Below are 288,358 nucleotides of genomic sequence, written 5' to 3'. Positions count from 1 at the left end.
TATCCCTTTGACACAGTGATTTCCTTTTCTTTGATAAATACCCAGTAGTGGGATTGCTGGATCATATGGTATTTTTAGTTTTTGGAGAAACCTACATACCATCGTCCATAATGGCTATAGTGGTTTAATTGGCGCCAATTGTGTTTAAGAGTTCTCTTTTTTCTGCATCCTTGCCAGCAATTCTTAATTTTTGTCTTTTTGATAATAGCTTGTCTACCTGGGGTGATGTGATGTTATTCATATATATGTTTAGATATAAATATATTGGTAAATGTAAGTAAAGTGTTTCCCTGAGTTTTGTGAGCTACTCTAGCAAATTAATCAAACCCAAAGAGGGGATCATGGGAACCCCAACTTAAACCCAGTTCAAGAGAAGTTCTGGAGGACAAATATATATATATTTGTCCATGGTTTTTGGCTTATAACTCCCATATCCCTTGTTACCATTTTTTGTTGTAATGAAGCAGAATCTTAGGACTGTATTTAATTGTGGGTGATAAGACCCTCATTTAAGACAGGGTCCTGCCCCAAACCCTGGAGTAAGAAATGCTGCTCAGAGAGGCTAAGAAGAATCTGTAAAGACAGGCCTTGCTGGGTTTAGATCATACCTTTTATGTCCAGTCACATTTCTACATGGTTGTCAATCATGCCTATCCAATGAAGTCTCCATAAAAGGTAAAAGAAGACAGGATTTGGGGAGCTTTCTGATAACTGAACACATGAAGATTACCACAGAGTGGTGTATCCAGGAAAGGCATGGGATCTCCATGCTTCTTCCCATATACCTTGCCTTATAATATCTGTATTAGTCTATTCTTGCACTGCTATAAAGGCATACCTGAGACTGGGTAATTTTAAAGGAAAGAGGTTTAATTGGCCCATGGTTCCATGGGCTCATACAGGCTTCTGCTTCTGGGGAGGCCTCAGAAAACTTACAATCATGGCGGAAGGTGAAGGAGAAGCAGACACATCTTCACATGGCCAGCAGGAAAGAGAGAGAACAAACGGGGAGGTGCTACACACTTTCAAACAAACAGATCTCATGAGAACTCTATTATGAGAACAGCAAGCGGGGAGTCTGCCCCCATGATTCAATCACCTCCCACCAGGCCTTTCTTCAAACACTGGGAATTAAAATTTGACATGAGATTTGGGTGGGGACACAGAGCCAAACCATATCAATATCCTTTATAATAAACTGTTAAATGTAAGTAAATGTTTCCCTGAATTTTGTGAGCTACTCTAGAAAATTAATCAAACCCAAATAGGGGGTCATGGGAACCCCAACCTAAATCCCATTCATCAGAAGTTCTGGAGGCCTGGAGTTGCAACTGGTTTCTGAAGGAGGCAGGACAGTTTTTGGGACTGAGCCCACAACCTGTGGGATCTGACATTATCTCCAGGTAGATAGTGTTGGAATTGAATTGCGGGACACCCATCTGATGTCTGCACAGAACTGATTGTGCACTTGGTGAATTGCTCCCCTCCCCACTCCCCACACATCTTGTCACAGAAGTCTCCGTCTGTGTTATGATTGTTGTGGTGTGAAAGCAGAGGAAAAACGTGGTTTTTTTCCAAAGAGATGAGATGGTATCTCACTGTGGTTTTGACTTGCATTTCCCCGGTGATTAGTAATGTTGAGCTTTTAAAAATATATTCTGGATATTTGTTCCTTGTTAAAGAAATAGTTTGCAGATATTTTCTCTCATTCTACAGATTGTGTCTTTGCTTTTTTGTTTTCTTTTGCTGTGCAGAAGCTTTTTAGTTTGTTGTAGTCCCATTTGTTTAATTCTGATTTTGTTGCCTGTGCTTTTGAGGTCTTAGCCATAAAATCTTTGCCTAGACCAATGTCCTGAAGTGTTTACATATGCTTTTTTCTACTAGTTTTAAGTTTTGGGTCTTATATTTAAGCCTTTAATCCATTTTAATGGTGAGGAATAGGGATCTAGTTTTCTTCTTCTGCATATGGATATTCTATTTCCCCAACACCGTTTATTGAAGAGACTGTCCTAATGTATGCTCTTGGAATCTTTGTAAAAAATTAGCTGACTGTAAACACATAAATTTATGTCCGGGGTAATTATACTGTTTCGTTGGTCTATATGTCTGCTTTTACATGTTTTATCATGCTATTTTGGTTGATATGACTTTATAAGGTAATTTCACACTTTGTCAGGTAGTATAATATCTTCAGTTTTGTTCTTTTTGTTTAGCATTCCTTTGTCTATTCATGTTTTTTTTCTTGTGGTTCTACACAAACATTAGGAATGCTTTTCCTATTTCTGACACTGATGTTTTGATAGGAATTGCACTAAATTTGTAGATTCCTTTGGGTAGTGTAATCATTTTAACAATATTAATTATTTCAATTCATGAGTATGGAATGTCTTTACATTTTTGTGTGTGTCCTCTTTAATTTCTTAAATTAGTGTAGTTTTCATTGTAGATATCTTTTACCTCTTTGGTTACATTTATTCCTAGGTATATTAATTTTTGTAGCTATTATAAATGGAATCACTTTCTTGATTTCTGTTTCAGCTAGTTCATTATTGGTGTATAAAAATGCTACTGACTTTTGTATGTTGTTTTTGTATTCTGCAACCTCACTGAATTTGCTTATTAGTTTGAAGAATTTTTTCATGAAGTCTTTAGGTTTTTCTACATATAAGATCATGTTGTGTGCAAAGAACAATTTGACACCCTTTTTATCAATTTGGATTCCCTTAATTTTATTCTCTTGCCTAATTGCTTTGGTTAAAATTTCCAGTATTCTGTTGAATAAAAGTGGTGAAAGTGGACATCCCTTGTTTTGTTCCAGTTCTTAGAGAAGCGTCTTTCAGCTTTTCACCATTCAGTATGATGTTATTTCTGGGTTTGTCATATATGGTCTTTATTGTGTTGAGGTATATTTCTTCTACGCTTAATTTATTGAGAATGTTTATCATGAAAGCATGTTGAATTTTATCAAATGCTTTTTCTTCATTTATTGAGATGATTATATGGTTTATTTCCATTCCATTAATGTAATGTATCACATTTACTGATTTGCATATGTTGAACTATCCTTGCATTACTGGGATAAATCTCACTTGATTGGGTGTATTATGTTTTTGATGCGCTATTGGATTTGGCTTTCTAGTATCTATTGAAGAGCTTTGAAACTATATTCATGAGGGATATTGTTCTGTTTTCTTTTTTTATTGTGTTTTTGTCTGATTTTTGTATCAGGGTAATGCTGGCCTCATAGGATGAGTTGGTTAGAATTCCTTTATCTTCAATTTTTTGGAATAGTTTGAGGAGAATTGGTATTAGTTCATCGTTAAAAATTTGTTAGAATTTCACAGTAATGCCATCTGATCATGGGCTTTCTTTTGCTGGAGGATTTATTATAACTAATTCAATCTCATTATTCATTATTGGTCCATTCAGGTTTTGTATTTCTTCCTGGTTCAATCTTGGTAGGTTATATGTGTCAAGGAATTTATCCATTTTTTCAGGTTTTCTACTTGGTTGGTGTATAGTTGTTCATAATAGTCTCAATGATCCTTTGTGTTTCTCTACTATCAGTTATAAAGTTTCCTTTTTTGTTTCTGATTTTATTTATTTGGGTCTTCTCTCTTTTTTTTCTGAGTTTCATTAATGATTTGTTGATTGTGTTTATCTTTTCAAGAAACCAACTTTTCATTTCATTGACCTTTTGTGCTGTTTTTAGTCTCTGTTCTGCTTAGTTTTGTGCTGGCCTTTATTATTTATTTTCCTCTACTAATTTGGGGTTTGAGTTCTTCTTATTGTTTCAGTTTTTTGAGGTACAGTGCATCATTAGGTTGTTTATTTGAAATCTTTCTACTTTTTTGATGTGGGCATTTATTACTATAAACTTCCCTCTTAGTAATGTTTTTAATTCCATAGCTTTTGGTATGAGGTGTTTCCATTTTTGTCTGTTTCAAAATGTTTTTTTCTTCATTGATCCAAAGATCATTCAGGAGCATATTGTTTAATTTTTATGTATTTGTATGGTTTCCAGTGTTCCTTTTGTTATTGATTTCTAGTTTTATTCCATTGTGGTCTGAGAAGATACTTGATGTGATTTCAAATTTTGTATTTGTTGAAATTTGTTTTGTGGGATAACATATCCTGGAGAATGTTCCATGTACTGATGTGAAGTATGTATTCTGCAGCTGTTGGATGAAATTTTTTGTAAATGGCTGTTAGGTCCATTTGGTCTATAGCACAGTTTGAGTCCAGTGTTTCTTTGTTGGTTTTTTCTCTAGGTGATCTGTTCAATGCTGAAAGTGAGATATGGAAGGCTTCAGCTATTATTGTACTGGAGTTTGTCTCATTCTTAAGCTCTAATAATTTATATTTGGGCAGTATTGGGTGCATATATATTTGCTATTATTTTATTGTCTTGCTGAATAGATCTCTTTATCATAGAATGACTTTCTTTCTTTTCATGTCTTTGACTTAAAGTCTATTTTATGTGATATATGCTTGCTTTTTTCATACTTTTGTGTTTTTTTTCACATAGAATATCATTTTCCATCCTTTCCCTTTCAGTTTGTTTATCTACAGATCAAATGAGTTTCTGTAGGTAGCAGATAGATGGATCTTGTTTTTTTTTTTCTTTTTTTTAAATTCACTCAGTCAGTCTATATCTTTTAAATGGGGAATTCAAATCATTTACCTTCAAGTTTGTCATTTTGTGTGAGGAATTAGTCCTGCTATTTTGTTAGATGGTTTCTGATTGTCTTGCATATAATTTTTTCCTTTCTTCCTCACTTATGATCTTTGCAATTTGGTGGTTTTCTGTGCTAATAATGTTTGATTCTTTTTTATTTCTTATTTGTGCATCTGCCCTATCAGTAAGTTTTATACTTTTGTGTGTTTTAGTGATGATAGATGGTTGATTGTCCTTTTGCTTCTAGAGGTAGAACTCCTTTAAGTGTTTCTTGTAGTACTAGTCTAGTTGTGATGAATTCTCTCAGTTTTTGCCTATCTGGGAAATACTTTGTTTCTCCTCCATTTCTGTGGGACAGCTCTGCTGGATATAGTATTTTTGGCTCACAATTATTTTTTCAGCACTTTGGATATATTATCTCCTTCTCTCCTGGTATGTAAAGTTTCTAATAAGAAATCTGCTGTTAGTCTGATGGAGATTCCCTCATATGTGACTTGGTGATATTTCTTTTGCTGTTTTTAGAATTCTGTCTTTGTCTTTGACTTTTGACAGTTTTCCTATAATGCGCCTCAGAGAGGACCTTTTTGGGTTGAATCTATTTGAAGACCTTTGAGCTTTCTGTATCTAAATGTCTATATGTCTTACAAGACTTGGAATGTTTTCAGCTATTATTTTACTAAATAGGTTTTCCATGTCTTTTCTCATCTCTTCTGCTGGATTCCCAAAATTCAAATATTTGTTTTCCTGATGGTGCCCCATATGTCACACTGAATTTTCATTCTTTTAACTATTTTTTTCTTTGTCTGACTGAGTTATTTCAAAAGACTTGTCTTCAAGTTCAGAAATTATTTGTTCTGCTTGATCTATTATATTGTTGAAGCTTGCAATTATATTTTTATGTCATTCACTGTTTTCTTCAGTTCAGAATTTGTGTTTGGTTTTTTTTATGATATTTATCTTGTTAAATTTCTTATTCAGATCATTATTTGTTTTTTTAATTTCTTCATATTGTCTATCTGTATTATCTTGTATCTCACTGAGATTTCTTAAGATCATTATTTTGAATTCTTTTTAGGCATTGCATAGATTTCCTGTTATTTAGGATTGTTTACTGAAGAATTATTGTGTCCCATTGGGGTGTTGTGTTTCCTTATGTTTTCATGTTTCTTGTGTTTTCATGTCAATATATACCCATCTGGTGTAACAGTCACTGATTACATTTTTTTAAAAATTATACTTTAAGTTCTGGGGTACATGTATGGAACGTTCAGGTTTGTTACATAGGTATACACGTGCCATGGTGGATTGCTGCGCCCATCAACCCATCACCTACGTTAGGTATTTCTCCTAATGCTATCCCTCCCCTAGTCCCCCACTCCCTGACAGGCCTTAGTGTGTGATGTTTCCCTCCCTGTGTCCACGTGTTTTCATTGTTCAACTCCCACTTGTGAGTGAGAACATGTGGTGTTTGGTTTTCTGTTCTTGTGTTAGTTTGCTGAGAATGATGGCTTCCAGCATCATCCATGTCTCTGCAAAGGACATTAACTCATTCTTTTTTATGGCTGCATAGTATTCCATGGTGTATATGTGCCACATTTTCTTTATCCAGTCTATCATTGATGAGCATTTGGGTTGGTTCCAAGTCTTTGCTATTGTGAACAGTGGCACAATAAACATACATGTGCATGTGTCTTTCTAGTAGAATGATTTATAATCCTTTGGATAGATACCCAGTAATGGAATTGCTGGGTCAAATGGTATTTCTAGTTCTAGATCCTTTAGGAATTACCACACTGTTTTCCACAGTGGTTGAACTAATTTACACTCCCACCAACAGTGTAAAAGTGTTCCTATTTCTCCACATCCTCTCCAGCACCTGTTGTTTCCTGACTTTTTAATGATCACCAATTTCATTTTTAAAGACTAGCTTTTACAGGGAAATATCTTTTCCTGTAGATGGATCTATAGTGTCAGTTGGGTAGGGTATTTTGGCTTTGGTTCTGGATGGGTCCTGCAGTGTAGTCTCTGTGTTATTATTTTTTTTCTACTGTAATCAATGCCATCGGTTTCTGGAAGTTCCTCAGTGACTTAGGTTGCAATTGTTTGTAGAGGCTGTGGTGAGGGTCTGCTGGGGAATGGATCACTGGGTGGGCCAGACCTTAGGCCCCTGGGTGGCATGGGTGGGTACTGGCTGTGGTGGTCATGGGCCCTGGATGAGATCCCTAAACCACTTATTGTTGTATATAGGCATGTGCAGTGGTGGCAGAAGCCCCAAATGCACAGTCTTCAGGTTCTCAGGAAATGCTTGCAGTCATTGGTGGTAGTAGCAGCAGGCCTTGGGCAGATGTGTCCAGGGGCTCCAGGTGGGCCATATGGGTGTAGTGGTAGCAGTGGGCCATGTGGACCCCTTTTTTGGGCTCTTGGGTGATACGGACAGGTGTCAATGACAATGGGCTGAGTGATGACAATGGGCTGAGTGCACTGGTCCATGGGACTCTGGGTGGTGTATGTGGGTTCCTGTGGTGGTGTCAATGGCTTGGATGGGCTGGGTTTTATACCCCTGGGTGGCATGCATGGGTGTGTGGTGGCCTTGTTGCTGGAGGCGGCAGGGTCAATATCAGTGGCAGTGGCTCCAGTCAGGTTATGTTCAGGTTCTGGGGATTTCATGCTTACCTATTCCCTGTGGGAAGCCTCCCTGGGGTACTGGACCATTTGCTCCCTGGGATGTAGGGAGCTGTGTGGGTTCAGGTGCTAGGGATACAGTCACACTGCTGGGTTTAGTACATAACACAACACTGAAGCCCTCTGAACTGATGTTGGGGGGGGAATGTCATCATGGCCCACCAGGGATGTGGGGGAATGCAGGAGTTGTTGGACCCCAGAGCAGAAAGTAGTCTGTTGTTGGGTCAGATCTCGAAATGGTGTCATTATACAGCTTCTTGGGTCTCAGGGGACGTGGGTGGGATGTAGAATGAATTCTCTTTCTGAGACAATGTAGTTGTGTAGACTGCAAGAAGCTCCCTGTACCAGCTCAGGGCAAGTGAGGGCTGAGATGTTGTCCTGTAGCTAATATTGCAAGCATTGGTGGTGGAAATGTGAACTGTTGAGGATCTCTTGCTTATCTTTTCCTTGCACTAAAGAGTCACTCCTGGCTCTGAGCCAATCCTTGCCCTAGCTTTTCTTTCCTCTTTATACTGTCATTTTGAGTTTTTATGCGTCAGAGGGTTCCTGTCACTTTCCTGCTGAATTCTAGCATTCTCCTTTGGCACTCTATTCAATGTATTGTTATCTTCTTGCTGTTTTGGTCCTTCTTCGTGGGGGAGGCAAATGTTGGGTGCCTTTAGTCAGCCATCCTGATGGCATCTGTCCCACCCTAAATTTTCAGAAACTTTCCCCATATTCAGGTACCCCATGAAAGTTTGTTTCTAAATTCATCAGTTGTTTAAACAGGTAAATAAAAGGGCTGAAACTTCTTTCCAAGTACATTTCTATCTTGAATCTTGACTTACATTTTGAAAAACATAGTAGAATTTAGTTGAATACTACTACTATTATAATAAACACATATATTTTATAATTATGTGTTTATATATGTATATATGTTTATATACGTATATAAAACACATATATTTTATAATAAATGTTTACCGAACTGGTTTTCATAGCTTTATTTATTTGTTTTTCAATTGTGTAATAGAACTAACTATTCTCAAACAAAACCTCACATGGAAATTAAATATGTAAAAGAGATAAATATAGATTTTCTTTGGTTGAAGTGTGTGTATGTGTGTATGTGTATGTGTGGTGTATTGGGGATGATGAGGTCCAGAGCCTATTCACTCAGTTACCATTTCATTCTTCTGGAGAGTGTTGGCAAACAATAGCCAGTGGACCAAGCCCTAGTACTTACTGTTTTTATAAACAAAGTTTTATTGAACACAACCATGGCCACTTATCTGTATATTTATATATAGCTGCTTTCATGCTAAAACATTGAAGTTGAATAGTTGAGACAGAGAGCGATTTAGAACAAACTTAAATAAAATATTAACTGTTCCTTTACAAAAAATGTTTGCTGACCACTTTTCTAGAGAGAATAGTTTTGAAATGCACACTTCATTGGCCTTGGGGTTTCTTGAACCCTTGCAGGTCATTTGTGTGCACAGTAAGTATTTACTACTCTTTCCAGATTTATTATTTTCTATGTGTTCCATGCCTTGGAAATATAAGAAGACCCTTCATTAGGAGAATGATTCAGCTACTGTAGAGCTGGCCTCGCATCACCTAGTATACTAAGTGATAATAAATGATACACTGCCTTATGGGGGATACTTGGGAATTTTTCTTTCCAGTATTTTTCAGTTTGGTTTGGTTTTATATTTTCTCAAACAAAGATTTTGGTTTGGTTGATTTTTCCCCATTGAAGATTTTACTGACTATGTTTTATGCTATAATAACATCAATGTTTTCCTTTTTTTCTTGCCTTTAGCTACTTGGAGGTGGATTCTCTCCTTCCATCTCCAACCAATGACTAGAGTAATCTGAGATTTGGAGATAAAGGTGATAGAAAACTAATCTCTCTTTCATGTTTATTTTCCTATGTTAAGAACAGGCAGATGAAAATACGTGAATGGTTTCATCAGTAATGGGTCCTAGTGACAAGAAACTACAACTTAGTCATTTATATCTCAGAAGGTTTGTTTTAACCAATCCACATTATATTTCTTTCTTTTTAAAAATTTCAGATTTTACTTTTGATACAAGGGGTACATGTGCAGGATTGTTACATGGGTATATTGCACCTAGGTACTAAGTATAGTACCCAATAGGTAGTTTTTCAACCCATCCCCTTTTAATAGTCCACAGGGTCTATTGTTCCCTTGTTTATCCATGTGTGCTCAATGTGTAGGTCCTACTTATAAGTGAGAACATAAAGTATTTGGTATTCTGTTCCTGCACAAATTCACTTAGGATTATGGCTCCCTCTTTGTTGCTGCAAAGGACATGATTTCATTCCTTTTTATGGCTGTGCAGTATTCTTTTTAAAAATTTATTATTATTATTATACTTTAGGTTTTACGGTACATGTGCGCAATGTGCAGGTAAGTTACATATGTATACATGTGCCATGCTGGTGCGCTGCACCCAATAACTCATCATCTAGCATTAGGTATATCTCCCAGTGCTATCCCTCCCCCCTCCCACCACCCCACAACAGTCCCTGAAGTGTGATGTTCCCCTTCCTGTGTCCATGTGTTCTTATTGTGCAATTCCCACCTATGAGTGAGAATATGGGGTGTTTGGTTTTTTGTTCTTGGGATAGTTTACTGAGAATGATGATTTCCAATTTCATCCATGTCCCTACAAAGGACATGAACTCATCATTTTTAATGGCTGCATAGTATTCCATGGTGTATATGTGCCACATTTTCTTAATCCAGTCTATCATTGTTGGACATTTGGGTTGGTTCCAAGTCTTTGCTATTGTGAATAATGCCACAATAAACATACGTGAGCATGTGTCTTTATAGCAGCATGATTTATAGTCCTTTGGGTATATACCCAGTAATGGGATTGCTGGGTCGAATGGAATTTCTAGTTCTAGATCCCTGAGGAATCGCCACACTGACTTCCCAAGGGTTGAACTAGTTTACAGTCCCACCAACAGTGTAAAAGTGTTCCTATTTCTCCACATCCTCTCCAGCACCTGTTGTTTCCTGACTTTTGAATGATTGCCATTCTAACTGGTGTGAGATGGTATCTCATTGTGGTTTTGATTTGCATTTCTCTGATGGCCAGTGATGGTGAGCATTTTCTCATGTGTTTTTTGGCTGCATAAATGTCTTCTTTTGAGAAGTGTCTGTTCATGTCCTTTGCCCACTCTTTCATGGGGTTGTTTGTTTTTTTCTTGTAAATTTGTTGGAGTTCATTGTAGATTCTGGATATTAGCCCTTTATCAGATGAGTAGGTTTCGAAAATTTTCTCCCATTTTGTAGGTTGCCTGTTCACTCTGATGGTAGTTTCTTTTGCTGTGCAGAAGCTCTTGAGTTTAATTAGATCCCATTTGTCAATTTTGGCTTTTGTTGCCATTGCTTTTGGTGTTTTAGACATGAAGTCCTTGCCCATGCCTATGTCCTGAATGGTAATGCCTAGGTTTTCTTCTAGGGTTTTTATGGTTTTAGGTCTAACATTTAAGTCTTTAATCCATCTTGAATTGATTTTTGTATAAGGTGTAAGGAAGGGATCCAGTTTCAGCTTTCTACATATGGCTAGCCAGTTTTCCCAGCACCATTTATTAAATAGGGAATCCTTTCCCCATTGCTTGTTTTTCTCAGGTTTGTCAAAGATCAGATAGTTGTAGATATGTGGCATTATTTCTGATGGCTCTGTTCTGTTCCATTGATCTATATCTCTGTTTTGGTACCAGTACCATGCTGTTTTGGTTACTGTAGCCTTGTGGTATAGTTTGAAGTCAGGTAGTGTGATGCCTCCAGCTTTGTTCTTTTGGCTTAGGATTGACTTGGCGATGCGGGCTCTTTTTTGGTTCCATATGAACTTTAAAGTAGTTTTTTCCAATTCTGTGAAGAAAGTCATTGGTAGCTTGATGGGGATGGCATTGAATCTGTAAATTACCTTGGGAAGGATGGCCATTTTCATGATATTGATTCTTCCTACCCATGAGCATGGAATGTTCTTCCATTTGTTTGTATCCTCTTTTATTTCCTTGAGCAGTGGTTTGTAGTTCTCCTTGAAGAGGTCCTTCACATCCCTTGTAAGTTGGATTCCTAGGTATTTTATTCTCTTTGAAGCAATTGTGAATGGGAGTTCACTCATGATTTGGCTCTGTTTGTCTGTTATTGGTGTATAACAATGCATGTGATTTTTGCACATTGATTTTGTATCCTGAGACTTTGCTGAAGTTGCTTATCAGCTTAAGGAGATTTTGGGCTGAGACAGTGGGGTTTTCTAGATATACAATCATGTCATCTGCAGACAGGGACAATTTGACTTCCTCTTTTCCTAATTGAATACCCTTTATTTCCTTCTCCTGCCTAATTGCCCTGGCCAGAACTTCCAACACTATGTTGAATAGAAGTGGTGAGAGAGGGCATCCCTGTCTTGTGCCAGTTTTCAAAGGGAATGCTTCCAGTTTTTGCCCATTCAGTATGATATTGGGTGTGGGTTTGTCATAGATAGCTCTTATTATTTTGAGATACGTCCCATCAATACCTAATTTATTGAGAGTTTTTAGCATGAAGGGTTGTTGAATTTTGTCAAAGGCCTTTTCTGTATCTATTGAGATAATCATGTGGTTTTTGTCTTTGGTTCTGTTTATATGCTGGATTACATTTATTGATTTGCGTATATTGAACCAGCCTTGCATCCCAGGGATGAAGCCCACTTGATCATGGTGGATAAGCTTTTTGATGTGCTGCCGGATTCTGTTTGCCAGTATTTTATTGAGGATTTTTGCATCAATGTTCATCAAGGATATTGGTCTAAAATTCTCTTTTTTGGTTGTGTCTCTGCCAGGCTTTGGTATCAGGATGATGCTGGCCTCATCAACTGAGTTAGGGAGGATTCCCTCTTTTTCTATTGATTGGAATAGTTTCAGAAGGAATGGTACCAGTTCCTCCTTGTACCTCTGGTAGAATTCGGCTGTGAACCCATCTGGTCCTGGACTTTTTTTGGTTGGTAAGCAATTGATTATTGCCACAATTTCAGCTCCTGTTATTGGTCTATTCAGAGATTCAACTTCTTCCTGGTTTAGTCTTGGGAGGGTGTATGTGTTGAGGAATTTATCCATTTCTTCTAGATTTTCTAGTTTATTTGCGTAGAGGTGTTTGTAGTATTCTCTGATGGTAGTTTGTATTTCTGTGGGATCGGTGGTGATATCCCCTTTATCATTTTTTATTGCATCTATTTGATTCTTCTCTCTTTTTTTCTTTATTAATCTTACTAGCGGTCTATCAATTTTGTTGATCCTTTCAAAAAACCAGCTCCTGGATTCATTAATTTTTTGAAGGGTTTTTTGTGTCTCTATTTCCTTCAGTTCTGCTCTGATTTTAGTTATTTCTTGCCTTCTGCTAGCTTTTGAATGTGTTTGCTCTTGCTTTTCTAGTTCTTTTAATTGTGATGTTAGGGTGTCAATTTTGGATCTTTCCTGCTTTCTCTTGTGGGCATTTAGTGCTATAAATTTCCCTCTACACACTGCTTTGAATGCATCCCAGAGATTCTGGTATGTTGTGTCTTGGTTCTCGTTGGTTTCAAAGAACATCTTTATTTCTGCCTTCATTTCGTTATGTACCCAGTAGTCATTCAGGAGCAGGTTGTTCAGTTTCCATGTAGTTGAGCGGTTTTGAGTGAGATTCTTAATCCTGAGTTCTAGCTTGATTGCACTGTGATCTGAGAGATAGTTTGTTATAATTTCTGTTCTTTTACATTTATTGAGGAGAGCTTTACTTCCAAGTATGTGGTCAGTTTTGGAATAGGTGTGGTGTGGTGCTGAAAGAAATATATATTCTGTTGATTTGGGGTGGAGAGTTCTATAGATGTCTATTAGGTCCGCTTGGCGCAGAGCTGAGTTCAATTCCTGGGTATCCTTGTTGACTTTCTGTCTCGTTGATCTGTCTAATGTTGACAGTGGTGTGTTAAAGTCTCCCATTATTAATGTGTGGGAGTCTAAGTCTCTTTGTAGGTCACTCAGGACTTGCTTTATGAATCTGGGTGCTCCTGTATTGGGTGCATATATATTTAGGATAGTTAGCCCTTCTTGTTGAATTAATCCCTTTACCATTATGTAATGGCCTTCTTTGTCTCTTTTGATCTTTGTTGGTTTAAAGTCTGTTTTATCAGAGACTAGGATTGCAACCCCTGCCTTTTTTTGTTTTCCATTTGCTTGGTAGATCTTCCTCCATCCTTTTATTCTGAGCCTCTGTGTGTCTCTGCACGTGAGATGGGTTTCCTGAATACAGCACACTGATGTGTCTTGACTCTTTATCCAATTTGCCAGTCTGTGTCTTTTAATTGGAGCATTTAGTCCATTTACATTTAAAGTTAATATTGTTATGTGTGAATTTGATCCTGTCATTATGATGTTAGCTGGTTATTTTGCTCGTTAGTTGATGCAGTCTCTTCCTAGTCTCGATGGTCTTTACATTTTGGCATGATTTTGCAGTGGCTGGTACCGGTTGTGCCTTTCCATGTTTAGCGCTTCCTTCAGGAGCTCTTTTAGGGCAGGCCTGGTGGTGACAAAATCTCTTAGCATTTGCTTGTCTGTAAAGTATTTTATTTCTCCTTCACTTATGAAGCTTAGTTTGGTTGGATATGAAATTGTGGGTTGAAAATTCTTTTCTTTAAGAATGTTGAATATTGGCCCCCACTCTCTTCTGGCTTGTAGGGTTTCTGCCGAGAGATCCGCTGTTAGTCTGATGGGTTTCCCTTTGATGATAACCTGATGTTTCTCTCTGGCTGCGCTTAACATTTTTTCCTTCATTTCAACTTTGGTGAATCTGACAATTATGTGTCTTGGAGTTGCTCTTCTCGAGGAGTATCTTTGTGGTGTTCTCTGTATTTCCTGAATCTGAATGTTGGCCTGCCTTGCTAGATTGGGGAAGTTCTCCTGGATAATATCCTGCAGAGTGTTTTCCAACTTGTTTCCATTCTCCCCGTTACTTTCAGGTACACCAATCAGACGTAGATTTGGTCTTTTCACATAGTCCCACATTTCTTGGAGGCTTTGCTCGTTTCTTTTTATACTTTTTTCTCTAAACTTCCCTTCTCACTTCATTTCACTCATTTCATCTTCCAGGGCTGATACCCTTTCTTCCGTTTGATCGCATCAGCTCCTGAGGCTTCTGCATTCTTCACATAGTTCTCGAGCCTTGGTTTTCAGCTCCATCAGCTCCTTTAAGCACTTCTCTGTATTGGTTATTCTAGTTATACATTCTTCTAAATTTTTTTCAAAGTTTTCAACTTCTTTGCCTTTGGTTTGAATATCCTCCCGTAGCTCGGAGTAATTTGATCGTCTGAAGCCTTCTTCTCTCAGCTCGTCAAAGTCATTCTCCGTCCAGCTTTGTTCCATTGCTGGTGAGAAACTGCGTTCCTTTGGAGGAGGAGAGGTACTCTGGTTTTTAAAGTTTCCAGTTTTCTGCTCTGTTTTTTCCCCATCTTTGTGGTTTTATCTACTTTTGGTCTTTGATGATGGTGATGTACAGATGGGTTTTTGGTATGGATATCCTTTCTGTTAGTTTTCCTTCTAACAGACAGGACCCTCAGCTGCAGGTCTGTTGGAGCACCTGGCCGGCCGTGTGAGGTGTCAGTCTGCCCCTGCTGGGGGGTGCCTCCTAGTTAGGCTGCTCGGGGGTCAGGGGTCAGGGACCCACTTAAGGAGGCAGTCTGCCCATTCTCAGATCTCCAGCTGCATGCTGGGAGAACCACTGCTCTCCTCAAAGCTGTCAGACAGGGACATTTAAGTCTGCAGAGGTTACTGCTGTCTTTTTGTTTGTCTGTGCCCTGCCCCCAGAGGTGGAGCCTACAGAGGCAGGCAGGCCTCCTTGAGCTGTGGTGGGCTCCACCCAGTTCAAGCTTCCTGGCTGCTTAGTTTACCTAAGCGAGCCTGGGCAATGGCGGGTGCCCCTCCCCCAGCCTCGCTGCCGACTTGCTGTTTGATCTCAGACTGCTGTGCTAGCAATCAGTGAGACTCCATGGGCATAGGACCCTCTGAGCCAGGTGCAGGCTATAATCTCCTGGGGCACCGTTTCCTAAGCCCATCGGAAAAGCACAGTATTTGGGTGGGAGTGGCCCAATTTTCCAGGTGCTGTCTGTCACCCCTGGAAAGGGAACTCCCTGACCCCTTGCGCTTCCCGAGTGAGGCAATGCCTCGCCCCTGCTTCGGCTGGCACACGGTGCACTCACCCACTGACCTGTGCCCACTGTCCTGTCTGGCACTCCCTAGTGAGATGAACACGGTACCTCAGATGGAATTGCAGAAATCACCCGTCTTCTGTGTCGCTCACGCTGGGAGCTGTAGACCGGAGCTGTTCCTATTCGCAACATTCACCGGCTGTGCAGTATTCTAAGGCATATATGTATCATGCTTTTTTAAATTCAGTCCACCATTGATAGGCACCTAGGTTGAGTCCATGTCTTTCCTATTGTGAATAGTGTGCAATGAACATGAGTACGTGTGTCTTTTTGATATAATGATCTATTTTCCTTTGGGTATACACCCAGTAATGGGATTACTAGGTCCCATGGTAGTTCTGTTTTAAGTTCTTCAAGAAATCTACAAACGGCTTTCCATAGTGACTGAACTAGTTTGCATATCCCCCAATCATGTATAAGCATTTCCCTTTCTCTGCAGTCTCACCAACGTCTGTTGTTTTTTGACTTTTAAATAATAGCCATTCTGACTGGTATAAGATGATATTTCATTGTGGTTTTGACTTGCATCTTTCTAATGATTAGTAACAATGAGTATTTTTTATGTTTCTTGGCTGCTGGTGTATGTCATCTTTTGACAAGTGTCTGTTCATGTCCTTTGCCCATTTTTAAAATGGGGTTATTTGCTTTTTGCTTGTTGATTTGTTTGAATTCCTTATAGATTCTGAATACTAGACCTCTGTTGGATGCAGAGTTTCAAATATTTTCTTCCATTGTGTAGGTTGACTGTTTACTCTGTTGATGGTTTCTTTTGCTGTGCAGAAGCTCTTTAGTTTAATTAGGCCCCACTTGTCAATTTTCATTTTTGTTGTAATTGTTTTTAGGGACTTAGCCAAAAATTCTTTGCCAAAGCCAATGTCAAGAAGGGTATTTCCTAGGTTTTCTTTTAGAATTTGTATAGTTTGTGGTCTTACATTTAAATATTTAACCTTTCTTGGTTAATTTTTGTATATGGTGAAAAGTAAGGGTCTGGTTACATTCTTCTGCATATGCCTAATAAATTTTCCCATTTATTATGGGGAGTCCTTTCCCCATTCCTTTTTTTTGTTGGTCTTGTAGAAGATCAGATGGCTGTAGGTGTGCAGTTGTATTTCTGAGTTTTCTATTTTGTTCCATATGTCTGTTTATGTACCAGTACTATGCTGTTTTAATTACTGTAGCCTTATACTATACTTTGAATTTGGGTAGTTTGATGCCCCTGGCATTGTTCTATTTGCTTAGAATTTCTTTGGCTATTTAGGCTTTTTTGGTTCCAAAATAATTTAAAATAATTTTAGAATAGTTTTTTTTTCCTAATTCTGTGAAGAATGATGTTGGTGATTTCATAGGAATGGTACTGAGTCTGTATATTGCTTTGGGCAGTATAATCATTTTTATGTTATCAATTCTTCCAATTTTCCATTTATTTGTATCGTCTCTAATTTCTTTCAGCAATGTTTTGTAGTTTCCCTGGCAGAGATCTTTCACCTCCTTACTTAGCTATATCCCTAGGTATTTCATTTTCTTTGTGGCCATTGTGAATAGGATTGTGTCCTTGATTTGATTCTCAGCCTTGATGTTATTGGTGTACAGAAATGCAACTGATTTTTGTAAATGGATTTTGTATTGTGAAATCTCACTAAAGTAATTTATCAGTTTTAGTCACCTTTAGGTGGGGTCTTTAGTGTTTTCAAGGTATGGAATCATATCATCTATGAAGAGACATAGTTTGACTTCTTCTTTTCCTATTTGGATGCCTTTATTTCTTTCTCTTCCTGATTGCTCTGCCCAGCACCCCCAGTACTATATTGAAGAGGAATGGTGAGAACGGGCATCTTTGTCTTGTTCAGTTTCTCAAGAGGAATTCTTCGAGCTTTTGTCCTTTCAGTATGATACTGGCTGCGGGTTTGTCATACATTGCTCTTATTATTTGGAGGTATGTTCCTTCACTGCCTAAGCTGTTGAGGGTTTTTATCATGAAATTATGTTGGATTTTATCAAAAGCTTTTTCTACATCTCTTGAGATGATCATATGGTTTTTGTTTTTAATTCTGTTTATGTGGTGAATCACATTTATTGATTTCTATATGTTGAACCAACCTTGCATGCCAGGAATACAGCTTACTTGATTTTGGTGAATTAATATTTTGATGTGGTACTAGATTTGGTTTGCTAGTATTTTGTTGAGATTTTTGTGTTGATGTTAATCAGGGATATTAGCCTGACGTTTTCTTTGTCATGTCACTTTCAGATTTGGTATTAGGCTGATGCTGGCTTCATAGAATGAATTAGAGAGGAATCCTTCCTCCTCAACTTTTTGGAATAGTTTTAGTAGGACTGATACTAGCTTTTCTTTATACATTTGGTAGAATTTGGCTGTGAATCCATCTGGTCCAGGGCTTTTTTTTAGTTGGTAGGTTTTTTACTACTGATTCAATTGCAGAGTTCAGTATTGGTCTATTCAGAGTTTTAATCTCTTCCTGATTCAATCTTGAGATATTGTGTGTTTCCTGGATTTATCCATTTCCTCTATATTTTCTAATTTGTGTGCATAGAGTTGTTCATAGTATTCTTTGAAGATCTTTTGTATATTTTGTATTTCAGTAGGATGAGTGGTAATGTCATCTTTGTAATTTCTGAGGGTACTTATTTGGATCTTCCCTTTTTTATTTGTTAATCTAGCTAGCAGTTTATTGATCTTGTTTATTTTTTCAAGAAACCAACTCTTGGTTTCACTGATCTTTTGTATAGATTTTTGCATCTTAATTTCATTAAGCTCCTCTCCAATTTTAGTTGTTTGTTTTCTTCTGCTAGCTTTGGGATTTGTTTGTTCTTTTTTTTCCTAGTTACTTTAGGAAAAAGTGTTGATAGTTAATTTGAAATCTTTCTAACTTACTTCTTGATACAAGTGTTTAGGGCTATAAACTTTCCTGTTAACATGCTTTATCTGGATCCCATGTGCAGACGAGAAGAATGAATGTTCTGTGGTTGTTGAATGGAGTGTTCTGTAGATGTCTCTTAGGTCCAGTTGCTCAAGTGTCGAGTTTAAGCCCAGGGTCTTTTGGTTAGTTTTCTGGCTTGATGATCTGTCTAATGTTGTCAATGGGGAGTTGAAGTATCCCACTATTATTATGTGCTTGTCTAAGTCTTTTCATAGGTTAAGAAGAAATTGTTTTATGAACTGGGTGCCCCAGTGTTGGCTGTGTATATATTTAGAAGAGTTAAGTTTCTTGTTGGATTGTACCCTTTATCATTATGTAATATCCTTCATTGCTTTCCTTAATTTTTATTGGTTTAATGACTGTTTTGTCTGATAAAAGAATAGCGACTCCTGCTCTTTTTTGTTTTTTTTTTGTTTGCATGGTAGCTCTTTTTCCATCCTTTTACTTTGAGCCTGTAGGTGTCACTGCATGGGAGATGGCTGTCTTAAAGACAACAGATTGTTGGGTCTTGTGTTTTTATCCAGTTTGCCACTCTGTGACTTTTAAGTGGTTTGTTTAATCCATTTACATTCATGGTTAGTATTGATATGTGTGATTATGATCATGTCATTGCATTGTTAGCTGGTAGTTATATAGACTTGATTGTATAGGTGCTTTATACTGCCTGTGAGCTATGTGCTTAAGCATGTTTTTGTGGTAACAAGTGTCATTCTTTTGATTCCATATAGCAATCCCTTAAGGACCTTTTTGTAAGGCTGGTCTAGTTAAAATGTATTCCCTCTGAATTTGCTCATCTGAGAAGGATTTTACCTCTCCTTCACTTATGAAGTTTAGGAGAAATTCTTGGTTGGAGTTTCTTTTCTTTAAGGATGCTGAAAATAGGCCCTCAATCTCTTCTGACTTATACAAGTTCTGCTTAGATGTCTGCTGCTAGCCTGATAAGGTTATCTCTTTATGTGACTTGACCCTTCTGTCTAGGTGCCTTTAAGCTTTTTTTCTTTTGTATCGACCTTAGTGAATCTTATGAATATGTGCCTTAGGGCTGGCCATCTTGTGTAGTATCTAGTTGGGGTTCTCTGCATTTCTTGGATTTGCCTGTCAATGTGCCTAGTGAGATTAAGGAAATTTTCATGGACTATATCCTCAAATATAGTTTCCAAGTTGCTTATTCTTTCTTCTCTCTCAGGAATGCTAATGAATTGTTGATTTGTTCTCCTTACATAATCTCATATTTCTTGGAGGTTTTATTCATTTTTTAAAAATTCTTTTTTCTTTATTTTCATCTGACTGAATTGATTTAAAGAACCAGTCTTCAAGCTCTGGGATTCTTACCTCAGCTTGGTCTATTCAAGTGGTAATACTTCTATTTGTATTATGAAATTCTTACAGTGAGGTTTTCAAACCTCAAAAATAGCTATTTTAAGAAAGAACCAAAGTAAACTAAAAGTTTTTTTAGTTCAGCTCTTGGATCATTTTACTGGATTCCTTGGATTGGGTTTTAACTTTCTCCTGAATTTTGATGGGCTTCCTTGCCATTGAGTCTGAACTTTATGTCAATCATTCTAGTCATTTTAGACTGGTTAAGAACTATTGCTGGGGAGCTAGTGTACTCATTTGGAAGTAAGAGGACATTCTGGCTTTTTGAATTGCCAGAACTCTTTTCTTCTCATCTGGTGGTCGGGGGGTGGAGTTGGTGTTCTTTTAATTGTGGTTAAAGTTGAGTATAGTCAGTTGGCTTCATTTCTGAATGCTTTTAGAGGGCCAGGGCTCTGTACAGTATCTTTATGTGTGGGTGAATTCTTGAACTTGGTTTCACAGGTGTATGTATTAGCAGGATAATTTTTGTTGTTGTAGTTTGGACTGTGATCCAGTAGATGGCGGTTAAGTGTAATGGCTGGTAGCTAGGTTAATACCCAGCCATGGGACTCTTTTGTATTTCCTTGTCTTTGCGGGGATGCTCTGTTGTTGTTGTGGGGGAGGGAGAGATGGTCCCCTCATCAGATCCACTCCTGGGCCTTGGTGGATCTCCCTCTGAAGACTTACACTGCATGTGCACTTCTTTTGTTAGGTCTCCTGGGCTGTGGGGCCCTGTCAGGTAGAAGCTGCAGCAGGGAGATATGCCATAACCTTTCTGAACCGGCCCTGTGGAGGAGACACACCCTGGGCAAGTTCTCTGCCCTGGCCTGAGAACCTGCACATCTCTCCCCTCTCAGTGGTCTGAGGGTGCAGCCTCCTCCACAGCTCTAGTGCTGGCCACAGATCTTGGCTTCATACTCCCAAGCTGTGCACCACAGTCCTGGGGCACCAGGATGCCTTGTGGCTCACAGTCAGGTTCTAGCTGCACTGGGGGATCCATTGTGCTCCTGTTCACTGGGGAAGTACTCAGGTGCAGCACTGCACTCAGGCTAGGCTTTAGAGGCTGTGCTGTGCACTCACTTCTACAGGGCAGCTAGGCATGAGCCCTGGGAGGAGCTGCCAGGCAGAAGACATCACCGAGCAGATGTCCCAGTCCCCCAGCGAAGCTGGCTCCACTCTTTCCTGGCTTGGAGGACAGTTAGGTCATGTGCCTGCTGGAGAGGGATGAGAAGCCCTGGGTGATGGGTGTCTATGGCCACTCTCTGCTGGAGCTGTCTGATGCACAAAAGCTCCCAGGCTCCACACTGTCTGAAGACCTATTTCTGCCTGTACCCCAGGGAGATTTCCCCTGCCAGCTCATACATCCATGGGGGATGTGGGGTCCCCTTATAGCTAGGATCCCAGAGGTCCATGGTAAAAGTGAGCAGTCCCTCAGTTCCCTCACTCACCCCTTTCCCAGGAGCCATTCTGGGCCATAAACTTGCCCTGGTGTTCAGGTACCCCATGCAGGGTTCGCAGCTTCCTCCCACTTCAGCCTCAGCTTCAGCATTGCCTCTCCATCCACTCTTGGCATTTTCTCTCCGAAGATCTGCTAAAATGTGGTGGTTTTTTTGATAATTTGGTTTCTTTTGGTTGGAGCAAGACTTCCTGGCTGTGTCTGGTCAGGTATCTTATCTGTCACCCTCACCCCAGCAGCACTTTTTCTTTTTTTTAGAGACAAGGTCTCACTCTGTCACCCAGGTTGGAGTGCAGTCGCACAATTATAGCTCACTGCAACCTCAAATTTTTGGGCATAAGTAATCCTGTGCCTCAGCCTCTTAAGTAGCTGGAATTACAGAAATGGCTATCATATAATATGTTTCTTTTGGTCTCCATGATATACCTTTGTTTAATCAGTGATATTACATGACTTAATTATGATTCTCCACTACGTCTTGTATATGACAGCAAACTTGCCTTTGAAAAGTTGTTCCTCAAAGGTAACGATTTTGATCACTCTTGCAGTAGATGGAAGGCAAAGTATATATATTTTCTAATTGAATGTATCATTTCTCCATAACAAAGTCACACAAAGCATGGTCATACGATGGAAAATACACTAAATTGTAGGTTTTTTTAAAAAAATGTTTTATTTATTTATTTTTCAGTAGAGATGGGGTTTTACCATGTTGCCCAGGGTAGTCTCAAACCCTTGGGCTCAAGTGATGTGACTACCTTGGCCTCCCAAAATGCTGGAATTACAGGCATGAGCCACCACGTCCAGCTAATTTTTAGATTCTTCAAGAGGATCTATTTAGTTCCATTCCATTTTATTTAACAAGTACTTTTGAATTAACAACTATAAAATACTAGGCTTGTTGATATAAGTAAAATAAAGTCATATATGACTGTTATCCATAGTCCAAAATAACATTATAGCATAAGATTAGGTGGTTTCTGGCTGGTAGTACATTCGGCTTAGTCAAAATCTTTCTAGTATAAGCTACAAGAGACACTATGGAAGTCTTTATGTACAATACTTTTAACAAACCCAATTAAAGTCTTAATTCTAAGTGCTATTCCCTAGTACTGATGTCCTGAATGTCATAGCCTGTTGCTGTTCATAATTGCTTTTGATGGAGCTTAAGACAGCATGACCTTTTCCTCCCTGGGTCTTATCACCACAGTTTTACCCTTAAATCTTGATCTGGATTCACAAGAAGACCCAGGTTAGGAGCAGAAATAGCCCACGACAGTGCCTCAACTATCAGGAGAGAAAATGGAATTAATTACTCCTGATAGTACTTACACTTCTGAAACAGAGACTCATTTACTTATTGGGCATATGAAGGACCAAGATTAAAGTAGAGGTACCAACCACTTATTCCCTTGGTATTCACCTCTAGACTCAAGGTAAAATAAGTTTGCTGTCCAGGTATCCTTCTTTAATGAAACTGGCTACCAATAGGTGCCATATCCGTCAAGCCTTTTGGACTGCAACTTATCTGCTGCTGGGCTTCTATTCAGAAACCAAAGAGTTGACTTAGTTTTCAAAGCATCATCCAGAGGAGAGAAGTGTGCTAGTCAGAGACCAGTTTCTGGTTCTCCCAATGATTTCTCAGTCCCTTTATACCAGAGGAGAGAGGCTGATCCTCACTAATCCACTTCATCAAACTGGTCACATCAGAAAAAAACTACCTCCTAATCAGCTTGTTTCTTCTGCTTGAGAATGTTCTAGAAACAGAGATACTTCTTATTGAACCCTTTGCCTTTTTTAGCAGAGCAAAATATAGTAAATCTAAAATAAAAATAGAAAAGATCTGTTGCTATTCATTTTCTTCTCTCAAATAAATAGAAACCTAAATATTTTCAAAAATTTCAGGTACTTATTTTCCTTTTTCCTAAGGTATGATAGTCAAAACATTATATTTAAAGAAATCCCTTTGTTCTTTAGCAGTTTATAGTCTGTTAAGGGAGATAATACTGCAATAATACATGCTAGATGAATGGTACTGTCAGGAAATGACAAGTATTCCACCAGTTGGCAGCTTCTCTTATGGGGATAATAGGATGTTTCCTCTTCCTCAGAGATGCACAATCTCAGCCAAGAGGAGATGTTTGGGGTCTCTCAGTGGACACAAGATACTAGGAAGGGTTAAAACATATCAAGTAGTTATTAATTTCCACATTTCATTAAAATGGAATTTCACTGGGAAATAATAAAGAGGAATGAAAACTATAATTGTAGCAGATTTTTATCAAAATAGAAAAATAGAAGTGCCTTTTCAGTCAATCAGAAATCTCCCAGCTCGCCTTCTACTTTTCACAATACACCCTCTCCTCCACTGGTGAATTTACTTCCCTTAGCCACTGTTACTCGTGTAGCAATTTACAAAAAAGGCTTTCATAGTTAAACAGATTACTTTTCTATTTAAAAAAATCCTACAGCATTGAAGTAGGAGCATTTTTCCCTTGTCCTCCTTCAAACCTTTCTCCATCCTCGATGGTAATTTTCTAATTGCACCCATTCTTTATATGTCCCTCTGTGCCTTCTTAGCAGTTCCCCAGGTGGTTAGAAATGTTATTTGAAAGACACAGATACAGATGCATATTATGCAATTAATAGGCCTTCACTAAGTGGAACCAATAGACCATTACAATGAATCTGTGCTGTCCACACTATCTCTCTTCATCTTTCTCTCTCCAGCAATAAACTGACTGAATGGCTAAAGAGATATGAAAACCTGTCTTTTTATCTCACTCTGTTTTAAGTGCCAAAGAAGAATAGGGCACAGATAATGAATTTGTACTTTCAGCAACAAATGTGCAAATTCTTCCATTCCAAGTACGCCTCCTGTTGAGGCTGCTGAATCAGGAGTTGCACCATTTACAATAGGAAATGGAATAATTTCCCTACTTCAACCCAGGGAGAGGCCGTATCCTGCAATAAATGGTCTGGTCGTATAAATAATAAAGTAAAAATGGGCCTAAAGCTGCCGGGATTTTTGTTTGCAGGAAATAGGATAACTCTAAGCAATTTATGGTACTGCTTCCCAGCTAGAGTCCAAGGGCTATTTAGTTAGTAATGGCAATAACAGGAATGGCTTCATGTCAAGATAGAGCCACAAGTACTAGGCAGAAAGGGAGCAACAAATATTAAAAGAAGTCAACTGCCAGCACGAGTTGATTGCAACTTGTAGCACTGGGGAAAATGGAGCATGCCAGGAGCATTAGCAGTGAGAACCAGCCATCGAAAAACCTCGGAGGCCAATAACAACTCAAATCCCTTGAGCCCTGATTTGTTGAGGAAAGAGACAAAGAATAACTTATGAGCACTGGAGGCCTGATCTGTTAACACATTATTATCTTTGTCAGTCAGAGTAATTACTGACCTGAAAATACTATGGATATGCATTAAGAACAACATTCCTGGAGTGATTGCATGACGTACAAATGCAGCAACAAATCCTCAATGTTCCCTAATATCAGATTCCATTCTCAATATTATTAGTAGCTCCCACTTACTGAGCACTTACTATGTGTGGGTGTTACAAAAGATTTGCATGTTTTATCTCATTCAGTGCTCACCATGACCTTATGAGGTAGGCACTGTTATTAGCTTCATTTTACAGAAGAGTAAGTAAAATAAGCACAAGAGACTATGCCACTTAGCCAAGGAAACAAACAAAATTGGTAAATGTAGATTCAGTAGTCAGACCCAATTCTGTCTGACTTCAGAGCTTGAGCCTGCATAACTGTCTCATATTGTCTCATGTAATAAAAAAAAAAAACAAACAATTATAGCATCCTCAGCTGACATGTTTTACATGCTTAATATTCACTAAACATTGGGCTAAATGTTTGTTTGTTTTTTGTTTTTGAGATGGAGTCTTGCTCTGTCACCCAGGCTAGAGTGCAGTGGCACGATCTCTGCCTCCTGTAATCTCTGCCTTCTGGTTCAAGTGATTCTCCTGCCTCAGCCTCCTGAGTAGCTGGGATTATAGGTGCCTGCCACAACACCTGGCTAATTTTTGTATTTTAGGTAGAGATGGGGTTTCACCATGTTGGCCAGTCTAGTCTCAAACTCCTGACTTCAAATGATCCACCTGCCTCGGCCTCCCAAACTGCCAGGATTACAGGTGTGAGCCACCGTGCCTTGCTTGGGCTAAATGTTTGAATAAACCGGGATAGGATAACCCCTGTAACAAACAACCCCAAATCCTTTGTCTTTTAATATAATACAAGTTTTTTTTCTTTTTTCTTTGTTTTGCTGCCACATGTCACAGGCCAATGAGGTAAGCAGAAGGTAGGTGTGGGTGGTGCAAAGGGGCTCTGCTCCATGCAGTCATTCAGAGAACCAGGCTTCTTCCTAGTGAATATTCAACATGTGTACTCCAGAGTTACCATAAAAAGAAAGAGTGAGAGATCATGAGAAAGCCACACCTAATCTTAACTGCCTTAGCCCAAAACTGACCTAACCCTTGGGCTCATATCTTATTGTTGATAACTAGTTACTTGGCTCACCTAGATATATGGTTGCTGCAAAACAGAGTTTGTGCCCAAGAGGAGTAACACATTTGGTGAGTGTCTAGCTAGTTCCTGGCACAGTATTTTACCTGCATTAGTTCATACTTCACACAACTTTATGAAGTTATTCTTTTCATGATAAAAATGAGGAAACAGATACAGAGAGGTTTCATTTTCTCAAGATCAAACAAGTAGTTGTTAAAGGTGGGATTATGGTGGAGGGGGAATGAAAAAGATTCTCACACATGACAAAAATAAACATTGTAAGCATTCTTTGTCCTGTATCTGTTGATAATTTCATGGAATTATCACCAGCAATTTCCTCTGTAGTTATTTCCTATACCCAATAACTAGTTCTCTAGCTCTGCTCACTTATTGCAATTCCCTGAAATAACTTTTTCTTTGTTATCTCAGGGCTTTTGTATAACCTGCTGTTCTATTGTTTTTTGACTTGAGCCACTTTGACGCATCCTTTAGGTCAGAGCTTAGATAGCACTTCTTTAGAAAGTCCCCTTTGATTTCAATGCCTCAGTTAGAGATTATGCTATGAGCTCCCTTAGCATCCTGGGTTTCCCTGGTCATCATACTTGTCACACTGTACTTTAACTTTTGATTAATGGATCTGTCTTTCCTGCTATAGGCTAAGTTATTCCATAGCAGAAATTTGGTCTAGCTGATATATCTCTGCATCCTAGCATCTAAGATGTCTGGTACACAGTAAGAGCCAAATGAATATTTGTTAAATAAGTGAATGAATGAATTAATTCCTGTATATTTTCCCACAATACTCTGAAGTCATACTCATCCCTCCATGGCTTTAATCTCAGTAATTCACTATTCCTTCTCTTAGCTTCTGAATCTAAATCATTCAAGTACTCAGGTAAGCCTGAGTACTTAAATATGCTAGATATTGTAGTAAGCCCTGGGAAGATTCAAAGGAGAAAATTACTCCTCTTGTGCTCTCAAGGAGCTCACAATCTAGGGAAGGATAGAGGCTCTATTCTATCAGCGTTCAGGATGTAACCCTGAATTATGATGCAATCTGGTAAGGACCACTACAGAGGAATGTGGAAACCAGATGTTGTGAGGGCCCAGAGAAAGTAGTCATTGGGGAGGTGGGGAAAAGCCTCCAATGAGAAGGAGAGCTATGAGCCGGACTTTAAAAAATATGTCAGATAGAGACAGAGCGGATGGTCATCAAACACACAGGGAATCACATAAAAAAAGTGAGGAATATGTAAATATTTCATTTTTGAAGAATATAACAAGACAACCCAATAAAAATAGGCAAATTATTTGAAAGGATATTTTATGAAAGAAGATAAAAGAATGACCAAGAATGATACATGAAAAGTTGCTCAACATCATTAGACATGAGAAAAACTCAAGTTAAAACTGTAGTGAGATGCCTCTGTATACCCACTTGAATGGCTAAAATTAGACCTAAATATCAAGTACTGACTGGCAAGGAAGTAGAACAACTGGAACCCTCATACAATGCTGGTGGGAATATAAAATAGTATAGCCATTTTGGAAAACTGTTTGGCGTTTCTTATAGGATTAATTATACACTTTCCTGAAGACCAAGCCATTCCACTCCTAGATATTTACCCAAGAGAAATGAAAATATATCCACACAAAGATTTGTACATATGTTTTCCTAGAAGCTTTATTCATAATAGACAAAAACTACAAATAACTCAAATGTCCCTCAGTAGGAAAATGGATAAACAAATCATGGTATATCCATAAAATGGAATATTCCTCATGAATAAAAGGAAACAAACAGATGATATACCCAACAGCATGGATGAATCTCGGAAACATTGGGCTGAGTGAAAGACACCAGACACAAGAATACATGCTGTATGGTCCCATTTATATAAAATTCAAGAACGGACAAAATCAATGAACAGAAAAGTGATCTGTGGTGACCTAGGGCCAGAGGTTGGAGAGTGAATGACTGCAAATGGACATGAGTAAGCATTTTGGGGTGATGGAAATATTCTATATCTGGATTGTGACTGCCTGTGTTTGTTAAAACTTACCATGTTGTATACTTAAAATGGGTACATTTTATTGTGTATAATTTTTTTCCTCAATAAAATTTATTTAAAAAGTAAACAAAACAAAACAAGGAGATATAGAAATGTACCTTTGAGACATGGCAAGGGGTCCAATGCAGTCATTATGCAGACTTTGTTTGGAATCACTATCTTGAAAGGCATGCTGAGGTGAAGAGATATGCTGAGGTGATTGGACTCTACTCCATAGGCCAATGGATTTCAATTTGTTTACCATGACCACAGTAAGACATTTTATATTGTGACCCAGTCTCTCTCTCTCGTTCACACATACATGCAATTTCATGTGCGTGCACACACCAACCTGAAAAAAAGTGTTCCATCAAACGGTTCTAGTCAACCACATGTGCCACACTCTGATATCTTTTCTCTTCAAGTAGACTATATGGTGGCTAGACAAAGTAAATTAATTCCACAATTTGCCAATGTATTGTGTCTGTGTAGCTTGAAGAAACAAACTAGAAGAACCACCAATATTTTTTATTCAGGTAAGTAACATATTTACAGAACTCTGGAAATCATTTAGAGGATAAAAAATAATGAGGGTTTGGAGGAAGAGAGATTAATTAGAAGATTATCAGAATAAGAATAATAGTACTTACGGTTGCTTACTCTGTGTCACATGCTCTTCTAAGCTTTTTACATATAATTTTACATAATCCTAATTGCAACACTGTCAGGTAGGAATAATTACTATCCCCATTTTACAGAAGAGCAAACTGAGGTTAGAGATATTAAGGAACTTGTTAAAGATCCTGGAATTAATAAGGACCAAAGTAGGAATGTGAATCCTAATTTATCTGATGGCAGAGATTAAATTCTTAATCTCCAGACTCAGAGGCCTCTGGGGAGATGTGAAGTCAGGAGTGTAGGGATGGAGAGGGAGAATGGAAAGTTATTACTAAGATGGACTCCTCAGGGGTTGGCGATCCAGACTAATGTAGAATTTACAGAGCAGGAAGAATTGTGGCTGACTCTCAACTTTTTAATTTGGATAACTGGGTGTATGGTAACACCATTGATAAATGTAGAGAACACAAAATAATTTGTTTTGGTAGATGGGTAAGGGAATTATAATGTGGAGATAAAGAGTTTGCTTTGGGACACATTGAGTTTGAAATGCCCTTGAAGCATCCATGCCAGACACACCTATCTGCAGTTACAGTAGAAGGATCTGACCTCTCTCTTGCCATCTCTTGGTCTGCTTCATTGTTGGTCCCATTATCATTACAAAATGATTGCCAGCAGATCCGGGAGTCACAAACTTCCTTGTTCATTAGCAGAAGACAATAGCAATGGTCTTGTCTATTAGCTCTAATAATGCTGATTGGGCAGATTAAGCTACCTACCCACTCCTCCATCAGTCATTGCAATTAAGTGTACTATGAAAATCTCATTTCTCTCTTTGGAGCAAAATAGGGTCATTCAGACCCTATGCACCACTGAAGGGAGAAGGATGGTGAGAAAAATATGGCTGTTCCTAGAAGTTAAATAAATGAATCCTGGATAGCAGTAAAAACAGAAGTCCATTACATGAGGCTATTCTTGACTCAAGCGCAGTGGACTACTTATTGACCCCAAAGCATCATGTGCTTTCTTGCATTAGAATCTTTGATAATGTTGTGTCCATTGCCAGGCTATTGCTCCTAGGTTCCAAATCTGTACAAATGTTACTGTGCTGAATAGCACAAGGAAATAGTAACATAAGTATTTATGTGATAGGAAATTTCAGCTTCATTATAATCTTATGGTACCACTGTTGTATATGTGGTCCATTGTTGAACAAAACATCATGACTGTTTATACACACACACACACACACACATATACATATATATGCATATACACACATATACATATATAGACAGACACATATATATGTGTGTGTGTATATATATTTTTATTGGTTCTGTTTTTCTGGAGAACTCTAATAGACATTTATTTATATGCATAAGTTTTCATATAACATAATGTGTATGAATCCATAATCATACATAGAAAAGAGGATGCAAGAATCTGTAACACTAGTTATAGGAGTTATAGTTAGGAAAGGATATAGAATAGAAGGGTTGAAAGCAGAAGAGAGGCTTAGCATTTTGTTTTGCATACTCTTCATTGTATATATCATCTACAATGAGAAGACATATACAGGTACACCTCGTTTTATTGTACTTTGCTTTATTGCACTTCACAGATACAGCATTTTTTTTCTACAGATTAAAGATTTGTGGCAACTCATGTCAAGCAAGTCTATCAGCACCACTTTTCCAACAGCGTTTGCTTACTTCTTGTCTCTGTGTCACATTTTGGTAATTCTTGCAATATTTCCAACTTTTTCATTATTGTTATATCTGTTATGGTAATCTGTAATCAGTGATTTTTGAGGTTACCATTATAATTGTTCTGGGGCACCACAAGCTGCAACCATATAAGACAGTGAACTTAATAAATGTGTGTGTTCTGACTGCTTTGCTATCTGGCTCTTCCCTTATCTCTCTCCCTCTATTCAGGCCTCTCTATTCCCGAGGACACAACAATATTGAAAATAGGCCAATTAATAACCATACAATGGCCTCTAGGTGTTCAAGTGAAAGGAAGAGTGACATCTCTCTCACTTTAAGTCAAAAGCTAGAAATGATTAAGCCTAATGATTGAGACTTGTCAAAAGCTGAGATAAGCTGAACACTAGACCTCTTGTGCCAAACAGCCAAGTTGTGAATGTGAAGGAAAATTTCCTAAAGGAAATTAAATGTGCTACTCCAGTGAACACACAAATGATAAGAGAAACAACCTTATTGCTGATAGGGAAAACATTTTAGTGGTCTGGATAGAAGATCAAACCAGCTACAACATCTCCTTAAACCAAAGCCTAATCCAGAGAAAGGCCCTAAACTGTCTTCAACTCTATGAAGACTAAGAGAGGTGAAGAGACTGCAGAAGAAAAGTTTAAAACTAGCAGAGAGGTTGCTTCATGATGTAAAAGTGTAAGGTGAAGCAGCAGTGCTGATGCAGAAGCTGCAGCAAATTATCCAGAAAATCTATCTAAGATAATTGATGAAGGTGGCTACGCTAAACAAAAGATTTTTGATGTATGTAATCCCAGCACTTTGGGAGGCCGAGGTGGGCGGATAACTTAAGGTCAGGAGTTCAAGACCAGCCTGGCCAACATGGCAAAACCCCTCTTGACTAAAGAAATACAAAAATTAGCCAGTCATGGTGGTGGGTGCCTGTAATCTCAGCTATTTGGGAGGCTGACGCAGGAGAACTGCTTGAACCCGGGAGGCAGAGGTTGCAGTGAGCCGAGATCACGCCACTGCACTTCAGCCTGGGTGACAGAACGAAACTCCATCTCAAAAAAAAAAAAAGAGATTTTCAATGTAGACAAAATAGCCTTCTATTGGAAGAAGATGCCATCTAGGACTTTCATAGCTAGAAGTCAATGCTTGGTTTCAAAGCTTCAAAGGTCAGCGTAATTCTCTTCTTAGGAGCTAATGTACCTGACGACTTACAATTGAAGACAATGCTCATTTACCATTTTGAAAATCGAGGGCCCTTAAGAATTATGGTAAATCTATTCTGCTTGTGCTCTATAAACCTAACAACAATGCCTGTTTGATAACACATCTGTTTATAGCATGGCTTAATATTTTAATATTTACTGAATACTTTAAATCTACTGTTGAGACCAACTACTTAAAGAAATGTTTTTCAAAATATGACTACTCATTGGCAATGCACCTGGTCATAAAAAAACTAAAGGAGATCTACAAGGAGAATTTTTTCACACCTGCTAACACAACATGCATTCTGCAGCCCATGGATCAAGGAGTTATTTTAACTTTCTTTTTTTTCTCATCTTTTATTTTTAAGTTCAGGGGTACACGTGCAGGATGTGCAGGTCTGTTACACAAGTAAACATGTGCCATAGTGGTTTGCTGCACAGATCATTTTATTATCTAAGTATTAAGCCCAGCATCCATTAGCTATTCTTCCTGATGCTCTCCCAACCCTACCCCACCAACAGGCCCCAGTGTGTGTTGTTCCTGCTCATGTGTCCATGTGTTCTCATCATTCAGCTCTCACTTGTAACTAAGAACATGCAGTGCTTGATTTTCTGTTTCTGCATTAGTTTGTTGAGGATAATGGCTTCCAACTCCATTCATGTCCCTACAAAGGACATGATCTCCTTCCTTTTTATGGCTGAATAGTATTCCATGGTGTATTTGTACCCCATTTTCTTTATCCAGTCTATCACTGATGGGCATATAGGTTGATCCCATGTCTTTGCTATTGTGAATAGTGCTGTAATGAACATACCGTGCATGTATCTTTATAATAGAATGATTTATATTCCTTTGGATATATACCCAGTAATAACATCGTTGGGGCAAATGTTATTTCTGCCTCTAGGTTTTTGAAGAATTTTCTCCACAATGGTTGCGCTAATTCACACTCCCACCAACAGCGTAAAAGCATTCTTGTCTCTCCATAACCTTGCCAGCATCTGTTGTTTTTTGACTTTTTAATAATAGCCATCCTGACTGGTGTGAGATGGTATCTCATTGTAGTTTTGATTTGCATTTCTCTAACAGTCAGTGATGTTGAGCTTTTTTCCATATGTTTGTTGGCCACATGTATGTCTTCTTTTGAGAAGTGTCTGTTCATGGCCTCTGCCCACTTTGTAATGGGGTTGTTTCTTTCTTGTAAATTTGTTTAAGTTCCTTATAGACTCTGAATATTAGACCTTTGTCTGATGGATAGATTGCAAAAATTTTCTCCCATTCTATAGGTCATCTGTTCACTCTGATGATTGTTTCTTTTGCTGTGCAGAAGCTCTGTAGTTTAAATAGATCCCATTTGTCAATGTTTGCTTTTGTTACACTTGAAATCTTTGCCTGTGCCTATGTCCTGAATGGTATTGCCTAGATTTCCTTCTAGGGTTTTTACAGTTTAGGGTTTTGGACTTAAGCCTTTAATCCATCTTGAGTCAATTTTTGTATATGGCATAAGGAAGGGGTCCAGTTTCAATCTTCTGCTTTTGGCTAACCAGCTCTCCCAGCACCATTTATTAAATAGGGAATCCTTTCCCCATTGCTTATTTTTGTCCAGTTTGTCAAAGATCAGATGGTTGTAGGTGTGTTGTCTTATTTCTGAGTTCTGTATTCTATTCTATTGGTCTATGTTTCTGTTTTTGTACTAGCACCATGCTGTTTTGGTTACTATTGCCTTATAGTATCATTTGAAGTCAGGTAGCATGATGTCTCCAGCTTTGTTCTTTGTGCTTAGAATTGTCTTGGCTATTTGGATTCTTTTTTAATTCCACATGAATTTTAAAACAGTTTTTCCTAATTTTATGAGGAATATCAATAGTAGTATAATGGCAATAGCATTCAATCTATAAACTACTTTGGGCAGTATGGCCATTTTCATGATATTGATTCTTCCTATTCACGAGCATGGAATGTTTCTCCATTTGTTTGTGTCCTCTCTGATTTCTTTGAGCAGTGTTTTGTAGTTCTCCTTGAAGATGTCCTTCACTTCCCTTGTCAGCTGTGTTCCTAGGTATCTTATTTTGGTAGCATTTATGAATGGGAGTTCTTTCATGATTTGGCCCTCTACTTGCCTGTTGTTGGTGTGTAGGAATGCTAGCGATTTTTGCACATTGATTTTATATCCTGAGACTTTGCTGAAGTTGCTTATCAGTTTAAGAAGGTTTTGGGCTGAGACAATGGTGTTCTCTAGACATAAGATCATGTCATCATCAAACAAAGATAATTTGACTTTCTCTATTCCTATTTGGATACCCTTTATTTCTTTCTCTTGCCTGATTGCCTTGGCCAGAACTTCCAATACTATGTTGAATAGGAGTGGTGAAAGAGGACATACTTGTCTTGTGCTGGTTTCCAAGGGGAATACTTCTGGCTTTTGCCCATTCAGTATGATGTTGGTTGTGGGTTTGTCATATATAGCTCTTATTATTTTGAGGTATGTTCATTCAATACCTAGTTTATTGAGAGTTTTTAACATGAAGGGATGTTGAATTTTATGTAAGGCTTTTTCTGCATCTATTGAGATAATCATGTGGTTTTTTGTTGTTAGTTCTGTTTATGTGATGAATCACTTTTATTGATTTATGTATGTTAAACCAATCTTGCATCCTGGTGATGAAGCCAACTTGATTGTAGTGGATAAGCTTCTTGATGTGCTTCTGAATTTGGTTTGCCAGTATTTTATTGAGGATTTTTGCATTGATGTTGATCAAGGATATTGGCCTGAAGTTTTATTTTTTGTTGTTGTTGTGTCTCTGCCAGGTCTTGGTATCAGGATGATGCTGGCCTCATAGAAATAGTTAGGGAAGAGTCCCTCCTTTTCAATGTTTTGAAATCATTTCACCAGAAATGATACCAGCTCTTCTTTGTGCCTGTGATGGAAATTCTGCTGTGAATCTGTCTGGTCCTAGGGCTTTTTTTATTTTTTTGGTTGGTAGGCTATTTATTACTGCCTCAATTTCAGAACTTGTTATTGGTCTATTCAGGGATTCAATTATTTAAGAAATACATTTATCAGGTTATAGCTGCCACAGATGGTGATTCCTCTGATGGATCTGGAAAGAGTAAACTGAAAACCTTCTAGAAAGGATTCACTATTCTGGATGCCATTAAGAACACTCGTACTTCATGGGAGGAGGTCAAAATGTCAACATTGACAGGAATTTGGAAGAAGTTTACTTCAACTCACATAGATGACTTTGAAGGGTTCAAGACATCAGTGGAATAAGTTATTGCAGATGTAGTAGAAGTTGCAAGAGAACTAGAATTAGAAGTGAAACCTGAAGATGTGACTGAATTGCTGCAATCTCATGATAAAATAATGGAGAAGGAGATGCATGTAATGAATGAGCAAAGAATGGTTTCTTGAGATGAAACCTACTCCTGATGAAGATACTGTGAACATTCTTGAAATGACAACAAAGTATTTGGAATATTATATAAACTTAATTGATAAAGCAGTGGCAAGGTTTGAGAACAATGACTAATTTTGAAAGTTCTTCTGTGAGTAAAATGCTATCACACAGCATCACACGCAACAGAGAAGTCTTTCATAAAATGAAAAGTCAATCAATTCAGCAACCTTCATTGTTGTCTTATTTTAAGAAACTGCCACAGCCACCCCAGCTTTCAGCAACCACCATTCTCATCAGTCAGTAGCCATTGACATCAAGGGAATAACTTCCACCAGCAAAATTATTATCGCTCACTGATAGCTCAGATGAACGTTAGCATTTTTTAGCAATAAAGTACTTTTAATTGAGATATGTACATTGTCTTTTAGATATAATGCTATTGCACACATAATCGACTACAATATAGTGTAAACATATCATTTATACACACATTTATATGTACTGGGAAACCAAAATATTCAGGTGACTCACTTTACTGCAATATTTGCTTTATTGTGGGGGCCTGGTACCAAACCAGCAATATCTCCAAGGTATGACTTCATTGTAATTTTTTTAAAAGAACTAAAAACATATATGAGAAGCTCTCAAATTATGAGGCACATTCTTCAAAATCAAGCATAACTAAAGCACGCATTCACCTTTAGAACTTAAAGTCAATGTCACTTCTCAACATATAATCTGAAGTATTCAAAGTAAATGGAATAAGCCACATCTCAAGGGCAGCATTCTAAATGGAATTTATTGAACCATTTTTAAGTTAACTAATTTTCAGCTTTAAATATTTGACCTCTAGGTCCTTACACTCTCTTATATTCCCAATTTTGTGCTTTTCTTTAAGGAGAATTCCTAGAAGCACTTAGGGAAAACAAGCTAGCTCACTTGTTAAACATGGAATAATCTGAACCAAAAGCCCAAATGCATAATTGTCTCCATAGTTTTTGGAGCAGAACATCGTTTGCAATTGATATTCCTCTCCACAGTTATGGTATTTTATTTCATATTCTGTATCTCTAACTCCACAAGGTGAACAACCAGGCTTCCAGTTGTAAAATGTCTGTGCCTAACTCTTTCTTGTCTATTATATCTGCTATATAATGTGCCATAAATGTGAAACTCAGTCCTTAAAATATTAAACAGAATTTAAAGCTAACAAAAATATTCAACAAAAACACTATATACAACCAGATCTCTCTGCTTTACAGTCAACAATACAACTATTCAGGGGATTTTTTTAATTGGGTAGCCTTAATTAGTAAGGGAAAAGCCATTAGGTGACGGAGGGGTCCATACCCTGAGAAACTCAGATCTACAAATCCTTATCATCTCTGCCTTGTGAGATGACACAAAAAAATAAAGATATCAAGGGCTCCAGTGCTGGTATATTCTGAAGAGCTGCGTTTCTCACAAGCAAACCTATTCTATCTAATTTACAGTTGGTTCTAGAACGTATTTCTGTTATGTTTATTAAATACATATTTTTAATATCACATATTCACCAAATTAACTGTTCTAGGATATTTTCGACAAGGAATAAAGGAACCAAAAGACTCTCATCTCAATTCTATGTCATATTCTCATTTAGAATGAGTGGAGAACAAAACAGTAATTTAAATAAATTGAGTATATTTTCCTTAGGCAATTAGACTGTGTTTTCATTTAACTTGCCTGATGTATATTCTTCCTAGATTCCTATGAGGTAAATGAGCCATTGTTTTTAAGGTGACAAGAATACTCAATGAACTTGGGACAACCTAATGAAGCGATGGTTGAAGTCTAAATACAAGACAATCTAAACTCTCCTATCCTTACAGTAATTTTGGCCTATGAGGTTTGCCTCTAGTTTTAATTGTGAATTCAACTTTTTGATGAATGTACTGTGTGAGATTACAATTGTTCAAATAATGGGATTCAAATGGTATCAATGCAGATGTCTTTATATCCTTTAGAGAAGAACTTTTTCACTCTCACTAACCCAGCTCCACAAGGCAGAGTGCAATACTTCTCTTTTCCACATAGCTAAAATCACAGAAAAGACAAATAACTGGATATTTTAAACCAAAAATATTGATAATATATGATGAATTTTTAATTTTTTTGTTGTTCTACCTTAATCATTAAATGACCTTCTATAGCATCTTAAGTTTAACAAATCTTTGAGAACAAAATGTACGATTACTGGATGTCATAAAGAGGCCTTTTGTTTCCACTGCAATTTGAAACATGATGTTCCAGAAATCAAAACTGCATAGCAGAGCAAATATTCATACATTCTCAGCTGTTTCAGGTTATTTCTTTCAAAAGGTTATGGCTTTAAATGCTCACAGGCAAAAGCAAGATGTCTATTAGAGTGGCCAAATGGAGAAAGACAAGGTACATAGCAAACAAAGCACGAACTGCCTCCCTAACCCTAATTATTCAGAAGAGAGAAACAAAGAAGAAAGTGTGCATTGCTATGCTGCTAAATCAAGGATTATTCCACTTCAAATCTGGTCAAGTCTGATCATTGGAGGCCTATATTTTGTTAGGTATCCAGACAACAAACCTGACAGGTGGCTTGCAAAATGTAGGGAAGTGAAGACTTATTGTTTAACCCACATTCTTGACATAGATAGGAAAATATAGCATATCCGAGGTTATTCACTCAGCCCTTCAGAGAGCTGGTCCCCCATTTCTCCTTCACCCAATCTTTCCAGGCTATTGCTCTGATGCAGCATCAAAGCCAGTAAAAGCACATTTGAAAATGAAAGGTCTATCACATTCCACGCTTCTTTTGAAACATCAAAAAGGCACAAAAAGAAGCGGTAGGACTAGAAAAAGCGGACAAGGAGCAGGACAGTGCCTGTTAGAACGGCAGGAATAGCTGGAGGTGAACCAACGTGAGGTCTATGAAAAGGCAAGTGAGAGAACCAGAAATTTGCTGCTGACAAGATGAAACAGCCCACAGCTGTGTCATGCTAATAAAAAGTTAATTTCAACTTTCAGACACTCTTCATGGTACTTTACAGTTCAATGGCACCAAGCTCATCCATTGTGCTGCATCACCTGCAGAGGCTGGGTCTATTTACAAGCTCTCAGAATCCAGATAGAATTGGAGGAAACTATTTTATTCCTGGAAGATGTCCATGGGGATAAGAACATTTGTGATCAGGTTGAACTGCTACCCCAGTATCCTTGCAAACTGGAGCTTCAGGCATCGAATAAGTCCTAAAACACAAACACGGGTGGATCAGGAGATTTTCCTTAGCCCTAGTTCATGCCATCACTGTCAAAATCTGGGGATAAGCAGAGTTTCAGCTGAAATAAAAAAATCTTAAATACCTTGATAAATCTGTGGCCATCCTCATGACCTACTTCTTTCAGGCTGAAATAGACAACCTAGAAAACTTTTTAAAAAGTCATGTTCCTAAGTTTTCTACTGTGTTATTTCCTGAGACCATAAATCCAAGTTGTTATGTATACAACTTGGTGATGTTTAAAAAATACAAGTAGAAAACAAAAATCCAATAATTTCTTCACATGCACATCTTCTCGGTGCCATTGTACCCTGACCTCAGAAAATGTCATAGTGGCTATTTCACTCTATAAAGTTGAATAGGCATTACATTTCCTGCAGTAGCCATGTAATTTAGAAGAGCTATGTATTTGAAATTTTAAATCCTGGATATGAATTTCAGCTTTGTCACTGATTGTTTCATTGTAAGCAAGACATTTAACTCTGTTCCAACCCACATCCCCTGATGTGTAAAATGAACTATAAAAGCTGCCCTGCCCTGCCCTGTTCACTTTACAGGGATGTTATTGGGAGCTAATGAGAAAAATCCTTTGCAAACTTATAGAAAAGTATACTATTATTACACATAACAAGATATTGCTGTGCCTAACAATGAGTATAGACAACATATTTGTTGAATTAATGAAAAAATTAATTACTCATAAAACTAAGTAAGAAAAATTTACCATATGACTTTATTTCAACAAATATATTTCAATTTAATGTACTTTATGGCTCATGGTTGCAATATCCTTAAAATTCCATTGCATAGCCCTGAAGATATTAATTATGTTTAATACTTCTGTTTGCTATCTTAACTCTTTTTCTTAGATACTAGTTCTTCTAGTGTATTTAGTGTCTCAAATATAGAGATGCTTGTTTTCTTTTTTTAATATCCACTCAATTTTAATTATGTTACCTTTTATTATTTTACAATGTATTTCAAAAAATGCTGTTACAGTTGCCTTTACTGCTCTATATGATCTGGAATAAAAGAACACTTAGAATTAGAACACACAAACATCAAGTTGTAATACCTACTTGTCCTGAACAATTACTACCAAAGTGATACAGTTTTTAAATAAGCAGATGTGTGGCAATGCAAAATAAAATACAAATTCATCAGAACAGTAAACTTTGCTTTAGTGGCTATAGAAAGAAGGTGGTTTTATTTTCCTTTTTTCAACACATCTGGTTCTGGCAGTAAGTTATATTATGCATTTAGAGCAATAGGTGCCCTGAAAGTTTCTTTTTTTTCAGTTTGTGCATGTCACTTGAATCAGAAACAAGACACATGAAAAAAAATATCATCCTCAATACCCCCCAGTAACTCTCCCTCCAGAAGGTCACAATGTTAGTGAACTCAAGACTCTCACTGGTGATGGTATTTTACAATGAAAACACAAGAAAACCCTTTGGGGTCCAATTTTCACATCACATTCTCCAAATAGTAAAATAGTAGCTCTACATGTGGATGAGAAGGAATTTCAATTTCTTCCTATTTGTTTTTAATCATATCGTATTAACATGTATCTGGATTTAGTTAATTTCCAAAAGGAAAATTTTAGTTACCACATATTTCAGAAATTTAATAAAGCATTACATATATGTAATTAGCACTTATCTGCCAAAAAAAAAGATATGTATATGTATTTATTTATCTTACCTTCACTGAAGTTCTTTTTTTCTGACTAGACATGAAAAACAGGATTAAGTGATCAATGCTGGCTTTATTTCTTCATAAGCAATAATTTGGGTCTTTTTCATTCAATACAACTGCAGCATTTTCATAATAAATTCACAAAAGGCAATACAAAGAAACATCTACTGAATAGGCTTCTGTCAAGCAATTCATGTTTTAAAGTTAGACTCTACACCAAAATGGCGTTATGGTATTATAGGCATTTGATTTTTGTTTTTTTCAGTTTGTCAGTTCTTTACTACCATTATTTTTTTCTAGCAGGAGACAATGTATAATCACAAAGTAAGGCCTAGAGACCATTTACAATTGTTTGCAATATCATGGTCAGACTTAACTCTCAAGAGCTGATATAAACCAAAGTGAAAAGAAGTCAACTAGAACCACATTTGGTCACATTCGAATAGTCTCCAAAAACACTTTGCTAACATACATGTTTCCTTCTTTTTGACTGATTTTGTCAATTTTATCAAAATGATAATGAATAAGCCCACAAAATTTTTGTAGAGTTGTTTTTCTAGGGGACTACTATGTTCAAATGAATGTTTTTAATTTGCAAAATTTCATTAGTAATGTCCTTTCTATAAACATGGTTGGCAAAATAAGAAGGCACAAAAGAGAGTAACAAGAAATGTTTTCAGCTTTCAGTGAAGAGTACCAAAGCATGTATCTTTCATAGTAAAACATGTATCTTTCATAGAGTAAAATATTCGGTAATTGATGCACAACTTGAGCTACAAGAAAACTTCTCTTCAGGTAGGTCCTGAGGCTTGAGGAGAAAATGAGTTTTCCTAATGATGCACTTCATGTAAAATAAAATGTAAAGTTGTACATATCTGTTTGGTTTTTTTTATTATTATGTTTTAAGTTGCAGGGTACATGTGCACAATGTGCAGGTTTATTACATATGTATACATGTGCCATATTGGTATGCTGCACCCATTAACTAGTCATTTACATTAGGTATATCTCCTAATGCTATCCCTCCCCCTCTCCCCTCCCCCAACCTCACGACAGGCCCCGGTGTGTGATGTTCCCCACTCTGTGTCCAAGTGTTCTCGTTGTTCAATTCCCACCTATGAGTGAGAACATGCAGTGTTTGGTTTTCTGTCCTTGTGATAGTTTGCTCAGAATGACGATTTCCAGCTTCATCCATGTCCCTACAAAGGACATGAACTCATCATTTTTTATGGCTGCATAGTATTCCATGGTGTATATGTGCCACATTTTCTTAATCCACTCTATCATTGTTGGACATTTGGGTTGGTTCCAAGTCTTTGCTACTGTCAATAGTGCCACAATAAACATACATGTGCATGTGTCTTTATAGCAGCATGATTTATAATCCTTTGGGTATATACCCAGTAATGGGATTGCTGGGTCAAATGGTATTTCTAGTTCTAGATCCTTGAGGAATCGCCACACTGTCTTCCACAATGGTTGAACTAGTTTACAGTCCCACCAACAGTGTAAAAGTGTTCCTATTTCTCCACATCCTCTCCAGCACCTGTTGTTTCCTGACTTTTTAATGATTGCTGTTTTAACTGGTGTGAGACGGTATCTCATTGTGGTTTTGATTTGCATTTCTCTGATGGCCAGTGATGATGAGCATTTTTTCATGTGTCTGTTGGCTGCATAAATGTCTTCTTTTGAGAAGTGGCTATTCATATCCATCACCCACTTTTTGATGGGGTTGTTTGATTTTTTCTTGTAAATTTGTTTAAGTTCTTTATAGATTACTTTGGCCAGTGTGGCCATTTTCACAATATTGAGTCTTCCTATCCACAAGCATGAAATGTTCTTCCATCTGTTTGTCTCCTCTTTTATTTCATTGAGCCGTGGTTTGTAGTTCTCCTTGAAGAGGTCCTTGACATCCCTTGCAAGTTGGATTCCTAGCTATTTTTTTCTCTTTGAAGCAATTGTGAATGGGATTTCACTCATGATTTGGCTCTCTGTTTGTCTGTTATTGGAGTATAGGAATGCTTGTGATTTTTGCGCATTGATTTTGTATCCTGAGACTTTGCCGAAGTTCCTTATCAGCTTAAGGAGATTTTAGGCTGAGACAATGGGGTTTTCTAAATATACAATCATGTCATCTGCAAACAGGGACAGTTTGACTTCCTCTTTTCCTAATTGAATATCCTTTATTTCATTCTCCTGCCTGTTTGCCCTGGCCAGAACTTCCAACAATATGTTGAATAGGAGTGGTGAGAGAGGGCATCCCTTTCTTGTGCCAGTTTTCAAAGGGAGTGCTTCCAGTTTTTGTCCATTCAGTATGATATTGGCTGTGAGTCTGTCATAAATAGCTCTTATTATTTTGAGGTACATCCCATCAATACCTAGTTTATTGAGAGTTTTTAGCATGAAGGGCTGTTGAATTTTATTAAAGGACATTTCTACATCTATTGAGATAATCATGTGGTTTTTGTCTTTGGTTCTGTTTATATGATGGATTACGTTTATTGATTTGTGTATGTTGAACCAGCCTTGCATCCCAGGGATGAAGCCCACTTGATCATGGTGGATAAGCTTTTTGATGTGCTGCTGGGTTTGGTTTACCAGTATTTTATTGAGGATTTTTGCATTGATGTTCATCAGAGATATGATCTCCTGGTGTGCCATTTGCTAAGACTGTTGGAAAAGCGCAGTATTAGGGAGGGAGTGTCCCAATTTTCCAGGTACCATCTGTCACGGCTTCCCTTGGCTAGGAAAGGGAATTCCCTGACCCCTTGCACTTCCCGGGTGAGGTGATGCCCCACCCTGCTTTGGCTAACACTCTGTGGGCTGCACCCACTGTCCAACAAGCCCCAGTGAGATGAACCTGGTACCTCAGTTGGAAATGCAGAAATCACCCGTCTTCTGCATCGCTCACACTGGGAGCTGTAGACTGGAGCTGTTCCTATTTGGCCATCTTGGAACCTCCTCCCATGTTTGGTTTTAACAGTGGACCCATGGTTTATAAAATATGAGGCAATTAAATTAAAGAAAAAAAACAAAATACTTCCATAAACAAAGCAACTGCATCCATAGCCTCTGTTCTTTTTACCACTCAGTGGGGTAAAATGTCCAATAAAATGTAAAATGCAGCATATGCAATCATGTAATCTAAAAGCTTTTCATGATAATTCATTGCAAATTGCACTTGCCAGTTCACCACAACAATGGAAAACTGGCCCCTGGTTGGTTCACACAGTCCTTGAACCCCAAATTGAAGTCACCAATAAAACAATCTGGATAAAAAGTTTGCAGCTGTGCTCAGCCAGCTAGTTCCACCCACTGGGTGTGAGCTGACCCAGGACACCACTTTGTACTGTTCGTTTGTGGGACTCTCATCTTCAGACAGGTAGTCAGGTAGCTCTGTGTTCTGTTCTGCCACAAGAAGGTCTTGGAATGGGACCAGCATCTCTTCTCCACTTTCACTTTTCACAACTTACGGAGCTTTCATAACCTTGGTTGATGCTCTCACTGATGCCAAAGCCTCAGCTTTCAAATCTGAACAGATTCACACCACGCCTTTGAACAGCCATTTGAAAAGTAAAGCTAATAACACCTTTAATTTTTAACAAAGCCTCTTCACATAGATTTCTCAAAGACATATCATCAAGGCCGTCTATATGTAAAACCACTGTTTTGGCACGTTTGTTTGTAGTTTCCAGAAAAAACTGAGCTTTGCTTCAATATTAATTTCTTTCATTGAAACTATCACCATCTGCCTTATTGGAGGACTGAAGTATGTCATAGATTTCCGAGGCCAGAAGTTTTGTTTCTCCTGGAGTTGCAGTTTTCTGTATAACATTTTGTGGGCTCAACATCATACCCAGTTCTCCTTTCATCTTTTCTCTGTTTGCACGGTATTCTCCCAAGTATTGAAGAGCAAGCAAAGCCAAATGGACTGGAGGGTTGGGGTGGTCCATAAATAAAATAAGGCCAGGCATCCCTGATCCTCGACGACAGCTCTTCTCTTTAATGGATCGGCTGCTATATCCCCTAACTGGTTAACTACCAATAGAGTATCAGACTCTTCACTCATGGTGGAGGTGGAAGAATTCATCTTCTATGCCATGCACATGAATAAAATTTTAAATTCGCTCCAGAGCTTTAGGAGTTCAGAGCCTGCTGCAACATCAGGGCCACACCTACGGATGAGGTAGAAACCCAGGCGGCATGAGCCCCTCGGTTCACAGCCACAGCGTCGGCGATCACAAACAACCGGAATAACTCAGCGAGCCAAAGAGCAAGGTGCTCTTTGGCGGTGGGGAAAGGAGATGCTTGTTTTCAAGCGTTCAATGAGTCAGTGTTGTTTGAGCACCTTTTCTTTTTTGATACAGAGTCTCACTCTGTCACCTAGGCTGGAGTGCAGTGGCATGATCTCGGCTCACTGCAGCCTCCATCTCCCAGGGCCAATTGTTTCTCCTGCCTCCGCCTCCCCAGTAGCAGGGATTACATGCATGTGCCACCATGCTTAGCTAATTTTTGTATTTTTAGTAGAGACGGGGTTTCTCCGTGTTGGCCAGGCTGGTTTCGAACTCCTGACCTCAAATGATCCGCCTGCCTCGGCCTCCCAAAGTGCTGGGATTATAGGTGTGAGCCACTTCGTCCAGCCAAGCACCTTTGTTTTTGCCAGTTCTATGTCTTTGCTACTCTATCCTGCCCAAGGTTATTGTGGAAGAATGGTGAGACATGGTACCTAGTGAGACATATTGGTAGAGTCTCTTCTATGAAGGTGAATTCCTCATTCTCCTGATCTTAGTAACCACCAAGGACACCGCTCTACCTCTGCAGAGCCAGGACACACAGTGACTTTATTTGTACATCCAGTGCGCACAGTGACCTCATAATATGGGCACATATCATTATTGACCCATTCTCAGAAAAAGCAAGGGTCCAGAAAGAGGCAACCATCCCAGCTGTGCCAACTAATAGATAGTACCTGGTGATTGTCCCAGGGCCTCTTCCCTCCTGCTCTCTGTTAACTGTGAGACAGAGGACTGGCAAATAGCTCAACTTGCCCAGGAGACCTTTCCCTCATGGTGTATCACGTTGAATCTCTCTCTTTCCTATTTTTCAGAAATGCTTCAATATTTCCCATCCTCTGATAAGAATTCATTCTTGTTTTTGATTTGATGATATGAAGGAGACACTAATTGCAACATGAACAAAAGAAATTAGCTTAGAAAAATTCCTAAGCAATGGTTTGCTCATCACTCTGTCTCTATCGGTTCATCGACTTATTATGAAAATAACACATGCTTTCAGTTGGAAATTCAAAATAGCACAAAAAGGTATCCAAAGTAAAGTAAGTCTTCTTCTCAGCTCAGTTCCTGAGTTCCACTCCCTGTAGATAAACACCATCGACCATTTCTTATATGCTCTTCCAGAAATTTTCCATGTAAATATGTCTATAGACATTATTAAGTACCTTTCTTTTATTTAACTTAATGATATATCTTGAAGATCTGTCCATATCAGCACATGTAGATACACTAAATACAACAATTTATTATATGACCACATCAAAATTTGTTTAGTCAGTCTCCTGTTGATGGACATATGGCTGTTTCCTGGCTTTTGTTTTTCAGACTTCTCTGTGTACAGGTGAAATTAAAATCAGAGGACAAATTGCTACATGTGCTAGCAGGCCTTACAAGATTGGCATGTTTTAAATTTTAATAACATTGTCCAATTGCATTTCAAAGAGGGTGTACCAATTTTTACAACACCTGCATTGCATATGTACCTGTATCCTTATACCCTTAGCCACTGTGAATTTCCTTATTTTATAACTATTGCCACTGTGATAGGCAAAAAATTGTTTCATGGTCTGAATTTGTATTTCTTTAATTATGAATGAGATTGAGATATTTTAATATGCGTAAAAATGTATTTTTCTTTCTGAACTCCTCTTTCATACATACCCTTTGCCTATTTTGTGAGGTCATTTATATTTTTCTTGTTGGCCTATACTAATGTTTTATACATATATAGAGGGGATATAGTACATATACAGTGCAGATGTGGTAAAAATTTGTACAACCTCTCTGGAATGCAGTTGGAGATGAAGATGCATGTGTACAAAGTACAGGGTTTTTTTGTTTTGTTTTGTTTTTTGAGACTGAGTCTCACTCTGTCACCCAGGCTGGAATATAATGGTGCGATCTTGGCTCACTGCAACCTCTGCATCCCGGGTTCAAGGGATTCTCCTGCCTCAGCCTCCTAAGTAGCTAGGAATACAGGCGCACGCCAGCACACCAGCTAATTTTTTGTATCTTTAGTAGAGACGGGGTTTCACCATGGTGGCCAGGCTGGCCTTGAACTCTTGACCTCATGATCCGCCCGCCTCAGCCTCCCAAAGTGCTGGGATTACGGGCGTGAGCTGCCGCATCCGGCCCAGGTTTTTTTTTTTAATTTTGCCTTTTGCCTTTAATTACTGTAGTTTTCCATGAAATAAATTTAATATTTTATAGCAAAATTTATTGCTCTACCTCCTTTATTGCTAATATCTGCTTAGATTTTTTTTCTTACTTAGAAAAATATTACCCACTCCAAGATTACTTTAAATTTTTTTCACGATGCCTTATGAAATTTTTTTAGTTTTGCATTTTATCTTTAAAGCTTTGGTAGAAATTCGAAATAGCAAATCTAGAATGTACTTTAATGCAAGGAGTGAGACACAGAACTATTTTTTTTCTAAATGACTGAAAACGTCTCAATGCCATCTATTAAATAATCCATCTTTCTTCACTGATTTAAAATGCCACCTTTATCATACACTGGATTCCTTGAAGTGTTTGGACCTACTTAAGATTCTATTCTGTTCCATTCATCTGCCTGCCTATGCAGATATTTTAGAAATGAATACATTTATGTAGCTATAATTTAGCCTATGTGGGTCTATTTCCAGGCTTTAGTTATTTGTATTCTACAGTATGTTTATTTGTCATTGTGTACCTCGGTTTTGACTTCCTCAAGGGTAAAAATTATGGATTCTCTTCCCTCTGTAATTCCCTAAAAAATGAGCCTCTGCCAAGTTTGTCATTTTGAAAACTGAAATCGAGCCATGTCCTTAGGCAGAACCAGTGGTGGTCTGAGTGGTTTCAGTGAGTGAAGCCCCTGCTCAAAATATTCAACCTCTAAATGTAATACATAAAACACTATGACAGTTTATTCCTTTCATTAAAGGGATGCTCCTTTAAACACTAATATTGTGCATGGTGCTGAGAATAATTGTTCATTATAATTTCTCCTTGGTCTAAGTTTTGGTAGAAAGGCAACATGAACTAACATTTAAGATCCATGAGATGTGTTAAGAATAGCACATATTCCATCTCATTTAATATCACAAAACAGCCTACAAAATTGGTGTTATTAATCTCACTTTACAGAGGAGGAAACAGGCTTAGAAAAGTAAGTTAATTTGCCAACTTAGTGGCAAACCCTGGATTCAAACCCAAGCCTGTTCGATGCCAAATATCACGTTCTTACTCTCCTATGCCACCTCCCAGAGACAGAGATCCTCAAACAATAATGGAAAATAATTTTCACCTCTTGTCCCAGCCATGCAGTGGCTCCCTTGATCACTGAATGGAGAATAATTTCTAGCTACAACCATGCTTCGCAGGAAACAGGACCATGATAAATGACTGACATCTGCCACAGAAGTCAAAGGCAGCAGTGGCTATACAGGACACTGTATTTGTCATTATTGCACTACAACACAACATAGGAGACCAAAGGAACATTTTCCCAACTTCACAGTTATGTTTAGGAACAACCCTAAAAATCAGTTGATCGACAAAATTTCACTCCCTAAATAAAGCCTAAGAAGCCAATGTTAAAAATAAATTTTGAGAAATATAGTAAATAAAAGATTTATACGTGATATCCAAAGTATACCAGTCCTGCCAACTTGACAGGCTAAATATTCAGCCTCTTTTTGTAATAATCAACTTGGCTCTAGTAGTCATAGGAAGGTACTACCTCAAACCAATTTTCCCCAGGCAGAAGAGAGAGAAGAAACTCTATTCCATTCTAGAGCTACGTATCAAATCAAGTACCTGAACTTTGAATCAAGCTCTACGCAGATCCACCATTTCTAAGAACTGGGCCCCTGGGTTTGTGTGATACTCAATAGTTCCACATCTGGCCTCTCTGGAGTAGCCATTGAGTGGCCACCCAACTCCTACTCCTCTTTCCTCTCTCTCAGGGATCTGCAAATTTATCTAAGTTTTCTGCCCACTTCCACAAATTCATATGGCTCAGGTAAGATTAGCCCCACTCCAGCCCCTCATAGTCCAGGTGTAATCCCAAGCCCTTTGTCAATAACTGGATTAGCAATGGGACTAATTGCTATTTGCCATTAGCAATGTGATTGGATTCAGAGTCCTGAATTGTGGTAGAGGTCTGCTCTAAGCATAAAAAAAAAGTTTTACCTTGCTCCTCTGGAACAGCACCAGAGAACAACCATTACTTTTCATCTGGCCAGTCTCCTTTGTTGATACAAGATCCGGTACTGCTGCAGCACATTCCCACCAGCCATCATTCAGAGGAGGGCAGAGTCAAAAGGATCACAAGGAATTGAACCTGTAGCCATCATGGACTCAGCCATGATGCCCACAATAGCGCTGAACTTGCAGTTACTGAAGCAGTAAACAAGTTTAAATTGTAAGCCATTACTGGCCTCCAAATGTTTCCTAACTGACCTCACTCATACACCTCCACTATGAATCTCTGAGGCAGTCACTCTCTAAACTCTAGACAAGGGCTCCCAAAGTATTTACCTACTTAAAGGATGCTGTAGGAGTTAAGAGCATAGGCTCAAACCCTGGTCCTGCCACTTATTTTCTGTGTGATCTTGGCAAGTTACCCAAACTCTCCAAGCATGTTCCTTCATCTATAAACTGGAGATAATCGTCACATCTAAGAGTTGTGTGAGGATTGAGGCAACTCATGCCTAGTGCTTAAAATCCAGCCTGGCATGTAAATGCTGTCCTGATTATGTGTACTTTTGTCAATACCTGTGCGTGATTTTCCTCTCCCCAACAGTGACCCCAATTCCACACTTCCTGTGTTTATTTGGATTTTACAATCTTCAATCCTGAATCGAATCCATGTGCCTGTCTAGCCACTGCACCCAAGTCATTCCAAGTTCGGACCCTTTTCAAGTACAGCTATATTCATTGACATTTTACCATCTAGGAATCCCAGGGATGATATAGCTAATGTAAGCGTGTACCCTAATGAAATACAAGTCTAATGCTAATTGGTATCTTGTAGATTGTAATCCATTCTTCTTACCACAGCACTACTTCTTAAGAGCCTGTTCCTGTGGGTTAATGTGTACAGAAAAGTAAGGTACTAATTACTATGGATATTTAGCTTTGTTTCTCTATGAACAATTATCTTATTACAGTAACCCTCCCTTCCCATTTTGCCCCAGCTATTTAATTCATTAGGTATTACTTTTTTTTTTTTTTCCTATGAGCTGTTAGGCTGAATTTCAAAAAGAGACTGATCAGGAAAATTTTCAAATACATCTTTCAAATTTCTTTTCTCCTTGAAAATAAAGTTGAACAGTCCTCATACCATTAAACGTGGCAATTGAGTTGACGGGACAGCTCCTTTCAAAGCGCATACCTACGGCTATCTTCCATACCCTGACATTGCTTTTCTGCTGCTTTCCAAGCAGGTTCACCAGGAACTGTGCCATGCTCAGCTATCATTTTCTGCTTATAAGAAGGAAGTGAGAGATCAGGATTGTTAGAGTCTGTAAACACTTGAATGCTTAGAAATGCAAAGCAATGAGCTATTTTGCAGGGCTGCCAGAGAAAACGAGTGGAAAGAGGAGAAAAGAAATTATGTCTTGAAACTCCAATGCATACCATTCTCACATGATGTCTAAACAGACAGGAATTCAAGTTGAGCATTTGAATGTTAAAAGAAAATAGACAATGCAATGATCTTCCCAGCAAAATAGCAGCCATACATGGGCTGCCTTGAATGGAAAAGGCAAGAAGAAAGGAGAAACAAAGATAAAATGAGACACAGGGAAAACAGCCAGACAGATTGTCCAGGGAGGGTACAGTTAAGATTTCTGTAGTTTTACATGAAAAAAAAAATTCTGTTTCATAAAAGGAATTCAAATGAGAGAAATAAGAAAAAGTCAGGCTGAACTTCAGAATCCATGATACCCTGACCTATAATATTTCCTCATCTAATTCCAACAATTTCAGGTAGCCAATTCAATGCTATGTAATTCTGAAAATGATTCATGGGACCAAAAAAGCAACTTTGGAGCATCTAAACTACCTGGTTCAAATTTGAGAACATTATTTTCATATTTTTCTTTAGCTGCTCCACAGTTCCATGGCAAATTAATAGAAAGCCAATGAGATTTCAATGTGTGGGCTGTATTGTTCTTTTTTATGCAATATGTATAACCTTTCCCCATCTGCACAGATACACAGAGGCCTATTTTGGTGTGCTTTTTTAATTTGCTGCTTGTCCATGAAATGGAATGCTCCTGAGAAACTATAGCGGTAAAGAACTTAGAACAGGTGATAAAACCTCATTTTTGCACTGTCGCTCGATGACATTGCACTGCTGAAGCCGCACAGCAGTTAATGGCCATGGAAATTATACTGGTCCACAAGCCCTTGGACAGGAAGAAAACTAACTGTGAGAACTTGAATTTTATTGAAAATCAAAAGCCAACTGACAGGATGCTCTCTGAACTCACCCAGGAAATGCTTAGTCAGACTCGTCAGATATAACAATACTCAGAAAAAGATTCAGAAGCAAAACCTAGGGAATTGTTTAAAAAAAAAAAACAAAACTCTCACACACGTCAGGGTGAATTTTATAAAGTATATGAAAGGCTGTGCAAAAAAGTAGATTGCAAGGCAGTATACCACAGCCATCAAATATCTAGTACATTTTTAAGTTCAATAAATTCCTAGTCACTGTAATTGTGCCTAAAAACACAGAGTAAAAAAAAAAAACATGGCAAAATAAGCAAAGAATTATTTTAAGGCTAGAGGATAATATTTTTCTAAAAAAACATAAGGGAGTTATGGGTGGATACAAAGACACATATAATGAGGATGGCTATGTAAAACAGTAATTCCTCACTCATGAGTTCCACAAGTGTCTACTGAGTACCTACTCTGGGCTAGTATCTGTTCTATGTGCTGTAGTTATAGCTACGAACAAGACAACATCTCTACTCCTATAGAATTTATTTTCTCATTAGGAAGAAATGCAAAATAAATATATTTATGAAGCTACATTCAATAATTGTAAATGATCAAGATCAGCCACTTTGCTTAATATTTCTTAAAGTTTATTTTGTATAGACAATTCCACTGGAATTTACTCTACATTCATACCAGCTATCGTGAGGAAGAGAGGTAGAAACCTATCTGGGCACAGCACCTTTTCCCACACTTAAATAACATGGCTCCTTTAAGTGAAGTATGATTATATTTATGAAATGTACATTTTTAAATTTTTTCATATTTATGGGTTGTTACACAGAAACCATCTTAGTGCCAATAAGTATTTAACATTTACCACTTTCAGCAGATAAAAGAATTTCTATCTCAGCTTCATTATAATTATGCTAAACACTTTCAGGGTTCCATTTTCCTTTTTTTTTTAAATGATGAAATAAAATGCAATCAGATGTTCAAATCATTGGACAAACAACCATACAAAAGTCGATACTGCTGAAAATGAATTGTCACCTAGCCCACAGCTCCACTATGCAACAGCCTGAATTTTTGTCAGCTGACATAAGAGAGTCCAAATTTAATAATGAAAGGCAATTAAGAGGGTGAGAGTATAACATAATAAAAAGGTGGATTGTACGGAAATTGAATTTTTAAAAGTCTCTATACCAAGTGAGGCACAGGTGCTGGACTGCCACAATTGACAATGGAGCCTTCTATTGGAAGGCTATCCTGGGACCCAGTATTCCAGCTCTTGTCTCTCTGGGGTGGGAAAGACAGGGTTCTGAGCCCTGACTGAAGTCCAAAGAAGCCATTAACATAATGTCTGCCATAATACAGTTCCACCCAAAGAGTACGGGAGACCAGATGCATTAATCTTCTACTCAGAGGCAAAGGATGGGAGAACAGGGAACTAGGTGATTGGTGCCATTTCTCTCTCTGTCTCTTTTTTTTATATATCCACACGTAATCCAGTGAAATCACGTATGTGGGCTAGTAAGATCTGAAATAGGCTGCACATTTTTGAAGATGGCCCACAGAAGTTTGTCTGTACCAATGCCCTTCAATGACTCCTTTACTCTCTCTGAGGTTCAGTTTTCTCACCTCTATAATGAGGAAGGGCAATTACATGAAATAACCTTTGTAAAAATAACATACTATTGGCCGGGTGCAGTGGCTCACGCCTGTAATCCCAGCACTTTGGGAGGCCAAAGCAGGCAGATCACCAGAGGTCAGCAGTTCGAGACCAGCCTCACTAACATGGTAAAACCCCGTCTCTACTCAAAATACAAAAATTAGCCAGGCGTGGTGGTGCATACCTATAATCTCAGCTACTCGGGAGGCTGAGGCAGGAGAATCACTTGAACCCAGGAGGCAGAGGTTGCAGTGAGCTGAGATCGCGCCACTGCACTCCAGCCTGGGTGACAGAGCAAGACTCTGTCTCAAAAAATAAATAAATAAATAATATACTATTAAGCAGGGACATAGAAAATCGTCAACGTGAGTTACTGAATAAACAAGCTAGTATCATTCTTAATAGGTTACTGAAACTGCGTATACTGGTGAGAGTAAAAATTCGTCTAATCCTAGATACATCTATCACCTATTGCTAAGATAACAGAATAATCAAGAATAATTTTATTTATTTTTATTTTATTATTATTATATTTTTTTGAGATGGAGTCTCACTTTGTCACCCAGGCTGGAGTGCAGTGGTGCGGTCTCAGCTCACTACAACCTCTGCCGCCTGGGTTCAAGCAATTCTCCTGCCTCAGCCTCCTGAGTAACTGGGATTACAGGCACCTTCCACTGCTCCTGGCTAATTTTTGTAGTTTTTTTTTTTTTTTTTTTTTTTCCAGTAGAGACAGTGGCCAGACTGGTCTTGAACTCTTGACCTCAAGTGATCAGCCCACCTCAGCCTCCCAAAGTGCTGGGATTACAGGCATGAGCCACCGCGCCCAGCTAAGATTAATTTTTAAACCAACATTGGAACTTAAGACAATTTTATTTAAAATACAGCAAAGTTGATATGATTGGTGAATATAGAACTTAAAAATGTCCTATAAAATACAGAATTTAATTTTGGATAAGTCAATTGCCTGTCTTCCTTTTCATATTTTTAGTTAAGCTTTTGAAAACATTAGTTTTTCATATTATTTGTCTATTTTCCTAATGAAATTTGTTTATCAGAGAAATTACTACTTATGAATCCATGGTTTTGTCTATTTACGTCTTTCAATCAGCTACAGAATAACATTTTAAGTGTATAGAATACAAATTTTCTATCCTAGAAATAAATGCACACTACTTTGTTTTCTAAACTCTTTAATATTTTTCTAATCCTGTTAGGCTTTTAGTAATGTTTTTAATTCCCCAGTTTTCAAAGGATTTTTTGTGAGACACTTGTCTATTTTCTTTAAAGTGGGTTTAAAACAGTTCAGAATATAGCAATCATTGCTGCATTGCATGTATATCACCTTCTCACAACACCATGAATAATATATAAGAAACAATGATGATTTTATACCTGATTGCTGGCTCAATGCCATGTTATAAAAAAGAATTGCTTTGTGTGTATTCTAATATTCTTCTATTTTATCTTGAGAAAATTAGTAGCTTTTGCAGTCTTTTATCCTCAATCAGTTTTACTTGGAATTCTTCAGAAACACAAGAGATTAAGGGTCATATACGGAAATATATTCAACCGCAAACATATTGAAATGTATTCAATATTCAACCTAACTAGAGTCTGTTAGACTCTATTCTGTTCTCAACTCAAGAAAAAAAAGTTAGAATTAACTAGGCAAGATTAATTTATTAGAGGTCCCATGTTTAATTTTAAGACATGGGATTATGTTTTATTATGTAATATTAATTACTCAAGGCTTACTATATAAATAAATTAACATAATTCCTAGATTTTCTAATGTTAAAAAACTCAGAAGATTAATATATACAAGGAATGCCACACACTGACCATCTCCAGAACATAATCTGCCACTTTCACTCACAGCATCTCTGAGAACCAACACTGTGTAATGCCCTCATAAGTTTCCCTAAGGAAGTTACATTGGGCAAGTTATGCTGCAATAACAAGCAACCCTCGAGATCTCAGCAGTTTGAAACCACAGAGTTTTATATGTGCCTCATGCTATGTGTCCATCATAGGCCTCTGCTCATCACAGCCTCTCAGGGATCCAACTTGCTTGTGTTTAAACAATCACTGAAGAAGTAGGAGAAAGCTTAATTAATCAAGCAGTAAAGAGTCTTCCTAAAAGTCATAAACATCACTTGTTCTCACACTTCATTGGTCAAAGCAAGCCACATGGCATCACCCAAGTTCATGTGGGCAGGGAAGTATAATTCCTCCATGAGCTGGGGATAACCGGATACATTTGGTGGACAGCTCCTACTCACCTTGTGATAAAGGAAAGAAGTAGGAAAGCAGAAGTTTTAACAATTGGCCCAGAAAATACCCAAACTCTTTTCAATGACATTCATCCTATTTCTTTATAATGCACACCAGGAAGAAGAGGATGAATAGAGTAAAGTTACCATTTCCCTCATAGTATATTCTACCTGTAAATGTAGGGTTTAAATGATCTTTTCTTCCTCTTTTGTTTCCATGATAAAGCTAAATGTGAACTTGGCAGGATTCAGAACTTGAGTCTATTAGATTAAAATGGATAGTTCCTAATGTTTATTTACAGTCTATGCCAGATGCTATTCATAGTGGCTTATGTGGATCATCACATATAATCTTCATAGCAACTTACATGAAGTAGGTAGATACTATCATCATCCTCATGTTCCAAATAAAGAAGGTTAAGAAGAACACAGAAGTCACTAGTGAAAGAGGGTAGATTCCATTTCAGGCATGGACTCCACACCCCATACTCTCAATCAATATACAACAGTGAGTAACACTGATAAAATATTTTATTATATAATGCCATTTGAGCTTGTGTATTCGTATAAATGCCAGTGTACAATTGTAATTCTGAGAGTTTCCAAAACAGCATTCCAGCACGTTCCTCCATTTTTGAAAAAAACAACTGGCTTTTCACGTCATAAGATTTCATACATTAAACGGAAAAATATGTAAAGAGTGTTTTGGAGCTATTTTATAAACTTTACATGACTCTAAACTAATTAAAGAATTTAAAATTTTACCAAAAACGAGTAAGACTGAAAATTTATGAAGATCACACTGGGATCATGACAATATTCACAGATGCCACATTTATAACTCTGGAATGGCACCCATGGAGACCATGTAAATGTCATCCCCTGAAGTTGTGCAATGCACAATGTGTATGACCATATGCTCAGGCCCTAATGTTTTTATGGGAAATCTGCCATCACTTGTATTTCTATTCTGATGCTGTGTCTTAATATGCAGTCTTATTTTGATTTTTGTTTCCCAAATAGCTTCAAAATTCTAATACCTTAAGTTCTTCTCCAAATTGGAAGTAGAGAATGTTGTCATACTGATATGATAAGCATTATAAAAACCAGTCTTAAATGAGCCATCTCATGTTGTCATTTCATTTGCTTAAAGAGTCAGTGTCAAAAAAAAAAAAAAAAAAAGAGTCAGTGTCTGGGTCTACATATGTAAATTATATTAACTGAACTGGGGAGCTACAAAAATAGTTGAATTTAAGGAACTATATTTACTCAAGCATACAATAACGGCTAATCAATTCAACTATTTTAATACTTCTTAGAAATATGTCACATTACAGACATTATATGTACTGGTATCTATGGGGGGAAATCATAATTATTTTCAAGCATGCAAGAAAGAAACACTACTTCAGTTCATTAACTTCAACAGCTTCCTATTAGAATCTCAGGAAAACTGCTTGATTATTCCTCTTCTTCCACAGGACCCCATTACAGGCCCCACGGGATCTCTCCACTATTGCTATTGTGTCTTAATTTTGTTTTAATCCTATTTTCAATCCTCCAATCCACTCCAACGTCAGCAAAGTGCTGTTGATCTTGAGAAGCCTTTTGTTGTAAATCCCACTGAGCCACTTTCTGCAGAGAAGCTCCCCCTTTGAAGATTTGCCCCAGTGGTCTTTGTGTTGGCTGCTTCACTGAAGGAAAAAGCAGCATGCCTTAGGTAAAAATTTTTTGCAGTGCCTTTTCAAACAGTATTTGTACACTTTAGTAGTCATCACAGAGTCTCTGCTGACCTAAAAGATTTGCAGCTTTATAAAAGCTGTGGCAGATGCTAAGAATATTCATCAACCCTTTTCTTCTTTTGAAACAGGCCCAAAAATGAATGACTTGTGGGCAAATATTGATTTCTTTTCCCAAAGATCAACTATTAAGCATGAAAGAACACCTTAACACAAAATCGAAAGGTTTACCTTGTCAAACTAGGACAGAACGTAGACCACCACACTTTCCTACCTGAGGACACAAGGGCCAGGGAACAAATCAGAAATGTAATGTCTGTGGCACCTCCTGTGAGTCTTCTCTGGCAACCAAAGCTGAATAAATGAAGCAACATAAAGCTGTGCTTCTCCAACTTAAACTTTAATGTGTGTGTGAATTACCAGGGATCTTATTAAAATACAGATTCTGATTCACTGGGTCTGGGATAGAGTCTGGTATTCTGCATTTCAGACTAGCCTCCAGGTGATACTGATTCTGCTTATCTAGGGACCTCGCTTTGAGTAGCAAGTGTTTAGGCCACTTACTAGCAGGAACTAAGCACAGTATCCTACAACAGCAAATGTCTTTCCAACAAGAAAGGCAAGAGCAAATGCTGATGCCACATCTGCACTGCCTCAGAAAATAAAGAAGGGATGAGGAGCCCCCCAGTGGCACTCTGTGCCCATAAAAAGATCACATCCACATGAGAAGGATTGAGTGAGGCAATGGGGTTGGTGCAAGGAGCTCAGCAATCCCTCTGCTACACGCTGGGGGCACTTGGTTTGGTTTATCACATTACCAGCCTCAGCGAGGTGGAACAGAGGATTACAAAGGGATAATCTAAATGGCAATTGCAAGTGTATTGCTGTGGTCACCAGCATGTTTTCCATCAGTATTTTCCATTTCTCCAAAGCCATATGGAGCAGTTAATCTATTTGGGTGATTTCTTAAGAGAAAATGAACAATACATGGTCCCGAGTGGCAAGTGTAGTGAAAGTTAAAAATATTTTCTTTTATCCCAAAGACTCCAAAATGTTCACAGATCTTACTATTATCATAAAAATAAATGACAAAAGGGATTTAGTTCAGTTAGAAAGCATCCTGCTATTGGCCATGTGGATAAACTTAAAATAAAACACACTGTCTTCTAGCCTTCAGCAGCTTCTAGCCTTCAGCAGCTTCTAGCCTTGAGCATTGAGATAAAAGTCCAATATGAAGTTTCCTAATGATTTGAAGAGCTAGCTGTTTTAACAGAGATCACGGGAAAAGAGTTAGAAAAAGAGAGATTTCAAATCCAAAACTAAAAAAAATAGTAGATGTATGCTTCAATAGATTTGTTCCTTTAGCATATGCTCCATTGATCTTTCTGAAATTCTTCCAGGTGAGTTACCTGCTCTGTCCAAAAGGAATCACCATCAAAAAAACAAGAAGTCTTTTTAGCCTAACAATTCCCTTTAGTTGAGGCAGAGACTTTAGCCAAATTTACAAAGAGACATTTTTCACTGACTTGCCAAAGATATATATCAAGAGTATACGTAAAAATGAAAAAGAAATTAGACACAATTGTTTAAAAGCCAGTTATGATAGCACCAAATCTACAGTGGTAGAGATTTGAGTTGGAGCCTGATTAGAAGGAGAACAGCCAAATAGAACCTGGCCTGACTTATAATATTACACTCAAAGCAGGGACAATCTAATTGGTGGGCTGAGTAGGTAGCCATCTACATCAAATAAAAGGGTTGTAGCGAATCTTCCTCTATCCCAGTCCAAAAGCATCCTTGGCCTAAAATTCCAAATTAGACACCCTATTCCTATTAATATATCCATGGGAGAAGTAACACCATAAATTCTCTTGAATCCTTAATATATTTCATTGGTTTGTTATTAGAGCCTCTTTGCATTATCTAGCCGTAGATACATTTTTTAATAGGTTTTGAGTGGAACGACCATCCTGGCTAATAAGGTGAAACCCCATCTCTACTAAAAATACAAAAAAAAATTATCTGGGCGTGGTGGTGGGTGCCTGTAGTCCCAGCTACTCGGGAGGCTGAGGCAGGAGAATGGTGTGAACCCAGGAGGCGGAGCTTGGAGTGAGCCGAGATTACGCCACTGCACTCCAGCCTGGGCAACAGAGCGAGACTCCGTCTCAAAAAAAAAAAAAAAGTTTTGAGGGGAACAAGTGGTGTTTTGTTATATGAATAAGTTCTTTAGTGGGGACTTCTGAGATTTTGGTGCACCCACCACCCCAGCAGTGTACACTGTACCCAATGTGTAGTCTTTTATTCCTTGCCACCCCCCACCCATTCCCCCAAGTCCCCAAAGTCCAATGTATCATTCTTATGCCTTTGAGTCCTAATAGCTTAGCTCCCACATAGGAGTGAGAACATGCAATGTCTTGTTTTCCATTCCCGAGTTACTTCATTTAGAATAATAGTTTCCAATTCCCTCCAGGTTGTTGTGAATACCATTGTTTCATTCCACTGTATATCTGAGTAGTATTCCATGGTGTTATGTATCACATTTTCTTTATCCACTCATTGATTGGTGGGCATTTGGGCTTGTTCCATATTTCTGCAATTGCAAACTGTGCTGCTATAAACATGCGTGTGCAAGTATCTTTTCTGTATAATGACTTCTTTTCCTTTGGGTAGATACCTAGCAGTGGGATTCGCTGGATCAAATGGTAGTTCTACTTTTAGTTTTTTAGGAATTGCCACACTGTTTTTCATAGTGGTTGTATTAGTTTACATTCCCACCAACACTGTAACATTGTTTCCTTTTCACTGCATCCTCACCAACATCTATTAATTTTTTATTATGACTATTCTTGCAGGAGTGAGGTGGTATCACATTGCGGTTTTGATTTGCATTTCCCTGGTAATTAGTGATGTTGAGCATTTTCTCATATGTTTGTTGGCCATTTGTATATTTTCTTTTGAGAATTGTCTATTCATGTCTTCTGCCCTCTTTTTGATGGGACTGTTTGTTTTTTACTTGCTGATTTGTTTGAGTTCCTTGTAGATACTGGATATTAGTCTTTTGTCAGATGTATAGATTGTGAAGATTTTCTCCCACTCTGTATCTTGTCTGTTAAATCTGCTAATTGTTTCTTTTGCTGTGCAGAAGCTTTTTAGTTTAATTAAGTCCCATCTTTTTATCTTTGTTTCTGTTGCATTTGCTTTTGGCTTCTTGGTCATGAAGTCTTTGCCTAAGCCAATGTCTAGAAGGGTTTTTCCAATGTTATCTTCTAGATTCTTTATGGTTTCAGGTCTTAGATTTAAGCCCTTGATCCATCTTGAGTTGATTTTTGTATAAGGTGAGAGATGAACATCCAGTTTCATTCTTCCACATGTGGCTTGCCAATTATTCCAGCACCATTTGTTGAATAGGAAGGGTGTCCTTTCCTTGCTTTATGTTTTTGTTTACTTTATTGAAGATCAGTTGGCTATATATACTTGGCTTTATTTCTGGGTTCTCTATTGTGTTCCATTGGTCTATGTGTCTATTTTCCTGCCAGTACCATGCTGTTTTGGTGACTATGGCCTTATAGTATAGTTTGAACTCAGGTAATGTGATGCCTCCAGATTTGTTCTTTTTGCTTAGTCTTGCTTTGGCTCTGTAAGCTCTTTTTTGGATCCATATGAATTTTAGGATTTTTTTTTTCTAATTCTATGAAGAATGAGAGTGGTATTTTGATGGGAATTGCATTGAATTTGTAGATTGCTTTAGGCAGTGTGGTCATTTCACAGGCTACTCCTGCTTGCTTTTGGTGTCCATGTGTGTGGAATATATTTTTCCACCTCTTTACTGTAAGTTTATGTGAGTCCTTATTTGTTAGGTGAATCTCTTGAAGACAGCAGAAACTTGGTTGGTGAATTCTTATTCATTTTGCCATTCTGTATCTTTTATGTGGAGCATTTAGGCCATTTACATTCAATGTTAGTATTGAGATGTGAGGTACTATTCTATTCATCACATAATTTGTTGTCTGAATACCTTGGATTTTTTTCATTGTGTTATTGTTATATAGGTCCTGTGAGATTTATGCCTTAAGAAGGTTCTATTTTGGTGTATTTGGAGGATTTGTTTCAAGATTTAGAGCTCCTTTTAGCAGTTCTTGTAGTGCTGGCTTCACAGTGGTGAATTCTCTCTGCATTTGTCTGGAAAAGACTGTGTCTTTCCTTCATTTATGAAGCTTAGTTTCGCTGGATACAACGTTCTTGGCTGAAATTGTTTTGTTTAAGGAGGCTAAAAATAGGACCCCAATCTCTTCTAGCTTGTAGGGTTTTTGCTGAGAAATCTGCTGTTAATCTGATAGGTTTTCCTTTATAGGTTACCTGATGCTTTTGCCTCACAGCTCTTAAGATTCTTTTCTTTGTTTTGACTTTAGATAACCTGATGACTATGTGCCTAGGCAATGATCTTTTTGCAATGAATTTCCCAGGTGTTCTTTGAGCTTCTTGTATTTGGATGTCTAGATCTCTAGCAAGACAGGGGAACTTTCCTTGATTATTCCCTCAAATACGTTTTCTAAACTTTTAGATTTCTCTTCTTCCTCAGGAACACCAATTATTCTTAGGTTTGCCTGTTTAACATAGTCCCAAACTTCCTGAAGGCTTTGTTCATTTTTTTAAATTCTTTTTTCTTTGTCATTGATGGATTAGGTTAATTCAAAAGCCTTGTCTTCAAGCTCTGAAGTTCTTTCTTCTGCTTGTTCAATTCTATTGCTGAGACTTTCTAATGCACTTTGCATTTCTCTAAGTGTGTCCTTTTTTTTCCAGAAGTTGTGATTTTTTTTAATGCTATCTTTTTCACTGAAGAATTTTTCATTCATATCCTGTATCATGGTTTTCATTTCTTTAAGTTGGACTTTACCTTTCTCTGGTGCCTCCTTGATTAGCTTAATAACCGGCCTAAATTCTTTTTCTGGCAATTCGGAGATTTTGTCTTGGTGTGGGTCCATTGCTGGTTAGCTGGCATGATCTTTTAAGGGTGTTAAAGAACCTTGTTTTGTCATATTACCAGGATTGTTTTTCTAGTTTCTTCTCATTTGGGGAGACTATGTCAGAGGGAAGATCTGCAGCTCAAGGGCTGCTGTTCAGATTCTTTTATCCCATGAGGTGCTCCCTTGATGTGGTGTTCTCCTCATTCCCCTAGGAATGAGGCTTCCTAAGAGCCAAACTGCAGTGATTGTTTTTGCTCTTCTGGGTCTAGCCATCTAGTGGAGCTACCAGGCTCCAGGCTGAGAAGTTTCTGCAAAGAGTCCTGTGAAGTGATCCATCTTCACATCTTGCAGCCCTGGATACCAGCACCTGCTCTGGTGGAGGTAGAAGGGGAGTGAAGTGGACTCTGTGAGGGTTCTTAGTTGTGTTTTTGTTTCTGCGCTGGTTTTGTGTCAGTTGGCCTCCAGCCAGGATGTGGCACTTTCAAGAGCACATCAGCTGTGGTACCACAGGTAGGGTGGAAACTTGCCCTAGGGACACCTGGTTAAGTATTCAGATTTCTCAGGCAGTGGGCAGTGTCATGGAGCTCCCAAGAGACCTTTGTCTTTGGCTACCAGGGCGAGTAGAGAAAGACCACCAGGTTGGGGCAGGGATAGGTGTGTCTGAGCTCAGCCTCTCCTTGGGCAGGGCTTGCTGTGGCTGCTGTGGAGGATGAAGGTGTGGTTCCCATTCCAATGGAATTATATTCCCAGGGAGATTATGGCTGCCTCTGCTGAGTCCTACAGGTTGCCAGGGGAGTTGGGGAAAGCCAGCAGTCACAGGTCTTACCCAGCTCCCATACAGCGTGAAGTTCTAAAGACCAGTCTCACTCCCACCATGCCCCCCACAACAGCACTGAATCTATTTCCAGGTGCCTGGTGGCCAGGGCTGAGAACTTGCCTCAGAATACGAGCCTCTCCACTAAGAAAGCAAGCTGACTCACAGGTTTTCGGCATCTCAAGGAGCCCACAGTGGTGATCCAGTTCCTTCAGAGGGTCTGTAGATTCTTTCGGCTTTCCTAATGTGTTCCTACAGTAGTTCTTGGAGCAAAAGTTCACGATATGAGTTTCCACATGTGCTCTGTCCATCTGAGTGGGAGCTGCAAGCTAGTCCAACTGCCTATCCACCATCTTAATCCTTACTCTAATAAACATTTTTGTTATGAAAAGAGTAAGAGGAGGAGCAAAAGAAAGTCCAGAGTCAATGCAGGGCTGATTAGCAAGCCATCTAGGGTGATTATAAGAGTACTCAGGTATCTGGTGCTTGAATACAGAATCAGACCTTTACCAAAGGCAATATCCTTTAAATTTTTGCCTACAATGGCAAACACAGCAATCACAGAACATGAGCAACAGGCCACAGCTGGTGCCCGATACCTCAAGCTAAACCAAACTAAATACATATAGTGGCTCTTTTAAATTAGAAATACAATAACTGATATTAATTGTTTGACAAAATTTGGATAAAACAACCTTATTGGATTTTGTACACTATAGTTGAGGTATTCCAAATAGACAGGAAATAAAGCTCTTCATAACCTGGATTATTTATATTCACTTAGGAGACATGTTTTCTTCCTCTAGCAGGATAGCATTTCTGGTAGTAAACAGCTGCTTCCACCTCCACGTAACAAATGGCTTTGACTCACTCCTGTTCAAGTGATCTAGTCAAACTCTGTCAGGAGTAACTTGAAGCAGAAAAGTACACATGTTGCTTTTTATGGAAATGGATAGTAAAAGTGTGAGGGAATGGGTGCCACAGGTAATGCTGTCACATCAAAAAGACTTTGAAGAGATGCCAGAGACAAATTCTCCTGGTCCTCTGCATCTCCTTTTTCTACTTAACTACATTGATCCCCCCTCAGGTGTCCTTGAGGTGACTCTGAGCATCCTGATAATGATTTTTAAACCTAATACATCTCTACAATTGTGGAATGAATGCCTCTGTGAAACACAGAGATGAGCTTGAAAGAAAAGATGAAATTTGCATGTTTCTTTGCAACCAGGGTTTTCTTTCTTTTTTTTTTTAGAGTTCCAACTTTGTCTTAATCATCAAAAGTTGCCCCTTGACAAAAGGATGGTATAGGAAAAAGCAGTGATGTATGGTGGGTTTTAGCTGATCACCATTGACAAAGACCCTCTTCATGACCAAACTTTAGTCAGGCTTCTCTGAGCCCACTTCTCAACTAGGCCTCAACTTTGGCCTATAAGAACTGCAAATTTCAGCACAATTTCATCCACCTGACCCCCAGACACACACACACGCTAAGAGACTTGAACAAACCCTAGCATGGTTTCTATTCGCTCAAGGCCATTTCCCTAGTATGACAATTCCAGCCCTCTTAAAATGCCTTCCTGAGACAGTTCAATGCTACCAAAAGGCCATTTCCCTAGGATGACAATCCCAGCCCCTCTTAAAATTCCTTCCTGAGACAGTTCACTGCTGCCAAAAGAATTTACTGTTTGTTCAGGCCAAAACCTGACTATAAGCCCTGAGTCCCTTTCCTTACAGCATGTACTTTAGAAAACTTGCAATTGTAAATTCTTTCTCTCTTCTTTTAAGATGTATCTTCCACGACCCAGGACTGTCTTTCTCAACAACTTGGAAGCCATCCCTTTGTAATGTAATGATCAAGAAAAATACGGCCCATGCCTACCTGTCTCCATGGGAAGGTAGGAGCTTAACATTCTTTTCTTTTCTTTTCTTTGATTTTACTTTATTTCATTTCTTTTTTATAGTTCTTAATTTTTTATTATACTTTAAGTTCTGAGATACATGTACAGAATGTGCAGGTTATTACATAGGTATACATGTGCCATGGTGGTTTGCTGCACTCATCAACCCGTCATCTACATTAGGTATTTCTCCTAATGCTATCCCTCCCCTTGCCCCCCACCCTCTGACAGGCCCCGGTGTGTGATGTTCCCTTCCCTGTGTCCATGTGTTCTTACTGTTCAACTCCCACTTATGAGTGAGAACATGCGGGTTTGGTTTACTGTTCTGTTAGTTTCCTGAGAATGATGGTTTCCAGCTTCATCCATGTCCTTGGAAAGGACATGAACTCATTCTTTTTTATGGCTGCATAGTATTTCATGGTGTATATGTGCCACATTTTCTTTATCCAGTCTATCATTATTGGGCATTTGGGTTGGTTCCAAGTATTTGCTATTGTGAATAGTGCTGCAACAAGCATATGTGTGCATTTGTCTTTACAGTAGAATAATTTACATACCCAGTAATGGGATTGCTGGGTCAAATGGTATTTCTGGTTCTAGATCCTTAAGGAATCGCCACACTGTCTTCCACAATGGTTGAACTAATTTACATTCCCACCAACAGTGTAAAAGCATTTCTATTTCTCCACATCCTCTCCAGCATCTGTAGTTTCCTGACTTTTTAATGATTGCAATTCTAACTGGTGTGAGATGGTATATCATTGTGGTTTTGATTTGCATTTCTGTAATGACCAGTGATGATGAGCTTTGTTTCATATGTTTATTGGCCACATAAATGTCTTCTTTTGAAAAGTGTCTGTTCATATCCTTCACCCACTTTTAGATGGGGTTGTTTTATTCTTGTAAATTTGTTTAAGTTCCTTGTAGATTCTGGATATTAGCTCTTTGTCAGATGGATAGATTGCAAAAATTTTCTCCCATTCTGTAGGTTGCCTGTTTACTCTGATGATAGTTTGTTTTGCTGTGCAGAAGCTCTTTAGTTTAATTAGATTCCATTTGTCTATTTTGGCTTTTGTTGCCATTGCTTTTGGTGTTTTAGTTATGAAGTCTTTGCCCTTGCCTATGCCCTGAATGGTATTGCCTAGGTTTTCTTCTAGGGTTTTTATGGTTTTAGGTCTTACAGTCTTTAAGTCTTTAATCCATCTTGAGTTAATTTTGTATAAGGTGTAAGGAAGGGGCCCAGTTTCAGTTTTCTGCATATGGCTAGCCAGTTTTCCCAACACCACTTATTAAATAGGGAATCCTTTCCTCATTGCTTGTTTTTGTCAAATATGTCAAAGATAAGATGGTTGTAGATGTGTGGTATTATTTCTGAGGCCTCTGTTCTGTTCCATTGGCTTATATATCTGTTTTGGTAGGAGTACCATGCTGTTTTGGTTATTGTAGCTTTGTAGTATAGTTTGAAGTCAGGTAGCATGATGCCTCCAGCTTTGTTCTTTTTTCTTAGGATTGTCTTGGCTATGTGGGCTCTTTTTGGGTTCCATATGAAATTTAAAGTGGTTTTTTTCTAATTCTGTGAAGAAAGTCAATGGTAGCTTCATGGGGATAGCATGAATCTATAAACTACTTTGGGCAGTATGGCCATTTTCATGATATTGATTCTTCCTATCCATGACTATGGAGTGTTTTTCCATTTGTTCGTATCCTCTTTTATTTCCTTGAGCGGTGGTTTGTAGTTCTCCTTGAAGAGGTCCTTCACCTCCCTTATAAGTTGTATTCCTAGGTATTTTATTCTCTTTGTAGCAATTGTGAATGGGAGTTCACTCATGATTTGGCTGTCTGTATAGGAATGCTTGTGATTTTTGCATACTGATTTTTTAATTTTTAATTTTTTTTTTTTTTGAGACAGAGTCTTGCTGTCACCCAGGCTGGAGTGCAGTGGCACGATCTCAGCTCACTGCAGGCTCCGCTCCCCAGGTTCACACCATTCTCCTGCCTTAGCCTCCTGAGTAGCCAGGACTACAGGTGCCCACCACCACGCCCGGCTAATTTTTTGTATTTTTAGTAGAGACGGGGTTTCACCATGTTAGCCAGGATGGTCTTGATCTTCTGACCTCGTGATCTGCTTGCCTTGGCCTCCCAAAGTGCTGGGATTACAGGCATGAGCCACTGTGCCTGGCCAATTTTTGCACATTGATTTTTTATCCTGAGACTTTGCTGAAGTTGTTTATCAGCTTAAGGAGATTTTGGGCTGAGACGATAGGGTTTTCTAAATATCCAATTATGTCATCTGCAAACAGAGACAATTTGACTTCCTCTCTTCCTATTTGAATACGCTTTATTTCTTTCTCTTGCCTGATTGCCGTGGCCAGAACTTCCAATATTATGTTGAATAGGACTGGTGAGAGAGGGCATCCTTCTCTTGTGCCAGTTTTCAAAGGGAATGCTTCCAGCTTTTGCTCATTCAGTATGATACCAGCTGTGGGTCTGTCATAAATTGCTCTTATTATTTTGAGATATGTTCCATCAATACCTAGTTTATTGAGAGTTTTTAGCATGAAGGGGTGTTGAATTTTATCAAAGGACTTTCCTTCATGTATTGAAATAATCATGTGGTTTTTGTCATTGGTTCCATTTATGTGATGGATTATGTTTATTGATTTGCGTATGTTAAACCGGACTTGTACCCCAGGGATGTAGCCAACTTGATCATGGTGAATAAGCTTTTTAGTGTGCTGCTGGATTTGGTTTGTCAGTATTTTATTGAGAATTTTTGCATCGATATTCATCAGGGATATTGGCCTAACATTTTCTTTATTTGTTGTGTCTCTGCAAGGTTTTGGTATCAGGATGATGCTGGCCTCATAAAATGAGTTAGGGAGGAGTCCCTCTTTTTCTATTGTTTGGAATAGTTTCAGAGGGAATGGTACCAGCTCCTCTTTGTACCTCTGATAGAATTCAGCTGTGAATCCGTCTGGTCTTGGGATTTTTTTTTTTTTGGTTGGTAGGATATTAATTACTGCCTCAATTTCAGAACTTGTTACTGGTCTATTCAGGGATTCAACTTCTTCCTGGTTTAGTCTTGGATGTGTGTGTGTTTCTTCTAGATTTTCTAGTTTATTTGCCTATAGGTTTTTATAGCATTCTCTGACAGTAGTTTGTATTTCTGTGGGATCAGTGGTGATATCCCCTTTATCATTTTTTATTGTATCTATTTGATTCTTCTCTCTTTTCTTCATTAGTCTGGCTAGCAGTCTATTTATTTTGTTAATCTTTTCAAAAAAAAAAAAAAACTCCTGGATTGATTGATTTTTTGAAGGGTTTTTTCTGTCCCTATCTCCTTCAGTTCTCCTCTGATCTTAGTTATTTCTTGTCTTCTGCTAGCTTTTGAATTTGTTTGCTCTTGCTTCTCTAGCTATTTTAATTATGATGTTAGTGTGTCAATTTTAGATCTTTCCTGCTTTCTCCTATGAGTATTTAGTGCTATAAATTTCCCTCTAAACACTCCTTTAGCTTTGTCTCAGAGATTCTGGTAAGTTGTGTCTTTGTTCTCTTTGGTTTCAAAGAACTTATTTATTTCTGCCTTAATTTTGTTATTTGCTCAGTAGTCATTCAGGAGCAGGTTGTTCAGTTTCCATGCAGTTATGCAGTTTTGAGGGAGTTTCTTAGTCCTGAGTTCTAATTTGATTGCACTGTGGTCTGAGAGACTGTTTGTTATGATTTCCATTCTTTTGTATTTGCTGAGGAGTGTTTTACTTCCAATTAATGTGATCAGTTTTAGAAAAACTGCGATGTGGTGCTGAGAAGAATGTATATTCTGTTGATTTGGGGTGGAGAGTTCTGTAGATGTCTATTAGGTCTGCTTGGTCCAGAGCTGAGTTCAAGTCCTGAATATGCTTGTTAATTTTCTGTCTTGTTGATCTATCTAATACTGACAGTGGGGTGTTAAAGTCTCCCACTATTACTGTGTGGGAGTCTAAGTCTCTTTGTAGGTCTCTAAGAACTTGTTTTATGAATCTGGGTCCTTCTGTATTGGATATATATATTTAAGATAGTTAGCTCTTCTTGTTGCATTGATCCCTTTACCATTATGTAATGCCCTTCTTTGTCTTTTTTGCTCTTTGTTGGTTTAAAGTCTGTTTTATCAGATACTAGGATTGCAACCCCTGATCTTTTTTTTTTTTTTTTTTTTGCTTTCGATTTGCTTGGTAAATCTTCCTCCATCCCTTTATTTTGAGCCTATGTGTGTCTTTGCATGTGAGATGGGTCTCCTGAATACAGCACACTGATGGGTCTTGACTCTTTATCCAATTTGCCATTCTGTGTCTTTTAATTGGGGCATTTAGCCCATTTACATTTAAGGTTAATATTGTTATGTTTGAATTTGAGCGTGTCATTATGATGCTAGCTGGTTGTTTTGCCTGTTTGTTAATGCAGTCTTTGTAGTATTGATGTTCTTTACAATTTGGTATGTTTTTGCAGTGGCTGGTACTGGTTGTTCCTTTTCATGTTTAGTGCTTCCTTCAGGAGCTCTTGTAAGGCAGGCCTGGTGGTGACAAAATCCCCAGCATTTTCTTGTCTGTAAAGGATTTTATTTTTTCTTCACTTATGAAGCTTAGTTTGGCCGGATATGAAATTCTGGGTTGAAAATTCTTTTCTTTAAGAATGTTGAATATTGGCCCCCCACTCTCTTCTGGCTTGTAGGGTTTCTGCCAAGAGATCCGCTGTTAATCTGATGGGCTTCCTTTGTGGGTAACCTGACCTTTCTCTCTGGCTGCCCTTAACATTTTTTCTTTCATTTCAACCTTGGTGAATCTGACAATTATGTGTCTTAGGGTTGATCCTCTCAAGTAGTATCTTTGTGGCATTCTCTGTATTTCCTGAATTTGAATGTTGGCCTGTCTTGCTAGGTTGGGGAAGCTCTTCTGGATAATAACCTGAAGTATGTTTTCCAACTTGGTTCCTTTCTCCCCATCACTTTCAGGTACACCAATCAAACATAGGTTTGGTCATTTCACATAGTCCCATATTTCTTGGAGGCTTTGTTTGTTCCTTTCTTTTTTCTCTAATCTTGTCTTCACATTTTATTTCATTAAGTTGATCTTCAATCTCTGATATCCTTTCTTCCGCTCAATCAATTTGGCTGTTGATACTTGTGTATGCTTCACGAAGTTCTTGTACTGTGTTTTTCAGCTCCATCAGGTCATTTATGTTCTTCTCTAAACTGGTTATTATAGTTAGCAGTTCCTGCAACCTTTTATCAAGGTTCTTCACTTCCTTGCATTGCATTAAAACGTGCTCCTTTAGCTCAGAGGTGTTTGTTACTACCCACCTTCTGAAGCCTACCTTTGTCAATTCATCATCTCCTTCTCCATCCAGTTTTGTTCCCTTGCTGCTGAGGAGTTGTGATCCTTTGGATGAAAAGAGGCATTCTGGCAACCAGGATTTTCTAGGCTATTGCTTGGTTCAGGAGCATATTCTCCCTGTTTTTCTGTGTTTGAAATATAACGTGTACTCAAGCAGCTAATGGATCTGTTTCTGACTATAATGCCATCTTTGGAATGCAAACCTTGCAGAGTATGCACCAGACTGAACTTTGCTTCCCTGCTACTCTTGATCTTGCTTCATACTGATGTGTTCTTCCAGAAAGAGCAAAGGCATGAGGGCTAAACAATCCAGCAGAGATTAAATGAGAACATTTCTTAAATTCTGTTTTTCTTTAGGTAACTAACTGCAGCCTCTCTAAGGCTGCAGAATAATTCACTCACATATTAATATCACATGCATATATATCATTTTGAACTTCTCTAGGCATATCTAGGGGATAAAAGAGTAAGCAAGACAAAGCCTACACCTTCATGGAACCTACACTGTAGGGGAGATAGATTAAAGAAACCAAAATTGTCTGTGTACCTGTCATGCAGTCTTGTGTAGTCATAAGTATTGTGGAAAAATAAGCCTGGGTAAAGGGATCAAGATGCAGGGACTGTGCACACCCACAGTAGGTTCATTTGAGAAGGTAATCTAGAATAAAGACCTATATGAATCAGGGAAGTGGTCCTTACAGAGGAAATAACATGTCCAAAAGTCCTAATGGAAATAGAAAATTAGTATTTTTGAGAAACACGAAGAGCCAGTGTGATAGAGCCTAAAGCGAGAGTAGTAGGAAATGAAATCTTGTGAACAGAAAGAGGCCAGATCTAATGGATTCTGAAAAGCCATAGTAAGAAGCTGTGTTTTTGTTCTGAGTGAGCTGCTGCAGGATTTTGAATAGAAAAAGGACTTACATAATCTGGTTTACATTTTACTCAGCTAACTCTTTAACTCTCGACTTGGAGGAGAAGTCTTGTGGGTACCATCAGAAGCAGAGAATGTCTTTCTCTAAAATGTAAAGAAGAAATGGTTAGGAAAAGGGAATCAAGAGCTCTAATTTAAACATGTTAAATTTGAACGTCCTCTTTAGACACCAAGTGGAGATGTTGAGGAGAGAGTTTGGCATAGAAGTCTGGAGTCCAGATGAAAAGAAAGGGCAGGAGCTATAAATTCCAGAACCACCGAAAAATAGATGATATTTAAAGCTATGGTACTGAACGAACTTCCCTGTGAAGAAAGCATAGAAAAAGAAGAGAAAGCACCCCAAAATCTTTAGATCAGGGAGAAGAGGAGCCAGCAAAAAAGAATGGAAAGTCACAATTGCTGTAGGAATAAAACAAGGGGCCAATAGAATTACCCAAGCCAGTAAAAAAAATATGCTTCCAGAGGGTGGAAACGTACAACAGGGTTCAGTGCTACTGATACGTCGAGGAAGATTGAGACTGAGAAATGTCCACAAGATTTGGCAAGAGGAGAATCATTGACAACTTTGATAAGAAGATTTCAGTGGTGTGTTGAGGATGAAGCCATAGTAGAATGGGCCAAGGAATGACTATTAAATCATTCTTTCAAGGAAATCCCACCTGAAAGGGGATGTGACATCTGGTCTGGAGTAAAGGATTTTGTCAAGGAAGATTTTAGAATGTCTTTGGATGTTGGTAGAAATGATTGGATAGGGAAGGAGAAAATAATGTCAGAGAAAGAGAACATAACTGCAGGAGCAAAGTCCTTGAGCAGGCAAGAAGGATGGGATCCAGCATATAAATGTGGAGTTGGGCTTCAAAAGAAACAGGGTTTTTCATGCATTATAACAAAAGAAAAGGCCAAGTATATGGATACAGGCACAGGTGGACTCTTAGTGATAGGAAATAACAAATTATCTTGTGTTTGTCTTTATTCTCTCAGCAAAATGAAACAAGACCATCAATTAAATGTGAAGGGAAAGGGTGTCAGATGCTGGAGGAGCAAGAGAAGATGTGAAGCAGTGTCCCAGAGGGTGCTGGACTGAGCCGACCAGGGAACACTAACAGCTGTCTGGGCAGGGCAAACTGCCCACTTGAGATTTATGGTCAGAAGCTAGATGATCCTCTGACTTTCATTGTTTCAGCAATGTTAATGGATGGAAAATTGGATATAATCTTTATATTCTAAGAAGACTTTTTAAGTTTATTTTAAACTGGGGGGGGGGATAAAAATAGAATAGAAATCATGTTATAATAGGCAACTATGCATGAATAGAAGGATGCTTAAAACCAAACTTTGCAACCTAAATTTAAAATAATAATAATGATCTTTATTCTCATTTCCCTCTATACATAAATTTGCCCCATATAAGATTACAGGGCCATTTTCTTTATTTAAAGACTACTGTACCATCAAGGGATATACTTCTAATCTCTGCCACTAGAAAACTGTAAGATCCTAAGCAATTATTTAATCTCACTGCAGCAGAGATAGTGGGTTAGCACCTCAATGTCTTGCGTGCCTTTCTCTTAGAAAGAATTCTCCACTCCTTAGCTGAGCAGATGGCTCCAAGAATCAGGACTACATTTCCCAACTTCTTTTGCAGCTAGGTGCGCCCATGGAACTAAATTTGGACCAATGAGACATAAAGAAAAGTGGTATGAGACAGCTTCTAGAAAACTTCCTTTAAGAACGTGACAGGGTCTCCTTATCTACCTTTTAATATCTCCCTCCACACAGTGGCTAGAGTTCTAGTCATCGTCCTGGACCGTCCTAAAAATGGCAAAACAGTTAGCTAGATAAGAGTATGAGTCACTAACAGTTTTCTAGAAGCCACATCAACCCTAGAATACAAACCTTCAGCCTTCAATAATGTGAGAGAGAATGCTATCTCTATCAAGCCAACTGAACTGAATCATGACTGATATGCTTAGTCTAAAGTCTTAGTTTTCCCTTCCTTAAACTAAAGCTATCATCAAGTTTTCTGTGCAAATGTAAAATTATCATTTACAATGCCATTTCTGTTTCAGAGATCAAAGTGGAATCTAGCTTCAATCCTATGTTTAATGCCCTCCTCAAATCTATTTAGTGTTGCCAAGGAAGGTGATACCTAGAGTTTTAAGTCCTGTCTTCACGTGTATATCTCCACAGAGTTAATAATCATAATGTTTGATCTCTGAGGTTCAGCAACACAGTTCTGACTCTAGACTTGGTTTGACATTTAGCACAAAGAGGCATTGTGGAGTATTTTCTATGAGCTACTGGAACACACTCCGCCAAACAGTTCCACTAGTTTGACTCATGTATTGTCCTATGTAGAAAACAAAAATTGAAAATAGTACCTCTTGTGAAAATTTACTACCAAAATCATCCTTTCTTTAGCCATTCTGAATAAAATGATCAGTATCTGCCATAAAGTTTATTAACTAAGGAAGGATACCTTTATTTTTAGTTCTAAAATGCTATCACAAAAAGTACAAAAGGAAACATGCCAGATGAAAACAATTATTCAAAACAAGTTTGGTAAAAGCTATGATCTTTACGAAATAAAATACTGAACTTACATTATTTTGATAATTTGTAAGTAACTGTGTAAAAATGTTTTCCACATTGCTGGACTAGAACCCTTTCCCTATCATTTATTAAAAGTCTCCCTGGATTTTCAGGCAATTTAGAGAAACGTAACTTGCAGGAGAAAAACCTTATAAAATATAATGTTTTAACAAAATTTCTCTTTTTGCACACTACACAAATAATACTGAGCCAATAGAAACTTTTGTAAAAGCCAGCATGGAAGTCTGTATCTGTATTTTTTTTTTTTTATCTCTCTCTGGATTTAATGCCCTCATGAAGCTTGAATGGAATATACGCATGTCACAGCATGGCAGAGGGATAATATATTTCCCCCTGCTTCACTGAGCATGAGTTGTGTATCTTGCCATCTTGAGAGTCCACAGTGCAGCACATTTATCCCTATTAGAAAAGCTCAGTCTAATAATATATGGATGCTACAGCCATTTATGACAAATATGTAAAATCATAACCTTATATATTCTGGAGATGGATTAATATACATTGAATCTATTAACTATGCATTGACAGATTTTTGTTAAAACTAGGTTTTCAACCTCAAAGACTAAAAGGGAAAATATATTGATTATATTTGTATATTTATGTAGCCTCAAACTTTAATTTCAAGACAGAAAAAAAGAGCAGTGCCACTGTTGCCACTTTGGCCATACTTGGATTCACTTTGCCCACCCTGAGTACACAGCTATTCAGATCAGGGCATATGTTTATAAATACTGTTTGATTAATTTTGATAAGACATTCAGGTTCTTATCATCTCATTTTAGAAATGAAGGTCACAGCAATGAAAAAGTACATTTGTAAAAGTGACCAAAAAATAAACAAATATTTACGGTTCAAATCCCAACATTTTCTAGTTATATAACCTTGGGCAAATTTACTTAACCCAAGTCTCAATTTGCTCACCTGTAAAATGGGGATGATAATCATACCTAACTAATAGGATTGTATGTAAAGTGTTTAGCATGTCATTGGGACTCAATAAATGTTGGGTATTTTCATCATGACTATTCCCTCAGAACCCTCGCCAGTATACCAGTGGGAAAAAGTGAGCATAATCTGTGAAAGAGAGTAGGTAGGAGAGCGATCATTAACTGTGCTCTCCAGTTACTCTTTTCTGCTCCCAAGGGGTATAATGTGATGCTGTCTCTAAACACACCTGAGAAAGACACAAGATCCTGAGAACAGCACAAAGGCCTGATAATCCCTACAGAAGTCTTGTTTTAAACAGACTTAAACCATACACTCCAAAATTTAGGTCTGCATCTATATCTAATTAGTGCACAGAAAAACAACCTTACAACCAAGAGAAAAATGGCCAGGGGTCACTTGAAGAGGGTAACAGGGTTAGATTTTTTTTTCCCCTCTATAACCATAGGTTATAGAATTTGCATCTTTCCCATCTCAGATTTAGCATTTCTTGGAACAAATTGTGCAAAAATATGTCAATTAGTTGATCCTCTGTGTTGATAAGGCTATACATTCATTCCTCAAATTTTTGGCTTTGAGAGTCCAAAGCCACAACAGTGAAAAATAATGTTTCACACCATTTTCTATAAAGTTAAGGATTCAAATACTTTGCTAGTGTTAAAATCTCAAATTTGTAATATACCTATTTCTCTAATTAACACAGCACAGTCATTAATATACTATATTATGTTAGGAAGTCATAATTGCAGCCAAGCAGAAAATAATTACCATCTATCAGCCTTTATGTTTTACAAAAGCAAAATTATTTTTCCCTTGTTGTAGAACTTCCCCAGGACAAATAATAGTTTTACAGTGGCAACACTTTCATTTCATGACCCAACTGCCAAATGTCTCTATAAAACTGTCATATATTCTTCTGAGCTCAACTCACATGCAGCTGTTTCAATTTTAAAATCTAATCAAAGAGCAAATACTTCTCATTCCATTGTGAACAGCTGGTAATAACAACAGTGAAAAATATAGGGTCTCTTTCAAATGTGTCTCCACGTGAAAACAAGTTATTTCATATATCTCTCAGGTCAGATCTATAAAACAATTCCTTGAAATTAATTCATGTCAGCAAACCTGTAATGAACACCCACTCTAACGTGCACTGTTGGACAATGTGCTCTTGGAGGTACACAGCACTTGCCCTCAGGCGGCTTATAGATCATTGGAAAACAAGACAAGTAAGGGGCACAAAGGGTTACAAATAACTGTAACACAAAGGCAGAATAAGATAAAGGCCTGAAAGAAACATAAACATTGTTACAAGGTTCAGAGGCAGGACAATTCAAGATCATTTAATTAGATAGATTCGCATCATTGAATGCAATGTAAGGTTGGTAGCATTTCATCCAGCAAAGGGCTGGGCATTCCTGGCCATAGCATATAGCCTAGGCTATGGCTCCTAGGCTCCAAATCTGTACAAATGTTACTGTTGTGAATAGTAGGTAGTAGGCTATATCATGTAGGTTTATATAAATACACTCTATGATGTTCATACAATGGCAAAACCACCTAATGATGCACTTCTCAGAATGTATCCCTCTCAGCTGATGCATGTATGTGTGTGTGTGTGTGTGTGTGTGTGTGTGTGTATACACTAAAGAAATTTATAAGGTATTGGCTCATGTAATTATGGAGGTTGAGGACTCCCATGATCTGCTGTCTGCAAGCTGAAGACCCAGGAAGGCCAGTGGTGTAGTCTGAAGATTTGAGACTTGGAGAGCCAATTGTGTAGATTTCAGTTCATGTCTGAAGATGTGAGAGCCAGGAGTGTCAAGGGCAAGAGGAGATCGATGTTCCAGCTCAAGCATTTAGGCAGAGAGAGAGAGGGCCAATCATCCCTTCCTCTACCATTATTTTCTATCCAGAGCCTCAATGCATTGGATGATGCCCATCCACATTGGGCAGAGTAATCCTCTTTACTCAGTCTACAAATTTAAATGCTAATCTCTTTTGAAAACACTCTCACAGACACACCCAGCAATTATGTTTAACCAGATACCTGGACATCCTGTAATTCAGTCACATTAACGATAAAATTAACTATCATGACATGAATATTTTAAAAATACATGGGATTAAATATGTAAATTTTGGTCTGTGATTTTCAACTTGCTGTTGTTTTTTTCTTAATATCATGCCATATTTTTCTGTATTGGCCTATTTAGGGTCACCTCTATTTTTTTTTCAGTGATTGTATAGTGTTCCATGGCATGAATGTGTCATAATTTATTTAACCACTCCCTTTTTTTGTGATCATTAGGATGTTTCTATTTTCTTTTCTTTTTTAGCATTTCAAAACAATGACAAAATTAACATAAATGTGTGTGCATCTTTTATGTACTTAAAAAAGAATTTCTTTTGGATAGATTCCTAGAAATGGAATTGCCCAGTCAAAGAGCACACATGATTTAAGACTGGATAAATTCTGCTGGAGTTGATATTCAGCTGGTGCATACTGGGGACAGTGTGTTGGCAGGACCTTAACAACTGGTGGTAGCTGACATCTGTTCAGAGGAGCTAATGCCTGTGCCAAACTGGATGTTAAATTCTTGAATTTTATTCCTGACGTTGCCTTTCAAAAAGATTTCATTAATTTATACTCATTTCAAAAGTGTACAAAAATGCCTGTTTCTTGCATTTCTCACACATACTTAATTGTTTTAACTGTTGCCAATCTGAGAGATAAAAAATGATAAAAAGGAGTTTCTGTTCAATAGATAAGTTTCAGTTATACAAGATGAATAACTTCCAGAGATCTGCTGTACAGCATTGTGCCTGTAGTTAGCAATACTGTATTGTGCACATATAAATTTGTTAAGAGGGTAGATGTCATCCTAAGTGTTCTTACCACAATAACACCCACCCCCTGATATTTTATTCTAAAACTTTGTAGTTCCCTAATAATCGGTGAGGTGGTTTCATCTCGTTAAGTTTGTTGGTCATTGCTGTTTCTTCTGGGAATTGCCTATTCATTTTTTGTGTTATTTTCTACTGGGCTGTTTGGCTTTCTTTAATAAAAGGTCAAGTAATTTTTATATACTATAGATCTTAAGCTTTTGTAGAATATGCTGCAGATGTTTTCTCTCTGTCAGTCACTCGTCCTGGACTCAGTTTTTAGTCTTTGTTATAAACAGGCTTTTAATTTTTATGAGCTAAAAACTGTCAGTTTATCCTTTAGGACATTTCTTCTTTATGGCTTGCTCAGGGAGGCCTTTTACATTCTAAAATTATAAAAATATCCTTCTGAATTTCCCCCTAACAAATGCACACACAAATTTAGTTCTTTAATCCATCTGTAGTTTGTAAATGCTGTATTCAATGTTGCAGCCCTAATTGTGGAACTGGGATCTAAATTTATTTTTTCCTTACAAACAGTTGATTGTTTCATACCATTTATTGAATAGTCCCTTTTCTCCCTTAATTTTAAATATCAACTTTATTATAAATTTTATAACTGAAATTCCCATGTATGTGTGGGTATGCTTCTGGTCTCTATTCTATTGACTTGTTTTTTAATTTGTGCATGATACCAAATTGTCTCAATTAGTAGAATATTTTAGTATGGTTTGCTGTCTGGAGGGCAATATCTGCAGATGCTCAGTATAAACTTGGACTTTTTCTTGATTTAATTGTGTCTTCATACTCAATTATCTAAAACAGTATTTTTGTTTTTACCACTATTTTTCAGTTTTCTAGCTTTCAGCAGCTGAATTCTGATTGTGCGCACTTGTCCCCAATGCTTCAAATTTTTTTTTCTTTTTTTTTAAATTAATTTATTATTATTATACTTTAGGTTTTAGGGTACATGTGCACAATGTGCAGGTTAGTTACATATGTATACATGTGACATGCTGGTGCGCTGCACCCACTAACTCATCATCTAGCATTAGGTATATCTCCCAATGCTATCCCTCCCCCATCCCCCCACCCCACAACAGTCCCCAGAGTGTGATGTTCCCCTTCCTGTGTCCATGTGTTCTCATTGTTCAATTCCCACCTATAAGTGAGAATATGCGGTGTTTGGTTTTTTTGTTCTTGCAATAGTTTACTGAGAATGATGATTTCCAATTTCATCCATGTCCCTACAAAGGACATGAACTCATCAATTTTTATGGCTGCATAGTATTCCATGGTGTATATGTGCCACATTTTCTTAATCCAGTCTATCGTTGTCAGACATTTGGGTTGGTTCCAAGTCTTTGCTATTGTGAATAATGCCGCAATAAACATACGTGTGCATGTGTCTTTATAGCAGCATGATTTATAGTCCTTTGGGTATATACCCAGTAATGGGATGGCTGGGTCAAATGGAATTTCTACTTCTAGATTCCTGAGGAATCGCCACACTGACTTCCACAAGGGTTGAACTAGTTTACAGTCCCACCAACAGTGTAAAAGTGTTCCTATTTCTCCACATCCTCTCCAGCACCTGTTGTTTCCTGACTTTTGAATGATTGCCATTCTAACTGGTGTGAGATGGTATCTCATTGTGGTTTTGATTTGCATTTCTCTGATGGCCAGTGATGGTGAGCATTTTTTCATGTGTTTTTTGGCTGCATAAATGTCTTCTTTTGAGAAGTGTCTGTTCATGTCCTTCGCCCACTTTTTGATGGGGTTGTTTGTTTTTTTCTTGTAAATTTCTTTGAGTTCTTTGTAGATTCTGGATATCAGCCCTTTGTCAGATGAGTAGATTGCGAAAATTTTCTCCCATTTTGTAGGCTGCCTGTTCACTCTGATGGTAGTTTCTTTTGCTGTGCAGAAGCTCTTGAGTTTAATTAGATCCCATTTGTCAATTTTGGCTTTTGTTGCCATTGCTTTTCGTGTTTTAGACATGAAGTCCTTGCCCATGCCTATGTCCTGAATGGTAATGCCTAGGTTTTCTTCTAGGGTTTTGATGGTTTTAGGTCTAACGTTTAAGTCTTTAATCCATCTTGAACTGATTTTTGTATAAGGTGTAAGGAAGGGATCCAGTTTCAGCTTTCTACATATGGCTAGCCAGTTTTCCCAGCACCATTTATTAAATAGGGAATCCTTTCCCCATTGCTTGTTTTTCTCAGGTTTGTCAAAGATCAGATATTTGTAGATATGCGGCATTATTTCTGAGGGCTCTGTTCTGTTCCATTGATCTATATCTCTGTTTTGGTACCAGTACCATGCTGTTTTGGTTACTGTAGCCTTGTAGTATAGTTTGAAGTCAGGTAGCGTGATGCCTCCAGCTTTGTTCTTTTGGCTTAGGATTGACTTGGCGATGTGGGCTCTTTTTTGCTTCCATATGAACTTTAAAGTAGTTTTTTCCAATTCTGTGAAGAAAGTCATTGGTAGCTTGATGGGAATGGCATTGAATCTATAAATTACCTTGGGCAGTATGGCCATTTTCACGATATTGATTCTTCCTACCCATGAGCATGGAATGTTCTTCCATTTGTTTGTATCCTCTTTTATTTCCTTGAGCAGTGGTTTGTAGTTCTTCTTGAAGAGGTCCTTCACATCCCTTGTAAGTTAGATTCCTAGGTATTTTATTCGATTTGAAGCAATTGTGAATGGGAGTTCACTCATGATTTGGCTCTCTGTTTGTCTGTTATTGGTCTATAAGAATGCTTGTGATTTTTGTACACTGATTTTGTATCCTGAGACTTTGCTGAAGTTGCTTATCAGCTTAAGGAGATTTTGGGCTGAGACAATGGGTTTTTCTAGATATACAATCATGTCGTCTGCAAACAGGGACAATTTGACTTCCTCTTTTCCTAATTGAATACCCTTTATTTCCTTCTCCTGCCTAATTGCCCTGGCCAGGACTTCCAACAGTATGTTGAATAGAAGTGGTGAGAGAGGGCATCCCTGTCTTGTGCCAGTTTTCAAAGGGAATGCTTCCAGTTTTTGCCCATTCAGTATGATATTGGCTGTGGGTTTGTCATAGATAGCTCTTATTATTTTGAGATACGTCCCATCAATACCTAATTTCTTGAGAGTTTTTAGCATGAAGGGTTGTTGAATTTTGTCAAAGGCCTTTTCTGCATCTGTTGAGATAATCATGTGGTTTTTGTCTTTGGTTCTGTTTATATGCTGGATTACATTTATTGATTTGCGTATATTGAACCAGCCTTGCATCCCAGGGATGAAGCCCACTTGATCATGGTGGATAAGCTTTTTGATGTGCTGCCGGATTCTGTTTGCCAGTATTTTATTGAGGATTTTTGCATCAATGTTCATCAAGGATATTGGTCTGAAATTCTCTTTTTTGGTTGTGTCTCTGCCAGGCTTTGGTATCAGGATGATGCTGGCCTCATAAAATGAGTTAGGGAGGATTCCCTCTTTTTCTATTGATTGGAATAGTTTCAGAAGGAATGGCACCCGTTCCTCCTTGTACCTTTGGTAGAATTCGGCTGTGAATCCATCTGGTCCTGGACTCTTTTTGGTTGGTAAGCTATTGATTATTGCCACAATTTCAGCTCCTGTTATTGGTCTATTCAGAGATTCAACTTCTTCCTGGTTTAGTCTTGGGAGAGTGTATGTGTCGAGGAATTTATCCGTTTCTTCTAGATTTTCTAGTTTATTTGCGTAGAGGTGTTCGTAGTATTCTCTGATGGTAGTTTGTATTTCTGTGGGATCGGTGGTGATATCCCCTTTATCATTTTTTATTGCATCTATTTGATTCTTCTCTCTTTTTTTCTTTATTAATCTTGCTAGCGGTCTATCAATTTTGTTGATCCTTTCACAAAACCAGCTCCTGGATTCATTAATTTTTTGAAGGGTTTTTTGTGTCTCTATTTCCTTCAGTTCTGCTCTGATTTTAGTTATTTCTTGCCTTCTGCTAGCTTTCGAATGTGTTTGCTCTTGCTTTTCTAGTTCTTTTAATTGTGATGTTAGGGTGTCAATTTTGGATCTTTCCTGCTTTCTCTTGTGGGCATTTAGTGCTATAAATTTCCCTCTACACACTGCTTTGAATGCATCCCAGAGATTCTGGTATGTTGTGTCTTGGTTCTCGTTGGTTTCAAAGAACATCTTTATTTCTGCCTTCATTTCTTTATGTAGCCAGTAGTCATTCAGGAGCAGGCTGTTCAGTTTCCATGTAGTTGAGTGGTTTTGAGTGAGATTCTTAATCCTGAGTTCTAGCTTGATTGCACTGTGATCTGAGAGATAGTTTGTTGTAATTTCTGTTCTTTTACGTTTACTGAGGAGAGCTTTGCTTCCAACTATGTGGTCGATTTTGGAATAGGTGTCATGTGGTGCTGAAAAAAATGTATATTCTGTTGATTTGGGGTGGAGAGTTCTGTAGATGTCTATTAGGTCCGCTTGGTGCAGAGCTGAGTTCAATTCCTGGGTATCCTTGTTGACTTTCTGTCTTGTTGATCTGTCTAATGTTGACAGTGGGGTGTTGAAGTCTCCCATTGTTATTGTGTGGGAGTCTAAGTCTCTTTGTAGGTCACTCAGGACTTGCTTTATGAATCTGGGTGCTCCTGTATTGGGTGCATATGTATTTAGGATAGTTAGCTCTTCTTGTTGAATTGATCCCTTTACCATTATGTAATGGCCTTCTTTGTCTCTTTTGATCTTTGTTGGTTTAAAGTCTGTTTTATCAGAGACTAGGATTGCAACCCCTGCCTTTTTTTGTTTTCCATTTGCTTGGTAGATCTTCCTCCATCCTTTTATTTTGAGCCTATGTGTGTCTCTGCACGTGAGATGGGTTTCCAGAATACAGCACACTGATGGGTCTTGAGTCTTTATCTAATTTGCCAGTCTGTGTCTTTTAATTGGAGCATTTAGTCCATTTACATTTAAAGTTAATATTGTTATGTGTGAATTTGATCCTGTCATTATGATGTTAGCTGGTTATTTTGCTCGTTAGTTGATACAGTCTCTTCCTAGTCTCAATGGTCTTTACATTTTGGCATGATTTTGCAGCGGCTGGTACCGGTTGTGCCTTTCCATGTTTAGTGCTTCCTTCAGGAGCTCTTTTAGGGCAGGCCTGGTGGTGACGAAATCTCTTAGCATTTGCTTGTCTGTAAAGTATTTTATTTCTCCTTCACTTATGAAGCTTAGTTTGGCTGGATATGAAATTCTGGGTTGAAAATTCTTTTCTTTAAGAATGTTGAATATTGGCCCCCAGTCTGTTCTGGCTTGTAGAGTTTCTGCCGAGAGATCCGCTGTTAGTCTGATGGGCTTCCCTTTGAGGGTAACCCGACCTTTCTGTCTGGCTGCCCTTAACATTTTTTCCTTCATTTCGACTTTGGTGAATCTGACAATTATGTGTCTTGGAGTTGCTCTTCTTGAGGAGTATCTTTGTGGCGTTCTCTGTATTTCCTGAATCTGAATGTTGGCCTGCCTTGCTAGATTGGGGAAGTTCTCCTGGATAATATCCTGCAGAGTGTTTTCCAACTTGGTTCCATTCTCTCCGTCACTTTCAGGTACACCAATCAGACGTAGATTTGGTCTTTTCACATAGTCCCATATTTCTTGGAGGCTTTGTTCGTTTCTTTTTATTCTTTTTTCTCTAACCTTCCCTTCTTGCTTCATTTCATTCATTTCATCTTCCATCACTGATACCGTTTCTTCCAGTTGATTGCATCGGCTACTGAGGCTTCTGCATTCTTCACGTAGTTCTCGAGCCTTGGTTTTCAGCTCCATCAGCTCCTTTAAGCACTTCTCTGTATTGGTTATTCTAGTTATACATTCTTCTAAATTTTTTTTCAAAGTTTTCAACTTCTTTGCCTTTGGTTTAAATATCCTCCCGTAGCTTGGAGTAATTTGATTGTCTGAAGCCTTCTTCTCTCAGCTCGTCAAAGTCATTCTCCATCCAGCTTTGTTCCGTTGCTGGTGAGGAACTGCATTCCTTTGGAGGAGGAGAGGCGCTCTGCTTTTTAGAGTTTCCAGTTTTTCTGCTCTGTTTTTTCCTCATCTTTGTGGTTTTATCTACTTTTGGTCTTTGATGATGGTGATGTACAGATGGATTTTTGGTGTGGATGTCCTTTCTGTTTGTTAGTTTTCCTTCTAACAGACAGGACCCTCAGCTGCAGGTCTGTTGGAGTACCAGGCTGGCTGTGTGAGGTGTCAGTCTGCCCCTGCTGGGGGGTGCCTCCCAGTTAGGCTGCTCGGGAGTCAGGGGTCAGGGACCCACTTGAGGAGGCAGTCTGCCCGTTCTCAGATCTCCAGCTGCGTGCTGGGAGAACCACTGCTCTCCTCAAAGCTGTCAGACAGGGACATTTAAGTCTGCAGAGGTTACTGCTGTCTTTTTGTTTGTCTGTGCCCTGCCCACAGAGGTGGAGCCTACAGAGGCAGGCAGGCCTCCTTGCGCTGTGGTGGGCTCCACCCTGTTCGAGCTTCCTGGCTGCTTTGTTTACCTAAGCCAGCCTGGGCAATGGCGGGCGCCCCTTCCCCAGCCTCGCTGCCGCCTTGCTGTTTGATCTCAGACTGCTGTGCTAACAATCAGCGAGACTTCGCGGGCATAGGACCCTCTGAGCCAGGTGTGGGCTATAATCTCCTGGTGCGCCCTTCCCTAAGCCCGTCGGAAAAGCACAGTATTCGGGTGGGAGTGGCCTGATTTTCCAGGTGCCGTCTGTCACCCCTGGAAAGGGAACTCCCTGACCCCTTGCGCTTCCCGAGTGAGGCAATGCCTTGCCACTGCTTCGGCTGGCACACGGTGCGCTGCACCTACTGTCCTGCGCCCACTGTCTGGCACTCCCTAGTGAGATGAACCCGGTACCTCAGATGGAAATGCAGAAATCACCTGTCTTCTGCGTCGCTCACGCTGGGAGCTGTAGACGGGAGCTGTTCCTATTCGACCATCTTGGATCAAAAACCCTCAAATTTTTCATTGTTTTCCTACTTAAGTTGGTATTTCTGGGCACAAGTTACTTCTTCTCCTGTGGCTAAGTGTTTTACTGGTGGAGATATTAATAAGTTATAGGCAAGAATATTTTTTAATAAAATATTATGAAATATTATGATTTTGTATAATATTTTACAATGTTACAAAAGATTATTAGCTTGAATTTTTAGGTTCACCTGATTCTTTTTGCCAGCCATGTAGTATTACATGGTATGAATGCTCCATAACTTATTCAACCACTCTATTTTTAGTGATTATTATATTTGCCTCAATTTTTCAAAATTTTCTTTTCCAAATAATGATGAAAAAAACATCAATGTACATACATCTTTGTGCACTTAAAATGAGAATTTCTTTGGGATAGGTTCCTAGAAATGGAACTGCTGGGTCAATGAAATAAATGTCTGTGTTATTACAAGAGCAATGCTAATTACATTTAAGATGGCTAAGTCTTTTCTTCCTCACCCTCTGTTTTTGAGAAACTGGCTCCCAGGTAACAATGAGGCTGAAGACAAAAGTGCAGAAATGTACTTATGAAACTCTAGGACGGAAGTAGAACCTGATATCACCCTAAGTGAGGATAAACAGGCGATGGAAGGGTGGAGGCTGACATGGTAGAGCCTGGGAAGACAATGTGGGCAGGGAGAATGGTGGCAAGAGAAAAGCTGAGTCCTGGAGGCTTTGAGAGGCACGAGGAGAACTGAGCCAGAGCAGCTCCAGACTTGGAGCTCAGCCAAATGGAAGGTGGAGGAGATCCTGACTGAGCGCAGGGGGACTAAGTAACTGGTGAGGCCCCCACCACCTCCCAAGTGCGCTCCCAGAATGCCTGCAGTTTGCTGCCCACAGAGGACATTGTGGTGTCCTTAGAGAGAGCCGTCCTAGGGGAAAATACCTGACAAAATAGGCATCTGAAGCCTTGCATGCACTGACATCTCCACCAAATTCCAGACACGTGTTTATCTCTACCAGATGTTCCTTACATATCTCAAAATCCAAATCTGTACTCTATTTTGCCTCTTAAATCTGCTTTTTATACCCATTTTAATAGTAATACTGCCATCAGGCTAGTCTCTCAAGCCAGAAAACCCGGTCATCATTGATTCCCTCTTTGTACTTCTCAATAATGGAGTCTGTTAATTTTCAGTCCCTAAGAATCTTCCACATCTGTCCTGAGGACAACTTCCACTTTAGTACATGGCACAGAATCTCTCTGCAAGCTGATTTAACCAGTCTCCATCTTTCATTCTGACCTCATTAAACCTGTACTCTGAAGCCTGCAGGCTGCTGTACCTAAAATGAAAATCTGATTGTCATCCCCAGCCCCACTCAGAACCCTTGGGCTGTTGTTCTTACTACCTGTGGCGCTTCCTCCCTCAGGCCCCCTGAAGGGTTCTAAAATTTTATATACTCCAGTATAACCTGAGTAGTGATCTTGAAATGCATATTCCTGGGCCCATTTTAATTCAGTAAATAATCCTAGATGATTCTTTGCAAATGTTTTTGGCTTATAATAAGAAACTGGGGGCTACAGCATCCTGTCTAAATTCCTTAACATGACATATATGGCCTTTAATGCCCTGCTTTTGCCCACCATTTGTCTTCTTACGTCCCATTTGTTTGTGTTTCAGGGTTATCAAGCTGTTATTTCTCCCCCAGTCATACCATTTTGTTTCATATCCTTGTACATGGAACCCTGTCTTCCTTGCTTCAGACCTTCAGTGTCTAACTCAATTGCAAGTACATGAAACAGGGGTTCTTAACCCTGAGTTAATGGCTCTGAGAATCTGTGTTGTTCTTGAAATTAATATGCAATATTTTGTGCATTTGAGTGTGTGAATATATATACATACATCAATGCAAATATCTAATTTTTCTACAAAGAGGTTCTTTCAATTTTCATCAGATTCTGAAAGTGGACCATAGCCCCCCCGCCACCAAAAAAAGAGTAAAAGTCCCTGATGGAAGGATATACATAACATTTTCTTGAATTCAGTTGAAAAAAATTCATTTGAATAATTAATTTTTACTCAAGCTGACACAGTTGATGACTAATGTGTGTGTGTGTATGTGTGTGTCAGACAGGATAAAACCAATATAGTTCATTTAGATGAGAGTAAGATCTGTTCACTGGTAGCTTTAATGGCATTTCTTATTCTGGTTTCAGTGGGGAACTAATGTATATTTTAGAATAGATCAGGCCAAAAATACTTGCACATGTCCAATATCCATTAGAGAACAAAAGTTTTATTTTGTTTTTTTAACATAAAGTCCCTGAATAATTGATTCTGCTCTTTTCCTTAGTGCGCGGACTAACAGGATTGATTCTTTTGATTGACTTAACTCTGTTCCAGATCAATAGAACAATACAACTGGTGTTTCCACAACTGCATTGACTGAATCCACTGGCTATTTTGGTGCTGGAGAGAAAGCCCTAGTGTCTATAATCCAAGTCTTCCTGTTGGAGTCTAGTCTATGCTGGAGGTTCAGTTCAGGAACATTGAGCTTCATGTCAATAAAGTTTTTAGTTTTGTTGCCTTGGGACAATCTCCCAAACTTATCTAGTTGATCTCGGCTTTTTTAAAGTGTGCTGGCTCTGGGTGCCATTCAGCCCTACCAATGTACAGCATTGGGAAAATAATGGTTTGAGGGAAAAGTGATGTGATAATTTATCAGTAAATTAAGAAAATAGGGTCAGTAAGGCATTCCCATGCATCCCCTCTTCATTAATATTACATATTTAAATGTAATTTATCAGTCATTTCTGTGAAAATGGAAGCTAATTGGTCTTATCTTAATGACTTTGAATACATGCTAACACTTAAGATGCCTGATAGAGTTCAAAAGATGTAGTGAGTTGTTAACAAAATGCCAAATGGAGTGGATAAGTCATGTTCCTATTCTTTTCAGATTCTTTGTTTCTTACTACAGTCAGTGTCAACCCAGATATGATGTCATCCCGGCACTTCATGTCAGTTTGTTTGGTAGGGAAAAAGCAAGGAATAAATAGATGAGCAGTAATTTTCTCTAGCTGAACTCAGGCATCCAGAAGGTGTTGGAGGGAATGTCCCAATGTCATTTATCTTGATAGTATCACAAACCAATAAAACCCTATGTTGGCCTCTTCCTCCCCTGTTTTCTCTCTGTTGGCATTCTCCGGGTGATGTTGGCTTTGACATGTGTGGGCTTTATATCATACCCAAGAGGAGATGGAGGGAGTTTGGTACTGTCTTCGAAAAGTCTGTCAAAAACAGAATTTTAAAATTATATCTGGAGATTTGAAAAGGTGTATAAACATATTCTGTTATTAGGTTTTAACTTTAAGCTTTGTTAATCTATATTTTATGTTTAGTTACACTGGCTGCTGCTAAGTAGGTTTTGGCTTGAGTAATTCTGAGACAGTGACTTTTGCTGTGAAATCTGTTCTAGTGAGCCACAAAGCTCCAGTATGAGTGCAGAAGTCTTAACAAATGTGAAGACTCTCAATTTGAGAACATCTTTTGGTTGAAAATAAAATTCCCATTTGATTGTGAGCCTTTTAAAGTTAGGGACTTCTGTCATGTCCATGTATCTCTGCACTTGGTTTAAAGCCTGGTATATATTTGGTGCTTAGTAAATATTTAAATGCATAGAAGAATAACAGAAAGAATGAAAGAATTCCCTCAAACAGAGACAGTGGACATACTAGAATCACATTCACTAACTGATATAAATAGTTACCTTGTGCCAAGCACAGAGGTTGCCATGTAACATGATATAGAACCTGAAACTTGACAGGTTTACATAATTTGATGCTACAGGGCAGAGGCAAGATTTAAACCCAATGCATTTCCCAACTTATTACAGAGGTACCATAGATGTATTAATAGAGATTCAAATTTGTAACTTTTGTTGGGAGTAGGAAGAAATTATCACTAAAATAGGATAATCTTAATGTATTTGAATAAAGCATGAAGCTGACAGCAACATATGAGTTTACTGTAGCCCAATAATCTAAATACCAATAGCTGACCCTCCCTCCCCTATCTTACTTCCCTCCACACAGCATTTATGACATTTCTCTGTTAATACAGGCACACCTTGTTTTATTGTGCTTTACTCTATTGTACTTCCCAGATTCTGTGTTTTTTACAAATTGAAGGCTTGTGACAATTCTGTGTTGAGCAAATCTATCAGCGTCATTTTTCCAATAGCATGTGCTCACTTTGTGTCTCTGTGTCAATTTTGCTCATTCTTGCAATATTTCCAACTTTTAAATTATTCTTATATCTGTTATGGTGATCTATAATCCATCTTCTTTGATGTTATTATTGTACTGTTATAGTATAATATGTCACACACATAGAATAATATGTCATACTATGTTATAGTATAGTATGTCACACCCATAAAACATGGTGAACTTAATTAATAAATGTGTTCTGACTTTTCCACTGACCTGCTGTTCACCTGCCTCTCTTCCTGTTCTCAGGCCTTCCTAATCCATGAGACAAAATAATATTGATAATAGGCCAATTTACATCCCTACAATGTCATTTAAGTGTTCAAGTGAATGAAGAGTTGCATCACTTTAAATCGAAAGCTAGAAAATGATTACTCTTAGTGAGGAAAGCATGTGAAAAGCTGAGATAGGCAAAAAGCTAGACCTCTTGCACCAAACGCTTAACCAAGTTGTGAACAAACAGAAAAAGAAAGTTCTTGAAGGAAATTAAAAGTGCTACCTCAGTGAACACACATGATAAGAAAAAGAAACAACTTTATTGCTGATAGGGAGAACATTTTATTGGTCTGGATAGAAGATCAAATCAGCTACAGCATTTTCTTAAGCTACAGCCTAATCTAGAGCAGGTCCCTACCTTTCTTCAGAGGTGAAGAAGCTGCAAGAAGAAAAGTTTGAAGCTAGAGGTTGCTTCCTAAGATTTAAGAAAAGACATGCTGCTATAAAGAGACATGCGCACGTGTGTTTACTGTGGCACTATTCACAATAGCAAAGACTTGGAACCAACCCAAATGTCCAACAATGATAGACTGGATTAAGAAAATGTGGCACATATACACCATGGAATACTATGCAGCCATAAAAAATGATGAGTTCATGTCCTTTGTAGTGACATGGATGAACCTGGAAACCATCATTCTCTGCAAATTATCCCAAGGACAAAAAACCAAACACCTTATGTTCTCACTCATAGGTGGGAATTGAACAATGAGAACACATGGACACAGGAAGGGGAACATCACACACCGGGGACTGTTGTGGGGTGGGGGGAGGGGGGAGGGATAGCATTGGGAGATATACCTAATGCTAAATGACGTGATAATGGGTGCAGCACACCAACATGGCACATGTATACATATGTAACAAATCTGCACATTGTGCACATGTACCCTAAAACTTAAAGTATAATAATAATAAAATTAAAAAAAAAAAAGAAAAGCCATTTCCATGACATAAAATTGCAAGGTGAAGCAGCAAGTAGAAGCTGCAGCAAACTATGCAGAAAATCTAGCTAAGATCATTGATGAAGGTGACCACACTAAACAACAAGATTTTTCATGTAGACAAAACAGGCTCATATTGAAAGAAGATGCCATATAGGACTTTCATAGTTAGAGAGGGTAAGTTAACGCCTGGCTTCAAAGCTGCAAAGGACAGGGTAACCCTCTTCTTAGGGGCTAACGCAGTGGGTGGCTTTAGGTGAAGCCAGTGCTCATTTACCATTCTGAAAATATTCTGCTCGTGCTCTATAAATGGAAAAACAAAGCCTGGATGACAGCATATGTGTTTACAACATGACTTACTGAATATTTTAAGCACACTCTTGAGATCTACTACTTAGAAAAAAAGATTCTCTTCTAAATATGACTGCTCATTGACAATGCACCTGGTCATCCAAGAGCTCTGATGGAGATGTACAAGGAGATTAGTGGTGGTGTTATGCCTTCTAACACAACATCTATTCCGCAGCCCATGAATCAAAGTGTAGTTTTGACTTTCAAGTCTTGTTATTGAAGAAAGACAGTTTGTTAAGGTATAGCTGCCATAGATAGTGATTCCTCTGATATGTATGGGCAAAGGAGGATAAAAACCTTCCCAGAAGGGATTCATCATCTTAGGTGTCATTAAAAATATTCATGATTCACGGGAGGAGGTCATAATGTTAACATTGACAGGAGCTTGGAAGAAGTTTATTCTAATCCTTATAGATGACTTTGAAAAGTTCAGTGGAGGAAGTAACTGCAGATATGGTCAAAATTGCAAGAGAACTAGAATTAGAAGTGAAACCTGAAGATGTGACTGAATTGCTGCAATCTCATGTTGAAACTTCAATGGAGGAGGAGTTGCTTCTTACGGATGAGTAAAGAAAGTGGTTTCTTGAGATGGAATCTTTATGGGAAGATGCTGTGAACATTTTTGAAATAACGACAAAGAATTTAGAATATTACATAAACTTAGTTGATAATGCAGCAACAGAGTTTGAGAGGATGGACTCTAATTTTGAAAGAAGTTCTGGGGATAAAATACTACCAAATAGCATTGCATGCTACACAGAAACCTTTCATGAAAGGAAGAGTCAACTGATGAGGCAAATTTCATTGTCATCTTATTTTAAGAAATTTCCACAGCCGCTGCAATCTTCAGCAACCACCACGTTGATTAGTCAGCAGCCATTGACATGGAGGCAAGACCCTCCAGCAGCAATGAGATTATGACTTGCTAAATGATCAGATGATAGCATTTTTTTTAGCAATAAAGAATTTTTAATTTAGTTATATACATTGTTATTTTATACATAATGCAATTGTACACTTATACACTACAGTATAGTGCAAACCTATTTTTTATAGGCACTGGGAAATCAAGACCATTTTTGTGACTTGTTTTACTGTAATATCCACTTTTATGTGGTGATCTGGAATCAAACCGGCAATATCTCAGAGTTACGCCTGTGCACCACATATGTTAACTGAATATTCCACTAACTTCCAGTAACTTGACTTACTTTACTCCTTATGAGAAAGAGAGAGGACAATTTCTAGTAAACTAATAGCTATCAGAATAGGCCCTACTAGCAATAGGATGAAAAACTAATAGGTAAGTAGTGGGAGGGAGATACAAATGATCTTTGAAAGCAAAAGTGAATTATAGTATTCATTAACTCCTGATTACTAAGAAATTAGAAACTGGATATTTCATTTCTATTTCTGTACATCCTACGCACAATGAATTTAAAATTCACTATTGTTCTTTAATTTCAGAAAACCGTTGTTCTTCTATCATTTATATTCACAGAATTGATTTTCTTTGTTATTTTCTCCTCATACTTAAAGGATTTTTACATTCAACCTTAAAAGCTTTTCATTTGGGATTTGTCTCATAGAGAAATTTGAGCAGGAAGAATACCTGTAGTTAACCACTTAAGGTAAGAATTGTTTCATGAGAAGAAATAATGATTATGGAAATTATGTTGATGCTAACATTTTATCTATACAGGTCCTCTTTCCTGTAGCTAGAGTTTCATGGTTCAGCATTTTTAGATGTAAATATTTTTTTCCTGACCAGGGCATAAATAAGTTTAGAGTAGCACAAAGGTATATTTGGCTTTAAAATAAGTGACCTCTCGTTTAAAGGGCTGCCTGGAAGATGCAGCAAAAGAGGGAGTCAGAGTGTAAGAAAGTGGTGGTGTTTATTATTTATCAGACTTCTCTCGTATCCCCACTGGGGTATACAAGCCTTACTGTCTCTGCACTTGCCACATTAATCACTTTCTCTTTTTAAATTCAGGAGCATCATGGTTGGTGTACAGGGTCAAAGACAAGGTAAAACAATGAGACAGTCAATTATGGTAAATAAACCTCTGATAGTAAGTTAGAGGTAGTTCCAGGATGATTTTGGCATCAGCCACTAAAAACAGCCTGCTTTCAATTTAAATCATTATAAATAACTGTATTTATAACTTCTATTAGTGAAAATCTATGCCCATTAAGGTGATAAAGTACCACTCTTGGTTCACTCCAAATTATTTGAAATGTAAATATGCAGAATCCCTGGAGATATCAGATACTGTGTTTCTACGGGAGTAATTTTTCTTTCAAGAATGCAGATACTTGCCTGACGGTGATACCTCATTTCTGTGCTTGTCCCATCAATGACACTCAGGTTTGTCTGTTGTATACAGAATGGGGTCCTTTCAGGAAAGATACATAGTGAGTCTGTATGCATTTTCCTCTTTGTAAAGTTTTGCTTATTCTTAGTGTAGAAGAAAGAATAGGAACTCAATTTTGTACAAATAAATCTAAAATCAGAAAGGCAGAGCAGGCAGTAGTTTCTAATATTTTCAGAGATAAGGACTTTTAACATCAACGTATGTCACCATCCCTCTCCTCATGACAGAAAGCTGCCAGACATTTATTAACATGTTCAATGCATGTCTGTATCATTTTCAAGATTTACATGCATTTGGACAATTGTGGCACACGTGTGTGAAACATTCAGTCTGTGAGTAGTGTGACTGTTGCACTTGAAATCCCTTTGTGTTCTCATTATTCAGCTCCTACTTATAAGTGAGAACATGTGGTGTTTGATTTTCTGTTCCTGTGTTAGTTTGGTGGGGATAATGACTTCCATCTCCATCCATGTCCCTGCAGAGGACATGATCTCATTCCTTTTTATGGCTGCATAGTATTCCATGGTGTATATGTACCACATTTTCTTTATCCAGTCTATCATTGATGGGCATTTGGGTTAATTCCATGTCTTTGCTATTGTGATTAGTGCTGCAATGAACACATGCATACATGAATCACAGGGAAGGGGACAACACACACTGGGGCCTGTTTGGGGATGGGGGGCAGTTCTTGAGCATCAGGAAGAATAGCTAATGCATGCAGGGCTTAATACCTAGCTGATGGGTTGATAGGTGATGCAAACCATCATGGCACAGGTTTACCTATGTGACAAACCCTCACATCCTACGCATGTACCCCAGAATTAATTTTTTTTTAAAAAAGCGCTTTTATAAAAAAACCCAAATCCCTCTGGCTTTCTGTCATTCCCAGGATCTTCTTCTCCTCCCAGCTGCTTCTCTGTCCTCTCGCAGCATTCTCCTATTGTTACCACCCCCAGCGCCATGGCTGCATTCCTTCTGGAACATGCCCAGCTCACTTCTGCTTGGGGCCTCTGCACCTGCTCTTTCTCTCCGTGGAATTTTTTCCCCCAAGATGTTCACAAGATTGGCTCCTTCTTGTTATTCTGATTCCAGTCCAAATATTTCCTCCTCAAAGAACCCTTCTATGGTCACTCATTCCCAAGCAGCACTCTCCTCCGCCTATCCCCCCAATCACTCTGTTATGTTAAGTGCCTTATTTTTTCCACAGCACTTATTACAATCTGGCATTACATTATTTATTAGTTATGTTCCTCTGCTAAACTATTCTCGTGAGAGCAGAGACCTTGCCTTTCTTGTTGCCTGTAGTATCCACAGGTGCTCCTGAAAGGAGTTCACTAAGTGTTTGTTGACTGAATAAAAGAGAATACAAATCAGTTTGCAGAACTCTTAATAATATCCCAATTTTTCAGCTGACAGACTGGGAAACACCAGCTTAACTTATTCTCTCCCCATGTAGTCCCAATCAACCCCAATGGGTTGTATAAATAAGCATATAATGAGTGTTATCCTGTCATCTCAGAATTTCTAACGGTGCCACAAAGTTGAGAACAAAATATTCTATAGGGAGGTTTTAGACAGATCCTCAAAACACTTATTAAAAGGTGGCCAAACTATCAACCCTGCTTTCCCAGCTTCCGCCCACATAAGTAAAGGTACTTACTGGAGCAGAAAGAGCAGTGGATGAGGGAGGGGAGAGAGATACTTTTCCCTCAAGGCAAGTGAAGGCTGCACCAAGACCCCTGGGAAAGCTGTGTGCCAGCAGCCAGTCCTGTGTCTTACTTCCTGCCTGGAGGCTTGCCGAGCTACCCATTGTGTATTTCTGATGCTCCCATTTGTACTACTACCAAAGCAGAGGACTAGAGAACTCTTTATGGATCCAGATGTGAGCTCCCTCAGGTGTGGTAGGCACAGCAACTAGTGACTACCTTTGTCTGGGAGAAGTGTGAAGGCTAGAGGTGGCTGGAGATGCCATCACTGCTGGGCAGAATAAGACAGTGGAAACTCCCCTGGATCAGGGGAGCCAAACTAAAGCATCTCTAAATAATCCCACCCAAGAGCATTCCACGGGAACTGAGGGTCTCCAGCAGAAAGATGCTGTGTGTGGTTAATTGCTGGAGGGAAATTGGAAAGTGTTCTAGCCATATCACACAGATATTCAAAGTAGGAATCCATGAAAAGCCACCCAGGTCCAGGACTACAAGGAGACTCGCCTTTGATACTTGCCATAGCAGGAGGAATTCAACAGCTGGGTGGAATTATGTAACACCAGCTAAGTAAAAAGACTTTGCCCCTCCACTGCTTACCCCCACTGGCAAAGCAAATGAGGGAGGGAAGAGGGAAGAAACAGATCTCACACCCCACCATTGGTCTAGTGACATGTTTCATAAACTTTTTTCATTCCGCTCTCCCAAGGTGCTATTTTTTGACTTTTCTCCTAACTGCCTTCCCCTTCCTCTGTGGATTGTATGCCATAGGCATACTGTATGCTGGGTACTGTAGTCTTTTGGGGTCCACAAATCATTGGAACACATTTTTTTTTGCCCCCCAGGAGCCAATTACCATCGCCATGGGGGCAATATCATCCTTATTAAGAATGAATAGTCTAGAGCAGTAATTCTTCACTGAGGACAATTTTGCCTTCCAGGGGACATTTGGCAATATCTAGAGACATTTTTGGTTCTCACAACTAGGGGGTCATACTGGAATCAGTTGGGTACAGGCCAGGTTTATATTGAACATACTACAATGCACAGGGCAGCTTCTTCCAACAAAGATTTATCTGATACTAAATATCAATAGTGCTGAGGTTCAGAAATTCTCAAGTAGAGTCTAGAACATCTAGACTGAATATCCAGAGTAAGGCTTATCCTGAAAAGAGGAGAGAAGCTTTGAATTAGCACAGAGACTAATGCTTTGGGATTGATTGGCGTTTTTAAAGCCTTGAAAGTGATCTGAAAGCTGTGGAGTCTGAACCCCATGCTGCCAACGAGCAGAAGAGGGAGACTGGATGCATGAGCCAAAGGTCAGCCTGGCAGAATAAAGCCATTTCTTGATTTCATCCTCCTGAGTTCACATTCAAATTAATTGACCTCTAATGGGTGCAGCAAACCAACATGGCACATGTATATATATGTAACAAACCTGCACGTTGTGCACATGTACCCTAGAACTTAAGAGTATAATACAAAAAGTAAAATAAAAAAATTAATTGGCTACAGGTATAACAAAATAGGCTTGTAAGTTAGTGGTTTGGGACTTATAATTAATACAGCACATGTGAATTAGGTCTCAGACCAGCTCACCAAAGCCCACCATGCAGCACACCTAAATGGTTGTATTGATGGAATGTGTGACACGGCCATCCAGATGCTATGGCTCTTGGAATAGGAACATGTCTTTCCACTATTCTAGCTCCAATTATGGCCAAATTTCTTGTGACCTATGGTAGGCAGGTAGAAGGAAAAGAGGAGAATATCAGAGGTATAGATAGAGGGAAGGTGTCAGAGGTGTAGAATGGAGAGAACAGGACCTTCCATTGAGGAGGGAGTTGTTGTCTTTCCAGAATGACTCCTTCCTTAAAAACACTTCGAGGTTTTCTAAGACATTTACTTGCAGCATAACACATGGCATATTCAAGGAGAAGAAAAAAGAAAAAAAATTTCCCTAAGATAGAGTCCTGCAAGGGATTGATTTTTGTACCAGAATCCTAACTTTGGGAGACACAGGAGGATGCATCAGTTTTCTACCCCAAAACCTAGTGGCTTGCAAATAATTTAATTGCTCGCAATTCTGAAATGTTTACTAGGATCAGCATCTGATGTCTCACCAGTGTCATTGATGAGGTTGCTGTCAGTCACTATGTTGACTGGGAGTTCGCTGGTTCCAGAAAGTCTCAGTAACATGGCTGGGGCCTCAGGACAGGAGGCCAGGCTTTTTCACAAGGTCTCTCTCATGGCCCATCTCCAGGAGGCTAGTCTGGGCTTTTTTATGTGGCAGTCTCAGGGCAGCAAAAGGGCAAGAGAGGAAGCTACAAGGCTTTTTGAAGTTGAGGCTCTGAAGTTACACAATATCACTTCTGCTGCCATTATTAGTTATAGCAAGTCACAGGACAGAGTTAGCCCACATCAAGAGGAGGGAAAATAGTTCCATCTGGAGAAGAGTAGCAAAGTCAACTTCCAGAGACATAGGCTTCTAGGAACTGGAGAAATTGATGTAGCCATTTTTGCAAACAATCTGTCAGAAAGGATTTCCCATAATCTATCAATATATCTACAGGTAACAATACTTAGAATTTATTTATGGTTTTAAGAACAGGTCCTGCTGAGAATGACTGAACAGGCTATAAGAAAAACAACAAAATTTACTGCACGTTTATAGTGTATATATGTTATGGTATAATGCAATATATAAGATACACAGTTTCTGTTATCTGTCTCTCATTCCTCTCCTTTAAGAAATGGGACCACTGGTTTTAGGGAATATGTATAGTCCAATCTGGATTCAATTCTTTTCTCATGTCCCACATTTTTCCTGTCCTGTACAGTTAAGCTGTTGGCAGAGCCATTTCAGAACGGTATTTCTATAATATGGTATTTACTTAAGAATTATTTAAATTCCATCTTTGAGTACCCAAAGTAATACCATAATGCAGTGGCACTGTAGTGTTAAAATCTAACCTGAGAGTTTTGTGTGGCTGTTCTCTGTTGGGATCAGATTATTGTGCTCTGGCACAGCTTTCTTTTTTCATTTTATAAAAAACAGGAATGATTTTAAAAGATCCTGTGATATGAAGAATCTCTTCCTGTTCGGAATCTGAACTGCAAATAAATCCTGCTTCTGCCCAGAACTGTGACAATTCCAATGTGTATCTGATATAATGCTTTGGGCTGCAAGTAACAGAGTACCTGATTCAGATGGGCTTAGACAATGAGGACATTTATCATCTCCTGTAGCCTCAGGTTTGATTCATTTAAGAGCTCAATGGTGGGCTAAGTTTGTCTCTCAGAGAGTTAGCTCTAATCTCTTGTTTTTATCTAGCAGGAGAGAGAGAGAGAGAGAGAGAGAGAGAGAGAAAACTTCTCCCTTAGCCATGGTCTTCTTTCATTCAGTCATCTTAGGTCATACATCCACTCCTAAAGTATTAACATGTCCCTGGGAATGCCCCAAGCTGATTGAATACTGCTGGAGCTGGGAATGTCAGGTTGCCCAGCATCATGAATAGGCAGGGGATCTCTGAATAAAATGTGGGTTCTGGTAGGAAAGCAGAATGAGGAAAGGAGGCTGAGGAGGTAACAAAAAGTATCTTACATAGTAGGTAATTCTAGTAAACATCCTCTGGAGAAAAGTAGCTCTAAATGATGTGGCAAATGTAGAAACTAAAATCAGAATGGGGATGATAATAATTATTAAAGGGCAAATCCCCATATTTTAAAAGATACTTCAAAAGATGAAAAAAGCCTGATATTCCTGGATTCCACTTTTTTATTATGCAAAAATTTCCAACATGTCTCCTCTGTCTTCTTTTTCTGTCTCTCTTTACGCTCAATATTACATATACAGACACAAATGCACATAGATGATGTGGTGGGTTATTAGATCCCTTTGAAGTGGTATGTGACTCCTCAACATTTCAGAGGAAAGCCCTGACTTATTCTAAAGTGTTTTCCTTCTGAAAAAAGGCTATTGTTGGCACCTACTGAAGCCCACCAATGAGGGTGGTTGGGGATGGAGAGATGCAGTCAAGGGAGAATCTGAAGGTGGATCAACCTTTCTTGACCTCACCTCTTCCTCTCCCTTAACCTTTGATAGGTACTTGCAGTTAAGCTCCCAGAGAGCAGTGTCTGTTTGGTTTACTGTTGTATCATTAACAGCTAGAATAGCACCTGGCACAAAGTAGACACTCAATAAACCATTGCTGAATGAATTGTTGCAAACACTCCCAGGAATAGCAGTGAAGCGAGGCCAGAAATAGGAACGGAAATCTTTCAACATGTACGAGCAGCAGGGGGACAGAATGGGAAGGAAACACTTCCTGCTCAGTTGTTTGTTTGCAAAGTCGGGACTGCTTGGACTGCTTCCCCTCAGATTGCTAAGTTCTTTTTTATATTATTAAGAAATAAAACTAAGCAGTTACTCCTTCAGAGAGGAAAACAAACATCCCTAGTTAATGTCTAATGATGGTGTTTTAAGGCAAAATTTAATTAGGGTTCATGGATTTTGTCAGTTTCATGTAGCCTTTAGTCTTTCCTCCGGAAAACATATTAGACATGGAGTGAGTATAAAGCACCCCTGTGTGCTTTGTTAGTTGATGTTGATGTGAATGGCTGCCCTTTGATGCTAGTACTGTGGAATTTAGATATAAACATTTCGTTAACAGCTAAATTCCCAGCATCTTCACAATCCTTTGATGCTTCAACATTAAGTGATTGAGCTCCCTTGGTACAGGGCAGAGACGGCAGATAGGATGGCTACCTCACTTTGTCAGAATGACTCCATTGGATGCCAGGCCCATTTCTTTTTTTGGAGGGGGGGCCAAGGGGAAGTCCACTGATTATTGTTGCTTGTATTAAGCCAACACCCCCAATTCCGGGGCTACCTTAAAGGAGGTGTAGTTTCTTGGGATTGTTAATGGTGACAACCCAGAGCCTCTGTATATGCGTCTGTCGGAGCAGGAAAGGCATTCCCTATGAGAATAGGGGATACTCGCTCTCCTCAAGAGAGTAAGGGCAATTAGTGACAGGTCTGTGCTGGGCTTATACACTTTTTTGAGTAATTTTTATGAAAATGCTACGAAGTAGGTGTTTATTTTACTTCCATCCTTGCCCTCCTGTAGTCTATTATTAACAGCAGCCAGAGTGCTCATGTTCAAACCTAAGTCAGATTATGTCACTCTTCTGCCTAGAACCTTCCAGTAGCTTCTTATCTATCTCAGAATAAAAGCCAAAGTCCTTGCTTTAGCCAACAAGTCATATGATTTTCCTCTTCCCTTTTCCTCTCTGATTTCATCCTGCTTCCCTCCATTCGTTGCTTGGTAAATCACGCTGGCCCTGTGCTGTTTTCTCACCACTCCTGCCTCAGGGTTTTTGTACTTTCTGTCCCATCTGTTTGAAATGATCTCTTCCAAGATAGCGACATAGGGAGCAGCCCACTTTCTTCAGGTATTTACTTGAAAGTTACCTTCTTGCTAAGGACTTTCTTAGCAATCCTAACTAAAATTTCACCACCTGCTCCAACACTCAACATTTAATATCCTCCTTTCCAGTTTTGATTTTTTTTTTTTGTATCAAATTTGCCCATTTGCTTTGTTAATCGTCTTATCCATTAGAGTATAAGCTCCACAAAGGAAGGGATTTTTCTCTGTTTTGTCCCATCCCCACCCAACAACGAGAAGAGTTTCTGGACCAGATGAGGCTTACAATAAATCTTTATTGAATGCTGAATGATTTCATTCTTTCAGTCATCAAATATTTATTCTGCATTTACCAAGATATGGGTATTATTTTGGACACATGTAACACAAAAATGTACCAGAAAGACAAGGACTGTAACCTGGTAGAACTTAAAATCAAGAGAGAAAATAATCAAGCACGTGCCCATTTAATACATGTAAACTGTAAACTTCCTAGAAATTAACCAAACTCCTTAATATTCACTGTTCTGAAGTGTCACTGCTGGAATAAACACCCAGAAATTTTAAATTACAATGTTAACCCTCTTTTCTTTTTGCTTTGCTAGAATTGACTTAAATACTCTTATTTAAATTACTAATTCACCTCTTTGTTCTTACTCACAATGCCCTTCATTGAGTCAGAATTTTGTTGCTGTTTGGATCTATTGAGATGGTTCTCTAAGTTATTAAGGATTATCATTAGATGAAGCTCATCAATCATTATTATTGTAGATAAGCTTCATTTGATCTGCCTTTCAAGAACATCAAAATAAGAATAACAACTATTTCATCTCACTTGTTCTAAATGAAAAAAATCCTTTAGCTTATTATTTGCATAGGGCAATGTGAAAATAAAATCTGCTAAGTGGCTTATTTCATGGTTTGTACTAGAAGTTCTTTTCGAAAAGGTAAGATTGCTTATTAAATTTTAAACATTTTAATAAATGGCTTTAAAAGAGTAATTATGTATTTTTAAGTTGATTATTAAAATCAAAATGGATACTTAGCTGAGCACAGTGGCTCATGCCTGTAATCCCAACATTTTGGGAGGCTGAGGCAAGTGGATCACTTGGGCCCAGGGGTACAAGACAAGCTGGGCAACATAGTGAGACCTGCCTCTTTAAAAAAAAAAAAAAACTAAAAAAAACTAAAAAAAAATAAAAAAAGAATGGATACCTAAAATAGGGATCTATCCAATTTTTAATATTAACTCTATTTTTTTTTTAGATTGGAGATTTTCACAAAGAAAGTAAGCTTTTTAAAAACGTGTTTTTATGTATGTTTTAAGAAAAAAAAAATTACACCTCCCAAACAACAGCATCTAAATTTTAGATATACATTGGTTGGTGTTTCAGGAGGTAATTATATATGTTATTGTATATATGTTGTTCTGCAAGTATGGCAGAAATCTCTACATTTGGAAATACATTATATCACAAAGGAAGATTTGTCATCTCCGTGGCTATTTGATGGTGTAGACTTGAGGTCATGGCTTGCTCACTGTAATGAGAAATAACAACAGATGCTATTGATAAAAGTTCTGCCAGGTTCATGCTATGCCTTATTGAATGCAAAAAGGCCTGGCTCTTATCCGATCATTGTCCTTTTCATACTTTGTGGTTTTAGATGAACATGCCTATGAATAGAAAATGATTAACTATCTCTTCATTTCTTTACTTATTTAATCGTTTCTATTTCAGTCTTGGTGAGGAGGGATCTTTTAGTGTATAAATGCTGTGAGCATTAGTAGGAGATAAACTTTTTTTTTTTTTGTAAATGTTGGTCTCTGAAGAAGAAAGATCTGTTGTTCTTTTCTCAGGTTGAAACTAGGAAGGGATCAAAAGGCTAGATTCAGGATGTTAAAAGAAAAACTTCAGTCAAATTAAATTTAAATGCATTTAATTGAGCAATGAATGATTCATGAATTGGGCAGCCCCCAGAATCATAGCAGATTCAGAGAGACTCCAGGGATACCTCGTAGTTAGAAAAAATTTATAGACAAAGAAAGAAAACTGGTGTACAGAAATCGGCAGTGAGGTAGAGAAACAGCTGGATTGGTTACAGGTTGGCATTTGCCTTAATTTGAACACAGTTTGAACACTTTGCAGTCTGTAAATGATTGAAGGTGTGGCCGCTGGGATTGGCCAAGACTCAGCTATTGTTACAGGCATAAGCTCCTAAATTAGATTTTCAATCTTGTCTGATTATTAAGCTAGGTTACAGTTTGTCCACAAGGACTCAAATATAGAAATATGAAGTCTTTCTCAGGCCATATTTAGTTTGCTTTAACAAGGATAAAGCCAGGACCCTGGAGGAGGGACAAGGCAGAGGGAAAAGAGGAAACCAATGGACCGAGACTTCCAATCGGCCCTCCTAGATTCTGTCCATACATGCAGAGCACTATGTCAAAGACATTACATGGTGTTATACTTGTTACTACCCTGTCCTTAGGCTTCCGGTAAAGACATGGTTATCACATAACATGAAACTTAAGGGCCAGGCACGGTGGCTCACACCTGCAATCCCAGCACTTTAGGAGGCTGAAGCAGGAGGATTGCTTGAGCCCAGGAGTGCAAGATCAGCCTGGGCAACATAGCGGGACATGGCCTCTACAGCATTTTTTTTTTTTTTTTAATATCCAGACATAGTGGCATGTGCCTGTAGTTCCAGCTACTTGGGAGGCTGATGCGGGAGGATCACTTGACCCCCTGAGGTCAAGGCTGCAGTGAGTTGTGATTGTTCCACTACACTCCAGCCTGGGTGACACAGTGAGACTTTATCTCAAAACAAAAAAAAAAAAAGAGAAAGTTATGTATACTTCTTAAAAACCTGAAAGACAAATGCAAATGCATTGGCCTAATCAGGGTAATAGCAAGTTTAAAATGACGACACAAATAAATGATAATTTTATATGATTTTTTCCCAAATCATAGTAGTTCCATGGAAAGTAACAAGAAAATTGTAAATGCTTAGGGATGGGTAAAATATTCATCCCATGTTTCTTCATTGTCATTAGCACTAGCATCAAAAATTATAAATGCCCAGATAAGTTCTATGGAGTGCTAGGTGAATGCAGAGTGAGATATACAGCCCTGGCCTTCATGGTGCTATACAGATATGGGACTGCTGAGATCATCCCTTCTCTAGGTGAGAAAAAGCATAGTAGCATATTTTAATTTTTAAAAATTAGTCAGTTTGTAGGTATGTTGTTCTTGGAATGAAGGTCTCCAAAGCCTTCTGAATGAAAGAGCATAATTTCTCATTAATGCAATCTTACACATTCAAAGAAAATGCAACACCAAATTTAAAACAATATTTTTTTAAAAGATAAGACATTCTGGCCGGGCACGTTGGCTCATGCCTGTAATCCCAGCACTTTGGGAGGAGGCTGAGGTGGGCCGATTGCTTGAGCTTAGGAGTTCAAGACCATCCTGGGCAATATGGCAAGGCCCCGTCTCTATTAAAAGTACAAAAAAATAGCCCGGAGTGGTGGTGCACACCTTACCTACTCCAGAGGCTAAGGTGGGAGGATTGCTTAACCCTGGGGAGCCGAGGTTGCAGTGAGCTGAGATTATGCCACTGCACTCCAGCCTGGGTGACTGAGCGAGACCCTGTCTCAAAAAAAAAAAAAAAAAAAAAAGATGACATTCTAACTTGAATTCTAAATCATTTTAAATGATCAACTCTGAATACAGAGAATGGAAAATCTGAATTATTACAAATGTTTAAAAATAAGAATAAATGCTCTCGAAGAGGAGGATCTATTTTGTCACACCTACTTTAGTTCCTCTGAAATTGGTCTTTTCTGCCTAATTTTGGTTTTGTTAGGTATTCTTTCTGGTTGAATAAGACAATGGCATAGCTGAATTCTGCATAGGTAAATTGTTTCTGTACTTCTTCATGTTAATTAAATTCATCTATATATTTTTTCATTACTTTGTTGAAAATAAATTTAACACGTTATGTAACAATAAGATATCTAAATGGCATACACAGGATTCTCAACGAAATTTGAGATTATAACTACTTGGAGAATCTCGGGAGATCAGTCCTGCTAAAAGTTATTCCAAGCACATGTTTTCTAGAGTAGCCTATGTCCAACATTTTCATCACTGTGTACTCATCTATGTATTTTTAATAACATAAATCTGAAGTCTTTAGTCATCCTGGCCCTGAAACAATTATTGATGTCCACGAAACTATCAATTACTACCTCAATAGCAGAATCACAATGTGTTGCTTACATTTAATTCTCTCTTATTGGCTTTGAAGGTAGATGTTAATAATTGTGTGTGTGTGTATATATATATACACACACACATATATATATATATATTTCCATAACCAAACAGGGAGGGAACAGGGATCATTTTATACACTGGAAGCTTTGTTTGGCAGTCTTAATTGAGACACCGCTGGCAAGAATGCTTTCAACTTCTTCCCCATAATACCCAGATAGAGCCAAACTTAGAAACCCTACAACTCTCTGATGAGTAAGGTCGTTAAACAGATGAAAAATAAGAAAGCATCTGGAAATGATATCATCCCTGCCAAATGTTCACACTAGAGAAAGAGTAATTCATGTAACATCTCTGTATTTTCCTCTTGAGATGCAAGAATGAAAGAGAAAACTCTATATGGCTCTAGGGATGTAGAGATCATAAAAATTTTACATAATGATATACACCCAATGGCAAGATAGATGAGCATTCCTGAATCAGCTGGAGACCACATGTTTTTAATAAAGAACATTTTCATAAATGAGTATCCATGAGAAAAATTTAATTTCTATTTTGGAAAGAATAAATTCATGTCTTAGAGACGGGTGTTTTGAAGTGGAGATTTCACCCTCCCTCTCTAAGGAACTTCTATTTCATCTAGTCTTCTAAGGGTTTTCCTAGAAAACACTGCATAAATGTCTTTCACCCCACTGCTGGATGTTTTCATTGAGAAACCAAGCTTATCCATCAATGGTTTAGTGATTTGAAGTGAACCCGCAGGCACCTGCTTTAGAACACATCCTTATTTAATTTCTGAGTGACACACAGCTTTCCCCAAAGTGTAGAGACTTCTTTCTATACTTTCTACTCATTAGAATACTTGAGGCTGGATGCAGTGGCTCACACCTGTAATCCCAATACTTTGGGAGGCCGAAGCAGGAGGATTGCTTGAGCCCAGGCATTTGATACCAGCCTGGGCAACATAGTGAGATGACGTCTTTATTTATTTATTTATTTTTAAAGAATATTTGAAAAGAACTTTACGTACTGTAGGTGCACTAGATTTGGAACCAGAAAAACCTAAGCAGAAATGCTGTTTTTACTACTTCTGGTTAATAATTGAGCCTCTGTTTTATGATCTCCAAAACAGATGTAATAAGAATACTTACTAAAAAGGGCTTTGTTACTGTAACACATTATCACCGTGTTGTTGAGTCCCACCCCTTCCTTCTAAGATCTACTTTTTAAAGGTTCTTTTTCCTTTCATTGTTAGTACTCTGGAATTGTAAAGCATGTTTTCTTTTGGAAATGTATTTCATAGTTAAGGTTATCTTAATAAGTGTTGTTGGGTAGGTAAGTGTATTAGTCAAATATTGCCATAATAATGCTGTGTAACAAATAACCATAAAAATCTCAGTGGCACAAACGAAATCCTATCGTTCTTGCCCATGAGATCAGCTGGCTAAAGCTGATTTATGGTAGGCTCAGTTGGACTTGGATTAAGGTTAAGGGTTGAGTCCTGGCTTGTGTGTATTCCTTCTCGTTTTTGGGCCAGCAGATTCCAGAGGCATGTTCTTCTCATGGACAAAGGCAGAGTACAAGAGTGCAAGATCACTTGCATCACCGTACATTTGCTAACATCCTGTTGGCCACAGTAAGTCACATGGCCAACCCCAAACCAAGGGACAGTGATGTATACCTTACCTGCTATGTCATAGGTGTGATGTGTACTGTCTGTTTCAGGGGAGGAAGGAATTGAGAACAGTAATTCAATTTTTTGATTAAGGTCTTTAGGTGACTTGCTTCCTCTTAAAAAGAAAGATAATGCAGTTAGGAATAGCCTTTTTTTTTTTTCTAAAGTTACAATAGATCTAGGTATAAATTTGTATTACAAGTTTAACATTTATTTTTTCCTGTAAGCTGTAGGCAACACTTCTCTAAAATTAGGCTGGAGTTTACAAATGAAACTTGAAATCTTGACAATATATGGATCTATTGATCATTATTTTGATGCTATTTCCCTTGGTGTTTTCTCTTTAAACTTGTAGATCAAGAAGAGTAGAGAATATGAATATCTGGATAATGGTAAATATTCAGCATTAGCAATTTCTATTAGCTTTTGAGAGTCTCATCCCCATTTGCTCAACCTAATCAGTAGTAAACCAGTATAGATCTGTGAAACATATCCTTCAGTGATTTCTCACATACCTGAAGGCACAGAATCACAGAACGTCAGAGTGGAAGGAAATTTACAGAGTCCCCAGGCCAGTACCTTATATTTTGTGAATGACATGGTGGGTCCAGATGTTTGAAGGGCCTTGGAAGGTGATGCAGGTGATGTGGCTCAGTGAGTTCTTAGAGTGAATGTCTGCAGCATACACATTGCTGCAATAGCAACAGGAGTGAGGTGGATAGAGTTCATGTCTTTAAAATTCTGTTAATATTAAAGATTTTTTTTTTTCAAGTTTCAGGTTTGGCCTTGAAGACTTTTAATTCCAGAAAAGTAGAAACAGCTGCTGGAATCCTAATTTGTACAGCAGTCACATCTTTGTGTGATATTCCTTGCCAGGAAGAAGTGGGACAAAGTATATACAAAGAATGAGAGGCAGCTTGAGAGAAGAAAAATCAAGTACTTGCTAGTGTTCCTTTCTCTCTTTTTTTTTTTTTTTTGAGATGGAGTCTCCCTCTGTCGCCCAGGCTGGAGTGCAGTGGCGCGATCTCCGCTCATTGCAAGCTCCGCCTCCCGGGTTCATGCCATTCTCCTGCCTCAGCCTCCCGAGTAGCTGGGACTACAGGCGCCTGCCGCCACGCCTGCCTAATTTTTGTGTATTTTTAGTAGAGACGGGGTTTCACCGTGTTAGCCAGGATGGTCTCAGTCTCCTGACCTCATGATCCGCCCTCCTCGGCCTCCCACAGTGCTGGGATTACAGGCGTGAGCCACCGCGCCCAGCCTAGCTTTCCTTTCTCTTATCCAGACCAATGATTATTGATTGAATTATGGGAAGACATGTCTCAGGAACATAGAAATGAATAAGTGAAACACTAGTTTTGAGTCAGAAATCTTGAATTTGAGGCCTACCTCTAAACTTTATTGCATATGTAATCTTAGGTGGTTCCTTAAATACCCTTACACTTTGAGCTGCACTTTCTCTAGATTTATTTATTTTCACCTTTATTTCTAATATTTGTTGTCTCTGCCTCTCTGTGTTTTCTTTCTGTACCCTTGATCATTTTTGTCTAGAGGTTACAACTTTTGTCCTTATTGATCCTCTTACATTTTATTTTCAGATTTTCAAAATATTTATTGTTTCTGTACTTATTTTTATCTCTTTCCTTATACTTTCTTGGTTTTATTTTTCTAATCCTTAAAGTTAGAAACTTTAGTTATTAATTTTTTCAACTTAGTTGTCTCTCTTTTTAAGTTAGTTATCTAGATTATTAATTTTTGACCTTCTGTCTATTCTAAATATGTACTTTAGGCTTTAAATTTACATCTAGGTATTATGTTGATTAATTCCGCAAATTCTATGTTGTCTTTCTATTTTAAAATTTTTATTATTTTATTTTTGAATAGCTAATATATGCACATAACCTAAAAATCAAAACTATAGAATAACTGTAGACTGAGGAATCTTGTGCCTGTCTTTTCTTACCCACCCTATTCCCTGACATTTTATGGGTGATGACTTTTATTAATTTTTCATGCATTCTTCCACTGTTTCTTTATGTAAATACAAGAAAATATGAACAGCTATTCTTGATTTTTCTCTTTCTTACACAAAAGGGAAAATATACTGTAAACTTCCTGCCCTTGTTCTAGACAGAGTACCTTATCTATAGAAAATTTCATACAAAGTTCCTAATCCTTATTATGGCTGCATAATATTTCATTGTGAGGAAGAGTGAAAATTTGTTTTGCAAGTTTTCTATTGAGAGACCTGTGCTACTTTCTATCTTTTGCTACAGCAACTAGTACTGTAATGAATAATCTTGTACATATGTCATTTTGTACATGAGCACATTCATAAGAAAAATTCCTAGAAATGGAATTGTTGGGTCAGGAGGTAGATTTATATCTATTTTTATTAGTATCACCAAAATTGCCCTCCATAGGGGAATTACTTTGTTTTAACATCATCAGAGTATGAGAGAGTCTGTTTCCCAACAGTTTCATCAACAAGGTGAATTTTTGGAATTTTTGAAAATTGAAATATACTTTTAACATTTGTTAAGATTTCTTGTTTGTTCCTAAGGTATTTAGAAGTGTTTAATTGCCCATATACATGGAAATTTTGCTTGTTCACATTGGTTATTGATTTCTAACTTAATTGCACTTTTGTCAGTAATTCTATATTGTACCTTTTTAAAAAAAATTGTTGAGACTTGCTACGGAATATACATTTTTTCAAGCATAAAAACATTAACAAATATTAATCACAGTATGTGAAAAATATATGTTCTGTAATTGTTGGGTTGGGAGTTATATCTCTGCTCAATTAGATCAAGCTTGTTACTTCTGTTATGAAAATCCTTTGTATTTGTATTGACTTTTTTGTCTGCTTGATTTCTCACTATTGTGAGATGATTATTGAAATCTATCATAATAGTGGATTTATCAATTTCTTTGAGTAGTTCTATCATCTTTGTATTTTGAGGCTATTTTATTAGATACATCTTTCTAGTTTTCAATAGTGTCACATGAAAATTATAAACACACATAGCTAAGAATGTAAAAACTACAGGAAACGCAAAGAATAAACATTACTTTTCAATCATTCTGCCACTCCAAAGTAACCACTATTTATTTAATATGATGGCATGTTTCTCTTTCTATATCTTTGTAATGATACACATTTATATAGAAATACTCATAAAAAAAGAGAATATTTTTTCTCTACCATTCCAGATAGAGATGCTACGGGCCAGATGTTTAGTTCCACCCCTTAGTATGGTTGTGGAAGCTCTTTCTTATGACTCCATAGGATATCCAAGAGCTCTTTTGGTTTCATATTGATCCTACAGGATGGTGAAAAGAGATATCATTATGGAGTAGAACTGATAGGAGTTGATGGATGGTGGAGTGGATGGGGGAATGTGAGAAATAGGAATCTGAGAAAACATCTAGATTTTTGCCAAGACCAGGACAAGGAAACCAGAAGAACATGTATGTGGGGAGTTGTAAATTAAAAAATCTGTTTGGGATTTATTAACCTTGAGATTGCTGTTGGATATCCAAGTGGAGATATCAAGCAGGCAGCTGGATGTGTGAATATTGGTTTCAAGAAAGAGATATGTATGGGGACATAATTTGGGGAATCATTAGCATGGAGATGATATTAAATCCATGGGACTAGATGAAATCACTAGAAATAATAAATACTCGGTACATGGCTGTTCAAAGTCAGATAAAGAATAAGAAACTAACAAATAAGACTGACAAGAAGTCAATTAAGTAAGAGGCAAATTAAAGTGGTAGATACTAGGAAGATCTCTAAATGAGAGTAAGTATAAATTGTGTATAAATTTCTTGAACATGGGGAGTGGGAATTAGGGTCTGGAACAAGGGAAGCAGGACTGGCTCTAGCCAGGAGGAAAGGCAGAACTCTAATTGCCAGAAGAGAAGAAGAATCAGTATAAGTATGGTAGAGTTGTAGATTTGTTGGCAAGAAAATCTGCCTTATAATTTCTATTTTCTCTGTGAAATAGAAGGCAAAGTCAGATACTAATTTTAACTTAGAGGAAGGGAAGTTTGGAAGAATGGTTGTCAGAGTTTTGATGACAGTGGAGAAGGATTATGCCAGTCCTTCTCCATTATGCCAGTCAGAAGAATTATGCCAATTAATATTCCAATTAGCAATACGAGAATGTCTATGACACCCACCCTTGCTAATATTGCATATTATCATTTAAAAATATAATTAAACTTTCTGCTTGAATGAGAAAAAACACTGCATTTTAAAAATGCCATATTTCTTTGATTACTAGTAAGAGAAAATATTTTTCTGAGTTTATTCATGATATAAATATGCTAATCTTTTTCAATTGTCTCTCAAGCCCTTTACCCATTATTCTACGGAGAGTTCAAATTTTTCTTATTGATTTACATGTGCTGTTTAAAATGTGCATTAAAGATATAAACTCTGTTATCTATGTTTCAAATATTGTCACCCTTTGTTTTTCTGTTTTAACTTTGTTCAAGTGCGATTTGGGGCATGCAAATGTCTTAAATTTTTGTATATTTTAAGATCATTTATCATTTCCTTTCAGGGAGTTCTCTCCAATTGTATGCTTAGACAAGGCACCCCCTTACTCGCTACAGATATATGTTCATGTGTATTTTCCCGAAATTCTTTTGTGGCTTTGTTTTTTATGAATAAATATTAAAACTTCCCTAGATTCATTTGAAGATAAAATGTGAGGTATTCTTTAACTTTGGTTTTTTTGTCATAAATTGTCAAACGGCTATCTCAATATGACTCATTTAATAATCCATTTCCCCCCACTGACTTTATTAGTAATAAAAGCTAATATTTACTGAGTAATTATTGTGTGGCAGGCTTTGCGCAAGTGCGGTACAGACATTGTCTCATTTATCTTCAGAAAAACCCATGAGGTTGTATTGTTATTATTACCCCTGTTATAGATATGAAGACAGGCTACAGCTCAGGGGTCTCCAAGAACACCTTCATGTTGAATGATATGCTAGAAGAGCCCACAAGCCTTTTAAAAGCTGTTATCCTCATGTTGATAGTTAATTCCAGCAAAAAGATAGAGATTAAAATTGGCCAAGGAAAGGGACACATAGGGCAGGATCCAGAAGGCACCAGGTTTAAGCTTTCAGCTCTCCTCTTGCAGTGGAGTCATGTGGACACTGTTTATTTTTCCTAGCAATGATCTGTGGCCATATGCATGGTGTGTGGCCAACCAGAGATGCTCACTTGAGCCTTGGCATCCAGCGTGTTTATTGGAGGTTGGTCATATAGATATAGCTGACTGCCCACATGGGTGACCTTAGTTCTAGCCCCCTCAGAGGTCAAGCTGACAGCACATAGCCCAAGTTCCCCACCATAAATAATCCTGAGACATGGACCAAGACCTCTGGGTAAGCAAAGACACTCTTAACAGGCAGAAAAATTTCAGAGATTAACTCCTAGGAGCTGGGCAAGGAGTACACTTTTCTTTGGGCAATCTTAATTCTTTAATCCATGGAGATCTAGAAAAGGGAAGGATGTTCCTCCGTGTTATGCAGCCAACATATAGAGGCAGCATTTAAACTTCAGCCTTTTCTAGGTCCAGAGCCTGAGGTCTTAGCCACTGGTATTTAGCCACTGGGAGGAAAGAGGTGAGAACCATTTTACCTTTGGTAGGTGAAATAAATAATTAGGCATAGAATTAGATGTTTGAGTGTTTGACTATGTTTTGAAAAATCATATTGCTACTTCATCATCATATACCTGTACCACCAGTGTTTTATCATTTGCTAAATTTTTGTAAATAATTACCTATCTCTCTAGATTTAGTATTATGCTTACTGTTATCGGTGTCTATTCTTGTGCCATTTCATACTTCTGTAATGATTGTAAATTTATTGTATGCTGTAAAATCTGATAGAGTGAGTCGACGGCTAGCCTTTTTTTTTTCCCCTAAGTTTTCTTACCTACTGTCATTTACTTATTTTCTAGCACTTCAGAATCATTTTGTTAAATTCCAAATAATTTCTTCGGAATTTTATTCTAATTGCACACCACTAGTTGGTTGATCTCTAGGGGAGAATTTAGATATTTACATTACTGAGTCTTCAAGTCCAGGAACATAATCTTTATTTTCATTTATTTAAAACATTTAAAATTTTTCTGCAAGGTTTTATAGTTTCTAGTGCATTTTTAAATTAATTTCATTCTCTCATAATTCCTTTTTTGTGGATATCTTGAACTGTATTGGGAGCATGACTTTTAGTTGATGTCTAGAATGCATTCTCCCCTTCTTCCTTAACTCTGGATTTTTTTTATAGCTGTACACATGGCCATTTTGGATAAAGACATTTCTTACGCTCCTTTGATATTCAGTGTGGCCATGTGACTAAATTTTGGCCAATGGGATATGAACAGAATGCCATATGTCATTTTTGGACAGTGATTCTTAAGCTTTGCTGTCTGGAATGCAGTGATGGTGAGATCTAGGAGCCAACCTGACCAAGCTCCCTAGGAATGGCAGAGTAGAAGCCCGGAAGAAGCTAGCTCCCTAAGGATTTTGTGGCCTTGTCATCTACCTCCACACTCTTTATTTGAGAGCATAATCTTTGCATGTGTAAGCCACTGCATATTACAGTCGTCTTATCATTTGCGGCCATATGCAAACCTAACAGCTACAGTGTTTTTCTTTTTTCTGTTCAGGTCTTTAAGGTAATTTTGCTGAATTATATATATTGAGCAATAATGCTGCGTGCAAAGAAAATAATTTTTCTCTTTTCCTTTGCAGTGTTTATACTTCATTAGCTAGAAATTTCAGAACAGTGCTATATAAGGATGACAAAAGCAACATTTTTCTCTTATGCTTGACTGTAATGGGAATGCTGCTACAGTTTTACTATTAAGTATGGTGTTGCCTGTGGTGATTTTTCAAATTTAAAATCGGGATAATGACATCTGTTTTACTTTGTAAAATTGTTGTAAGGATCAAATGCGCTAATAAATATAAAAATGTCATGTAATTGTAAAAAGCTATACCACATTTGTCTGGCATATAGTATGCACTCAACAAACTTTTTCAGTATTATTGTTGTTAATAATAACCTCCTGTGTTTAATGGCATAAGAAACAGAACTATGTGTTCTATAAAATATCTCTTTGGTGCCACTATACAGAAATAAGTGGGTCTAATGGATCATTAAATAAATTTTTATTTCTTAGTATTTAGGCCAAAAGTTAGAAAAGTAACATGCTTTTCATTACAAAGAGAAGTGATATATAGATTGAAATGTTGGGAAGAAATGATCATTTGAAAGTAGAGGTAATTCCCATGAAATGAGACATACAGAAACATACATATAATTTAGTCATCAGGAAGCCCTCCTTCCACATGCTTCTCCTCTTTCTCCTCTGACAACTGCCTTAAAAACATGTTCTTTGTAGATATATATGTCATTTCCTTTGTCCAGTCTGTTCTTGGAGCAATACCTTATATGTGTCTACTGTTTTCTGTGGAAGCCAGACACAAATTTATATCAAAAAATATTTTGCTGTAATTTAAAAAGTGCTCTTTTTTTTTCAGATGTTCCATAGTAGAGTTGCTTATTCCAAAATTAGTCCATTTCACTCCTTGCAATCAGTTCCAGAAGAGGCCTGTGGAGAAATAAATTGAATCTGTTGACTTTAATACATTTTTTATGTTATCCATTGATCTCTCATCTCTGATATAGATGAAATGTATGATCTATAGCTTGACATATAATATATGGAATATTATTTAAGTTTAGTAACTTGACATATTATTTTGCTTTTTAAAAATTTTTTGTTATATAGGTATATACGTACCATGGTGGTTTGCTACACCTATTAACCCGTCATCTAGGTTTTAAGCCCTGCATGCATTACGTATTTGTCCTAGTGCTCTCCCTCCCCTTGCCCCCCAGCCTCTGACAGGCCCTGGTGTGTGTGGTTGCCCTCTTTGTGTCCATGTGTTCTCAATATTCAACTCCCACTTATGAGTGAGAACATGCGGTGTTTGATTTTCTGTTGCTATGTTAGTTTGCTGAGAATGAGGGTTTCCAGCTTCATCCATGTCCCTGCAAAGGACATGAACTTATTCTTTTTTGTGGCTGCATAGTATTCCATGGTGTGCATGTACCACATTTTCTTTATCCAGTCTATCATTGATGGACATTTGGGTTGATTCCATGTCTTTGCTATTGTAAACAGTGCTGCAGTAAACATACATGTACATGTGTCTTTATAGTAGAATGATTTATATTCCTTTCGGTATATACCCAGTAATGAGATTGCTGGGTCAAATGGTATTTCTGGTTCTAGATCCTTGAGGAATCACCACAATGTCTTTCACAGTGGTTGAACTAATTTACATTCCCACCAATGGTGTAAAAGTGTTCCTATTTCTCCACAGCCTTACCAGCGTCAACTGTTTCTTGACTTTTTAATGATCGCCATTCTGACTGGTGTGAGATGATATCTCATTGTGGTTTGGATTTGCCTTTCTCTAATGACCAGTGATGATGAACTTTTTTTCATATGTTTGTTGGCCACATAAATGTCTTCTTTTGAGAAGTGTCTGTTCATATCCCTTGCCCACTTTTTGATGGGGTTGTATGTTTTTTTTTCTTGTAAATTTGTTTAAGTTCCTTATAGATTCTGGATATTAGACCTTTGTCAGATGGATGGATTGCAAAAATTTTCCCCCATTCTATAGGCCATCTGTTCACTCTGATGATAGTTTTGCTATGCAGAAGCTCTTTAGTTTAATTAGATCCCATTTGTCAATTGTGGCTTTTGTTGCAATTGCTTTTGGTGTTTTCATCATGAAGCCTTTGCCCATGCCTATGTCCTAACTGGTATTGCCTAGGTTTTCTTCTAGGGTTTTATGGTTTTGGGTTTTACATTTATGTATTTCATACATCTTGAGTTAATTTTTGCATAAGGTGTAAGGAAGGGTTCAAGTTTCAGTTTTCTGCATAGGGCTAGCCAGTTTTCCCAGCACCATTTATTAAATAGGGAATCCTTTCTTTATTGCTTTTTTTTTTGTCAGGTTTGTTGAAGATCAGATGGTTGTAGATGTGTGGTGTTATTTCTGAAGTCTCTTTTCTGTTCCATTGGTCTATATGTCTGTTTTGGTACTAGTACCATGCTGTTTTGGTTACCATAGCCTTGCAGTATAGTTTGAAATCAGGTAGCATGATGCCTCCAGCTTTGTTCTTTTTGCTTAGGATTGTCTTGGCTGTATGGGCTCTTTTTGGTTCCATATGAAATTTAAAGTAGTTTTTTCTAATTCTGTGAAGAAAGTCTACGGTAGCTTGATAGGAATAGTTTGTATTTCTGTGGGGTCAGTGGTCATATCTCCTTTATCATTTTTTATTGTGCCTGTTTGATTCTTCTGCTTTTTCTTCTTTATTAGTCTAGCTAGTAGTCTATCTATTTTATTAATTTTTTCAAAAAACCAGCTCCTAGATTCATTGATTTTTTGAAGGGTTTTGTGTGCCTCTATCTTCCTCAGTTGTGCTGTGATCTTAGTTTTTTCTTGTCTTCTTCTGGCTTTTGGATTTTTTTGCTCTTGCTTCTCTAGTTCTTTTAATTGTGATGTTAGGGTGTCAATCTGAGATCTTTCCAGCTTTCATATGTGAGCATTTAGTGCTATAAATTTCACTCTTAACACTGCTTTAGCTGTGTCCCTGAGATTCTGGTATATTGTCTCTTTGTTCTTACTGGTTTCAAAGAACTTCTTGATTTCTGTATTAATTTCATTATTTATCCAGGAGTCATTCAGGGGCAGGTTGTTCAATTTCCATGTAGTTGTGTGGTTTTGAGTGAGATTCTTAATCCTGAGTTCTAATTTGATTGTGCAGTGGTCTGAGAGACTGTTTGTTATGATTTTTGTTCTTTTGCACTTACTGAGGAGTGTTTTAATTCCAATCATGTGGTTGATTTTAGAAGAAGTGCCATGTGGCACTGTGAAGAATGTATATTCTGTTGATTTGGGGTGCAGAGTTCTGTAGAAGTCTATTAAGTCCACTTGATCCAGAGTTGATTTCGAGTCCTAAATATTCTCGTTAATTTTCTGTTTTGTTGATCTGTCTAATATTGGCAGTGGAGTGTTAAAGTTTCCCACTATTATTGTGTGGGAGTCTAAGTCTCCTTGTAGGTCTCTAAGAACTTGTTTTATGAATCTGGGTGCTCCTGTATTGAGTGCATATATATTTAAGATATTTAGCTCTTCTTGTGTTGATCTCTTTACCATTATGTAATGCCCTTCTTTGTCTTTTTTGCTCTTTGTTGGTTTAAAGTCTGTTTTATCAGAGACTAGGATTGCAACCCCTGCTTTTTTTTGTTTGTTTGTTTTCCATTTGCTTGGTAAATTTTCCTCCATTCCTTTATTTTGAGCCTATGTGTGTCTTTGCACGTGAGATGGGTTTCCTGAATACAGCACATTGATGTGTCTTGACTCTTTATCCAATTTGCCAGTCTGTGTCTTTTAATTGGGGCATTTAGCCTATTTACATCTGAAGTTTTATTGTTATGTGTGAATTTGATCCTGTCATCATGATGCTAGCGGCTATTTTGCATACCAGTTGATGCAGTTTCTTCACAATGTCATTGGTCTTTATATTTTGGTATGTTTTTGCAGTGGCTGGTACTGGTTTTTCTTTTCTGTATTTAGTGCTTCCTCCAGGAGCTCTTGCAGGGCGGGCCTGGTGGTGATGAAATCCCTTGGCATTTCTTGTCCGGAAAGAATTTTATTTCTCCTTCGCTTATGAAGCTTAGTTTGGTTGGATATAAAATTCTGGGTTGAAAGTTCTTTTCTTTAAGAATGTTGAATATTGCCCCCACCGTCTTATGGCTTGTAGGGTTTCTGCTGAAAGATATGCTGTTAGTCTGATGGGCTTCCCTTTGTAGGTGATCCGAACTTTCTGGCTGCCCTTAACTTGTTTTCCTTCATTTCAACCTTGGAGAATCTGCTGATTATGTGTCTTGGGGTTGATCTTCTTGTGGGGTATCTTAGTGGTGTTCCCTATATTTCCTGACTTTGCATGTTGGCCTGTCTTGCTAGGTTGGGAAGTTCTCCTGGATAATATACCAAAGTGTGTTTTCCAACTTGGTTTCATTCTCCTGGTCACTTTCAGGTACTCAATCCATCATAGGTTCGGTCTTTTTACATAGTTTTACATTTCTTAGAGGCTTTTATTCCTTTTCATTCTTTTTTTCTCTACTCTTGTCTGCAGGCCTTATTTCAGCAAGGTGGACTTCAAACTCTGATATCCTTTTTTCTCCTTGGTCAATTCAGGTGTTGATATTTGTTTATGCTTCACGAAGTTCTCGTGCTGTGTTTTTCAGCTCCATCAGGTCATTTATGTTCCTCTCTAAATTGGTTATTCTTGTTATCAGCTCCTGTAACCTTTTATCAAGGTTCCTAGCTTCTTTGCATTGGTTTAGAACATGCTCCTTTAGCTCAGTGGAATTTGTCTTTACCAGTCTTCCGAAGCCCACTTCTATCAATTCATCCATCTCATGCTCCTTCCAGTTCTGCACCCTCACTGGAGAGGCATTGTGATCATTTGGAAGAGAAGAGGCATTCTGGATTTTGGAATTTTCAGTGTTTTTATGCTGGTTTTTCCTCAACTTCATGGATTTATCTACCTTTGATTTTGAGGCTGATGACCTTTGGATAGGATGACATTTGCTTTCTGTTTGTTAGTTTTTCTTCTAACAGTCAGGCCCCTCTTCTGCAGTTCTGTTGCAGTTTCCCGGAGATCCACTCCAAACACTGTTTGCCTGGGTATCACCAGTGAAGACTGCAGATAGAACAGCAAAGATTGCTGCCTGCTCCTTTGGAAGCTTCATCCTACAGAAGCACCAGCCTGATGCCAGCCACAGCTCTCCTCTCTAAGGTGTCTGTTGGCCTCTGTTGGGAGGTCTCTCCCAGTCAGGAGGCATGGGGTCAGGGACCCACTTGAGGGGGCAGCCTGTCCCTTAGCAGAGCTATGCTGGGAGAAACCCCCTTGTCAGAATAAGCCACTCTTTTCAGAGCCAGCAGGCAGGAACAATTAAATCCATGAAGCTGTGACTGCAGCAACCTTTCCCCACAGGTGCTCTGTCCCAGGGAGATGAGAGTTTTGTCTGTAAGCCCCTGACTGGAGCTGTTGGATTTCCTGCAGAGATTCCCTGCCCATTGAAGAGGAATCTAGAGGAGCAGTTCTGTCCAGTCCAAACTTCCCAGTCTCCTCAGCACTGTCAGGAGAAAACCACCTACTAAGGTCACAGTAATAATGGTGGTTGTCCCTGCCCCCACCAAACTCATTGTTCCAGGCTGACTCCAGACTGCTGTGCTGACAGTGAGAATTTCAAGCCAGTGGTTCTTAGCTTGCTGGGCTCCGTGGAAGTGGGACCTGCTGAGTGAGACTGCTTGGCTCCCTGGCTTCAGCCCCCTTTCCAGGGGAGTGGATGGTTCTCCTGTCTCACTGGAGTTCCAGGTGCCACTGGAGTATGAAAACCTTCTGCAGCTCAGTGCCTGCCCAAACAGCTGCCCAGTTTTGTGCTTGAAACCCAGGGCCTTTGTGGATTACACTCACGAGAAAATCTCCTGATCCACGGGTTGTAAAACTCCATGCGAAAAGCGTAGTGCCCTGGGCAGGTAGCACAGTCCCTCACCACTTCCCTTGGGTGGAGGAGGGAGGTCTCCTGGCTCCATGCACTTCTCAGATGTAGCGATGCTCCACCCTGCTGCTGCTTGCTGTCTGTGGGTTGCACCCACTGCCTAACCAGTCCCAGTGAGATGAACTGGGTACCTTAGTTGGAAATGCAGAAAACATCCACCTTCTGCGTTGGTCTCCCTGGGAGCTGCAGATCAGGGCTGTTTCTATTCAGCCATCTTGGCCCCTCTCCTGTTTTGCTTTTCTTAATGAGAAAAGAAATAGGTAAAATACCTTAACTTTGTGTATTTTATATGCAAGCACTTGATATATGCAAAAATTGAAACTGGAGATAATCTGGAAAGTTAAAACAAATCAATCAATAAACTAAACCCCCATAAGCATTGCTTTATGTTAGCCATTTGAATTGTTCTCTTTTCTATTTTTTAATAATTACCTCAAAAAAGTTTCTCAAATAATTACCTGAAAACAATTGGTTTGTCATGAGATTCATCTAACTTCAACATTTACTGAAAAGCTATTAAGCACCGTGTACTGTGAGGTGATGATCATCATCATAATATAATAACCTGTATAGTCTTTTATACGAATCCTTACTTTATATAATTTGATCATCATAACAATCATTTGATATAAGAAAAGAAATATTGTCACATCCAAGGAAACTGAGGCACAAAGAACAAGAGTAAGACATCACTAAGATTTACAGAAGTAAATCTTACAGCTCTGACTTGAACCCAGAATTTCTGACTATAAATTTTGAATGGTTCCCCCAGTTGTCACTGCTCTTTGTCATTTGATTTTAAGCCTACTGTTTGAAAATATGTAGTAACTAACACTTAGTAAATGCTGATTGTATGTTGGATACTGTTCTAAATGCAGCAGCTGTATTAGTTTATTTAATCCTTATTACCTCCCTTGATGGTAAGTGCTGACATCAGTCTCATTTGAGTGAACTGAGGTCCAGTGAGGTTGAGTAATTTGCCCAGGGTTAATATAGCTTAATATCTAGTGGAGCTAGGATTGAACTCAAGCATGTAACTAGAAAACTGCTTCTTTTAAACCATTAGGTACTGTGCCTCTTTTTTAGCAATGCACTCATTCCCTCCTTGTTAATGTTAATTTTGCCTGGTTGGCCCACTTCTTGTAGCAGGAAAAACGTTCATTAGAAACAAAAATCTGTCTGAGTTTACCTGTCTTATATCTAGAGAAACCTGGAAAGTGGCCCATCTCCTCTGGGTTTTAAATTCTGAAAAAAGACTACATACTGACTTTTTGGAGAGGTAATAAGTTTGCACGCACAAATGTAGACGTTTGCAAAACTGTTTGATTCTTCAAGTTGATCTGTTCTTTGCTGCTGTGTTAATGGAAATAAATGGTTGGGACTGAATTTTACAGTCCACTTGCGCACGAAGCAATGTGTAGATTCAGCCCATATCCAACTATTCTTGGGCCTACTTTTATTGCTTTCCTTGGAAATGCCTCCAGTGTTTTCCAATTATTACACACCATGATATCCAGCACTGACCAGAGCTTTGTAGGTGAAATTCTGCTCAGTCTCAGGAATCCTCTGAGCTTACAGCAAAATTACATTAGTTTTTTTCTTCTTTCATCCTTCTGTTTCCGTATTGTAGTGCAAGCCCGTATATTATCTGTTATCCTTTCTTTTCTCCAGGTCTTTTTTGTCATTACTGCCTTCTAGGTGTTTTGGATTATTTTACCTAAGATGTATTGTTTGCTTTGTCTGAAGCAGAACATTATTTTCTTATTTCCTTCCTCGTTTCTCATGACCACTACCAAATTTATAATTACTTTTAAGTATATGTTGTAATTGCCTTCTTTTTCCACATCATAAAGAAATGTAACTTAAAACATTAACTGTAAGTGACTTATTGGGATAGCTACTTAATTTGGTTTTGGTCAGAATTCAGTATTTTCTTTCAGGTTTTTTTTGTTTTTTGCTTCTGAACAATTTGAATCATTCACTGACTACCTTTTGTTAACTAGAAACCTATTATATACATGGCATGGTACCATGAAAAATAAACATGAATGATGGTCTCTCTTACTTACCACATATACGACTGATCCTCAGCTTCCTCAAAAGGGCTGAGTAAAATGGGAGATTAATCATGGCAAAGTGTATGGATTAAAAGCAGGGAGAGACTGGAGACAAGGAACTTTGTTGGGATGCCATTTCAAGAAGTACAATTCATAGGTAAGTAGTGACCTGGATTAGGGTACTGGCACTGAAAATAAAGGAGGAGTGGGAAGTAAAATATAAATCTGTCGTGTAGGGAGAGTTTACTGAATTTTACAAAGGTCTATAGGAAGAAAAAGAAGTCAGAAAAGTTTGGTAACTGCTTGGGTAAGCGGTGGTTCCATTATAGGTTCCATTAGGAATGAAGTGGGAGCATTTGGTTTTAGACATATCGAATTTGGAAACATGGGGAGTTTTATGTAAATATAGATGTGCAGCAGTCCTTTGGGACTATAGAACCAGAACTTATGAGAGACATCAGTTTAGTGGTGAGGACTCCAGCTGTGAGACTGGATATTTCATAAGTTACAGAAAAGAAAAGGGAAAAGCAAGCTACATTTCATAATAATACTTACAGTTATAAAAAGTAGTAGTTCATAAAGATACTTGGTGAGTGTGTACTATGTATCTCATATTGTGTGAGATACTTTTACATATATTATCTCAAACTACAAAGGAACCCTGAGAAACAGTCACCAGTATTCTAGATAAAGAACTAGAGGAGAAATGTTAGATTATCTGCCAAATAAATCAATTTATTCATAAAAAATACATACTGAGTGCTTCCTGGACTCTCACAGCTGGAGTCCTCACCACTAAACCTGACACTGTGCTAGACACTGGGAATACAATGGTGGATAAACAGGCATGGTTTTTGCTCTCTTGGAACTTTGCATCTATAATTAATCTGGATATAATTTTTATGGAACTGCTGAAATCAATTCAACAAACATAGTAGAGATATAAGAAAGAATAAAATACCAGTCTTTCAAGAGCTGCAGTTGACAGAGGAACAGCAATTAAACTCTCAGAAAATTTTAGCATTCCATGCTTAAATGAACTAGTAACAATCATTTTGATACTTCATAAAATTACTGCATGTAGTTACTGCAGTTTTATCTTTAATACCAGACCACTTCAACCTAATTATTTAGCTCATGAAGATATCTAGGAAAACGTGGTATGATTTGCCATATTTAAAGGAAGCTATTTTTGATTTAGTTAAAATCCTAAAAGACTGTGACAATACCACATTACTAAGGATTTGGATCTACTCATATATTGTTGGTGCCAGTGTAAAATGTTACTATCACTTTGGAAAAATTTCTGGCAACTCTTTTTGTTTTTTTAATTAAACTTGTATTTACTTATGACCCAGCAATTTTATTCCTGGAAATTTACCCAGAAAAAAAAAACAAAGCAAATATCCACAAAAAGACTTATATTAGAATGTGAAAAGAATAGTTTTGGGCTATCCCTAATAGCCCTACACTAGCCATGGAAAGGAGACTGGATAAACAAAAGTGTTATACAAATACAATGATACAGTGGAATACTACTCAGCAATGTAACTGAATACTCTTGTGATGCATAAAGCAACATTATGCTGAGTGAAAGAAGCCTTATGCAAAAATGAATACTGTGTAATTCCATTTATATGAAGTTAGTTAGTCAAAGCCAATGTGAGACAGTCAAAACAGCAGTTGTCCCTGTATATGGAGAGTAGAAATTGAGAAGCAGCAAGAGGAAGCTTGCTGGGGTGATGGACAGTGGTTTAATTGCTGGGTTGCATGCATTCTCACAACTTCTCAAGTGGTACACTTCTGATTTGTGTATTTCACAGATAATAAATTGTTAATGTCACAAAAACCAAAATAAAAGTTGTATTGAAGGGTTTTAGGGTGATGGGCATTGGTATCTCTAATACAACGTACTTTTAGATGCATCCCCAATTAAGCCAGATTAATGGATAGAAAATGATAAAAACAATTCTAAAAATATAAAACCAAAATACATTCTAGGTAGTAAATATGTAGGTGAATACTATACAATTCTTTCAACTTCTTTGTAGGTTTGAAAATTTAATAATGAAATGCTGGAGGGAAAAAAAGACTATGTAATTCGTATAACTACTATATTGTTCATCTCCTCATTCCCTCAGCAAATTAAATGCTTTCCTGTACCACACCCTGGTCTCATGAGTACTTCCTTAAAAGCTAGAATCTTTGCTTGTAGACAGCATGAGAATAGGCATTTGTTTTCATCCCATTTGAGCTACGGAAGAAATCTTATTCTATCTCAGTAAGTTTCACGGATGCATCAATTAAACCAGATAGTGATAACTGTGGAAATACAAGATTATTTAAATAGGACAGAGATGCTGAGGATAAAACTCTGAAACTTGTGATCTTACTGAAGTCTTTGTTCCTAAGGATGACTTTGCTGTGCATTTATTTATGGCTTGTGTGTTGGAGGTGTAGACAAAGAGTATATTGATCCAGTTAAGCAGAATCATAAAATAAAAAGAATGACCTATTACATATCTCTATCAGGGAAAAGGCAGACATATTTTAAATAGAAAGGATGGGGGGATTAGTTGAGAGTTATGGGCTACATTTAGAAAATGTTTTGTGTTAAAAATTAGGAGTAAAGGAGAGAGTATTATGAAAAGTAGTAGAAATAGTGCAGATTTTATAATGTTTTCCAATGCATTGAATATTTCTTGATCTTACCTCTGCCATCCTGCCCCTTGGTGGTAGATAGTAAGAAATGGCATCACTCTCATTTACAATTTTTCTCTCGTTTGAAAGTTATGAACAAATTGGGATGAGTGAGGCTCCACATGTAGATGGATTGCATTTTTACAGTCAAAAGAAGATGAGGACATTCTAAAAAGTGAGAGCAGTTTGAAAAAAGGAGAAGAGATGAGAGTCACAGGTTATGCTAATTAGAAAATAATTACACTTTTCTAGAAAAAGTTGTAACTTATATCGGAAACATTTGGGCAATGAAGTTATTTAGGTACATTGATTGCAGACTGATGAACTAAGATGATTAGGTTGAGAAGCTGACTTTTAATATACTCAAGAACTCTGATAAGTTCCCTTATACTTATCACTATAAGCTTGTAATATTATGAATATTTTACTTTATTTTTTGGATCTATTCTAAATTTTGCAGGAGTATGTGGGATGCACAGTGAGATGGAGAGCCTCAAGCATGCAGAAAGCAATTATAAAAATTTATTTCTGAAAGCATGATGTTCGCACTAGCATGTTGACATATGAATATAAAGTGAAGATGCAGGTGAAAATTATCAAGGAAGAATGATGAGACCAGATGATGAAATAAAGAATTGAGGAAATGAAGAGTCAATGACAGCTTCCAGGTTTTGAGCATGGGGAGAGTGGGACAGTTGGGAAATATTAACTTCCTGAAGGATGTTATACTTGAACTGAGATTTGAATTATGAAAAGATATAGTTGGATGAAAGGAGGTTCAGGGTAGAGGAGCTAGGTTGGTTCATCAAATACAAACATCATATTATGAGTTTGGAGAACTAGGCAGAAGCAAGACTGTAGAATTTTATACACCATGGTCTATTAGTCAGGGTTTTCTAGAGGTACAGAGTAATAGAATAGATGTATGTATGAAAGGGAGTTTATTAAGGAGTTATTATTGACTCACACAGTCACAAGGTGAAGTCCCACAATAGGTTGTCTGCAAGCTGAGAAGCAAGAAAGCCAGTCCAAGTCCCAAAACCTCAAAAGTAGGGAAGTCAACAGTGCAGTCTTCAGTCTGTGGCTGAAGGCCCAAGAGCCCTTGGCAAACTACTGTTCTAGGTCCAAGAGTCCAAAAGCTGAGGAATTTGGAGTCTGATGTTCAAGGGCAGGAAGCATCCAGCATGACAGAAAGATGCAGGCTGGAAGACTCAGCCAGTCATGGTCCTTCCACGTTCATCTGCCTGCTTTTATCCTAGCTGCGCTGGCAGCTGATTAGATGGTGCCCACCCAGATTGAGGGTGGGTCTGCCTCTTTGTCTTCCACTGACTCAAATGTTAATCTCCTTTGGTAACATCCTCACAGACACAACCAGGAACAATACTTTGCATCCTTCAATCCAATCAACTTGACGCTCAATATTAACCATCACAAGTGGTAAGAATTTTGGTATTTATCCCAAGGTAGTGCGAATCCAATGAGGGGTTTACACAGAGGGTGATCTGATTGCCATTAGGCAAGGTTATTCTGGTTTCAATGTAGCCACTGGATTTTAGAGGTTGGGTGGAAGTTGGTAATGTGGGGTGACAGGAAGGATATTCCTGGGGTAGTCTTGCCTAGAGATGATGATGGCTGGAACTAAAGCAGAGAGGGGTGGAAGAGATTGACAGTGGGTGATTATAGAATGAGGAAAGAAGAGAGCCTAATGATGAACCTTGAAGATCTAACACTTAAAGGCCAGGGAGATCAGAAAGAGCCTTCAGGAGTAAAAGATAAATGGTCAGAGAGACAGGAGGACAACATGCTGGCATGCCCTCAAAGGAGACGAGGAAGAAACAGTAGAGTATGTTGTCATGGAGACAAATGAAGAGAGGTTAAATATGTTTCTGTACAGCCATTCATCTTGAGAGATGCTTCTAGAGAATAAATTCTGGCCCTGGTACCACCACCACGTCATGCCTCTGAGACAGCACACCATGGCTGGCCCTCTGCCATTGGATGCTAGATGCTCTTGCCATTCCTAGAATGGATTCGATCATTAACTCCAGATGCAATTCCCTGGTGGTTGTATCTTATTGACAGAGGTTAGTTCATGTTCTTTTAACTTCACCTCCTAGAGTCTGGGAAAGCAGGTAGCTGGCCTTTTTTGTTTCTGTAATTAGTGGCAGGGTACAACCTCTCACAATACTCAACTGATGGCTAACTCTCAAATTTAGGAAGGAGAGGTCAGATGAAGGGTATAAAAAAAAACAATTGGAAATCTCCACTACATTAATCTTAAAAATCATTTTATCTCAGAAGCTTTCCTTGGTCCTGGTTTTCATCTTGGCAGTTGATCTTGGAGTTGATTGCCTCCCCTGGTTAACACTGGGTCTCATATGCATCAGTGCTACTCCATTTATCCATCGGATATTTTATGTAGATTCCCACTTGCATCATGCATTGTGTGAGGAGTTGGGTATGTGAAATAGAAAAGATGCAGTTCCTGTTCTCCAGAAGCTTAGAGTCTGAAGCAGGAGGTCCTACTGTGAATACAAAGGTTGAGTTTCACGGTCACTCACTTGTCTTGGTCCCATTCAGGGCTCCAGAAGGGGCCCTAGGAATGGGTTCATATGGTCATACATTTAAAACTATTTTGCAAAAGTAAGCCAATTAGCCTGAATTTGGTTAAGAACTTTTGACATCTCATTCTGACTCCTCTGAAAATTCTCTTTCTCTTGGGTGGTGTTTAAATGGCTGTGGGCATTTTTGCATTCAGCTAAAGGGGAGTTGAGTTGGGATACAATTTGTTTGGGTTTAGCAGGATATAGTCACTTTGTTTGTAGATACTTCCATAAATTGTTCAATTATAGCGAGCAAGGAAATCTGCTGAGAAGGGTCTGGTGAGGACTTGGAGACTGCTCTGATCCCAGGATGACTCTTACCCTCAAAAGGCAGGAAACTGGGAGCCTTTAAGGTGAATTCTTTTATTACTAAAAAAACTATAGCTAATTGTCTCTTCCTTTCTCAGGAACCTCCCTTTGAAAGGCCATATCTGCCTGAAAGTCATTTTCTCAGGGTGCTATATGCAGCAAAGATCAGGGAGAAAGACCCTGTTCCTGTCTCCCAAATCTTGGTGCTAACTCTGCTCAGTGGGAGGTGCTGGCATCTGAGGCCAGAGCCACTCACTCCCCATCATCTGGTGGCTTCTCTCTCTTCCCCCTGCACTGCCACCTCCACAGTTTTAGAGGCTGTGGACTGCTTCAGTGGACAGTTTTGTCCTTTTTTGCATTTCTGATTCTTTGCTTGGATAGGGAAAACTTAGATTGTCTTTGGAGACCGTGGGTAATGGGATGATTTGAACTTTAAAGTGGTTCGTGCCTTGCAACTTGTTTTTAATGACATAAGGAAACTTGAAAGAAAAACCAAAACACCACGTAGATTTAAAAAAAAACTTTATTCAAAATAATTTATAAAGATCAAATACTCCATTTGAAACGCATTTTGGAAAAATGTTTTGTAATGATTCAATAAACTCTTCTTTCATCATCTTTAGATTTAAATTTTAGGGAGCTAAGAGGATATTCAGAAAAAGATTGAATATTAAAAAAAAATTGGATGGGTGCTGTGGCTCATGTCTGTAATCCCAGCATTTTGGGAGGCCAAGGTGGGCAGATTACCTGAGCTCAGCAGTTCGAGACCACCCTGGGCAACATGATAAAACCCTGTCTCTACTAAAATACAAAAAAAAAAAAAAAAAAAAAAAAAAAAAAAAAAAAAAATTAGCCAGGCATGGTGGTGCATGCCCGGGAGGCTGAGGCATGAGAATCACTTGAGCCTGTGAGCCTGGGAGGCGGAGGTTGCAGTGAGCCAAGATCACGCCACTGCATTCCAGCTTGGGCTACAGAGTGAGACTCTATCTCAACAACAACAACAAAAAATAATAAAGTATGATATTTAATCATATCCAAAGCAGTAATTGATTTATGGGAAGAGATACATTTTGGGTAGAGATAATAAATAAGGTTTTAGATTTTTGATAATCCAATTAATGAAGAGGAATGAAGCATATGAAAACATTGAAAAAGATTTAGATTTCTTGGCATTTTGACATAAATATTGACATAGATGGAAATAAAATCAAACTTAATGCACAGCTACAGTGAGACCATCAACTTCAAACTAGTTAAAAAGAGTCAACAATCTGGAGTATTTAAGATTATTATTATTATTATTATTATGTGTTTTATTGCACAGCCAAACTCAAAAGGGCTTCACTTATATAGCAGTTTGGCCCAATTTCACAACAATCCTAAAAAGGTACATTACCAATAATGAATAGTGAAGCTGAAAGAAACTTTTCTAAATTATTGTTGCTTATTAAAAATTTTTTTAAAATTTAATTGTGCTAAAAATACATAACATAAAATTAATGATCTTAACTATTTTTAAGTGTACAGTCCAGTAGTGTTAAGTCTATTCATATTATTGTGCAACTGATCCATATCATTGATTTTAATTATGAAATAAAATTGAGAAAATACTGATTTTAGAATTTATGTTACAAAATAATTGTCATATGAAAGACAACCAAGGCTATTTGTATTGTTATAGGAAAGTTTTACCAACTCCTAAGTGTAAGTACGTGGAAGTTCCTCCCATGTGACCCTGTGCCTAACACAGATGCCTGGCCTCTTTGAAACTGTACTGGGTGTCTTGTAATGGAGGGTACAACGATCAGTTCTAAGGACTTTGCCATGCTGTCCTTAACCAATCAGAGCTTGTTGTCTAGGAATTCCCGCCAATATAGAAGATGTTTCTTTTGCTGTTCAGCTCTGAGAGTCCCTCGGAATTTGTTTCTTGATTTATTAGGCTCTCCTTTGCCTTGCAAGCAAAGTAACGGTCTTATTTTATTTTCAAAGTTGATCTTTAGTTTGTCCAAGAAGTTTTAAACTTTGTAACTTATTTTAATAGCTTTACTTATTCAAAACACATACTCATTTTTGTAGCTAATTGTTTTCATAATTTTATGCTCTTTCTAAGCCCCACTTCCCTCTGCATAAAGTCCAAGAGATTTTGATCTTCCCAGTCTATGGAGTCATGACTGTTTTATGCTTGTCCATTAAGGGTCTGTCATGACCCCGCACTGTGTTTGGAGGTAGCTCTTTATTATTCAGGTTGTGGAATAAGAAGAAACTGTTTACTCCTAGTGACATAAAAAAGGTGTTGGGTTCTTCCAACCGCACTTTTTCTTTTGTTTCTTTCTTTCCCACTTCCTTATTTTGTAAGGTAAATAAACTGTAAGTGACTTTTCAGGGTCACATATAATTAATTTCAGAGTTAGGCCTAGCACTTAGTTTGCTGTCTCTTATGCTAATATTAGTTTCAGCATTTCTATCTATTCCTCCACTAAAATATTACAAACATATGCAAATTTCTTTCTATAGAGCTCAGTACTTACCCCAAGCTCAAACTATTAAGACTGTATTAAAATCCTCAGCCTCTTTACATAAAATATACATTATTATAGAGAAACTCACCTTCAGTTTTAATAATCTCCTTACAATTAGATTCTAAAAAGGGCATGTAAGGCAAAAATCACACGAAGTTAAATTTACCAAATTACCCTTGAAAGTCCCTTAAATAGTCCATAACAAGTGAGATGCTCAAGAGACACAGGAAAACTCAGCCCAGGTAGGGGTAAGAGCAGATTCACATTTCTCATCCCACATTCACTCTGGGGCAAATGCTTCCTGACAATGGCAACGATGCCTATGGCACTCTTCAAATAGATACCCAGCTATGATAGGTTTATATTCAAATTAACAATATTTCTTTTTCTCCACTTAGTCTCTCCTGAATCAGACCATATTAAGGATAAAATTGGCATATGGTCCCAATTGAATCCTTAGGATTTTATGTAGCATCTAATTTGACTAGAATAGAAGTCTGTGTGGAAGAATAACTTGGCCAGGTTAACAAAGTTGAATTGCAATTATTTCTCCCAAATCCAAACAAAATCTCATTTTTTTTCCTTCTCAATCATTTGGATAACTGTGATCTTAGAAACTGGTCTATGATTATTGGCATAACTGAATGTCAACTCTAGCTGTTTGCCATCTGAGCCTAGGCATATCTCCATTAATTCTAAACTCACAATTATCAATGTGTGTTAAAGAGGCATTTGGGCATTTGGGGGTATGTGTCAGCTATGAAAATTACTTTTGTGCTGAGATAGAAGTAATCATTGTATAATAAAACGAATACTTTAAATGATTATTTAAAATTTTTGTGTAATGTGGAAAGATTTCAGCATTTGCCATTTTTTTCTACAATGGTTGATTTGCTGCATTTATTCTTTATTTTTCTTCCCTGTGAATACATTTATTGCCAGTGTTTTTAGTTGTATTGTTAGCTTCATTGCATAATTAGTGGTATTCAGCTGCTGCTTTTTAGCCTGGAAGAACTGTAATTAGTTTTCATTCACTGGTGACATTTATGCAGTATCAGGGTCATTGTCAAAAGGTATAAAGACTATAATTCTATTGCTAGGTTTTAAATCCCTAAAAATGTACAAATCTATTTTATTCATCTCATGTAATAAAAGAAGATATGAGCTACAACTGATAGAATTTCATTCTGCTTGGAAGAAATGGATATTATAGAATTCGAATGAGTTATGTGTTTGGGTACAAAGTATCAAGTTGTTTTCTGTCCCAAAGCAGGAAATTCTATTCCCACTGTTTAGTGGGTTAATTTGGAATAACTCAAGTCGTATTTAAGAGATCTGTTGTTTTAAGCCAGGCATGGTGGTTCATGCCCATAACCCCAACACTTTGGGAGGCTGAGGTGGGAGGATGCTTGAGCCCAGGAGTTCAAGACCATCCTGGGCAACATGTCGAAACCTCATCTCTGCAAAAATACAAAAATTAGCTGGGCCATGATGATACACATGCCTGTAGTCAAAGCTACTTGGGAGGCTGAGGCAGGAGTAGAAATGTGGGCTTGTACAATCTAAGTCAGCCTGAGTTCAAAACTCACTTCATTCACTAAATAGTCCCCAAAAGATTAATTGTGAAGATTAAATTCAATAATGTTTGTAAAGCATTTAAGATAGCATTCATAACCATCAAGTCATTCACAAGTTTTTTTATGGATGGTCAAAAGTCTCTGTCCAGGAGGCTGGAGGTCAGAAGGCCTTATTATAGGGTCAAAGAGTTCTGGAATTCTGAAGAGGGAAGAGACAGATTGAAGTCAGTATCAAATGAAAGAATGTGTCTTGAAGAGTGTTTAATATTGGCTGAAGAAATATAAATCTAAATCAGTAGAGATGTTGTTAAAATTTTGCCACAAGCCTATGTGTTCCAGTTTCAGCCTTTTCCCTTCTTATTGCTACAAAAGTTTTTGGCAGTGTGTGTATGTGGTAGTGGTGGTGTGTGTATGTGTGTGCGTGTTGCCTGGTGTATGAGGTGTGTATGTATGTGTGCATGTGTGTTTTCTGGTGTGTGTTGTGTGGTATGGAATAGAGTATGAGTGTATGTCTGTGTGCTTAGGGTAAGCAGTTCTGAAATCATTGGGGACATCTTAGGAATCACCTTATCTTCAGTGGAGCAATGCTCTGCACATCTGTCAGACGAATCCAGTCATTCCGATAAATGAGGTTTCTTTCATTTAAATCATTGTCCACTTTTGGGACTCTGACATATTGGCTATATGAACCAGTATAGTCACTCTTCAATTTAAGTTTATGTACCTATAATGAATTCAGAGTTTGAAAACAAAAGTTCTGGCTGTGAAGCAACCTTGGAGAGAGCAAGAATTAGGAAAGAAGAATTAAAAATGCCAAATGCCGACAATCTGATAATACGAGTCCTACCTACACTTAGGTATGTAGCCCTTGTTCAGTGTGCCAGGCAGTTACAAGGCTTTTATACACAAGACTTCATTTAATCTTCACAACAACTCTGTGTGGCAAAAACTTTTATTATCCCTGTATCATAGATGATGAGGAAACTAAGGCAACATAGAGAAGCATTGGAACTAGGCACATGATTTCTACTCTTCATTGATACTCCACGCTAATTTATGTAGTGCTTGTAGGAAATTTTTCCCCCCCTTTCTGCTATGTTTGGGTGGCCAGGGATGTTCATTTTTTAGCTTACCACTAGCCAATAAATGAGAATTAATCTGTAAGACTTCTTTATCACATATAATTTTTTTCAAATTAAAATATAATCCCTAGAAATCTCTTGAGTTAGTTACACTGTTGAGATATTGTTATGGATGACTTTTATATAGAAATAAAGAGAAATAGGCAGTTTAAACAAATATTTGGATTATTCAAGCAAAATAATATCAATCTGTTGTTGAGGAAAATATGTTGAGATTTTGGATTGATTTATGAAAATCAAAATCACTGAACAATTAATGTAATTCTATGTTAGATCTTGAAGTCAAGGTACTTTGCTCTGAAAACATTTCTTATATGTTTTTTTCTTTAATTTTACTGCTTTAATTATATACATTTAAAATATGTTGCCAGGAATGTAAAAGTTCTTGTTTTTCTTTCTAGATGTGGGGGCCAGAGCTGTCAGAGTTGGGAATTGTTTTAATTAGGGAAGAGAAGTTTGGAAACAAGGGGGCAAAGTAACAGAGAAAAACAGACTAGAGCATAATTTTAGCTGCTATTCTTCAACTAAATGATAATTGGCTAAAGGCTAGTGAATTGATTGTTTATTAAATGACTCATCTTTAGTAAGACAAAATGTCTATAATTAAACATTGAAGGTCTTGCCAAAGCCCTTGAAGGAATTATCATGGGCTGAATACAGGTAGTCAGTGGGCCTCAACTACACACAATATGAGTCGCCTTTCTTTCCTCTTTGTGTGTGTGTGTGTTTTTTTTTTTTTGAGACGGAGTTTTGCTCTTGTTGCCCAGGCTGGAGTGCAATGGGGCCATCTCAGCTTACCACAGCCTCCGCCTCCTGGGTTCAAGCAATTATCCTGCCTCAGCCCACCGAGTAGCTGGGATTACAGGCGTGCGCCTCCACGCCTGGCTAATTTTGTATTTTTAGTAGAGATGGGGTTTCACCATGTTGGTCAGGCTGGTCTCAAACTCCCGACCTCAGGTGATGCGCCCACCTCGGCCTCCCAAAGTGCTGGGATTACAGGCATGAGCCACTGCACCCGGCCTCTGTTTGCATTTTCTTTGGATAATATCAAACTATAGTTTTGTGTGCAGACAAGGAGTGATTAAAGTCAAACATTGGGTTCCAAGCATGGAAGGCGGTGTGGTACAGCAGGAAGTGCACTAGACTTGATATAAGAATGCCTGAATCCTTATTCTTGCCCTATCATTATTATTTGTGCTCCCTTGGGCAAATCAAGGCTTTCAAATGGGATAATACATGTGCTGCCAACTCTACAGAACTGTTATAAAGGAAGAGAAAATGAAGCTAGCTATTTCACAAGCATTTTGAAAAACTGTTAGAAACAGAAGTAGAGGGCATTGTGGTGGAGCAGGCATCGGGATGGGAATGCCAATGGTAAAATGCAACAGAAACTGTTGCACCAATGAGATAAGAAGTTACTCTAGGCCAGCAGTTTAGTCCTGACTGCACATCCCTGGAGGAGCATTTAAAATATACGAATACCTACTCCCACATCTAGGGTATTTCATTTAAATATTCTGGGGGCAGGCCCAGCCATATATAAATTATTTTCTCTCCAAATTCCCTAGGTGATTCTAAACAGCAGTCAAGGATAATATCCCTGCTGTCAGGTTTCTGAAACAAATTTTACAATTTGGATAAAATGAACACTTTCACATTTTTAGTTCAAAAAATTAAATCTATCCTGTTACAAATAGGTTTAATGTAAATGAACTTCATGAAGATACAATGTTGACAAAAAAGAGGGACTTTTAATCAGAAATACTGTCAAAGATCATGATAGTATATCTAGAAAACCCCATTGTCTCAGCCCAAAATCTCCTTAAGCTGATAAGCAACTTCAGCAAAGTCTCAGGATACAAAATCAATGTACAAAAATCACAAGCATTCTTATACATCAATAACAGACAAACAGAGAGCCAAATCATGAGTGAACTCCCATTCACAATTGCTTCAAAGAGAATAAAATACCTAGGAATCCAACTTACAAGGGATGTGAAGGACCTCTTCAAGGAGAACTACAAACCACTGCTCAAGGAAATAAAAGAGGATACAAACAAATGGAAGAACATTCCATGCTCATGGGTAGGAAGAATCAATATCATGAAAAAGGCCATACTGCCCAAGGTAATTTACAGATTCAATGCCATCCCCATCAAGTTACCAATGACTTTCTTCACAGAATTGGAAAAAACTACTTTAAAGTTCATATGGAACCAAAAAAGAGCCCGCATCGCCAAGTCAATCCTAAGCCAAAAGAACAAAGCTGGAGGCATCACACTACCTGACTTCAAACTATACCACAAGGCTACAGTAACCAAAACAGCATGGTACTGGTACCAAAACAGAGATATAGATCAATGGAACAGAACAGAGCCATCAGAAATAATGCCACATATCTACAACTATCTGATCTTTGACAAACCTGAGAAAAACAAGAAATGGGGAAAGGATTCCCTATTTAATAAATGGTGCTGGGAAAACTGGCTAGCCATATGTAGAAAGCTGAAACTGGATCCCTTCTTTATACCTTATACAAAAATCAATTCAAGATGGATTAAAGACTTAAATGTTAGACCTAAAACCATCAAAACCCTAGAAGAAAACCTAGGCATTACCATTCAGGACATAGGCATGGGCAAGGACTTCATGTCTAAAACACCAAAAGCAATGGCAACAAAAGCCAAAATTGACAAATGGGATCTCATTAAACTAAAGAGTTTCTGCACAGCAAAGGAAACTACCATCAGAGTGAACAGGCAACCTACAGAATGGGAGAAAATTTTTGCAACCTACTCATCTGATGAAGGGCTAATATCCAGAATCTACAATGAACTCCAACAAATTTACAAGAAAAAAACAAACAACCCCATCAAAAAGTGGGCGAAGGACATGAACAGACACTTCTCAAAAGAAGACATTTATGCAGCCAAAAAACACATGAAAAAATGCTCACCATCACTGGCCATCAGAGAAATGCAAATCAAAACCACAATGAGATACCATCTCACACCAGTTAGAATGGCAATCATTCAAAAGTCAGGAAACAACAGGTGCTGGAGAGGATGTGGAGAAATAGGAACACTTTTACACTGTTGGTGGGACTGGAAACTAGTTCAACCCTTGTGGAAGTCAGTGTGGCAATTCCTCAGGGATCTAGAACTAGAAATTCCATTTGACCCAGCCATCCCATTACTGGGTATATACCCAAAGGACTATAAATCATGCTGCTATAAAGACACATGCACACGTATGTTTATTGCCGCATTATTCACAATAGCAAAGACTTGGAACCAACCCAAATGTCCAACAATGATAGACTGGATTAAGAAAATGTGGCACATATATACCATGGAATACTATGCAGACATAAAAAATGATGAGTTCATGTCCTTTGTAGGGACATGGTTGAAATTGGAAATCATCATTCTCAGTAAACTATCGCAAGAACAAAAAACCAAACACCGCATATTCTCACTCATAGGTGGGAATTGAACAATGAGAACACATGGACGCAGGAAGGGGAACATCACACTTCGGGGACTGTTGTGGGGTGGGGGGAGGGGGGAGGGATAGCATTGGGAGATATACCTAATGCTAGATGACGAGTTGGTGGGTGCAGCGCACCAGCATGTCACATGTATACATATGTAACTTACCTGCACGTTGTGCACAGGTACCATAGAGTCTAAAGCATAATAATAATAATAATAAAGGAAAAAAAAAAAGAAATACTGTCAAAGATATAGAAAATATCTTTCATAGTTGGTAGTTCCAAAACAAAGTGAAACTACATTTACCTAACTTTTAAGATAATTTTTCACATTAATGAGCCTTAGAAGCCGGTTTCATGGAGCTCCAATTACTGAAAGGGCTTTGAAAGTGTGATATCATACATCACAAGAAAATGTAATAACTCTATAAAAAAGAGGTTTGAGGTAATAAAATTATCATAAACAACTTGATTCAGTTATGCTATGGAACATCTAGTGATTAAAAACTTCTATCCCTCTAGCTTCACAGTTTAAATTCAATTCACTTATATTTTTGCACTTTTGCTAATTGTATTATTTGAAAATTCAATGATATGTAAAATATAAAGGCAGCAATTTAAAACTAAATGTATATCTGCTCTAGGATGTCTCAATTTGCTACTTAATTTGAATAAATTTGGGGACTGTTAGAAAGTTGCTAAGAAGAATTAGTTTAACACATTTGGGACTATTTTCCCTCAAACATAATGATGCTTAAAATAGAAAAGTGCATGAAATTATGAAGTTTTATGTTCTGGCCTCCCATGGACTCCAAAATGAAACTTCTCTGTAAATGACCATGACCTTGTTAACTGAGCAGGGAAATTCTTTGGATGGGACCAGAGATTATCTTGCCCAGTTTGCGGCAGAAGAAACCGAGGCCAGGAAACACTAAGTGACATTCCCAAAACCACATAGCTCATTAGTGGCAGAAGTTGGACAGATCTCTTAGCTCTCAGCCTTCTCTGTCTCATTCTAGAGAAGCTTGATAAATATTGATTGGCTATCATCCGGGATGGACGTTGCACTTGGCAATGTATGGCTAGTTTTAATTTCATAAATGTAGCAGAATCGTAGGAGAATCCCCTCACTGATGTGTCTATACTTCTGGCAGCTGATAAGTTGAAATTTACCTAGCTGTTATTTGGGGTCTTTTGAGTAGTCTTAAAGTATCTATACAATTTATAATTTAAATATTGGGGTGTGTTTAAGATTCCAGCAGCATTCTCTGAAGAAATGACTTTAGCTATTAATAACCTAATCAACCTGAAGCCAGTAAACGTTATGGTGAACTACAGTGCAAATGAAAGTTTGAAGCATCATATCATTAGAAAGTTTATTCATATCAAATTTGACTCACTGCATTTGATATCACTGATGATCTGATAATTGTAATACCCATGTCAACCAGAATAAAAGTTATGTCACTATCTTCATACTTTCAGATGTATTACCCTGTTGGTTCACATTTCACCTCTATTTGTCTTCCCAAACTCCCTACTCCCAAAGGAGACTGCATGGCACTAGCCCTGCCATAGCTATTATGATACCCAATTTACTAAATTGAGAGGATAGATTACACTGGTGGACAAAGATAGAAAAATAATAATCAAGCATGAAATATGTGCTTTCCAATTCTGTGTGTACCTGTTTTATAATTACTAGTGGCTACATGGGACATTTTATGTCACCCAAAATGTGGCGAGAGAAATGTGAAAAGTATGAAAAAACTAGGACTACAGTATTTTAAATCTGAGTATTTGAAGATACATTTGTAATTCTTCAAATTACATAAGAGTATTTGAAATTCTTATCAGTAAGTAATGAATTTGTAGTGCCTTGATTCACAGATATGTAAGGAAAATTAATACAATGGCTAAAAGATGAGGCTAAGGGAAATACAAAGTCTATTCCAAATTACTTTTATCATGTGAGCCATCAAAGGTAATCCATTTTTATTTTCTAGCATGTTTCCAATTCTTTTATTTTCAGAGATTGGAACCATAAGCACTGCAGGCTTCGGTAGAATGAGTTTCATACTCCTCTCAGAGCCTCAGGTAGAGGAGAGTTGACAGTGGATTTTCAGGCTCGGCCTCAGGCTTGCATCTTGACAAAAGAGCTAGGTACACCAGGCTTTAAGGTTGCCATCTCCTGTGCATTTTTTTTTGCCATGACAGAACTGTGCCAATTTTAAATAAATTATTTGGAATTAGGGTTTAACTCTGAGAGATTGGGATGTGGGATGGCAGCATGGCTATGAAGGATCATTAGTAATTTTAGATAAGCTTTGTTAAACACTCTATTTGTCTTCTGGCCCAGTGTCCAAAGACTTTTCTCTGAATCCCAGGGAAAAGAGGCTAATGGAGAAGGTGAGCCAGAGAAGGCATGTACATGTGCAACCAGGATCCGTGGTCTCATGGTGGTGTTGCCTAGTAACTGAGCTCAACCACGGGAACTCAGATGAATTACAGAACCACTATGTCCTCAGCACACAATGTATCTCTGCAGGCCAGAGTTCCTGGTTTCAGTTGGACTAACAGGCCCACCAAGAGAAGCAACAGCTGTCATGGGAATACAATCATATGTGCAGAGAGCTACTTGAGGGAACAACAGAGGAAATCGAGGATACAAATCAGGGAAGATGGTGGCCACAATCATGTGGTAAAATCAAGCGAAAGAACCTGGGAAGCCCCTTGATGTAGTTGCAGAAGGTTGTATTATGAATTTCCAGCTACTTTCACTCTCTGTGCTGAGACAGGGAGTAATTTTTACCGGGTCAGATATGCTGTCCTGCTTGATGTGACATTGGTAAATACAAGTTACAGGTTTATTTGTTTTTATTTTTTATTTTTTTGAGACAGAGTCTCACCCTGTCGTCCAGGCTGGAGTGCAGTGGCATGATCTCGGCTCACTGCAACCTCTGCCTCCTAGGTTCAAACGATTCTCGTGCTTCAGCCTCCTGAGTAGCTGGGATTACAGGTATGCACCACCACACCTGACTAATGTTAGTGTTTGTAGTAGACATGGGGTTTTGCCATGTTGGTCAGGCTGGTCTTGAACTCCTGGCCTCAAGTAATCCACCTGCCTCAGCCTTCCAAAGTGCTGGGATTACAGGCATGATCCACTGCACCAGGCCTATTTGTATACTAAAGGTAGTTTATTGTAGTTAGTTATAGAGTTATTAACAGGTAAAAGTTTTTGGATTTACAATTACTATCATTATTATTTGTCATCTCTTGACTGTAATACTTTCTTGTGGTAATGATACTGATAATAAAAATTACAGTCGAATGATAGAAATCCATGAAATAAAGCCAGACAATGGAAATCAATGAAACTCTCTTTTCAAATCTCTTTTCAAATAGTCTGGGTAAATATTTTCCAGTAGGCTCTACTTTGAAGTTCAGCCAGGATGTTCTTAAGTAAACCATTTTGGGATACTTTGCAGAGAGTTTGCTTTTAGATATTGTTTGATACCAAAACATATTCTTATCATTTGCATATCAAGAGAGTTTTATTTTATTTTCGAATAGGAAGCAGCTTCCACAATCAGAAATTCATAGCACATGTTCAGTCAAGAACTCAACTAACACAAATTTCCTTAATATTTTACTTCCTTGAACAAAGATCATGACTCCTTTGTAGATTTTCAAACAGTACTGTGACCTCTTTTTAATGTTATTAGTTTCCCTTTCAAATAGCATTTTGAAGTTTGTTAACTTGTGAGTACGAGGGCCATTTGAGTGTCACGAGGCCGTTCCTCTCCTGTGGACCACAAAGTATCTCTTAGAGAGGGAGCGGTTATGATTTGCCCTCATATCAAAGCGAGCCATGCCATTGATGTGGGAGCACTGAGGTATGGTAGTTGCCTAGCTTTTGGTTGGTAGGCTCGTTCTTATTATTTCTTCCTTCAGTGAGTAACTGATATAGTTTGAATACATGTCCCCATCAAATCTCATGTTAAATTGTAATCTCCAGTGTTGGAGGTGGGGCCTGGTGGGAGGTGTTTGGATCATGGGGGTGAATTCCTTATGAATGGCTTGGGCCATCCCCTTGGTGACAAGCCAGCTCTTGCTCTGAGTTCACATGAGATCTGGTTGTTTAAAAGTGGTTGGCACCTCACCGCCACTCTCTCTAGCTTGCTCCTGTTTTCAACATGTGATGTGGCTGCTCCCCCTTCACCTTCCGCCATGACTGAACACTCCCTGAGGTTTTACCAGAAGCCAGGCAGATGGCGTTGCCATCCTTCCTGTAAAGCCTGCAGGACTAAGAGCCAATTAAACCTCTTTTCTTCATAAATTACCCAGTCTCAGGTATTTCTTTATAGCAATGCAAGAATGAACTAATAGAGTGACAAGACTCAAAATTCCAAAATTACAAATTTGCATGCTTCCCTTCTTTCTTCCCAAACATCTTCAAGCCAATAGATTTTAAGATTGTAAACAGGGACCTGTATCTAACTCCTTATAGGCACATAGGATGATATCCTTGAATAATTTTAAAAAGTACTTCTTAATCCCCCTGTCCATGATTTATTGTTTGAAGATTAAAATTTTACAAATGAAATCAAAGCTTTATGGGGCCATTATAGACAATATCAGAGAGCTCAACCATCTGCTCAACTCTGTAAAATTTCAGAAACATTTAGGTGACATGTTGTAGGAATACTCTGCTGGTGGAGTTCATGACAAAGGCTTCCACTGATGCCTCCTACTAAACCAAATTTAGTGTGTTTTATGGCCCAGAAAATGATCCTGGTCGGGGAAACTGGTTGTGTAAATGCCTTAGAAATTAAAGGAATAATTCCCAATACAAATGTTGCTCACAATGCAAATGTGCTCAGTAAAACCCAAGACCAGACCATCTTGGGAAACCTGTAAGATGTGCTTAAATAGTCACTTACTACTCAGCTCACAAGTGTTGGATTAGCAAGTCTGCTTGAAACCAGAGTAACAATTACAAAGTGAACAATTTTGCAAAAATGAAAAGTACTTTGAAATAATCTGGCATTCAAAACATTTTATATTATTGTTGGCCCGGCATGGTGGCTCATGCCTGTAATCCTAGCACTTTGGGAGGCCAAGGCAGGCGGATTGCCTGAACTCAGGAGTTTGAGACCAGCCTGGGCAACACAGTGAAACCCCGTCTGTACTAAAATACAAAAATTAGCTGGGCGTGGTGGCATGCACCTGTAGTCCCAGCTACTCGGAAGGCTGAGGCAGGAGAATTGCTTGAACCTGGGAGGTGGAGGTTGCAGTGAGCCAAGATGGTGCCGCTGCACTCCAGCCTGGGAGACAAAGCAAGACTCCATCTCATATATATATATATATATATATATCTGTATATTTTATAGCAAATATTAAATACAACATCTGCCATTTTGTGATCTTGATAGTTTACATATTCATATTCAGATAAACCCAGGCTTGATGCTTCTGTTTAATTCAATATTTGGAAACATATTCATTAATGAGGGAAATAGTAGCAATACAGGACAACACCTACTGAGCAATTACCACACACCTGACACGGCCCTAAATGGTTCCTGTGTATTACTTTGTTTCCTCTTCAAAAGAACCTTTAGAGGTAGGGTCTATTGTTACCCTCATTTTATCTATGTGGAACCTGGGGCCTAGAGAATTTCAGTGAGGTAACCTGCTAAGGGTCACATAATTATTCGAGGCAGAGCTGAGCTCTCAATCTAGCCATTCTGACTCCAGCGTCGGTGGTGTTTACCATATCCCTTCATTCATTAAGTGCCTACCTTATCCTGTGAGCTCACAGTCTAGTGGGGTGGAAACAAACACTAAACAAATACATAAATACATGTCAGGGGTTTGTAACTGTGATAAAAAAAAAATAAAATTGTGGGGCCGGGTGCGGTGGCTTATGCCTGTAATCTCAGCACTTTGGGAAGCCGAAGCGAGTGGATTGCCTGAGCTCAGGAGTTTGAGACCAGCCTGGGCAACACGGTGAAACCCTGTCTCTACTAAAATACAAAAAGTTAGCCGGGCGTGGTGGCAGGCGCCTGTAATCCCAGCTACTCCAGAGGCTGAGGCAGGAGAATCGCTTGAACCCAGGAGGCAGAGGTTGCAGTGAGCCAAGATGGCGCCACTGCACTCCAGCCTGGGCGACACAACAATACTCCATCTCAAAATAAATAAATAAATAAATAAAAGGTAAAGGGATAGAGAGTAAAGGAGTTATTTTATAATGGGTTGTCAGGGAGGTCCTCCCTGATAAGGTAAGATTTGTGCCAAGACTTGAATGAGGGAGAAAACTACATGATATCTGGCAGAAGAGTAAGGACAGAGGCAGAGGGAACTGCAAGCAGAAACACTTGAGCTGCAGGAAGCCAAAGTGACTGGAGCAGAGTGGGCAAAAAGCCAGGGGCAGTGGAGGGGACAGAGAATGAGAAGGACTGGTGGCCAGGTCACCTGGTTATGGCATATTATAACTGGTACATGCACCCTTCACAAATGTTTTTAGAACATCATCACTAAGATGAGTAAGCTCAATGTCCATCATTCAAGATTATTCTGATTATTCAGTTGATTCAGTTGGGAAGACTCCCTGTCACAGAAAGGGGATTGTAAATGTGAATCTCTTCCTCAGGAACCGGTTCACTTAGTTGGATTTAAGTACTGAGAGTTTGATGTTGAATAAACTTCACTCTGGAAAATTGTTCAGGGGCGACCCAACATCCTAGTTTGCTTGGAACTGTCCTAGTGTTAGCACCTAAAGTCCTATATCCTAGGGAGCTCTTCAGTCCGGTACAAATTGGGATGGTTGGTCACTGTCCAGTTTCTTAAAAGTGTTCCTTAGGAAACAAAGGAGAAAACGGTGGCATGCCATCTGGCTTTCCACATTGAACCAATTCACTTCTTGGTCATAGTTATACCTTTTATTCTGTAGATAAACAATGAAAGTGAAAACAGAGAGACTTGCAAGTGACCTTATAAGTTTAAGAAAAATAACCTTAAGCTTCTTTCTCCATTGTCAAAGCTCAAAATAGCACTGAACGTGCATATTTATAAACAAGATACTCCCAAAGACAATCTCAGATCATTCTAAACAGTAAGACATGTTTCTGACCACATTTCCCAACTGCAGCACTTTAAAATAAAAAAGAAAAGGAGGAAAACGAAGGTAACAACTCATGTTTTAACAGGTAACAGAGAAAAATTGTTGAATATCTCAATTAGTGCTACAAAGACATTTGCTTGAATTCAAAGCTATTTCTGACGTTTAAAAAAACAAATTATGAGTAGATCCAAGCTTCCATAGCAAACTAGCTAGCATTTATTATAAACCAACACAAAGCAATTGAGATTTCACTATTGTAAAATTAGGCATTATATCTGAATAATCAACTATAACTAGCATTAAACTTTGTTACAAATAATTTTTGACATGAAAAATGTGAATGATATGATAGTAAGTAAAAAGTAGGATAGCAAATGTATATGCAATACAAATTTGACTATTTTAAAGAACAAGAATAAACCAGCGACAAAAAAATCCCAAAATTATTTTTCTGCTTTTTTAAAATTACACTTTTTAACATATTCCATGATGTGCCCCTATTGTTTTTAAAATTTGGAAGATAAAGTTAAGACGATTTTTTTCAGAACAATTTTGGTTTTCTGATAGGACTTCCAAAACTGTAAATTACTGCTAAGGAAATAAGAATGATCAAATTGCAGGTGAAAAATTTACGCTTATCCAAATGATCAAGGCAAATGCTTCAAACATGGAAGTGATGAAACACAGTAGTTTTATTTTGATGTAGAATTGGAATGGAGGAAACAAAATCTCCCTTTAGTCGAGCAAGTCACAAGGAAGAGGGAGAATAAATGTGGACATTCAAAGTTACTTGATAGTAAGCTTTCAGTCCCTCTTTTGGAGAAGTGGTCACAACAAGGCAAAAGAAGAAAGAACTTTGAAGAGCTAGAGAAACTCAATAGGTTATCCCATGGCTTGGAAAGTGGTGATTTGCTTCATGAGGGTGGATTTGGGGTTTGTCAGAGGCCTTTGTGATTCAATATTAAATGGCCCCTTTATTTCTTTGAATTGTTATTTGTTCTTTGTAGCCCTCTATATTTACATATTAGGGTAAACAGGGCATGGAGAAATATGTGGTCCTTATTTATAGCATTATACTTTCTTTCTTTTTTCTATTACTTTCCTTATTCTTTACTGAAATATAATTCCTCATTGAAACACTATAACAAAAAGAATAAAATAATCACCATTTTAGATTACTTTGTCTTTACAATTTTATGCTCACTGTCTTGTTGGATCTTCTTGATAACTTAGGAATGGCATTGAACTAGTATTATTTGAGCTTCTTAAAGATACATACGCATGTCAGAGTAAACATCTTGCACATTTGAAATGGGATGGAGCAAGACTTATACCTCTCACGAAGGCCCATAGCCCCTAGGATTGTCCTATTTCCCACAGTGTACCACTTTGAAGGTGTGATTCCCAGAGAAAGAAAATGCAATTAGAAGTTTCTATTTAAAACAAAACAGAGCAAATACTCACATTTCTTGCCCATACATAGGCAATGTTAAGAAATAGATCACCTGTTTCAATGGAGTTAAATAGACATTAGATTGGGAGAACGTGCCTACTTGCTCTATTTTGAGGGATTTACATGTAATTTTGGAGTTGCAATATTATTTTAAAACTTTCAGAGCACAAATCTTTTTCTTGAATAATATTACATCCTTCTTTTGATTTTCATTTATTCATTAAAAAATAAATGCTAAAGATTAGCCAGATGGCTCTCAAATCAACAGTGAACAGTCTCATGAAACTACAGTTTTCCACCTTAGTTTCCCCAAAGGAAATTAAAGTTATAATCTTATAAAATATTCTACATAATTTAAACTCTTGGTTTAATATTGTCATTTTATGCCTTATGCTTACACCTGCATTTTAATAAATGCAACACTGTGTGCATCTCCTGGTGTGTCTCTGGGGATATGCTTTTTATCCTTTCATTATTTTGCATTGATTTAGAACTACCTTTTCTCTGGGTCATTTGTGGTATCGTAAGTTCTGTATTTAAGTGATGGCAATAATACAGCGAAAATTTTCTGTTAATGCCGAGCTATTATTTAAAAGAGATAATAATAATTCTTTGTGAGAATCTCTACAACACCTTCCTGGGAGGCCAGGAAGAGGCATTTTAGATGATTCCTTTTTAGCAGCTTGGGACATGAAAAGACTTGTAGTTTGATGCCTTCCTATGTCCATAGGTGCAGATGAAACGCGATGGTGTAATCAGTAATCCTTGACAATGATGGCAAGGATGTGTGTTCTGCCTGGGATAATTTCCATGAATTCAAGGGCTGTCATTGAGTTTGGACTGGGCATGACAACTTCATTCTTGAGGAAGCCATCCTGTACCCTGATATCACCATTTTCTCTTCCAAGAAACAGCTGATACGTTGAATAGAGATGACTTGTGGAATACAGTCAAGAAGTAGCTTCAATGTTCTCTCCCTCTATCCTTTTAAATGTAGTTTGTGAGTTTAGCCTTTTCATTTCTTTGTGAAAAGTTAGGCAGACTCCATGATGTTTCTGGTCACTGTTGAGTAATACAGTTTTCTTGTTACTTCAGGTCACAGAAAACTGCCCCAGTTTAGTAATTTAACTGTCAGAAGCATGTGTTTGTAAAAACTTTGATCTTGTGTTAAAGTTGAAGTCTTTTTCCTTTCTGGCAGCTTGAGTCTGCTGTGAGTGGGAAGCCAGAAGTTGAAGTAGGGGTGGAAGAGATTTATTACCTAATCTAATACTCCTTCTACTCCTGCTCCAATTCACCAGCAGAGTTTTCTGGCTCTTCAAGGATTGGCGCCAGGAAAGAAGAAGTAAGAAAGGCAACAAAGATGTTATTTCACAGCTCCTTGAGAGGTGATCTAGCATTTTGGCTGTTGTTTACAGCTGACAACTTGACAGATGGTCACAGCAGACTCTTTTGTGGGGGCTTTTGTGAATTTTCTGTAGTTCTCTGTAAGATCTCAAGCAGGGGTCAGCTTGTTCTTTGCAGTATGATCAGTAATGTGTCTTCCTCTGAAGCAAATGATCCCCCTTCTCACTTTGTGGCACATCCTATGAATTCTATCCAGTGCCTGATGAATGTGTGATAATCAATTGATGACGGATAAAGAAACAGTGCCATAAACTGAGGTGGTTAATCAATATAATGAAAGAGTTTATACTGATAGGATGTATGGGATAGAAGAAAGCACAGATCAACACAATGATAAATAATATTGATATTGCAAGTAGACAGGAACAGTAATGATGGAATTGAAGTCATCTACAAGGGGCAAAGACAAAAAGGAAAATAAGAAAGAAGGGCATATAGATAAAATTGCGTTGTCAAGTGAAAAGAGAATATGTTTAGGATTGTCTGACAATCAAAAACTGTTAAAATGTAAAAGAGGAAGTTATACAAGCATATTGCATTTGTGGTTAGGTATAAAATAATTTCATAACAACATATGACTCAATAGGCTTGAACAGCACGAAGTGTCTGTCCAAATGCTACTAAGAATTTAGGCAGTCAATAAAACAGGGAAGAAAAAAGTCAATGGACATTATTCTTTTCAAGAGAAGCTTTATATGCTTCTTTTAAAAGGATGGAAGTATGTTATAAACAGAAATTAAATAGTTGAAATAGGGTTTAATTTAAAGACAGTAAGACCATTAATATGCTCATTAAATACCAGTTGGCTATTAGAAACCTGTTTAATGAGATTCACCAACTACTAAAACCATCATGTCTATCAGTTCAGCAGCCATTAAATATCAGTAACTTTGTTTGTTATGGAAAATACAGTTAAACTATTCCAAGAGAGTCAGGAAGCTACAAATAACAATGAGTAATATAATATTTGTTGAGTGTTTATAGCAAACTAGCCACTACTCTAACATTTTCCTGAGCACAATTTCCTTTAGTACTCACAAGGTCAGTGTCACTGTGTCCTATTCATAGTTAGGGGAACTGAGGCCTGGGCAGTATAATTAACTTACCTAAAGTCACACAGCCAGGCAGTGGGTTGAAGCTTGAACTCAGGCAGTCTGACTCCAGAACCCACATTCCTAACCAATGAGTTACCCAATGGTACCTGTCATAAAAAATATCCAGCAGTCTTAGGGCAAATCTAATAGTAGCAGCCTTACCTGCTAGAGGCTGGTGATCTGATTTTCAGCCCAGACCTCCATGTGGTCTTTGTCACACTGGTGGCAGGAGTCAGATGTTCTCTTGCAGAAAGAACTGTGAGAGAGTCACCTGTCACAGGCCCTCGCTTTCACTTCTGCACAGTTTCAGCCAGATCAAGGACTGGAGACAGGAAAGCAGGGCTCCTGAAGTTTTGACCCTCCTAGCTCTTTCTTTGTCTCGGATTTTTAATTCTTTCATCACCTGCAGTCTCTCAGATCTACTTTCTCTTTGGTCACTACCCAAAGCTCTCTTTCTTACCATCCTCACCTCGTTTTGTATCACCTTGTTTTGTATCTTCCATTTTGTTTGTGGCCTGGGGTGCAGGTGGGCAATGGTATAGGGGAGAGCTTGTCTCAAAGATTCACTGATTCCTGAGGGCAGAGTGTGTTTGCAGAAGGCCGAAAGTGTGCACGAAGACCCCCTGAATGTTTTGCATCTGTGGAATTGTATTATGGTTAACATTTTGGGAGCAAATTGTGAATGGTGAAAGCTTAAAAAAAAACCCAACTAATTCTGAAAGGGAATGTTGTGCTTACATAATTATTGCTTGTCAAAACTGCACTTTATAAATACAGCCCATAGCAGGATTTTATTCTCTGCATCACAGTTAATAATTAATCCTCTAAACTTATTGTCTACTGCTAATAAACACATACCAAGCTTATTACTCTCTCTAAATTCTTGCCCAATATGTCAGCTTGTTTCCTTCTTATTTCTTTTCTCTTACCCGTAATTTTTAAAAGTTGAAATCCATATTATTTCATACTGCTCAATAATGCTTCTAAAAATTTTTTCCTAGAGTTTTTCTACAAATAGAAGTGTTGAATAATAAAATCTTAATCATGTCTTTGTCTTTCACTTGGCTAGATTTTGGATTATGCCCTTAGGTTAAGAACTGTATCTTTTGCACCTCAGTACAGTGCCAATCACATTGCTACACTTTACAACTAAATAACAACCTTAGTACCAACATATATGAGATCTTATTAACCTTAACTCTGAACTTACACTTTTAAGGAAATAATTATGCATACACACTAGACTATGTGGGAGTCGAAAGTCTGGAAAAAAATATAGCAAGACCTTTATGTAAGATACTCAACCAAACATATTCAGCTAAAATAAAATACCCAATTCTAGAAATAGCATGTAGTGGATGACACCAGTAAGCTAAACCAGATGGCATGTATGACAATGTCCTGTGTTAGAGATTCTGAAGTCACCCTTTGGGAACCCATTTCATTGCCTAATATTGAAGTTGGAAAGAAGCTCTTTGCATCTGATCTTTATTTTCCTTTATGTAAGTAAGTCTGTTTCTTCTTGGACTGTCTATCTGGGAGGTAAAAACAGTTGATTCTTAAAAGAACTCCTCCATTGGTCAGAGTACTCTTATTAAGTCAAGTTTATATTTCTTTCTTTAAGCTAAAAAAAACTCTTGTTATTCATAGTTGCTGATGGGGTAGTTTGCCACATGTATGAAGAGGGCCGCACAATGCACTACATGACGTAAGCTTCACACCTGGGATCTGTGGATAAGTGAACAGGTTCCCAATATTTTCTGTCACCTGGAATGCGCTGATTTAATTAATAAGATTTTCTACCCTGGCTTTCAATTTCCCAAGTTTTAGAAATCCACAGCAGATGATATTAAAGAACCAAAACAATGGTGGTGATAGAACCAACATAGATGCTTCAAAGAGGAATAGTTTATTCTTTATGGTGCAGACTGACACATGTTTTTAGTAGATCTAGTTGATTATCAGCCCACAAGGTTTATGTTTGCTTTTGCAACTGTTCTATCCGATGACAGAGCCACTAGACCCATGTATCTTTTTAAGTTTAAAATAGTTAAAATAAAATAAAAATAAAATAAAAAATTTGGTTCTTCAGTCATGGTAGCTACATTTGATTACATGAGGGTAATGGCTGACATATTGGACAGTACAGTTATGGTGCATTTCTAACATTGCAGGAAGTTCTGATGGAGGGTGCTCCTAGTGTAGAACAACCCTGGTCTGCCTGCATGCTTGTAGTGACACAGAAAAGTACCTTTCAAAGATCTCTACAACCTAAGACCATATCCTTAGGTTGTTGAGTTCATGGTAAAAGAATATTAGAGATGGGGAAATAATTTCTACCCCATACACACATTCTCAACAGTAGGACAGACTTAACACAAGAGGGACTTAGAGAGCTTCTCTCTGGTCTCAGAAAATAGTCATCTTTTCCCGCTTGACTGCTTATCCACACGGTAATTCTCTTCTTAGGAATTAGGAAAGCCATTGAGTTTTTCACTTTGTTTGCCTTGTATTTTCAACATCATTTTATAATGAGTACTTTCTCAAATTCTTTTTTCTTTTTATTTTTTGTGACAGGGTCTTGCTCTGTTGCCCAGGCTGGGGTGGAGTGATGCAATAGCTCACTGCAGCCTCCACCTCTCAGGTTCAAGAGATTCTCCTGCCTCAGGCTCCCAAGTAGCTGGGATTACAGGCTCGTGCCACTATGCCCAGCTGGTTTTTGTATTTTTAGTAGAGATGAAGTTTCACCATGTTGGCCAGGCTGGTCTTGAACTCCTGGCCTCAAGTGATCTGCCCACCTCAGCCTCCCAAAGTGCTGAGATTACAGGTGTGAGTCACCATGCCTGGCCTGAAATTCTATTAGAGAACATTCACAACCTCCATAATAAAGTAGTTTACTGTTATTTACAAGTCAACTGAACCAAGTTTTAATATTCATTTCTGTGATTTAAAACTCTTTCTTCATAACCCTTTAAATGTATGAAAAAGTGGGATTTTGTGGATTCTAAGGTAACATAATATTAGCAGAGAATGATTTTACTGTTTTTACTTTTGGGTTCCCGTATGATATGGTTTGGTTCTCTGTCCCCACCCAAATCTCATCTCGAATTGTAAACCCTGGATGTTGAGGGAGGGACCTGGTGGGAGGTGATTGGATCATGGCAGCAGTTTCCCCCATACTGTTCTCATGCATGTCAGGGAGTTCTCTTGAGATCTGTTGTTTGATAGATGTCTAGCAGTTTCCCTTGTGTGCTCTCTCTCTCTCTCTCTCTCTCTCTCTCTCCTGCCACCTTGTGAAGAAGGTTCTTGCTTCCCCTTCACCTTCTGCCGTGGTTGTAAGTTTCCTGAGGCTTCCCCAGCCATGCAGAACTGTGAGTCAATTAAACCTCTTTTCTTTATAAATTACAGAGTCAAGTAGTATTTTTATGGCAGTGTGAGAGCAGACTAATACACCGTATATATGTATTAATATCAATGCTTTATTGTAAAAGTAAGTGTTAAGATTGTTTATAGGTGCGTTTCTCCTTCCCACATTTGGTAACAAGGCCCCTCACTGGTATCATGGCAGGCTCTGTACTAAGCAAGATATTAAGATGAAAATTTCATATTGATAATTAGAATGAAAAACATAAGCAATTGTTTGTCAAGTAAGTTACATCTGAGATTGCTCTCCTTAAATATTTTTAAATTCAATCTTGGTTTCTAATGAACAACCCTATAGAATTAGTAAATTATTTAAATAAGATTTAAGTAGACTTAAATACATTGCTGTTACTTGAAGAAAAAACAGCCTACTCAAGAATAACTTAATTTTTTCAAAGATAATATTTAAGATGGAGGAGTTATAAAGGAACATTTATCTTTGATGTGACTTTAACACTCAAGAGCTGGCTGTTTAAAATCAAGATGAAAATACAGCTGTATTAATTTGGCTCCTTAGTAGCCTCCATCACTCTGCTTAGCACTTCCAGAGGTCTGTTTTCTTTCTTGTTTTCTCAGGTTGATGAACCCATTGTGACAAATGTTAGGGGGTTATTTAAATCTTTTAAAATGCTTCTCTGCAAAATGTGGTTCTTCTTCAGATCCTTAGCTACTGGTAAAACTGTTTACCTCTGGCCAAAACGTTGCCTCTGGGAATCCAGAGGGGTGAAAAGATGAAATGGCCAAGGGCAGCATCCTCATGCATTACATTATCACCTGTCACTATGTCTTACGTTCTCTGTAAGAACAAGATGGCCCTCCCCACTCAGGCCAAGACCTTGAACACTGGCCAGATGCCAAGCAGCTTGTTTAACCTCATTAAAATTGAGTGATCATGTAAATGTTTGGGTCTGAGGCCAAATCTCTTAGAGCTGTTTAAAATTTCTGAGGATATTATCATAAGACATTTGATTTGTGATCTTTTCTTAGTATTTTCTAGCTGAGCACTCTGAATGGAAATAGGCTAAGAGGGAATTAGATCTGGAAATTAGTATTAAAAGCAAAACACGTACTCGAAAAAACACAGACAATACATGGCTACTTATCTCACTCTTTTTTTCTCTAAAAACAATTCATGTTGTAAAAACTTAGCAAATATAATACTTAAAAATTACAGTTAAATGAAACTTGTGAACCACAAAAATATGGCATTAGCTGGCCAGACAAGCAAGTGGTGTTTATTTTCAGGGAGTAGGGATTTGGGGTCCTGACAGCATCCATTTGATACTACGCTAACTCACAGTCATGACCTCTGCTTCCATGCCTATTCTGCTGAAGGTCAAAAAAGTGAATTTAGATTATATAGAAAGTGTAGTAGAGGAGAACAGTGCAATTTCTCATGGCTTCATCAAGATCATGTGGGATTGGTAATTAGATTTTCTGAAGGCTGCAGATTTTCTTGAATATAAATCAAACTCTCATCTATGAAGGATAAAGTTTTTACTTCCAGTTTAATTATTTACTGCCAAAGGACATGCTTCCACTATTGCTTTGGTTCCTGTGGACTTCCTTGCACAGTGGTTCTGTCAAGTTGGTGCAAATGCCTCCACTAATTGGTGTCCTGCCCTGTTGTCCTCATGCTGAGTTTAGCATGAAGCCGGTCTCTCTCAAAGAACAGCCTTAGGGTGATGAAAGCTATGCAACACTACACAGCACAGACGTGCCGTGCCTGAATGTGTTTGTTCAATCAGCATGGACACTTTTCAAACAAAATAAAACAGGTGACCAAATATGATTGTTATTTGTAACTTTCATAGAAATGATATTTGTGCTCTTGCAGATACCTATTGGCCATCAATGACTCCAGTACTGTTTCCTAAAACTATCATCAGCCACAGTGGTAGCCAAAACACTGAGAAGGAATCCTCAGTCTTCACTGCCTACTGACTTCTTATGTTTATGGTGAGGTCCTTTTCAGTAATTTCATTTTATATCTGCACCTCTGTCTCCTTGTCTATAATATGATGATTTGGGACTATAAAATGACAAATGTTCTTTCTATATCTAAAAGCATAGGGTTATGTGACATAACTGGGTTACAGGATGGAAGAGAGAACTTAAGAAATAAGTTGAAAATATTGCTACATTGATTCGTGGAGATTTTATTATCATGAATTGACGTTTTTAAGTCATTGTCTTTCATAAAGAATTAAAGTGGAAATAGAAGAATAAGAATAGCAGCTTTCACCTTACCTTAACAAAATCATAACACCTCACATTTACACAATAACTCCTAACCTTTTTCTAAGTGTATTACAAATTGTGAAGCACCATTACATACATGATGTGAGTTGAACTTCACAACCACCTGGTCTAGTGGGTGAATAGACCAGCTATTGTCCGGCATCTCAGAAAGGTCAAGTCAGAGAGATCAAGTGGCTAGTGGTAAGCTTGCATGAGTCCATTTCTTTTGTTACTAACACAATGACTGTTCCATGGTATGACCCTACTTTTATGCTTTATTTACTGCTAATAACGCTTCAAATACTTTTTCTGACTTAGAAAAAAATAGAACCTTGCTATATATAAGATGTGCATTTGCTTTTAGCTTCCTGAAACCATGTTTGGTTGGCTTTTCAGTGTATTTGACTTCTAGTTATATTTTAAAAATCAGATTGTAAAGTTGTTGTGGAAGCTACTTTGCTTTTACTTTGTTTTCAAAGATATGTGGAAAATGTTAACTTCTTAGAGATATAAGGGGAAAATCCTACATGCCTATTATTATATTGGGTGACAATCTTAAAAAAGAATCTATATATGGCTAGTGGGTAGTGGGTATGGACATTAAATTTTCTGTCAAAACCAACCTGCCTTTTTAAATTTGGGGAAACATTGTCCTCTTAAGACATAGGAAAGAATATTAAGATCAGAATTACAGACTCCAGAGGAATGCATAGACTCTATTTTTTTTAGAAAAATTCATGAAAAACATGGTAATTAAACATTGAACAATCTTGGAAATTTTGCTTGCTGTGTGACTGTTATTTCTAGGAAGCAAAGAGGAAGAGTCAAATGTGAACATTCATGATTCATTCAGAAATCTAGACTCTGGGTTTTAACAATTATTATACAACTTCTCAGGAAGTTTTTCTTGTAGCTGTGAAAACAAGTCACAGTTGACATCTCAAAAACACTAGTTCCCAAATTAAAAAATGGCTATTACAGTGCTTTCATGTGAAGGGATGTTTGACTTTCTAACAAACAATCTTTGTGGAGCTAAAAATACTCTAAGCAAGAGACAAGCATTTACGTGAGTTTATTAGAATCAAGCAAAATTATCCCGTGTAATTTTGGTTTCTTGAAACTCTGGGGCAGAACTTTTGTTCCTCTAGGTTTAGACTCCCTATAGTAACATGGCCACAGTGTAAATAAATAAACACATTGATAAATAATGTTTTCTGTTTTCAACCCCCCTCCACCCAAAACACGTCTTCTTTAGGGAATCCACTCTGGCTATTTTGAATGGCATTAACCCAATGTATTGATTCGTTTTCTTGACTGAGTTGCCCTTTTTTAGTTTGGCCAAGTCAACCTTATTTTGAGATGCAAGGAAAAGACTTTTATTCTTGTTTTGAAAATCTTGCTGATTTGCCGAACAAACCTCCAGCCTGATCTTTTTCTTTTGTAAGTTACATAAGTCGTGCTGTGTGAACTAACATCTTGTCACTCATTGTCCTAAAGCAAGAGCCAAACTGGTGAGAAACCACCTACTGCTGAATATCAAGCCGGTGCCAAAAAGGCAACAGCTACATGCTGTTCTGTTGTGCCCTGAGTGATCAAACAATACTGAGAGCAAACAGGAACTTCAGCAGCAGGAATCAAAGGATTTCCCTAGCCCTTTAGAGTGGAGAGGAGCAGAGGAGGGATTTTCTTTAGGTGAGGTGACACTATGCAAATAAATGCACCTGTACTTTGTTTTCTGTTCAGGACCTTTAAGTACCATTAGAGGAGAAAACTTCAGGCTGATGCAATTTTTATTTACTGGATAGAGACACAACAGAGGACCACTGTTAGAATGTTTTTGCTTTGTATTTGGTGTTTACGTGTATGTATTTATGTTTAAACTTCTTATTTTTAAACATTTAAACATTTTTTTTTCTGAAAAGAATTTGAAGTATCTCATGTTTCAGTCTCTTATACACACACACACAAACATGTGCATACACACATACACATGTTACACATTTTTATTTAAGGCCTTCCATATTATCTTTTATAGATAAAACTGGACAGAATATTTTAGAGTACTCATCTTAACAATGCAGTTAATAAAAAACAATTGTTTTAATGTCCTTTAATCCCTTCAGAAGTTGTTTCTATTGGCCAAAACTTGGCAGAATTGATCTTTTTTTTTTTTTTTTTTTTTTTGAGATGGAGTCTCGCTCTGTTGCCCAGGCTGGAGTGCAGTGGCATGGTCTTGGCTCACTGCAACTTCTGCCTCCCAGGTTCAAGCAATTCTCTGCCTCAGCCTCCTGAGTAGCTGAGTCTACAGGTGCCCGTCACCATGCCCGTTCAATTTTTTGTATTTTTAGTAGAGATGGGGTTTCACCATCTTGGCCAAGCTGGTCTTGAACTCCTGACCTCACGTTCTACCTGCCTTGGCCTCCCAAAGTGCTGGGATTACAGGCGTGAGTCACCGCACCCAGCCTGATCTTTTTTTTTATAAGATAGTTAACAATTAATAACTTTAAAACTATGTCCACTCACATTTTTAAGAATGATTGATGATGTAGAAAATAAAATTTCTATAACTGTGTACCACTTCAAAACTTTCACAGTAACACTATGGTTTAGAAGACACTAAAATGAATGGACAGGCAGAAGGGATGGTTTGTTGCTTCCAGTTAGTATTATTCATACTATTTCCATCATTTAGCCATTATTCGCCTGCTGACTCTCGGTAACTTGTGTATTCCCTACAGAATGAAAGCCTCACCAACATTTAGTCACAGGCGTCAGAGTATTAAAACTCTGATTAGATTTGGTATAAGGAATAGGTTCTTCATATTGCGGTCATAATGTCTAAAATATACAGAATTTCTGGCTTCTTGTTTTCAGTATGTCATAGTTTGGGATGCTATAATAAAGTACTATAGACTAGGCTTTTAAAATAACAGATATTTATTTCTCTCAGTTCAGAAGCTGAAAGTTTGAGATCAGGGTGCCAGCATGGTCAGGTTCCGGTGAGGGCTCTCTTCTGGGTTGCAAACTGCTGACTTTTCACTGAATCCTTATATGGTGAAGAGAGAGCAAGCTCTTTGGGGACTCTATAGGGATATTAATCACATTTAGGAAGGCTCTAATCTCACAACCTTATGTAATCCTAATTACTTCCCAAGGACCCTACCTCCTAATACCATCACATTAGGAGATGAGGTTTCAACATATGAATTTTGAGGAGATACTAGCATTCAGCCCATAACATAGTGCTTTACGAGGTGGCCTCTAACAGCCTCATCCTCAGCTACATCTGTTTATATGTACTTTATTTCAGCCGTATCAACTTACTTAAGGCTTCTCTCCCATGTCATGCCACACTCTTTCATGTCTGTGCATTTGCGCAATGTTAGGGAATATTTCTTTCTCTAGTCTGGTGTTTCCATGATGAGGGAGGAAGTTCCACTAGAATAACATTCCTGACTTTATTTCCCTTTTCATATCCTCACACTCTTCACTCCAGAGTAGGTAGATTGTGGCTTCTCTAATCGGAAGGTTTGGAAAGAGAAAGTGATCACGAGTATGCCAGCTCCTTCTCTTTCTTTTTATCGGGAGCCGGTCCATTCTCCTTGGCTCCTCATGTTCTCCTGGTCCAGCATTGCCTGCAACTGGCTGTCTGACCAAATCACTATTAGAGTCTGCTTGCCCACAGATGCCACCAGTATCCTCCACCTGAGCCTCCTTTTAAGGTTTCCTTCGTGGCTCCTGTCTTAATAAGTTGGGGGTGTTGTAACAAACTACCATAGACATAGACTGAGTGGACTATAAACAACATAGATTTGTTTCCCACAGTTCTGGAGGCTGGAAGCCCAAGATCAGGGTGCCAGCACAGTCAGGTTTTCATGAGGGCCCTCCTCCAGGTTGCCAATTTCTTTCTGTACCATTACATAGAAGAAAGGGATGAAGAAATTCTCAGGGTCCCTTTTACAAAGACATCCCATTTATGACTCCTCCACTCTTATGACCTAATCACCTCCCAAAGGCCCCACCTCCTAATACCTCCGAATACCATCCCACTGGGGGTTAAGATTTCAACATGTGAATTTTGAGGGGAAACACTCAGTTTATAACAGTCCCCCTCTGCTGTCTTCTTTGGATTATATCTCAATTGATTCTTATTTTGAGAAAAGCGGTGTTATTTTTGGGCTCCCATGAACCTACAACACATGTGTTGTCTTTTCTTGCTGTGTCTTTTCCTTTCTTTTTGTCTTTTAAATATTCATCTCAGGCATCATTCCCTCTTGGTTTTCGTCCTTTCTTCTTCTGTGCTCCTGTGGAATTACATGCATACTTCTCCATAGCTTATTTTCTTGTCTCTCCCCCACTAAACAGCAAGCTTCTTGGGTGCAGAGACTGATTGATTCATCTTTGTCTTCCCAGTGCCTATCACACACAGAACCTGGCATACGGTAGGTATTGGATAAAGGTATTTGGAATGGAGTAGAGAATTATGAGAAGATCTAATAGCTAAGATCAATTTTTAATCCACCAATATTGAATTATAACAGTTAAGTCTTATAGTCACAAAGAAAATCCATGAGTGTGTTTTCTTCTTCAGAAACTGTTCATTTTCCATGCTGCTATCTTACACCACTTTATATACATCATAATTATGAAGATACACCCCCAAGGGTTTTGTTCTGAAAATTATTCAACCCCCCAACTCCAAATGCCCTAGCAATATGTAAGTATTGGCACCAATGTTTCCTTCCTAATGTTATTATTTTGATTGATATATCCAGCAAATACGGAGATGAGTGTGAATATGTGTATGCACCTTGGGAATGGAAGTTTGTAGTTGGAGCTTAGCAGCAGAACGCTGGGGATGAGGAGCTGAAAATCTGATATATATTTTGTGGCCCTGGCTGCAAATAAATCCTGAGGCCTACACTAATAAAGTGGCTCATTTGAAATCAGTGATTTTGAGATGAGGGGCACAGTAGCAACCAGTGATTGACTCGGCAGGCAGCAGATCAGGTCTTAAATCAAAGGGCAGCTTTCATCCTTGTTTCCTATGGACACAGGCACCTGCCATTCATCAGCTGCTTTATTCCCACCTTGCACATGATTGACACCTATTTACTGTCCAGTTTAGTATCTTTTCATGTGTGTCAATCCTATCCTTCTAAATGGGTTGTAAGCCCCTCTGGAGCAGTGTGACAACAGGGATACACTTCTTTGTAAATTTGTAAGTCTGTTACACACTGCCTCGTATATACTTGATGCTCACCGAAGGTTTTCGTGATTCTTTGTAACACTAACAGCAAACATAACTTTCAACATGTAAAAAATGAAAATAGTTACAAATCTGTGTCTTTAATCTCTTAAAGGTAATGGAAACCTTTAGCTGTTTGATCTTCTCATTGTCTCGCCTTTACTTCCCCTTTTATGACAAAATAAAGCAGATTTTTTTCTGCTAATTTACTTAAGTAAAGGGTTATTGTAGCTGAAGATGAAATAGTCGGAATCCTGGAATGTTTTAGTGACTCCCAGGTTAAATATCGGTAAATAATGTGGCATTGCTGAGTTCTGGGAGAAAATAAATGTTTTAGCTTCAAAAACTATCTGTTAAACAGAGACAGGTGTATCATGTTTACAAGGAATGTGACATTATAAACTCAGTCAAAACAACCCATCCACATGTGCAGTGATCTGTATCCATGATCTCAGAGAACCCTGTCACAGGTTTTATGGGTAATTTTTGTTTGGGAGCATTTAGACACCTTAGCAGCCAACTGAAATGTGGCCAATATCAGTAACAACACACGTTGAAGAACCATTATCTAATCAACTCCCATCAAACCAGTCAGTGGTAAAACAGTGCTTCTCTGAAACACTTTTTACAGATAACATTTTGGTTGTTAAATTTATGAAGTGTAAAGTTATATAACTTCTTTTTTGAAAAAGTAAAGGCTGCATTTTCATACACACATCCACCCACAAACACAGTTCGGCAGTGGAAGTACTAATAAGGTCATTGACAAAAATAAATTACATAAATTGTATTTAGCAATTTTCAACATTCACTGAGAAAGTCCACGCAGGGGGCATGGCCTTGCCAATTATGAAAAATGTTATCCTGAATAATCAGCAGAGTGTGTTGACAGAAATGTCAGCGTGAGCGGAGGCAGTGTACTTCATCTACTGGCCTGTAAGATACACCTTTTTGAACCCAAACTTTTGCTAATTTAACGTGTTTTCATCTTACTAGCACATTTATAGTATATTCTTACTATAAATTTGGTAAAGGTAGTCCTTGTCTCAAAAGAAACTGTTTCTATTCTACATCATGGTGTATATCATGCGAAAATGTTACTGCATCCATCATTTGGTTGGGAGAGGGGCTACTGTTTTTCTTCTGTGCTTCAGACATTAGGTACCTCCCCCCAAAGAATAAAGAAATGTCCACAATTTACTTGAATCCCCTACTAGAAGAGCATGGGGATCACCTAGATTATAGATCTCTGTTCCTACCAGGATAAAATTGAATTTCCTGGGTCCTTTCTGTTCTCAGACTAGATTCAAGGTATGGGGAACCCTAGCCCTCCAATACACACACACCTGAGCTTACACAGATGGGTATGTTGGCCATTAGCTGCTCCACTAACCTGCAATTACTTGGGCTACTTTGAATATACACCCAGGAGAAATTACAGAAGTGAAGGTGTGATGGGATATTGGACACTTCTTATTGGAGAGTGCCATTATTTTAGTTTCCAAATGTCAATTTTTGGTTTAGTAAATTTCAGAATCAAAAAGATTTTTGAGATACATGACTTTCATTGCTCTCTTAGTCATTCTTCTGAAAGTACTTGCTCAATGGTCACAAGCTGCCACCTAACATGAATCCAAAACCACTTCCTAAACGGGAAGACCCCTTTTCTCACTTTGAAGCAGTTGGCCCTGACTGCTAACCTGTTCTATCTGTCCCACGCCTCCCGTGGGCATCTCTGCTTTTTCTCTCTTTCCTTTGCTAGCTTCTCTTTTTTCCTTTATTTCTTTAAATGCAGGAGCTTCCTAAATTGTGTCTTTACTCTTTTCTTTCTTGGTGTTCACTGGTAATCTCATCCTCTCACATAGCTCCAATTATGGTTTGTGTGAAATAGCTCTCAAATTTCTATGCTCCCTCCTGAATTACTGGAGCACACTCCCACGGTGCTTGTGTGTTTTGTATGTATCATACTTCACTCAACGTTTTGAAGTTCCTTAAAATTGTCTTCTCATTCTCGTTTTCCCATTCTTGTTAACTGCGGCATCACTATTATGGTCAGATGGAATCCAAATTTCAAACTTTGTCTTGACTCTCCTTTTGCCTGAAGATCTAAAGATTCATCAAATTATGTTATTTCCTTCTTATTGGTGTGTCTTAGATCCTCTTAGATCCCCTCCTTTCTCATTGTCAACCCTCAGTTCATGTTTTTATTGTCTTCTTCTCAGGAAGTTAATACAACCTTTTAACAGGGATCTAAGTCTCTTTTTGGACTTCAATTCATCTCATGAAATACTTTCAGACTTATTTTTGTGAAAATGATTTTTTTCACTATCACTTCACTGTTCTAACAGTCATCTGTTTCACTCACTAAACATTTATTGAGTAGAACTACATATGACTAAGGAATCCCTTTGTTGGATATGTACCTAAAGAAAATGAAATCAATAGCTCATAGAGATATCTGTGCTGCCATGTTTACAGCAGCATTATTCACAATAGCCAAGGTATGGAAACAACCTGTGTCTGTTGCTGAAGAATGGATAAAAATTGGATAAAAATGCTGTGATATACACACAGAGAAGAGTATTTTTCAGCCTTAGAAAAGGACATACTGACAACAATGATGAACCTGGGGAACATTATGCTAAGTGAAGTAAGCCAGACACAGAAAGACAAATATGGCATGATCTCACTTATATGTGGAATCTTAAAAAGAAAAAAATCAAATACATAGAAACAGTAGAATAGTGTTTACCAGGAGCAGGGAAGGAAAGAAAATAGGGAGATGTAGTTCAAAGGATAAAAAGTTGTTGTTATGTGGGATGAATAAGTTTAGAGTGCTAATGTGCTGTAGGAGGACTATAGTTAATAATATTGCATTAAAAATTTGTTAATAGACTGTATTTTGCATGCTCTTGACACACACACACACACACACACACACGAATTAACTATGGAAGGTGATGTAAAATTTGCTTACTTGTAATCATTTCACTATGTATATGAAAACATCACGTTATAAACCTGAAATATATACAATAAAAATACGTATTGAGTTTGTACTATGTGCTTGGGACTTGCATAAATTCTGGTGTACAAATGTCAAACCTGATCTTATCTTCAAGGAATTCCTAAACAGGTAACCAATAACTATAATACAGAGTGATTTGTATAATGATAGAAGTATTTTCCTACCTCTAAGTAGCCGCTTAGCATTCCTTTCCTCTTTATACTATACAATTTCTTGCCATTTTAAAGACCTAGATAAAATACCATCTATATTATGGTGTTTTTCCTTGTCTCTCTGATCGTATTTCCTTCACTTGAAGTACTATATAATTTATTCTCTGAGTCATTTATTTGGAAATTAATCACCTGCTAGTTTGTCATTTCTTCTGATGTCAATTTTAACTGTAATTTAATGTTTAATATTTTGTCTTGTATTCTTAGGTTGTCCATGTTCCAAGATTAGTGATTAGGTCTTAAACTTCTTTATAGTCTCCCCTAACGTTTATACTACATTGCTATTAGGTATTCAAATGAAAACACGTTTCAAATGATAAGAAATATTAAGTACATTTTACTGGGTAAGTTAATATCTTCTTTTCTACCCTGATTTAACTCCAATACTAACATAAAATGGTTTGAAGTATTTTTATACACAAATTTTTAAAGAATCAAGTTTATTTTTAAGTGGGTATTTTCAACCTTCTATCCCATTCAGACTTGTCCTTGCAATTTTTAAGTCCCATCTCTTCTAACAGTTCCCGCAAGAATTGTTGTTAAAAATGAAATTCAGTGTAGTCTCCTGAGAGATGAAATATGTCCTTCAAAATAATTTCACCACAATACATTTTCTGACTCAGGAGATTCTGATTTTTGTCAGCTTCGTCTCAAGGCAAACCTTGAGTATTATATAAAGAAATAAAATGCAAAGCTAATGATACAGAGACTGCAAATTCCATTAGATAATATTCTCTATTTATGTGGAATAATGAAAGAATTCAAGATTTTAATATACTAAATTATTAAAAATTAAATTAGAACAGTGATTGTATCATTTCCTATTGCTGCTATAATAACCACAGACTTAGTGGCTTCAAAGAGCAGAAATTTATGTGTATTTACAGCTTCATAGGTCAGAAGTTCAACGTGAGTCTCTCAGAGCTAAAATCAAAGCATCTGAAGGCTGCTTTCTTCCTGCAGAACCTAGAGGAGATTTTATTTTCTTGCCTTTTCCAGCTTTTAGAGACCACTGGCATCCCTGGCCCCTTCCTCCAGCTTCAAAACCAGCAACGGTGGGGGCCAAGTGAATCCTCCAGTCCCAGTCCAGTTTTTGGATGACTCAGTCCTGGCTGACATCTAGATTGACATTAGCATTGTGACTCAGGACTCTGAGTTACAGTGTGGGATACTTTGTTACACAGCAATAGATAACTAATCATCATCTGATCCACCACTAAGTCTGTGGTTATTTGTTATAACAGCAATGGGAAACTGTGTAATCACTGCAGTAACTTAATTTTTTAAATACTTTAGTATATTAAAATCTTGAATTAGTTCATTATTCCACATAAACATAGAATATTATCCAATGGAATTTGCCATCCCTATATCATCGTCATTGCATTTTATTTGTTTACATTAACACTCATTGTTTGCCTTGAGACCATACTGACAAAAATCAAAATCCCCTGAGTCGGAAAATGTATTGTGGTGAAATTATTTTGAAGGACACATTTCACCTCTCAGGAGACTACACTGAATTTCACTTTTGACATGTGTTCTGAGGGTCACTAATTCAATTAGATACTCTTTCAAACAGTAATTCCTTGTTCTAATAACATTAAGGAACACTATATACTCTATGCCTACTCTTGGATAATTAAAATATACATTAGTAGGAAATAAACTTTCACAATATTTAACTCAACGTGAAGTACATTAATTTGACTGTGGGTCACCCCTGCTACTACCTCCCCTGCCACCTGTTTTCAAGTAGTATCTACTAACAGCCTTTAGGATACCTTTTGCAAAATTTTGGTTTACTCTACTTTTCCTATACTTTCTAAAATAAGAAATTGAATGGTAGAGAAGTTGTAGCTTTCTCAAAGTCTCTTGATTTAGGCAGCAAAAATGAGTTTAGAGCATAACAAAACTAGAACTCAGGCCTCCTGGTTCCTGTGTCCTTTACCTCTGCTGATCAAAGTTTGCTTTAGGCGAATACATGAGCAGATGCTTAATAGCATCAAGAAGCAAGGCCTGAGGTATCATCTCAAGCCAATCAGAATAGTGATTATTAAAAAGCCATGAAGCAACAAATGCTGGCAAGGTTGTGGAGGCATAGAAACACTTTTCACTGTTGGTGAAATGTAAATTATTTCAACCATTGTGCAAGACAGTGTGATGATTCCTCAAAGATTTAGAACTGGAAATACCATTTGGCCCAGCAATCCCATTACTGGGTATATACCCAAAGGAATATAAATCATTCTGTTACAAAGATACATGCATGCATATGTTCATTGGAGCAATATTCACAATAGCGATGATATGGAATTAACCCAAATGCCCATCAATGATAGACTGCATAAAGAAAATGTGGCACATATACACCATGGAATACTATGCAGCTGTAAAACTAAACAAGATCATATCCTTTGCAAGGGCATGGATGAAGATGGAAGCCATTATCCTCAGCAAATTAATGCAGGAACAGAAAACCAAACAATGCATGTTCTCACTTATAAGTGGGAACAGAACAATGAGAACACATGAACACAGGGAGGGGAACAACACACACTGGGGCCTGTTGGGGGAGGATGGGGGTGGGGAGAGCATTAGGAAAAAGAGCTAATGCATACTTGGCTTAATATCTAGGTGATGTGTTGATAGGTGCAGCAAACCACCGTGGTACGCATTTACTTATGTAATAAACCTGCACATCCTGCACATGTACCCCGGGACTCAAAAAATAAAATAAAGTAAGAAGCAATGCCTGTTTCCCATTGACTCACTTCTCCTGCCCTCCCATTATACCAAGACCTGAAACTCAGCCATCAGAGTGTTTGTAATGGAAGCTTCAGTACAAGTAAAAATGTCATTAGAAGGAAAAACACTTTATTCTGTTATCAATTGCTTGCAATTTAGGATGAATTAAGTATTTACGGTTTTGATAGCCGGGTGTGGTGGCCCACGCCTGTAATCCCAGCAATTTAGGAGGCCGAGGTGGGTGGATCATTTGAGGTCAGGAGTTCGAGGCCAGCCTGGCCAACATGGTGAAACCCCGTCTCTACTAAAAATAAATAAATAAATAAATAAATAAATAAATAAATAAATAAATAAAAATAAATTAGCCAGGTGGTAGTGGTGCATGCCTGTAATCCCAGCTACTCGGGAGGCTGAGGCAGGAGAATTGCTTGAGCCTGGGAGGAGGAGGTTGTGGTGAACTGAGATCAGGCCACTATGCTCCAGTCTGGGCAACAGAGTAAGACCCTGTCTCAAAAAAAAAAAAGAAAAAGGAAAGTTTGGAAAAATATGTAATAACTGAGGATCCTAGGTCACTGAAGAGGAGTGTAGTGCTTCCCTGGACTCTGTTTTTTTAGAGGTCCTACTTTTACTTTCTCTGGCCACACCATCCCTGTGGGGTGAGACTTGTGCAGGGGCGAATAGAACTTCTCCACCTACAGCCCACATTTCCCCTTTAGACCATATTTCAGCTACCAGAGAGCCCAGAGTTGCCCTGCTAAAGGGCCTTGCCCCTGTTCCTCAGATGTGGGCAAGTATCTTCTCTGGGACCACTCTTCGAAGGCAGACCATGCCACGGCATCCATGCAGTGGACCCAAAGGGTGGCCAAGGGATGGTGGCTGTTTTTGTGGGGTGTACACAAATTCCCAGGCCCCTCATAGTATAAGCTGAAGCCAAAGTTCCAAAAAGAAGGTGAATGTCTTGAAAGCGAGGAACTGGTTTTCCTAGAGCCTCAATATTTAGGCACAAAGCACTGAGTCTGCATATTCTGAATTAGAACCCACCCTGTCAAGTTGTTATGAAACTGTATTTATCAAGGAGAGTGTATACAGCATATTTTATTTAGTAGTTTTTAGCTGGATTTATACTTTTCAACTATTTAGACATGTGGTATGTGGGCTTCCGTTTGTGTGCTTGTCCCTGCTGTGCAGTTTTCCCGGTGGGCTGGCAAAGGGTATGTTTTGTGTGTATACGTATGCACACATTTGTTGAAGAGGCACACAGTGATAACAGGAGTGGAGGGGGTGGGGATGTAAGACAAATCAATTTTCCAGCATTGCTCCTGGACCTGTCATTCTTTGTCGTCAAAATAAAATCAATTCTTAGGTACATGAGATTAATTTTAGACATTACATGTGGTAAGTATTTATTAGGTAATTTCTAGAACAATTTAAAAATATTTGCTGCCTCTACATGGTACATTCATCAGCAGTTAAATTCCTTGATTGAAATTCTCAGTTCAGCTAGATTCTGAGGAACCCAAATGTTGACATATTTCAGTTATTGACAATCTCCTTTGTCCCAATTCTTTTAGCCCAGTGTTTATAAAGGGTGATTACAGTATCAGCAGTACCAGCCACCTGGGAACTTGTTGGAAAACAAAATCTGGACAGCCAGTCCCCTATCCCTAAGCCTAACCTAAAACCCCTAAGGTGGACAGATTCAGAAGTCCAATTAAGCAGCTCTCCATGTAATTCTGAAGTTTGGCTGCAGGTAAGGGTTGGGAACCAGCACCTTGGCCTATATTGACTTCTTGATAAAATTGATTAGAGGCAAATATGGCTGAAAGTTTTCTTTGTTCCTGGCTATATTGGTTCAACAGACCCAAATACACATCATTGGGAAAAACAGCATAATTTTATACTTGAAATACAGAGAGCTTTCACTTTAAGGTTTTTTTTTTTTAGAAGAAATGAGTGCACTATTGTATTTTAGATATTGCAGCAATTGCTAGATTTTGTCTGCTTGGCGTTTTTGCTAATGCTTGCTCTCTTTTGGACTTCCTTATTTTTATATTTACCAGTGGTTTCAAGTTGTGATTTTGGATATTGTTGTTTTCCAGGTTCAAAACCTGAGAGGTGCTTCATTAAGTTTTGAAATGCCGTACAATAGAATCAATAAGTTAAGTTGAAACTGAACTTCAGAGTTGGAGAGTAGAAAAAGAAGAATACCACTACTTCTCCACATGTAATTTAACCTCCATAAGGAAAACAAATCTGTTGCTTGTTTTTTTTTTTTTACAGTTTCCTTAAATTCTCTGATCACAGTATTAGTGAGCAAACCCACTCTAATATTCACTGTAATTGAATAATAAAGAAGGAGTGTTTTTATCTAGTGGCATAAAAAGAAGATGCAAAATAAATTGTACTGATTTCTGAACTTTCAGTTTGGGTTAATATTTATTTACTAATTGACATTTAATATAATTTTACTTTGTATTTACGTAGAAATAAAGTGAATTGATGTAAAACAGAGAGGAAAGCAAGAGAGGATTGAATATAGAAGTGCTCCAGGATCAAAGCTGATGTATCATGGGACAACTTTTACAACTTAGTTATTGGTCATCTTTCTGTCTTTATTAATCCACTGTTTCAATATGAACACTGTAGCCAGTGAGACTGCTTCAAATGAATGTGAAATAAAGCTGAACCTCATCTGCTGAAACTTGTGCAGCCTACTTGTAGGCCTAGGCCTTGCTAACCTGTGAAACCACCTTTATTGTTAGCCATCGTGTTTTGTATGTTTGGTTTTTTTTTAAAGGACTCATGTATTTGGTAGGTAGAATTAGAATATGATTTGCACCTATTGACTTCTTTTTTTTTTTTTTAATTATTCTTTCTCATTTCTGGGGTCTATGTTTTGTCCCTACAAATTTACATTAAGCTTTTTAAGATCCATTGTCTTTATTTCATTTGCATTTCTACCAGTACCTAATAATTTTCTACTCTTAGTGAAAACTAAATAAATTATATGAAAATAATTAACATTGTAGCTCACTCGAGTAAAGTCAAATTGATAGTGCACCAGTGTTACAAAGGGATATAGAACACTTATGGTGAAAAGAGAACATCTCACCTAATTCCAAAGCTTTGTCTTTGGACCTTCATTTTTCCTATTTTATGTAAAGGGTTTCTATAATATATATTAGAATTCTTATTATTAACATTATTTTTAAGTGACAAATAATTGTATATATTTATGGGGTACAATGTGATTTTTGATATATATATACAATGTGGTTGATTAAATCAAGATAATTAAAATACCCATCATCTCATTCGCCCATCGTTTTTATGGGGAGACATTTGAAATTTTTTCTTAGTTATTTTAAAACTCAAACATTTATATTAAAAATACAGGCTGCCTATGTTTCCATTCAGAGGAAGGAAGTAGCAAGTAAATTCTTCTTGCATTTTTTACAAAAAAGAAAGAGAAACATAAAGTTGCAGGATGAGAAAATTCTAAGAAAGAAAATATGATGGTTGAGGGAATATATATATCAAAAATTTTCTTGATTTTATACTTACAAAATAACTTTCAAGTTTCAATTTTTATTTACTTGAAGGTTTTTATGCACATTTGAATATTGATGTGTTTCTTCTCAAAATGAATATTTGAAATTAAAAAATAAGAAAGGATGATTTCTATATCTTTTGCAATCTGCAGTAATTAAAATGAATCCATACCTTGATTCTACTCATTTTGAGAAAAGTGAATTTCTCAGTATTATATATTATATGCCTGCACTATGGCATTTTATTTTATATTATTAAAATATGCATTTTAAGAAATGACCATTAAAAGAAAAGACAAGTAAATACAGCTTCATTAGATGATATCTTGGGCTTTAGATTTGCAGTTGTTTAAAGCCCATATAAATGAGAATATGATCAAATAGTTAAAACTGAGCAAAATGAATGGACAGCATTCTACTCACATAACAACACAATGTACTGAAAAAGGCATGTCTTTCATTTCAGTCCAACTATTTTTCAAGCTTGCAATGAATATATATTATTTGTGAACCATGTGCAAAACGTCTTTCTAGGAGCTATTGGTATAAACATGAATTTTAAAAAATTAATTTTCCTGCCCCAAAGTAGCTTACAGTAGAGAGAATTAAAAATACAGAGATAAATAAATATAATGTTATCTATGACCATTTTTCACAAACAGTTTGATGCTATAAACAACTAACTGTCACTGGGGTGCACTCAACAAAATTTTTTAATTTTAATACTTGAATATGAAATCTAATTAATGTGTCACAAACAATGGTAATAGAAACTGGTAAGATGAAAAAGTGTTAGTCACACTTATACTGAGTGCAGGTTTAATGAATCTGCTCTTGCTAGATACAAAATAATTAGCTAACCTACATTGGGAAGGTCAGGTATTTTGTAATGTCTAATAAATATAGAGGATATATCTATAATTATAAAATAATACTGTGATTTTGCACCTACAAGGTTAATTTTGTATTACAAAAGTAAATTGAGACCTGGTATGTCTCAACCTTGTATGATTTAATATGCAGTCACTGAATCATATTTTTAGCTTGGTCTTCAGCTCATCCTCAGGAGATTCTAGAGGGATGTTGGAGGCATGTTGATGTAATATCTAGACAGGTAAAGGTAGACTCTTGTGTGTAAGGACCATGAATGTGTTACAAAAGCAAAGTGAAGGTATTGCAATTTGTAGATCACACCACCATTTGTGAAACTCCAGACACCTACATTTAATCCTCACCTATCCTTCTGGGGTAAGATTGTAGTGTGCAGTTTTATTGTGTTTTACAGGTGGGATAAATAACTAGCTTCACGTTGTTTTTGGAGTAGGAAATAAAACAGAGCTCTTTTTACTTCTTACCCTGTAATTTAGCTACTGCTTTCCCTTAACAGGTCATTATATTCTCTTTCACAAGTGTCTCAAATTATTTTTTATTTTGAAATCCTGTCTTCTCAATTAGATTTGGGGCTGGGCCGGTTCTTCCATATCATATAACATTGATCATACAGTAAATGTTTATAGTTCTTGATATATGTTTTTAAAGTTTTTAAAATTTTGTATTTTATAAGAATTGCTGATACTGAATGGAAAAATTAAACACCACAGAAATGTGGAATCACAGGTATCCTCTGACTGCTGGCACACTGAGTACTGACTTTGGCTTTGAGTGGCCTGTGCCTTCCTAACACATTTTTTCACTTGCAACAACAAAGCTGCTGTTTTCTGACTTTTACAAATGAAAAGTGCTGTAGAATAAGCAAAAATGGGTTTTAACTCCTCTGAGAAACTTATTATGTAAATATGCATTATTATGATCATAAATAATAATAATCTATTTTCTGAAGCAAAATGCCAGCGCAAAAGTCATTTGGGGAGGAAACATTTGTTAGTTGTATGGAGGTTTCATCAAATCAAGTCTCCATTCCGTGATAATAGATACTTAAATGGATTTTTCTATTTCCTGAATGCACTTCAAAGTTTAGAAGCAAATGCATTGTTAGAAAGATCAGATAATAAAAACAATAATTTTTCAAAAATATTTATGGCCTGCCAAATTTGTTGCATGAAAAAAGCAGAAAATCACAATCCTTTGGAAAATTGAATTTGATTCTTTTTAATTTATTTGTTCATTCAAGTTACAAGTCCAATCACAGGTTTCTCAGACTTGCTGATCTTGGGCTTTTATTAGACTTAAGATGTTTTAATTTTGAATGTAGCTTTTATAGTTTTTGCTTTTAGGGAAAAGAAAGTTGCCTGCCCTTTTTTTTTGTAAGAGACTATTATAAAATTCAACTATAAGATAAAAATAGCATCAGTGGTTCTCATAGTTGGGAGATATTTGTGATGCCTTATTCATCTCTGTTAATAAAGAGTTTCTAAGTTATGTTAATGAGCTGCACCTGAAGGAACTAGGGGATTCTTGAAAAGCTGAAACTAAAGGGGGAATGCAATGACTATAATATAATTGGAAATTATAACATGGAAGAGGACATAGTCTTGTTCAGTTTTGAGCCAGAAGGTAGAAATGAAAAATTGAGGTGTAAGTTATGGGAGAGTGCATTTTAATTCAACTTAATGAAAGGGTTCCTAGTAATGTTCCTAAATACAGAAAGTTTCATACTTCTGTGAGGAATATTATAGAAAGGATTCCTGAATCCTGCTGAGGACTTGAACCCATAGGTCCTATGAACCTCTCAACTCTAACATTTTGGCAGTTCCATTAGAATCTGTCTTTACTGCAAAATCCGAAATACAAAACTCAAGTAGTTCTCAAATGGATGCCTGCCTCCTACTTTTCCAAGTTCATTGATTAAAATACCACTCTTCCTAATTCCAAGTATCAAAACATTCATCTTTTTCATAATTATTTCTCCTAAAATCTCTCATAACTCACCAGTCACCTAAGCCTACAGGTTCTTATTTCTCAGTGTCACTCTTAATTATTATGTTATTTGTTCTCATCTGTCCAATAAAGGCCCTCATCAGTTTAGACCTGTATTACCACAACTTCTTAACATGTGTTTCTAATATTTGCATATATAGTCCTTAATCTGTAATTTCCTTTTATATACTTTTATGTCACTCTCATTAAGAATATAACACTTAGCCCTTTTAATGAGTTCAGATATTCTCAATTCAGTATTTAAAATCTTTCTTAATGTGGCCCCACCTTATCAATATTTTCTCTTACTGCTTCCAAACATCAGCCAGTTTGTTCTCTTTGACTCCCCTCAACCAAACACACAAGCTGTAGGTACAAGCATAGGTAAAATCTTACACTCTTTTGTGTCCCTCCAAGAATATTTCTTAGACTTAACTTATCCCACAATGACCTTTCTTTTGTTTTAAAATTAACTTAAAACCCACCATGTGATTTATGTCAAAAGAATATCCACTTTTAAAAATAGCTGTCCACTAGTTTTGTTTACATGTGTATGTCAAAGTTACAAATATCACTTTCCTATTTTAAAATCCATGAGTCTATATTTCATTTTATGTTATAATTTTCCATAGAATCTAAAGCAGTACATACCATGAACATATATAAACACAAATAAAATTCCTATCAAATGAGGAAATAAAAAATTATAAGTAGTATATGTTAAATGGAGAAATGGACCAAAGTGGCTTCCCAGGGAAGGACTTCTAAGATACCTGTGGGTAGATGTGCTTATTGATTCTCTTAGAGTTGGAAATAGTTTTGAGTGCCAGTAGAGTCAGCCCTGATTTAACACATGTCTTTTCTCTTGGTCCATTTTGATGAGCAGTATGCCATGGGCTATTAGCCCCCAAAACATTTTGCGTTAAATAAGATAGCTCACTGCACATAATTCTCATTTTGCAGTTAGAGCTTTAGGCTTTATTACATTTGAAATACCATGGGACACATAATCTTGACTTTGATTTTTTACAATGTACTCAGGATGAACAGAGATTTTAGTGAATTTGATTCATATCATCAGTTCATTTATTAGAAGATATAATGACAGAACAATAAGCCTGTCACCCGAGGTGGCACTAATGAACTACTTTTGTGAGCTCCCTAAGCAATGAAGGTAATATTTGAATTGAAATGGACACTGGTTCTTTATTTCTAGAGGTGCAAAAATTGCACTTGTAGGTGTGAGATTCTGTCCTTGCCTGTGATTGACGTGTTTTTTGAAGAAAGAATGCCATTCTGCTGAAATTCCCAGAATTTTTATTTTAGTCTTATCCTCATCTCAATCTTAATTTCCTATACTTATTGGACATTTTAGGTGTTCTCTTTCCTTTAAAGTAATGAGAGAAAGATAAATAGCAAATATAAATATGATTTATCTATAGAACTTTTAATTTTTAATGTCTTAGTCTTGAAAGAATCTATCACAGAAATAGTAGTCCCAGGAATGTCTGTCTACACAACATTAAATAATTAGCAGTTCACCAGCATAATACCACCACCAACAACATCACAAATCATATAATTGAGAGTCTGCAGTGGAAGCAGACATTAGTAATTATAGCAAAGGTTATTTAATTGTAGATGAAATAAGTGCTATGAACAAAATGAGTATATAACGGAGACTTGATCAGTCTGGGAGGGACAGGGGAGTTAGGGGAGGTGCAGGGCTAGGGAAGCTTCTCTGAAGAAGTGACATTCAAAGAGACAGGAAGTCTGAGTAGAAGAAAGGAGTGGGTTAGGTGAAGATCGGAGATTGAGTGGGGATGGGCTTTCAAGCCAAGGAAACAACTTGTTTAGTGGCAAGAAGTTACTTAGCTCTTTAGCGTAATGAAGGAATAATCATGTGCCTTGAACATAGTGAGAAAAGAAAGGAGGATATGTGAGGTTGGATGAAAAAGTGAATAGAGGCCATATCACGAAAAGTGTTGTTAGTAAATATAAGGAGTTTGAATTTTATTCTAAGAGAGTGGGAAGCCCTACTCTAATGATATGATCCATTTTAAAGATTACTCTGATTTTTGAAAGGAAAAAGACTGGAAGCAAGAGATCAGCTAGGAAGTTTTAGCAATACTTCCAGAGAGAGAGATGAAGGTACTTGGGTCAGGAGAGAAGGGGATGGATTTGAGATGGATCAGGGAGGTAGAACATGGCGATTGCTGTAAAGTAGAGGATAAGAGAGAAGAGCTGTCCTTCAAGATTTATGGTAGAAATGACTTGATGAATGGTACTGTCATTTACTGAATGGGAAATGGTAGAAAAGAAACAGGTTTTTGAGCTTACTTTAGGCCAGGTTGGGTCCTGAGTTGCCTGAAGTGGGGCTGGGAGGAATGCAGTTGGATAGTCAATGGATAGCTGAGACAGCAGCACTGAACAGGACACAGAACTTAAGCCACTTTTGTTCCTAATTTTCTCCAATTGAGAGCAGTTTCAACATACCTTTGCACACCAAAACCAAACAGACAAAAAATAAAAAGTACCCCCACACAAATTCAGTTTCAGAAATATTGATGAATAATATGCATTTATTAGCAAGGTTTTGTGAGACAAGAAAGGATGTTCATGGCATAGCAAAGCTTCTCGTTTAGTTCCCTTGAAATATTTTAGCTCTTTCCCAAGGGCTCGTTCTCAACAGCAGCTGCTTCATCTCTTACCCTGTTTTTCTACAATCCTTAACTTCACCCTTAGCACTGCCTCATCCCCATCTTCCACAATAAATCTTTATTTCTGTAAGTTTAGCTTTCCCTTATTTCCTGTCATCAATAGAGCACCACTCACTCTCTCATCAAAACAAAGATCCAGTTCAGAAGCTACCTGCCAAAGAATGGTGAAGGTTGAAAGGAGAGGGAAGACTGTAAAGAGCAAACAAATGCTTTCCTGCAAAATAAACATGTTAATAACATATTCAGGATAATGTAAGCTATGAGTGGAATCTCAACATTGAAAAATTTACTACTGGAGAGAGATATTAAAGGAGCTATTGTCTACCAACTTGAAAGGAGGGGGATATCCAAAAGACTAGAGGTTCCCTAAACAAAGGAAAAAGAGGTTTACGAAGAATGTAATGATCAATTTACCAAATCTGTCGAGAGGTAATTTGCATATTTAAAAATACAAATGAGGCTGAGCATAGTGGCTAACACCTATGATCCCAGCACTTTAGGAGGCTGAGGTGGGTGGATCACCTGAGGTCAGGAGTTCAAGACCAGCCAGGACAACATGGTGCAACCCTATCTCTACTAACAATACAAAAATTAGCCAGGTATGGTTGTGGGCGCCTGTAATCCCACCTACTCGGGAGGCTAAGGCAGGAGAATCACTTGGACCCCAGAGGCAGAGGTTGCAGTGAGCCGAGATGGTGCCCCTGCACTCCAGCCTGGGTGACAGAGCAACACTCTATCTCAAAAACAACAACAACAACAACAAAAGCTACAAATGATTACTTTTACTTTTTAATAAATCTGCTATACATACTTTCAGAAAATAGAAAAATTGACAGGCCCGAATTTGTGCCCCAAATTTTGCTATGAATTTCTTTTGTCTGAACATGGCAACATTATTAAATTTTTTAAATTTAATTAAATGTTAATTAAATTTAAAAATGTTTGTGGGTACATAGTAGGTGTGTATGTTTATGGGTTACATGAGTTTTTTGTGTGTATATCATAGGTGTATGTATTTATGGGGTACATGAGCTATTTTGGTACACTCATACAGTATGTAATAATCACACTAGGGTAAATGGGATAGCCATCATCTCAAGCATTTATCCTTTCTTTGTGTTATAAACAATCCAATTATATCTTTTAGTTATTTTAAAATGTACAGTAATATATTATTGACTAGTCATGCTGTTGTGCTATCAAACATGAGATCTTATTCATTCTATATAGCTATATTTTTGTGCCTATTAACCATCCCTTCTGTCCCCCCACCCAACAGCTCTTCCTAGCCTCTGGTAGTCATCATTCTACTCTCTATCTCCATGAGTTCAAGTGTTTAAATTTTAGCTCCCACAAGTAAGTGGGAACATGCAAAGTTTATCTTTTGGTGTGTGGCTTATTTCACTTAACATAATGTCCTCCAAGTCCATCTATGTTGTTACAAATTACAGTATCTCATTTGTTTTTTATGCCTGAATAGCAGTCCATTGTGTATATATATCACATTTTCTTCATTCATGTATCTGTTGATCCATTCAACTTAAGTTGCTTCCAAATCTTGGCTATTGTGACTGGTGCTGCAGTAAACATGGGAGTGCAGATATCTCTTCAACATACTGATTTCCTTTCTTTTGGGTATATACCTAAGAGTGGGATTGCTAGATCATATGGTAGTAGTGCCATTTTTAGTTTTTTGAGGACCCTCCAAACTGTGTTTTCCTAGTGGTTGTACTAATTTACATTCCCATCAACAGTGCACAAGGGTTCCTTTTTTTTTTTAACATCCTTGTCAGCATTTGTTATTGCCTGTCTTTAGTATAAAAACCATTTTAAATGGGGTGAGATGTCATATTATTGCAGTTTTGATTTCCATTTCTCTGATGATCAGTGATGTTGAGCACCTTTTTATGTACCTGCTTGCCATTTGTATGTCTTCTTTTGAGAAATGTCCATTCATATCTTTTGCCTATTTTTAAATCAGATTATTAGATTTTTTCCTATAGAGTTGTTTGAGCTCCTTGTATATTCTAGTTATTAATCCCCTGTCAGATGGATAGTTTGCAAATATCTTCTCGCATTCTGTGGGTTGTTTCTTCACTTTGCTGATAGTTTTCTTTGCTATGCTGCAGCTTTTAAACTTGATGTGATTGCATTCGTTCGTTTTTGCTTTAGTTGTCTGTGCTTGTAGAATATTACTCAAGAAATCTTTGCCGAGACCAATGTCCTGGAGAGTTTCCCCAAAGTTTTCTTTTGGCACTTTCATAGTTTGAGGTCTTAGATTTAAGTCTTTAATCCATTTTGATTTGATTTTTGTATATGGTGAGAGATAGGGATCTAGTTTCATTCTTCTGCATATGGATATCTAGTTTTTCCAGCACCATTTATTGAAAAGACTGTCTTTTCCCAATGTATACTCTTGGAAACTTTGTCAAAAGTGAGTTCACTCATTTGTATAGATATTTTTCGGGGTTTCCTGTTCTGTTCCACTGGTCTATGTGTCTATTTTTTTATACCAGTACCATGCTGTTTTGGTTACTGTAGTTTTGTAGTATAATTTGAAGTCAAGTAATGTGATTCCTCTACGTTTGTTCTTTTTGTTCAAGATAGTGTTGACTATTCTTGGTCTTTTGTGCACTCATGTAAATGTTAAAATTGTTTTTTCTCTTCTTGTGAATAATGTCATTGGTATTTTAATAGAGATTGCATTGAATTTACAGATTGTTTCAGGTAGTGTGGACATTTTAACAATATTGATTTTTCCAATCCATGAACATGAAATAGCTTTCCTTTCTTCGCGTGTCCTCTTCAATTCATTTCATCAGTATTTTATAATTTTTATTGTAGAGATCTTTCACCTTGGTTGTTAATTTCTAGGTGTTTCATTTTATTTGTAGCTATTGTAAATGGGATTACTTTCTTGATTTCTTTTTCAGGCTGTTTGCTATTGGCATATAGAAATGCTACTAATTTTTGTATGCTGATTTTGTATCCTGCAGCTTTACTGAATTTCTTTATCAGTTCTAATAGTTTTTTAGTGAAGTCTTTAGGTTTTTCCAAGCATAAGATCATATTATTTGCAAACAAGGATAATTTGACCTCTTCCATTCTAATTTGCATGCTCTTTATTTCTTTTTTTGTCTGACTGCTCTAGCTGGAATTCCAGTACTATGTTGAATAACAGTGGTGAAAGTGGGCATCCTTGTCACGTTCCAGATCTTAGAGGAAAGACTTTAGTTTTTTCCCATTTAGTATGATACTAGCTGTGGGTCTGTCATATATTTCTTTTCTTGTGTTGAGGTATGATCCTTCTATATCCAGTTTATCCAGTTTTTTTTCATCATGGAGGAATGTTAAATTTCATCAAAGGCTTTTTCATAATCAACTAAAAAGATCATATGATTTTGTCCTTCATTTTGTTGATATGGTGAATCACATTGATTGATTTGAGTATGTTGAACCATCCTTGCATCCTTGGGATAAATCCCACTTGGTCATGATGAATAATCTTTTTAATCTGTTGTTGAATTCTGTTTGCTAATATTTTTTGTTGAGGATTTTTGCATCAATGTTCATCGGTGACATTGGCCTGTAGTTTCCTTTTTTTGATGTGTCTTTGTCTGGTTTTGGTATCAGGGTAACACTGGCTTCATAGGACGAGTTTGAACTATATCCTCCTCCTCTATTTTTTGGAGTAGTTCGAGTAGGATTGGTATTAATTCTTCTTTAAATGTTTGGTAAAATTCAGCAGTAAAGCCATCTGGTCCTGGGCGTTTCTTTGCCATGAGAATTTTTATTAAAACCTTGATCTTGTTACTTGTTTTTGGTCTCTTTAGGTTTTGAATTTCTTTATGGTTCAATCTTGGTAGGCTCTATGTATCTAGGAATTAATCCATTTTTCTTCTAGATTTTCCAATTTATTGGTATATAATTGCTCAGTGTAGCCTCCAGTGATCCTTTGAATTTCTGTGGTATCAGTTGTTATGTCTTCTTTTTCATCTCTGATTTTATTTATTTGGATCTTCTCTCTTTTTTTCTTAGTCTGGCTAACAGTTTGTCAATTTTGTTTATCTTTTCAAAAAATAACTTTTTATTTTGTTGATCTTTTGTATTGTTTTCTTCATTTCAACTCTTTCTGCTCTGATCTTATTTGTTTTCTTCTACTAATTTTAGGTTTGATTTGCTCTTGCTTTTCTAGTTCTTTAAAATTCATCAAGTAGTTTATTTGAAGTTTTTCTACTTTTTTAAAAGTAGGTGCTTGATATGGTTTGGCTGTGTTCTTACCCAAATCTCATCTTGAGTTGTAGCTCCCGTGATTCTCACGTGTTGTGGGAGGGACCCAGTGGGAGATAACTGAATCATGGTTGCAGTTTCACCCATACTGTTCTCACAATAGTGAATAAGTCTCACAAGATCTGATGGTTTCTTAAGGCATTTTCCTTTTCACTTGGCTCTCATTCTTTGTTGTCTGCTGCCATATGATATGTACCTTCCACCATGACTGTGAGGCCTCCCCAGCCATGTGAACTGCGAGTCCCTTAAACCTCTTTTCCTTTATAAATTACCCACTCTTTGGTGTGTCTTTATCAGCAGCATGAAAATGGACTAATATGGTAAATTGGTATCAGGAGTGGGATGCTGCTGAAAAGATACCCAAAAATGTGGAAGCAACTTTGGAACTGGGTAGCAGGCAGAGTTTGGAGCAGTTTGGAGGACTTAGAAGAAGACAGGGAAATGTGGGAAAATCTGGAACTCCCTAGAGATTTGTTGAATAGCTTTGACCAAAATGCTGATAATGATAGGGATAATGAAATCCAGCCTGAGGTTGTCTCAGATGAAGATGAGGAACTTTTTGGGAACTGCAGCAAAGGTGATTTTTATTATATTTTAGCAAAGAGACTGGCAGCATTTTGCCCCTGCCCTAGAGATTTGTGGAACTTTGAACTTGAAAGAGATGATTTAGGGTATCTGGTGGAAGAAATTTTCTTTTTTTTTTTTTTTTTTTTTTTCTTTTATTATTATTATTATTATTATCATTATTATACTTTAGGTTTTATGGTACATGTGCACAATGTGCAGGTAAGTTACATATGTATACATGTGCCATGCTGGTGCGCTGCACCCACCAACTTGTCATCTAGCATTAGGTATATCTCCCAATGCTATCCCTCCCCCCTCCCCCAACCCCACAACAGTCCCCGAAGTGTGATGTTCCCCTTCCTGTGTCCATGTGTTCTCATTGTTCAATTCCCACCTATGAGTGAGAATATGCGGTGTTTGGTTTTTTGTTCTTGCGATAGTTTACTAAGAATGATGATTTCCAGTTTCATCCATGTCCCTACAAAGGACGTGAACTCATCATTTTTCATGGCTGCATAGTATTCCATGGTGTATATGTGCCACATTTTCTTAATCCAGTCTATCATTGTTGGACATTTGGGTTGGTTCCAAGTCTTTGCTATTGTGAATAATGCAGCAATAAACATACGTGTGCATGTGTCTTTATAGCAGCATGATTTATAGTCCTTTGGGTATATACCCAGTAATGGGATGGCTGGGTCGAATGGAATTTCTAGTTCTAGATCCCTGAGGAATCGCCACACTGACTTCCACAAGGGTTGAACTAGTTTACAGTCCCACCAACAGTGTAAAAGTGTTCCTATTTCTCCACATCCTCTCCAGCACCTGTTGTTTCCTGACTTTTTAATGATTGCCATTCTAACTGGTGTGAGATGGTATCTCATTGTGGTTTTGATTTGCATTTCTCTGATGGCCAGTGATGGTGAGCATTTTTTCATGTGTTTTTTGGCTGCATAAATGTCTTCTTTTGAGAAGTGTCTGTTCATGTCCTTTGCCCACTTTTTGATGGGGTTGTTTGTTTTTTTCTTGCTACAACTATCTGATCTTTGACAAACCTGACAAAAACAAGAAATGGGGAAAGGATTCCCTATTTAATAAATGGTGCTGGGAAAACTGGCTAGCCATATGTAGAAAGCTGAAACTGGATCCCTTCCTTACACCTTATACAAAAATCAATTCAAGATGGATTAAAGACTTAAATGTTAGACCTAAAACCATCAAAACCCTAGAAGAAAACCTAGGCATTACCATTCAGGACATAGGCATGGGCAAGGACTTCATGTCTAAAACACCAAAAGCAATGGCAACAAAAGCCAAAATTGACAAATGGGATCTAATTAAACTCAAGAGCTTCTGCACAGCAAAAGAAACTACCATCAGAGTGAACAGGCAACCTACAAAAGAAATTTTCAAAGCAGCAAAGCATTCAAGAGGTGACTTGGATGCTATTAAAGGCATTCAGTTTTAAAAGGGAAACAGAGCATAAAAGTTCAGAAAATTTGCAGCCTGACATTGCAATAGAAAAGAAAAACCCGTTTTCTGAGGAGAAATTCAAGCTAGCTGCAGAAATTTGCATAAGTAACGAGAAGCCGAATGTTAATCACCAAGACAATGGAGAAAATGTCTCCAGGACACTTTACAGACCTTTGCAGCAGCCTCTCTCATCACACAGTGATGAGAGGCCTAGGAGAAAAGAAGGGTTTTGTGGGCTGGGCCAAGGGTCCCTCTGCTGTGTGCAGTCTAGGGACTTGGTGCCTTGTGGCCCAGCTGCTCCAGCCATGACTAAAAAGGTCGAAGGTACAGCTTGGGCCATGGCTTCAGAGGGTGCAAGCCCCAAGCCTTGGCAGCTTTCATGTGGTGTTGAGCCTGTGGGGACACAGGAGTCAAGAATTGAGGTTTGGGAACCTCCACCTAGATTTCAGAGGATGTATGAAAACACCTGGTCCAGGCAGAAATTTGCTGCAGGGGTGGGCCCCTCATGGAGAATCTCTGCTAGAGCAGTGTGGAAGGGAAATGAGGGGTCAGAGCCCCCACACATAGTCCCCACTGGGCACTGCCTAGCAGGGCTGTGAGAAGAGGGGCACTGTACTCCAGACCCTAGGATGGTAGATCCACTGACAGCTTGCTCTGTGCACCTGGAGAAGCTGCAGACACTCAATGCCAGAGCATGAAAGCAGCTGGGAGCGAGGTCATACCCTGCAAAGCCACAGGGGTAGATCTGCCTAAGACCATGGGAACCCACCTCTTGCATCAGCATGACCTGGATATGACACATGCAGTCAAAGGAGGTTATTTTGGAGCTTTAAGATTTGACTGCCCCACTAGATTTCAGACTTGCATGTGGCCTGTGGTCCCTTTGTTTTGCTCAATTTCTCCCATTTGGAAGGGCTGTGTTTATCCAATGCCTGTACCCCCATTTTATCTAGGAAGTAACTAACTTGCTTTTGATTTTACTGGCTCATAGGTGGAAGGGACTTGCCTTGTCTTATATGAGACTTTGGACTGTGGACTTTTCAGTTAATGCTGAAATGAGTTTAGCCTTTGGGAGGCTTTTGGGAAGGCATGATTGGTTTTGAGATGTGAGGGCATGAGATTTGGGAGGGGCCGGGGGTAGGATGATAGGATTTGGCTGTGTTCCCAGCCAAGTCTAATCTTAAATTGTAGCTCCCATGATTCCCATGTGTTGTGGGAGGGACCCAGCAGAAGATAGTTGAATCATGGGCGCAGTTTCCCTCACATTGTTCTTGTGGTAGTGAATAAGTCTCATGAAATCTGATGGTTTTATACGTCATTTCCCTTTTCACTTGACTCTCATTCTCTCTCTCCTGCTGTCATGTAAAACGTGTCTTCCACCATGATTGTGACGCCTCCCCAGCCACATGGAACTGAGTCAATTAAACCTCTTTTTCTTTATAAATTACGCAGTCTCAGGTATGTCTTTATCGGCAGTGTGAAAACAGAGTAATACAGTGCTTATAGGTGTAAACTTCCCTCTGAGTACTGCTTTTGGTGTATCTAATAGGGTTTGGTATGTTGTGTTTCCATTATCATTTGTTTCAAAAAATTTTTCAATTTCCTTCTTTTTTCTTCATTGACCCACTGGTCATTAAGGAGCATATTGTTTAATTTCCATGTGTTTGTATAGTTTCCAAAATTCCTCTTGTTATTGATTTCTAGTTTTATTCCACTGTGGTCAGAGAAGATACTTCATATAATTTCTATTTTTTGAAAGTTTCAAGAGTTGTTTTGTGACCTAACATATGGTTTTTCCTTGAGAATGATCCACATACTGAGGAGAAGAATGTGTATTTTGTAGCCATTGCATGATATCTGTTAGGCCCATTTGGTCTGTGGTGCAGATTAAGTCTGACATTTCTTGTTGATTTTTTGTCTAGATGATCTGTCCAAGGCTAAAAGTGGAGTGTTGAGGTCTCTAGTTGTTATTTTATTGGGGTCTATCTCTCTTTTTAGCTCTAATAATATTTGCTTTATATATTAGCAAATATATAAAGCAAACTTTATATATATATCTCCAGTGTTGGCTGCATATGTATTTACAAGTGTTATATCTTCTGGCTGAACTGACCCCTTTATCATTATGTAGGGACCCTCTTTGTCTCTTTTTACAGTTTTTGTCTTGAAGTCTATTTTGTCTAAGTATAGCTACTCCTGCTTTTATTTGGTTTCCATTTGCAAGGACAATTTTTTTTATCCCTTTCATTAGTCTATGTGTGTCTTTATGGGGTGAAGTGTTTGTTATAGGTGACTGATACTGGGTGTTTTTTTGTTAATCCATTCAGCCACTCCATATCTTTTGATTGAAGAACTTAGTCCATTTACATTCAATGTTATTATTGATAAGTAAGGACTTACTCCTGCCATTTTGTTATTTATTTTCTGGTTGTTTTGTGGTCTTATCTTTTTTTTTTCCTTCCTTCTTGTCTTCCTTTTCATGAAAGTAATTTTCACTGGTGACATGTTTTAATTTCTTGCTTATTAGGTTTTGTGTATCTGTGCATGTTTTCTGATTTAAGGTTACCATGAGGACTGCAGATAATATCTTATACTCCCATTAATTTAAACTGATGGCAATTCAACACTGATTGCACAAACAAACAAACAAGCAAAGAAAAGTAATGAAGACTCTACATTTTAACTTCATCCTCCCACTTTTTAATGTTTTGTTGTTTGTATTTATATCTTATTGTACTATGTATGTCTTGAAAAGTTGTAGTAATTTTTTCTGATTGGTTCATCTTTTAGTCTGCCTACTGAAGATATAAGTAATTTATATACCAAAATTGCAGTATTACAGTATTCTGGGTTTTGTTGTGTACTTACTATTACCAGGGAGTTTTGTACCCTCAGATGATGTTTTTATTGCTCATTAACATTGTTTTCTCTCAGATTGAAGTATTTCCTTTAGCACTGTTTGTAGGACAGGCCTGGTGTTGATGAAATCTCTCAGCTTTTGTTTATGTGGGAAAGCATTTTTCCTTCATGCAACATTATTTTTACTTTTTAATTTTTTCTCTGCATAGAAGGGGTTGGCAATATGAATAATTTTATTTCTGCATTTCCTAGTAATTCTGAGATAAAGGGTTGTAGTTGAACTTTAAATGTTTTAAATTAAAAAGTGGTCCAATAACAAGACTGAATTACTAAATAGAAAGCTGTGTTGGTCTTCTGTGAATGGCAAGAGTCCGGGTCTTGGTAGGGAATGTATGATTCTAAAAAGAGGTAATGATTTTGAGCAGAAAGGCAAAGCAAGTTTGATACAACTCTTTCAAATGATTTCAGGTTCTGGAAAAGGAAAAATGGGCAATTAGTTATGCTTTGTGTTAAAGTTAGTATTCACCATGCTGTTTTGTTTTGCTTTTATAAAGTTTCCTTGAATCACCAACCTGGCTTTCCAAACACTTTTTTTTTTTTTTTTTAACTTTCTGCCCTCAGTTATCCAAGAGGAAAACACTGATGGATAAAGTATATTCTTTATCTTGGTATCTCTTCAAGAACACAGAAAATTGTCTCTTACCTTCCTTATTCCACTTCCAAATCTTATCATTGGAAATTTATGGCAATTGTCAAGAGGAAAAAGGAAAACCCAAATGGGCGGCAATGATGACTTGGGGCAGACTTGGGAATGTGGATGTGCCCCTGGGAGTTTTATCAGGCACCACAATTTTGGCTAAGTTGGATCTAGCTCCAATAGAAAACTAGAAACAATAAAATATAACCCCCACATATCTTTAAAGAGATGCAAACAATCTTTGCTCCAAGCAGTAATTCAATCTAGGCAGGCAGCATTTGCTTTGTTACATCTTATGAGCTTGGTAGGGTGATTAGGCATTTTAATTCCTTTTCTGCTGGACGCTTAAATTCATTGCCTGTTCACTAACATTTCCTTTTAGCTTACTGCTGGCCTGCTTGGGGTTCAAGATCAGAATTGTAATTTGAGGATTATGAGAATAAGGCTGATCAATGTTACTTTTCAGATGCTTTTCTGGTTATCTTTCTTGAGCTTTTCTCAGACAGGGCCAAGGAAGGGAGTGAGATATTTTGCTGTTTAGGTGAAACAAAGAAAGGAGGGAAAGTGAGATGAATGGAAGAATACATCTAGATGTAGTCTGTCCCTTTCACCGTTACTGTTTTCCCTTTCAAAGAAAGATTGTGTAAATCAAGCTTCCTTTTGCCAATAAAATTATGATACTTTGCCACATGCTGCGCATCATGCTTTATCATGATAAAGAAACAGGTAGTTTTAAATGAAAGTATTTGATGATTTGTCAGGCCTTTGGCAGTTGATCAGCCCCATTGTGAAAGGACAGTAATATCGCTGCTATGCTGAGGCTGCTTAAAGAATATGAAATGTGGATCATGGCACTGAGGTAGTTGACTGTAAATCAGATTTGATTTCCCCTCTGAGAGCACAAAATGAACCTTGTTGTTATCAGGAAGAGAAATGAAAACTTTAAATATTTCTGGATGTTTTGTCATCTCTGCCTGTTGGCGTGATTTAACATAAAATTTCCCCAAAGTAGGAAGTGCAGGTATTATTTCATTTCATTTCAAAGATAAACTTCACAGTTTTTCCCTATAAATTACTTGAAAAGCCCCCAATTTGCAATTGTGGAGGTACCTTAAGATCAATTGCATTTTAAAATAAAATAGTATTAGTAAAAAATGTGCTTTGTGTTTTGTCCCCTGCCAATAGCCTGGCAGTCCCTAAACACAGTGATATCCTAGTGTTTATGGGAAAATATCAGAAGGGCCAAGAGAAGTTGCTTATAAATGGTTTGAGTTAACTGTGCTGCCAAAACAGTTTGTTTATTGAACTTTTGACTGCACATTTCTTATATGACCTGTGGTTATCTATTTTCAAGTTTTAAACTCCTGTTTGGTTTTTTACCTTTCCCCCTTATTATACTTAGTTAATGGTAATAAGACTTTGCAGACAGTTGCAAAATTTCTATTACCCCAATATCTAAAATGCAATTTTAAAGAAAAAATACTTTTTTCTTTTTATTATTAGCATATGAATAATGCTTGTTCACTGCAGAAAAAAATAAAGATATCAACAACAACAAACATCGCCCATGACCCAGAGAGAACCACTGTTAACATTCTTGTTTATGTTCCTATGAACTTAATACATGAATATATTTTATTTAACGTTGGATCATTAATTCTCAATTATGGGGAATTAGAGAATGAAGCCTTGCAAATTTCTGTGTTTTTTTGGTCTCAGGATTAAAATCTGAATATTCGGATGAGTTTATTTGCAAGCTCTGTTCAGTATTTTATTGCCGGGGGGGAATATCTTTTTTTTTCTTTTTCATTTCCACTAAAGAAACAGTAAGAGATATAAACTGCCAAGTGCAACCTAAGGTATTTGGGTTATGTCTGAAGAAAATTTGCTTGATATTATTATTAGTTACTGGAACAAATATGTTATTGATCTTTAATACTTCAGCACTTACAGCATCAAGCCAGGCAGCAATTATCCTATTTGTTGACTGGCTGACTGACTTGACTAAATGATAAGCAGCAGAGGCTCTTCCGAAATCCCTAATTAGTGTGAGGATAGTTTAAAACAAACAGACAAACTTCTCAATGAATTACAGCCAACGACAATGTTGTAGATAAAGAAATAAAAAATTATAGATAGCAGAATAGTAAATTCTGAGCAAGGCTAGAATTAATTAATGCTTTATTTCTGCTCCATATTTTTCTATCTTCCATATCCTCTGTTTGGAAAGAAGCAGATGTTGAAATCCTTATAGAAAGTTTGAGTTCAGGCTAACTGAGATATCCCAGAGTGTCACAGGTATTAATATTTTCCCCTCATAATAATGTAGTAAATCAGATTCTATTATTATGTCCACATTACAGATAGAGTAACAGAGTGAGGTTTGTTCGTTCAATAGTTAGCATGTACTATGTTTAGGAACTGCACTGCATACTGGGATATGGCAGTGATTTCATGGAGGAAAATCCTAGCCTTCTTGGAGTTTGTATTCTAGTAGGGGAGATAGACAACCAATGGAATGAATAGATATATTGACTGTAAGAAGGTAGTGAGTATTATGGTGAAAAATAAAGAGGAAAGGGCTATAGAGAGTGTTCTGATACAAGATTTGACAGGCCTCAAACCTAGGTATTCTGTCTTCAAACCCTGTTCTACTCTGATTACAGTAAGATACAAAGAACAAGAGATTTTCATCTGAAGATGCTGCCTGAGATGGATTCATAGGAAAGAATAATTTCTGTGGTTCATGAATTACTCTTAAGATAAGCAATAAATCTGAATAACTGTCCCGGAAAGAAGAAGGGTTGGAGTATCATCACAACTAAGGAAGCTAGAGGAGTTGTTTTCAAATAAATAAAAGCAAGCCCTGCTGTTTGGCCCCTGTTGAAAGGCCAGAGTGGGAATCAGTCAGCTTTGGATTCCTGTTTACTTCTAGCATTGTGTCAACAAGCCTGTGGAGTACTCAAAACACCAAAGACCAGCAGATGTTTTTGACATATTTATTTTGTCAAAAAGTCAACATGTATTATTTTTCATCTTGTGAATGTGTCCTCACCTTCTGCACTCTGCCCTAGTTTTTCCTCATAACAACCCTTTCTCAAATCCTCCCTTCTAATTTAGCCAAGCTTGGAAGAAATTTTCTTCTGGAGAATGTGTCTTAGGTAGAGTACACTAAACACTGAGTGGATCACAGTAAAACTGCTAATTCTTTGTCTATATGAGTTACTGCAATTTTCAGAGAAAAAGCATTTTTATTGGGGTGAAGAAGGAATGTTACTAGAATACAGAACCAGAAGATGATCTTGTCTGAAGTAGTTTGTCTCTGTTTCAGTCAGTGTTCAGCCCAAGAAGCAGAACTAGTAGAATGAATAGATAGACAGATAGATGGATGATAGATAGGTAGTAGATAGCTAGAAAGCTAGATGGGGTAGAGGAAAAGAAAGGGAGGGAGTAAGGGAGGGAGGAAGAGAGATTTATTACAAGGAATTGGCTTACTGGACTGTGGGAGTTGGTTAAGTGAGTCTGAAAGCCACTGGGCAGGCAATAAGGAAAGGAAGCTCGTGGGTAAGCTCCAACATATGGGCATGAGTAGGAGCTACTCTCCATAGGCAGAATTTCTTCTCTCTCAGTGCAACATCAGCCTTGCTTTTAAGTTTTTCTAGCTCGTTCAGTCATGACCATTTAGATTACCCTGGATAATCTACCATACTCAAAGTCAACTGGTTAGGAGTTATTGATTGAATAAGTGGACAGTGTAGCCTAGATAAGTTGACACATCAAAAACAAAACAAAAACAGTTAAGTCACCTTGTAAATCTGATTTTTGAGAATCTTAATTGGAATATGTATCGCAAAGCCCTGAAATAAGTAACTTTCCCTTTAAGGCTTCTAACTTAAAAAAAATTTTTTTTTGTTTCAATGTGAAAAGTATGCTTTTGTCTTTTCAGCTGTCAATACTTGTCAAGACCATAAGAAATGTATTTTTAAATGTGATGATTAATGAGTCAGTGCAGTGTTTCTGCTATGTCTTTCAAATTCATTTCATATTAAAAATAAAGCAAGATGAAACAGATTATCTGTTAGTCAAATGCAGAGTTTTTGCCCACTGAAGAACAAGCTACATTCCTTCCCTCTTTTTTGCAAGCAAATTCCAATTTGTTTATTTTTGGTGGCAGGGGTTAGATATTGTATCCAGCCCCAGTGGACATGATCAGTCAAAACCAGTCATGGAGATCTTTTTGCTAGTAACTGGGCCAGGAATGGTCATGTGAGCCAGTTTTGGCCAAGGGAACGTAAATGGAGATCTAACGGAAGCTTTTCAGAAGGATTTAGCATCCCTATAAGAGAGAGGCATAAAAGAAGGAAGCTCTTTTGCTCCTGCCCTCTTCCTGCTTGGGAAGACTTTGGAATGATATTGTAATGCTTGAAGTTCTGGAGACAACACGTGATCATAAAAGGATACATTATTGGCACTTTGTGGATAGCAGAGCAAAAAGAAAGAGCCATGTTCTGATGATACCATGGAGCTACTGAACTAACCTGCATATTCCACCATCAGACTTTACAAGTATGGACCATATTGTAGTGCCAGAAAATAAGGAAACGCTCAAAAAACCCTACAATGGTAGAGGTATGTCAAAGAGACACAGAAGCCAACTGAAAAAGCTGTCAATAGCTAAAACTGAAAAAAAAATTGGAGCAATAAAACAAATGAGGCAATATTGGGTTATAATCCTAAATATTCATAAATATCCATGAGCCCATACTGATATAAATGACTAAATAAATAAACAAATGGGGGAAGACAAACAAATTTCTTCTGCATAAGAATTTCAAAGAATTTATGTAGCTGCTCCAGCCCCAAGGGAGCGGAGGATAACTCCTACTTCTTAAGTATGGACGGTGCACAAGTAGCCTCTCTCCAAAGAGTAGAGTATGGAAAGAGGTTGAAGAGAGTAACTTCTCAGTGGAAAAGCCCAATATATTAGTTTTCTTTTGGTGCTGTAACAAGTGATCACAAAGTTAGTGATGTAGAACAATAAAACTTTATTACCTTACAGTTTTGGGGTTAGAACTCTAACACTGGACTAACATCAGGGTCTTAGCAGGGTTGTGGACAGGGCTACATTCTTTTTGGGGGGCTCCAGGAAAGAATCAGTTTCCTTGCCTTCTCCAGCTTCTCGAGGCTGCCCACATTCCTTGGCTCATGGTCCCCTTTCTTTATCTTTAAAGCCATAAAACAACAGGTCCAGTTCTTCTCACATCACATCACTTGGACCTACTTCCTTCATCTGCTTTCTTCTTTTCCTCTGACTCTCTCTTCTTCCTTTTGATTGCATTGGGCCTACCCAGGTAATTTGGGATACCTTCCTATCAGAAGGTCCATTGATTGGAACGCTTAATTCCATTAGTAATCTTAATTTCCTTTTGTCATGTAACCTGACATATTCACAGATTCCAGGGATTAGGGCATAGAGACATTTGCCGGGGGCAGGGGCTAGTATTCTGTCTACTACATCTGGCTAATGTTGCCTTAGCCAGGTGGTCAGGGCTCACAGCAACCGTGGTAAGTCATGCTGATAAATCATGTACACTTGTTTGGTGATGAGAGTGTTATATTACCTCTGTGATGCTCCCCCCTCCAACCCAACCATACACAAGTCTAATCATGAGAAAAATATTAATACCAGGCACATCCCCATTGAGAGACATTCAATGAAATACCTGAACAATACTACTCCAAACTATCAAGGGTCATTATGGTAGGAATGTGAATGGCCCCTAGGTGCTGGAAAAGACAAGGAAATAGACTCTTCCCTAGAGCCTCCAGAAAGGATAAAGCCTTCCTGACACATTGATTTCAGCCCAGTTAGACCTATGTTAGACTTACGGCCTACAGAACTGGGAGATAATAAATTTAGATTATTTTAAGCCACTAAGTTTGTAGTAATATTTTACTGCAGCAAAAGAAAAGTAATACTGCCATCAAAAACAAGAAAAGTCTGAGAAACTGTCACAGCCAAGAGAAGTCTAAGAAGACTTGACAACTAAATGAAATGTGGTATCTCGGATGGGATCCAGGAAAAGAAAAAAGAACATTAAGTAAAAATTAAGGAAATCCATACAAATTATGGATACTAATTAATAATAACGTATAAATATTAATTAACTAATTGTGCCAAATGTGCAGTGTTAATAATAGGGAAAGCTGCGTGTGAGTTACATGGGAGCTTTCTGTACTATCTTTGCAATTTTTCTGTAAATCTGAAACTATTCTAAAATGAAACATTTAACAAAGAATAAAAAGTAAATGTCTCAGTATATAAGCCACTGTTAAAATGGTGTTCCAATGTTGTAGGTAAAACTATCCAAATGCCAAATGGATGATCCAGGTAATACTTTATTAAGTATCTACCATGTGCAGGGGAACCGTAGGGTATATAAAAATGAATCTTTCAGGGACCCCCTTCTCAAGGAACCCAAGTTCTAGTTGGGATGATAACACATTTGTGAGTTGCTGTAATAGTGAGAAAATGCATAAAAGCCATGAGGCTAAAGTTCAAAGGACATTTGGAATAAAAAAGTGAACTTCCACCTGGGGACTTTGTTAAGGAAGTAGCGTTTGTATTCTGCCTTGAGGTATAACCACAGCTTGTACACGCATACTTGAAGACGAAGTAGAAGACTGACAAGCCAAAAGTCTAGAACAAAGCCCTAGGAAAAGAGGAAGTTAGCAGAAATATGTTGAATTTAAGTGCCTCGAACACCTGAATTGTCTGCCTTGTTCATCATTATATCCTCTTTGCTTCCAACAGAACATGCAGCAATTGCTCCACAAATATCTGTTGATTAATGGAAGGAAAAATAGATGGAAAATAAGTTGTGAAGATCTCCAATGCTAAATTAATGAGTTTAGCCACTTAAAGTTTTTAAGCAAAACAACATGATTTGAGCTGCTCTGTGGAAAGATTAATCTGGCAAAAAAAGCAGTTCAGATGGAAAGGTAGATGAAGGAAAATATTAAACTTGTACAAGTGAGAAATTATAATTATAGTAATCTTATTTGTTTGCTAAAATAATCACTAGGCTCTTTTTATTAAAAATTGGATTTTTGTTTATATCAAATTAACACCTTATAAAAATCAGTGATTTATAATGAAAAATACCAGTCTCCTGTTCAAGCCGAACAACCCCAGTATCTCCGTAACAAAGATAGCAGCTTTCAACTCTTTTAACCATTTGTTCTAACATTTACCTTCTTATTTTTAAGTTTCAAACATATATGACTAGTTCTTGATTTTGAAATTTTATGTACTATTTTTTGACTCTCTACTCTGAAAAATGAGCATTTCACTTTCTCACACTAACTCATAATCCCTTATACTCACTCCCATACTTCCTTTTCCCCATTTGACTAGTATAGTAATCATTTTTGCTAATATAGTAATCATTTTTGCTAATCAACATTTGATGTTTACAAATTTATTATAGATAATGGCTAGACCAATGGCTAAGCCGTATGGTCTACTATGATTATCACAATTTCTTTCTTATATAACTTTTTGTTTTTGTTGAAGGTAATAATTGCTTTGTTTTTTGTTTACTTAGTTTTCTATAGCTCTTTCAATGTGGTTAAGCACACTGTGAAGTCTAAGGCACCAATTTGGAGCAAATATTTTCTAAGATTGTTCTTAGGAAAATATATTACTATAAGACATATTATCTTTGAAATTCTAACTGTCTTTTAAAGAAATGGACACTCCTGTTTCTTTGATTTCACGTTTTCCTCTTTACCCTTTGGTTTTCTTGAAGTACGTTCTCCAAGGAACTTACTCTGATATTTGGAAGGTAATAGTCTTAAAAGATTGTATGTCTATATACTATTTTTCAAATTAATATATTAGATGGATATAGAAGTCTAGTTCAAAATTAGTTTTTCCTGAGAATTTTGAAGACTTGCCAGTTATCTTCTAGTGCCTAGTGGTATGCCTTTTTGATTTCTGATTTTTTTCCATGCAGCATGTTTGTTATCCTTGGGAGTTTTTGAGGTTTAAAAACGATCCATGATGTTCTGAAACTTCACTAATGTATGCCTTGGTGCAGGTACTTGATATGGTTTGGGTCTGTGTCTCCACCACATCCCATGTTCAATTGCAATCCCCAATGTTGTAGGTGAGGCCTGTTGGGAAGCAATTTTATCATGGGGGTGGATCCTTCATGAATGGTTTAACACCATCCCTTTGGTGCCGTTCTCGTGGTAGTGAGTAAGTTATTGTGAGATCTGGTTGTTTAAGAGTGTGTAGCTTCTCCCCTGCCCTCTTTTGCTCTTGTCTCAGCCATATAAGATGTGCCTGCTTCTGCTTCACCTTTTGCCATGATTGTAAGTTTCCTGAGACCTCCCCAAGAAGCAGATCCTGCAATGCTTCCTGTACACCCTGTAGAACCATGAGCCAATTAAACCTCTTTTCTTTATAAGTTACTCAGTCTCGGAATTTCCTGTACAGAAGTATGAGAACAGACTAATATGGTACTTCTTCCTTATTTTCTATGTAGTTACATTTTTGTTCTGTTTTTCTGACAGTTGTTTCCTCCAGGTTTAATTTCCAGTACTTCAAATGAATACAAGTATTATATACTCTTAATCCTCTTATGTTATTTATTTCCTGAAGATTTTTAAAAATAAAATTTCTGTTCTCATTTCATGGATATAATTGTTCCTTTCTGAGAATATTAATTACAGCTTTGGGAAATTTTTTACTCAGAGTTCTTTGTCTCATTTATTTTATTTAGTCTTTCATGTTCTCAAAGGTCTAATGATCCTTGACTTCTATTCAGTGTGACTCAAGGTTGATTCATTCTGATTTATGCTTGGCTGAGACATCTCTATAGGGCGAATAGACAGCATTCCCAGTGTTTTGCACAGGAACTCTCAAATGTCAACTGTATATGTCTTTTATTTTAGGCCAACTCAGGGAAAATTCCCCTAATCTGCAATATTCTGCCCAGAGAGCATAAATCCAGCTGCTCTTTTCTATGAACCAAATATGAACCAGAGATTATGATGTCTCAGTTTCAATTCCACCAAGAATAAGCCTCACCCCCTGTTGGGATCGTGAACAGTAGAGGAGAAATCTTGGACTAGAAATTGCTCATTGCATAGTTCCAAAATCTCTTATCTGAAACTATTTGAGCCAGACATGTTTGAAGATTCAGATTTTTTTAGATTTTAGAAAGTAATATGGTGCATAACTGATATAAAGTTGGTTTTTGAACAATACATGAGTTAGGGGTGCTGAAACGTAAGCACTAGAAAATCCACCACGTAACTCTGACTCCCCCAAAACCCTATAGTTGACCAGAAGCCTTACTGATAACGTAGTCAATTAATGCATATTTTGCATTTTATTATAGTATTCTTATAAGAAAGTAAGCTACAGAAGAGAAAATGTTAAGAAAATCATAAGGAAGAGAAAATATATTTATAGTACTTTACTGTGTTTATCGAGACTATAAGTTTACATTGCCTGTTTAGAAGATTAATCATCTGTCTGAAATGGGGGGCAGGGATGACAGCTGAAGCTGCAAACCTCAATCCATGGTACATATCAAGCAATTCAACTTTTTCTTGTGATGTCATGCCTTTCTCTGCTTCTAGGGAGCACCTCCAGCATCACTAGAGGCACTTTGAATGGGTCTCATGGTGTAATTCAAGGTTTACGGTATTGCACTAAACACAATAAGAAATACTCAAGAACCATGAGAGATTACCTTTTACTGTGATAAGCAATTTACTGGAGAGATGAACTGCTCATGCAGAGATGGTTAGCATCACATGGCATTTTAAGCAGATACTTGCAATACTTGAGCTCACTGCAATAGCAACAGGAGGGGACTATGAAATTATTACAGCAGTACAGCATTACTACAGTTAATTTTAGTCAGTTATGTTTTAATACTGCAACTTTATGTTTGTTTACATTTCACTTGACTGCAAATGGAACCCTGTACAGTCTGTAAGCATGTGTGTAAGTTTTGGTAAATTTTAACTCTGTATAATAGATTTGTGTATACTTTATGGTAGTAAATCACAAAATAGACTCATATCTACATATGTTTTATGCATTCATGAGATATATAACTTTTTATTAATTTTTTATATTCTAGGTTATGGGGGTTCATCTGAATATTTTCAGATTGTCACATCTACAATCACATCTCAGATAATTAAGAGGAGCGAGTTGCAGGGAAAAGGTAAAGGACAATGATTTCTTTCTTTTTTTATTATACTTTAAGTTCTAGGGTACATGTGCGCAATGTGCAGGTTTGTTACATATGTATACATGTGCCATGTTGGTGTGCTGCACCCATTGACTCATCATTTACATTAGTTATATCTCCTAATGCTATCTCTCCCCCATCCCCCCACTCCACGACAGGCCTCAGTGTGTGATGTTCCCCACTCTGTGTCCAAGTGTTCTCGTTGTTCAATTCCCACCTATGAGTGAGAACATGTGGTGTTTGGTTTTCTGTCCTTGCGATAGTTTGCTCAGAATGATGGTTTCCATCTTCATCCATGTCCCTACAAAGGACATGAACTCATCCTTTTTTTACTGCTGCATAGTATTCCATGGTGTATATGTGCCACATTTTCTTAATCCAGTCTATCATTGATGGACATTTGGGTTGGTTCCAAGACTTTGCTATTGTGAATAGTGCCGCAATAAACATACATGTGCATGTGTCTTTATAGCAGCATGATTTCTAATCCTTTGGGTATATGCCCAGTAATGGGATGGCTGGGTAAAATGGTATTTCTAGTTCTAGATCCCTGAGGAATCACCACACTGACTTCCACAATGGTTGACCTAGTTTCCAGTCCCACCAACAGTGTAAAAGTGTTCCTATTTCTCCACATCCTCTCCAGCACCTGTTGTTTCCTGACTTTTTAATGACTTCCATTCTAACTGGTGTGAGATGGTATCTTGCTGTGGTTTTGATTTGCATTTCTCTGATGCTCAGTGATGATAAGCATGTTTTCATGTGTCTGTTGGCTGCATAAATGTCTTCTTTTGAGAAGCGTCTGTTCATATCCATCACCCACTTTTTGATGGGGTTGTTTGATTTTTTTCTTGTAAATTTGTTTAAGTTTTTTGTAGACTGTGGATATTAGCCCTTTGTCAGATGGGTAGATTGCAAAAATTTTCTCCCATTCTGTAGGTTGCCTATTCACTCTGATGGTAGTTTCTTTTGCTGTGCAGAAGCTCTTTAGTTTAAGTAGATACCATTTGTCAATTTTGGCTTTTGTTGCCATTGCTTTTGGTGTTTTAGACATGAAGTCCTTGCCCATGCCTATGTCCTGAATGGTATTGCCTAGGTTTTCTTCTAGGGTTTTTATGGTTTTAGGTCTAACGTTTAAGTCTTTAATCCATCTTGAATTAATTTTTGTATAAGGTGTAAGGAAGGGATCCAGTTTCAGCTTTCTACATATGGCTAGCCAGTTTTCCCAGCACCATTTATTAAATAGGGAATCCCTTCCCCATTTCTTGTTTTTGTCAGGTTTGTCAAAGATCAGATGGTTGTAGATGTGTGGTATTATTTCTGAGGGCTCTATTCTGTTCCATTGGTCTATATCTCTGTTTTGGTACCAGTACCATGCTGTTTTGGTTACTGTAGCCTTGTAGTATAGTTTGAAGTCAGGTAACATGATGCCTCCAGCTTTGTTCTTTTGGCTTAGGATTGTCTTGGCAATGTGGACTCTTTTTGGTTCCATGTGAACTTTAAAGTAGTTTTTTCCAATTCTGTGAAGAAAGTCATTGGTAGCTTGATGGGGATGGTATTGAATCTATAAATTACCTTGGGCAGTATGGCCACTTTCACGATATTGATTCTTCCTATCCATGAGCATGGAATGTTCTTGCATTTGTTTGTGTCCTCTTTTATTTCATTGAGCAGTGGTTTGTAGTTCTCCTTGAAGAGGTCCTTCACATCCCTTGGATTCCTAGGTATTTTTTTCTCTTTGAAGCAATTGTGAATGGGATTTCACTCATGATTTGGCACTCTATTTGTCTGTTATTGGAGTATAGGAATGCTTGTGATTTTTGCACATTGATTTTGTATCCTGAGACTTTGCTGAAGTTGCTTATCAGCTTAAGGAGATTTTGGGCTGAGACGATGGGGTTTTCTAAATATACAATCATGTCATCTGCAAACAGGGACAATTTGACTTCCTCTTTTTGTAATTGAATACCCTTTATTTCTTTCTCCTGCCTGATTGCCCTGGCCAGAACTTCCAACACTATGTTGAATAGGAGTGGTGAGAGAGGGCATCCCTGTCTTGTGCCAGTTTTCAAAGGGAATGCTTCCAGTTTTTGCCCATTCAGTGTGATATTGGCTGTGGGTTTGTCATAAATAGCTCTTATTATTTTGAGGTACGTCCCATCAATACCTAGTTTACTGAGAGTTTTTAGCATGAAGGGCTGTTGAATTTTGTTGAAGCCTTTTCTGCATCTATTGAAAAATAATCATATGGTTTTTGTCGTTGGTTCTGTTTATATGATGGACTACGTTTATTGATTTGTGTATGTTGAACCAGCCTTGCATCCCAGGGATGAAGCCAACTTGATTGTGGTGGATAAGCTTTTTGATGTGCTGCTGGATTCGGTTTGCCAGTATTTTATTGAGGATTTTTGCATCGATGTTCATCAGGGATATTAGTCTAAAATTCTTTTTTTGTTGTTGTATCTCTGCCAGGCTTTGGTATCAGGCTGATGCTGGCCTCGTAAAATGAGTAGGGCGGATTTCCCCTTTTTCTATTGATTGGAATAGTTTCAGAAGGAATGGTACCAGCTCCTCTTTGTACCTCTGGTAGAATTCAGCTGTGAATCTGTCTGTCCCTGGACTTTCTTTGGTTGGTAGGCTATTAATTATTGCCTCAATTTCAGAGCCTGTTATTAGTCTATTCAAGCATTCAACTTCTTTCTGGTTTACTCTTGGGAGGGTGTGTGTGTTCAGGAATTTATTCATTTCTTCTAGATTTTCTAGTTTATTTGCATGGAGGTGTTTATAGTATTCTCTGATGGTAGTTTGTATTTCTGGTGGATTGGTGGTGATATCCTTTTTATCATTTTTTATTGCATCTATTTGATTCTTCTCTTTTCTTCTTTATTAGTCTTGCTAGCAGTCTATCAGTTTTGTTGATCTTTTCAAAAACCAGCTCCGGGTTTCATTGATTTTTTAAAGGGTTTTTTTGTGTCTCTATCTCCTCTAGTTCTGCTCTGATCTTAGTTATTTCTTGCCTTCTGCTAGCTTTCAAATGTGTTTGCTCTTGCTTCTCTAGTTCTTTTAATTGTGATCTTAGGGTGTCAATTTTAGATCTTTCCTGCTTTCTCTTGTGGGCATTTTTTTTGCTATGAATTTCCCTCTACACACTGCTACAAATGTGTCCCAGAGATTCTGGTATGTTGTGCTTTGTTTGTTCTCATTGGTTTCAAAGAACATCTTTATTTCTGCCTTCATTTCATTATGTACCCAGTAGTCATTCAAGACCAGGTTGTTCAGTTTCCATGTAGTCCAGCAGTTTTGAGTGAGTTTCTTAATCCTGAGTTCTAGTTTGATTGCACTGTGGTCTGAGAGACAGTTTGTTATAATTTCTGTTCTTTTACATTTGCTGAGGAGTGCTTTACTTCCAACTATGTGGTCAATTTTGGAATAAGTGTGATGTGATGCTGAGAAGAATGTATATTCTGTTGATTTGGGGTGGAGAGTTCTGTAGATGTCTATTAGGTCTGCTTGGAGCAGAGCTGAGTTCAATTCTTGGTTATCCTTGTTAACTTTCTGTCTCGAAGACCAATAAATTATATTTTCATTTAAATTTTTTATCTCTAGATATTCATTTGCATGTCCAAGGGTCCAAAACTTCAGTCAAGGATGGTCTGCAATGCTTCATTCTTTTAAACATAATTATATCCAGTGTTTGAAACTTGGCTTTACCATTTTTCCTGTCAACACTTTGCTCACTAATTGCCTTTTATTTATTTTTTTCCAGGGGAGCACTATTTAATCTCTTGGTAATTTTAATTAGTGAGCCTCAGATTCCAAAATCTTGTCCTGTGTTTGATATCCAGTTGGTGGCTGATTGAGCTTTAGTCAGAATGTCTTTTGACGCTGAGGTGAGATGAGAATTTGGGGGGTAAACTATTTTATATATATATATATATAGGGGCCCTGGCTTCTTTTAATGTGGATCATGACATCATAGAATACAGAAACATAATTAAACCAAAGAGTAGATCTTTTGTCATTAACCTCAAAACTTAGATAACTATTCAGTCTAACGTAGATTTAGAGATTTAGAGGGTCAAGAAAAAGGAAAAAATAACTATTCAGTCAATATTAGTATAGCCCTTTTATATGTCTTAAGGTATGTATATTAAGGAAAGTAATTAGCATTCTTTATAAATTTGATAAATCTGTTTGTGTCTGTCTGTGTACAAAATATGATGTATATGTAATTCCATAGCAGGGGTCTAATGGGTGAAAAATCACTGTCTTAGAGATTTTAGGGTTACTCTCATACTTTACCATTTTCCTATCTATATGAACAGTATAAATTCTCAGCAAGAGTTACTTGTTTTTCTAAGATTGTACCAAGACATTAGAAATATCAAACTGCCTAGAAGGCATACCTTCTGAGAAAATAAACCAACTTATTATTAGTTTATTTTGAGCCAGGTTAACAGATTTTTTTTTAAAGGATGAAACATGATTTGACAGTTCTTAAATATATGGTCAGAATTACGTTTTAGAAAACTCATTTAGTCATTCACACAGTAATTTTTTTTTTTTTTTTAAGAAAGGGTTTCACTCTGTTGCCCAGGCTGGAGTGCAGTGGCACAATCTCGGCTCACTGCAGACTTGACCTACCAGGCTCAAGTGATGCTCTCACTTCAGACTCACAAGTAGCTAGGACTACAGGCATGAACCACCACGCCTGGCTAATTTTTGTATTTTTTGTAGAGATGGGGTCTTGCCATGTTACCCAGGCTGGTTTCAAATCCCTGGGCTCAAGTGATCTGCCTGCCTCGGCCTCCCAAGAGTCTGGGATTACAGGCATGAGCCACCACACCCGGCCACAATCAGTAAATATTTATTGAGCATCTATTATGAGCAAACAGCGTGCTAGGCAGTAGGGTCAAAACAGTAAGCAAAACAGACATGACCCCCGCCTTCATTAGTTTCTTCTCTGCTGGGAGAGACAGACGTTATTCAAATATATCCATGAATATATAATTACAGACTGTATATAGAGAGTCTCCAATACCACTTTCAGTGGTGGATTAGGGATTAAAAAGTGGGGTGGAACCAAGACTCAGATAGGCAGGGCTATTAAGAAGCTAGTGCCATAATCTAGGTAAGGAATGATATGGGCCAGAGGGAAGCATTTCTTGATCCCCAAATGAGACTAGTCCTCCTTCATAGAGCTCCCTTAACTTCCTGTACATTTCTTTCATAGCCATTGTCTCACTTTATAATTATGCATTTGTGTATTTGATCGCTTGATGTTTGTTCCCCAACTAGATTGTATGTTCCATGAGGGCAGGTCTCATGTCTGTGTTGTTCTCCCTTGCATCCCCAACACCTAGCATGGTGTCTGATGCATATTTGTTGAGCAAATAAATGAAGAAAAGAAGAAAAGGGGGAAAAAAAACCAAAAAAAACACTTTCTGTCTCATTGATCTGTCTAATGTTAACAGTGGGGTGTTAAAGTCTCCCATTATTATTGTATGGGAGTCTAAATCTCTTTGTAGGTCTCTAAGGACTTGCTTCATGAATCTGCGTGCTCCTGTATTGGGTGCATATATATTTAGGATAGTTAGTTCTTCTTGTTGAATTGATCCCTTTACCATTATGTAATGGCCTTCTTTGTCTCTTTTGATCTCTGTTGGTTTAAAGTCTGTTTTATCTGAGACTAGGATTGCAACCCCTGCTTTTTTTTGTTTTCCATTTGCTTGGTAGATCTTCCTCCATTCCTTTATTTTGAGCCTATGTGTGTCTCTGCACATGAGATGGGTCTCCTGAGTACAGCACACTGATGGGTCTTGACTCTTTATCCAATTTACCAGTCTGTGTCTTTTAATTGGAGCATTTAGTCCATTTACATTTAAAGTTAATATTTTCATGTATGAATTTGATCCTGTCATTATGATGTTAGCTGGTTATTTTGCTCGTTAGTTGATGCAGTTTCTTCCTAGCATCGATGATCTTTACAATTTGGCATGTTTTTGCAGTGGCTGGTACCGGCTGTTCCTTTCCATGTTTAGTGCTTCCTTCAGGAGCTCTTGTAAGGCAGGCCTGGTGCTGACAAAATCTCTCGGCATTTGCTTGTCTGTAAAGGATTTTATTTCTCCTTCACTTATGAAGCTTAGTTTGGCTGGATATGAAATTCTGGGTTGAAAATTCTTTTCTTTAAGAGTGTTGAATATTGGCCCCCACTCTCTTCTGGCTTGTAGAGTTTCTGCCAAGAGATCCGCTGTTAGTCTGATGGGCTTCCTTTTTTGGGTAACCTGACCTTTCTCTCTGGCTGCCCTTTACATTTTTTCCTTCATTTCAACTTTGGTGAATCTGACAATTATGTGTCTTGGAGTTGCTCTTCTCGAGGAGTATCTTTGTGGCATTCTCTGTATTTCCTGAATTTGAATGTTGGCCTGCCTTGCTAGATTGGGGGAGTTCTCCTGGATAATATCCTGCAGAGTGTTTTCCAACTTGGTTCCATTCTCCCCGTCACTTTCAGGTACACCAATCAGATGTAGATTTGGTCTTTTCACATAGTCCTATATTTCTTGGAGGCTTTTTTCTTTTTACACTTTTTTCTCTAAACTTCTCTTTTCACTTCATTTCATTCATTTGATCTTCAATCACTGATACCATTTCTTCCACTTGATCGAATTGGCTACTGAAGCTTGTACATGTATCACATAGTTCTCATGCCATGGTTTTCAGCTCCATCAGGTCATTTAAGGTCTTCTCTGCACTATTTATTCTAGTTAGCCATCGTCTAATCTTTTTTCAAGGTTTTTAGCTTCTTTGCGATGGGTTTGAACATCCTTCTTTAGCTCGGAGAAGTTTGTTATTACCAATTGTCTGAAGCCTTCTTCTCTCAACTTGTCAAAGTCATTCTCCATCCAGCTTTGTTCCGTTGCTGGCGAGGAGCTGTGTTCCTTTGGAGGAGAAGAGGCGCTCTGATTTTTAGAATTTTCAGCTTTTCTGCTCTGGTTTCTCCCTGTCTTTGTGGTTTTATTTACCTTTGGTCTTTCATGATGGTGACGTACAGATAGGGTTTTTGGGTGGATGTCCTTTCTGTTTGTTAGTTTTCCTTCCAACAGTCAGGACCCTCAGCTGCAGGTCTGTTGGAGTTTGCTGGAGGTCCACTCCAGACCCTGTTTGCCTGGGTATCACCAGCGGAGCCTGCAGAACAGCAAATATTGCAGAATGGCAAATGTTGCTGCCTGATCCTTCCTCTGGAAGCTTCGTCTCAGAGGGGCACCCGGCCGGCCGTATGAGGTGTCACTTGGCCCCTTCTGGGAGGCACCTCCCAGATAGGCTACTCGGGGGTAGGGACCCACTTGAGGAGTCAGTCTGTCCATTCTCAGATCTCAAACTCCATGGTGGGAGAATCACTACCCTCTTCAAAGCTGTCAGACAGGGACGTTTAAGTCTGCAGAAGTTTCTGCTGCCTTTTGTTCAGCTATGCCCTGCCTCCAGAGGTGGAGTGTACAGAGGCAGACAGGTCACACTGAGCTGCAGTGGGCTCCACCCAGTTCGAGCTTCCCAGCCACTTTGTTTACCTACTCAAGCCTCAGCAATGGTGGATGCCCCTCCCCAAGCCTCACTGCCGCCTTGCAGTTTGATCTCAGACTGCTGTGCTAGCAGTGAGCAAGGCTCCGTGGGCGTGGGACCCTCTGAGCCAGGAGCAGGATATAATCTCCTAGTGTGCCATTTGCTAAGACTGTTGGAAAGGTGCAGTATTAGGGTGGGAGTGTCCCGATTTTCCAGGTACCATCTGTCATGGCTTCTCTTGGCTAGGAAGGGGAATTCGCTGACCCCTTGTGCTTCCCAGGTGAGGCAGTGCCCCACCCTGCTTTGGCTCATACTCCGTGGGCTGCACCCACTGTTCGACAAGCCTCAGTGAGATGAACTGAGTACCTCAGTTGGAAATGCAGAAATTACCCGTCTTTTGCGTCGCTCATGCTGGGAGCTGTAGACTGGAGCTGTTCCTATTTGGCCATCTTGGAAATGATCGCCTCATAGACATGAATATGATTTCTTAAGCTTTTTACCATCTGAAGCCTTTAAGAAATAGAATATTCGTTTTGGAGGTACCTGTAGACTCATTAACATAGCCTGGCTGTAGTGGGATGAATGTTGCTCTTCAAAAGCCCCCCAAGCCCCATATGTTCACCTCATATGGCCGGGTGCCCCTCTGAGACGAAGCTTCCAGAGGAAGGATCAGGCAGGAACATTTGCCATTCTGCAATATTTGCTGTTCTGCAGCCTCCACTGGTGACACCCAGGCAAACAGGGTCTGGAGTGGACCTCCAGCATCCTAATACCCAAACTATATGGCAAAATATGTGATGACTTTAAAGGTTTTGTTTTGTTTTTTCGAGATGGAGTCTTGCTCTGTTGCCCAGACTGGAGTATGGTAGTGGGATCTTGGCTCACTGCAGCCTCCTCCTCGAGGGTTCAAGCAATTTTCCTGCCTCAGCCTCCTGAGTAGCTAGGATTACAGGCGCCCACCACCAGGCCCTGCTAATTTTTGTATATTTTTTAGTAGAGAGAGGGTTTCATTTTGTTGGCCAGCCTGGACTTGAACTCCTGACCTCAAGTGATCTGCCCACCTTGGTCTCCCAAAGTGCTGGGATTATAGGCTTAAGCCACTGCACCCAGCCAAGTTAAGGGTCTTGAGAGGAGGATTTACCATGGATTATCCTATGTGGGCTGTATACGAGGAAGTTTGGAGTTAGACTGCGGAGAGAAGCTGGTGTGAAGACAGAGTGGAGAGATGAGACAACACACCAAGGAATTGCCTACAGTCACCAGAAGCTGAAGAGGCAAGAAATGCATGATTCCCTAGAGCCTCTAGAAGGAGTGCAGCCCTGCCCACACCTTGATTCTAGACTTCTGGCCTACTGAACCAGAAGAGAATAAATTTCTCTTGTTTTAAGCCACTCAATTTGTGGTAATGTCTTAAAGCAGTCCCAGGAAACAAATACATGAGCCATGCAATGTTGTTTTACTTCCATGAGTGAACACAAACTCTCTTTGTGTGAGACAAACCTGTGAATTATTACTATTTTTAAAATTTATTTATTTATTTATTTATTTTTGAGATGGAGTCTCGCTTTGTCGCCCAGGCTGGGGTGCAGTGGCACGATCTCGGCTCACTGCAACCTCCGCCTTCAGGATTCTCCTGCTTCAGCCTCCCGAGTAGCTGAGACTACAGGTGCACGCCACCACGCCCAGCTAATTTTTGTATTTTTAGTACAGACGGGGTTTCACCATGTTGGCCAGGATGATCTTGATCTCGTGACCTCATGATCCACCTGCCTCGGCCTCCCAAAGTGCTGGGATTACAGGTGTCAGCCACCGTGCCTGGTCATTTATTTTTATTTATTTTACTTTAAGTTCTGGGATAGATGTGCAGAATGTGTGGGTTTGTTACATAGATATATATGTGCCATAATGGTTTGCTGCACCTATCAACCCATTATCTAGGTTTTAAGCCCCTCATGCATTAGGTATTTGTCCTAATGCTCTCCCTCCCCTTGGCCCCCAGCCTCCGACAGGCCCCGATGTGTGATGTTCCCCTCCGTGTGTCCATGTGTTCTCATTGTTCAGTTCCAACTTATGAGTGAGAACATGCAGTGTTTGGTTTTCTGTTCCTGTGCTAGTTTGCTGAGAATGATGGTTTCCAGCTTTATCCATGTCCCTGCAAAGGACACAAACTCATTCTTTTTTATAGCTGCACAGTATTCCATGGTGTATATGTGCCACATTTTCTTTATCCAGTCTATCATCGATGAGCATTTGGGTTGGTTCCAAATCTTTGCTATTGTAAATAGTGCTGCAATAAACATACATGTGCACATGTCTTTATAGCAGAATGATTTATAATCCTTTGGGTATATAGCCAGTAATGGGATTGCTGGTCAAATGGTAGTTCTGGTTCTAGATCCTTGAGAAATCGCTACACTGTCTTCCACAATGGTTGAACTAATCTGCACTTCCACCAACAGTGTAAAAGTGTTCCTATTTCTCCACAGCCTTGCCAGCATTTGTTATTTCCTGACTTTTTAATAATCGCCATTCTAACTGGCATGTGATGGTATCTCATTGTGGTTTTGATTTGCATTTATCTAATGACCAGTGATGATAAGCTTTTTTTCATATGTTTCTTGGCCACATAAATGTCTTCTTTTGAAAAGTGTCTGTTCATATCCTTTGCCCACTTTTTGATGGGGTTGTTTTTTTTTTCTTATAATTTTTTTAAGTTTCTTTTAGACTCTGGATATTAAATCTTTGTTAGATGGATAGATTGCAAAAAATTTCTCCCATTCTGTAGGTTGCCTGTTCACTTTGATGATAGTTTCACAATTGCTACAAAGACAATAAAATTCTTAGAAATACAACTTACAAGGGGTGTGAAGGACCTCTTCAAGGAGAACTATAAACCACTGCTCAAGGAAATAAGAGAGGACACAAACAAATGGAAAAACATCCCATGCTTATGGATAGGAAGAGTCAATATCATGAAAATGGCCATACTGCCCAAAGTAATTTATAGATTCCATGCTATTCCCATCAAGTTACCTTTGACTTTCTTTGCAAAATTAGAAAAAACAACTTTAAATTTCATATGGAACCAAAAAAGAGCCTGTATAGTCAAGACAATCCTTAGCAAAAACAACGAAGCTGGAGGCATCATGCTACCTGACTTCAGACTATATTACAAGGCGACAGTAACCAAAACAGCATGGTACTAGTACCAAAACAGATATATAGACCAATGGAACAGAACAGAGGCCTCAGAAATAATGTCACACATCTACAACCAACTGATCTTTGACAAACCTGACAAAAACAAGCAATGGGGAAAGGATTCCCTATTTAATACATGGTGCTGGGAAAACTGGCTAGCCATATGCAGAAAACTGATACTGGATCCCTTCCTTACACCTTATACAAAAATTAACTCAAGATGGATTAAAGACTTAAATGTAAAACCTAAAACCATAAGAACCCTAGAAGAAAACCTAGGCAATACCATTCAGGACATAGGCATGGGCAAAGACTTCATGACTAAAACACCAAAAGTAATTGCAACGAAACCAAAATTGACAAATGGGATCTAATTAAACTAAAGAGCTTCCACACAGCAAAAGAAACTATCATCAGACTGTGAATTAGTTTATATATAATTTAGAGAAATTAGTTATTCTTTTTGGGCTTTAATTTTAAATCTTGAAAATTGGGGATGGTGTTCAATGATTTTAAATGCCTTTAAAATGTCATAACACCTTATGCAAATATTAATATAGTGGTCAGGAAACTGATCTCTCTCTACATATGTATATATCTATACATCATTCATATAATGAATATGTGAATAAATCCCAAGTGGAACTAATAACATTATTGCTACCTTGGGGTGCACTTAAAAAGAAAGCATTTTTCTTGCTTTTTCTTTTGTAATAGGTATTTAGATGTGTTTACATATGAAAGCAAAAATATATTTTCTATGGGCAACTTGCTTGATTTGTTAGGAATACTTAATCTAAGTTTAATTTTTTGTACAGAAGTTTTGGTATACCTACACTAGTCTACTTTGCAGACATTTATATTAATATTATAAAGAGATTATGTAAAAATCATATTAATACTTCTTTTAATCTTCATTTTTGTTGCCTAGATGGTTGTCTATATTCTCTATAAGTCTTTCTTAATTTAAAATTTAATGGTTGGCTGATTCAATCACAGAAATTTTTAAATGTTCATGAAAAACACATTTATCCTTGTTGCCATAGTTCAAGGACCTTTCTTCTTCTTGCATAATATGTTATCACAACAGTCTTGGGCCTTATTTCTTTTTATGCTCCCAAGGGTTTTTTATTTTCTTCTTCTTTTTAAAAATCATTTAAACAATACTTTCTCATCCTAAGACAACAGAGCCTACCCACTATTTTCTCCAACTTTCTTTCTAATGTAGTGTTCAAATGCCAATTTAGGTACGACTAATGCTTGTAAAGCACTCACTATGTTACATATACTTTTCCAAGTTTATCACTTTTATTAAATACTTGTGAGGGAGGTACATTATCATCATCTCCTCTCCACTTCATAGATAAGAATGAAGCTCCAAGGGGTTAAATAATGTACATAGAGTCACATAATATTGAATGGGTGAGCTAGGATTCCAAGCCCAGCAGTGCACCTCCAAAACCATGCTCTGAACCACTAACCCACAGTGGTTCTTACTGTCTGAGGGACTGTCTACACTTAATGGATATTGACCTGCTATGCTAATGGAACTGAACATCAAGACCTGAAAATCTTGGCAAGGCTCTCCTGCATAAGGGGTTTTTGGAAGTTTTCTCTTTGGTCATTGAGTAACTGTGCTTTATGTGTATGTGTGTGTACTAAAAGTAGAGAAAATGTTAATCCTATGAGCTCTGCTTAGTTTTCTGACATTATAGAAATCTGCAAATAAATCAAGCACCATCAGATCTGAGTTTTCCAAGATATTAAGTCATAAGAATAACCACATTTTTATCTTGCCTCTCCACTCATCCTTCACTCAGGCTTTGGAGTACCTTATTGAATGCTTCCAAGGGTTCATGGAAATTCAGGTTAAGAACAGGCCAGTTTTTCATCTTTCCAGTTTTCACCTCAACTAGAGGAGGTGCCATTCCCATGATAGAGGTGAGCTGCCCTGCATGTGACGTTTCCAGGGAGAAAGGTTTTAAAGAAAAGCAAATTTTCAGCTGATGCCAGTAAGTGTTCTGCAAATAGGGATTGTCAAGCTTCAGATAAAGATTGTTTTGTTCTGGACTATTGAGCCTTTGCAGTCTGTGTCCTAAGTAAAGCTGGAAGCATGGTAGCTCTTCTCTTCAATGACCTCCCCCCATGTGCTTCCCAGCGCTGCTTACCTGGACATGAAGTGATCAAAATCAGAAGCTGCCTCTGCCTTCCAAGAGAGGAGAAACTGGGCAAAGGACAGGGAATTAATGCAGGCAAAGTGAGATCCTACACCTTTGTGGGACTTTTTTTTTTTTATTGGGGCTGAAAGAAAGGAAGATGAAGAAAATTGTGCTCTGAAAATCATATCACAGAATCTTTTGCACATTTGCTCTACTTTTGAATCGGCTAGTGGAATGGAAGAAATGGGATCCTGGGCACAATTATAGCTATCCAGGATTTAATAGTACAGGTATTTTCCCATGTTGGTCAGAAATTTATTCTCATCATTAATTCAGCTTTTATTTTTGACAAGTGCCCAAAGCCCCCATTATTCCTTTAGCAGTCAGTCACTTAACATCTGTTGAGTACCTACTATGAACACACCCTCGAAGGAGACTAATGAAGTTTTCTAGTGTTTATGTTGCTCCCAAACTATAGGCTAATGTGCATGTTCACGTTCTTAACTATGTCTAAAGCCCTAACACTTGTCTTTCCTTGGGGTGTTCACTCACATCTATGTAATAAGTGAAATAAAAGGTACATAAAAGTAAAGCTATGTTAGGATCAATCTTGTGACACAGTGTATGATGTTACCATAAGTATGTGCTTTATACCTCATTATTCACAGTTTCTAGGGACTAGGAAATACCTATGCTAAGGAAGACAGACATTAAACAATTGAGGGACATTAAAAAATCCAAATTAATAAACACTTCTCTGGCACCCACTGTCTGCCAAATATTATGCTAGATTCTGGGCATGCAAAAGTGAATATGTCCCTCCCTCACAGAGTTTATCATCTACCAAAGAAGCTCACATGCTAGTTTTGTATGAACTAATTCTAGTATCTTCATAATAGTGTCTTTATTATTTTTTATTTCAATAGCTTTTGGGGTACATGTGTTTTTTTGTAACATGGATGAATTATATAGTGGTGAATTCTGAGATTTTAGTGTTCCCGTCACCTGAGTAGTAAACATTGTACTTAATGTGTAGTTTTTTTTATCCCTAGCCCCCCTCCCACCCTCCTCCTTCTGTGTCTGTAAAGTCTATTATATCACTCTGTATGTCTTTGTGTACTCATAGCTTAGCTCCCACTTATGAGTGAGAACACAGGATTTTTGGTTTTCCACTCCCGTGTTACTTCATTTGGAATAATGGTCTCCAGCTCCATCCAAGTTGCTGCAAAAGACATTATGTTGTTCCTTTTAATGGCTGAGTAGTGTTCCATGGTGTATATATACCACATTTTCTTTATCCACTCATTATAACTGTCTTTATTAAAACAGTTGTGCCACATGCAGGGTTAGGGATATTACTATATAACAATAAGGGGTAAAAATTAAAATATTGGGATCCAAAAGGCACCAAGGGCACTATACCTCCCTGTGACATCTGCCATCCTGCTAACGTGCACTGATGTGCATGTGGCTGGCTTGTGAGTCATTTTCTGTTACTTCCTCACAGATTTCCTTTCAAACCATGTTCTTAGAGAGGCTGCTTTTCCAGCCACATCCTGACCTTGAATGAAGTCTTTGTAATGAGCTGAATTCCCTCCTTTAACCTGTAAAACAATCTTAAGGTCCATTTATGAAGAACAGAGTCCTCATTGTTCCGAGTCCCACCAATGATATGAAGTTTTTTAAATGGCCAATGAAAAGCTGGAAACTTCTTAGGAGCCCTTGGTAATCCTGTGCCCTTTCCTTTAGCTAGATTCTCATGAGGTAGAGAGGATCTGGGTTGTATCTACTAACGGAACTTATGCTAAGGTTACTTCAGAGGTATACCTGGGTGTGGTCCACAGCTAACTACTTGGAATTGCAACTCTTATTCATTAAGGCAAGAACCAGAAATCAAACTCTCTTGATGACACTTGGTGGAAAGTCAATTCACCCAGGAAAACTCAGGGACAAACCAACTACTCTCAGATTAAGGAAGTGGAGAAGAAACTACAAAGCTTCCATACAGCATAGGCTATGAAAGTTTGCAAGTATCTCATATTGCACTAGAGTCTGTAAGATGATTGGAACACCCATCCATACATAGGCATAAAACAATATTCTTTTGAATAACAAAATACTTTGGTTTCTATATTTGATAGAGGCAGTTAATGTGAACAGGAAGATGATGTGTTTCAGGATGTTTACTTATTGCAAACACACATTTAAATCAACATTCCCACCCAGGATTCACTGTGTATATGGGTTCAGGTGCATTTTGCTTATGGTGTTGAAAAATTACTCAAAAATTACATTGTCAAAAAGTGGTGAAATTCCATACATTTGGACTATCCATTTCAAGGCCTGCTTCTAACATAGAATAAGCATTTGTGAGCTATTTTAGTGTGGTAGAAATAGAATTATAATCCAGAATTCTGCACTTTTATTCTGAAAGAAAAATATCCTAAGCTCTGCTAGTTGAAAATAACTTGTTGTATAGTTCCATGTGTCAGATCTTCTTCAATTACACAGCTGCAGATTATACCTTAGTTCTCCAGAGATGCTATACAGGTTTTGCTGCACAAACAGACTTGCCACGGAGACTGCAATTACCCTGCCTTTTGAGATTTATAGCATATTACTCAATTTTAAGAAATACAAGCAATTTTCAAATATTTTAAATATTTACTATTTCACATGTAATTAATAACTATAGTACCTCAGCCTTAATTAAATTACAGCTTCTGGTATCATTTTATATTGAAGGCTTTGGTATCTTTATGGATTAATAGCATAAGCTAGGGTACAAAATTCTTGAATTTTATAGTAGTAAATTATAGCTAGCTTGCTTTGTACCTGGAGATGTGTTTCAGTTTTCTTTACTTATATAATTCATGCATTTCTTCTTGACCCACTTTATATTCTTGTCCTTTTAGGTTGCAGGGTTATAATTAAGGATTACTTGGAGGCCAGATTCTTTGTTCTTTTGCCTGTCTGGCTGTTACTTTGTTTGAAGAATACAATGTTCTCATCATTCCTAGTCTTACCAAGTATATAATTCAGTCCTTGTCTTTGCAAGCCCCATTGCTGTTTTCTGTTAACCTCTAGGATCATTTGGCAGTGGTGCAGGGAATATAAAGCACTCTTCCAATTGCGACCCATCTTCTAGCAGGGAGACTCACAATCTAAACTCCATGACAGACTATTTGCGACCTTAAAACAGAATCAAAATAGTCTTTGTTTACCTGTATTTGGAAATATATTTTGGACTGTACATATAATATTCTCATTGCCCCAAGCACACAATTTGGACAGAGTCTTGCATTCCTCTTCCAGAATTTTAAAGTTATATAAAAGTTGTAGTGGCTGCATAGTCATTTTGAAATCTGCCAGTCAAAAATCATTCACATCTGTGTTTCATGAGTGTTGGGCCAAGCTAGGATGGAGAGATATTATCTTCATCATTTCAAGTTCTGAATTTTATATGCAGGTTACAGATAAAGTCATAAGGACAAATAATGTTAATCCATCATTACCACTTATGGTCCACAGCATTTTCTGTTGCATGGACTTAAGTTTCAGGTTATGTACTTACTATAAATAAGAAGAGGATAAGAGCTAACATTTACACGGCATTTCCCAAACATTAATTAATTCAGCAGCAAAATAAATATATCTTGTGACAGAAAGCTGCCCAAATTTTATAACTAAATTATTTATTACTTGGGAAATGTTTTAGTTGTGTGGCGATCAGATAAGCAGAAAAAAAGAGGCTGCAACACAAGGTGTTCTTATTGTTCATGTTTGCACTGAGATAATTTGATGGGCCTAACTGTTCATAGGAAATACACCTGGTAGTTTAACTTACTCCAGTGATGGTTACACAGCAGTAGGCACACAATGACTAGCCTTATAATACTGTTTAAATAAGTTGCAAATAACAAGTCAAGAAAACTATAAATAAAGCATTAGTTAGAGGTAAACAAGTTAGAAATGTGGATGAATCTGAGAGTAGGGATTTGCTGAGAAAGGATAAATGATAAGTGTATTTGTTTCCCAGGGCAGCTGTATCAAATTCCCACAAACTCAGTGGACTCAAACAACACAGATTTATCATCTTACCATTCTGGAGGTCAGAAGTCTGCAGTGGGTCTCACTGGGACAAAATCAAGGTATTGGCTTGACTATATTCTTTTCTGAAGGTTCTAGGGAAAAATGTGATTTTTTTTTTTTTCCAGCTTTGAAGCCTGCCTATGTTCTTCCATTTCTGGCTCCCTTCCATTTTCAAATTCAGCAAAGGCTGTTCAAGTCTCACATTGTATCACCATGACACTGACTCTTCGGCCTCCCTCTTTCAAGTTTAAGGGCCTTTTTATTACATTGGGCCCACCTGAATAAATCCAGGATACGACCCCTATTTTTAGCTGGTTAGCAACCTAATTTCACGTGCAACCTTAATTCCCTTTGCTAGGTATCCTAACATATTTAGTTTCCAGGATTAGAACATAGACATCTTTGTGGGACCCTTATTCTGCTTATCACAGGAAGGTAATATGATACAGTGATGTGATATAGCAGAGCGCCCACCTCGTAAAGTCAGGACTGGCTCTAACTTGATAAGTATAAGGACCACCTTGATCCAAGCCACAGCTCATGCCTCTGGAGTTTCTACTATAATACAGCTAGAGAGAATTACCCGTCAGAAACCTGAACATCGTCCTCACAGCCTCTCTTTCCCATCACCTACATCTGATTTTGTTATCAAGATCTGTTAATTTTGCCTCTTAAATATCTCCTGAAATTCTTCCCTTTGTTGCATTTCTTACCTTATCTTCTTAGCTCAGGTTCTCATCAACTTTCACCGGAACAATTGCATTTATCTCCCAGCAGGTGTTTCTGTTTAAAGTCTGAAGTTAGCCCATCTCTATTTCCCACATAAGTATCAAGGTGGGCTTTCTAAAACACAAGGCTGTTTATGTTATTTTCCTTTAATAATCACGTAACGGCTCCCCAACCTTCATAGGAGAGATTCTCATCTTGAAAGAATCACAATCTTTCTAAAAAGGCATTTTGAGCTACTGAAATGTAAATTTTCACTTACCTAGCCCAAGTTTCTAAGATGTTGCTTTAGGGATCATACCCCTTCCACCTCATTGATCAACCATTTGAATACCATTGTGTAAGTATCTGGTACACAAATAAGCACAACTGTTAGATACAGAGTGATTTTTTTTCTCTCCATGGTCCCTTAATGCTTTGCTCTATGAGGCTAGTTTTTTCTCTGCTCTTGATGAAAACTCCACCATACCACTGACCTTTGTAATTAATCTTAGGTAACACAAAGTCATGGGATCATCAAATATATATAGCTGGGGAGAATTACACAAGGAGAAACCCAAGCATAATATTCAAAACCCTGTCTTCCTCACTACCTACATGAAATATGTTCATCAAAAGCCTTCAGTTATGCCTCTTAGACATCTCTTGGATTTTGTCTAGTTTCATATTACAGGTAAAATGTCCAACTGCACTCAGATTACAGCTATTGTTCTTTTCCTAACTAAGGCCGACTGGTAGCAAAGCTTGCAGTTGGGGAAGTGAATGTGATCAGCCTTTTCGTTTTGGACAAGCTCTTCTCTCAAGTTGCAAAGTGTGGTTTCTAATTGTTTTAAGTGTAGTGGAGGAAGTGATATGTGGGCTAGAAATATCCTACTTGACTGGTATATTCAAAAGTTGATTTCATACTCTCAGGACATGGCTGAAGTTAAAAGCCTTCTTCTTCTTGGGTGCTGAAATTGTGTTTCTCTTTAGAAGCCTCAACACTGGGACTTCTAAAGAGTACATGTAGATGTCGAGCGCTCATCTACATTTCCCTTGATGCAGGTCATATACTTTTCTCTGACTCTAGGAATGCTGTATTTTAAGCATCGTTGTGCTGAGGCCTGTTTGCCCCTATGGGTGACCCTGTAATAAAGGAGTTCACATGTAGCCCAAATCTAGTTACGGCAAACACTCTTGCATGCTTTGTGTCAACCAAAGTTGGGAGTCAGGCAACTGAAATATGCTGCCTCCCCTTCCTTCCTCCTGCTTGGAACAGCTAGCCAGCCCCACTCTGCTTTTTGAATTTTCCCTGTGGGAATCAGACTTCAATCCACTGTGTCACTCCAACAGCAAGGACACCTACCAAGCTCTCGGTCAAAGCTCTCTCATTAGGGTTGAGGTGAGAGGTGAACAGATCCTTTCCCTTGGAGCTGGTGTTTCTCACAGCAGACTAACCCATGAGTAGCTCTTTCTAGAGTCCCCACTAATTCTCTCCAGAACTGCTGTATAAACTCTTATATTCTTAACATGCGTGAGAGGTTTAAGTCTCTAATAAGTACTCTTGTTAGTTTTCACTTGGTGTGATGGTTAATATTATGAGTTAACTTGTCTGGGCTACAGGTGCCCAGATATTTGGTCAAACATTCTAGGTGTTCCTGTGTGGGTGTTCTGGAATGAGATCAGCACTGAAAACAATAGGCGGAGGAAAGCAGACTGCCCTCCCTAATGTGGATGGGTTCATCCAGTCAGTGGGAGGTCTAAATAGAACAAAAACACCAACCCTCCCCTGTGTAAGACAGAATTCCTCCTGCCTTGCTTCCTTTGAAACTGGGACATCAGCTTTTTCTTGCCTTTAGACTCAAACTGAAACATTAGTTCTTCTTGGATCTCGAGCCTGCTGGCTCTTGCACAGGCGCTCCACCTTCAGCTCTCCTGCATCTCCAGCTTGCTGGCTCTGTCTCTATCCACACACACATCCTATTGGTTCTGTTTTTCTGAAGAACCCTGACTTGGTGATCTATTTCGCAACTCATTTTGGTTTCTAATACTTGTTGCCATATATTCACAGCCAAATTTCCACTTAAACATCCTGCTACACGTCTCACATGTAATGAAAAATGTATCTGATTGGAGTGTATTGTGCATGTGGACAGTATAGATGAAGAAAAAAGATAAAAAACCCTTTCTAAATCTACACTGTCAAATACAGTAGTCATGAGTCATGTTGGCTATCTACATTTAAATTTAAAACAATTTAAATAAAATTTTTAAAAAATTGGGTTACTCTGTGGCACAAGACACATTTCAAATTCTCAATAGTTGCATGTGGCTAGTGGCTACCATACTGCACAGCACAGACATGTTGTCAGTGGGCCAGTTAAGGTTCCTGATTTCACCACACAAAGGAATTTGAGAGTGAGTCCAAATAAAAGTAGACAAAGGAAGCCAGGTGTGGTGACTCACACCTGTAATCCCAGCATTTTGGGAGGCCGAGGTGGGTGGATCACCTGAGACCAGGATTTCGAGACCAGCCTGACCAACATGGAGATAACCCATCTCTACTAAAAATACAAAAATTAGCCGGGCGTGGTGGTGCATGCCTGTAATCTCAGCTACTCAGGAGGCTGAGGCAGGAGAATCACTTCAACCCAGGAGGCAGAGGTTGCGGTGAGCAGAGATCGCACCATTGCACTCCAGCCTGGGCAAAAAGAGTGAAACTCTGTCTCAAAAAAGTAAAAAATAAAAAATAAATAAAGGAGTTTATTGGAAAGTAAAAGTGCACTCTGACAGCTGATCAGAGCAGGCTGCTCAAAAGTGAGACAGCATCAACTGATGCTGGGGAAACTCCTTTTATGACAGTCTTACATGATTTTCATGAAGGGATGGGAATGGGCGTTGTTGCTTTGCATGTTGTGGGTGGTCTTCTGGACACATGCGCTATTGCTGCCATCCTAATACATATATCGCATGCCTCCTTAGCATCTTAATTCTCTACACAGCAGTGTTTCTAACTATTATGATGAGCATAAGTTAGCCCAAAGACACTGATCATGGGCTTCTGTGCTTGCAAAAATTTGGAGACTTTCTCCCCTTCTCTTTTACCAGCTTGTGGCAGGATATTCTAACCATGAGCCCAGGATGTGGTTTGTGCACTGTTGGGTGGTTTGTTCCTCTTTAAGAGAGGCTATGACCACCTTATCTAACCCACCTCAGACATAGAAGATTTCCCTCATTGCAGAATGTTCTATTTGGCAGCATTACACTAGATATGTCCAAGTGCATTAGAGAGTACACCAGGCCCTTCCTTCTTCTGACCAAATCATCATTATTCTCTAGCTTACATCTTCATCTAGGCATACAGAAGAATTTGCCACTTTTTAAACTTCACCCAGGTTGCTTCCTGTCTCTGAAATGCACTTTCTTCGTTTTTCTTCTTCTTGCTCAGCTTCTTATTTCACTGAAGTGTCCTTTACACTGTGGAAATTTCCTTCTTTCCAGAAAGAATGAGATAGTTGCCTTTGCTCTTCTAATGCCCTGTCTATTCTTCTATGGTTGTGCTTATTTATTATTACATTACATTTTTATTGATCATGTCTTTTCCTGGGTGTTCACTGGGTTCTGAGCTTCTTTAAGACAGGTACTGTTGCTGACATGTACAGCTCCTGCCACAATATCTGGCCTGAAGAAGACAATCAGCATATTCTTAAATGACTTAGCCAGTGGCAAAGACCCCCACTGGATTAAAAACCACCATGGATTAAAAACCACCATGGGATGCATCTACTTCTGGATCAACCGGGAATCTGTTTCTAATATAATTTCTCCTAAAGTCCATGATTATTCTATTATATTCCCCTATATTATTTAATTCATGATATAGTGTTAGGGGTTGAATTGTGTATTCTCAAAATTCATATGTTAAAGCTCTAACTTCCAGTACCTCAGACTGACTGTATTTGGAGAGTCTTTAAAAAGATGATTAAGTTAAAATGGGGCCATTAGGGTGGATCCCAACTCCAATCTAACTGGTGTACTTACAAAAAAAGGACATCTGGATACACAGAGAGATGCCAGGGATATACGTGCAGAGGAAAAAACCACGTGAAAACACTGCAAGAGGTGGCCAAGGAGAGAGGCCACAGAAGAAGCCACCCTGCTGCTACCTGGTCGCAGCCCTCCAGCCTCCAGGACTGTGAGAAAATACATTTCTGCCGTACAAGCCACCCAGCTTTTGATATTTTGTTATGGTATTCCTACAAAACTATATGCATAGGAATATATCTGATACAGTCAAGTAATTTTTCAAAATATTAGTATGTATATTAAGATAACATATTTTAAAAATAGAATAATTTTATAAAATTTTAGTACTCAAGAAAATTATTTAACAAAACTATTCTGGTATTTTTTGTGATCTGATGTAATATGTTACAAAGAACATCAACTCTTCCTGGGTCTTGGGCCTCCTAACTTTTGGATAGGAACTATATAACTCATATGTACACATTTCTATATTCAACACTGTAACTAGTATCTATTGCACATGTAAACAATGCATTAAGTGAATTGGTGGCATTAAGTGAATGTTGTACTGAGTATACACATTTTTCCTTTCTTTTTAACGAGCTGGAGAAAAGTGAAAAATGTTGGGTTCCTGTGATAGGATTACCTAAATAGCCCCGGTATTTGTGTATACCCAATGTCCAAGCTCCCCAGATTGCCTCAAGATAAGCTAAATTTTAGAAAATTTTTTTGGTTAACTATTTCTTCTGTTTATTGGCAATGTGTATTTTATTTGTGCTAATTAACTGCCTAGTGTGCTTTGTCCATCTTTCTTTTTTTTAATTTTTAATTTTATTTTACTTTAAGTTCCAGAATACATGTTTATTTAAGCAAAAAAAAAAAAAAAAAAAAAAAGCAAATCCTAAAGACATATTTTTACTTCTGAAAACCTATAGGTATAACTGATTTTTACCCATGCTAGTCATTCTGAAGATTTCTGTAACTTCTAGTGAGAAAGTGTTGGGATCTTTTCTAAAATTGTGGTCCTCATTTTCTACCACCTAATGCAGAAATAACCACTGTTAGGAAGAGTTCTTTGGCTATCTAATTCAGTTGCTTATAGAGGGGCTTCTAAAAGTCCCAGAAATCAGTCACAATAGTTTTCTATCTTGGGAAAAGCTCATAGTTGCTTTATAATAACATGCAGAGGCTATCATATTGGGACACAAACCTGAATTCTCTATTTCTCGGCTTTTGATATAAAGAGCTATATTGAGTTCATTCACCCTGTGGGCTTGCCATTCTATGAGTCTACATGATTGAATTTTCTGTTCCATTGATCTGGTGTGGAAAGATGCTGGTAGGAGTCTGGCATAATCACCGAAAGACTGTCCTGAAATTTATATTTTATTACCTTCTTTTTCTATGTCTGGTAACCACCAAATAGCCACCCTAAAGACTGCTTGCTTTCTATACATTTCTATTCACAGTGGAGGAATATATGGACTGAGTGAGGTGTATGTTTACAAACATATATATATGCTTGTCTGTGTATGTGTGTGTATATATATAATTGCATGTGTATTTATTTTTAGAGGCATATATCATAAAACACATAACTTATAGTTTTTATACTACAGACTCAAACTCATGTAAAGAAGGAGTTGCTTTACATTTGAGTTCATTATCTTATTCCATCCTCACAGAGACTTTATGAAGTAGATACTAGTAATATCTAAGTAATATTCTGGATCCAAGGTCACTGTAAAATCAGGCTGACTGCAATTAAAACAATTCTCTATGGCTTAGCCTGACAAAGGTTAATACTCAACTGCAAATACTAATGCTGAATTTCTAGTTGGACAGCTTGGCTCCGAGGGGCTAGATCTGGGCCCCTTCCATTAAGTGACTTTGCCCTTTCTAAAACTTTCACCTCCAGATGCACGGACTAAAGAGAGTGGGTTTGGAAAATTTCTTGGAATATTTTAGGAGCATGGTGTGAAAGAGGCTTCTATCACTTCTGGCTGCATTCCAGGGCTTGCTGTCAGTCATATGGCCAACTCAGCTGCAAGGGAGCCTGGGAAGTAGAGAGACACACACTGTTATGTGCACACTCTAGTAGTTCCTGGGCCTCTCATGCAGTCAGTAAGTAGAAAATCCCCAGAGACTATAAAACCTACATAAGATAACATGTCTGGCAGATTACTTTGAAATCCTGTAGGTGCTTTAGTACAATTCAAGAATATTTCCAAACTTCTTCCTGGAACTTTTTGTTTATCAATTTGTAGATCTTAAGGTATTTCATATAAATATAAATTATGTATATATATATATATTTTTTTTTTGAGATGGAATTTCACTCTTTTCGCCCAGGCTGGAGTGCAATGGCGTGATCTCGGCTCACTGCAACCTCCGCCTCCTAGGTTCAAGTGATTCTCCTGCCTCAGACTCCCTAGTAGCTGGGAGTACAGGTGTGTGCCACCAGGCCTGGCTAATTTTTGTATTTTCAGTAGAGACGGGGTTTCACCACATTGGCCAGGCTGGTCTCAAACTCCTGACCTCAGGTGATCCACCTGCCTTGGCCTCCCAAAGTGCTGGGATTACAGGCGTGAGCCACCGTGCCCGGCCGGTATTTCATAATTTTGCTGAGACAGCAATAATCAAAAAAACAAATGTAACCTTGGCTATCAAAATCTTCAAGGGTCCCCAGTCTTGAAATCGAGAACAACCTTTAATCATGAAGTCAATAGTTAATTGTGCTTTTATAAGATGCAGTTTAACTGATGAGGATAAACGAGCTATGAATGTATTTATTGGTGTTCAAAGCAATGTTGGTATCACCATGAATTTTTTGGTAAGAAGTTCATGGAAGTTGTTTATTTGCTATACTAATGCAGGGACTAAAAACTGTAATACTCCTGCTGAGTATATCACTGACTAGACCACGAATACCTGACACTAGATTTTATGCTTTATTTATTTATTTATTTTTGATAGGGTCTCACTCTGCTGCCCAGGCTGGAGTGCAGTGGCACAATCATAGGTCACTGCAACCTCCAACTCTCGGGCTCAAATCATCTTTCTTCCCTAGTGGCTAGGACTACAGGTGTCTGCCACCATGCCCAACTAAGTTTTTGGTTTTTTTTGCAGAGACAGGGTCTCACTATGTTGCCCAGGCTGGTCTCAAACTCCTGGCCTCAAGCAATCAACTCCCAAAGGGTTGCGATTACAAGTGTGAGCCACTGGGCCTGGTCCAGGTTTCATATTTTAAATATTGCCTTTATTTTCCTAGTGAATACCATACACTTTCAATTATTGCACTTGTTACTGGTAATTTACAGAGGACCATCACATTTCACATTACCAGTAACTTGAAAAATTATCAGATTTATAGCAAGTAAAGCATATCATATCTGTCCCAATTGGTGGTAGAAGTGACTGGGATTTTGTTGTTGTTGTTTGGTTTTATTTTTGTGGGAGGTTTTCTGGTAAAAACTAGAAATCCTGCTAGACAAATTCTGAAAGAGCTGCTCTTGACTGTGGTATTAATCTTGGTTATTATTGTTTTTGCTGTGTAATCTTGGGCAAATTATTCTAACTCTGCAAGCCTCAATTTCTTCATCTATAAATTGAGGATGAAAATATCAACCTTTTCTGGAAAGGTTCCTGTAAGATAATACAGTTAAAGGACTTAGTATGGTTAACTGACATATTGTTCCTCCAAATGTTAACTCTAATAGTAATAAAAACAATCGTTGTGTTATTACTATTATCTTGGTCCCAATTTATTTTTCTTTAAAATGGAGACAATAAGATCTGCACTGCCATGAGAAGTAAATGAGCTATATAAAAAATGTGAGATACGCAATAGTCAACCAATTGAAATTGTTTCACTATCCCTTTCTAGCCAGAACAGAACCCAGACTTCTCTCTACATTAGGTTACAGGACCTTTGACACTGATCTGGTAGGTCCTTTAGGCTCATTAACAATCCTTTAGATTCTGAATGTTAAAGACTATTTTTGTAAATTTTCAGTGTTGAATGCGAGATACTTGATGTTTAGTATTTCTTTGATCAATTTCCACAACTTTCTCCATTTGTGAGTTACTGAGTTGGTTGTATCTGTTATAAACCACTCAAATTGTGAATAAATGGATTATCCAGAAGGCAGTATAGACTCTTCATGTGTTTACATGGAGTTAGGTTTAGCTGACCCTAAAGCTATGACTTCTCTACTTCTAGAGATAGATTTGCTTCTTGTTTTTTATTGCTTGTACATAGAAGATCTATTGTCTGAGAGCCATATATACAAATAGGTTCTAATTTGTTGAGAATCTTAGATTTTCTCTGTACTGTATTCAAATTTAGCATTCATGTTATGCTGCCCTGGGTAATGGCCATTGCCATTGCCTAGGGATATAATTAATAAGCATTCAATCATTTGACAACAGTATTAGACACCCAAGTCAGCAGACTATCAATTACAGCAAGTCACAGGACTACAGGCATTGACAGTTCCTATATCAATTTTAAATCTTCAAAAAGAAGATTTAACTAATGATTTGAAGTAAAGAAAAGAAGTAATGCCTTGGGGAAAATGTTTTCAGACCTTCTGAATTTAAATATAGTTAATGCAATAGTAAACTGATTTTCCCTTCAGAATTGGTGGTGTTTTCTACTGAACTGCTGGTTTTGCAGCACTAGATTAAATTGAAATCTTCAACCGTACTGAATAAAGAAGTAGAGGATCTGAGTAAGTTCAGCTGCATCTCTGCTTTATTCTTGGAGTAGAGACTGCTCTTGAAAGCAATTCCTGCTGCCTTGACAATTTCCCTTTCTCTTTTGGATTATGGAAATCACTACTACAGTAGACTTGTTATTCTTGTTCTGCATTGCAGTCTTTCTCCCCATCTGTGTTTCTTTCTTAATTAGAATTATCTGCCATCTCTCACTACTAAAAGTTAGGTAAAAGTCATGATTCTCCAGGCTTCTAAGCAGCAACATGATCAGTAAGACCAGCTTCTGGCAGGAAAATGAAATTATTTTTAATGTTAAACAAGGTAACTGCAGGATTCCACCTGCAGCCCAAGTATCACTGGGAACTGATAAAAGATGAAGTCAAGATATTACTCTCTGATCAAATGGATTGCCTTTCAACATAGCTTTTTGAAAAGAATCTCATCCCAAAAGCCACACAGCTGTAAGCCCAAGAGGTAGTAAGAAATGAGCCGCTTACAGGAATTGGAGATTAGCAGAGCCTCATTAGGGATCCAGGCAGGGTAAGCCACAGAGAGGCAGCTGTATTTTTCTGTGGATGGGCCTGAACCTTGGAACAGATGCATTTTGGGGAAATGCAATTTTATTTTGGGCCACATTTGCCTAAGGAATAAAATGTTCCAAGAGACTCCAAATACCATTTCAGGGAATTTTAATGTGCTAACCTAAATTAGCTAACTTATTGGGAAAGAGGCTCTGTTCATATTTACTGAGATGTCCAGCCTCAACTCTCAGAAGTGTCTGGAGGAGATGTGTATTACTGTAGTGAACTGGGAAGCTGTGGAAGGCTGGATGAATGAGGGCAATCTGGGGAAGATTACATCATGATTCATATCTCTCAGGTCAGGCTGATGCTTACTCTCCTTAAATTGCTACAGTGCAGGAATCAGCATGGTTGTGCCCTTGTAAAGTGAATGAAGACATGCAGAACTATTAATTTTCAAAGGGCTTTCATTTTCTCAACATAAAGACTAGCTTCCTAGGCCAAAATTATGGTCTCTTAACCACATGAAGACCCGTGCTTTCCTTAGTAAAGGCAGTATTTAAGGAATGTTGACGAAGGTTCATGTCATGTGCTTGTGTTTATTTTGCAAAACATCAATTTAAATATATAGAGCAGTAATATCTGTCCTAAGCAGTATGCACATAGCCCTCATGAACGTCATTTTGCAACCTTACAAGAACATTCCTTCTATGGATCAATAATACACTTGGAGAGATGATTTTGATTCAAGTCATTTTCTTGCCTTTGGTTCCTCCTTTTCCAATGTGGTTCAAAGGTACTGCAGCAATGTTGTTAATTACACACACACCCACACACACCACACACATCGACACCCACACCCACACACACTCAGAGTCAGTGAGAAAGTCTATGGATAATCTTGACCTGCAGTGCACTTCTTTCATTCCCTGTAAAAGTTGCCAGGTGATCATACACAGCAGGAAAACATTAGAATGTGTAAATTGTAGAGAAAATCCACAGGGTAATCATTAACCTCAGGCAAGCAGCAGGCCTGTCCCTCACATTCTCACATGCAATGCTGATGGAACAGGTGGCGTAAGGCAGTTACTGCCATGGTGGGAAGTGGGGAGCACATCTTAGAAGAAACCGTGGTCTGTAATTATTTGGGAGCTGACAGTTGCTGAACAACTTCTCTAACGATACCTGACGCACGTCTTAATGCTTTACTCAAGCAGAAAGTAAACTACTTTACAACCAGAGTAAGCACCATAACTCACTGCCAGCTTCCTATTTCATAATTCCTGGTGTCAGGTTATGGGTGGAACATGCCAGGACTCTGTATTTATGGTTAACTCTTTAAAAAGTATTTAAATTCTTGAAATAAGTCTTCATGTATAGGTGTAATCACTACTTTTTGGATTATGGTAGTTAGGGAGGAGAAGTGATGGGGAGACTTCTAGCCTTAGAAGAATTTGGAGTCCCTCAGAAAAGTGCCCTATAAATTCAAAGGATAATCATCTGGGTCATTTTTGTCATTATTTCCATCTAAACAAGTTTCTAGATGTATGGTTGAACATTAAAATAATCTTGTGGAATGTAGTTCTTGGAGCCATGAGAAATATGGGCAGACCCTGGGAAGAAATAGCGTCCTATTGGCGATGTCTTCAGGGCTTGCTGACTCAGAAATTTTCCAAATGCAGAGCACAGGAAAGCTGTGCCAGGTCCAAGAACCCTCTTCACTTTGCGCAACTGCTTCCTCATATATTTGTACCATCTGGTTGAATGTGATTACTGTGACTACTGAGGAAAATAATACCCCAAATTATCCACTCAGCTTCAGTTGGCAGAACAGAGAAACAAAGCATAAAGAAAATTTGCATTATTTCATTGAGATTACATGTATCAATGCAAGGTGATATGGTTTGGCTGTGTCCCCACATGTTGTGGGAGGGACCTGCTGGAAGGTAATTGAATCATGGGGGCAGGTCTTTCCCAGGCTGTTCTTGTGATAGTGAATAAGTCTTACAAGAGCTGATGGTTTTAAAAAGGGGAATTTCCCTGCACAAGCTCTCTTCTCTTGTCTGCCGCCATGTAAGACATGCCTTTCACCTTCCACCATGACTGACAGGCCTCCCCAGCCATGTGGAACTGAAAAGTCCATTACCACCTCTTTTTCTTCCCAGTCTCAGGTATGTATCAGCAGCATGAAAACTGATGAATACAGTAAATTGGTACCAGTAGAGTGGGGCACTGCTCTGTGAAGCCCTTGGTGCCCTGCATCCCAGCTGCTCTAGCTGTGACTAAAAGGGGCCAAGGTATAGCTCAAGCTGTTGCTTCAGAGGGTGGAAACCCCAAACCTTGGCAGCTTCTATTGGTGTTGAGCCTGCAGGTGCACAGAAGTCAAGAATTAAGGTTTGGGAACCTCTGCCTAGATATCAGATGTACAGAAACGCCTGGATGCCCAGGCAGAAGTCTGCTGCAGGGGCAGGCCCTCATGGAGAGCCTCTGCTAGGGCAGCACAGAAGGGAAATGTGGGTTTGGAGTCCCCACACAGAATCCCTACCGAGGCACTGCCTAGTGGAGCTGTGAGAAGAGGGCCACCATTCTCCAGACCCCAGAATGGTAGATCCACCGACAGCTTGCACTGTGTGCCTGGAAAAGCCACAGACACTCAATGCCAGCCTGCGAAAAAAGCCAGGAGGGGGGCTATGCCCTGCAAAGCTACAGAGGTGGAGCTGCCCAAGGCCGTGGGAGCCCACCTCTTGCATTAGCGTGACCTGGATGTGAGACACGGAGTCAAAGGAGATCATTTTGGAGCTTTAAGATGCGACTACCCCACTGGATTTTGGACTTGCATGGGGCCTGTAGCCCCTTTGTTTTGGCCAATTTCTCCCATTTGGAATGGCTGTATTTACCAAATGCCTGTACCCCCATTGTATCTAGGAAGTAACTAACTTGCTTTTGGTTTTACAGGCTTGTAGGTGCAAGGGACTTGCCTTGTCTTGGATGAGACTTTGGACTGTAGACTTTTGAGTTAATGCTGAAATGAGTTAAGACTTTGGGGAACTGTTGGGAAGGCATGATTGGTTTTGAAATGTGAAGACATGAGATTTGGGTGGGGCCAGGGACAGGATGATATGGTTTGGCTGTGTCCCCACCAAATCTTATCTTGAATTCCCATGTGTTGTGGGAGTAATGCAGTGGGAGGTAATTGAATTATGGGGGCAGGGCTTTCCTGTGCTCTTCTTCTGATAGTAAATAAGTCTCATGAGATCTGGTGGTTTTACAAAGGGGAGTTTCCCTGCACAAGCTCTCTTCTCTTTTCTGCTGCCATGTGAGATGTGCATTTCACCTTCTGCCATGATTGTGAGGCCTCCCCATCCATGTGGAACTGTGAGTCCATTAAACCTCTTTTTCTTCCCAGTCTTGGGTATGTCTTTATCAGCAGCATGAAAACTGAGTAATACAGAAGGAGAACATCTCATTCAGAAGACTACCTTGATAAACCTTAGGGATGAGGAGGATAAACTGTGGTCAGTGTGTTTTAGTAGCCAAAGGTCTTGGCTAAATTGTATTCTCAGGATGGCAGTAGCTGTTTGAGGCTCTTTTTGTTTGCTGAACATGACTGGAATGTGTTTGAATATAAAAAATGTGCAATAGGTGCTGAGGTAGTAAATTGACTCCTCATGTAAAGGAAAGTGAGAAATTTCTGAGGAAAACCTGGGGGAGAGGAGAAAAGGATCCAAAGTCAAGATATTGCAGTAAGAAAGTGAAAAGTCAAAAGAAAAAAAAAATCTTCCATGGAGGTTTAGCTGAAGAGGGGTTTTAGAGGCAAGAATATCTGAGAAATTTTAAATTATTTGATATAGGGTGCAAAATGTTAACCTTCTTCTCCATTTTCCTTATGCAAATGTTAGAAAATCTGTCAGAGGCATTTAAACCAGAGCAACTCCATGTTGAATAGGGGCTAGGTAAAATAAGGCTAAGACCTCCCTCGGCTGCATTGCCAGATAGATAAGGCATTCTTAGCCACAGGATGAGATAGGAGGTCAGCACAAGATACAGATCATGAAGACCTTGCTGATAAAACAGGTTGCAGTAAAGAAGCCGGCTAAAACCTACTGAAACCAAGATGGCTACTTGAGTGACCTCTGGTTGTCCTCACTGTTATACTTTGACCTGCGACATGACAGTTTAGAAATGCCATGACAATGTCAGGAATTTACTTACATGGTCTAAAAAGGGAGGCATGAATAATTCACCCCTTGTTTAGCATATAATCAAGAAATAACCATAAAAATCATCAACCAGCTGCCCTCGTGGCTGCTCTATTTCTGGAGTAGCCATTATTTTATTCCTTTACTCTCTTAATAAACTTGCTTTCACTTTACTCTATGGACTCACCGCAAATTCTTTCTTGAGCAAGATCCAAGAACTCTCTCTTGGGGTCTGGATCAGGACCCCTTTCTGGTGACAAATCTACATTTCACACTTATGGGTGTGTGTGTGTGTGTGTGTGTGTGTGTGTGTGTGTATTCCATAGGACCACTCAGAGAAGTAACAAGTTCTGCACCCAAGTTCTCTCAGAGAGAGCAAAAAGTGCGTTTACTGATCACCTCAGTATCAAGAAGATTAGGAAAAGGCTAACCTAATTCTTTCAGTTACTGGAGAGAAATCAAACCAAAGCAAGTTATAGGGGGCAGGGAGGATACTAACTTTGGCCTGAGAAAGAAAATGCCTAAGTGCAATTAAAATGAAAGACCCTGAAGGAAACGAAAAAGATAATAAAATTATTTTAATTATCATTATTGTAATTATTTTTAAATAGAGTTGAAGATTTCCACATTGCTTAATTGTTCCAATGTTGTTACTATTTTCTTTTCTAAGCCTCTACTGATTATCTTAATAATTAATACATCTGAACTCAGAACTCTCCTTTTATCCCTCTAGAGATTTGATTTTAGAGTTGAAATAACAATCTTGGTGCTATCATGATTTGCCAACTCAAACAAAATGAGAAGAGATCAAATACATAATGGCCAAGTAGGATATGTGGAGGTGTTTATTGAGTTGTATCACATTCTGGTTTTCTGTTGATGTTCTTCCTTTTGTTTGTTTTTGAAGACCAGGAGACCACTCGGCTCATCTGACAGAGGCAGCCTGTGGATCAGCAAATCCTAGGAGCTAAAAGGAACTTAGAGATTATCACCTTCTCAATCCATGCTGGAGACTTATCTGTTCTCTCACAGTCTAAAATAGAGATTTAGCCCTGACTTAAATTATTTAGGGGTTCACAAGGCTGATAGTTAAATTTTCTGAACCTCTGAATTATTGAAACATTTTTAGGTAAGCCAAAGGATGTTCACTAAAATTATTTTCTGTTGTCTCCAGAGGCCCAAAGTTGGAGAACAAAACATTCTCAGCCGTGGAGCTAGACTTGCAAAGGGGGTGATCCTAAATTTGACCTGCCGGCATTAGTTATCACTCATTCACAGGCATCTATAAAAGGCCAGGGTTGAAAGCCTTCTAGAAAGACATTTCTTTGGGGAACATTTTCTGTGTCACTGGGATAAGGGGAGAAGAAGGTACTTTCCACCCCACTCTAAGTGAGAAACCTTCAAGGAAGAATCAGGCTAAAACCGTGAAATAACGTTTTGCTCAAGCTCTTGATGTGCAAAGATGTGATACTTGAGTTACTCTTGGTCTAATAGGAGAGGCTGTGGCTGGAGCTGTGCTTTGCTGGTGTCAAAAGGAAGAAAAATGACTTTGAGAGTGAGCTATAGAATGAGCTGCACTTGCTCCAGCTGTAGGCAAATGCATGTCCTCACTATTATCTAGATTTGAATCGCACCGAAAGGAATTGGCTGTAGGTCAGCTTGAAAAGGATTCCACCCAAAAGGACTGCCTGAAGGGACAAGGAGAGCACAGCAGAGGGACCCAGCAGAAGCCCAGATTAGTCCTAAGCAGCTGGCTGGAGGAGCCGCCTTGCCCAGGTTGACCGGCAGTGGAGGAATACCCAGTAGAAGAGTTTGTAGGAATCTGCAGAAACACTGTTGAGAAACACTGTCAACAAAAAAGCCCTGAAAGTAACTAAACCAATCACATACAACTGAGCCCCTTTTGCCTAGTCTTCTCTCACTACCTGGGTCTGACCTGGGAGCAATCAAAGAGTAGCTAGGGAGCGAGGGGAAGAAGTGGAGCTGGGAAGAGAGAGGAGGCCAATCTCTCATGCTCTTCAGATTTCCAGCCAGATACAGGGGAAGGGAGAAGCTTCAATTAGGGTAAGATTCAAAGCTTTTTATATTATTGGGTGGTGCTTTGAAAAGTACTGAAATGAGACTGTTCTTGTGACTAAATGTGGGCAGAGAGGCTTGTCCTAGATGCCAATAAATGATGGGGAAAGAGAAACACCCTAGGGGTGTATATGAAAGGTCAGAGGGCAAAACCTTGCTTGCTTGCTTTTTCTTTACCTCTCTTCCTTCCTTCCTCCCTCCCTCCCTTCTTTCCTTCCTCCCTCCCTCCCTTCCTTCGTTCCTTTCCTTTCCCTTTCCCTTTCCCTTTTTCTTTTTCTCTTTCTTTCTCTCTTTCTTTCTTTCTTTCTCTCTCTTACTTTCTCTTTCTCTTTCCTTCCCCTTCCTTCATTCCTTCCTCTTTCTCTCTCTCTTTCTTCCTTTTTTCTTTCTCCCTCTCTCTTATTCACTCACTCTCTTGCTCTTCCTTTTTGTATCCTACTGAGTCCAACTGATTCAATAAATTAGTTATAGTTAAACTGATAGCAATTGATTTTCTTTTTCTTCAGCTTTGGTTTTATTTCTGTCTCTGAAAACACACATAAATCATTTACTCATTTACTAAATTCAACACCTTCAAAGATTTGAAAATAGCATTAATGGGACCCCTGAAATTCTTGATATTCAAGGTCCAAAATCCTCTGATTCCTTTGCCATTTTTCATTTAACTGTATTTTCATCCTACATCTGGTCACCATTCTCCCCTGTCATTCTAGGTTTATATCACTCCTCTTAAAACTGAGGCTTTTCGAGCCTGCATCGCCAAGTCAATCCTAAGCCAAAAGAACAAAGCTGGAGGCATCACGCTACCTGACTTCAAACTATACTACAAGGCTACAGTAACCAAAACAGCATGATACTGGTACCAAAACAGAGATATAGATCAATGGAACAGTACAGAGCCCTCAGAAATAATGCCGCATATCTACAACTATCTGGTCTTTGACAGACCTGAGAAAAACAAGCAATGGGGAAAGGATTCCCTATTTAATAAATGGTGCTGGGAAAACTGGCTAGCCATAAGTAGAAAGCTGAAACTGGATCCCTTCCTTACACCTTATACAAAAATTAATTCAAGATGGATTAAAGACTTAAATGTTAGAACTAAAACCATCAAAACCCTAGAAGAAAACCTAGGCATTACCATTCAGGACATAGGCATGGGCAAGGACTTCATGTCTAAAACACCAAAAGCAATGGCAACAAAAGCCAAAATTGACAAATGGGATCTGCACAGCAAAAGAAACTACCATCAGAGTGAACAGGCAACCTACAAAATGGGAGAAAATTTTCGCAATCTACTCATCTGACAAAGGGCTAATATCCAGAATCTACAATGAACTCAAACAAATTTACAAGAAAAAAACAACCCCATCAAAAAGTGGGCAAAGGACATGAACAGACGCTTCTCAAAAGAAGACATTTATGCAGCCAACAGACACATGAAAACATGCTTATCATCACTGGCCATCAGAGAAATGCAAATCAAAACCACAGTGAGATACCATCTCACACCAGCTAGAATGGAAGTCATTAAAAAGTCAGGAAACAACAGGTGCTGGAGAGGATGTGGAGAAATAGGAACACTTTTACACTGTTGGTGGGACTGGAAACTAGTTCAACCATTGTGGAAGTCAGTGTGGTGATTCCTCAGGGATCTAGAACTAGAAATACCATTTGACCCAGTCATCTCATTACTGGGTATATACCCAAAGGACTATAAACCATGCTGCTATAAAGACACATGCACACGTATGTTTATTGCGGCACTATTCACAATAGCAAAGACTTGGAACCAACCCAAATATCCAACAATGATAGACTGGATTAAGAAAATGTGGCACATATACACCATGGAATACTATGCAGCCATAAAAAATGATGAGTTCATGTCCTTTGTAGGGACAGGATGAAATTGGAGGTCATCATTCTCAGTAAACTATCGCAAGGACAAAAAACCAAACACCACATATTCTCACTCATAGGTGGGAACTGAACAATGAGAACACATGGACAGAGGAAGGGGAACATCACACTCTGGGGACTGTTGCGGGGTGGGGGGAGGGGGGAGGGATAGCATTAGGAGATATACCTAATGCTAAATGACGAGTTAATGGGTGCAGCACACCAGCATGGCACATGTATACATATGTAACTAACCTGCACATTGTACACATGTACCCTGAAACTTGAAGTATAATAATAATAAAAGAAAAAAAAAACTGAGGCTTTTCTTACGAATGCACTCTGAGCATAGTGAGGCTGTTCCTGCCATAGATCCTGTCAGGCCACACTGCAGAGTGATCATAAAACTCTATAATGCATCAGGACCAACCAGGAATAGTTAGCTTAATAGTTATGAGAACAGAAAAGTTAAAAGTATAATTTTCAAATAAATTGGTGCTAAAGATTCAAATTTGAATCAGACGTTGCCAATACGGTATGATTTGATTGTTAACATTATGCAAAAAGTGTTTTTCTATACTGGCACCTAAAATGCTAGTGAATTATTTTGTTTTTCACTGACCAGATGTAGAACATTGGAAAAGTCCCTTAAGATTACAATGCACTTTTTTTCCAAAGGGGAACTAGATGAGAATGAATTAAATTCCTCATTTATTGAGTGAGTATTATATATAAGGCACTACTGTATCATATAATTAGCTCGCTTTGTTCTTGAAACTAGTCCACAAGTGAGAGGCAAGCTAGACAAATGTCCAGCTAACACTGGTACAGAACAAATTGAAATAAGATAAAAGAATTCAAGCACCATGAAGGTATATATTGGCTCTTAAAAAATCTTTGTTGAAAAATTGGATGAATAAGCCACCACACACAATGAAACCCAAGGAAGAAGAATTTGCGTCCCTTCCTGTTTTATAATGCAGTGATTTTTGTACTGGTCCCCCTTTTAAAGAGTTTCTTCCCTTTGTCTGGTATTATTTAGAAATTTAAATATTCCTAAGATGTAACTTATTAGACACATAACACTTTTTTTGTAAATGAATTATTGTGGCAGTCACAGAGAGCTGAAGAATACAAAGCATCTTGCTGTCAGGGAAGAACAGACAAGAAAAGGGAGAAAATAAGGTTTACAAAAGGTGACTGTGGACAGACAGGAGTGCCAACTCTATTCCCTTCTCAAATATCCTAAGGTTATTCATTCAGTCCCACATACCTGAACCCTGAATTGCTTGGAGTGTTTGTTCCTCAAGCACTGTATTTGTTTTGAAATTTCATTGTAAGTCACAGAAAGTTTGGGATAATGAAGCTGGAGCTGAGATCAAAGTTTGAAAATTTTTATTCATAAAATGGAAACTAAACAGAGCCTGTTGGTAGCAGATTCTGTGTGAGAATGGAAGGTCTCTAAGAGCCAGACATTTGACTGGGGTGAAATAAAGGAGAATGTCACAGCTGGGTTTTCACCAAAACCCTTTGTAATTCTAACCACATAGGTGTAACAGGAAGTCACTGATGCTGGTCTGAATTGCACGGAAGTACTAAGTAGGGAATAATGTGAGCTGATATGGTTGAGTAAAGCACACATTAGGGAATCAATTTAAGTCTAGCATGTAACTGGAGGGGTTGAGATTGAGGAGGACTGCTATTGTACATGTATGTAAAATATTTTTAATAGTACGAAATAGCATTTTGACTCAATGGTTTGGACATATGCAATTACATAAGCTCAAATAAAGTTATAGTAGTATATTGGCAGGAAAAAGAAAAGATGTTATCTGATGAAATTTAAAAAGGATAAAGTAACTATTATTCCTCTTCTCTTAAGAGGAGTTCACATAGCTCTTGGCATGTAATGGATGGAAATTATGATCAATGGGACCATGAGCTATGCAGTGGGTGGTAGTGCATGTTATAGGGATGTGATCATGAACATTCCACATCTCAAGAATGATTGCAAATTGTTCTCATTTAATCTTAGCTTTTATGTGTGCAGCTAATTATTTTCCTGTAAGAAATAGGTGCTAAGAAAGTTAGTTGTCTGCATGAGTCATGTGCAGTAAAACCACTTTCTCCTTTTTACCTTTTATCATTTTAAATGTATTCAACATTTCTTAACACAATTATTGCATTCTTTAAGTTTTTTAGCCTTCCATGTTTGCTATTTTATGCTTGTTTTTGGTCATTTTATTCTCATCTGAATTCACCTGCAAAACAATTTGGTGAAGGATATCAAATTGGTCTGGTGCGGTGGCTCACGCCTGTAATCCCAGCACTTTGGGAGGCCGAGGTGAGCAGATCACGAGGTCAGGAGATAGAGACCATCCTGGCTAACACGGTGAAACCCCGTCTCTACTAAAAATACAAAAAATTAGCCGTGCATGGTGGCGGGCGTCTGTAGTCCCAGCTACTCGGGAGGCTGAGGCAGGAGAATGGCATGAACCCGGGAGGCGGAGCTTGCAGTGAGCCAAGATCGCGCCACTGCACTCCAGACTGGGCGACAGAGCAAGACTCCATCTCAAAAAAAAAAACAAAAAAACAAAGATATCAAATTAACCACTTTTATTATGTATCTCCAAAAATTATCTGGAGAGATAGCTATTTATACTACAGCCTAATTTTAGTTTTCTGAATGACTTATTTATTTCAGTGATTATGCTTTTGGGTTGATTACTCATGGTCACACTATATATTAATGAGCCAATAATAGCATATGACTTGTAATAAAGCTCATCTGGCTTCCCTCACCAAGAAAACAACAGAGAAGATAGAAGAAAACAACACAGAAGAAAGAAGAAGTAATGTATGCTTCTTATTTTAACCCTTAAGAATAAAATTTCTGATTATAGATGTGGTTGGTATGCATTTGCTTTAATAGAACTATTGTCATTCTACTCTCACAATTATGTATGTAAATAAATATGGAGCTATTTCAGCTTAAGTCTTGACTGAGGCCCTAATATAATAGATGCTAACAATACCCGTCTTCCAAAAGGAGGTGCTGTTAATTGCATTTTAATAAAACTGATGAAAAATGTGATGAAAAAATACTTATTGCATTTAAAAAGCCTGTAATAGTTAGTCTGTAGTCCCTCAAGAAGACTCCAGAAATTAACAATTGGAAACATACAATTCCAATCTTGGAAAATGATCATGAAAAGAGCCTTAAACCAGAAAGTGAAAATCCCTCAAGTTTAATGACATTGTAGATCTTCTAGAAGTATTCTTTTCCTTTCTTGGGTGAAAGGTGATTATTTGAATTTCTAATAAAAACTCACCGAAGTCAGAGAGGAATAATGCCTCATGTGTCAGCTTGAGGGTCCAGTGGCAGTAGAGCACAGGGCTGCCATTGGGTTGGTCGACATATGTGATGGATGAAATTGTGAGAGTCAAGATAAGAGACAAAGACACATAGGAAAAAAATGGACACGTGATGGCAGAAGCAGAGGTTGGCATGATGCACCTGTAAGGCAAGGAATGCCGACAAGCACCAGAAGCTAGGGGAGGCAAAGATTCTCCCCTACAGGGTTCAGAGGGAGCATGGCCCTGACATCCTCTTGATTTTGGATTACCAGACTCCAGAACCATGAGACAATAAATAACTTTCCGTTGTTTGAAGCCACCCAGTTTGTGCTACTTTGTTACAGCAGCCCTAGGAAAGTAATACAGAATGTAGTTAGGCTCCAAGTGATATAAAACATAGGAGGTTTTCTTTGGTCAGATTGTGAGATATATGAGAGGAAGAAATAGTGCTCGAGGGTCATTTCAGATCTCCTTCAAATGGACTACTTGGCGGTACAAGGAAAACTCAACAAAAAGGTGTTGAAAGTATACAGCTAGATACCCAAGAAGAGAAGAGTTCTGACTAATGCTCTAGGTAGTGCTTCCATTGAGGGCTGCTAGTTAAAGATTTTCATGATTTTCTCAGAACTTCAAGTATAATAAAATAACAAAAAAAAAACGATTTTCATGATTTTCTATGATGAGGTTTTCCCAAGAACCCATGAATATTTTCATAAGAGGAAGGATCTGCTTTAAACCTCAACACAACCATATCAGGGCCCAAGTAAAAACTCTCCTGCCTTTTTGTGTACTTTACATCCTCTGTTTAGATCCTGGAGAGGTAACAAATCCACAGTAGCAAGCTGAAGGAGGAGATGCTGAAGCACAAAGAGGATAAAAGGGAAGAAGGCAATCAATTCCTTCTCTCTTCCCACACTGTAGGTGGTCAATGTTAATCAGGAGTGAAGCTTTAACACTGAATTATATCCAGGGTTGGTATTACATTGGGCAGAACATACTCAGTGTTCCAGAATAGCTTGGGAGAGTAAAGACTTCTTACTTTTTTGAGTTTGACCAGAAAAATCATGGGACCTTCCCTAGATTCCATATAAACTGGGGATGTGGGAGGCGGTGAAGGGTGGAATAATCACCTGTGAATTGATATGTAAAGGCAGATTTGATAAATGAATAAAATTATTTTCCATTCCACCTTATGAGTCTTGTTCATTCAAAATATTAGAAACACTAAACATTTTATACAAAAAGCTCCTTTTAGACATTATTTTATTCTATTCTTATGAGAGGCCTATGAAGTGCACAGATACTGTTGATGAATAGAAAGAGGTGTGGACAGACTTGCACACACTTTGACATGGGGATATTATTCCTCTCTGATTTCAGTCATAGTGATTATAGGTATTTTCTCCTTGCCATTAGTAAACATGTTATCTTTGAAAATGTTAGATTTTTTATTAGAAATTCAAATAATCACCTTTCATCCAAGAAAGGAAAAAAACACTTCTAGAAGATCTACAATGTCATTAAACTTGAGGGATTCTCACTTTCTGGTTTAAGGTTCTTTTTGTGATCATTTTCTAAGATTGGAATTGTATGTTTCTGATTAATTTTTGGAGTCCTCTTGAGCGAATACAAACTACCAACTACCACATGCTTTTTAAATGCGGTATTTTTTTCATCACAGTTTTAATCAGCATTATTGAAATGCAATTGACAGCACATATTGAAAACATACAATTTGATGAATCTTGACATAGACAGTCATCTTTGAAACTATCATCACAATAATAAACATAGCCATTAATTTCCAAAAATTTTCTCATGCCCCTTTGTAATCTCCTCCCCACCCCCAAACACAGCACTTCTCTCTGTGAGAAGGTTTTTAAAATTTCAGCTTTCATTTCTTTAGTATATATGAGGCTATATACTAAAGTATATGAGACTATGCAAGCTATTTCTTCTTCAGTAAGTGTTGTTTGTTTTTCAAGGAAATTGTTCATTTTGTCTGTCATCAAATTTATTACCATAAAGTTATTAATAATATCCCTTTATAATTCTTTTAATATCTGTACAATCTGTAATGATATTACCTCTCTCATTTCAGATATTAGTAATTTCTGTGTTTTCTCTTTTTTTGTGATCAGTGTGGTTAGTAGTTTATTGATTTTATTGATCAATGATAACCGCATTTTGGTTTTCATAATTTATGTTCTTCGTTGTTTCTTTGTTTAATATTTTCTTAATTTTCACTCTGATCTTTGTTATTTCCCTTTCTATACTTAAAGACTTAATTTTCTTTTCTTTTTTTTAAGGTGAAACCTAAGACCTTTCTTCTTTTCTAATGTAGGCATATTCATGCTATAAGTTTCTCTCATACATTTCTTTGGCCATATTTGACAATTTTTGATATGTGTATTTTCATTTTCATTTATTACAAAATACTTTCTAACTTTACTTTGATTTCTTCTTTGATCAATAGGTTATTTAGTAGAGGGTTATTCAGTTTCCAAATATTTGGGGATTTTCTAGGGATCTTTCTGTTTTTGATTTTGAATTTAATTTTATTGTGGCCAGAAACAATACGTGGTATGATTTGAACCTTTTTTAGTTCTGTCAGTCTGTTCTCTTCCTACACCATGACCTGCAAATTCACTTTAGGAAGTGAGCTGGAGCATGGGAGGCATTGTTTCCCACATTTTAGCGATCACTGTCCTTTGCTGCCTGATGGCCAATGTCTTAAGCACTGTTGTTTTCTATATTTGGTTCAGATTTTCAGTTGTTTCAGGTAGGAAGGTAAATCTGGTCCCTGCTACTCTATCTTGTTTAGAAGCACAAGTTTATATTTAGGTGAAATGTTATTTTTATGTGCTTTCAGTGAAGCTACTATATAGGAATTCTTGATTCAGGTCTGTGTTTGTAAACAAAACAGTGGCAAAGTAACAGGAAGAATCCATAGAAAGTGGGCAAAGTATATGCTTGGTTATTGTCTGCCAGGAGGAGTCTGGAGTTTGGGGAAAAAAAGACATAGTGAGATTTACCAAGTGTACAAAATCAGACTGCAAAATGGTTAATAATAATAATTAGACTTCTAAGGACACCATGAATACAAGACTGTAGTTGATTGCAGAAATACAGTAATATAATAGGCAAGCTCAAATGGAGACAAAGGAAGCCTAGGGTTCTAGTTTTTGCATGGACACTGTGAGATATTGGCAAGTGACCTAACCCATCTAAGTATTATTATTACAAATAACATGGTGAATTGGAATTAGATTTCTGGACAGCATTCACAGAAATTCTGATCTAACAAATTTGAAGTGGGGCCTTCAAATCTCTATTTTTGTTAAGTTTTATACAGGTTATATTGATGCAAAACTAGTTTGGGAGTCTGCTGATAAGATGAGCTCTTACATGGCTTTTCAGCCCTAGCCTTACCCATATTTAACTTTTAGTAATGATAATACTAGCTAGCGTTTGTTGGACACTGCATATGTACTGTCTTGGGTGCCTTACATATGTGTCCTCTAGTCCCCTAGTCTTACACAGCAGATCTTATTATCCTCATTTTCTGAAAGAAGATTGATATTTCTTTTTTAGGATGGCCTAGGAATGTGCCCAAGGCCACACATAGAGTCTGCCTAAAAACATAAATTTTGTTTGTGACCTGGCGCCAAAACTGTGCTTTTTCTATTTAATCATGTTACCTATCAAAAGACTAGTCTGTATATCCTTAATTTTTTAATATTATTGGTTCATGTCAGTCCAGTTTGTCAAAGGTAAAATATTATTTTGTAAGAAAGGGTCTTAAATATTGTAGAGAAGCATAAACAGAAGTGTTCTACAGATAATGGAAAAATAATTTAAAAATACTAGTACTTTATTGAACACTTATTTACACTAGGCTAAGGGCTGTATTACATTATTTATTTCAGTGATTTTTATGTGTTTCTTAGGGACAATTTGTCCATTATCTATATATTATAAATCAAATGAATGTATTGACTTAAGCCCTTTATAATACCTTTAAAATATGATACTTCATGTCCATAGGTAATTTATATGTGCTTACTATTTTCATGTATATCTTCCCTTTGAGCCTCTTCCACTTATCATCTCTTTATTTTTTTTCTATTAGTTTCTTTCATTCTATTGTCATTTTTTCCCTTTTTATAATTCAAGGCAGTGCTTAAGAGAAGTCCCCTCTATGTGTTTATTTCTTGTTTTCAATTTTAAAACACTTGATATTGTTATTTCATATCAGAAATGGGTAGAGACATTCATACCATCCAGGTGTGAAGAAATTGAGAGAAAGTTATATGGATCAGGCATAAAGACATTGCTGTGAACCCTGTGATTCAGGTGAAATAGAAAATATTTATATTTCAGAAGTTTTACCAAGATTTGAAGGAAGAATGAAATTAATAAAAATGAAAACTTTTTATGTCCTGGCCAGATCTTTCATAAATATTTGTAATATTTATTTGTAAAGTACTTTGAGTATTTGGGGCAATGCTTTGGATTGAGGTCACCGATTTAAATTCTGTCCATTCCCTCTCTTTCCTACCAGTTGCCTTTGTCTCCCCTCTCCCTCTATTTAATTGGAGCTTTTCCCAAACTTGAGCTGATCTGAATGGAGTTACAAAGTGAAATTAACTAATTCCCCTGAAAGAAGTAGGGGTAGCAATACTTTAGAAAGCTTATTAATTCCTCTTTTCACTCTGCCTCCCTGCTCTGCTCTCAGACCTCACTTGGAACCCCTGGAGAAGGAAAATTAACAAGCCCCCTGAAGCTGAACCACTACAGCCTTTCAAGGGAATTGGCTAATTTCACTTTGCTGCTCCATTTGGAGCAGCTGGGGGTACTGGTCTTGAGGGAAATAATAGGACCTAGTACTTGACATCCTTTACATTTTTAAATAAAATTCTACTAAGTTTTCTCAATAAACTAAAAAATGGTGTTCACCATATCCCTACATCACTGGTTTATATACTGAAACAAGCTATTCATACATCTTCCTCTATTTTCATTTCTTAATCCCGTTCAAACCTTCCAAATTCTTTTTGATCCCTGATACTAAATAACTTCTTTCCTAATGTCCAATGATTGTGTTTATCAGTAAGCAACAAATAGTTAAGTCATTTCTTTTTCTAGTGGAGTTCTGACTAGAATGCCCTCTGCCCCCACTTCCTTTTCAGAATCCAAGATACTTTCTTTGGTCCTTGTTTAGGATATTCAGTCCTGGTCTTTTAAAGCAGAAGTATTCTATATCATGCCTATTTCTATGCTTCACCCAGAGAGCATCACAGAAAAAATCAGATGGCCCCTGGTAGCTCTTGCAATCCTCTCATTCCTAAATTCTCTTAATGCTTCTGTAACATGACCACACTTTCAAATTTACAACCCATTCTTTTTCTAGGTTAACAAATTCGTAGGACATTAACAGTTCCACACTGTACTCTGGGGGCATTTTAGCATTAATCTCTTTACATTCTGAGCCTTACCCATTTGAGTCTTCTCAGTTCCTCTCAAAGATATTTTAATGATGGAGCTTCATCTTTTGCCCTATGGTGACTAAATTTCTTCAGTTCCCATTTGTGTAGAAGTTTCATAAAAATCCTGCTCATAGTCTGAAATGAATTGCTTTTTGTAGAATGGCCCTTCAAGCAGTTCCAGACTAATGAGAGCAAACAAGATGGACTTGCAAAAGTTAACATTCAAAAATATATAATGTTTAAAGTAACTATCATATCACCCACAGGCACTCTGGACAATCAGAGGTAGATGCTTCTTTTTGATATTAATCACATATATTTCTGTGGATCATCAATTGCTGTTGCATGCTTTTGTGTTGTGAATGTATTAAAAAGTATTCTTTTTGAAAATAATGGAAAACTCCAGTTTTGACATCAGAGCCTCTGACAAGTGAATCTGTTCTCATTATCTCAACGTCTATCTTGGCTTGTAAAAATCCTGCAGGTTTATGATGCATCACGGTATCCTTCACTACCTCCTCTTGTTCTTAAACATAAAGCTGCCACTTATGCTAGAACAAGCTTGATAAGATTGTCTTATAGATCCAGTCCATTTAAAGGGAACATTGCTGCTGACACTAACATCCTTTTGCCGCAGCTCTTCTCTGCCTGAGTTAGAATATTATGCTCGAGAGTTAGAAGGATGAAGTGCAGATATACTATATGCACAAAATTACCACTCACTCCTAAAGGGTTAGAGCCTTAAATATCAAGATATTCATTCTAATATGAACAGAGAAAAAGTGCTGTTTTTGCACTTTTTTAAATGAGGCCATAGACTTCAACCATCTACTATACTATCCTTAGTAAGTGGACAATAAGAAGAATAATAAACCGTGGTTCATTTTAGATGTTAACCCACATCCAAATACCTGAATGACCTTCTCTCAAAGCTGTTTTAAATAAATGGTGTATAAAATACACACCAAGAGAGTCATAACTGGCCAAGGTGATATTCGAGGCCTTATGGGAGGTACTCATTTCAAAAATTCCATGGTCTGTCACCGCTAATGATCTTTGGCTCTTCATTTAGCTGAGAGTTGGCTTTTTAATGAACAAATGCCCTAAGCAGTCTAGATGGCATTCTTATTATGGTCATATATTTTGGAAGTGTGATGGGGAAGAAATTGATATAAGAAAAAGGTGTAAGAGAAGGAAAAGAATACCTGAGAAATGGAGGGCATACATGTCCCCATCAAGGTGATAATAAATGTGGTGGGGTGGCAATGCCTGTGGTGGTGAATGCCGGCTGATGAATGAAGCCTCATATTTTGTACCCCCAAAATTTAAGGATTCTGGATGTATCCAAGTGTTTGTTGTATATAAGTCTGATAGGCACAGTCTAGCCCATAATCAGTGTGCATGTATTTTTTTTTATATTATAGAAATTTGGATGTTCCCTGGGGTTATAAAATAATTCTGGGGTCTTCTGAGGTATTCCAGGGAGTGTGGGACCAAGTAAACTGCTCCTAAACCTCTTGGAATGTCTCGAATTCTTGTAGTTAAGAAAGGAAGAGGAAAAACTGTATAAATAATTTGCCAGATTTCCACTAGTTATCTTGGCCTGAGAATTGTCCCCTTGGAGGTAGTCCTGGTGGAGTTTAGAGCACCCTTTTTTTTTCCAAACTCAACAGTCTCAGAAGCTTCTGGACCATAATGGAATCCTGTTAAGAGTTAAATATAAGTATCTCAGCAGTGTCATGGGCTTCTAAATCAGGCAACAAGAGGTTATTCAAGTATCATTACCTCTAACTCAATTAACCTGGGTCATGAAGCTCAGGGACATTTGATTATCTTCGGTGATTGATTGTGGCTCCTAAATGGCTCTATTCTATATGGAAGCAACTGTTCCTTACATTTGAAACAAAATATTTGAAACTAAGGTTTATATTAGCTCCTGTAAGCACACTTGCAAAATTATATTTGATAAATCTTTGGGTTTTGAAGCCACGTACCATTTTAAAGCATATTGTGTCAAATGACATGGTTCCAGTTATACCTGGAGGAATTATTGGCTTTTTGTCATCAAACAAAGATATTTGCTTTTGTACTATATAGGGACTCTGGACTAATCAAGAAGCACAAATGACATGTAATAATTGCTTTAATATAATTCTATGTGACTTACTTGTCACCCATGTATAGAGTAGACTTGCATGTATATTTTCAGCATATTAAACTTGCTTCCAGTATCTTTTAGATTTTTTTTTAATTGCAGAATGTTTTTATTAATTTAGATGACTGGGAGCTAAAGAAAGGTAGCTTCTGGAAATTCCTTTCCATATATAAGTCTCCAGATTCAAATAGTATTTATCAAGTTAATGTTATATATCAACTTCAGAACCTTGCCATTTCATTTATTTACAGTGAGACATGAGTAGATAGAAATAGCCATATACTTTGTTTTTCATTCTGATATGTGTTTAAAACCTGATGTCAGAAAGATGAAATCAGTTTCTGACAAGGGTATTGACCAGGGTATCTGTAATTCACAAGTGATGAGAAGGGAAGAGTTAATGGGATTTTTTTAATATGCTGAATAGGGCTTTTCTGCTGAATAGCACTACATTGTCTGAGAGCAACAGCTCTTGAATATTAAAAGAGAAGCGTTTGGTCTTGTCCTGTTGCCATGGAAGGAGAGAAAGTGATTTTAGAAAAACAAACAGGAAAAGTCTTGAAGAAATTAGATAGATTTGAAAACAATTTGCCTGGTGGTATTCCTTTTGCCCAAACTGTATATATGTGTAGGAGGAGGACAGGGCAAAGAATGCATCCTTCCATTGTTTTGAAGACAGAGTAAAGCTCTATTGCTGTCCTTGAGACAGTGCAGGATGGGGGTGCTAAGGCAGGATGAAACTAGTATGTAGCTAGTATACACATTGGGACTGTCCTTTCGTTGGGCATTCGTAGGTGCACTTACTGCACCACCTTAGAGGCAGCACAAGCTACTTTTTGCTTTTACGTGGCCATATTTTTGTCATAGGAAAGTAAATTTTAAAAATTATTTTATCTCCATGGATTGGAAATCTTTCCTTATGTTATGCTCCATTAAAAAATAAAAACAAGTTCAAAGTCTCAGTGCTTTACAACAGTAACAGTTTATTTCCTACTCTGTCAATGTAGGTTCTAGGAGAGCTGTGGGTCTGCCTCACGTATCTTCCTTATTTGGTGATTGAGACTGGAGGAAAGAGCCTTATCTTAGTCTTGTGGCAAAAGGAAAGAATAGTGACAGAGCCATGAGATGGCTCTTGAAGCCATCTACCCAGAGGCAGCAGATATCACTTTTACTCACATTGCATTGGCCATAGCAATTTACATGGCCAAGTGTGATGTAAATGACCTCCTCAGATCATGGAGTATGCCTTTCCCAAAGAGAAGCATTTCAAGTCACATGTCAACAGATAGAGGCATATAATCTTCTTTTAGGAAGGAGAATGAAAATACATAATTGAGATAAATAATGCCATCCTCATCACCCTTGATCGGTTTTGAAGGCTTATGGAAATAAAATGTGATACATTGGAGGCTGTAGATCTTGCTTCTTAAGTGTATAAGGAGATAGGCTAGCAGTGATTCCCATGGTTTAGAGTTCCTGAGGATCACCTAAATAAGTTGTTAAAAATGTAGGTTCTCTCAGCCCAATGCTCATCATTCATCATTCAAAGAGTAGACAAAGAAATTATTTTATACACACACACACACACACACACACACACATGCACACACACCATGGGATACTATTCAGTCATAAAAATGAATGAAATAATGGCATTTGAAGCAACCTGGTTGGAACTGAAGACCGTTACTCTAAGTGAAGTAACTCAGGAATGGAAAACCAAACATCATATGTTCTCACTTACAAGTGGGAGCTAAGCTATGAGGATGCAAAGGCATAAGAATGATACAATGTACTTTGGGGACTCGAGGGAAAGGGTGGGAGGGGGTGAGAGATAAAAGACTACACATTGGGTACAGGGTACACTGCTTGGGTGATGGTTGTACCATAATCTTAGAAATCACCACTAAAGAACCTAGTCATGTAACCAAATACCACATGTTCCCAAAACCCCATTGGAAAAAAAAAGAAATAAAAGGAGGAAAAATTTAAAACAAAACAGTCCTGTTCTAGAAGAAGGAATATGAAGCATAACTAAACTAGTGCTTAGGCATGAACATTTGGGTGATAAAATTACAAAGAAAATAAGGACTTGATTACCATAAAGATCAGGACTGTGATTACTTTTGAAAAGAGGGAAGGGACTGTGATTAGGATAGATGGATGGAAAAATTATATTTTTTAAACCTAGCTGTGGTTATAAGGGTATTTGATTTGTTTTATATAGTCTTCTATATCTGTTAGATTTTACAATAAAAAGTTTTTTTTAAACACTGAGAAAAAAACAGCAGGTTCTCTGACACAAGACAAGGATGCTCTCGCTCACCACTTCTATTCAACATCGTATTGGAAGTCTAAGCTAGAGTAATCAGGCAAGACAAAGAAATAAAGCGCATCCAAATAAGAAGAGAGGAAGTCAAACTATCCCTGTTAGTAGATGACATGACGCTATATCTATAAAACTCCATAGTCTTCAGCTGATAAACAATTTCACCAAAGTTTCATGACACAAATTCGATGTACTAAAATCACTAGCATTCTTATACACCAACAACAGCCAAACTGAGAACTAATTCAGGAAGGCAATTCCATTCACAACTGACAACTGCCACAAAAAAAAAAATACCTAGGACTACAGATAACCATGGAGATAAAAGATCTCTACAATAAGAATTACAAAACACTGTCAAATAAATCAGAGGAGACACAAACAAATGGAAAAACATCCCATGCTCGTGGATAGGAAGAATCAATATCCTTAAAATGGCCATACTGCCCAAAGCAATTTATAGATTCAATGCTATTCTTATCAAACTACCAACAACATTCTTCAGAGAACTAGAAAAAAAATTTTAACTCATATGGAACCAGAAAAGAACCCTAATAGCCAATGCAATCCTAAGCAAGAAGAACAAAGCTGGATGCATCACACTACCTGACTTCAAACTATACTACAGGGCTACAGTAACCAGAACAGCATAATACTGGTACAAAAACAGGCACATAGACCAATGGAGCAGAATAGAGAGCCCCAAAACAAGGCCACAGATCTACAGCCATCTGATTTTCAACAAAGCTGGCAAAAACAAGCGATGGAGAAAAGACTCCATATTCAATAAATGGTGCTGGGATAACTGGCTAGCCATATGCAGAAAATTGAAACTGGATCCCTTCCTTAAACCATATGCAAAAATTCACTCAAGATGGATTAAAGACTTAAATGTAAAACCCAAAACTCTAAAAACCCTAGTGTCTTCTAGGGTTTTCTTATAGTTTCTTCTAGATTTTCTTATCTAGGCAATACCAATCAGGACACAAGCATGGGCAAAGATTTCATGACAAAGGCACCAAAAGCAATCCCAACAAAAGCAAAAATTTTAAAATGGGATCTAATTAAATTTAAGAGCTTCTGCACAGGAAGAGAAACTGTTAACAGACAACCTACAGAATGGGAAGAAAATACTTGTAAACTATGCATCTGACAAAGGTCTAATATCCAGCATCTATAAGGAACTAAGACAAATTTACCAAAGAAAAACAACCCCATTAAAAAGTGGGCAAAGGACATGAACAGACACTTTTTTTTTTTTTTAATAAAAAACACACATGTGGTCAACAAGCACTGAAAAAAGGCTCAATATCACTGATCATTAGAGAAATGCAAATCAAAACCACCTCACACAAGTCAGAATGCTGTTGATAAAAAGTCAAAAAGTTACTGTTGCTGACAAGGTTACAGAGAAAAGGAAATACTTGTACACTGTTGGTGGGAATGTAAGTTACTTTCTTTAACCATTGTGGAAAGCAGTATGGTGATTTCTCAAAGGGCTAAAATCATTCTACCGTAAAGACACATGCACATGAATGTTTTTGTTTTTTTTTTTTTTCTTTTTGAGACGGAGTCTTGCTTCATCACCAGGCTGGAGTGCAGTGGCGCAATCTTGGCTCACTGCAACCTCTGCTTCCCGGGTTCAAGCAATTCTACTGCCTCAGCCTCCAGAGTAGCTGGGACTACAAGCACACACCACCATGCCCAGCTAACTTTTGTATTTTTAGTAGAGACGGGGTTTCACCATGTTGGCCAGGATGGTCTCAATTTCTTGACCTCGCGATCCACCCGCCTCGGCCTCCCAAAGTGCTGGGATTACAGGTGTGAGCCGCTGCGCCCGGTCACGAATGTTTATTTAAGCATGATTCACAGCAGCAAAAATACAGATCAACCTAAATGCTCATCAGTGACAGATTGGATAAAGAAAATGTGGTAGATATACACCATGGAATATGACGCAGCTATAAAAAAAAACAACAACAACAAGATCATGTGTTTTTGTGGGAACATGGACGGAGCTGGAGGCTATTTGCCTTAGCAAACTAACAGAGGAACAGAAAACCAAATACTACATGTTCTCACTTATAAGTGAGAGATAATGATGAGAACTCATGAACATAAAGGGAACAACAGACACTGGGGTCTGCTTGAGCATGGAGGGTTGAAGGAGGGAGAGGAGCAGAAAAAGTAACTATTGGGTACTAGGCTTAATATATGGGTGATGAAATAATCTGTACAACAAACCCCTGTGACATGAGCTTACCTATATAACAAACCTTCACATGTACCCCTGAAACTAAAATAAAAGTTATAAAAATGCAGATTCTCAATATCACCTCTCTTCCATCTCACCCCAACTCTCACTTCTAATATGGTAGTTTGCACTGAGGTCCAGGAATCTGCATTTGAAGAAGTTTCTTGGCAACAGTTTCTGAAACACTGATCCAGATAAGCTCTGTCTTCAGTCATGTGGTTGTGCTGTAAGAAAAATAGTATCCAGAGAAATAGTTTCTATGAATTCCCAATCCTCAGCTTTCAATATTTCATAGTCCATATATTTTGGTATCCATTTTATTCTTCTCTCTTCTCACTCATGGTAAAAGGAGAATAGAAAAGTAACACAAGTCCAGATATGTTATAAAAGAGGATTAATATTATCAAGAGGGGAGTTTATTTGTACTCCTGTAAACATTCTACCCTAGAGAATTAGAAACACACTGGGGAGTAGATTCCTTCAAAAGACCATAAGATCAGTTATCTGTGCATTCGTTTTCACCGTTTCAGGATGCAAAGTAATCAAAAAAGACAACCTCTCTGGTCTCAAGCCAGCTGGGACACTACCAGGATGTGACTGGAATTCTTTAAGGAGGACAGATAGGTATCAAAGGAGAAAAGAAGAAGAAGGGGAGGAAGAAGAGGAGGAGGGGGAGGAAAGAGGAGGAGGAGAAAGGGGCAGCGAAGGGAGATGGGGAGGAACAATGTAGAACAGTTCTCTGGGTGGCCTTGGACCAGCCCTATTGTCCTCCCTTTTCTCATTTCTAGTTCTCAAGAACAGCTGTAGAATGTTCTGGGAATGCAACATTCTGAGATAAGGAGGGCTGGCTGGAACAGCCTGAGCTGTGTTCTGGGACCCCGCTTTACTGAAATAAGATAACCTTCAATATTTTAGCCCAGCAAATCTCATTGCCCCACAGCATAAAACCCAGGGTGAGAGGCTTTCTGGGGTCCCTCAGCTGATACAAGTGGGGTATGCATGGAGGGCACTCCGTCTATCCTGGGCAAATTTCTTGAGCCTTGCAGACTGGCTTACAATGTGTCACAGGCTTCTGTTGTCTTGCTGCCTATCTGTAAGTAGTAAAAAGTCTCTTCATGCAGCTTGTTGTATGCACAGGTGTTTTCTCTCACTGGAGTCAAACAAGTTGGTAACCAGCGCACAGTGAACCAGCTTCACAGCAAGAGGAGAAGGAATTCCAGGTAGATCGACCTTCTATTCCTCTGGGTATAACTGTGATCCGCTGTGAGGAATATTATTATATTATTTTTGGCAGTGGGCCACACTGGTACACCATTTGGGATGTGGTTGGGGGTAGGCTTAGAAATTCAGAGTGGAGCATAGTATTAAACTTATGTTAAGAATCAGGATGGGAATTGTCTACTATTTTGATTCTATTAATACCAGGAACCTGAAGCTAACAGGACCTTGACATGCCAGTTACTATTTCTCATTGTAGTGTTTCTTCTGAGCAGTAACTCTAAGGAATTGGCCAAGCATCACCTTGTTCCTTGTGCTGGGAGGGAGAGGGGCTGGGAGGGAGAGAGCAATGGCATTCCTGCAGTGAGGAAAGGGGCAGAAGCATCAACTCCCTTGCATTGTTGTCTTACGTGGAAAGTATTCTGTTTCCTACTTTTTTCACTTCACATTGTGTCTTTTGCATTTTTTCTTCTTGCTACAATGTATTTAAAACTAACATTTACATTCACTAAATTTATGCAATACTCCACCTAGTTAGTATATTTTTTCTGCCATTTCCCCATTATTTCGTATTTAAAATATTCACAATACTTGATATTAAAAAATAAACCTAAAATAAACGTTTTCACGAAAGCTTTTGTCTCCCCAAACCCAGTTCTCTAACATAAATTCTTATTTAATTCCTATGTTTAATGGAAAAATCCTTTTAAAATATGTGATTTTTTAATTTTTAACATTTTAATTTACATGGGGCTAGATTTCTGTTCTTTCTCACTCACACTATCTCCCCTTACTTTTATTCTTAATTCTGTTTCTTGAGATGGAAAGAGGGAAAAGGGGTGAAGTGAGATCTAGGGGCACACTCTGAAAAGTCAAAGGTAATTTAAATTTTTCTCAGAGCCATTTCTTTACAATGAAATGAGCAAATGGAAATGAAATAAGCAAAAACAAGAAGAAATCATTAAAAGCAAAGACACAAAAATTCTAAATTAATAGCTTTCTTAACGATTTTTTTTAAGTAGAAAAATTCAAAGCTAGAGTGACTGAACTTTCAATTATGTGGAAGGCTTTAGAGCAGTGGTTCTCAGCCTGGGTGTGTGCCACACTGATATGTTTGGAATGGTGTGGGAAACAGGATCACGCAGAGAGTGGGGTTAGGAACTAAGCCTAATTTTGAAACTCTTACTCAAATTGCAGCTTAACCATCAAAACCTGGGGATCCTCATCACAATGCTGTGCATAAAAACATAAGTCTTACTGATTAAAAAGAAATTAAGAACACTGAAAGGATGAAATTAAAAATACTGGCAGCTCTTGATTTGCTAATTCATATGTATCAATTTCAGTTACCATGGTTTAGTTGAATAACACCAGTCCCTCAATAACATGGTTCACGTTTCATTAACTATGGTATATTAACTGCAATTTCATGAAGTTCTAACCTCACTGAGAGCACTTCAGTTCAGAAATCACTACATAAATATCAGATGCACATCATGATGAGTGACGGATCACCTCAGTATGGCTACTGCACATCTGTTACTCAGTTACCACCCAGCAAAGCATGTAATTGTGTTGCCTCCATGTCTTCCCATGATAAACTCATGTGACATTTTACAAAACGGATGATTAAAAGAAGGAATTGTGCAACAGACGAAAGTGCAGCCAAGAAGCCAAAAGCAATAATGCTGGATGTGAAATTAGATCCAATAAGAAGACAGCTGACTATGGAATATTGACACTGCTGTCATTTCAGTTTCTAGGTATGAGGCCACAGAAATTTACTAAAAGAGAACATAAATGAGAAAGGTAGTTGTGATGAACAGAATGAAGATGTCCTAGAGGAAGTAATGCTGGCAGAAAATTTTCACATTAGAAAAAACTCTTGGAGGTGTTTCAAGACACTGAAAGAATGAAGAATACAATGCGGGAAGCTGATCTGAACTTAGAAAAGCGTATGATAATTCACCAGTGCGTAAAGAAAGATGGTGCTCCACATTGTTAGTTACATGACAAGGAGGCGAGCATGGTTTAAACTACTTTTGATAAGTTTTTATGAAAAGTAACTTTAGTTTTAAACATTTCTCATGTTTTAAGTTATATTGTACTAGGTATTAGTTTTACTATTTTTATTTGCTTGTACCTTTGTCAGTGACAGCAAGAAAGATTTTGATGTTTTGGCAAAACTTTTTAAAGGCCAAGTCCCAATCATTAGTTTTCTCATTGATTGTTAAGATTGCTTTGCACAATCATCTTTGCAGTCCCACACTATTGTGCTTGTACTGAGGATTATCTGTACCTTATTTACTGTTACATAGTAACTTCAATACTGTCTCATTTAGTCTTCACAATAACTTGCTGAATGAAGCATGCATTATTATTTGTATTTAACAGAAAAGAGAGACTTTAGAGAAATCAAGAAATATGTTTAAGTTTACACTTACTCTTGGCTGAGCTGTGGTCCTGCAGTTGTCCCGTATTCTCTCTTCACTACAACCCTGCAGAGACTTATTCCCCTAAGCTGCCCTGTCTGTCGGACAAGCATACCATGCACGTTACATTCCCAGAGTTCCAGTTATATCCCCTCCCACCCAGGGGCTCCTCTATTTTGCAGGGTTCACTGTGGTCTCAATCTGGGTCTTGCCTTTGTAGATCAATCGCTCTTCTGTTTCTCTACTATTCAGGGCATATTGTTCTTGTTGTTTTAAAAACAACTGACTCTCTCTTTTCTAATGAAACTGATTTTGTGTTTTTCCACAAGGCCAGACTCTCCTTTCCTATGATCAAATAATTAAAAGTAATGAGTTAATGGAAGAAGCTTGCCGACCCCTTCCAGTGACCATTAGAATCCCAAGACTTCATCCCAGTCCTTTTTCTTCCTCAATCATCAAGCCCATCACTTTTTTCTTCTTACATCTTGTGGATTTGTCTCTGCTCTCAATCTCTGTTTCTAGATATAAATTTAAACATTCATCATCTCTGCTGTAGTATATTCGTTTATTTTATAAATGCTGATAACACTATGTTCCAGACATTCTTTTAAGTGCTTTACAGCTTTACAAATATTAGTTTATTTAAAACCTCTTAACAGCTACATGAGGCAGATACTATATTATCATTCCCATTTATAATTGAGAAACTGAGACAGAGGCTTAAAGTAACTTTCCTAAATTCGCACACCTGGTAAGTGATAGAGAAAGGATTTGAAACCAGGCAGTCTAACTGCAGAATCCATGCTTTAAGCACTGTTTTAGAATGTATCTCATTCATTCATACATTCATGCATTTAACCATTTAGCAAACATTTATTAAGTGCTTATCTTATCAAATACTGTAATAGAGAAGAAAGAAATGTATAAAAAATAAGTGGAGAAATGTTTTATAGATTACATCACAGGTCAGGGTTAAAGTAAAGACACTAAGAAGTGAGCGGTCAAGTCTAAACAAGAAAGGCAGAGAAGAAATTTAAAATAGATGAGTCTTGAAATATGTGTGGGCAGTTACCTGGGAAACAGAACACTGCATTTTAAGGGCAAAAACATTTTAAAATAGAGGGAGGGCTGATAACAAAGGCATGGAGGCATGAATAAACTGGTATGTTTGAGCCACTTCCACGTGGTTGAAGCAAGCATTGAGGTAGGGTTTAAAGTGAGACGAAAGGTTGAAAACACAGGAAAGATCCAATGTGAGGGGCAAGGACTTGGTTCTGGCAATGAAACTTGAGTGTACATCTGACTCATGTGCTTCTGCCTGGGGCAACACAATTAGACTGTAGGAAGCTAAAACAAGGGAACTTGTATTCTAAACAAATCACCAAGTTTATTTTGTGGTAAAATAGTTTGAGAGCCACTGCTGCAGGTACGCCAGGCCTCCGTGATCTGGCTTCTGATTTGAGTACTCTGCAGAGCACTTCACAGAGAGCTTCATTTTGCACTATGGGAGATTGAGCTTTCCTCTTAACAGAACGAGTCCATTCTTATTCATTTCTCCATTGGAAAAACCAGTACTTGTGACGTGACTCCATGTTAAATTCCTTCTGTATAGAGAAGCATATCTTGGTTCGATTTTACATAATTTCACCATGCTAGGCACTTTGAGTTATTGCAAAGATGAGAAAAAAATAGATTTGGCTTTTAGCAGCTTAACATCTAGTCATCCCCAATCTATTTTTCATATCTCATTATAAGAGTGTGATCATTTTAAAAATTTGCATAAGAGAACTTAAATAATATATGAACACTAAAGCTGACTAGCATTCTTAACGTTATACAGCGCATCCTGCATTCATGGATGGGAAAGGGGCATCACTATTTAATGGCTACAGAAGGTCTCCTGACTCTGGGCTCATGCAGTTTTCCACCACATCGTGTTCCTTCTCACCCCAGGTTAATTCCTTCTTTGATGCATATTCTTTCTTGAACATTCACATATAGTTTTCTATTTTCCAGAGCACTCTTTCCTCCTCCTTTTTACCTGTGAACTCCTACTAACCATTATAGCCTAAGCTTAGAAACACTTCTTCTGCCAAGCCCTTCCTGACCATCAAAGTTGTGGCTAAGTGCCCATTTTAGTAACCTGCTGTACTAGTACATTTTTACACTGCTATGAAGAACTACCTGAGACTGGGTAATTTATGAAGAAAAGAGGCTTAATAGACTCACAGTTCCACAGGCTTAACAAGAAGCATGACTAAGAGGCCTCGGGAAACTTAAAATCATGGCAGAAGGCAAAGAGGAAGTAAGTCCGTCTTACCACGGCAGAGCAGGAGAGAGACAGAGAGCAAATGTGGAAGTGCCACACACTTTCAAACAACCATAATTCCCGAAAACTCACTTACTAACATGAGAATAGCAAGGGGGAAGTCCGCCCTTGTGATCCAATCACCTCCCACCAGGTCCTTCCTCCAACACATGGGGATTACAATTTGAGATGAGACTTGGGTGGGGACACAGCCAAACCGTATCACCTGCAGTAACACTTTAATAAACAAATGTCTACCTGGATGTTTTCTCTACTAAACTGAAAACTCCTGCAAGATGGTGCTTTCCCTGATGTATACCCTGTTGTGTGCCCTGAGACTGCTAAGCATTTGTATTCCCAATGCCTAGCAGTCTCAGGACGCACAACAGGGTATACCTTGATGACTTAGGAATTAACGAATGGATGGATGATGGATCCTCTCTATTTCCTTTTATGAGGAAGAGATTAATTTGTACTTATTCCAATAAACCCACAACAGACTTGTATTTAGGGGCATTCATTCAGTTTCAAGGAGCTGCAACAGTTGAATATTCAGTGCTGCTTTTTCTGATAATATTTGACATTGAAGATTACATTCAAATTGATGTTGGTGTTTGTACAGGCATTTTTGAACATTAATAAAACAATGACAGGGGAAATATTGCTACAAGTTATGAAATTAAGTAGTTTAGGAATGATACAACCAAAGTAAGCAATAGAAACTCTAGTTTTTGTCCAGTGGGGGTGGGGATTTGGGGAAGATATGAAACCTAGGCTACTCAATCTACTTTCAGCTTCTCATCTACTTCTAGAACCATAAAATACTAATGTATCTCATCTACTACATTTTATGTATAATATACTACATTTTATGTATCTCATCTACTTCTAGAACCATAAAATACTAATGTATAAGTCACTTTTAGAAATCCTTTATTTGACCTCCAAACAATTTAAGAATTGCTGTAATATCTGTGAAAAGTGGCCCTCTACCCAGTATTTTAATTCTTTGAAATAGTCTCTTTACTTTAGAATAATTAGAAAACTCAAAATAGTAATAGTAGTATTAATAATCTTCTCTAAGGTTGTAATCTGGGCTGAGCACAGTGCTAGATGTCAAATATACATAATCTCATATAGCTTTCACAGCAATCGTATGAAAACAGTTATTATCCCCATTTTACTAAAAGAGAATAGCCAAGACTGAGAGAAGGCAAAAACATAAGTCCTCATCTGCTAGCAATGATTGGTGATGTGATTTTATATTATTGTCTCAATGACTGCAAAATCCAAAGCCTTTCTTATGAAATATACAAGTTCTCAAATAATGTATTGTATATATTAAAATTTTTACTTCCCTAATTTTATGTATTCATTTTAGTTTTGTCTTTTAGAGCAGCCCAGAAAAATCTCATCACTCTTTTTCAGCACAGTCTTTCAGAAATTTGAAAATCGTTATTATATACCCTCTAAAACATTTTTACACGAATGGAATTAGTGCCTGTATAAAAGAGACCGCAGAGAAGTCTCCTGTTTCTTCTGCCATGTGAGGACACAGTGAAAAGACAGCCATCTATGAAGAGGACCCTCACCAGACACCAGATCTAGTGGCACTTTGGTCTTGGTCTTTTAAGACTCCAGGAGTGTGAGGAATAAAACACCCAGTCTGTGATATTTTGTTATGTTAGACTGAATGGAATAAGACAATGTTATGGACTGAATTGTTTCCCCTAAAAATTTATGTGTTGAAGACTTCACACCTGAGTACCTTAGAATGTGACCTTACTTGGTGATAGGGTGTTTACAGAGGTAATCAAGCTCAAGTAAGGTTATAAGGTGGAATTTAATCCTGCATGACAAATTTCCTTATAAAAAGGGGGAATTTCACACAGAAACATGCATATAGGGAAGGTGATATGAAATTGCAGGGAGGACACCATCTACAAGCCTAGGAGACAGGCCTGGAACAGACAAAAGACCCTCCCCTCACAGCCTTCAGAAGGAACCAATCTTGTCAACATCTTGATTTCAGATAGCTAGCCTCCAGAACTGTGAGAAAAAACATTTCTGTTGTTTAAGTGAGCCGGTTTGTGATGGAACTTAGTTATGGCAGCCTTAGCAAATGAATACAACTACAGATTCTTCAGCTATCTTTTACAATACTTTGTTTCCCATTGGGTTTTCGCCACAGGCATTTTAATGTAGCAATACCCCATTTGAAATTTAATGTCAAGGCTAAACAGATGTAGTCTAACAAGTGAAAAGAAGAGAGAAATGGTTAGCTTAATTTCTCCTTTTTTCTAGTTACTGTTCCTCAACACACTATGAGTTGCATTGAGTTCAAACAGCTGAAACTTTGGATTCAGAGTGAGCTTCTGATTTTCGGATTCACAAACAATGCTTTGAAACCCTTGTGGAGAGGGGAATCCTTCTCCACAAAGTCAGCAGCTCATTAATCATAGACACAAAATTTGGAGAAAAAAATGAACTTTCTATTTTTCTCCATTTTCTCTCTTTGATGACGCAGAAACGGAAATACATTTTTGTAATACATCTTATCTCAGATCACTAAACTGAAAGCAATCTACATAGCCATAAATTTGGAAATAACAAGTATAAAACATTTCAGAGTGAAGGAAAAATTTTTTTAAAAAAGAAGAATTTACTGGCAAGTAAAAGTATCTGTCACAACTGTAACAGGACTCTTAGCAAACATATTAAAAGTAGCATTTCTAATCAAATTCATATTCACCAATATCAGAAAAAAAGTAGAATGGGTATTCTCAGATAACCACTTTCTTTGCAAACAAATGATGACTGTTGAGGAGGAATATATAAATCATGATGTTGACCGTCTTTTTGAAGGTAATGTACCTTGAGTTGTTTTCACAAGGGTGGTGATAAATTCTCCCCATCTATCCACAATCTTTATATGCCCACAAATATACATATGTTGTATAAATATGTATGTGTTTAGGTATATATATATATATGTGTGTGTGTGTGTGTGTGTGTGTATATATGTGTGTGTGTGTGTGTGTGTGTGTGTGTATATATATATATATATATATATATATATATATATATATATATAAAAAACCAACCTAGAGGAGGATAAGACTTTCAGCAACAATGTTTTCTGTTGCAAAACTAGAAAACTTACATGAACATCAAGCATATGACTTTGAATTAACACCATGGTCCAAATGAGCTAATGGATTAAATTTCAAAAACATTTCATACAGTGACATATATGGAATATAAGCCTTATTTTTATAAGCATTCACATGGTCACTATTTACACAGTCACAGAGACATAGAATGTGGTCATATTTTACATGAACTTGAGATAATGTGACATAGCACGTTAGTAAAAATCTCACTTTATGGGCATGAACTAATGCTTTAAAAGAAATCTAAGCTTTTTTCCCCCGAATTTTTAAGAATTGCATTATGTGAGAGCCATTGAATCAGTCTGAAGGAATTATAAAACAAGTTGTTGCTCTTGTCACAGGATAATGCTGCCTTATCCTTTACACAGACCCCCTAGACTGTTAGTGACACATCTCTGAATGATTTGCTTAACTCTTGTCCTGTTTTTTTTTTTTTTTTAACATATACTGTTATCTTTAAGAGTTTTTAAACATCTTATAGCAATGTCATACAAGTATTTACTGGGAAGTAAAGCATATGCTGATACTAAAAAACACTCTTGACTCTCAGGAATGTTGGAAAGAAAGTTAGGTGTACTATACAGTATGCAGAAGTCAGCCATAGGTAGCCTTTTAAGATGGCCTCCAATGATCACCTCCGCCTTCTGGTATTTATAGCCTTGTGTAATCTCCTTCCCTTGAGTGTGAGCTGGAGCTAGCAACTCACTTCTATCAATAGACTATGGCAAATGGGATGGGATGTCGCGTCTGATATTAATTTACAAGAGACTGACTTCAGCCTTGTTGGCATATTCCATCTCTCCCTCTCTCTTCAGCACTTTTTGCTTGTGTGTTTTGATGAGTTGCTATGTTATGGGTGCCCTATGGAAAGACCCATGTGGCAAGGAGCTGAGAGTGGCCTCAGGCCAATAGCTGGTGAGGAACTGAGTCCCAGTCCAACAGCCTATGAAGAACTGTATCCTGCCAGCAACCAAGTTCCAAGTGAGCGGGGAAGCTGACCCCCAGTTGAGGTTTGAGATGATTGCAACTTCTTTAACACCTTGATTGCATCATGACTGTGCAAGACGCTGGGCCAGAGGACCCAGTTATACCGTGCCCAGATTTCTGACCAATAGATATGTGAGATAGTAAATATTATTGTTTTAAGCCACTAAGTTCTAGGGTAGTTTGTTACACAGAATAGATACTAATTCAAAGACAAATACTGACCATGTTCTATTTTATTGTTAATTTAGGACAGACTGGGGTTTTTTTTGTCACCCCAGCTGGAGTGCAGTGGCGTGATCTCAGCTCACTGCAACCTCCGCCTCTTGGGTTCAAGCAATTCTCCTGCTTCAGCCTCCCAAGTAGCTGGGACTACAGGCACATGCCACCACGCCCAGCTAATTTTTTTGTATTTTAGTAGAGACAGGGTTTCACCGTGTTGCCCAGGCTGGTCTCAAACTCCTGAGCTCAGGCAATCTGCCCACCTTGGCCTCCCAAAGTGCTAGGATTACAGGCGTGAGCCACCACACCCAGCTGACTCTGTGTTTTATGAGAGAGACATAATGCTAACAAAAGAAAAAGCAGCAGGAATGTAAGGATACATTCTGCTGGTTTTGGAGTCAACCTTTCCAAGAATGCATTTCCCTCTTTTACATTTTTTTCATTTGGAAATATTAATCTTAATCTGCATGAATTTGGAATTGTATATGATGTTCTAGAACACATTCCTCACTTACTCTAAAAGTAACTTTAATCTATACATATTTAATTGTATTGCTAAAATAACAGAATCTTACTTTTCTATATATATATATATATTTTTTTTTTCAAAACAGAATCTTGCTTTCAACCCAGGTTGGAGTGCAGTGGTGCGATCATGGCTCACTGCAGCCTCAACTTCCCAGGCTTAAGCGATCCTCCCACTTCAGCCTCCTGAGTAGCTGGGACTATAGGTGCATGTTGCCACACCTGGCTAATTTTTTTTTTTCAGAGACACAGTCTCATTTTGTTGCCCAGGCTGATCTCGAATTCCTGGGCTCAAATGATCTGCCCACCTAGGCTTTTGAAAGTGCTGGGAATACAGGCACACACCACCATGCCCAGCTAATTTTTGTATAAAATATTACTTTTTTTAATACAAAAACTTAATATTAAAAGTTTATACCTTTGATAGAACTTCCAGGTATCAAAAAGTCTTGTCCTTGAACTGTTAGTGATCATAGTTTGAATCTTTCTCCAACTAAATATATCTTCAAACTATTGAAATAAACAACATAAATATACTGATAAGGCTTACCTTGGGAGAGCAGTGCTCAGGAAAGCTAACTACCATCCCAATGCTCAGGAAGGCCAAACTCAAAAGCTGTCTTGTTACAGCAAAAGAACCAACCAGGCATGGTGGTTTGGGGTAAAATCAACATTTTGTTAATGTTTTGTTTTCAGCCTCAAGTTTTTTTCATTTATGAGTCTGATTTCCTTTTGAGGCTGCATCAACAATTTCAGGCTGGTTAGATACCAGAATCAGCCACCTTTTGCTTCTTTAGCAGAAATAGTTCTTATTAAATTGAGTTGCAAGAGTTATTATATTGCAAGAATGAGATGCTTCATTCGCCTGTCGTTAAGATCAGGTCTTGCAGATGTTTAATTCATATGCTAGCCTTCTGAGGTCAGGATTATTATCCCTATTTAGGGGATCTGGAAACCAAGGCAAAAAGGTTGAGTAATTTATCCTAGGTCACAGGAGGGATCAGTGTCTGAGCTAGGATTACAGTTCAGAAAGCCCCAAATTCCAAGACCTATGATCAGACTGCACTTATTTCAAGCCGACTTGGCCTACTTAAAATGAGTCCTTCCTCCCTTACTCCTGCCCCCAGGGCACTCTGTTGAGTATTTGAACTGCTGTCAGCAAATGTGAAAGAGGTCTGGAGACACAGCCTAGAAATATACCAGAGATTGGCCAGTTGCAATTGGGCTTCATTATAGCTTGACAGGCAGTTTCTCCTCCAAAATTGGTTTTCATACAGGAATTTTCAAAAGGTTTTTTTCAAATGTAGGAATATTAAAGCAATTTATTCAGCCTTCATTAGTCTTTATCTCGTTCATCAGAACTTAAACTATTTAGGAGTAGGAAATAACAGCAAAAGAGGCTGCCTAATCATGGTAAATACTACGACAGAAGTTTGCATAACTTTGGGAATATATGCTGGTACCTGGTTTTCCATTCAGAATTTTCCCTAATAAGGGTCTCTGCATTTACCAACTACATTTATTTGTTTCCAGAGTTTTATGAGACATGTATTTGAAAAGAAGATACAAAGAAAAATATATGTGTATGTATGTGTGTATTTGTATATGAGTAAAAGTAATAAAATTCTTAAGCCAGTGTGAAAGAGAGAGATGTTCAGAAGAAATATTTTTAGAGTACTGGATTTGGAGGCAAAATTCCTGGGTTTGCCTGCGTTTTTTTGTTTTTTTTTTGTTTTTTTTTTTTTGCCGGTTTTACAATATTAAGCAAATTATTTAATCTCCTTGAAGGTACAAAGATAAACCAAATGGCTCTTGGTCATTAAAGAAAGGGTTCAGTGTGGCAGGAAAGATAGATAGATCACCAGCCAGGATACGATGTAATCTGTGCTAAATTAGTGTTATGATCAAAATGCTCAGGGAACATAGAGGCAGCAACATTTAAGCCTCACCTTGATTTTCACTGCATACAAAACAGAAAACATTTTAACTAGAATGACCAGGGCAGACTTGTGGTGTAAGACTACAAGGCTTAAGTGAGAAAGGTTAAGTCCTGGATGACTGGACTACTTGAATAACCAGGGCAACTTGAGAAAAGTTACAGGAGATGAAGATGAAAAGGAAGAAGGGGGCAAATCTGGGGACCAGGCTAAGAAGCCTAGACTGTGAGACAAAGGGAGATAGCTGTTCATGAATACAGGTATTCATTCATGCCTTCCTTCAAATTTTTATTCATTCATTCATTCAAATTTATATTATCAGGCACCCTAATGCTTTCTAGCAGAGACACAGATGTTAAAGACATCTCTAAGTATACACTTAGAGGGAACTCTCAATGTGGGTGACAGAATGCTTTGAAAGATAGACAAGTAAACAGGCAATTACCGAGGTAATGAGTACCATGATGGATGCACAGGACACAGAGGCAGAGAGACAGAAGAGCAAGGCTAGCCTGGGAGGTCAGCAGAGACTTTCTGCAAAAGAAGGTGTCTCAGGGGAGTCTTAACAGGGAAACAGGTGGAAGCAAAGGAACAAGAAGGGACAGGATTGGGGGCATGGAAAACAGCATGCATAGAATCAAGAGACATGGACGTGAGACTCGCCCTTTTGATTATTCATAAAGCTTTGTGGAAATGTCACTGACTTTTCCAACTTATTTCAGTGCTGTGGAAAACATAAAGCACCACAGGCCTATGAGGTACTGGAAGGGGTGCCAGTAAAGAACAGATTCAACTAGAGCAACAAGAAGCAGTGATGACTGTGAGTCACAGAGAGACACCATCAGAATTCACACAGCATGTTATTATGCCTAGGACTCATCGCTGCTTAGGGTCAACACAGTTGAACACTAATTTGTTAAATTAAGCTCTAATGATGTTTGCCTCATTCAGTTTCTTTACTGGCCAGGAAATAACTTATTATTCTCATCAAATTAATTGTAAATTGAGAAACTAAGAGATAAAGAGTTGAGGGGGGCCATAAGAGAGCTGATGCTGAAGGGTAGAGGAGACTCTTACAAAGGAAAGGGGATTGGGCTGGCAACTGAAAAGCATGCCTGTTACAACACAGTCTCTCTCTGTCTCTCTCTCTCTGTCTTCCCCACCCCTTCTCCAAGTCACTGAGTCCCAGCCTCTCAGAAGGCTGAGGTGAGAGGATCACTTGAGCCCAAGACGTCAAGCCTGCAGTGACCTATGATCTTGACACTGTACTCCAGCCTGGGTGACTGAGTGAGACCTTGTCTAAGAAAAAGAAAATAAATAAATAAATAAATAAATGAAGATACCCAAAGAAGAGACTCTGTCTCAAAAAAAAAAAAAAAAAAGTGTGGTAGAAAACACTGAAGAATAGTGTGAGGCAATGATGTTTAAGAACATGCTAGCATCATTGAAATCACGACTGTGGAAGGGGAAAGCACTACTCACAGGTGTATCACAGAGACTTCCTGGAAGAGGCTGGATTTAAGGATGGATTTTAATGAAATGTTACTTTTGGATTGATCAAGAGGAAAGGAAAGAGCATTTGCATATCAGGTTCAGAAATATAAATCAGAACATAAAAGGAAGTAAAACACACTAAGAGAATAACAAATGATGAAACATGCTCAAAGTGAAACATACAATAACATCAGAGGATCATTTAATATTCACCCAGTAGTCAGTTTATGGGCACTTATTGAGTATAATACATGTGCCTAGCTCATTGCTAGTTGCAGTGAGGAAATATAGGAAGGAGACATTTCTGCATTCAAGAGGCTCAGCTTCTTGGGCAAGAGATGAGAATGACACATGACATTATCTGCCTTACAATGTAAAATAAGTTTGTGTTACATGTTTGTTTCTGTGGTACAATCCTATGTTTAACAGAGCTCAAAATGGAAAAAGGAACAGAGTAAGAACAATGGCTTCAGGAGGAAAATGCAATGATAGAAGCTTTGAAAGAAAGACGACTAGAATTCAGGTAGATACCAAAGAGCATGGAGGGCATTTCCTGAAATTAGCGGAATGTGATATTTTGCAGCTGTTATTATGAGAGACTACATATATAGGTGATCCTAATTTAATTCTGTTTGGATAGATGAATTCCTTTTGACAAGTTGAGACCAAGTTCTCATGGCAATTTTGTTTCTCTTTCATTTTCCTTTAGGTCATAGTAGATGATGATACCTGCCTGTCTGACCTTTGAGGAAGGGGAATTTCTGAAACCTAAGGCTTCCTTGTATTGCTCAATTCAGTGAGAAAGAAATCACTAATCATAGTAAGCATTCTGTCATTTTTCTAACACTTATTAATTATTAAAACTTGTTAAGTAATAAACTAGTTTATGACAGCAGTTGCTTTAGTTTTATTATAATTATTATCATCATTATTACCTTAAAGATGTGTTTTTTAGTAAAATTTGATTGTAAAATTTAAATAATGTCAATAGAACTCAGGAGTATTTTGAACAGAATCTGAAATACAAACATAAACTCAGGCATTCAATTTTAAAAGTATGGAACAACTAACTGTTCACAGCATGCTGGAAAACACTTGGTAGAGAAAGTGAGATTGGGGTCACTGGGAGCATAGACGGTAAAAGTGTGGCTTCATTATGACTAAACAAACATTCCATTCCTGAGAAAATCTCATATCCTGGTAAGCAGTTGGTCTTCTAGTAGAAGAGAATTAAAAAAAAAAAAAAAAAAAGGACACATTGCAGTTGGGAACTCTAAAGCATACCGAGTTACCTCTCTGATTTTATTTAGCCTAAAGTGAACATATTTCATGATGAAGGCTAGAATTGCTCATGCTAAGCTGAAAGTGATAGAAAGAAATTAGAACTGTCTCTTTCAACCTCTCAGGAGAGCTAAGGGGTTAGTGCAGTGGGGAAGGCTGGTGACGTGACCAAGTTTATGAGCTGATGATGGTGAAAGCCTGATTCTTTCCTTTCATCACAGATTTGACTGGCCAGTAATGCAGGGCAATGGCTGGATTTTCTTTCAAATCAGTGACTTGGGAAATGCTATTATCCCGTGGTTTCCCACCTGTTGACAAACTGCTAAATAATATGGGTGATTAGTTGAAGTGTTACATAAATAAACACATCATTGCTTTGATATGATCATTTGCAAAGCAACAAGAAGAGTTTCATACCCTATTTAAAGATATATTTAGGAACAGAATGGAAAAACTACAAGCTTAAGAATCAGAAAGGTCAGGAATGAAATTGTCAATCTACTACTTGTAATATTGGAGAAAGTGATTTTGCCTCTCTTAGCCTCAAATTTCTGGTCTAAAATTGAGGTTAATAAGCTTAATTACATAGGCTTGTTTAGATAATTACATAAGATAACCATTGCAAAATTAATCTATTTTGGTGAATGCTCAATAAATATTAGCTGTCTTCCCTTACTCAACAAAGAATAGGTTATCAAAAATTGGGATTGTGAGTAGAAACTGGAAGTTACTGCCAGCAAGTTCCATTCTAAGAATCCCATGTCATAAAAATGAGAGATGAAAGAGGCTATATTTCAGCTACATTTGTCACTTGTTTTTATTAATCACACACATACACCAAACATTTTTATATTTAATTGAAAGATGAAAAGTTGTAATTAAATGGGAGGAGTAGTACTTTTAGAGTCGAGTATGGGTAAAGTCTGTAAAAGCACAGATGGATGAGTGTTAAGAATCCTATTTACTAAGTGGCTTCACTTCTTGAGCTTTGGGGAAATGGCTCTTTCATAATTTTAAACAGTTTGTGAATTCTCCTTCAAGTCAGGATTGTCAAGGGGAACTGAATATAACCTCTGTCTAATTTCACTTGGTATTTCATTTCTTTTCTGTTTGCAAGGTATTAATTATTAAATGTGCTTCATATTGATAATTATACTGCATCTTATTTATTAATGACTCACTATTAAGCTTAAACTTAATATCTCCAGAGGTTCTCAGGTCTCTACCTTTGCAGGTCATTGCTCTTTTTCTCTTTACCGGACTGACAGCTGAGAGGGTTTCAAGCTTTGGGGTTTAAGGTAGATAGGTTTTAATGGTGTGATTACTCACAACACAGTTCATTACCACTAATGGAGTCACCCATGCAACCAAACGCAGAAAAGTGATCCTGCACAATAGTGAACTAATAGGCAATAAATTATTACACCTGAGAAAGGCAATCATACGTAAGAGCAGTAAATGGCCAGTGCCCAAAAGAAAGGTACATATTTTTATTTTGCCTGAAGTGTGTGTCTCTTTTTCAGAAGGACAAAGTTTATTTTGAAAGCAAAAAGAAAAAAAAAATTCCACTTCTTCTTTTGATCAGTGTAGACATGGCAAGAGACACAAAATAATCAAGGCAAAAATTGAATTTACTCTTTATAATACAGCTTTGCATAACCCATTTCCATGTTTGGGCTTCTCTCAAATTGAGAATTATATATGAATCTTTACATTAAAGGTTTCAGGAACATAGATTGCACATTTATATTATGAGGGGATAAAAATTCACTGGCTTGTTCCACAAAGGGAAAAACATACACTAACTAGCAAACATTCTTCATACGTTTTTTGATATTTAATTACAACAGCAAAACCTCTTAAACCTGAGGCCTGCAATGCTCATATGGCACTTTGGAGACCAGAGCCTTTGGTGCCTTGGTCTCCCCAGTCAGGAATCAATCCCTCAGATTACTCAATCACATTCCACTGAGCAGATAAGCTTTTCTGCCCCTGCACCCTAAAGGCATCTCTGGCAATTGTTTTCCTGTGGTTTACTGCTCCCATAGATGGCCTATTTTGTAGACTACTCCCAATATCTCCAAAGTAAACCCTTCTGATTTTCACCTCCAGTAACAGAAATTCTTAATGAGCCTTTTCTCATGCACAAGAAAGAAAGCTTCCCTGACATTCTAATGTTAAGCTGAGATTTTGAAGCTCCCATCCATCCCTGAAATTAGAAAACTCAAAATCTTTCGTCCAGGTGATTATACTCTACAGTCTCTCTCTTATGCTTAGCCGGTAAAGCCATCCTCACTCATCCAAGGTAAAACACTATCCTCCATGGTGGTTCCAGTTTGAATATCTTGGGGTCCATTTTGCCTCATTTTTTTTGTTAGGAGAGTAGTAAATATGCTTGGTCAGAAATGGGGGCATGTCCTCTTTGCATTTTTGTTTAAGAGGCTGAATGTGTGTGTGTGTGTGTGTGTATGTGTGTGTAAGTATATATTTTTAAAAAGCATTTAATTTTAAATAGTTTTAGATTCACAGAAAAGTTGCTAGATATTACAGAGAGTTCCTGTCTACTCCTTTCCCAGTTTCTCCTATTGTTAATATTTTATGTTACTATGGTGCATTTTTACAACTAACATACATTATTATTAACTCAACTCCATACTTTATTTAGATTTTCCTAATTATTCCCTAATGCCATTTCTTCTGTTCAAGGATCCGATCCAGCATACCACACTACATTTAGCTGTCAAATCTCCTTTGTTTCCTGTGTGACAGTTTCTCTGGCTTTCCTTGTTTTTGATGACCTTGACAGTGTTGAGTACTGGACAAGTATTTTGTACACTGTCCTTCAATTTGGATTTATCTGAAGCTTTTCTCATAATTAGACCAGGGTTGTGTATTTTGAGGAGGAAGATCACAAAGGTGAGATGCCATTCTCATCTCACCATGTCAAGCACACTTGTTATTGGCATGACATCACTAATAATGTTGACCTTGATCACCTAGCTGAGTTAGTGTTGCCAGGTTTCTCCACTGTAAAGTTACTCTTTCTCCTCTCTTCACTTTCCACACTCAACTCCTTAGAAGCAAATCAATAAGCCAATACACTTAGTCTACAGTCAATGAATAAGAGTTAAGATTCAAATCCTTAGAGAGAATATTTACATAGATAATTCAGAATTTTTCTGTAAAGGATATTTGGCACTTCTCCGCCCATTTGTTTATTTATTCAATCAATCACTTCTTTGTATCAGGATCATTACCTGTTTTATTCATTGCTAAGTCCCTAAGCAATGTCTGCATGTAATGGTCTCTCAATTAATAAATCTTAAATGAATTAATGTAACCACAAGGTCAGAAGGTACCCAAATGCCCTCTGATAACTTCAATATTAATTCAGCCCTAAAATTCTAGTAGCTTTCTCTTTTTTTTAATCTATAAAAATGGGAAAGTAATATCTATTTTGTAGAATTGTTTTGGGACAGTGGCCAGTGCAAGCACAGCTCCTGGAACATAGACAGTGCTCCAGTAATCATGATTATTCTTATCTCATAGAGATGTTTATTATCCAATTCAGAAGTTCAGGTCAGTGAAAAGCAAAAATTCCCAGTGATTACTGTGGGCTACATATATAGGTGATCTGCCTTTAAATTATGGAGTCTCAAACTATAAATTGGTGTATAATTTTCACTTGTAAAATAATAATTTCTTTGCTAATATAAAAATAAATTTAATATTTATAACATTCTGTTGATTTACCTATTTACTTTCTCCACCTTGGTAAAGTTTTGGTCATAGAGCTTTTTGTTCTCTTACAGTTTGCATTCTTTGGGGAATAAAATTGTAAATGGCTTTCCTTTGGTGCTATAACAACCCTTTTTTCTTTATATAGAATGATACAATTATATAGATTCCATAACAGGATTGTGCAGAAAACGTGTTTACTGTATTTAAACAGAAGAATTTTTTGGTACTAATTCTGGTTATGGTTGTGATTTTGCCATTAAGTAATGCTGAAGCTATCAGAGAACATTCGAGTTCCTTCTGACCCTATTAAGATTCATTAACTGAGCTATCACTACATGTGGGCATCACTTTAGGTGCTCAAGATTTAGTGGCAAATAAAACAGCTAATAATCCTGCCTTTATGACAATAGAATTTTAAAAAGCATATATATATGTCTGTGTGTATAAAATTTTAAAAGTATATGTGTGTGTGTGTATATGTTGGTAGTAAGTGCTGTGGAGAAATGATAAGAGAAATATGAAATGTGGATGGAGGAAGCAAGCATAATTTGCTCTTTCACATTGGAAGGATTCACTAACAGTGTGATACTTAAGAAAAGGCATAGGGGAAGTGAGGGAATAAACCATCCTGATGTCAGAGAGAACATTCCAGACAGAGAAAATAGTAGATGCAAGCACCCTGAGGTGGGAGAATAATCCAAGTATTTAAGGAACAGCAAAGAAATGAATACATATTAGAGCAGACTTTCAAATATGGATATTTAGCATTCATGACCAAACTAAAATTGAGTTAAATTAAATATATTCATTGTTTAAAAGTAATCCATAGTTAAAAGGAAAACTGAAATAGAGATATATTATCCACAGTTACTTTTATCTTCAATGCCATCATTTATTTCTATAAATAAATAACAAAATAAATGTATTGAAATATATTTGAGTTCCTGGTGAGCAGGCATTCTCATTGCTTATGCTTAGCAAAACAATTTTGCTTTAAGTTGCTACTAATATTTGATTCAAGAGTCTTAAGCTTGGCTGGGTGTGGTGGCTCACGCCTGTAATCCCAGGACTTTGGGAGGCCAAGTCGGGTGACTCATGAGGTCAGGAGTTTGAGACCAGCCTGGCCAACATAGTGAAACTCCATCTCTACTAAAAATACAAAAAAAAAAAAAAAAATTAGCTGGGTGTGGTGGCAGTCACCTGTTATCCCAGCTACAGGAGGCTGAGGCAGGAGAATCGTTTGAACCCAGGAGGTGGAGGTTGCAGTGAACCGAGGTCATGCCACTGCACTCCAGCCCAGGCAACAGTGCGAGACTCCGTCTCAAAAAAAGAGTCTTAAGCTTTATAAAGGCTTTTTCTCCCTATAGAACATACACTAAGTTTATATTCCATTTATCTAATGTTGTTGGCTGTAGTCTTCTCCTGATACAGTGCATAGATTGACTTGACATACCAGATTAACTGAGATCAAGTTAATTACTAATATGAGAAATGATTGTATAAAAATCATTATGTTCCTAAGATTTGTATTCTTTAATATTTATAAAAATTATAAACGTAAACTGTGATATTCATGACCTATTTCTTTCTATATTTGGACTCAATTCAATGCTTTAAAATATTTTTGTTTAAAAAAACTTTATAATTTTGTCTGAAAACATCCACGTATAAAAATATAATAAACTTAAACATTTTGTCCTTTATCCTCAATTCAGTGTTCACAGAGGCCTGTGTTTTCATTGCAGCAGGCAGTCAGATTTCAACAGTGAGGCAATATTGTTTTGTACCTGTGGTATTTGTAGGAAGACATCTTCAGATGGGTTATGCCTGCTGGGAGCTCAGCTGTCTTCCCTGTAAATTTCAGACACCCCAAGGGGTGTCTTCTTTGTGGATGATAATCACTGTATTTGGATTGGAACAATGTGGCCTTTAGTGCCTGCATGCACACCCATGTGTGTGTATGCGTGTGTGTGTGTATGTAATTTAATTTTAAATTTAGGCCAATAGTTTGGTTTAGGGAAAGAATACTCTCTGTGTCCCTGGAAATACTGAAAAGCAAATATTTTCAAATGACATTGGGTTGATTGGGCTAGGTTAAAATTAGGTCAATTTATTTTTTAATCCCAAATATTACTTTAAAGATAATTAATACTTTCTCATTAATAGAGTTGCAAGTGTTTTCTAGATCATTTCTAAAAATGAAGACATAGGTTTATGAATTTTGAAAAAGAGAAACAGTTGCCTAAAAGTAAAACTTTTTCAACAAAATAGTTATTTTTACATTTTTAAAAATGTAAACAGTCTACCATGATATATTTTTGTATGTGCTGGGTAAATAAATAGGCCCTCAGGGGGAATGAAAGGCCCTGATTTGTAGCATTCTCTGCTTTCTGTTTTGCGCATACTCCCAATATGGCCAATTACAAATGACCAACAATGTAATACCTGGCTCATAAAATTCCTGAACATTTATTAATAGGCTCTAGTGAGTCCACAAGAGCAGGCTCCAGCACCTCTAGAAAGTAGTTATCCTCTTTCTCTGGGAAAATGGCAATACGGGGCCTACTGGTAACTTTTAGAACTGTCTGAATTATCTTCTTTCAACTTATTACTTTTCTGATCTTAGTCGGTTTTCATTAATCTAGCAAGGACAGGGCAGTATCCTTTTGACTGTATGGGAACTGCAAGAAGTAATGGAACAGCTGTGACCTTCAGATTGTCTAATAACTTGCTAAATTAATGGCACCTGGTATAAGTGCACAGTAGACATAATCTCGATCTCACTTTCCCCTAGTTCTTTTCTTGACTTCCACGGAACTTCCTTTCTCTCTAGATCTAAGCTTACAGCATAAACTAAAATTTGGGGGCATAAATGCAATATGTTCTCAAGTTTAATATGCCCTCATTTGCAAAATATACCTTTGATTTTATAGTGGTTTTCATGGAAAGCAAACTACAGTTATGAAATACGTTCTTTTTCCAGAACCAGAAGTGTGTGTGTGTGTGTGTGTGTGAAAACTAAGAGTGTACAATGTGTAATAAGGAAACCAGGTGATGATATATGAACAATTTTGAAAGCTTTGGGGTAGTGTCAGCACACCTATCCTAGGATTGTGCTCTTTCAATGGGAGAAGGGGGAGGGATAGATTTTTTCTCCCTCTTAATAGTTTCAAATAATCGGCACCCTTAAGTCACAACATTTGTAGGTAGCGAGTGGACTCCAAACTTCTATGCTACCTCCTATAAGAAAAGCAGCTTTGCAATAATTTTTATGTCTTCTTAACTGTCTTTGAAAGTGTACTGTTACCAATCAACAAGAAAAAAACAAATAACTGTTAAAAAGTGGGCAAAGGACATGAACAAACACTTCTCAAAAGAAGGCATACAGGTTGCCAACAAAATGAAAAACAGCTCAACATCACTAATCATTAGGGAAATGCAAGTTAAAACCACAATGAAATACCATTTCACACCAATCAGAATGTCTATTATTAAAAAGTCAAAAAATAAAGACATTGACAACAATGACTAGAAAAGGGAACACTTATACACTGTTGGTGGGAATGTAAAATAGTTCAACCCCTTTGGAAAACAGTGTGGTGATTTCTCAAAGAACTAAAAACAGAGCTACCATTTGACCCAGCAATCTGACTGCTAGACATCCACCTAAAAGAAAATGATTTTTTGTTATCTAAAAGACAGTTACACTCATATGTTTATCAAAGCACTATTCACAATAGCAAAGTTATGGAGTCAACCTATGCACTCATCAATGGTGGACTGGATAAAGAAAATGTGGTACATATTCACCACGGAGTACTTAAAAAAGAATGAAATCATGTCCTTTGCAATAACATGGCTGGACTGGAGGCCATTATCCTAAGTGAAATAACACAGAAAATCAAATACCACATGTTCTCACTTATAAGTGGGAGCTAAATAGTGGGTACACATGGTCATAAAGATGGAAATAATAGTCAATGGGAACTCCAAAAGGGGGAGTGAATTGAAATAGGGGGATGATAGTTGAAAAACTACCTATTGTGTACTAGGTTCACTATCTGGGTGATGGCCTCACTAGAAGCCCAAACCCTACCCATGTAACAAATCTGCACATGTACCCCCTGAATCTATAATACGATTTTAAAAAGGTATTGTTACACTCTCAGTTTGAACTGCTTAATACATCTGATACCTGAAATTAGGACAGATGAATGACAATACTGAAACCAACTTCATGATATAATCACATGACGATGTGACAGAAATTGACATTATTATTTTTAAGGTAAAACAGCAAATAAAAAATTTACATTGAAAGAAATCTTTATTTCCCTTTCTCTTTTGTATTTTTGTGTGGCATTTCTTAAATTCCAAGATTTCTTACTTTCAAAAAAAAAAACTCCATCTTTATCTCCAGTCGTCTGTCTATGTTTATACTTCTACCTATTATTGAACTATTATCTATGTCTCATCTATGAATCTGTATGTCTATCTATCTATATCTATCTATCTATCTGTCATCCATCCATCCATCTATCATAGTATTCAAAGTAAGTGCAAGAACATGACTGTAGATTGGAAATCTGAAGCATGAAAATAATATTTTCTGTTACATGTGCTTTCAATATCATCTTGGCCATTGATAACATAATAAAAACATGTTTATTCAGTACTCTTTTTTTCTTTTTCTTTTTTTTTTTTTTTTTGCTATGTCTTTTTCCTAGCCTAGAGCCTTATTTTAGCCATTCTCTAAGTTTTCTACTTATTGAGCAGAATGAGAAGTGTATTTGATATATATAGTATCTGGTATTATGAGAATTCATTTAAAGCAAAACAAAGTGAGAAATAGGTTGCATTAAAATATTTTTATTGACAAATTTCTAATTTATGAAGGCAAGAGAGAAATTTTGCATGGTGAACACATTGTTAATTAATTCAGTAAACATGCCAGACCTCAAGTTAGAAAGACCAACAGGAGTAGGAAATTTCCTCTAGAATTTTAATGGGTTGTGGTAAATACAGTAAAAGTATAGATTTTAGTCTTTCACCCAGACCAAGGATATCAGAATCCCATGAGGCTGAACATGAGCATATGCTTTTAATAAACCTAAAAAAATCTGTTTTTAGTGATTTTTATTGTATTGCTATGTTTAGAAGTTTCTGGCCCATATTGTGTGTGATCCACAGAATAAATCAAATTTACATTAGGGACACTTTTTTCTCTTTACCTAACGGGCAAATACATTCTCCTCTTAAAAACATTTGTTTTCCTAGCTTGAGGTTTTGCTACAGAAAAGTCCTATCTAACTTCTTCTCTCCAACATTCACACTTCCCAAACTTCTCCAGTCTTAACTCTAGAGTCACTATTTTAGTTGGGGACACCCAACTAGACAAAAGTAGTTTAGCCCTCAGTCAATTCTATATTGCTTCTATGGTGAAGCTAAGATCATCTCTTCTTTCTGATTTGAAATTCTTTTTCTGCTTAATTTAATGAGCCCCTACTCTATAATGCACTAAGCTTGGTACAGGAGGAATATAAAGATAAATATGACATGTGCTTGCATCCCACTGAAGGAGGTTGATGTGATGTAACATCAACATAACATCAAATAAGCATAACATAAAACAAAAATCAGGTTTATGATAATGAGCTGAACGTTTCCAAGTCTCCAAGTCTTCTTTTATGTCCAATAAAATAATTCAAGGCTCCATCCCACACAATCTGAGGAGTCCAGTGCCATTTCTGGTGTTTATGATGATTCCTGCCTGGTGGTGCTTACAATTGACTAGTAAGCGCATTTTTCACTCCACGGTCAGTCCTGGATCACTTATCACCACTCCTGCCTGTCTCTTCCTGGTTCTCAGGGCTCTATCCCAAGTGTGGACATGTCTCATTTTCTGAAAGAAGCACACATATGAGGCTATTGTGTTGGGTAACAGGCTTTAGAGACAATGGAGGTTCATTATAGTGTAGACACCAACTACACTTGGGTACCAAGTTATTTTGAAATTCCTCACTTAGGTCAGACTGCATATGGAAATCACTCACTCATGATGTATTTCTTTTGGTTCCAGACCCCCAACATACTGCCAGAGTTCATCGTCACACTAACCAAAATCCACTTCCATCTCCATTTCACAAGTTTTAGAAATAACTTCCCAAGTCACCAGGTAGAATCAAAAGTTAAATATACTTAGTTATGCAGAATAAATTTGCTCCTTTCAATTTCAACCTCTTTTTTCCACGCCATCCTGGGAGCAATTCTGGGTACAAGCAATAGACTCTGATAAATATTTTTACAAACCAAACCACATTTTCTCAGTATCAATTGTAACAGTAGCCATTTTTATTTCTTTGTCCATTTCATTATAGAGACATAAGCTAATTGCCCTAGGAATGTGTACTTTTTGGAATGCGTCCTACAACATATAACAATGGTCAGGGAGGGAGTGGGGGAGAGACATTCTTTTTGAGGTCAAGGACCATCTTTCTTTACTATATTCCTAAATACTAATATAGTTCCCAATACAAAATTGTCATTTATTATGTTTATAGAATGAATAGATAATTGAATGTTAAAAATATGTGTCTGGCTTTTTTAGCCATGGCATATGAATGCCAAATCATTTGAGAAGTCTGGGAGACATGGAACACCTGTGTGGGCTGAGACAGGATATGTGGTTTTGTGTGGTTGTCCGCTTAAGCAGGCAATTAATTTTTCACATAATCAGTTATTGAATTGTCCATTCACATAATGTTAATGCATTTGAATTTGTAATTAATCTCCATTTTATTTAGAGCATTTTATATCTATCTTCCAATTCTAATAGTACATGGCCTTGACTTTTTAAGTGGATTTACCACTAAGCACACATGTGCACACACACACACATTCACATAAAGGACTGGGGAAGTTAGAGAAGTAAAGTCAGACATTTTGGCTTTTCAGAAGACATTTTCTAATGATTAGATAGATCTAATTTCACAGAATTTTTTTTAAAAAACATGGAATATTTAAATTTTGAACTTTCTTTTCTAGATCAAGGGTTGCCAAACTTTTTCTGTAGGGGGTCAGATAGTACATATTATAGGCTTTGTGGATCATACGTTCTCTGTCTTAACTGCTCAGTATACAAATTTGTGGACATGATTGTGTTCCAAAAAGCTTTATTTAAAAAAATAGGCAATGGGATAAATTTGCTCCATTGGCCATAGTTTGCCAACCTCTAGATCTCTTAAGGTGATTTAGATTAATCTCTTGACAAATTATGGGGGCTCTTGCTTTGAACTTTGTCTTTCTTCATGAACTAGTTCTTTCTATTATTTTCTGTCCTTATATATGGTCTTTCAATCTTAAAAAAAGTTTTGTGGTTAAGGAAATGCTATTCTAACTTAAGTATCATCTTGCATACCTTCTTTCCCCTGTGTTCCTTCTCTTCTTCCACCACTTGTTATTCCCTAATTGTTTCAGGTCTTATTTTCCCATAATCTTCTCAAGCCAGCAACCCTGGTTTTATACTTCTCTCATACCTAGCACAATTAAAGTTCTTATGCTCATTCAAGTAGATTATATTAGAACCAATCTGGGAAATGTAGAAAAGTAGCAGAAAATATTCAAGATTAATAAATATTTTTCGAATATTTCCTAGGTGCTGGGCTATGAAGGAATGAAAAAATTGCACCCAAACCCGTTATTATTAATATACTATCACTTCTTTTTTCTATGTACAGGTTTTAAAAAGGAATTGTGTTCATACCACATATAATCACTTTTTCTTGTCTTTTAAATTCAATTGTATAAATAAAGCATCGTCCCTGTTATTTCATACCTTTTATAAACATGCTTTTGATGATGGCTATTACACTGTAGATGTGTTATACTTACTTATTATTTAATTATTAACATTATCATAATTATTATGACAGCAAACAACTATTTGTGTAAAGTTAAAAAATTATTTGAAGTTATTTAGGATAGATTCTGGATATAAGATTACTGAGTTAAAATGCCATAAATGGTTTCAAGGCAAATGAAACATATTGCCAAGTTGTTGTTACAAAAGATTTACCTAATTCATCTTTCTTCAAGGAGTACACACAATCAGAGGTGTGCTGGAGTCTACTCAGATTGGCTCACGAAAGCCTATCGTAAGCCTGGCTTCACAATCTAGTGTTTAGTGACATGTATTTGGTAGCTTGCAATCAGCCATGGTGAGAGTATTTACATAACAGAAATCAGCAAATGCTACAAATAGGTGGTGTTATTTTACTTCCCTCCAGAGAGCAAGTCCTTAAGCATTTATCAGCACAGCTCCGCAGCATAGCTTTGTATCATACCATTGGACGACATAATTTAAAATTTTGGCCAATTTAAAAAATAGTGTATTTAAACATATTTTCCATTTGGTTGATTGCAAGTGGGGTTAAATATTTTTATATTAACCAGCTGCTTTATTTTAATTAAATTAATTAATTAATTTATTTATTTATTTATTTTTGAGGCAGGGTTTTGCTCTGTCACCCAGGCTGGAGTGCAGTGGCACAAACAGAGTACATTGCTGTCTATCTTCTGGACTCAAGTGATCTTCCCTCCTCAGCCTTCTGAGTAGCTGGGACTACAGGTATGTACCACTACACCTAGATAATTGTTTTTAAAATTGTTTTGTAGAGACAAGGTCTCCCTTTGTTGCCCAGGTGTTGGTCTTGAACTTCTGGGCTCAAGGTATCCTCCTGCCTTGGCCTTCCAAAGTGCTGGAATTACAAGCATGAGCCACTGCACTCGGCCATTTTTATTTATTTTTAAATAGGCTATCTATGTTCATGCCTGTTTGTCATCAAGAAAGTCTTTGTGTTTTATGAGTAACTGTCCTCATCTCTTTATTGTCCTACCTTTACTATAGTTATTTCTATAAATTTATAATCTACTCTACCAAACATCTGTAACCATAAATATTAGGAGGATTCAAACATACACGACTCCATAATGCCTAGCATCATGCTAAATATATAACAAATACTCAATAAATACTTTAAAATTAGGTGATAATATGTATTAAACCTTAGTTCATTCTTGTTCTTGCTTGCATTAATATTTTTCTTATTATAATATGTTTTTAAGAAAATAGGAGCTGAACATCAAATAATTACATTTTGTTTCACAGTTTAATAGTCTGAAAATTTGATTATTTTCACAGATGCAGATAGAAATATTAGTTTTATGAGAAATTATTTCTTAAAGGATGAAACATTCCACAAAATATATTTTATCACAGACTATGGGTGAGTACTAAAGTTTTTTGATATTTGATTTATTAAAATCTAGTGACATTTATTCATATAAGAGTAAAAGAATAAGGATATACCTGAAGCAAACAAAACACCACTACTTTTTAAAATCAAATCAAAATGTATGGTAAATGCAATTATGTATATGCATGTTATGAGTAGGATAGGCACAGAGCTGATGGAGAAGAGTGTGGGTTGGGAAGAAATTACCCGAAAGACAGATTATTGGGCATGTGTAGAATGAGAATTTCCAGTCTCACTTGACAATGGTGCTTTTAGACTCAATGCACTTTTTTAGCATCAGCTTGTGCAGCCAAAACCTCACTTGGAGCTTTAACCAGGGATTGTAAGTGGAAGAACAGATTAAATTAGAGTCTACCCAGACGTACAGGATAAGTCAAATGCTCGATGCACATACTTGGAAATTGATCCTAAGAAAAGATATTCTTATGTGAGTCCAACTTTAGGTGGAAAACCACGACACTAATACTTGAAAGTAAAATAGCAGAGATCTGTGGATGTTGGGACAACTACAGATGGAAGAGGTGAGGATGAAAGGGGTTTAGGGCAGAAATAAGCCACTGAGCTCTCAATGGAATGTCTAAAAGGGAGTTCTTTTAAGGTCTAGGAGCACCTCCTAAGGTGCCATAACCATCACTCAGCAATAGTAACTCAACATGCCTTTCCTAGATTATGCCTTGACTAAGGAAATTTTCCCTTGGTTTATTACTCTCACGAATTCTGATGACATTTCACTCTAAACTCATGATTACTCAGTCATTTTTTCCTCTCTGGTTCCTACTTCTGTGGACAGACCACTTACACTTACCTTGAAGTCCTGTTCCTCCACTACTCCGTATCGTGGTCTCTGTCCTGTTTAGTCAATACCCACATGTACCAAACACTATAGACACATCCTCCTTTTTAATTCCACTTTAGTTTTTATATTTCCTTAAAATATAAAAATGTTTTTCATAGAAACTATATCATGTTTAACCTGTCTGGTAATAGTCTATGCCTGAATGTAGTAAAGATTTGTTTGTGTACATGTCCCAATAGCCTTATCTATTACCATTCTACATCTCTTCAATCTTCATTTTAAGTAAAAACACATCCAGCAGATATTGCCTCAACCTTGGGGCATTCTAGGAATAAGACTACTTTTTATGGCTCAGTTTCATTCAAGAATTGTTACTGAGCACCATATTGTATAAGGTCCTGGGGATTTAAATAAGATATTGCTCCTACATATGGAGTGCTTACATGCACTAGAAGAATAAAGAAATAAACAATTTTAAGATGATGTGATAAACCCATTGACAGAGGTTCAACTGGCTGTCTAAGCACTTGCTCATTCATTGATTTATTTATATGGAAAAACTTACAGTGATGTACATTTAAATTTTATTTTCTTGCAAGTTATCTTTCTCTAAAAGAATAAGATTACATAAAAGGTACATTTTTGGTGTATTTATCCATCATTATTTTAAAACAGATATTTTCAAATTGTCAAAACAAATATGATAATTTAGTTACCAAGCATGAAAAAGAAATTTCTGTGACTCAAAGAACTGTGGAGGCTAATCAAAAATGCCAAGGATATAAGGAAAACACTACCACCATTCTATGAAACCAATTACAAATAAATTTGATTTTTCAAAAATAATTTGGTACATGTATAATCAGAGAAATGGTACAGAAAATAGAAACTATCCCTCCAATTCTCCCAGTAATATTTGTAGAGAAACAATAGCATGTGGATAAACTTTTGTTTTAAACCAAGGAGTGACCTCTATAAGTCTTTTATTATTATGGGTGGTGTTCTACCTATGAGTGATTTATAAAGTGGAATTTGTTTGTTTCTCCGAATTCTTTTGAGGATTGATTTGCTTCTAAAAAGTAAATTTTTAAAGAATGCAGAGATACATAGATTAATTCTTATAACTTTTCTCTTGGCAGTTTCAACATTAATTTATTATTGAGGATGATACGTATTGTTTTTCATACACTCGATTGAAGAAATGCCTTTTCAGACCTCTCTCTGCAAGTGTCAGAGTAATTCATGTCTTACATAATCAACAGTTATTTACAGTTTCAATTATAAATGATTAAGTGTCCTGTTCCCAAGAGTTTGTTAAACAGTGAAATGTCCCCTTGATTTTAGCATTCACACCCAATAATGTGAAGATAATTTTATGCATTTACTTATATTTGGCATGCTGATGTTTTCTTATGCAAATTATCAAATAGTTTCAACTCTTTGTGACTGCATATACTTTCTTCAAGCCTCATTAAAATATGATTTAAGGTCACAGATATCATCACAAAGATTATTATACAACAATGATACTATATCAAGCAAGCAATCAGGATTCAACTTAATCAGATAATTTAACATGAACACTTCTTGTTACTTACTGCCTTATATCCAAACTGAGTAAATATTGTGACTAGAAGTTTTTTCCTGCAAGTATTACCATTTAAAAGAGGGTCATGATTCTGAAAGATTCTGAAAAAGTGAAGACATTCACATGTAGTTTTTATTATTCACGTATTCTATCTATTTTGGAAATCAGAAAAATGGAAAGTAGAAGAGAAATTGTATATGCACCATCATAGTTTCTTTTTTCTAAAGTAAGGTGTTTTAGACCATTTTATAAAATCATGAAAGTCCTAAATTATAGAAATTATAGAAAGACTAGAAAATTGGAAAAATCCATAGTCTTATTAATAATTAAATATTTCTCTATTTTATTTTTTGAGATGGAGTTTTGCTCTTGTTGCCCAGGCTGGAGTGCAGTGGTGTGATCTTGGCTCACTGCAACCTCCGCCTCCCAGGTTCAAGCAATTCTCCTGCCTCAGCCTCCTAAGTAGCTGGGATTACAGGCATGCGCCACCACGCCTGGCTAATTTTGTATTTTTAGAAGAGATGGGGTATCTGTATTTCACTATGTTAGTTAGCCAGGCTGGTTTCAAACTCCTGACCTCAGGTGATCCACCTCAGCCTCCCAAAATGCTGGGATTACAGGTGTGAGCTGCCACGCCCAGCCAACAATCAAATATTTAAAATATGAATCTTAAAATGTAATTCTTGATTTAAGAATGAAAAAATATTGTTTCTTGAATTAATAATTTTTCTCCCACTAACACATAATAATTATTTTCATTTTGTTTTTACACTTTTATGTAAAATATAACATATATACAATAAAGTAAACAAAAAATATGTGAATTATTACGAAGTAAATATGCTTGGGTATCCAGTGCTGAGACCAAGAAATAGATCATTATCAACACTCAGAAGACTGCCTCATGATCCACCAAATCAGTATTCCTTCCCTCTGTCCAAGATGTAACCACTGTTCTGACTTCTCAAATTGCAATATAATTTTGTCTGTATTTACATTTTATGTTAACATAATCATATGTACTCTTTGTGTTTGGCTTCCTTGCCTCAATATTACATGAAGGAGATTAACCCACGTTGTTCTGATGTACCTGGAGGCCATTCATTTTCACTGTTTTATAGTATCCTGATATGTGACTGAAACAATCAGTGAAAATTCTAGGCCATTATCTCTTCAAGTATTACTTCTGCCCTGTTATCTCCCTTTTCTCCAATTACACATATAATAGACCCTTTTACCTCTTTACCATATCTTGTATGTCTTCTATATTCTTTTCTATATGTTCTATTCATTTGTCCCTCCATGCTTTAGGTTGCTTATTTTCTTCTCACTTATCTTCTAGTTTACCAATTCGTTCTTTAGTCATGTCTAATTTGCTGTTGAATCTATCCATTGAGTTTTCTTTTTTGACTAGTGTACCTTTTAGTTAGAGTTCCTAAATTTTTTTATAGTGTCTAGTTTTCTGACAAAATTCTTAATCCTGTCGTTTATTTTTTTTGAGCTTAGGCAGCATATTTCTTTTGAATTCTCTTTTTCTTATCTGGATTCTCTGAGGATCTGTTTCTACTATTTATTGCTTATTTTGTTAATTTATCAAAAGTGATCAAGTTAATTTATCACTTCATGTGTTTATTTCCTTGTAATTGAGTGTTGTATATTAGCTCTTAAGATTAGTAGAAATAGTTTGAGGCTTAAGATACAATTATCTTTATTCAGAGAAGATTTGCCTTGGCATCTGGTAGGTAGATAAAAATTCTAGCAATCTTAGATCATTTAAATACATTTATTTCATTTTTAGGTAGATTCCACTAGGAGAAAAGAGGATCTAAATGCCAGGCTCACCCCTCACATTCTATTCAACTGCACAGGATAGAATGATGTAAGTGCTTCAGAATGATGTGATTGCTGTGAATCCAAAATCTCTCACATAACGTTGGTCAAACGTATAACTGTCTTAGCCACTCTAGGTTTTCTCCTTATCCTCTAGTTCTTTGCCCTAAAATTCATGACTGCTTTGCTAGCAATTTGAGATCTTCAACAGATTAAAAGAAAAATTGTTTAGCCTCAAATTTTCTGGCTGTTCTTAAGAGTTAATACAAGTTACCTGATATGCTTTTACTGAAATCGGAACCTGTATTTTTGTAACAGTAATATCTATAAATGAGGCAGAATTTTATATTATAAATTTATAACACACAGATGTTTAATAACAAGGAAACACTAATAGATTGATATTAAAAACTATTAAAGTAAACAGTGACAATGTTTTGGAAAAGGCTATTTCTCCATTTATCTGTATACTTTGAGGTAATGTAGAATAACAATTAAGAAGTTGGGCTCTGGATCATATTTTCTGGATTCAAATCTCACACCTGCAACTCACTAGTTTTTGTGACCTCAAGCATGTAATTTATTTAGACTTCACTTTCTTCATCTGTGAAATGGGGATAATAAATGTTTTTACTTCAAGGTTTTTACTTCAACGTTAATAATAATAAGTTAAATTATTTATTTTAATTAAATAATTAATTAAAAGCACTTACAATGATTCCTGCATTTATCCAACATGATAGAGTGTTGAATATTATTATTACATTCTATAATGTATTATTATTATACATCAAAAATTGGTAGATAATTTTGTAATGTATTGTTATCATATTGACTTCTTTCTGTAATTATTATTTAATTAGTAAACAGATCGTGGTTACTGAACAGAGAAAATGATCATTCAATGATAATATCCAATTGAATGGGATGGGAACATGTAATAGTTTTTGGAATTGTGGCATATTCATATCTCTTATATAATGCCATTCAAATTTGTAAATTACTCTCTAAGCCACTTGATTCAAGTCAGTGTACTTGCCAACTGGGTGGTTTCTATGTCTTCCATATAGCCAAACTAATATGTGATAATCCTGAGGAACTTCTTGTCAATTTACTTGTAAATCTTACTTATTTCTAATAGGGACGGTTTACTTGTGAGATTTATCTTCTATACATAGAATATAATACAATTTACACTAACTTGAATTTTTCACATGTTAAATTGCAGATGATATTATCCTTGCCTGCTAATTTACTTGGGTCCTAGACTAGTAACCTATCTCTGTATTTATTCATTTGTTTGCAGGCCAAACAATACATGGACCCACATACATTTATGAGTTTACTTATTAATTTATCTGTGTAATTAATTTATTTCCTCTTGTTTTTCAGGTGAAACATTTTATACTGATAATGACAGAATACTCTGAACATTGGAAGAAAGGATTAGCCAGTAAGGATACTACAACATCAGTAAATATTAACTATAAACGATCAAATATAAATATATTGACCAGGCGTGGTTGCTCATGACTGTAATCGCAGCACTTTGGGGAGGCCAAGGCAGGCTGATCACTTGAGGCCAGGAGTTTGAGACCAGCCTGGCCAGCATGGGGAAACCCCATCTCTACTAAAAAATACAAAAATTAGCTGGGTGTGGTGGTGCACATCTGTAATCCCAGCTACTCGAGAGGCTGAGGCATGAGAATTACTTGAACCCGGGAGGTGGACGTGGCAGTTAGCCAAGATTGCACCACTGCACTCCAGCCAATGCAACAGAGTGATACTCTGTCTCGAAAAGAAAAGAAAAGAAAAGAAAAGAAAAAAGAAGAGAAGAGGAGAGGAGAGGAGAGAAAAGAAAAGAACAAGAACACAAATATATACATACCTTCTCAAAATTCAAATTTTACAGAAGCATGCAATTTAAAAAATGATTTAAGAATATTTTAAGCAGAAGTACTGTATTTTGAAAATAATATTCATTGAACTATAATGTTAGAAAGTTTGGTATATAAACAAGCAAGTTTTGGAACACTTATTTTTATTTTTTTTTATACACATAGTAGATTTTTATTTATTTATTTATTTTTGAAATTTTCTTTTCTTTTTCTTTTTTTTTTTAATTAAGTATTTATTGATCATTCTTGGGTGTTTCTCAGAGAGGGGGATATGGGAGGGTCATAGGATAATAGTGGAGAGAAGGTCAGGAGATAAACACATGAACAAAGGTCTCTGGTTTTCCTAGGCAGAGGTCCCTGCGGCCTTCTGCAGTGTTTGTGTCCCTGGGTACTTGAGATTAGGGAGTGGTGATGACTCTTAAAGAGCATGCTGCCTTTAAGCATCTGTTTAACAAAGCACATCTTGCACTGCCCTTAATCCATTTAACCCTGAGTTGACACAGCACGTGTTTCAGAGAGCACGGGGCTGGGGGAAAGGCCATAGATCAACAGCATCCCAAGGCAGAAGAATTTCTCCTAGTCAGAACAAAATGGAGTCTCCTATGCCCACCTCTTTCTACACAGACACAGCAACAATCTGATCTCTCCTTCCTTTCCCCACACTTCCCCCACTTCTCTTCAACAAAACCGCCATCATCCTCATGGCCCGCTCCCGATGGTCGCTGTCTCTTCGGAGCTGTTGGGTACACCTCCCAGACAGGGCAGCTGGGCAGAGGTGCTCCTCACCTCCCAGACAGGGCGGCCGGGCAGAGGCGCTCCTCACATCCCAGACGGGACGGCCGGGCAGCGGCACTCCTCACTTCCTCCCAGACGGGGTGGCGGCCTGGCAGAGGCGCTCCTCACCTCCCAGACAGGGCGGCCAGGCAGAGGCGCTCCTCACTTCCCAGACGGGACGGCCGGGCAGAGGCGCTCCTCACTTCCTCCCAGATGGGGTGGCAGCCAGGCAGAGGCTGTAATCTTAGCACTTTAGGAGGCCAAGGCAGGTGGCTGGGAGGTGAAGGTTGTAGTGAGCCGAGATCACGCCACTGCACTCCAGCCTGAGCAACATTGAGCATTGAGTGAGCGAGACTCCGTCTGCAATCCTAGCACCTCGGGAGGCCGAGGTGGGCAGATCACTCCAGGCCAGGAGCTGGAGACCAGCTGGGTCAACACGGCGAAACCCCGTCTCCACCAAAAAAACACAAAAACCAGTCAGGCGTGGCGGCGCGTGCCTGCAATCCCAGGCACTGAGCAGGCCGAGGCAGGAGAATCACAGGAGCCTGAGGCAGGGAGGTTGCAGTGAGCCGAGATCACGGCAGTACAGTCAAGCTTCAGCAACAGAGGGAGACCAAAAAAAGAAGTAGAGGGAGACCGAAGAAAGGGGAGAGGGAGAGGGAGAGGGAGAGGGAGAGGGAGCTGGAACACTTTTAGTATTGAATTTAGTGAAGTAAAAAATGAATGGAATGCTAGCAGGATCAATTCAGTGCTTAATGAGTATTTTTCTATTAATAAAAAAAGGGTGCCTCAGAAGTAGAAAAGACTGTATAACATTGACAAATTTCAGTCTACAAAAATTAAAATTGTCTACATGGCAAAAGATACCATAAAACATTAAAATATAGAAAATCATTTGTGAGACAATATTTGCAAGTCATATGGTACAGTAAATGTAATCAACCCTGAAAACAAAAAGCTCTTGTAAGTTAAGAAGACAATACAAGGAAAAACTATTTAGTACAAGATTGAACAAAAGACAAAGCAAGCCACTGACAACAGAAAAGCAAATAGAAAATAAATGTACAAAAAATTATTAATCTGAAAGAACTATATATTGAAAGATCAATGATATTTCATTTCCACCTATTAGATAGTTAAAACTTAGAAGACTGAAAACATTCAGTTATTTAGAGGGTGGAAGAATGGATATTTTCATGCATTGTTCTTAGAAGTTAAATTGCCACAGTTTTTGGAATATAATCCAACAATATCAACTAAAATTAAGAGTACTTGTTCCCTTTGACATAGCAGTATATTTTGGGAAATCTATTTTAAGAACATCAACCATAAATATGTGAGAGTATATATGAAGCAATCTGTGAATCAGCATTGTATTCTATGACAAAACTTGCAAACAAACTAAAATATTTATTAAGTGAGAAATGTTAAAGAAATTATAGTATAGTTAATATTCAATCTAAGGAATACCATGCATCTGGTAATCATATCGATATGCACAAGGTATTAGTAAGAGGAAAATAAAAGCAAGACAAAGACTAATTTGTATAGCCAAAAAAAACCACTCTAATTCTCAGGAATTTCTTTTTTTTCTGTTTGTATTAATACAGGAAAAAGTTAGAAAAAACATGTGCCTAGCTATAAATATTGGGTATTTTAAAGGGAAGAAAGAAGGCTAGGAGAAGATAAGATTTGTTATTTTTTTACTTTACCATACTTATGTCATTCTGTGTTAAAATTAGCATGTAGTGCTGTTGTAATTTGAAAGTAAGTTCTATTCTGTTCCATTGATCTATATCTCTGTTTTGGTACCAGTACCATGCTGTTTTGGTTACTGTAGCCTTGTAGTATAGTTTGAAGTCAGGTAGTGTGATGCCTCCAGCTTTGTTCCTTTGGCTTAGGACTGACTTGGCGATGTGGGCTCTTCTTTGGTTCCATATGAACTTGAAAGTAGTTTTTTCCAATTCTGTGAAGAAAGTCATTGGTAGCTTGATGGGGATGGCATTGAATCTATAAATTACCTTGGGCAGTATGGCCATTTTCACGATATTGATTCTTCCTACCCATGAGCATGGAATGTTCTTCCATTTGTTTGTATCCTCTTTTATTTCCTTGAGCAGTGGTTTACAGTTCTCCTTGAAGAGGTCCTTCACGTCCCTTGTAAGTTGAATTCCTAAGTATTTTATTCTCTTTGAAGCAATTGTGAATGGGAGTTCACTCATGATTTGGCTCTCTGTTTGTCATTATTGGTGTATAAGAATGCTTGTGATTTTTGTACATTGATTTTGTATCCTGAGACTTTGCTGAAGTTGCTTATCAGCTTAAGGAGATTTTGGGCTGAGACAATGGGGTTTTCTAGATATACAATCATGTCATCTGCAAACAAGGGCAATTTGACTTCCTCTTTTCCTAATTGAATACCCTTTATTTCCTTCTCCTGCCTAATTGCCCTGGCCAGACTTCCAACACTATGTTGAATAGGAGTGGTGAGAGAGGGCATCCCTGTCTTGTGCCAGTTTTCAAAGGGAATGCTTCCAGTTTTTGCCCATTCAGTATGATATTGGCTGTGGGTTTGTCATAGATAGCTCTTATTATTTTGAGATAGGTCCCTTCAATACCTAATTTATTGAGAGTTTTTAGCATGAAGGGTTGTTGAATTTTGTCAAAGGCCTTTTCTGCATCTATTGAGATAATCATGTGGTTTTTGTCTTTGGTTCTGTTTATATGCTGGATTACATTTATTGATTTGCGTATATTGAACCAGCCTTGCATCCCAGGGATGAAGCCCACTTGATCATGGTGGATAAGCTTTTTGATGTGCTGCTGGATTCTGTTTGCCAGTATTTTATTGAGGATTTTTGCATCAATGTTCATAGGGATATTTGTCTAAAATTCTCTTTTTTGGTTGTGTCTCTGCCCGGCTTTGGTATCAGGATGATGCTGGCCTCATGAAACGAGTTAGGGAGGATTCCCTCCTTTTCTATTGATTGGAATAGTTTCAGAAGGAATGGTACCAGTTCCTCCTTTTACCTCTGGTAGAATTTGGCTGTGAACCCATCTGGTCCTGGACTCTTTTTGGTTGGTAAGCTATTGATTATTGCCACAACTTCAGATCCTGTTATTGGTCTATTCAGAGATTCAATTTCTTCCTGGTTTAGTCTTGGGAGAGTGTATGTGTCGAGGAATTTATCCATTTCTTCTAGATTTTCTAGTTTATTTGCATAGAGGTGTTTGTAGTATTCTCTGATGGTAGTTTGTATTTCTGTGGGATCAGTGGTGATATCCCCTTTATCATTTTTTATTGCGTCTATTTGATTCTTCTCTCTTTTTTTCTTTATTAATCTTGCTAGCGGTCTATCAATTTTGCTGATCCTTTCAAAAAACCAGCTCCTGGATTCATTAATTTTTTGAAGGGTTTTTTGTGTCTCTATTTCCTTCAGTTCTGCTCTGATTTTAGTTATTTCTTGCCTTCTGCTAGCTTTTGAATGTGTTTGCTCTTGCTTTTCTAGTTCTTTTAATTGTGATGTTAGGGTGTCAATTTTGGATCTTTCCTGCTTTCTCTTGTGGGCATTTAGTGCTATAAATTTCCCTCTACACACTGCTTTGAATGTGTCCCAGAGATTCCGGTACATTGTGTCTTTGTTCTCATTGGTTTCAAAATAAATGTTAGACCTAAAACCATAAAAACTCTAGAAGAAAACCTAGGCATTACCATTCAGGACATAGGCATGGGCAAGGACTTCATGTCTAAAACACCAAAAACAATGGCAACAAAAGCCAAAATTGACAAATGGGATCTAATTAAACTAAAGAGCTTCTGCACAGCAAAAGAAACTACCATCAGAGTGAACAGGCAACCTACAAAATAGGAGAAAATTTTCACAACCTACTCATCTCACAAAGGGCTAATATCCAGAATCTACAATGAACTCAAACAAATTTACAAGAAAAAAACAAACAACCCCATCAAAAAGTGGGCGAAGGACATGAACAGACACTTCTCAAAAGAAGACATTTATGCAGCCAAAAAACACATGAAAAAATGCTCATCATCACTGGCCATCAGAGAAATGCAAATCAAAACCACAATGAGATACCATCTCACACCAGTTAGAATGGCAATCATTCAAAAGTCAGGAAACAACAGGTGCTGGAGAGGATGTGGAGAAATAGGAACACTTTTACACTGTTGGTGGGACTGTAAACTAGTTCAACCCTTGTGGAAGTCAGTGTGGCGATTCCTCAGGGATCTAGAACTAGAAATACCATTTGACCCAGCCATCCCATTACTGGGTATATACCCAAAGGACTATAAATCATGCTGCTATAAAGACACGTGCACACGTATGTTTATTGCAGCACTATTCACAATAGCAAAGACTTGGAACCAACCCAAATGTCCAACAATGATAGACTGGATTAAGAAAATGTGGCACATATACACCATGGAATACTATGCAGCCATAAAAAATGATGAGTTCATGTCCTTTGTAGGGACATGGATGAAATTAGAAATCATCATTCTCAGTAAACTATCGCAAGGACAAAAAACCAAACACCTCATGTTCTCACTCATAGGTGGGAATTGAACAATGAGAACACATGGACACAGGAAGGGGAACATCACACTCTGGGGACTGTTGTGGGGTGGGGGGACGGGGGAGGGATAGCATTAGGAGATATACCTAATGCTAAATGGCGGGTTAATGGGTGCAGCACACCAGCATGGCACATGTATACATATGTAACTAACCTGCACATTGTGCACATGTACCCTAAAAGTTAAAGTACAATAATAATAATAATAATAAAAGAAAGTAAGTTCTAATAGAGCATAAAAAATAAACACAACAAATGTGAAAGCAAAAATTTCCTACTAATAAAAGATTTTGTAATGGTAGTTTTCTCTTATATGGATAAGATTATTCAAATTGTCAGCTATATTTGTTAATTAATTATAGTTGACATTCATTATTATGTAATATAATTCAAATTATTTTTCTAAAAAACAAGCACTTATATTTTTATCATGCATCAAAAAGAATTATCATTTTATTTCTGGCTTTTGAAGGCTTGCAAATATATCAGACTAATCTTAATCCTGTTCCTTAGAATCTTCAGTAAAAACATCATTTTATTAACCTTTCCTTGAAAATTTATTAGAATCCTCTCAAATCCCTCCATCTGATTTGGTTGTACAACTTTTATTTTTATTGTACCACTCTTTTATGTTTAAAGATAAAATATTAATCTCTAAACTTATACTGTAAGTACTATGAGAATAGCTGGGCAGAGAGAAATCAAGAAATATTGAGTGAATTATTAGCATACCTAACTACAAGGGTACAGATCAGTTTTTCTTCTTAAATGTATAATAGATGACTAGAGGTATAAAATAAATAATCATTCCAAAGAATAGAGGATGTGGTAAGGTAAAATAACATTAAACAAGTTGCATGTTCTGTGGATACAGTATCACTTCTCTCATACTGTTTCAGAAGCTGAATTTGTTGATTTACTTTTCGATGTGTGGCACGAAATTTCTGAGAAGTTAATTCCCAAATTCAATTACTTTTTCTCAATTCCAATTTATTTAATATTGTTGGCAAACTTGGATGATTTTATATTCCCATGTCTGGTGTGTTAGTTATCTATGGCTCCTGTAACAAATTCTCCCACTTGGTAGCTTAACACAACATAATTTGATCATTTTACAGTTCTAGAGGTCAGAAGTCCAAAACAGTTTCACTGGGCTAAAGTCAAAAGGTTGGCAGGGCTATATTCTTTTCTGGAGGTTCTAGGAGAGAATGTGTTTTCTTTCCTTTTCCAGATTCTAAAGGCTGCCCATGCTCCTTGGCTCTCGGCTTCCTTCCATCTTTAAAGCCAGCAATGCCCATTCAAGTCTGTTTCACATTGTATCATTCCGACATTGAGTTTTGCCTTAATTTTCCACATTTACGGACCCTTGTGGTTAATTGGGCCTATTTAGGTAATCCAGGAAAATCTTCATATTTTAAAGTCAGCTAATTATCTGACTGGCAACCTTAATTCCATGTGTACACCTGATTCCCCTATGCCAAATAATCTGACATATTCATAGGTTCTAAGATTAAGCTGCAGAATCTGTTTGGGGTCATTACTCTGTCTACCACATTGTTTTGTTGTATAACAATGCAATAGGTTAGGAAGAATCAGAAATAATAAATCTTTTAAGAAAAATTTTATATATTACTGTTTTTAATTTCACCTTCAAGGAAGAAAAATGTGTAGGTATACTTTGAGATAGAGTATTTTAAAATTTTTTCTTTGAAATTTGGATATCCCAAAATTCACGTTGTCCCAAACTCTGGAGTTATTCATTTTACTAATTATTCCTGAATTACTGCACCTTCTAAAATAATTTGTATTGTAAAAATAGATCAATTTCTTTTACTGTTTATACTTTAAAAGTAGATATGTTCGTCATTTAAATGAAATAATTATTTAATTCAAAATTAACAATTACTTTTGCTGAAGTACATTTTGCTGGCAAAAAAAATTGTTACAGACTCATGTCTCTGAGACCAGTGTATTGTTTATCTTCTCATCTGATCACTGGTTACTTTTGCAGCAAGATTATTGAGTTAGCTAAGGCATGGCTCCTTAGGCAACAACACAAGCATGATTTAGAGGTCATCATTTCTAAAAACGACTGTGTACGTGCAAAGAAGGAAATGTCAAGTCCCCCAAATTTTTCTCTTGCAAGAAATAAATAGATAAAAACCTTCATTCCATTCTATTTATTTAATTTAGTAATGAAAATGTTGTGCTTATATACCACTTACACTCTCCTGAGTTCTTAGAAATCTTGTTTATGCTAACTTTGGGGACAAAAGAAGAACAATGGGAAGTGTACACGAAACTAGTCGATATTAAATGCATTATTGCTATTCTTAAATTAATGCATCTTTGTTTCACTTTCCTAATTTGCAAAATAGAGAGAGAATGGTGTTTGCTTCAAGTTACTTTCTAGCTCCAAACTTTAATAATTTAAAAACCTCTTTTCTTGAAGACTAAATTCTACTTGACATCAAGAAATTGACAGTTATAGTTATCTAGATAGTTCTTCTCACTATTAACTATATCATATTTAATAATTATCAATGAGAGTAACCACCATTTTCTCAAAAATGAGCTTTACAAGCTATTCTTTGCTAACTAAGAAAATTATAAGTACACAGGATACCACTTAACACCTGTCTCGAGGGATGATCTTCTTGCAATTTCATGGAAAGCAACAAGCTTTTGCAGTGGAGCTTTTCTTTGCACTGGCACTTTTCAAATGTGGGGTCATGGGGGAGGAATCTCTGCTCCATCAGTTTTCTTGGCACATCAAGAAAAGTGTTTCTCTCTTACCATTTGTTACTTCCTGGGCCTTTGGACCACAGAGCTCCATGTCCGCTGACATACATGTCATTTTCCCCCAAGATTTCAAATGCTGTTCTTTCTGTAGGTCTTAGAAATTCATTTTGCTTTCTTTCCTCTGTAAAATTGCCATGACTCACTGTGTACCTAGAGAATCCCTCCTTCACAACTCTGTCTAATAAGTGGAATGCAGTCATTCTTCAGAGTAATCATGTATTTATTCACTCATTTATTTTCCTGTTCAACTTACAACTTACCTCTTTAAATTCTTTTGAGTGACTTGCTCTCTCACTATGCTCTAGTTAAACTGACTTCTGTTCGATACTTCAGACATGCCAAGATTTTTTTCCCCTTGAAATGATCGCATGCACTGTCCCATCAGTCTGGACTGCTCTTCTCTTCTGCCTTCCGCTGTTCAAGTCTGGCTCCTTCTCATCTTAAATGCTGCATTCTCAGAGGGGGCTTCTTTAAGCATCTTATGCAGAACAGTTTATCGCTTCGCCTGCCACAAGTTAGGCTTTCTGTATATTTTTAACTTTCTGGTAGAATCCTATCAGTTCATGAGCAGAAGACCTACCAAGTTGGTATTGAATACTTAAGCACTCATTCAAGGAAACAGGGTCAGTCTGTCTGGTTTACTCCCAAGCCTCTGAAGTCATCCCATGAACAATGTTCCAAGAAGTCATCATCTGTTCCCTTAAAGCCCTGGCAGGGGTCTTCATGATTGTACATAGTTTGGTCTTTTCTCTCTTTCTCTCTTCTGTGACTTTGACCTCTCTATCCTTCTTTTCCAAAATTAACTTCATTAGCTTTAGGAGAATGGTACATGTCTTAATCAGCTTGTGCTTCCATAACAAAATACTACAGACAGGGTGGCTTAAACAACAGACATTTATTTCTCATAGTTCTGTAGGCTAGAAAGTCCGAGATCAAGGTGCTGGCAGATTTGATCCTTGTATAGGGCCCTCTTCCTGGCTTGCAGATGGCTGCCTTCTTAGTATGTCCTCATGCAATTAAAACAGGAAACTTTGGTGTCTCTTTCTCTTCTTATGAGGATACTAATATCACAGGGCTCCATCCTCATGACCTCATCTAATTCTGATTACCTCCCAAAGGCCTCATCTTCTAATGCCATTACATTGGGCATTAAGACTTCAACATATAAATTTTGGGGAGACACAAACTGTATTAGTCCATTTCGTGCTGCTAGAATAGAATGCCACAGACTGGATAATTTATAATGAACAGAAATGTGTTGGCTCACAGTTTCAAATGTTGAGAAGTCCCAGATCAAGGGGCTGGCACCTGGAAAAGGCCTTCTTGCTGCATCATCTCATGGTAGATGGTGAGAAGGTAAGAAAGGATGAGAGAGAACAAGAGAGACAGAGAAAGAGACAGAGAGAAGGGGACCGAACTCCCCTTTTTATAACATATCCACTCTTGCAATAACAATATTAATTCATTCATGAGGACACAACCGTTATGGCCTAATTACCTCCCAGTAGGTCTCACCTCATTGTTGCATTGGGGATTAAGTTTCCAACACACTTTTGGAAGATATATTCAAACCACGGCACAGACATTTAGTTTATAACAGTAGGCTTCCTTTGTTATTCCTGCAGCTTGTGCCTGCCTTCAAAGATGTTAACTATGGCCACAACAACAACTTTTGCCAATTGAACCTGGTTACCATTTCTGCTATCTTTAATCGCTTTTTGGACATTGTTTTAGAGCAAAGTTTATAACCATGACATATATATGGAGAATTTATTTTCCTTTCCTTCTGATATATCTTTAAACATTTTATTCCTACAGCTCTCTCATGATATTTCTTATATCTTTTCATGTAAAGGCATTTTTTGGCACATCACAGTCCCCAGGACAGAGAGGAAAAGGTGCTTTCTTTTTCATATCAGCTATCAGTCTTCTAAGCATCTCAATGACCTATTCTAATCTAGGCTGAAAAGTGTCTCCGTGGGACAGGTCCAGAATTCCCTGTATTTTTGTGCCTTCTGAGTTTCCCCAAGTAGCTGGATAGCATACATTGTTCTGCGCATTCTATTAGATGAGCCTGCTTCTTTTATGGCATGCACAAACACTTTAGGGAGGGATGTCAAAATGTAAGACTTCGGCCACTTTTGTACATTTTTTTTCTCCTTATTTCTATAGGTAGAGGCTCAATTTTTTAAAGAAAAATCAGTATCTGAGTTTGCGTTTAAATGTCACTTTCTAGACATCCCTCTTTCACAAGAGCTCCCTGGAAACTGCAGAGGAATCACCATCTTCAGCAAGCTTTATCAAGAATGCATTCATGAGACTCCCACTTTAAACATCCAGCCAAGCACTTTTATGTCTGTCACAGGGGGTTTAAAGGAGAGGCTGGAGAGTTCTCATTTTCAGCACCATCTCGGCTGTCGGTATTTCCCAAACCTGCACTGATGTCTGAGAATCCACATCAAAACTTTTGCATTTGTCTTCAAAGAATGTCACAACTATTATTCTAAAATGCTCATTGCATCTATTTCTATGGATGGTAATGATGACTCTGTACGGACTAAGATAGGATTAATAACAATGCAGAGTTGAACTCAATTATCAAGCTCTGCATATTTAATTGTCTTATTGAGAAAATCTGAAATTGGAGGGGCATAAAACCATGAAACTCTTTTACTTTTTTTCTCCTTGTCCCCCTTTAATGAGATTTATGGGAGACTTAAAACTTTCTTGTCACTTTTGTATTGAAAAAAGTCCAGTCTGGCCTAGATTAGTTTAGAATTTCAGTTTCATTTTTCATCTAAAATTCTTTTTTTTTTTTTTTAAGATGGAGTCTTGCTCTGTCACCTGGGCCACAGTGCAGTGGTGCAATCATGGCTCACTGCAGCCTCAACCTCCTGGGCTCAAGCAATCTTCCTGCTTCAGCCTCCCAAGTAGCTGGAACTACAGGCATCTGCCACCATAACCAGCTAATTTGTTTTTTTGTAGAGATGGTTCTTGCTATATTCCCCATGCAAGATTCCCCAGGTCTCAAACTGCTGGTCTTAAGCAATTTTCCCACCTCAGCCTCCCAAAGTGCTGGAACTACAGGCATGAGCCACCATACCTAGCCTCTTGTCTAAAACTCTTATCCTTCCCTCACTGATCAGCCTTGAATTGTTTGTGGAGGTAAAGATGTTCCTAGATTTATCAACATAACAAAACAAAAACGAAAATAAAAATTGCCGAGTTAAATTTGAATTTCAGATAAACAACTTTTTTTTAGTATAAGTATACTCCAAATAGTGCCTGTAGCATACTTTAAATTTTTTTGTTTGTGTATCTGAAATTCAAATTTAATGGGTCATCTTGTATTTCCTTTGGTAACCTATTCTATTAT

At 37.6% G+C, this 288,358-nt stretch overlaps 2 long non-coding RNA genes, 1 other non-coding gene and 1 pseudogene across 3 annotated transcripts; 1 reads left to right on the top strand and 3 right to left on the bottom strand.

Annotated features, from left to right (window-relative positions):
* Nucleotides 1-43,137: 43,137 nt before the first annotated feature.
* LOC112133105 (armadillo repeat-containing protein 1-like) lies at nucleotides 43,138-44,039 on the bottom strand (annotated as a pseudogene).
* An 80,582-nt stretch (nucleotides 44,040-124,621) lies between these two features.
* Nucleotides 124,622-245,865, bottom strand: LOC103890508 (uncharacterized). The gene is made up of 3 exons (XR_654831.3): nucleotides 245,729-245,865; nucleotides 190,816-190,917; nucleotides 124,622-124,919 (listed from the first exon to the last, which is right to left on the bottom strand). It is a non-coding gene; the product is annotated as an uncharacterized LOC103890508 (long non-coding RNA).
* LOC112133251 (U7 small nuclear RNA) lies at nucleotides 216,521-216,579 on the bottom strand. The gene has a single exon (XR_002914925.1). It is a non-coding gene; the product is annotated as a U7 small nuclear RNA (small nuclear RNA).
* A 10,318-nt stretch (nucleotides 245,866-256,183) lies between the features above and the next one.
* LOC134761303 (uncharacterized) lies at nucleotides 256,184-278,009 on the top strand. Its single transcript, XR_010139785.1, has 5 exons — nucleotides 256,184-256,882; nucleotides 257,069-257,179; nucleotides 269,888-270,007; nucleotides 270,581-270,665; nucleotides 276,302-278,009. It is a non-coding gene; the product is annotated as an uncharacterized LOC134761303 (long non-coding RNA).
* The last annotated feature ends 10,349 nt before the right edge of the window (nucleotides 278,010-288,358 follow it).

The sequence above is a fragment of the Pongo abelii genome, chromosome 3 (genome assembly GCF_028885655.2).
Source record: "Pongo abelii isolate AG06213 chromosome 3, NHGRI_mPonAbe1-v2.0_pri, whole genome shotgun sequence".
Classification (NCBI taxonomy): domain Eukaryota; kingdom Metazoa; phylum Chordata; class Mammalia; order Primates; family Hominidae; genus Pongo; species Pongo abelii.
The sequence above is the reverse complement of the archived record's forward strand: the minus strand, read 5'-3'. Positions and strand labels throughout refer to the sequence as shown.